The following is a 288,358-nucleotide window of genomic DNA, read 5'->3' on the forward strand; positions in this document are numbered from 1 at the left end:
AGGAAGCTATCAGTTAAAGGCAGGCACAGTTGTAGGTGCTCTAGGTGGGTCACTTGTCACCTTCTTGGTATAGAACTGCCAACACTAATAGGTGCAAGGTGAAATGTCATATACAAACCTCCCAGATACAGATTCCTTGGATGCCTCTCATAGAACATTCTCATTGCTGAATAGGAAGAATAATGTCATTCTGTGGTTGATACTTTTGTGTGACCTTTGGGCAAGTCACTAAAAACTTCTTTACCTTAGCTTTTTCATCTTTGAAACAAGAGGGTTGGACTAGATGATCCCTACCAGTTCTGATCCTCTAACCTTCTATGGTATCATACTGGAATTTTGCATGGTGTCCCCTGGGGAGTATAATTGCTATCATTTGTTGAATAGCAACTGTATAAACTTTTGACACTGGGTATAAAAAAGAAATATAAACTAGGGTCCTTTCCCTCAAAGGGCAATCTTACAGTCCTTTAAGGACTGTAGTTTTTTTTTGTTTGTTTGTTTGTTTTTTAGTTAGGAAATAAGTATGAAGATCAAAAAAATGACAGTTGTATGGAATACTATTGTGCTATAAGATATGTTGAGGAAGATGATTTCTGAAAAAGCTGGAAAGACCTACATGAACTGATGCAAAAAAAAATAAGCAGAACCAGAAGAACACTGTACACAGTAACAGTAATATTGTATGATGACCAACTATGAAAGACTTAGCTACTCTCACAATTCTGAAGGACTATGACAAAGAATGCTATCCACCTCTAGAGAAAGAACTATTGGAGTAAGAATACAGATCAAAGCATGGTATTTTTTACCTTAGTTTACTTGTATTTTTATTTGGGAGTTTAGGCTTTATATGAATGTTGTCTTATAACAATGACTAATATGGAAGTATGCCTTGCATGATAATACATGTATAACCCAGATCAAATTATTTACCATCTCTGAGAGGGAGGAGGGAAGAAATGAAGGGAGACAATTTGAAATCTTACAATTTCAGAAAACATATGTGGAAAATTGTTATTATATGTAATTGGGAAAACAAAATATCTTTAAAAAATGAAATTTCACAAGGCCACATAAACCAAATACCCCCAAAGGGGTACAGTCAATAAGAATTACAGGTATTCAGATAAGGGAGATAAAGTAGGTGGGGGGGGAGTGAAAGAAGACCAGACCCCAGAGTTTACAGAGCTCCACCAGGACTTTGAAAGTAGGGCAAGACTGAGCTAAGCAGAAAGAAAAGAGGTCAAAGAAAGTCCAGACCGTAGGAACAGTGAACAAAGAAGCAAAGATGCATAAAGCAAGTTTGGAGAAAAGAAAAGTCCACTCTGTCCAGAACAGAGGGTTCTTCAAGGAAGTTTTAGGAGAAAAGATGTGGGAATAAGCAGTAGAGATAGGCAAGCCAATACTCTTCTGATTTATTCTCATAATATCAGCTAACAAGGACCAAATTGTTGCAGAGAGGAGTAGGGGAAACTGTTCTATTTCCTGAAGAAGAGGGTTATGCTAATGGAGCTATGGCTCACCCTACTAGAAAGTACCAAAAAGGCAGCTTGTCCTCACAGTTCAACATCACCAACAACATTTATTTAATTCTTATTACTCATCAGGAATGGTAAATTCTGAGGATGCAAAGAAAAGTTAAAACCACAGGCAAAATTGCCTGCCTGCCTGCATGCCTTAAAGGAGCTCACAGTCTCATGAGACCAGCAAACCAAGGCAGTGTGGCATAGTATGGAAAGATGTTTCCTACACATGTTTTGACACTCAACACCAAAGACTGGGGCTCATTTTGTTAACCATGTATGAGTCCCTTCTGTCAAGAAATGAGCCTTCTTGAGCCTCAGTCTGTCTTCTTGCTCCTGTTCTTGAGTGCAAAGACACATTAGGTCCCCTCTGTAGAAGGCCAATATGGAGCTAGAGATATGAAGGCCCTAGGCATCTCTGCCCATCTACCATGGAAATGCAATCTGTCACAGACTGGACTCTGGGATCCTGCTTGCCAGAAGTAGTTCCTGCCAGCCTTGCTGCCACCACCTATGAGGTAATGTCTCTCTACTTTGGGTTGGTGACACAGTAACATCAGACCTCATCCGCCAGTGCTCATATTCCAATACAGGGACCAGAAGGACAGCAGGGAAACCTGAGATGGAAGGGACATTCTTAGGCTCAAAAATCACAGACCCTGCAGGGAAAAGAATCTGATCAGGAAGAGACACCATTCAGGTTATTTTGATGCCCTTCTTTTTCCCTGTACTTCAGACAGAACTCCTATCTCAGCTCTCTGGCATCAGGTGGTCCTTGTTTTTTATACTCACTTTGCTGCAAACCTTGCTTTTAATGAAGAAGGTTGCATAGTGCTCAAGCCTGGACTCTAGGGAGGAGGATGAGCTGAGGCATCAGGTCTATATATTACCATGCACATAGTGTTCAACCCAAGGTGGAGGAGGGACAGAAAGAGATCTCTCAGGTTCCTTGGGAGATGACAATGGTTCCAGTGTAAGGAGATACTTACTCTCTTTATTCCTGCAGCCTCTGCCTGAGGACCATCAGGTTGAACATCATCCAAGGGCCCAGGCAGATCCATCCATCAACTTTAACTTTCTACCAAGTGGCTTGGAAGGAATTAGCTCCCCTGGTGAGTAGTCAGTAAGTGTTTATTGAGCACATACTATATGCCTAGCCTTTTCCCTGGTTCTATGGGACACGGATGTTCCATAGATGGGATGATTCCCTGCTCTTGAAGTTTATAATCTTATTGAGGAAGAGGAGAGGTCAACCCATGAAACAATCATAGAATCATTAAGTATGCATTTGTGAGGTGCAATAGGAGTTCACACAAGGAGAGGTCAGGGTGTTCAGGGGCCATTATAGAAGATCTCATGGAGAAAGGAGAACTTGCAGGATCTGGAGAACTATCCAGGTGGGATAAGTAGCATAAACTAAAGCTTCATAAGAAATATGAAATGCACAGGCTTTAAGTAAGGAAGCTGTTCTGAATTATTTTTATCATCAATTGCAGAAAGGGTCAGACAACCTAAATCAGGTGAAAGCTTGCCTCCCCAAATGACTGGAAAGGAGCATCTGAGGGCATTTGCTACTAGACCAGTTTCAGCAGGGCTACAAATTTCCTAATGATTTTTTAAAAATTATGCTTTGCCTCTGTATTTTCTTTGCCAAAGCTAAATTGACTAAGGTCTCTGAATAGTTCATTTGAAGATAAAGTGATATTCTAACTGCCAATTCTAACTGCCAGTCTTCAAAGCTCCATTATCCTCTTCATATCAAGTGATCAAAATGATGCTAGAGATGTGCCCCCCCACAAAGCATTTGTATATAATCCTTTTCCCCTACTCATTCTTTCCTCCGTTTTCTAAAGTGGTTTCCACCTACCATTTCATCCTTTTTCTTATCCATATTAGGTAGGAAGATGGATGTTTTTCCCATTTTAGAAGTGGAATAATTGACCATAGTTTCATAGCTAGTTAAGAGTAAAACTCAGGTCTTCTGGAACTTCCTGACTTGGCTAGAATAAAAACCACTAACTTTGGTTCCAGGATGCCTGAGGTCTACTACCTGTGAAACTACAGACACTGCTTTACCTGCAAACTGTCCAGGGTCCTTAGCCATTTTGGCTTATGCAAGTTTGAAGAAGAGAAGATGTGATAGATTATAAAGCATCACAAGTGAGGACCTCAGGTTCTAATGCACATAGATTTTTTCATTCCAGTTACTTGGAATAGTAGGGGGAAAAAGATAATTGTCCAGCCAAGAGAAGTTCAGGGCAAGAGTACCCAATACATCAGTTAAGGGACAGAATCTTGCTAAACATCTAAAGAAAACTCAAGGTGAAATTTAGAACTGGAGAGAGACCCTAGAGATTGTCACTTCATTTTACAAATAAGGAAGTTGTGACCTAAAGAGTTGATATCACAGACCCAAGTTCATATGACTACTTAGTGTGACAGACCCTGATTTCACATTGGATTTAGAAATAGGAGACAAGTTCAAATTCCATCTTGGTTGAATTCTGATATGGGTCTCAGCTTCCTCTTCAGTATTATAAAGTATTTGGACTCCATGTCTTCAGAGATCCTTCCCCGATTTAGAGCCATGATTCTATGGCAAGTAAAATAGAGCCAGCTGCGCCATGGGGACAATTAGAGAGCACCTTGGACTTTCCGGGAGATGGAGTTATCTCCCTAGCAGATTGAGAACAAGCCCTAATGTGGATGACAGCTTGTGAGTGTGTGTATGTGTATGTATGTGTGTGTGTGTGTGTGTGTGTGTGTGTGTACATCTTTGAGCCAAAGTAATCAATTATAGCTATTAAATATCAACAATTTCCCATAAAGCTGACATTTCTAATCCCCTGCCTGACCTCTGTATTCACAGGGGGATGGCAGAGGCCTCTCCCCACTGAGAAGGGGCCTTTTTCAATTCCCTTTGCTTTGTTCCCTCCCACTTCAGCTCTGAATGAAAAACAAAACAAAACATCCTAATAAGAAAGAACCTTTTAAGTATGGGGAGGGCTGTGTATGTGGGGGGAGTATGTCTGCTAAGGGAACAAAACAGTCACACCCTCTTAGGAGCCTCAGTTTCATCAGCTTCTTCCTGTGGAGATAAAGAAGTCCTTTCACCCCAGCAACCAGGAGGTGGATGTTGGATATGTGCTTACTAGATGGGCCATAGTTAAGAACTGCCAGTCTGGGGTCTGCTCCAATGACATGTTTACCTCAGATTAGACAGTGAGTCTCAAAAGGCATTAGAGCCCAGTCTCGCTGGTTGCTCAGGCAACCAGCCCTTCAGAAGGTTGCAAGTTTGAAGGGACGGCCCCAGTAGCTATGAAACAGGGTCTGAGGCACCCTCTGTGGATCCTTTCCCTCACCCAGCTTAAGGTTAATGATGTCCCTCCCCTGCCATAGTCTCACAGAAGAGAGGAGACCTGGTAGGGGATGAAGGTTTACTGAAGACCCTGTCTTAGATTCATGGCTGCTATCCCATTTTGTGGGGATGCACACTCTAGGTAGACACTGCTAATGGAAGAGTTGGACCCAATGTTAAACTAGAGGAAAAGGAATATTGCCTAGATGACCTTTGGGGGGAAAAAAAGCAAACCTCCTATAACCATCTCAGACTTCTCCCATAATCCCAATATTCTATTGGTGGTATTCTCTTTGGTGGTAGGTCATGGGATACCATGGTCAAATGAATAATCAGAAACAAGGTGAGGCAGCTGGGTGGCTCAGTGGATTGAGAGCCAGGCCTAGAGATGGGAGATCCTGGATTCAAATTTGGCCTCAGACACTTCCTAGTTGTGTGACTCCATTGCCTAGCCCTTATCACTCTTCTGCCTTGGAACTAATACACAGTATTGGTTCTAAGATAGAAGGTAAGGGTTTAAAAAATATATCAAAACCAAGTGAAGCCATGAAATACTCTCTCAACTCCCACTCACAATGATAAGTCAAGCCCCTAGAATGTTACTATTATGGGTCTAACCTTAGATCCCTTAGGAGCTGAGAATTGTCTTTTTAATATTTTATAGTTCATAAGCTCCCAAAAGTATGTTTTCCACCAAGATGAGCGGTTGATATAAATTATTCAGACTCAATTAGGTTTTTAGCAAGATGTATTGAATTTTTAAAAAAGATATATTTACTAAGGTAACATAGTAATAAAAATTAGTACAAACCCTCTCCTGAAAGTTTGTGACACACTCTCCCATAAGTACATAAAGTAAAAGGGAAAGGAAGCTCATGCTTGAAAAGTACAGGTGGCGAAGCTTTGTGGAAGTTCATTTGTTAGGGTACTTAAGATGTAGAGCCTTGAATCCATGTCCAGTCTGTACTTGACTTCCAATGCAAATAAAGTTGTCAGCTCTTCTGGGAATACCCCTGTGATGCTAATGGAGAAAATAGGAAGATGTGAGTGGATTCAGTATCTCAGAGAGGTAGAGATATTCACCCCAGCTAAGTGCCAAACGATGCAAGGAGTCAGTGAGAAATACCAACTCTAGACCATGAGCTTTTTCTCTGAATTGACCTGGGCAAATTTTGCCTTCCTTCTTATGATAACAGGAAATCTGTTTCTCTCTCTCTCTCTCTCTCTCTCTCTCTCTCTCTCTCTCTCTCTCTCTCTCTCTCTCTCTCTTTCTCTCTCTCTCTCTCTCTCTCTCATTCACACACACTGTCTTTCTTTCTCACATACACACACACACTTTCTCTCACTCTCTCTCTCTCTTCCCCCCCCCCCTCCCCTTCTCTGTCTCTGTCTCTCTCTTTCTCTCTCTTATCTTTCTCTAGGAGAAGTAACTACTGCTTCTGATTCTTTCATACTGGGATCCTAGCCCTAAACCATCCAAAGGTGACCCATGACATCCCTGGGGATGTCCCTCAATTCCTCTTTCCTTCTTTTGTCCTTTACCATACAATGAAGACTAAGAATGCATTTGGAGTCAAGAGACCCAACTTAGAATTCTAGCTTTTCCACTTTCTACCTGTGCAGTCTTGGGTAAGTCACTTTAGTTTTTTGGTTTCTGTTCCCTCATCTGGTGAGGGTTGGATTAGATGACCTCCAATGTCTTTTCCAGAAGACTTACATAAATAATGAAAATGAGGCTCAAATGCTCCAAAGGGTCCCATTAAAAGAATTCTACCCAACTATATAAGCTTCCTAAACTCTATTAACTGCTAACTGGTTAACATTATTTCCTTGGGCTGGAGTGGCCAGGCATGTTTTCCCTGAGGGCCCCACAGTATCTTGCTTCCATCTAATCACCAAAAGAGAATCCCATCTTTCTTCCTGGCACATAATCCCTTAAAGATTTCCCCAACATAAATGCACACATACACACATACACACAGAGCCCAATTGATATCCCTGTCTCTCCTCACCCCATGCCAATTCTATTAACCTCTGTATGAATCTTTACTGATTTTACTATACAAGATGCATTTACAAGGTTCCTGGGAGCTGCTAACCTGACATTAGCATATTTGAAAAAAATTCAGAATTCTTTTTGTTTTCCAGAATATAACAACCTTGCCACCCTATTTCTGCTATTCAGACTAGCCTTTATCTCTGTACAAGCCTACTTGCCTTAGAACCACCAAGAGGACTACTGTTTCCCTTCTCAAAGACCAGAAGAGATAGCTGAGAAATAGAGTGCAATCAGAAGGCTTAGTTTCTTATTTGTACATATATATATATATATGACTACCAATGCATATATCATCAAGGGAACTCATCATTATACAGGATGTTCCAAAAATCCTAGAGCAGTTTTAAGCTTTAATAGCTGAAGCCTGCACTCACACTTTTGGAACATACTGTATTTAAAGACTGTGGGCCCATGATTTGGTTCTTTAAGAGGAGAACTGGACTAATTCCAGACTGTAATTCTGGGCTCATTCTTAGCTAACAGCAAAGGTCTTTTGTTGAGGAGATTTGGGGCCCCAAATACATGGGAGTGTTTTGGGAAACAATTTGCAACCAAAAAAAATCCATTGCATTCGGTTAAATTTAATCTGCATTATTAACATTTTCTCCATCACTTTCTTAAGTCTGGACAATTGACAAAACAATAAATCAAGTACTGATTTATAGCATTTTCTGATTTCCAAAATGTAAATGCTGACCCTGAAAATTTAACAATGAGCTCCCAGAGCCAGTTTGAATAGTCTCCAGAACACCTCTGCAAATAAACCTTTTCCCACAACTACCATCCAAAAGAATATTTGCTGTGCCCTTGCCTCAGGGGATACATTATACCAGAGGATGCTAATTAGAGTTCAAAATTATAGGAACAAACAGTACATAATTTTAAAAGTACAGAGGTATCCACCAAATGGTTATAAACTTTTCTCCATTTTCAATACAACACACCACACACACATAATAATACTTTGAAGCAGGGCAACAGTCTTCTTGTGAACTATAGGTGATTAGATTTATGATATTTTGGTTCATACTGGAGCCAGTAAATCAGTTTTGCAAAGTCTTCTTAAGAATTATAGAGCTGTTGGTACAATGGAAGTTATAGGAGCTACTAGAAAATCAGAGAGAATAGAAAAATCACAACCTAAAATGATTACTTTAGGTCCTTTATCTGTAGAGCATGCATTTCTTTGTATGCCAATCTGTCCCATGAATCTTCTAGGTAGGGATTTATTATGTAAATTACAGGCAACAATCCAATGTATTGATACTGGTGATATTTCACTATATCTACCAGAAGAATCTCTGAAAGCTTTTTTCCACTGCTGTTCTTAGATTCAGTCAGTACAGAGGATGACTTGGATTCTATCTATCCTATACCTGAGGATATCCCTGAAGGTTAATGTCAACAGATATATGTCTATTGAAATCAGCTCCTCCTGTAAGGGTGAGGACTAAGGAAGGACCAGTTCCTTGTGTACCTAAATATCTCTTAAGTAAAGAAGCAATAGAGGGTATCAGACCAATCATTGAATCCCTAATGCAACAAAGGATCATAATTCCTCACTTCTCATAATATAATACAGCTATACTTCCAATCAAGAAGCCAAAGCTAGATTAAAATGGCAAAATGGTATATAGATTCATACAGGATTTAAGAGTGGTAGATGATTATGTGGTAAAGACACGTCCTATTATACCAAGTTCAGCTGCTATAATTTCTTCTATTCCAAGTCAGGCAAGATATTTCACTGTGGTAGATTTTTGCTCAGCATTTTTCTCGATACCACTTCACGAGGATTCTCAAAAGATCCTTGCTTTTACATGGGAAAAACACCCATTGGACCTGGACTCATATTCCACAAGGGCATACTGATTTGCCAAGCCAATTCTCACAAATTTTAAATAGAGATCTAAAAACCATAACATTCAAGGAAAGTAAAATAATACATTTTGTAGATGATATCCTCCTTGCATCCCCAAATACTAAAATATGTCTCAGAGATAGTAAGATTCTTTTCATAGAATTATATAAGTGTAGGCATAAAATCTGCAAGGCAAAATTACAGTGGGTTTTGCCTCAAGTGCAATATCTTGGATTTGTATTATCAGAAGGTTCCAGAAGTATCACACAGAAAAGAATAGCAGACATCCAGAAACTGATTGCTCCTAAGACAAAAAAGCAACTCAGAGCTGTTCTTGGAACAACTGGTTTCTGTAGGCAATGGATACCTGGATATAGTAAATTAACAAAGTGTCTAACAGATTTAACTAGGAATTCATAACCAGAACCTCTGAAACTAAAACCTGAACATCTGCAAGCCTGAAGTACACTTAAAGAAGCCATTTTATCTGCTCTTGCTTTGGGTATCATAGACTATACAAAACCATTTCAACTATTTGTAAAAGAAACTAAGAGTATTGCTTCTGGTGTACTGACATAGACTTTAGGACAAAGTTATTGTCCATTTGGATATTATAGTTATCAGCTTGATCCAATAGCTGCTGGTACAGTTCCTTGTCTAAGGGGTGTAGCATCTCAGCTGTGTTATACCAGAAGTCAGCAGACATAGCTTTGGGATGTCCATTGACTGTATATTGTTCACATCAAATAGAAGCACCAATGAGGAAATTTTGTACTCAAGAATATTCAGATCAACAAATATCTAAGCATGAAATTATACTCGTAGGTAGAGAGAATATCCAATTGAGGAGGTATAGTATATTAAATCCAGCTACACTTCTTCCTAATTTGCCAGAGAATGGCAAACCATTACATGAGTGTATAGAAGTAGTAGATCTAGAGGATAGGCTTAGGATGGATTTGAAATACACTCCAATTAAAAATCCAGACTTGTTGTTATTCACTGATGGTTCTTCATATTTATGTAATGGAATGTAGATGTACAGGTACTGCAGTTGTCACAGAATTTGAGACACTGTGGTATGGATCATTACCTAGTAATCTTAGTGCTCAAGGGGCAAAATTGGTCACCTTGAAGAAATCATGTCTTCTAGCTGATGGTAAAAGTGCAAATATTTATAGACTCTCATTATGCATTTTCTATATGCCATGCTACAGGACAGATCTGGAAACAACGAGGTTTTATTACTGCATTGGGAAAACCAATTGCTCATGTAGAAATAATAAATGAGTTGCTGGATGCTATCCAAAAACCTAAACAGCTAGTGGTGATCCATTGTAGAAGTCATACTTATGACAGAGATTCAGTCTCTAAAGGAAATCATAGAGCTGATATAACTGCAAAATTTGATGCCAGGAGTACTCCAGTGTGTGTAATGAATTTGTTAACTATTGAATTTGATGACCTAGAAAAAGGTTATGTAGACTCTGAAATTCAGAAGTGGAAGGAGAAATTTGGAGCAAGGAAAGAACATGGAATATTGGTTGCAGACACTGGAAAACCACTGTTACCAAAAGACTTGTATACCTATTTATGTCAAGCCATCCACACAAAAGGCCATTTTGGTACTCAAGCTGTAGTTGAGTCTGTAAAGAGACAATGGGTAGCTCCAGGAACAAGTACTGTAGCAAATAAGATCTGTACAAGTTGTTGTTTGCCAAAAATTCAACCACGGTGATTTAGACAGAAAGGTTTAGGTGGTAGACCTTTAGCATAGTGTCCATTTGAGAGTCTGCAAATTGATTATTTCAGCATGCCAAAAGCTGGAAGATACAAGTTTTGTCTGGTAATTGTGGACAGATTACCTAAGTGGCCTGAAGCATTTCCATCAAATACAAATATATCTAGCTTTGTAGTAAAAGTTTTGATTAAGGAAATTATTCCTAGATTTGGAGTATCACTTACCATAGACTCTGATAAGGGATCTCATTTCACCCAGGATATCTTAAAAAGAGTCTATGAGAATCTAGGAATAATACCCAAATATCATGTTCCTTATCACCCACAAAGTTCAGGTCAAATGAAGTGTGTAAATAGGGAACTCAAGACAATGGTGGAGAAAATCTGTGCTGAAACTCATCTGAAATTACCAGATATTCTTCTCATAGCTTTGTTTTGCCTATACAAGACCAAGAGTGGATCTACATGGATCATCTTATGAAATGCTCTTTGGACATGCTTCATTATAGGCAAAGACTTGTAAGACAGTCTATACATCTCTCTTAGGAGGAGATTGTCAATTCACTTCATACTTAAGTGCTTTACAACAACATCCTAAAGAATTACATGATATGGGAGTATTAATCCAAGCTGGTCTATTGGATTATTCTCTCCATAATTTCAAATCAGGAGATATGGTATATGTCAAAAATTTTGCTAAAACACAACAACACAAGAGAGTTGGGTAGGTCCTTACACAATTGTGTTAATTTCTCCATCTTCAGTAAAAATTTTGGGTAGAGAATCATGGTATCATTGTTCACATATAAAATCAGCATATGGTATTAATAATGAAAATGTACAAATCATTGAAGAAGAAATTGAAGAAGAATAAATTGTGGAAGCTGAGATTCATCAGGCAAATTGAATCTGCAGTCAGAAAGAACAGTAAGGAGAAGACCATTCCAGTGGAAGAGGACATTTGGAAGAGGACAATGCAGATCAAGAGGAGAATTCAGGAAACTTAATGGACATTGTTAATAGACTGGAAGGACTTATAAATATTGAGATAATGACTTTGAATGGAATTTATAATGAAGAAGATCACAGGATTATTAGACTAATGAATTAAGAAAATTGAGGTAATGTATTATAACACAAAATAACATAACATATTCACACAAACATTCATAAATATCTTTATAACCATGGAGCTGGAGAAGAAGAATAATTCTTCAATCAAGATGAGATGAGAAGAAAAGTAAGATCTGAAGTAGTGGTAAATATATTACATGCAACAGTAACATAACATTAACATAACAGTAACATTGACATCACACTAGCAAAACAACATAAACACATAAATACAAATACATAAACATGATTAGGTTTCATTGATTCACTATTTGAATGAATGAAACAATGTATTGTTGTAGGGTACTCATAATGTTATAATTAGCTGTAAATTTGTTACTAACAAAACTTAGATACTTAGTTTAGTATAGGAATATGGGTAGACAGGAGAATTTTGAAGTTAAGGATTTAGTTAGATAGGTTTACAGTAAATTAGATAAGGTAAGATACTGACTTATATTACAACATATATAACAACATACATAACACAAATGACATATAACATCACACATCAAACAAAAATTTAAATACATATGTAAATATATGTAAATAGTGTATATAATAGGATTGTTAAATGAATTGTATTATTGTGTGTATATGTATATATGTAACACACATGTATCATATGTATGAATATTAAGTGTATATATGTGTATGTGTATAGCATACATGTATATATTGTATGTATGTACTATGTGTATTTATGTGTGAACTTTATGGAAATAGATCACTTTTGTTTAATTTTATCTATTGTTACATGTATTTTGCATAAGTGAGTTTAATGTTTTGGTTTAATTTCCTTGTAAAACGTATACAATGTGTTTTATTGTAATTTTCAAAAAAATTTTCTCTAAGTCTGCTGTTATGTGTTACAATAGTAGTAGAATGTTTTGTATTAGTTGATAATAGTAGTATTTATGAGTTTAGTGTTTGCATGGAAGTCGTGTTTACCTTTTGCTTTTGATATTATTTGCTTGTTGTACTTTTGTATATGTTTGATCTGTGTTTGAAATGTGTACTTGTTTATTATTTAATTCCCTTTTTTTTCCTTGTCTTGATAAAATCCCTAAAATAGGTTAGTATTAGATAGGTTCAGATAGTTGAATGTAGGTTGTTTGTTATTTTGGGTAGATATTTTAGTTTAGGTAATATGTAAGTAAGTTAGTGTACAAATGCTAAAATCGTATTTTCAACACAATTTAGGCTTTGTGCAAAGGGGGGACTGTAGCAAGGGAATGGATGATTGACAGGTCTTGAGACATAGAATCTTGCCTGAGCTGGTTGAATCAAAGTTCCAAGGAACAATTTTGCCAATTGCCACTCTGGATCTGAAAGGTAAAGGAGGAAGGTGTATAGCTAAGACATCCTGGAAATCCATCCATCAAGCAACTGGCTTTTGAGGATCTACTGGCTGTGGTGAGAGGAAATCTCCAGTCTTCTGGTTGACAGTTGTTGGAGAAAAGAACTCTATTTTGCTGAGACCATCTGAGAACACCATACCTGGGATTCCTGAAATCTGATCAACCATTGACTCTGTATGTGAGATTTGGGGTTTGCTGTGGGATTTAGCCTTGATAGTCTTTAGTTAGATAGGTAGTCAGAGTAAGCTTAATTAGATAATTAAATATAGAGAGGAAAGAGTCAGGTGCTAACCTTTCCCCCCTTATTCCATTCCCAAAACCTTTCCCTTACCTGTTAATAAATTAATATGTGTCTTCTCCTCTGTGTAACCTTTCTTTCCCCCTTTCCTAAGATCATAATAACAATAGCCAATACAAATCCATTGTAATTTTTCAGGATTCATTTTTAAAAAATTTTTTTGTTTTATTCTTGCTTTTGTTCTTCTCATTTATGTTGTAGTCATTGTGAATGGTATTTTTCTGATCCCACTTATTTATGAAGCAAATTATAATGCTCATAGATCTATTTTATGACACTTTTAAGTTTTTCTGAGACCACAGCATCTTGGGACTGGAAGAGAGGCCATGCCATCCAGTTCGGTACAATTCAGTTATACTCTATTCAATTTTAAAAGAGAGAGAGAGAGAGAGAGAGAGAGAGAGAGAGAGAGAGAGAGAGAGAGAGAGAGAGAGAGAGAGAGAGAGAGAGAGAGAGAACTGGAATCATTGTTGCCTTAAAGTAGGTTATCTTCTTTTGGCAGGGGTAGGTGGTAAATATAACATGCACACAAAAGAGTAAATATAAGATAAATCCAAAGTAATAAAAAGTGATTTTTAGGAGGGGGAGAGTAATAGCTGGAGTAATTACAAAAAGCTTTCTGTGGTAGGAACTACCAAAGCTGAGCTCTGAAAAAATGGAAGATTTCTACAAGATGAATTTATCAAGTACGATACAGACACATAGGATGATTTGCACAAAGGCATGTAGTCAGGAGACGGAATCCTATACGTGAGTAAGAGTTTGACTGGAATGGAAAATACATGAAGTGGGGCAGCAAGGTGGCTCAGTGGGATACCAAGCTTGGAGATGGGAGAATATGGGTTCAAGTCTGACTTCAGACATTTCCTGACTATCACTTAATGCCAATTTCCTAGAACTTACCACTCTACTGCCTTGGAACCCATACTTAGTAACCATTGTAAGAGAGAAGGTAAGGATTTTTTGTTTTGTTTTTTAAAAGAAAATATATGAAGAGTAGTGCAAAATACTATTGGCAAAGTAAATGGAAACCAGGTTGCCAAAAGCTTTGAATGCCAGGCTGGGGAGCTAAAATGTTATCTTAGTAGCAAGAGGAGTCCCTAAGGAATTCTGAGTAAAGAATGCCATAGTTAGATCTGTGTTTTAGGATTATTTATTCAGCATCTATGTGGATATTAGATTCGAAAAAGGGAAGATTAGAAGGAGGGAGAAAAATTAGGGGGTAGCTGAGGTAGTTCTGATGAATGTGATGAAGATAAAAGTTCTATAAGGGAATAGAAGAGGGCTATGGATGCAGGATCAACAGAATTTGGAAGTTAATTCGACATGGGATTGAGGAGGAGGATAAGAGTTATGGATGATTCCAAGATTGCTAAACTGGCTTAACAGAAGACTGGTGGGTGATATCAATATAAGTGGGATAGTTTGAAGGGTGATTGCATTTGTAAGGAAATGCAGTGAATTACATTTTGAACAAACTTAGTTTATATTCAGTAAAAATTTCATATACCTGATTGCTCTCCATTGGATATTCTCTAGCTTATCAATGTCATTCATGAAAGGCAGAGAGAATAGTAGGGTTATCATTGTTCTAGTCTCAAACACTTTATATTTCTTCCAGATTGAGATCAAGTTCATTTTTCTTGGATGCCATTTTATATTACTGATTCATACCAAGCTTTTAGTACACCAGAATCTCCAGATTTATTTTCCAAATAAATTCATATTTATCCATACCTCCTTTATTCTGTACACATAAAGCTTATTTTTGGACCCCAAAGTAAGTGTTTTGGGGGGGGTTGGAAGTAAAAGGGCTTTTATTTAAGAAGCTGTTTGTTTCTAAATCCCTTCTGATTAGAGAAATGTAAATTAAAACAACTCTGTCACACCTAACAGATTAGCCAATATGAAAACAAAGGAAAGTGATAAATGTTGGAGGGGATGTGGAAAAATTGGAACACTAACATGCTGCTGGTGGAGTTGTGGATTGATCCAACCATTCTGGAGGGCAATTTGGAACTATGCCCAAAGGGTGCTAAAAGACTGTCTGCCCTTTGATCCAGCCATACCACTGCTGGGTTTGTACCCCAAAACATAACAAGGAAAAAGACTTGTACAAAAATATTCATAGCTGTGCACTTTGTGGTGGTAAAAATATTGGAAAATGAGGGGATGCCCTCTGATTGGGGAATAGCTGAACAAATTGTGGTATCTGTTGGTGATGGAATACTATTGAGCTCAAAGGAATGATTAAATGGAGGGATTCCATGTGAACTGGAAAGACCTCCAGGAACTGATGCAGAGTGAAAGGAGCAGAACCAGAAGAACATTATACACAGAGGTGGATGTACTGTGCTACAACTAAATATAACAGACTTTTCTACCAGCAACAATGCATTGACCCAGGACAATCCAGAGGAATTTGTGAGAAAGAATACTACCCACATCCAGAGAAAGAACTGTGGTAACAGAAATGCATTAGAAAAATATATGCTCGATCACATGGTTTGGTGGGGATATGATTAGGGTTTTGATGTTAAAGGATCACTACTACAAATATGAATAACATAGGAATATATTTTCAACAGTGATACATATATAACCCAGTGGAACTGCTTGTTGGCTTTGGGAGGGGAGAGGAGAGAGTGTGTGTGGGGGTATGAAATATGTAACCATGGAAAAATATTCTAAATAAAAATTAAAAAAAGAAGCTGATTGTATGAAAGGGAAAACAAAAGACAAAAAAAAGAAGGCATTAGGCAGGAAGAGTTACTGGAGGGAGGTCATGATGTTGGAAAAACTCACAATATGTATGTAGGAGGCATAAGGAACCATTTTCGAATGTTGGGAGGAAGGACAAGAGTGGCATTTGGAGGAGCAAAGGAGCTTGTGGAAGGTTGAACTTTGAAGGTGGTCTTTTGCTCTGAGGACTCAGGAGAGACAGGAGTAAAGGAACTGAGCTCCAGACACCAAACCTGTGGTACCAGAGCCTTGCCTCAATTTCCCCTTGTCCTGAAAGACAGAAAGTTCCCTGACATCACTGGATCATCGAACAAGGAAGCAGAAATTCCATCAACTGCTCTTGAGGGGTGTTCAACTCCTGAACCTCATGGGGGGGTCATCCTGAAGACCTGTCCCAACCCATGCCTTTCCAAGAAGGACACTAGAGACGTGTTTTAGTATAGGTTTTTAGAGAGATTAGAGAGAAAGGAAGAAAGAAACGCAGAAGCCTGAGCCACTTGGCTCAGCTGTTCAAAGTGGAAACAAACTGCTTGGGTAGTCCTTTAGTGTTTCCTGATCCCTCTAACCTAACCTTCCCTTGTTTCCTGATCAAATAAACCACCCCTTTTCTGAGGAAAATGCAGTCATACGCAGTTTTACGCAGTCATAACGCAGTTTTCATAGAAGTTAAAAAAGAAAGTTAGAATGAGAGGAAGAGGGAAATTGGGTAGGCCATCTATTCAGCTCTGGTAAAGCTAAATCCAGAGCAAAATCCATTCAGTCTGTCTGACAGGTCTGTGTGTTCAGAGGAGGCTTCTTGGGTTCTAGGCACCAGCAAAGTTCTGAGGAAAAGCCTATGCCTTAACCCAAAGAAGCCTACCTACTGGCACACAGACCCTATCATAACATCTTCACAGGGATAGCCCTCATGTATGCTTTAGGAGTGAGGGAGAGGGAGAGCTATACAGACCTTCTCCCAACTCTGGTCATCTCTCTCCTTTCTTCACCATCTCTCCTTCCCTTCTCCACCCCAACCTTTCATTATAATCAAAACAGTTAAATTATTTCTTATTTCATTTAGTCCTGTGTTCTAGACTGTCAACATCTTTTTGGATACACACTATAAACCACAATAGACGCCAAGAAGTATATCATCTGCAAATTCCATTAGCATTCTATCTAAACCTTTATCCCTGGAACTTTATGTTGTTAGTGATCTCTTTCCAGAATGACACTGAACCACTAAGCACTACTCTTTAGATCCCATCATTCAATCAATTCTGAATTCATCTAATTTTACCAGCTTCTGGTCTATCCTCTCTCCATATTTCCTACAGGAATAGCCTGAGACTTTGTCAAATGTATTTCAAAGATTTAGGCAAATCTTATCTCTAGAATTTCTCTCTTCTACTGATCGACAAAGGAACTGAGACTATTCCATAATGACCTGCTTTTCCTGGGGTCATGTTGTTTCTTTGGGTTCAATTTTTTAAAAAATCCTTACCCTCTCTGAATCAATACTAAGTACTGGTTCCAAGGCAGAAGAGTGTTAAAGACTGGGCAATTGGGGTTAAGTGACTTGCCTAAGGTCACACAACTAAGGAACTGTCTGAGGTCAAATTTAAATCCAGGATTTCCCATCTTCATGCCTGGCTCTCTTTTTACTGAGGCACCTGGATGCTCCTGTGTGCTCACTTTTCAAGGTGTTCCCACTTCTTTTAATAATATCTCTTAGCATTTTTCTATAGTAATCAAACCAAGTCTATTGTTTTCTTCTCCTTTTTAGAAATTGTGAAATTTGACCTTTCCCAATCTTGTACTACCCCCTCTGGTTCCCTATAATCTTTCAAAGATCACTGACAATAAATAACTCAACTACATCTGCTGGTTCTTGAAATATTTGGGGATATAGCTTATATGGATCAAGTGACTTGAATTCATAGAGAGCAGTAAGGTGCTTGCTGTCTTCTTCCTTATCTCAGGCATCAGTTCTCTATTAGCCATTTCTCTCATGTCTTGCCAAAGTTAAATCATTCTCTTTCTCTCAGAAAAGAGGAGCAAAATAAAAATCAAGCAGTTCTTCCCTAGAGCAGGTTTCCTATCCCCTCTTTAGTGTCCTTCCTTTCACATGTATAACTAGAGTCTTTTAATTTTTTTTCTTAGATTTCTTCATCAGCCTTAGCTTCTCTGCTTTTATAGTCTTTTTTTTCAAATATTTTCCTAATTACATATAGATTTTTAAACATTAATTTAAAAAAAATTGAATTACTACATAAGTATCAGGAGGTTATTGTCCAGCCAGTGCAAAGCTAAGAAGAAATGGAAAATACCAATTCAACAGAGCAACAAACTGTATGACATGTGGGTAATTTACATATCAACTTCCCAGGAAAATTTAGAAGTAGTTATAAGTTCTAGTGGCTTATTTACGATTTTCTGACTCTTTGTACATGTGTTTCTTGTATGTATTGGCCATTTCCTTTTCGTGGAGGAAATAAATAGTTGTCTCATATCTGATGTACATTAAATTTTGAGTACCTTTTTATTCCCTCATTTTTGGGGAGACTTTAGGCATGATCCAAACCCAAGCTATTTTTTATTTTCTCTGTGACTCTTGAGTGAGAGTATAAAAAGCCAAAGGGTTTAAGAAAAGAATCCAGGTCTTTCTCTTCAGTGGTTAGCTCCCCTAGAACTAAACCAAAACCACACATACAAGTGAGAGGGAGCCTTTAGCAGAGAGGGTAAGTATGGAATACCCCAGATATCCTAAGTTGAATATCACTAGACTATTTCAGCATCCTAAACTCTCTAAGCTTAAATGCACTCCAACTCATCTTAAAATAAAGCTTCTAAACTTTGCCAAAGTCATTGTAGGTACTAGTTCCCCTTCTGTGAGTTGTACTAGACCAGTCAGTTGTCTGAGGGAGGATGATATAATGGAAAGAACACTGGATCTCAAAAGGAGGCCCAGCATCCAAACCTACTTCTTCCATCTGAATCTCAACTTGTCTATCTCTTTCATGGAGATTATAATACTTGCACATCTATCCACCAAGCACTTTTGGAAGGGAAGCAGCCCACTGTCTGGAAATTCATATTATTATTATGCTTAGGAAAACCTGGAGGTGAAGTTTGTTTATTAGTCCTTCCACCTCCCAAACCATTTGTGGGCAATTGCCATATGACACAGTAATGACTATTCACATCATTAAATATATGCTAGATTAATTTTGTTGTAAGTTTTATTTGATTTCAACACAAGACTCTCTATAACTGTATTTATAGTTTACTGATTATGTCATATAACTGGTTGCTTAAGCTGCATGGTCATCTGCTCACAAATTAAAAAAAAAAAGAAGGAATGTACAAGAGACAATTTTCTCATACCAAGAAATGAGTTATGGGATTTGGGGCATTAGGGGCAGGCTGGTGTGGGAAATATTTATGAGCCCCACATGGGCAATCACTTATTTGTAAGGTTGGCCCTGGTGAAGGATTGGAGCAGGAAGGAGCAAGTTGTATATTTTCAGGAATTGCAAAAAAAAACTCTAAGAGTTCTTGTCCAATGTAACAGATGTTAATTTAGAGTTGGGCCTGAGATGGAGCTTGGACACTGAACAAACACACCCATGTCTCCAAGATTTTTGTAGAACTAGAGAAGTGCTCCCTTTCTCTTGGGTTTTCTAGCGCTGTTTCTGTTCCCTGGATCTGGAATTTTGAATAAGGGGGTGAAATAGGCCAGGTGGGGGCAGTGTTTGGGACAGAATTTATAAAAGGAAGGAAGCCTGAAGCTATCAAAAAAAAAAGATTGATGGTGATGGAATGGAGAAATGATTAACAAGGAAACAGCACAGGTTTATGTATTTAACTACATTTTGCTTAGTAGAAGAGGTTATTATTGTTATATATGAAAAGAGACAACTACAACATAATGGAAAGAACACCATACTGGGAGTTAGAAAATCTGGGTCCTACTTCTGGGTCTTTAATTATACCTTATATTCATTTACCACTTTAAGGTACCATGTTTCACATTATATCCTGCCATTGATTTAGGCCATGGCTATATGTCTTATTATTGTGCATATAGAGCTCTCTCCAGATCCCACTGTCCACATTCCATATTTTGTGCTGTGTACAGTCATCAAATCAATTCTACTATTGCTTCTGGAAAGGGCATAATAATGAACTATTTGATAGATTGATTCAACATCCCTGAAATGCCCATCTCTATACATTCCCATGGAATATATGGGGTATTTAGGGAGGACTAAAACCTCTGGGGTGAGGACTTACTGAGGCCTTTTCAGGGCTCTTCATACACTTTTGATGTCTACTTTCAAAACAAAAGATAAACAACAACATTTAAGACAAAGATTACTTTTCTGGGCCACTATACCATGATATGTTTAATCCCCTATTGGAATTAAAGTTCCTTGGGGATAGCGACTGTCCTTATTTTAGCATTTCTGTTTCCAGGATAGAGCACCATACCTGGCCCATAGTTGTTATTTGTCTTTCATTTTCAAAGAGGACCAGTGCCATCATGAGGTGGTTTGATGTGTGCAGGCAGAGTTGAACAGTTATCAGCCTCACTCTTCCAGAATCATTGAAGTCCAGTGGTAAGACAAAAGTCAAGATGACTGAAGATGGCTCAGGAGGCAGTGAATGAATCTGGGCTTCTTTGATGTCTAACCTAATTCTGATCATTCCATAGTGCCTGCTTCAGCTACCTTCATGACAGGTAGACAAACTGTTGTCATCTGTCTCTTCCACTGGAAGAACTCGTCACAGGCTTGGGGTAGACATTGAGCAGCAGGTAGACATTGGAAGAAATCAGCTCTGAAAAGTCCCTCACATCAGAAGTACCAGTCTTTCCAAAATACCTTGTACAACCTTTAAAATTAACTGACTTCTTTATTAAAGTTTTTGTGTTTCTGTCAAAGGCACCATCATTTCCCAAGTTTTTCAGTTACATAAGGTGGTATTATCTTCAATTTCTCACTCTTCTAATCCCACGGATCTAATCCATCACCAATCTTGGCATTTCTCCCTTTACAACACCTCTCTAGTCACAAAGCTATCCCATCCATCCATGAACTCATCACCTCTTGCCTATATTATTTCCAACAATCTCCTAATTGTTCTCCCTGCCTCAAGTTCCTCCCTACTCTGGTCTATCCTCCACCCTGCTTCAAAAGTGATTTTCTTTAGATGCAGATCTGTCAATACCTTGTTCTTTCTCAATAAACTCCTTTGCCTCCCTATTTCCTTTAGTATAGGATCAAATATTATCCTTTTCTAATTTGATTTTTGGCACCAAACAAGTAAATTAGCTTAGATAGCTCTTTGCTTTCTGTCTTTACACCTCTGCACTGGCTATCCTCCATGCTTGGAAAGCACTCTTTACTCACCTTTCTTTCATTTAACCCTCTTCCTGACAACATAACTTCAATTCCACCTTCTACAGGAGCCCTTAGTGATCCTCTGAACAGATGGTGTCCTCCCTTTCAAACTCACTTTGTATTGAACTAGTCTGTATTCTTATATTTATTCTGTATATATATGCATTTGTGGTCTTGTTAGAAAATAATTCTGAGAATAGGACTTGTTCTTCATTGAACTTATATTCTCAATGCTTGTGACACCTCTGATGTGAAAGTTTTGCTGAGCCCTGACTGTTCATTCACCTTGAGTGTCTACCTGTCACCCAACTCATCTGTGGCTCCAAGAACCTGGAGCATATTAAGCAGCCATATCCTGCTAAAACAGTCTGGGCAGACAGACTTAACCAGATTCAGGATAATGGACAGGTCTTGAGCCTGCTGGTGTGTCTACCCCAAGCAGGTGAAGACTTCTCCCTGTGAAAAGGGAAGTTGACAACAATTTGTTCTACTGACCACGAAGGTGGCTGAAGCAGGCTTGTGGCTTAGAGCTTGGACAGACATTGAAAATGCCAAGGTCATCCAGTGCACCCTGGGCTATGGCCAATCATCCTGACTTTTGTTCTGTCACTGAACTTTGTTAACTGTGGAAGAGAGAATGAGGCTGACAAGTTTGTGAAACTTTGACTCACTTATATCTAATTCACAAATAAGTCAAGATATTGCCCTTTGATGTCAGTGGTCCTCTTCAAAAATGAAGGACAAAAAACAACAATAATCTTTGACAAAATCTGCTGGAGAAATTGGATAGCAACATGGAAGAAATTCGACATCTCACTCCCTCATGCAAAGATGAGCTTCAAATGGGAATGCTCAAAGTGATTTCTTTAAAATGACCCCATCAGCTAAGTCATTCAGGTTTCACTATTTCCATTTTACAGTTGACAAAATGAAACAAAACCAAGGAGAGTCACTAAACCTCAATCACTTAGCCCTCTTTTCTTTAGAACATTATATAGTTTTTAATTTTAATTTTTTATTTAAGTATTTTTCCATGGTTTCATGATTCATGTTCTTTCCCTCCTTTTTTCCTTCCTGCCTCCCAGAGCTGAAAAGCAATTCCACTGGGTTAGACATGTATTATCACTCAATACCTATTTCCATATTAATCATTTTTGTAATAATCTTTTAAAAACCTAAACCCCACATCCAATATCCATATAAACAAGTGAAAAATCAAGCATTTTCCTTCTGCATTTCTACTTGCAGAGTAGCTATCTTCTCTCAATGTAGATAGTGTTCTTTCCCATAAGTCCCTCAGGATTGTGCTGGATCATTGTGTTGCTATCAGTAGCAAAGTCATTTACATATGATTGTCCCACAATGTTTCAGTCTCTGTGTACAATTCAGAACATGATATTACATAAAAAGTGATTAAAAAGTACAAACATTGTCATGAAGAGCAATATAAAAAAAAAAACAGAACATGATAGTACACAGTAAGTTCCCAACATTTCAATGCATTTTTGTAAAATCCTTTCATGTCTTTATAAATAAAAGCCTTAAGTACACTTTGTTTTTAAAGATGAGAAAATGAAACAAAACTAAGGCTGTGAGAGAATCCAGTCATTTGCCTTTAGGCCCACCCTGAGAAAATACCAGAGCCTGCTTTGAACCCAAGGTCCTTGACTCTGAGTCCAATATTCTTTTCCCTATGTTAGCATCATAAACTTACAGGACAAGGAAAAACATAATGTACCGCACAAAGAGAAAGGAAAGATGGCTTAAGGAAGGAAAAATGTTACAACCCAAAGATGGAGTACTAGGAATGTCAGAACAAACATCAAATAACACAATGAAAACCCTTTTTTAAGCAAGAGACTTTCCACACTAAACACACACACACACACACACACACACACACACACACACACACACACACTACCTATTCTTAGAAAGCAGAGTTTGAAAGGGAAAAAAGAGAAAGGAAGAGGAATACCTTTTAGCCAGCCTGTTTTAGCTGGGGCTCACTCAGCTTTGAATGAAGCTTTTGATCATAACCTAGGTCAATTGCCAAAGATGGCACAAGATAGTTACAGTGAGTCCTACCTTTGAGGACAGTGGTGCAGTGGTGGCTGGCTATGGTCTTGAGGGCAGGGAAAGCACACAGAATGCTCAAGAAAGTCAACCAAGTAGCCTTTGACTAATCTTTTGACTAGCCTTAAGAGAGATGAAAAAAATATAAGAGAAATCCAAATCAAATAAGGCAGAGTTGAAAATAAAATTAAAAAAACAAACCACCAGAGTTATTCAAAATATGAAAGGTATTTAGATTTTAAATTCTACCTATATCAATGATATCATGGCCAGTTCCTTCATTCTTCAGGTAAAGAAAATGAAGATCAGATATACTAAGTGACTTGGTAAGTTACTTTCACACTGGGACCTGAATGTAAATCTTCTGATTTTAGATCAAGGACAATTGGTTTCCTTCTCACTGGATATATTTAAGCAATAATTGGATAACCACTTGTCAAGGATCGTGGATACTGAGGTTCTCATCCAGGTATGTGTTGGGCTAGGTGAGCTCTGAAGACACTTCCAGTTCTTAGATTTTCTCTGAAAGAAATGTATAAGCCATTTGCAAACCATTCAGCCTTTACTCTGGCCATCCTCTTTATCTTCTTCATTTCTTTCCCACCAGCTCTGGAATCTCTATGATGCTGGGTTCTTATAGACAGATCAATATTTCCTGGAGGAATGCCTCTGCTCTACCTCCAGGACATTTTCAAATCATGTTATTGAGTGCATAGTGGACTACACTCTTGCTAGCTTCCTTTTCTGTATTGTCTTCCCTTATTAGAATATGAGCTCTTGTAATTTTCATCTTCAGATTTCCCACATCTTCCTTCCTTTTCATATACATACACAGCTACCATCCTAATTCAGGACTTTATCACTCACCACCTCCTAACTATTTAAATAGATTCCTGTTTGATTTTTATATGCTAGACTTCTCTCTCCAACCATCCTTCACATAGTCTCCAACATGATTTTCCTAACAATAATCTACCAAGTCACCCCACTCCCTTACACAATAAAAGCCAATGGTTCCCTCTTACCTCTAAGATCCGATATAAATTTCTGTTTGGCAGGTTCAGCTATTTGTATCTGTGATGGCTTGAGAGGAGTAATGAATGATTTTCCTATTTAAGTAATTTCAAAGCATATGAATTTCATAGCATCATGCCTGAGATTTCAGAACCTTGGCCAGGTGAGGGCTTCTTTTTGCTCAGCCCTTTTAAATTTGGGGCTTGGTGGGGTTTGAACCTTAAATAGGTTGTTGTTGCTTATGTAGCACCTGAAGAGTCACCTGGGAAAACTCACCAAGTGCATACCTGCCTATACTAGGCTCACCTGTATACATTAATCATTATCACTTAACTGCTACGTGTCTATACCTTTTGACATCAAGATAGCTGTAAGCAACAAAAAAGAGTGGGTGTCTCAAATGGCTCATTACTTCTATCTGCTCTCTCATTTGATGTTTCAGTAATGAATCAGTGTGTCCATAACAGGGAATGATTTGCCCTGAGCTATAGTTTCTCCTTTCCTCTTTATCCTTCCCATTTCCCCTCCTTTCCTTCACATATACTAACTAACCTAATCGCTGAAAAAGAGAAATAGCTGATGTCTAGCCTTGAAGTCAAGAAGACTCTAAGTCTCACTTTTGACACATTTTAAAATGTGACTCTGGCCAAGTCACTTAACCTCTGAATACCCAGAGTAACTCTCGGTCTATAAACTGCAGAGTAGTTTCTAAACTGCTATGGTAGGAGTTAGATTGTAAACTCCTTGAGGGCAGGGACTGTCATTCGCTTCTTTTTGTGTCTCCAGTGCTTAGCACAGTACTATATTCGAGAGGTCAAGTCTTTCAGTATTGAGAAAAAGAGTGAGAAAGGGTGGAGACCTCCCTTCTCAAAGTGGGGTTCAGGAGAGATAGCAGATGTTTAGGATTGGCTCAGAGAGAGGAGAGGGGGTTTGAAGATTTTCCCCCTTCTGCCTTCCCTCCTCAACTCTGGCTGCTCTCCCAGATTTGCTCTTGTCCCCTTGTCCCCCTCTCCACTACTGGAGACCAAAGGATCTCTCCTTGATCTGTTCACTCACACTTGATTCACAGCTTGGAGAAAATATAACTATTCTAATGTCCACTCAATCAAGGTAATACAAAGGAATAATTGACAGGGAAAGAATGGGAGAGAAAAGTGGGGGAAGGGGAGTCCCTGTCTCTATCTAAAACCCTTTTCCTCCCTCCTTGACTTTGGGGGAACTCAGGCCTTGGCAGCCTGAGCCTCCTGAGAGAAAGTCAGGTTGACTCACCCTGGGTTTGGCCTCTTGGCCACAGTTCAGACCCAGGGCCACAGGAGGTCAGGTAAAATCTGACAGAAATACAAAATGCCTTTCTCAGGTTTGTCTTCAATGAGTCTCTTCAATTGGGAAGTGTTGGGGGGACGGATTTCCAGTCATAAGAAGGAAAAAGTGGGTAACCCTCAGGAGAAAGTATCTTTCCACCTTCACTCTTTGGCCTCTCTAGACTGAGAGAGCAACTATTCTTCCAGCCAGAATCATCTGCTCTTCCAAGATTCCAATCTCCTGGGCTCCCACACACACACACACACACCTTCACATTGAGGTGATCAGTTCCACATTCTTCAGCCTGGCACTCTTCTTATGTTCCAGCCTCTGTCACAAATCCTCCATTTCCTGTTGTTCATATGGTCCCACCCTGACCCACGCCAGTTACTTACCATCTATGTCTATTCTAATCTATCTGTTACTTATTGTTCCCATCTAACCTCCTCCCTCCCAAAATAATAAATCTTATCCTAATGTGTCTATTTGCTAGCTTCAGTTCCTATCTTATGCTAAGACTGAGTTTTGGGAAGAGGGTTAGGATTATGTGCCAACAAAGTTTGGACAATATAACAATTTCTAATACAAAGGTCATTCCTATTGCAGTCAATATAAAATTTTAACTCTCAAGTAAAATTGAACTATCCTATGCCTTATGTAATGCTAATTCCAATGTAATAATTCATAACAACTAGATGTATGTATATATATTAACTTGTATCAATTGAAATCTGGTTTATTCTGTCCCTATGTTATCTCTCTAGTTAAAACATTCCCTTTTCCACCCTAAACTACTCTGTCTCTGTCTATTAATGTTAACTCTTTCCTTTCTATCTGTATTAGTAGATTAACTCATTATTATGCTAAATATATACATGTCTATGGTTTCTACACATTTACATATGTTACATGTTCTATATACATATATTTACATCCACTGGCACTAAAGATCTATTTATAGATATACAATATATGGACTGTCCTTATTTATGGCACAGCCTCAAATGGCAGTGTGAAATTTGTTCATGTTCTAGATATGTCGTGGTGGATGCATATTTACTCTTCTTCAGGAGATCCACTTCTCATGTTGCCTGAAGATTTCTTCTTTATTCTTCCTGTGTTGATTCTAATGTGTATGTGGATGCAATTTCCTATATGTGAAATTAATGTGATCAGCTATTAATCTTACGTGACCCATTTTCCTGAAGTTCATTTCCCATAATTTCTTTGATTCAAAGTTTTTTCTAGTTGTCAATGTGTCTTCCTTTGGTGTTGCTTGAAGTTTGTCACTGGTCCTGTGTCTTTGCCTTTACAGGATACAAACTTGCCTGTCATCCCACCTTGAAAGACGATCTCAGGGATCTGGAACTACAGAATCATGTGTGTGTAAGATTAACGTGTGTGGGCATGTAAGAGTGAATATGTTGATGCATGTGAGTGAAACTTTATACAGGATGTTTTTGCCATCTTCATGTGTGCAAGTGAGATTTTTTTAATGTAATGAAGGTAGATATCTTTCTTAAAGTGTGATTGTAAGGCAATTATTATATTCCTATGTGGTTGATTGTAGAGATTAATGATATTTTAGTCTAGGCTTGAGATGGAGATTTGTATATATGTTTACTATCTGTGTTGGGTATTATTCTGTTTTGGTTTCACTGTCTCTGTTCAGTATCTCTATTTCTTCTTGTGCATTTTTGTTGGATTCATGGTGTAACTGTGAAAATGTGGTTTGCCAAGGCTGTGAATTGCCAAAACTGTAAAGGTTTCAGCCAAACTGTAAAGATAATTTTTAGTGTCTTGATTTAAAACAAAAAATCTAAAATTAAGTGGCCGCCATGGGAAAAATCCCAAATATGAAAATACCCAAGTCAGCTGGGTTTTATGGAGATTTTAATTAATACAAATGAAGGAAATAAGGGAAGTAGAGAGAGAAAAAGAGAAAATAGTAGAAAGGACCTAAGAGAGAGTGAGTCAGTCTTTATCACTCACCACAAGATCGTCTTCAAGCAAGCTCCAAACCTCTGAACTCCAACTCCAACTAACTTCCAATCCAAAAAAAACTCCCTCCAACTCAATAAGTCCTTTCCTTTTAAAGAAAATTTCTCTTATGTCACTTCCCCTAAATTTTCACATCTATCAATCACAGTAGACACTTTGCTCCAGGACTGCTCATTCTTAGTTCTCATCTTTTTTGGTTAGACAAAATCTGAGTACTTCACACCTCTTTTGTTAAGCTTGCCTTTTGTAAGTTGCTTGACCTTTTAGTGATTAATTTAAACTTTATAGGTACTGAGTACCTTTTTGTATTAGATCTAAAGATAGACCTAGCTTAAGGTTTTAGCTTCACTATAAGTATGAATTAGGGTCTTTTCATTGCTCAATCAGGAGTTTTCAACTTTATCTTTCCCTAAGGCACTGTCTGAGTAGGGTGGATTAATTTTAAAAGTTCTCAATACATTCCTGACCAAGTACATCCATTGTTAAAAATGGGGAAGAGCTTAATCAAATCTTCCGAAGTAGAGTCTGAGCAGTTTTAAGATTCACAGTGGGATCTCTGTTTATTCATCAAGGGCTGTTCTTGGGGCATCTGTGTTTGCATGGATTCTTGGGCTTCCATTAAGTTGTCTTCTGGTGTGTTATCATGGGTGTAGTGATGTTTAACTTGTGGTGCATGAAAATGTTAGTTAATATCTCCATGGTATGCCCTCCATCTCTTCCTCCCCCTCTAAAGATTTATTTTTTAGGTGGAGGATGAGGGATATGAGTAACCTGTTTCAGTTCTCTTTTGTAATCTGTTTTGGTACCTATGGTTTCAGATTCATGGTTTCATGCAATAGATTTCATTTGGGTAAGATGTTCTAATAGCATCTTGGATGTTTCCCATTTATATTTACTGGGGTTCATGGACTTATCTTAGGTTTTTTTTTTCAGCCAGGGATTTTCATTGGGCTTAGGGGGTTTTCCTGATTTGATTAAGGTTTCTTTGTGGATCAGATGTCAGATCTTATGACTAGTTACCAGTCTGGGTTCTTATAAGGTTTTGTGTTCTTTGCTAACCTATGGAACTCAAACAAGTCCTGGCACTAAGCATTCCCAATAGATGGTATCTGTTGTGTTATGGGATGCTCAAGGTTGGAGAAAGCAGACATGATAATAGCATTTTGTTGTCTATTTCTTCTTCAGTTTGTTGTCTATCATATTACTTCCAATTCAGCATCACTGTTCTCTAAATCATAATTTTTACAAAATTCTTCATAACTACAGACTCCTGTAATATACAGTATTTCCTCTACTGATAAAGAGTTTCCTATGTTTTCAATTGATTCTTTAGAATCTGAATCAGAAAAAAATGTTTGTTCTGAATTTAGGTGTTTACTATGCCAATTTGTGACCCATTCATCTAAATCTTTGTGAACTTTATCATAGAGCTTGATGTACTCATAGGGTTATTGTTCTCCATCACTGTTTTGGCCAACTATTATTGAACCATTTGTTACTGTATCATCTGGGTCTGAGTATGACTCTTGGTCACTGATTTCTGTACTCCCCAGGTGTTTCATTAGCTTTCGTTTAGTGACCTGTTGTAATTCTGTGTCAGGTGTTGTTAAAAATCAGGTTTTGTGTCTTGGTCTGACCCTATTTCAGTGATTTCTATATTTCCTAATTCTTTTTCTAGCTGTAGCTCAGTAATATGCTCTATTTCTGTGATCTGTGGTGACAAATTTGATTCTTGTGGGTTTACTGCTTCCTGTTGTAAAAATGGACTTGAATCCAGGACTTCAATCCCCAGGAGGCCTTCCTCCACTTCCCCAGAATGCTTTGTAATATCACTGAATTCTCACCTGTGGTGAGATCGAGAAGGGGTATTTAACCTGATTGGAAAGGCTTTTGCGGTCTTCTTTCCTGTTTCCGCTTGCAAGCAGATGCAGCTCTTTTGATAATGTAGGTGAGGTTGTGTCTAGTCCTCTCTGGGCCTAGCCACATGCTTTCTTATTCTGTATTTTCTTTATTCCTTAACCTTTAATAAAACTCTAAAAATATCATACTCCTTGCAGAGAAAAACTAATTTCTGCCTCTATCAGTATCCCCAAAATTTTAACTCTTACAGTTGGCGACCTAACAGGAAAACGAAATACTCTCAATCTTCTGATTCTTTTCTTTACTGATCTTTAGTTCGGCTTTTCATAGCTACTGCCTAGAATTTTTTTAAGCACTTTTCTCTGGCCGAGGTTTTTTACCCTCTCAAAGCTGCTGCTCGTTCCAGCCATTTTCTGGCTTGCTCCCAGCCCTGCCTGCCTGCCTGCCTGCCGCAGGCATTCACTTTGGATGGCCGCTTCTCCCTGCCTGCGTGCTTCCTTGTCTGCAGCCCCAGCTCCAGATCTGTTTGCAGATTGCAGCTCACCTGCCCACCCTAGTGTTCTCTCTCGCTCACCTGGCCCACCTGATTCAACCTAGATTGCAATCACCTGGTGACCTGCCTGCCCATCCTGCCTAGCCTTGGAGCAGATCCGCTCATTGCTCAAGACTCATTTCTACCAGCTGGTAACAAACGGGGGTATTGGTTCCACGTGGGCGAATTGGGCTCCAATTGGGCAGATCGGAGTGTAGGAGGGAGAGAGACTAGAGGGAAAGAAGAAAGGGTTTTTCAAGCAGGAACTTAAAAGCAATGGCTATTTTACAAGGATATCTTTTAATTGCATTGATCCTTTTATTGATTTTACCTGCATTCCTTTTAGCTAACTTTGGGGAGGCAGCTGGGTGTCTCAGTGGACTGAGAGCCAGGCCCAGTGATGGGAGGCCTCTCTGGTCAAAGTCTAGCCCGAGACACTTCATGGCTCTGTGGCCCTGAGCAGATCACTTGGGCCTCATTGCTTACCCCTTATCAATTTGCCTTTGGACAATAGGCATCTAAATGGATAATTAAAAACAAAAACAAAAACCCCAAATAACTTTAAAGAGACTGGAGGTTATATATTTTAAGGCATTTCAGACTCCAATGGTTTATAAAAGTCTCTGTATTTCTATTGCATTTTCCTGATTGTGTTGTTTAAGGTTTAACTTTGTGATTTTAAGTTCATATATTACTGGATTCAATATTATTCTGTTACATTCTGAATCATTTTAATGTACTGAGTTTTAAAATTCTGTTGCTTTTCCCTATAACCATATTGAGATCATTGTAATTAAGCCCATATATGAATAAAACAGCCTTTCTAATTTTTGCCTTTGTAAATTGTCACATAGAGGATAGATAGACTTCAGAACTGGTTATAATTGCTAAAACAACCTTTGGAAAATTTAATGTGCTAAATATCTCAACTGATTTTAAGAGTATTTTAAACATGATTTTTGTAAATTTTTTTACAATCTCTGGTCATTTTACCTGCCCCTAACACGAGGTTTAAGGCCAATTCTAGCTGAAGTGAAATACATTTTATAACACCCAACCTTCCCACATTTCTAAATATGTGAATGGAAGTTGGGGCAGTTAATCTCAGGGAATTTGTACCCCTAAAAAAGCCTCCAAAAAGGAACACCTCTCATTTATACTCTTCAGCTCACTACTTCCACCAGAATGATATTTCTTGATTATATTCTTAACCCAAGATGAGTTTTACTTTGTTTAAAAATATGTTTATTACCAAGGTTGAAAGATTTGCTATGATTGTAAAAACTTGTGACAAATATCCATCAATTCATAGGTTTTAAAAAAATGCAATACAGCAACTTATGTGAAATATGATAGTGTGTTTGTTTGCTATTATAATTAATTGGACTATTGAGAATTTTGGCGATATTGATAACTACATATTTGTACCACTGTTCTTTAAAAATGAAAAATTGTTACATTTTTCAATTCATTTGCTTTCACTCACAGTAGATCATGGCCAGGCATGAAGAGGAAATGGATCTCATTTTTGGTGAGAAAGCCTTGTATTCTGTAAACCTTAAAATTTCTTAGACTTATGAATGTTGGAAATTTCCCCATTGGGAAATTTCATACTTGAAAAATTTCCTACTGATAGTAAGAACTCTATTGGAATGTGAAACTCCTTGGAATGGGAGGATCCTTCTCCTCCCTACTTACGACTACTTTAGGACAGAAACCTTTTGTTAAACAATGGAAAGGGCTATGCTTAAGCATAGAACAGGAAGTTCTTTGAGTCATGATTGATTTTAGAATTGATACAATAGAGATACTTGGAATGACAGAACCAGGTCTTGGAACTTCCAATCTTCACCCTACTCAGAGTAACAGGATTTAGGAAGGGCTGTAGCAAAGATCAAGATTTAATTATTTGAGAATATGACCATCAACAGACATGTCCAAAGGAAACATATCACAATTCTATATTTTCTTAGCTGACAAAGAGTGTCGATGATTATAAGCAACAATTTTGAATTTTTAAAACTCTTTTATTATATTTTTCTTGCATGTGCAATACACTTTTTCAGTTTTTTATTTTTCTCTCCTTTTTTATATTTGAAGCACATGTCACCAGCATTAAGATTTTCTTTAACCTTTTGATTTTTCAGTAATATAATTTTAAAATACATTTGTCAATGCATGCCCAAAAAGCTAGAGACTATAAAAATGATGCCACTGATTATTTTAAAGTAATTATGGGACTTTACTTAATGATTCTGTCTGATTCCAGGACAAGATATACACACAAGAGCCATTTCACAGAGCAACAACAACCCAATCCAGGATGGATTGATGCACTTCTAGGCCAATGCAAAGATTTTGAACCTTGTGTGAAGACTTGAGGTTACTGTATTTATCATTGCTAGACATAGGCTTTCCTTGTGTCTACACTCACTCTGAAAATACTCACAGAAGAGTATCCCTGAAACCTTGGCTCCTATAATCTTGTCCCCTTTTCTACCTTTCATAGTGTGGTACCTTTCTGTATTTCTGGCTACTGACTGGATAAATGTATCATTGCTTAGATCATTTTAATTGGGCCCTGATTCAAGGACCTGTTAAAGATTTATTTTTCCTTTACTTAAAAATTTTACACATAAGACTTTGATAGTCTATATTTTCATCCAGAAATTTTTCTTTTTTATTTGGATTTTTCTGATGTCTTTTTAATTTCTCTTACCAATTGATTCATATACCTCATACCTCAGCCATGCATCCCTAAGTGATCCTGTGTTTTTTCAATTACCCTCTTAATGGGGGAATGTAAAAAATATCATTATTTAAATTGCAAAGTTTAAATTTCCTTTTGAGAAGAATTTTAGGTAAAGAAAAATGATATCTCTCTGAATCCAGAAACTGAACTGTCTGAGAAGTCACCATGAAGAAGCCTCCAGACCACAAGAAATCCAAATTGAACTTTGGGTGTAGTTGATTGAACATTTATTTGTATGTATATTTTCATGCCAAAGGGGACTGCCCCCGAACTGGACTTTTGTCAATGCGTCTAGCGATTATTGGTTTTGGGTTTTTTTTCCCCCCTCTTATCCTCAAATTATTGTAATCTTTAAATTGATTATGTTTTTATGATCCTTTGGGGAAATCCTTCTTCCCAAGAGGATCAAATGGTGGAATTTAAAAATGGACTTGATCCAGGACTTCAATCCCCAGAAGTCCTTGCTCCACTTTCCCAGAATGCTTTGTAATATCACTGAATTCTCACCTGTGGTGAGATCGAGAAGGGGTATTTAACCTGATTGGAAAGGCTTTTGCGGTCTTCTTTCCTGTTTCCGCTTGCAAACAGATGTAGCTCTTTTGATAATGTAGGTGAGGTTGTGTCTAGTCCTCTCTGGGCCTAGCCACATGCTTTCTTATTCTGTATTTTCTTTAATCCTTAACCTTTAATAAAACTCTAAAAATATCATACTCCTTGCAGAGAAAAACTAATTTCTATCTCTATCAGTATCCCCAAAATTTTAACTCATACACTGTGGATTGTTACTGGAGTGCACAGGTTCTACCATATCTTTTGAATCAGGTCCTTGTTTATCTACTCCCTCTTGTGAATCTGCTGACATAGAAACCATTCCCTCTTTGGTGGTATCTTTTGGGAATGTCTTCAATTCAGATCCACTTTCCCCTGTATCACTGAAAGGTTTATAATTTTGTTCTCCCACTTCTGTTCCAAGATATGGTTCTGGAGCCTTTGTAAATTAGCTATTATGGTGTTTACATGCACAGGTTTCCTATTATCCTCTTTACTTTCTTGCCCTGTGGTTTATAATGCACATGCATAAATAGTAGATGTTTCAGGTTTTGTAGATGTTATAGTATAATCTACCATCCCCTTTTCAGTTATTCAATTGTCATTCAATCCACTATTATTAACTAGCTCTGTATCACTTTGGACCATTGCTATCTGTGAGCTAACAGCTTGCTCAGAGTTTGTGTTTGTGTTGATTTCAGTTTGAGAACTGTTTGGATGATGTTTCACTATCAAAGACTCTTCTGTTCCCACTCCCTTAGATTGTTTTGCGGTCTTTGGTTCAGGGAATAGACAGTCATTGGGATTTTGGTAGCAATCTGTTCTAAACCCATTCCCATGACTGGTATCTTTAAGTATTATAAGATTTTGGAACTGATCTGGGTAAAAGTCTTTGGCTTTTGTATTAAAGTAAGTTCTTCCCCCATTTCTCTTTCTTTCTCCTCTTAGATGTATAAATGTATTAGCTTCAAGGTCTTTTGCAACAATGTCTCATTTTTCTATCTTGTCAGAATGGTGTGGATACTTAAATTGATGTTTTAAAGATTTGCTAGCCCTGTTTGATTGTCTACTCCCTAAACCCATTCTGTAAGCTAAGAAGTTTTCCAAAAAGGTTTTAAACTATTCCTTGCTTTTCTCCATGCAGTTTTGTGTGCCCATGTCTTGTGAACCATAAATGTCATATTTCATGTCTGCTATTATGTGTGTAATTTCTCTCTCCATCTCTATTATAGACCTTTGTTTTGTAATTAAGTTGCTTCCCTTGGCATCTTGCCCAACTATTTGTTTAACCACCACTAAAATTTTAAAGTTTTCTTTTTCCTTTCGACCATCTCCCAATTTGCACTTTATGCTTATGCCCTCATGTTTCCTCCCTGGGGTACCTCCCCCATTGGTTTCTTTTTTACTAGATAATGCTAAAGCCTGGCATCATGTGGCATAATAATTATTCTTAGCTACAACCTCTAAATAATAGGGTTTTGCTCCAGAAGCTATTGCTACTTCCATGAATTTCAGGTCTGGGGTCTCCTGTTCTTTCAGTCTGCAGTGAAAGCAACACTGCTTGCTATTAGAGTCTTGTCTCCCATAGTTTTTGTGATTATATACTTTTCCCTGATAATATGCATTTTGACCTTTCCCATCTCTCTTATTTTGACCCTGTTCATAGTGATGTTTCATTGGGCAGTTTCTTACTATGTGTCCCTGACAAGAACATAAAAAGCAAGTTCTGGTATCTCTTTGCACCCTCTTTGACTTTGGAGTGTCTGCCTATACTGTGTGGTTTCTGTTAAATGTATTAATTTATCCAGGTTCTTAACTTCCTGTATTTCTTTCTGCCTTAATATTTCAGAGGTCTCTTGGAGCTTTTTCTTTAGATTGTCCCTTTTCCCTTTCCTGATCTACTTAGTTATCATGTAGATAGGTGGCAATGTCCCTAAGTTCATTAAGTGAGATGGTGTAAAACCTAGGGCAATAGTTCCTGAAGAAATCTTTCAAGTGCTTATCACAGCCCTTGAGAAATTGTCTCCTCACGTATGCCTCTGATTCTTTTGAATCAGGGTTAAAGTCCAATATACCCTCAGTTTTTTCAATAAGGTGATTGATAAATGTGCTTGGGTGTTCATTTTTTTCTTGGGATAATCAGTCAAATTTTCCCCATGCATTGGGCCTTTCTGACAATTGCTTCATTCCCTGAAATAGATTCTCGCAGCAGTTTTTTAGATAAGTCATTTATCTTGGATTAGAAAAGTCCAGATCCTTAAAAACTTCTGGCCAGCTTGTGAGTGAGGAATCTTTTCTAGTTTGTTCAATAAAGTTTTTATGTTCCTGGGGCATAAAAAGTTCAGATAAAAGAATTTCTATATCCTCAAAATCAGATTCATAGAGTCAGAATGTTCTTTTTAGTTCCTTAATTGCGAGATAAGACTCTGATAAAAATTTAGGCATGCATTTTCATAAAGACTCTAAATAATGGGTGGTGAATGACTTATATGCACCTTTGCATGTAAAATGCCAGAGTTATTAGTGATCTTAGCTATATCACACAAAGGCATAATCTTTTGATACTTTGATGCATTTGCAAGATTTTTAGCAGATCCATTAATTGGTGCCTTGTTGCTTTGTGCCCGTATGTCACTGGCAAGGTCATTTCCCCCCTACTGCCCCTAATGGTGTCCCAGTATTAGTATTAGTAATGTAAAGATTAAAATTTAGGGAAACTGAGGCAGGTAGAAATTAGTTTCTTTCTGCAAGGAGTATTATATTTTTATAAGGTTTCTTAAAGATTAAGGATTAAAGAAAATACAGGATAAGAAAACATGTGCCTAGGCCAGAGAGGCCTAGACAAAATAATCTCACATCATGGAAGAGACACCTATGCTCCAAAAAGGAAGTCCAAAAAGAGAGCGTGCCTATTCACAACCAGGTTTAAATACCTTCTCGATCTTGGCCCACGTGAGAATTCAGTGAGATTACAGGGCATTCTGGGGATTGAAGTCCTGGATCTGTGTCTATTTTTTACATTTCTCCGTGTGATCATTTGAAAAAAATATTTTTTTTTCCAAAGGATCATGAAAACATAATCAATTTAAAGATTACAATAATTTGAGGATAAGAGAAAAAGAAAAAAAGAATAAAACCAATAATTGCTGAACACATTGACAAAAAGCCAGTTAGGGGGCAGTCCCCTTTTGCATGAAAGTATATATACAAATAAATGTTCAATCAACTACACCCAAAGTTCATTTTGATCTTGTGCAGCTTGTGGTCTGGAGGCTTCTTCATGGTGGCTTCTCCAACAGTTCAGTTTCTGGATTCAGAGAGGTAGCATCTTCTTTACCTAAAATTCTTCTCAAAAGGAATTTAAACTTCTCAATTTAAAATAATAATTTTTTTTTACATTTCCCCGTGTTGTGGGTGATTGAAAAATACAGGATCACTTAAGGATGCATGGCTGATGTATGAGGTATATGAACCAATTGGTAAGAGATATTAAAAAGATATCAGAAAAATCCAAAGAAAAAAAGAAAAAACTCTGGATGAAAATATAGACTATCAAAGTCTTATGTATAAAAATTCCAAGTAAAAAGAAAAATAAATCTATAACAGGTCCTTGAATCAGGGCCCAATCAAAATGTCTAAGCAATGATGCATTTACCCAGTCAGTAGCCAGAAATACAGAAAGGTACCACACTATGAGAGGCAGAAAAGGGGACCAGATTATAGGAGCCAAGGTTTTGGGGATACTCTTCTATGAGTATCTTCAGAGTGAGTGTGGACACAAGGAAGGCCTACATCTTAACATAAGTCAAGTGTCGCAACCCCAAGTCTCACACTAGGTTCAAAACCTTTGTATTGGCCTAGAAGTGCATCAATCCAACCTGGATTGGCTTTTCTTTGGCTCTGTAAAATGGCTCTTGTGTGTATATCTTGTCCTGGAATCAGACAGAATCATTAAGCAAAGTCCCATAATTTTTTAAATAATTAGTGGCATCATTTTTATAGTTACAAGCTTTTTAGGGCATGCAATAGTATATGTATCTTAAACTTATATTACTGAAAAGTCAAAAAGTTAAAGAAAATCTTAATGCTGGTGACATGTGCTTCAAATATAAAAAAGGAGAGAAAAAATTAAAAAAAAACCTGAAAAAAGTATATTGCACATGCAAGAAAAAATATAATAATGAAATATCTTCAAAATTCAAAAATATAGCTTATAATCATCGACACTCTGTGTCAGCTTAAGAAAATATAGAATACAAGGCTTTCCCACCAAAAATGAGATCCATTTCCTCTTCATGTGGCCATGATCCACTGTATGAGCAAATGGATGTTACAAGGTTGTTGTTTTTTTAAGAACAGTAGTACAAATATGTAGTATCAATATCCCCAAAATTCTCAATAGCCCAATTAATTACAATAGCAAACAAACACACTATCATATTTTACATAAGTTGTTATATGGCATTTTTTAAACCTATGAATTGATGGACATTTTTCACAAATTTTTACAATCATAGCAAATCTTTCAACCTTGTTAATAAACATATTTTTAAAACAAAGTAAAACTCATCTTGGGTTAAGAACATAATCAAGAAATCTATATATCATTCTGGTGGAAGCTAAGTAGTGAGCTGAAGAGTATAAATAAAAGGGTGCTCCTTTTTTGGAGGCTTTTTAGGGGTACAAATGCCCTAAGATTAAATTCCCAACTTCCATTCACATGTGGGAAGATTGGGGTTTATAATTGTATTTCACTTCAGCTATGGGCCTTACCTCGTGGTAGGAGCAGGCAAAAATGGCCAGAGATTGTTAAGAAAAATTCCAAAACTCGTATTTTAAAAACCCTTAAAATCAGTTGAGATATTTAGCACATTAAATTTTCCAGAGGTTGTTATAGCAATTGTAACCAGTTCTGAAGTCTATCTCTCCTCTATGTGACAATTTACAAAGTCAAAATAGAAAGGCTGTTTATATATATATATATATATATATATATATATATATATATATATATATGGGCTTATTCAATAATGTTTGTTCAGCACAGTTATAGGGGGAAAACAACAGAATTTTAACAGTAGTGAAAACTCAGTACATTAAATGAACAGTGTAACAGAATGATATTGAATGTAGTAATATATGAATTTAAAATCATAAAGTTATATCTTAGCAAAACAATTACAATAATGCAATACAGAGATTTGCATAAACCATTGGAGTTTGAAATGCCTTAGAATATAGCCTCTAGTCTTTAAAGTTCCTTAGGTGTGTGTCTTTTTTTAATTATCCATTTAAATGTCTATTGTCCAAAGGCAGAGTGGTAAGGGCTAAGCAATGGGGGTTAAGGGACGCATCCAGGGCCTCACAGCTGGGGAGTATCTGAGGCCAGATTTTAACCCAGGACCATAGCTGAGCCACCCATTTGCCTCCCCAAAGATAGCTGAGTCTTCTCCCTGACATGCAGGTGAAATCAATAAAATTACCAGAACAGTCAAAACTTTTAAACAGCCCATTGCTTTTAAGTTCCTGTTTGAAAAGTCTGTTTCTTCTCTCTCCCCTGCTATGATCCCCCACATGGTCAATACCCCAGTTTGTTTGTTACCAGCTGGTCGATTTGCTCCAAGGATCTGGGTTTGTTGGGCAGGCAGGTCACCAGGTGATTGCAATCTTGGTTGAATCAGGTGAGCCAGGAGAACGAGAGAAAGACTGCCAGGGTGGGCAGGGCCAGGATCAGGTGATCAATATTGAATCAAGAAAGTCCAAAGTGGATAGCCGGCAGGAGCTGATCAAGATGGTTTTCTAAAAAAGCATCTTGGAGAAACGTGGCTTAAATTTTTTTTTCCTAGGCAGTAGCTATTAAAGCTGAACTAAAGATCAGAAAAGAATCAAAAGACTGAGAGTCTTTTTCTCCCATTAGGTTGCCAAACTGTAAAGATTAAATTTTAGGGAAATTGAGGCATGTAGAAATGTGTTTCTCTCTGCAAGGAGTATTATATTTTTATGAGGTTTATTAAAGATTAAGGATTAAAGAAAATACAGGATAAGAAAACACGTGCCTAGGCCAGAGAGGCCTAGACAAAATAATCTCACATCATGGAAGAGACACCTCTGCTCCAAAATGGAAGTCCAAAAAGAGAGCGAGCCTATTCACAACCAGGTTTAAATACCTTCTCGATCTCAGCCCACGTGAGAATTCAGTGAGATTACAGGGCATTCTGGGGATTGAAGTCCTGGATTTGTGTCTATTTTTTACAGTAACTACAGCGTCCTTATTAGTCTGTCCAATCACATCCCCAGTCTCCACTTCAGTTCCCTTCTCTATGCCTTGTTTTCTCTGCATGTAATCCTGGCATATCTCAGTTATAATAGGGATATGACCAAACAATGCCTCTAATCTATTATTGATGACTAGAGCATGTACAGTTTTCTTTTGGAAGATCAGGTTGACACCAGATTTCATGTACTTTAAGATGTTAGTCACTGCCATGAACACAACATAGACTTGGGATATGATTTGCCAGAGGTAATTCACATTTAGATAATTCATTGGTATCTGTGTCCATCCCATAGTCGTATTGGTTAATGTCCCCAGAACATTATCTATCATCCCTGTCACTCTATTATAAATTATACAGTAGCCCCAATAAATCACAATTATTCCTACCACAGCTGACCTCAGTATTAGTTGGAACATGTTTCCCATTAGATCTTTTCTATGCTCTAACTGCCAGGAGCTAACAGTTAGAAAATGGTTGTTGTCCCCATAAGCTTTGCTTTTAACCAGGATCTAAGATGGCTAGATCCTATAAGCTGACAGCCATGATACAGCTTTCCTTTTATAATGTCTCACTTCCCCAGTGTTCCAACTGACCCCGAATGGCAGTTGGTGAAAAGTCTCTACTCCCCTCCACCAGGAATCAAGATGTTTTTTGATCCTGTGTGGAAACCCCTAGGCAGAGCCAGTGACAATTGCTTCTAGCCTCCAGAGTTACAGCTGACTGTTGGTGACAGTTGATGATGGTTGGTCACTAAAGCTTTTTTTTTCCTAATGATGGTTCTTTTAAATCCTGGGGTGCCAGTTGAAGTCAAGGGGTTCAGTCTTTCAGAATAGAGAGAAAGGAAAAGAGAGGAGAAAGGGGATATAGCAGATGTTTAGGATTGGCTCAGAGATCCAATTGGCTCTTCCAACGAGAATCTTCTGCTCCTCCAAGATTCCAATCTCCTGGGGCCCCTCCCCCATTGAGGTGATCAGTTCCACACACTCTTCAGCCTGACACTCTTCTTATGTGCCAGACTCTGTCACTGTACCTGGCACATAGAAGGTGCTTAATAAATGTTTATCGATTGAGTTTTCCTACAGGGAGCTCTCCTAATCTGATAAGATCATAGATTTTGATCCCCAAAGTATATCTGTGCAACTTATGATTTCACTGGGGTGGGTGCTCCCTCTGTCAAAGCTGATCACAATGACTCTATGACAAATGGTATTTAGAGTTACTGGGACTGAGCATTTTGCCATCCTGCTGTCAATATCATAAGGAGACCTGATGATTCTAAGATGGTAGACACATGAACAATTGCACAGCCCAAACTTAAAACCTTTCCATCTTGTGTAGGATGTGTCTGGCCTTGAATTCCATTGGTATAATCATTGAGAGGCTCCTCATAGAATTAGAACTTCTTGAAGTCAAGGACTATGTTCCTTTTATATATGTATCTCCAGTATCTCACATAGTGTGTGGTACAAAGAAGGCACCAATAAAAAGCCTGCTGATTGATTAATTGAAAAGACAGGCTGACTACTTTCTTGTCATGATGAGGCATGGGGTTAAGATTTTAGTATAATGAATTTTTCAGATGGGAAAACTGAGGTCCAGATATGTGAAATGAACTTCAAAGTCACACACTTTTTGTTGAATTAGAATCCTCTTTTGGAACTTTGGATTTGATATCTAATGCACTTTCAACTATACTACAACTACTTCTGAAATACCAGGCATACAATCAACCTTCAAAAATCATATAGCTGCCAGTGCATTGTATATTTTGTCTAGTCGTTAAACCCTAGATGTAAAGAGTAATTCGGGGGTAGGTAGGTGGCTCAGTAGACTAAGAGCCAGGCCTAGAAATGGGAGGTCCTGGGTTCAAATGTGGCCTCAGACACTTCCTAATTGTGTGACTCTGGTCAAATCACTTAACACTCATTACTTAAGCCCTGAGCATTCTTCTGCCTTGGAACTTATACACAGTATTGATTCTTAGAAAAAAAGAGACATCGGTATTGCAACATGTTCAGGTCCACTTTCCTTGACCTTGTTATAGAATTTCATTCTTTTGCTACTTCCTATATCTATTATCCAACCCCAATTCCTTTCAGTTTTGAATAGTTTCCAACTGATACTTTATTGATTAGAAGATGCGATGTATACTATATGTTTGAAGTTTATTTTGATTTAACATTTAAATAGTACCAAGAACTTAATAATTATAGCCTATAAAGTAACTTTTTTCTTTCTGATACCTAAACTAATTAAAAAATAGATTATTTAAAAAAGATAAAAGATGTTTACTGATTTTATCTTTTCAATTGCTTACAGAGAAATACTTTTCTTGCTTTCCCTCCCTCCTTTCCTCCTTCATGCCTTCTTCTTTTCCTCCCTTCCTTTTCCCCTGCTTTTTTCCTCTCTTCCTTTGGTTCCTTTCTTCCTCCCTACCTCCCTCCCTTCCACCTTTCTTTCCTTCCTTCCTTCCTTCCTTCCTTCCTTCCTTCCTTCCTTCCTTCCTTCCTTCCTTCCTTCCTTCCTTCCTTCCTTCCTTCCTTCCTTCCTTCCTTCCTTCCTTTCCTTATTAACAACTTTTACTCCTATATCAATTTTCCCTCTTGGGAATCATGTTCTTTATTTTCTTAATAAATCCCAGAATGTGTTTTCAGAAGTCAGAAACCTGGAAGGGTAAAAAGGTGATTGTCTAGAAATTTTGTGATCTAATATATATATTATTTGAGGCAGCAAACTTTCCTCACCAAGTCACTGAGCTCCCAAGTCACTGAGCTCTCTGGATCTTACTGTCATCATTTGCACATCATGAGAAGAACCATAAGAAAACTCTTTAGGGAAAAAATTTTGCTAGTGTAAATTATTCACAGAAATGCTGAATTATAAAGTTGGTGGTGATCCCTGGTTTACATATGGTAGTATGTTGTAGTAGAAAGAATAATGCATTTCCACCCAGAAGCCTGGCCTTAAATACTGGCTCTGACACCTCTTGTGGGATACAGGGGAAGTCACTTTACATTTCTGGGCTTTAGTTTCATAACTTAAAAAATGATAGGGTTGAATAGATGATTGCTAAAGGTCTCTTCTATCTTGAAGTCCTGTGATGATATGGGAATACTGAGGTTCTGCTGGAATCTCTCCCAGCCCCTCCCAACCAAAAATGTAGACATGGATTAGAAATATTCTGGTTGGGCCAGCCATTGAAGTATTATAGAAATACTAATTTTTAAGCAGAAAAATAAAACTACAACTAGAGAACCATAATAGAAGATCTGTCCCAGGGGCAGCAAAATTTAGAGGACACAAAATACTGAATACTGACTCTGATACTATCTGTAGGATTCTGTAGAAGTCATTTTACACTGAATTAATGGTAGGAATTTGAAATACTGTGCAATTTAAAATTTTATTCACTTTTGACAGTCCTTGCAATACTTTTAACATTTTAGAAACATTTTCTAGCTTAGTATACAGGTAGCAAGAATATTTAGGAATATATATAGGAAGCAACTATTTCTTCCTAGTGGTCACATACTAGGTGAGTTCTTCCTTACTTAACACATGTCTACTCTTCCTCTAGGTTTACCAGAAATGGCTTCAAGGTATCCCAGCATCTCCCTTCATAGGATTGGTAGTCCCTAGGCTCCTAGGTCTTGGTGCCTAGGAGAATGTCCTGGGTTCTTTTTTTCCAGGGAGTTAGTATCTTTCTCCCTAATGGAGCTTGGACTCCAGGATCTCTCTCTCTGAAGAAAAATTGGTAACTGAGATAATGAGGAAGCATAAGACTCATTTTGGAGTTCAAGGACCTACCCCTATTACTACCTGCAAAGCTAAAGATAAGCCACTTCACTTCTGTTGCCTCTGTTTTCTCATCTATAAAGTAAGAAGATTGAACTAAATGTCCTCTATGGTCCCCACAGGTGGGTAGATATCAATCACCTCAAAGAACTGAGGTCTTCCCTCTAGGCCAACTGAATTTGTCTCAGGTTTGAAGTCACATATTTTTATTTTCAAAGGACTGAATATAAAGTAAATAGAGTCCAGGAAAGGCCCTACTGAGAGAGTAATGATTCCTGAAAATGTGAGCCTGATCACCATGCTCTCTAGGTAGGCTGGTGACTTGGATTATGCTATGAATGCATTCTTGTAATTAATCGATTGATGAGCATTGATTAAGTACCTACTATATGCCAAGCAATATACTAAACCCTAATGTTGTTGTTCACTTATTTCAGTCATGGCTGACCCCTTCGTGACATGACAAAGATAGTGGAGTGGCTTGCCAGTGGCTTGCCATTTCCTTCTCCAGCTCATTTTACAGATGGAGAAACTGAGACAAACAATGTAAAGTGACTTGCCCAGGGTCACACAACCAGGAAGTGTCTGAGGTCAGATTTAAACTCAGGAAGACTCATCTTCCTGACTGTAGGGCCAGCACTGTGCCACCTCTCTCTCACTAATTACTAGTAGGTGAGTAAGAAAAGAAATAGCTTACATATGATAAATAGAGAAGATGCTTTTTTTATTTCTGTCTTTTAATATTTTATTTTCCTCCTCAATTAAACTAAAAAAACAATCTATAACATTTTTTAAAAGTTTAAGTCAAATTTTTCCCCTGTCCTGAGATAGCTAGCAATCTGACATAGATTTTATATGTGCAATAATGTAAAATATTTTTCTATATTAGTTATTTTGTGGAAGAGAACTCTAACCAAAAATAAGTGAAGAAAGTGAAATATACTATGTGTCATTCTGTACTCAGACTCCATCAGTTCTTTCTCTGGAGGTAGATGGCTTTTTTAAAAATCATAATTCCTTGGGCAATTGCCTTAGATCACTGTTGCTAAAAGTAGCTGCCATTCACAATTGTTCATCATAATAACATTGCTGTGCTTGTGTACAGTGTTCTCCTGGACCTGCTTACTTAACTTTGCATCAGTTCATATAGGTAAAGTTTCAAGGGTTTTTTGAAATCATCCAAGAAGATGCTTTTTAGAGAAATAAGTATCAAATCTTAGGAAAATTAGGGAAAAGAGAAGACTGTTTCAGGGACAGCACAGATGTTTCCCTTGGACATTTGTCCTGGGTTGTATATGAGAACGTGGAGACAATAGTTCAAGGAAAATATTTTTGTGGGTGGAGTGGACTCCAGGCAAGTTCAAGATGTAACTTTACATGCAACAATGGTCAAAGAAGTTTATGAAAACTAACATTGGCCTAAAGAAGATTTGGATATGGTTTTGTCTCAATGACTTCTGAGGTTCCTTCTAACTCTATTAGGCTTAGATCTGGAGAAAATCAGGTAGCAGTCAGATTAAAAAGGAATGTTCTTGTACACAATAATAGCAACATTTTCTAATGGTCAATTGTGAATGATTTAGCTATTCCCAGCAAGACAATGATCTAAGATAATTCTGAAGGACTTATGATGAAATATGCTTTCCACCTCCAGAAAAAGAGCTAATAGAGACTTGAAGAAGATCAAAGCATAGTTTTTTCACTATATTTTCTTTTGGTGGTTTTTTTTTGGATGTGTCTTCTTCCACAACATGACCAATATGGAAATAAGTTTTGCATGATGTCACAAGTATAACCTAGATCAAATTGCTTACCATTTCAGGGCAGCAGTAGAGGAGAAAGGGGAGAGAATTTAGAACTGAGAGAATTTAGAACTGAAAATTTTAGAAAACATGCTAAAAATGATCTTTTGATGTATTTGGGAAAAAATAAAATATTGGGTCAAAAAAGCAACGTTCTCTCTGACACAGTGATTATAGTAGTGGGTTTAGAATCGAAGAACTAAGTTGAGACTCTGCCTTGGACCCTTGCTATCTGTATGTGTGTAGCAAATCGTATAACATCTCTGATCCTGTTTATTTGTAAATTATAAAGGTTAATCTCTAAGGAACCTTCCAGCCCTAGGACCATCACTCCGCTTTGTTTTCCCTTTCCACTGAATTCCTTACTCTGTGTCTAGGGTGGGCTGACTTTGAGTGTGCATGTGGCAGGCAAATCTTCTCATGTTACTTTGTTTTGGGGGAGTTGCTGAACATCATTTGTTCATTTCAGTTAAATTACATCCTTATAATAGGCATTCTCCCATGTCCACAAACTCACTAGGCATAACTCTAAACCTGCTGAAATGTATGTTCCTGCCTTAGTCCTCTCCAAGAGATGATTGAAAAGAAGGCATGCAAGCCTGGGTTTGCCAAAGAAGGTTACATATAGTATGTCTTTTCACAAGCCACTCACTCCTGAAATCTATCCAGATCAGCTCTTATCTTGTAAATACTATGTATTCTAGATATATATGAATTTGCACAGAGCACACACCTGGAAATTAGGATAAGAACCTGTCTACAAACCTTGGATTGACTCATCCAAAAACATTCACTCTCTGCAATCTATAAAATGAAAGGATTGGATTAGAAGTGCCATCCTGATTTAATATTCTGACTGTTCACTCCACATTCACCATTGGCTTAGTTATGCCCTAGACCTCTGTGGGGCTGCTGCCTGTCTGCCCTCTGTCTTCCATAGTTTTGAGATTCATCCAGTTAGGATTTACCTACAAGCAAGGTGCACGTGACTCTTTGGAAGACAGCCTCCAGTTAGATCTGGGATTCATTACCCAGCATTCTACACTAGAGTAAGTGGTTAATCCCAGGGAGGTTGATGCTGGAGAGGGACCAAGCTGCCCTGGGGTGTATATGGAACGGATCTTGGCTCCAGTGGCTATTCCACCTCATGTGTTGTGCAAATGTTCACTGGCTCAAGAGTAATGGATTTCATACTGGAAACCCCACAGCATATGGGAACCTTCTTGTGCAGACATTCTGGGGGAAAAAAATGACCCAAGTACTTAATTGTGCAAGGATTTTTTCTTCCTTTCTTTTCTTTTTCTTCCTTCCTTTCCTTCCTTCTTTCTTTCTTTCTTTCTTTCTTTCTTTCTTTCTTTCTTTCTTTCTTTCTTTCTTTCTTTCTTTCTTTCTTTCTTTCTTTCTTTCTTTCTTTCTTTCTTTCTTTCTTTCTTTCTTTCTTTCTTTCTTTCTTTCTTTCTTTCTTTCTTTCTTTCTTTCTTTCTTCCTTCCTTCCTTCCTTCCTTCCTTCCTTCTTTCTTTCTTTCTTTCTTTCTTTCTTTCTTTCTTTCTTTCTTTCTTTCTTTCTTTCTTTCTTTCTTTCTTTCTTTCTTTCTTTCTTTCTTTCTTTCTTTCTTTCTTTCTTTCTTTCTTTCTTTCTTTTTCTTCCAGTTGAAGTCCTGTTCACTCAGCTTGTTTCTCTGGAAACTGGGTCAGGGGTCACAGAAGGAGAGTGCTGGTTCAGATATCTACACAGGTCCTGCTTTGTTAGGTTTCCCAGAAAGAAGTCCCCCCTCCAACTGTCCAGATCCTCTTCCTTCCTCTCTTCCTTCCTTCCTTCAGAATTCTCTCTCCTTCCTGCCCTTCCCCCAATCCAGCTAGTCCTTCAGCCTGCAAAATCTGCTTCTCTCTTCCTTCTGACAGGTTGAGTCCCAATCCTCTCTTACACTTTCTTCACTGGCTTACACTCTCTCCTTTAATGTCTTTTCATCCTTATCCCCTCTTCTCTTCACCCCCCTGATCTCACCAAAGAGCTTCTAATAGTCAAGAACAGGTGTGTTCCTCTTTTGGTGGCAGATACCCTTACCTGCAGTTTCTCAGGATTGTTGAAGTTCCCTTAATTCCATTCTTATGGCAGGTACTTGCCCTACTCCATTTGCAACTGCTATAGCATCAGGGAAGAATATAAGCATCTTTTAAAGGAAGGGATATTCACTCCCTTCACACATACACACACACACACACACACACATACACACATACACAGGTTTACTGGTAGCTCTTCAAAAGATTTTCTTTGTGGAATCTCAGCAAATGGTTTTTTCAAAAGTTATGAAAATAATCTTTGGCCTTCCCAAAGGAAGTCAGGAATGAGTCTAGGGGAAAATTAGGTAACAGGCTTAAGAGAGAGGTGGCATCATTTCCCTTTCCTCTCTATCTGCTTTGATTGTATTCCCTAGAAGTTGGCTCAGGCTTTGGTTGAAGGATTCTATGTGTTAAGTATGTGAGGAGGAGTCTGGACAAAGTTAACAAGGTTAAAAGAAGTGGCCTTTGTTCTTAAAGTGGAACTTCCATGAAAAGTTGTGAACTCCAACTTTTCTTCTAGTTCCCATGAACTCTAGCACACTGACACATCAATAGTATGTAGAAAATAAATGTGAATTGGATGAAATAGAAATAGCCATAAAATGATCTCTTCAAATTCCCAGTAAATGCAAAACATGAGTTCATTGAGTGAACCATGGGTGGATCTATTTTCCAGCTACGGAGGTTATTATATTTTAATTAAACAATAACAATAAAGGAAAAATACATTTTCTTGTTAGTTTTCTCATGCCCTTGTCATCAAACTATATACTTATATAACAAAATTAGCTTAAGTACACAGGACTCCATAACTTCAGGATGGTTTTAATTTTTTTTTATGTTACCTGGTCTAACCAGCTGTAAGAGGAACTTCCAGTAATTTATCCAGACACAATTCTCTAAAGTTCCTTGCCTTCTCAGTCTGCCTCACCCACTCCTCATTTCATGAGGTTCATGAGAAACACATGATTCTTCTGCCTTCACCAAACATAAATAGAGTCTGTACCCAGGAAGAATCTGGCCAAGTTGGTTAAGGTTAAAGGTAAGGCTTTATTCTGCCACTGATGATGTCTTTTTAATGGGGTGTGGACTGTCCGTTCCCTGGGTACTATTTGGTTCATTGACCCTACAATATAGATGACTGACTCATGACCTGTTTCAGAATTGTTGGGTTAGAACTCTAAAAGAGGAAAGTGGAAAACTTGCACTATGAGCTACAGAGATAGGAGAAAGGCTATACACAGAAGCATGACTTTGATTGTCTAGAGGGGAAGCTACACATTCAGGTTTCAGAAATAATGGAAACCATGGCGGCTACAGAGATGACAGCAGAGCAATGGTAAGGAAGGAGTTCCAGGGGAAACTCATGAGCTGATGGAACTTGAGCCAGCAGTGGTCAACCTACAGTGAAAGGATGGAGTAGTTCCTGGGCAAGCAAATTTCCAGAACCAGGCCTTCTGGACACAATGGGGAATTCTTAGAGTATACCCAGTGCCTCTACCCTGCAAAGGAATTATGGGACCAAGTAGGAGCTTGAGCAAGGAAACAACAAGCAAGAGTCACCTACTAGAAAAAAGATGGCAAAAATGTGGCTTTCATGTGTCTCATGGAACTTCCAAGAAGGGAGAAACAGATTAAACTGTAATTGGAAAATACTTAATAAAATAAATAATACAGTAAAAAGATTTAAAAAAAATAAGGTGGCATTCTAAATGAATATACAGCTCTAGGGATCCTCAGGTAGTGGCCTTTTAAATTTAGGTTTGACAACCACTGAACCACTGAATAAGCCTGGATTTTTGCCTTTTTCAAGTACCTAGTATTAAATTCCAAGGCTGCTATGTTCCTGCCTACTATTCCAGATGGGAAATCCCTTAGGGAACAGAGGCAATTAGAGAGTAAATCTTACTTGGGGTTAAAGAAAGTGAGAGTCTTGGTCCAACCATTTGGTTGAGGATACCAGCATTGTCCACAAATTCTACCTCATCTCTCCAAGAGGTTTGATCAAGAAACTCTTCCTCAGGATTTAGGTGGTTTCTTTGAACCCCAATTTCACCTTCTTTTTACCCCCCCCCATCACTTTACCACAGCTACTGTACTGCTTCTGGCTCCCATTGTTGCCATCTTGGCTAAAGAATTCCTCACTATTCTACTATTGACATCCCTGGGGTCAGGTGATTCTCTGGAAGGAGCAGAATCAGACAGATGCCAACTTCCTCTCCAGGGAACCAATTCCATATGCCTCTGTGTAGCTTAGCTATATTTCTTCCTCTGATAGTTATCCCTCTTTGCATGTCTAACATAGGTGCTCTGAAACTGGTCCAGAATCATCCTTAATGTGGTATTAGTAGACCAAGAGGGGAAAAAGTTGAAGACTTAGTCTCTTCTCTGAAAGTGCTTACAATTTTAATGAGAGGGCACTGAGTAGTACTAATATTGAGTTCTGGAAGAGCTCTAAGAAGAGATCAATGTGGGCTCAAATAATCAGGTAAGGATTAATAAAACCTGGGTCTTGTAGGATGGGCAGGATTTGGGGTAGAATTGGAATTGGGAATATATTTGTTTCTACTTTCTCTCTTCCCAGAGTTAGGAAGATGTTGTTATAACTACAATGTTGAGAGCCTGGGTGTAGAAATAGAAAATGAGAGATCTTTTGAAAGGAGAATGGACAAGATGTGGTGGATATAGGAGGTGATGCAGAGAGGAATAAAAAATTGACTTCAAGGTTTCTAACCTGAATGATGGGGAAAATGAGTGTCTGACAGAAAGAGATAAATCTGGAGGGAGATGGATTTGGGGTCTGTAGAATAATCATTTCACTCCTGTCAATTCTGAGTCACCTGGGAGTTCTTTCTGCCACACTGTCTATAAGAAGTTGCCTGATGTCACATCATGAACAGTTTAGGAAATGTTTTTCTTCTTAAGGAAGAGCACAAAGATACATGAATTCACTAATTTCTGGGCTACTTAGTACAATTTCCCCACTGGTTTAGTTAAGAGGCATCTTTAGCTCCTTATATATATAATGATGTATAGATGATGGAGGTGAGGGCATGAAAAAGCCCACTTTTCCCAACCTTCTCCCATCACTACAGAAATGTTCCCCAAATGGTTCACAGGATTGGGGAGGCAACTTGTCCTTGTAAAATGGGATAAATTCCTCTTAATTCAGGACCACAGTCCCTATTGAGTCCTGTGGATCTGCTGTCCAGAAATAATCATGTACCTCATATGTATATATTAAATTCTGTTTCTATTAGATTTCAGTTTTGACTAGACCTTTCCAGAAAGGTTCCATAATATCTCTCTCTCTACCAATGACAATCACTTCCTGTTGAAAGACAACTGCCAAGGGGTATAGAAAGTTAAGTGACTTGCCTAGAGTCAGTCAATACATTTCAGAGACAGGTTTTGAATTCAGATTTTCCTGACTATGTGGGCAGCTCTCTATCCATTACCCCAAACTGCTTCTTGCTGTTTTTTTTTTATATTAGATAACTATATGGTTCAGTTGACAGAGTGCTAGTCATAGACTCAGGAAGACCCAAGTTCACATCCAAACTCTGACATAAAGTATATGATCCTAGGCAAGTCATTAACTCCTACTTCAATTCTCTTTTTTTGTAAAATGATGGCACCCACATTCTTGGGTTGGTGTGGGGATTAAGTGAGATAATATTTGAAAAGCACTTTGCAAATATTAAAGTGTTATATAAATGCCTGTTATTATTATTAACATAATTAAAAGTACATCATTTTAATAGTTATTTATTAAACATATCCATGGGCTAGATACTTCAGCTTTTACTAGATTTGTATCTATTTTACTGGTTTGATATTTGCCAAAGGAGTTTCATGGTTTTGTCAGTTATCATTACATTTCTTTTTTTTTTCAAGAAAACAATTTTTTTTCTAAAGCAAAGCTATGTTCTTTCAAAGGTTTCAATTGTTCAGGCTCTTTTTGGCTAATGCCTAAATATTCTGACAGCCCTAATACATCTGTCTTTGGAGAAGATTCAGCAATAGCTGAGGGAAGTTGAAGATTTCCTCTTTTCTAGTGGGCTGAGCTAACTGTATGGAACCTGATTTCTAACTGGGTTCACTGGCTATTTATGGACTCCTGTGCTAGAGATGTACAATTCCAAAGATCAGACAAGGTCTTTTAGTTTGAAAGAAAGTCTTTATTCTAAAACAAAGATCAGTGGGCTATTAATGAATCTCTTAGAGGGCGGCGAAGTCCAAGTAAAAGCAGCACTGACTATTATTGAGTCATTTGGAATTATAGACAATAAAAGACAAACTTTCATCACAAACCACATGAAGCTGGATAGGAACTGGCACATTTTCAGCTTTAATTGGGACTCCAGATGGGTAGGATTTGTAAAGGATATAAACTCCAAAAGAATATTTATTTTCTTAAAATGGTCTCTCTTCACTAATAGCAAGATACGGAATGGGGCCATCTCACTAAGTCACTAATAATCTTCATGGCTGCAAGGATGAGACAATACTTCAAGAGCAGACACAGCAAAGTGGTGATATGACTGGCAGTTATCAGGAAGGAATGTGGGTGATTGACTCCAGATCTCCAAATCCAATTCAATCCAAGGTAAGTAGGCTTGGTCTCATGTAAAGGACATTAGTCTCCATATCAATGGATTTACAGGAAGGGATTTTTTTGGTTTGCCTTGCCTGGTCCTTGCTTCTGTATCGATTTTTAGTTAGTCCTCAGTTATACATCATAATGGAGGAGAACACACAGAAACATCTGTATGCTCAAGGCAGATTCACACACACATACATATACCCATACAAACATATACTTATCTACATGTTATCCCAGAAATCTTAGTGCATAATGGAGAATTCTAAAGTGCATTTGTATGTACAATGCACACACACACACACACGCACACACACACATATATATATATACACACACAAACACATATACATGTTGTCCTATAAATCTTAGTGCATAATGGAGAATACATAAATATGTATGTACAAAACCCAGACCTACATATATGTATATATGTAGACACACACGTATATGTGATATCCCAAAAAGTCCCCGTGAAGTTTTAAGCTTTAATAATTTCAGAAATATAAAGGCTACACATGAGCAAAAATCATTTAAAATATACTTATTTATATTTATTTTACACTTATTTTGTTAGGTGACTTTCAAAGAATATTTGAATGTGAATTTTAAGAAGACATGCTAAGGGTGAATCAGTTTCTGAGCAACATTTTCAAATTCATGGAATCAATATGAGATCTCCTCTTCACTGGCGTTCCCACTCATTTCATTTATCTCCATTAGATTTATTGTCTCATGGAGTCCGATCCAAATGGTCATAGATACATCAAACCTCATGATTTGAATGATCTTAATGCAGTCCTTTCAATCACTGAGCAACAGATGAAAGTTTTTACAAAGTTCAAAAATCAACCAGTGATGTATAGCAACACAAGAAACTGATTAGGTTGAAGTTTTATGAGGGGCAGGTAATTCCTTCAAAATTTAAATAATTTTCAAATGCTTTTTGTAAGGTTGTAGCATTTAAATTTTTGAACCTATCAAAGTTTAAAGCTGCACTAAGACTCTTGGAACATGGTATAAAGGCGACACAGAAAAAATATGCATGTTTTATTCAATTGCACACTTGCCTTGCTAATCATGTTATAAGTTGGCTAATGCCAATTTGAGGTTTATATTCCATGAACAAATCCTGACTGGTGGAGCACAGTAGAACTAGCTTGGGTTTTTAAATTTGCCACTAGTGATCCTACATGGACAAGTGAGAATCTTCACCAACTTTCTACTTTGGAGGCATTACTTGGTTTTAAGTTACCCCCCCACCCCCAACACAACAATACAAACAACATTAGCCATATCAACAACAAAATAAAGGGAGCGTTCGGATGATTTTTTAAACAGAACCTCAAGCGAGGGAAGTTGGAATCAAGAAATTCAAAAAGAGCCCAGTTTGGATGTGCTGGTAAATGCATTTTTCTGCTTCCTTCTTTTCTCTGCATCATCCCATTCAGCAGGCTGGAGTTAGGATGCTGCCAGGTTAGAGATGGAGATGGGCGAGTGGGCATCGTGAAGGACTCACTAGAACTGAGAAAAATGGTGTATTCCAAAGTGAAGCTGCCACTTCAAATGTCAGGATCTGCTGGGCATGTGCATTCTGACCGTTTCTACCTACCACTGGGGTAGAATAATACAAAACACATGAGGACTTTCTTACTCACCAGCAGAGGATTCAGGGGTTAAGGAGAGAGATTGGGCTATAGGATAATGGATGGATCACCTCCAGCACCAGTGAAATCTCTGTCATTAGTATGGGCAGCAATCTTCTCATTCTGTTCCTTATCAGTCCAAAGCAGAGGATGCCAGTTACTGCCAGTGAGGACCAGCATAGTTCCATGACCTCAGACGTCAAGAAAGCACAGGGGACAAGACATGGCTGTGCTCACAAGGTTGGCTCTTGAGCGACTCCTATACCTCTTTTCCATTAGCTCCTGTTTCCTTCTCTATCGAACAGGGTTAGCAGCGATTCTTGCCTTTGCTTGCCCTGTGAAAATACACTGTATTCTTCTGCATAGTAGCCCTCAGGAAAGGACACATGTTCTGTGGGGGCTGCTGAATTTCAGAATGCTCCAATAATGGATTATGTGAGATGTATTTTCCTAGGGCAACGCATCTCTTGCTCCTTACTGAAAAAGCAATGGATGGTTGGAAGAGGGATAACTGAGACAGAGGTTAGCCATAAGGCTGAGGACCATGGAGACACAGCTAAGGAACATGATGAAAGTGGAAATGATCTGGAGAGGAAGAAACAATGAAACCTAGCTACTGGATCTTAGATCCGCCTGGAAGGAAACTTAGGAGTTAACCTGTCCAATGCCTTCCTTTTTTTGACTGAGGCCCAATAAGGTGAAGGACTTGCCCAGGGTAGTTAGTAAGTGGCCGAACATGTATTTGAACTCTGGCTCCAGGACTCTGAGTTTATCATTCTTTCTACCATTTTGCACTCTCCTCAGCAGCTGTGATCCACTCGACTCCAGGGGTGAGAGTAGGGATAGGAGATAGTTGATGGTGGTGGATGGTAGTGATTATCTATTGTATCTTCTTTGTCTTTGCATCTCCCACAATGCTTTGCATATTTCAAGAAAGGGCTTCATTGAATTCTATCTTAAGTGCTCAAAAAACATTTTGGGTCTCTGGGACTTAGTTCCTTCCTCTGAAAAAACTAGAGGATTAGATTGATAACTGTTCTAACTCTAAATCTGAATGGTCTAGGGACCAAGGTCATTTCCTCAGTTTCTGCAATCCTTCAACATAGTTCCCTGAAGTGAACAATTAAAAAGTACAAGGCAAGACAAACTCCAAGCTGAACTGGTCTGCTCCACATATTTGTGGCATCTCTCCCAGGTACAAGACTTCCCATGCTGCCTGAACTTGCTCCCTGAAACCTGGCTGGTTTGTTTGAGAAACCCCATGGACTTTTTCCTTTGTCATTATCATTCATTTGCCTCCTGGGCAAAGAGTAGGACTGGGGACAGTTTGTCTCTCTGGGGCAAGTGGGGAAGAGGCAGGCATTTCTTATATAAGGTGGTGCCCAAGGAAGCCCTCCCCAGCCCTGGAAGCGACTTAAGATTCTTAGGAATTTACAACCACAGGCAATTTATGGTCTGTCCAGTTATTTATTGATTTTGTGCCACGTGTAAGCTGGAACTGGTCATTTGACATGCACCCAACTTGTGGCTGGCTGCCCAGAGAAGCATGGTAGAACAGGTGGCCAAGAACATAGAAGGGAAAGCATGTGTCAATGGGAAAAGCAGAAGATGGGGCCACCTCCAACTTTCCAAAGCAGCAATTTTGGCCTCTGAGTGAAAGAGCTGTAGGAAGAGAAGCTCCAGGAAGTTGGGATGAATGTCCTGGCCCATCCCATACCTGGACAGACATTTAGCAAGGAAATGGCCATAGCTACTTTTCAGTGAAATAGCTTTAGGTGGCAGAGGCCTTGGGGAGACTGAGAATGCTTAGCAGTCATAATACACTTAGACCTGGAAAGGGCCTTAATTCAATTACAATCAACAAACCTTTATTAAATGTCCATTGTGTGAAGGACACTGAAGTTATCTCATCTAGTCTCCTTAATGTCAGGCAGGATTTCATCTAAAAACAATCTCAGCCAGCTCAAAAATCCAATGGATGGTTTGAAACTTCCACCAAAAGAGATTCCATAGCCTCCCACTTTCCTATGCAATCCATCCTCTACCTAATAACTTTGATATGCATTCATGTCCTTTCATGTCCTTCTCATTCTAAGCTCCCAAGACTGAGCCAAGTTAGATGATCTTACAGATAACAGAGAAGAAATGTTTTCCACTGATTTGATTGATATAAGGATGCCAATGTGCACAAGCAAAACTAAGGGGGCAGAGAAATATTTTCTCAAATCTTTGGCTTCATAAATTACTTATAACATACTCTTTCCTCTAATGTGTAGTGACTGACTCTTCCTACCTTGGTGATCTTAGATAGGTCACTTCCATTTCCTCATCTATAAAATCAAGAGGTTGGAATGGACAGCCTCTGAGTTTGCTTCTAAATTCTACATCTATAACCCTTCCCTCTGTGACTTTTCCCTCTGCCTCATTTCTCTTTTACTTTCCTCTTTTTTAAAAGCTGCATCCTGTCATAGTGCCTTTTAGTTAATTGAAGGAAATAAATTTGAGGTCAGATCTATCTCTTTACCTGTAGATAAAAAGTGAAGAACTTTTGCAGAGTAATAAAAAGGTTCCTAATGCTGTGTCCTGATGTGTACCCTTTAGAAGCCAGCAAAGCCAGAGACCCATAGCCTTAGATGCAATTCCTTAAATGTCTCGAGATAAGGAGATCTAGATTCCTTTTACTTTCTCTTCTCAAGAGCTGGTCTAGGAAGTTGAAGCTGCAGGTTCCTCTCCACCCATTGTTCCAGTTCAGGTAGATGAAACTTGAATATCCTCCCAACTTTTGAGGAGGAAGGAATGAAAAATAAAAGCTGAAGGGTAGGTCCCACGAGAAGGATGTGAAAGGAGAGGAACCCTCAAGGCTTTCACCTGAAGTTCAGGACAGGAAGAATGCTGCTGTCTAAGGAGTTGATTTTGTGTCTTCTCTTAGAAGACTTATGCATCAGGGCTTGGCCAAGATATCAATAGCAGTCAGTTAAAAGACCTTTCCTCTCTCCTATTCAGAAGTGAGAGAAGAAACCAAGTGGGACAACAGAATACACTTTCCCTGCTACTTGATGTCATTGTCCTGTGTCCTGATTTCTTTTCAGGAGAAGGGAAAGCCTCAAAGGCAAGCAGTCTCTTCCCTAAGATGACATGGTGGTAGTTTTCTCATGCTTTGCCCAGAATCCATGGGGCAAAGGAGTTGCATAAGGCCAAGTGGTAGTCAGGTGTCGATCTTGCATGGTAGGGATTGGCAAAGAAAGGGATATATAATATATGTATAGGATATATGATTCTACCTCTTCTTCAGTTCCCAGTATTTTTTCTAAAGAAATCAGGCCCCACCAATTATTAGCAACCCAATTGAGGCTGAAGAACTGTAGAAATGGATGGGCGTGTAGGTGACACATTCATCCCTAATTGCACACTTGGGTGATCATTTTTCAATAACAGAACTGGTTGCTGGAGACAGTAGCTAGGCCACAAAGCTTTTCATCACTCTTGTTTTCATCATATAATTGCTGAGAGCATCCTGGTTCCCAGGGAGCTGAGATATCCTGAATGTTACCACTTGGAAACTCCTTCTGCTTTCTCTTGTATTATCCAGAATGTTTGTAAGGAGAGCTCCGCAGTTAAGGGGAGACTCCCATCCTCCTGGAATTACCTGGTGTATCTGGAGCAGGGGTAGTCGTGGCAGACTCCTCAGCTGAAGTGTGGAGATCCAAAAACTCCAGGATGATATCCCAGAGGCAGTAAATTAAGTGCCTGAAATGAACAAAAGGAGGGTTTTCATGGACTACAAGATAAGCAAGTCCACAGTAAGATATGGTGGAGGATAACAACAAAACTTGTGATTTTGGATTGCATGACAAAAGAACTGTGTTCAAAATGAAAGTTGACAGTCTTGTTCTACACTGCCCGGTTCAGAAGACAAATGCAGTATTGTGTTCAGTTCTGGGTGCCAAACTTTTGGAAGGAGACTGACAAATGAGAACGAGTCCAGAAGATTGAGAGGAGATTTAAAATCACACTATGTAGGCAGCGAGGTGGTTCAGTGGATTGAGAGCCAGGTCTAGTAGATGGAAAGTCCTGGGTTTAAATCTGGCCTCAGACAATTGCTAGCTGTGTGACCTTGAGAGAGTCACTTAATCTCTATTGCCTAGCCCTTGCTGCTCTTCTGCCATGGAACCAAGACATAGTACTGATTCCAAGACAGAAGGTAAGGGTGGTTGTTTTTTTAAATAATATACAAAAACTGCATGGGTGAAGGTACTATGAATATTTGGCTTGAGGGCCAAACTTAGGGTCATTACAGTTTAGTGTAGCATAATGTTGGAATAAGGATTAGGAGAACTAGGGTTCAGTACTGTTTTGGACACTCTAATACACTGTAAATTATATGTATATATAATTATATTACATTATATATAGCTATATAATGATCACCAGCAAGTAGATAACATCTTGGAGCCTCAGTTTTCTCATCTGTAAAATTAGGGTTATTTTATTTGTACTAGCCATCTTACAGGGTTCTTGGGAGTGAATAGATCTGCAAAACTTATAGAGATATATAAATTGAAACTATTATTATAAATATCTAAAAGACATGACTATAGAAGAGAGATTTGACTTTTTCTGATTTACCCTCGGGGGACAATATATGGCAGCTGGAGAGAAGAAGATTTCAATTCAACATAAAGAAAAAAAATTCAATAATTAAAGTAGTTAGAAATAGAACAGCCTACTTCATTAGGTAGAGTTTCCTATCACTTAAAGCTTTCAAACTGAGATTGGATGACCATTGTGAGAGAAGAGCCTCTTTTTCAGGTATCAAGGTTCCTTCTAGCTCCTTCTATGTTTAGCTTCTAGCTCTGTGATCTCACGTTATCTCCATCAAAGAAAGATTCCTGAGAGAATTAGAGAGAACATGGCTTGTGAGGCTGTAAAGTCTAGATGAGACTCTGAGTGCTAGAAGCATCCCTTTGCTTCTGTAATTTGTTTTGAGGTGGCACTGAATGCCTTCCATGTTTCAGAATTAGAGTCAGAGAATAACAAGGGATGCTCGAATTCACAAAGTCCAATTCTCTTGGTTTGCATGAGAAAAAAAATGAAATTACTTGAAATTCCTAACATTAGATCTATACAACGAGACAGAGAATGCTAGAAACAGAAGTAAACTTAGAGACCACTTAGTGTAACTCTTTCATTTTACAGATGAAAAACATGAGACCACAGAACAAAAGTGATTTATAGGATTATAGATTTAGACCTTGAAGGAATCTTAAAAGTGATTGATTCCAGTTCCTTCATTTTATAGATAAGGAAGAGGGGACCCTGATGGGTTAAGTTATTTGCCCGGGTCATTCTGCTAGTGAATGTCTGAAGTGGGATTTGAACCCAGGTCTTTCTGATTCCAAATACAATTCTCTTGCTACAAAGCTAGTAGTATTTCTTAACTTTTTTGGTGTCATGGACCTCTTTGGCACTATGGAATTCTTGCTCAGGAAAAAAATAAGCTTAAATAATCGAAGGAAATGCTAAATTTCAATTAGAGGCTAGTGAAAATAAAGATGCTATTCTTTTTCCATACAAGTTCACAAACTCCTTGAAATCCATCCATTCATTCCTAAGGAATCTGTTGATCCCAGGTTAAGAACCATGCCTGAAGTTTGCCCAAGCCCTCTGGCTAGTAAAAAGAGGCAAATATAGGAAAAGAGGCAGTTTTGACTGGGTGGTTAGGAGCACTGTGCCTAGTGTCAGGAAGACCTGAGGTCCACTCTGGCCTCAGGTTATCTGACCCTGGGCAAGTTCCTTAACCCTGATTGCCAGATGAAAAGATCCACTGGATCCAATGGAGAAGGAAATGTCTAATTAGTCCAGTGTTTTTGCTAAGAAATCCTCATGGATAACTATGGTCCATGGGGTCTGGAAGAGTTGGACATGACTGGATAACTGAACAACAATGCAGGACTAGCACACCGAGTTTTTTTCCCTTTCAGTCCAAGAATTTTCTCATTATTCTTCCCCAATAAGAGTTTCTCTCTACTCATGTAGAAACATGTTAATATTAACCGATTAGCATCTCTTTCCTTATCAGTATTCTCCCTGAATTCCCCTCTTCTCTGCCAAGAGACAACAGAGGATGGAACACACCTGGTACTCCAGGGCAAAGCTGGATGCCTCCAGGAAGCAAGTGTCTGTTTGCCCAGTGGTTGCTAAGATCACCCGCCTGAAGCTGGTCTGGGTGCAAATAGCTCACAGTAAGGACATGGACAACATCATTCTGCCTTGAGGTCTAAGATCTTGGGATTTTGCCCAGTTTGCATCTTTTAGACTGCCTGATTTTGATCTTATGGGGCTCAAATCAGGGACAACTATCACCCAAACCTTCTGACCTGAATCCTTTGACTTCCCAGGTCTTTGGCCAATTGCTACCATAGCTAAGTAGACATCCAGAATACACTTAAAAAAACACCAAAAAACCCCACAACCTTATCTTCCATATTAGAAGCAATGTTGTGCATTGTTTCCAAGGCAAAGGAGAGGTAAAGACTAGACAACAAGTGACTTGCCCAAGGTTACATAGCTAAGAAGTATCTGAGGCCAGATTTGAACCCAGAACCTCCTCACTCTAGGTCTGGCTCTCAATCCACTGAGCCCCCCAGGTGCCTCCAGGATACACTTTTCATCTCTACCTGTTGATGAGCGGTTGTTGCAGAGATTCCAGGACCAAACCCCAGCTTAGGCGGCACTTGCTTGCTCCAAGGATTTCCACAACCAAGTCTAATAAGGAAACAACAGAGAGATACTCATGAACTTTTCCAAGGCTGCTCAGCACTTCATGGTAGCTACAGGAAACTTCTGTACTGCAAGCAGCCAGTCCTTTTCGCATAGCTTTGGTGAAAAAGACCTAACAAGCCAACCCAGATTCTCTGCTGTACTAGTGAAAGGAACTGAAGATGAGTAGATCAGAGGATTTCATTCTGTAAAGGGCCTTAGAATTCCCCCGATCGGGCCTCCTCATTTGACATGCTGGGAGATTAGAGAATTTAAGTTACTTATTCATTGTCATGCAAGTAGCAAAGAGAGATTTCTAAGTCACAGATGTGGAGTTAGACGGGACCTAAAAGATGACCCAGGCCAATTCTTCCCTTCCCACTCTGTCTCAATTCACCAGAGACCCGGAGAAGCATACGAAGTCGCCCATGCTCACAGGGATTTGAACACAGGCTCTTTTCATTACTCCCTATTGCCTTCTGTGAGTCTGGGGCAGAACAGCTTCTAGGCATTTCTTCACTAAGCCACGAGGAAGGGGTGTGGGTCAGGGGAAATGGTCAGTTGTGATATCTCGTGAAGGTCGGCTCACCTGGCAGCACTCCCATCAGACTCTGCAGAGCTTGCTCCTCGGTCGCCTCCTTCTGTTTCTGTGTTCTCAGAGGCTTCGGCAGCACTGGCAAAGTGCCCCCTGGCCAGATGGACTCCTGCAGGAGCCGGAGATACTGGACCCAGCGCTGGGGGCAGGTCAGATTGGCTACCTGCACCTCGAGCCACCTGCCAGGTGCAGGAGGAGGAAGGGAGGGAGAGAAGAGAGGACAAATGCTCATGGTGGATTCACGTGGAGATGGATGACCCCAGATGGGCCCAAAGGGTTTCCCTGTAAACATATTCATTTGAACCTGGAGACCCAATTTCACGTGACTCTGCCAATTATGAAATTTGTTGTTTTGTTTGTCTCATTTTTCTTGGTTTTGTCAGTGTATAAGTTATTCACTGCTGCTTTTTTCCAAAGAGTTCAGCTCATAATGAGCTCTCCCTTAGGACCAACTTGACAGTGGTTAGTGTCTGCATCACACTTTTCAGTACATGGTCTGGTGTTGTTTTATGTCTATTTGTTTCATAAATGTAAGTCTAATCTTCCAGCTGGATGGTAAGCTCAAGGACCATGTTTTGATAGATAGTCCTCAGCTTAGGCACGTGGTTTGCAACCTGGGTCACTTGGCTTGTTTAGGGGATATGGAAAATATTTATAACTATTGATAATTATCGTATCTTAATATTCCACTTATTATAACTTATCTTTATCAAATCAGGGTTCTCAGCTTTCCACAGAATCGAATCCAAAACAATAACATCAATAATAGTAGTTAACATGTATTTCATGCCCACTCTGTGCCAGGTCCAGGGTTAAGCACTATACAATTATTACCTCATTTGATCTACACAACAGCCATGGAAAGTATATACTATTATTATCCCCATTTTACAGATGAGGAAACTGAGGCAAACAGATTTAAGTGACTTGCCCAGGGTCTCACAGTTAATAAGTATCTGAGGCTGGATTTGAACTATAGTCTTTCTGACTTCTGATTCTATCTACTATACCACCTAGAAATAAATTGGAGGCTTTACATGATATATGGGTATATCTTTCAAAAACTGTGCCAAAAATAAATCTGTTTGTAGACAAGAAATGGGATCAAAGTTTCTCCAATTTATTTGACTGTATTCTGATAAACACTGAATAGTTTTATGATACTAAAACATTATGTACCAAATAAAGCTGTCATCATGAAAATTGAGTGTATGCTATTTCTTATGGGCATAAGCATGGCAGACTCTAGAGTTAATTTCCTTTCATATTGTGTAAGGGACACAGGAAGATTTACCGAAAGCCAGGGGTTATAGGGACTGAAGAAGGTTGGCAAATCCTGGCTTTGATTCCAGCACTCACCATACAAATGGTTATGCAGAGACTGAGTAGAAATGGATTCTTAAGCTTGAACTCAGCAGAAAAAACAATTTGCCCTCTAAACCCTTATGCTTGCTACAGAGACATTTATGAGGTGGAAAGGGGCAGTCAAGCAAACATCCCTGGTTTCTTGACTCCCTTCTGTAGTCTACTAAGTGACCCTAAGTTTCCTCAAAAGCCTTCTTAAGAATGCTTGTTAAAATCTCCTCTGAGAAGTCCTTCTGAATTCTAAAGAAGGCTTCTCTAGAGAAGAAAGCACATCTCAATGAGATGAAAAATCTCTGGTTTGTGGCCCTTTCTGAGCCAAGGGATCTGACTCCTGCTAACATGAGGGCTAGGGAGGAAGACTATGCGGTCAGAGTGGCTATCTAGCTATTTCAAGGACGGGGCATTGTGGGAGTGGCACTGAGGTTACTCTTAACAGAGATGTCACTGGGGACATTATGAAGTTCATCCGGATTGGCATTATGTCTTATATTTCATTGACTATGCTCCCTCCACTCAGCTATAACATTATATACCTATTGATGGCAAATAAATAATCACAGATTTAATTGACAGGGTGAAGACTATTGCTTATATTGATGAGCTGAGTGATAGCTAAGAACCTAAGACACTATACCTAAGCAAGGAGAGGGAGAATAAGTGGCAGTTTGGGAACATTCTTCACTCCCTGAAATCATATTTCTCTCCTAGTTTAGAAACAGTCAGTCCTTTAAAATGGGACACAGAATCTTTGGATCCAGGACCTTGAGAGCTCCTGCCTTTGGGCAAGGATCTATTTAAAACAGTAGAGGAAGCTATTCTTACCTGAACAATCTCCAGAAAACAAGATTCATAGCCTCTCTTGGTACTGTTTTATGAATTCACAGTCCTTAGAATCAGGAAGTTCTTTGTAATATTTACCCAAATCTCTCCATCTTGCATCCTTCTCCCTACACCTTATCAGTCATCAAGTACTGTTGTTTCTTTCTGATTGCTGCCTCTTCAAATCCTTTCCTTCCCCTCCCTCCCCCACCTGGTAACACAACCAAATGACTGAATCTTAAGAATTAGCAAGGACTTTGGAGATCCTCAAGTCCATATTTTACCTAAAATATGAATCATTCCTACAACTTACTGAAGTCAAATTCATCCTTCCAGTTCTTGGCATTCTATAGTAGACTCTTGGTGGTTTGAATCTTCCAAAAATCTCCAGTGACTTTTGGGTGGCTCTAATTATTAGGAACCCTCTAATGGCATACTCCTATAATTCCAGTTATTGGTAAGGCTGAGGGTGGTGTATCATTTGACTTTAGGAGTTCTTTTTTAAAACTTTTAATTTAATTTTTAAAATATTACATGATTCATTTTCTTTCCCTCCCCTCTGTTCTTCCCCTTCCCAGAGTCAACAAGCAATTCCACTAGGTTGTAAAAATATTATTATTTGATTTCCACATTACTCATTTTTACCACATATAGAGTAATCTTTTAAATCTGAAATCCCAAATCATATACCCATATAAACAAGTGTTAAGTTTTTCTTTTTTTTTTCTTTTTTCTTTTTTCTTTTGTGTTTCTGCTCCCATAGTTCTTTCTCTCACTGTGAATAGCATTCTTTCTCATAAGTCCCTTAGGAATGTCCTGGATTATTGTATTACTACTAGAAATAAGGTCCACTACAATGGATAATTCCATAATGTTCCACTTTCTTTATATAATGTTCTCTTGCTTTTGCTCATTTCACTGCATCAGTTCTTGGAGGTCTTTCCAGTTCATATAGATCCTCCAGATCATCACTCCTTAAAGCACAGTAGTATTCCATTACCATCAGATGCCACAATTTCTTCAGCCATTCCACAATTGAACGACATCCCCTCATTTTCCAATTTTTTGCCACCACAAAGAGCACAGCTATAAATATTTTTGTATAAATATTTTCATTATTATCTCTCTGGGGTACAAACCCCACAATGGCATTGCTGGTCAAAGGGTATGCATTCTTTTAAAGCCCTTTGAACATAATTTCAAATTGCCTTCCAGAATGATTGGATTAATACACAACTTCACCAACAATGCATTAGTGTTCTAATTTTGTCACAACCCCTCCAGCATTTATTATTTTCCTTTACTGTCATATTGGCCAATCTGCTAGGTGTGAGGTGGTACCTCAGAGTCTTTTTGACTTGCATTTCTCTAATTATAAGAGATTTTAGAACACTTTTTCATGTGCTTATTGATAGTTTTGATTTCTTTATCTGAAAACTGCCTATTCATGCCCCTTGACCATTTGTCAGTTGGGGAATGGTTTGATTTTTTTGTACAATTAACTTAGCTCCTTACAAATTTGAGAAATAAGAATTCTGTCAGAGATTTTTTGTTATAAAATTTTCTCTCCAGTTTGTTGCTTTCCTTCTAATTTTGGTTGCATTGGTTTTGTTTGTACAGAAACTTTTTAATTTAATATAATCAAAATTATTATTTTTTTATATTTTGTAATGTTCTCTGTCTCTTGCTTGGTCTTAAATTCCTTCCTATCCCATAGATCTGACAGTGTACATGTTCACCTAATTTACTTATAATTCCCTTCTTTATATTTAAGGTATTCACCTATTCTGAATTTATCTTGGTATAGGGTGTGAGTTGTTGATCTAAATCTAATCTCTCTCATACTGTTTTCTAATTCTGCCAGCAGTTTTTGTCAAATAGAGTGTTCTTGTTCCAAAAGCTGGGAGAGTTTAGGAGTTCTAAGCTGAAGTAGGGCTAAAACAGATTAGGTATTTGCCCTACATGTGGCATCAGTATTGGAAGTCCTCGGAAGTGGAGGGCTATCAGGATATGTGAGGAAGGGTAAAGCCATTCTAGGCAGAAAGATGGAGCAGGGTAAAGCTTGTGTTGATTTGATATTGGGATCAGGTCTATGGATGGTCACTACCCTTCCAGCCCAGACAAAATAGGGAGATCCAGTCTTTAGGAAAAAAAAATTCCACTGTATAATGAGATGAAACCCACACTATTTCACCTACTAGACCTACTTCTCTACCAAGAAAAAAATCTAATCTTTAGAGAAGTGCTTAATAAATGTTTTTTTTTAATTCTCTCTAAGGGGTTTTATAAATAATATTTTCTCTGTGAAGATATAACAATGTTTATTTTCTAGTGAGCTACCTTTCATTACACTGTGTAGTGAAGACCATTATGATTTTCTTGGTTTCCTGGTAACTGGTACTCCGTCCATGCTACACAGTTGTAGAATTTTAGGGCTGGAAGAAACCTCACTAGACATCTAAAACAATTCATAATTGAAAGATATCTTTATTAAAACATAGCCAACTAGTAGCTATCCAGCCTCAGCTTGAAGACCTTCAAGAAAGGTGAAACCATCACCTACTGAGACAGGACATTCTACCATTCCACTTTTGGATAGCTCTAATTGTCAGGGTGTTTTTTATTTCCTGATATCCAACCTAAATTTGTGGCTTTGCAATGTCCACCCAGTATTCCTTTGAAAACCAGGTCTCCTGGGAATGAACAGAACTATAAAACTGTTTCTACCTAACAGTCCTTCAAGTACTTGAAGACAGCTATCATCTCCTTATTGAGTTTTGTCCAGTCTAAGCACCCACAAATCGTTCAATCTATCTTCATATGACATAGAGTCAAGGCCACTGACTCTCCTGGTTTCCTTCCATGTTACTACCCTCCCACCACACAGCCACCCCTGCTCAATAAGCTCAAGTACCTCCTGTTTCCTTTAGGAACAAATGCAAACTTCTCCTTTGGACATTCTAAGCTATTCTGATTCTGGCCTCTTCCTATCTTTGGATAGGCTCCTTGTATTTTACTCCCCTTCACAAACTCTCTAATCCAATTTGTATTGATCTATACTCAGTTCCTGCCTCAGTAGTTGTTTTTGTTTGTTTGTTTGTTTTTGGTGTCTCATCCATTTGAATCCAAGTTCCATGGAGCCAGGTACTGCTTTTGCCTTTCTTTACTCATAGTAAGTACTTAATAAATGCCTGCTGATTAACTAAGAAAACAATCTGACCTCAAAGAACTTACATTCTAACGACATGTAAATAACCACATATTAAAAAGTAGGTGGAAGGCAATCTGAAAGAAGGTCCCAGTAGCTAGAATTTGTGAAAGGGATTGTAGCAAACAGTGGGAGTTAACTTGAGCCTAGAAGGGAGTCAGGGAAATGAAGAGGTGAATTGAGAAGTCAAAATTGATCCTGAAGGAGATGAGCAGGGTGTGCGTGTGTCTATGACAGGAACAGATCCATCCTTTAGAAAAGCCACTGAATGGATACTGGATTCAAGTGGGGGGAGGCTTGAAACATGTACACCATTTCTGTGGCCTTTTTTATGTTGTCAATAAAGAGATGTTTGCCTCTTAGAATGTTTTACCTCTAAGTGCCATCCTTTGGAAAATACAATGAACTGCTTTCTAGAAAATTGTTGGTGGTTAGTCATTTGGGGTTTTCTTGGCAAAGATAATTGAGTGTTTTGCCATTTTCTTCTCCAGCTCATTTGAGAGATGAAGAGATGGAGGCAAAAAGGGTGAAGTGACTTGCCCAGGGTCATGTAGCTAGTAAATGTCTGAGGACAGATTTGAACTCAGGTCTTCCTGAATCCAAGTCCAGGGTCTATTCACTGAATCACCTAACTGTTCTAGAAAATAGAAACATTTTAGAAAATATACATACATTCCAACATATCTATTTTTAATAAATGTGGCTTTGCCACTTTCCTCCAAGTTGGGACTTTTGTGTACTGGAAAAGAAGTATACTATAGATTCTGAGTTAGCTTGCATATATTGAATTCCAAGGCAATAAGCCATAAACATCTTCACTGGAGAGCCTTTTATACTCAACTTGAAAGAGTAACCCAAGGTCATTCATTCTCTTGGTCTTGGCTAGATAATTTTGAGAAAGAAGTCTCAGGAAAGCTCACGAATATAAATTTATTACTATCCTGCATGCTAATCTAATTGTAATTACATATCAATTTTCTTTTGTTTTCACTCCTAAAAGCAACCTAAACATCTTCCCTTAATGGAAAGTGCTGAACTTGGAATCAGGAAGAACTGGATTTAAATCTTGCCATGGACACTTACTATCTGTGTGATCTTGAGCAAGATATTTAACCTCTCAACCTCAGTTTCCTCCTTTGTAAAATAAGGGTGTTGATTTCAATGGTCTCTAAAGTTTCTTCCATTTCAAAATTTATGATCTTGACTCTACCTAGGTTCAAATTGTCCCATAGCAATTAGGAATCATAAATGAGATCATCTATCTCTTTTTCCATTGTTAGTCAAACTCAAGTACATTGGGAAACATCCCAATCCTATCTTCTCATATAGCTCATAGAATTACTATGCTTAAGATTCCAAAGGTAGCTTAATGGAGAGACTTGGGCCTAGAGTCAGGAAGACCTGAATTCAAATCTTGCTTCAGATACTTACTAGGTAGGTGACCCTGGGCAAGTCATTTTACACAGTTTGTCTTGGTTTCTTCTTCTGTCATGTAAGCTAGAGAAGAAAATGGCAAACCATTCTAGTATCTTTGCCAAGAAAATCCCAGGGGGCACAAAGACTTGGACATGGCCGAAATAATTAAACAACAAAAACAAATACTTCTATGAGGGCAGCTAGATAGTACAATGAATGGATAGAACTCCAAGCCTGGAGTCAGGAAGAGCTGAATTTAAATCCAGCCTCATATTCTTACTAGCTATATGATGCTGAGCAAGTAGCTTAATCCTGCTTGCCTCAGTTTCCTCATCTGTAAAAAGAGCTGGATAAGGAAATAGCAAACCACTCCAGTGTCTCTGTCAAGAAAATCTCAAATGGGGTCACATAGAGTTGAACATGACTGAAAAAGGATTAAATAACAACAAAGATCTCAAAGCCAACAGTTGCAATGGAAGACTGATGTGTAGCTTCTAAGAAGAAATCATAGAATTTGAGAGTTAGAAGGGAATGAATGCTTTATCTTTCTACTCCTATTTAGCTTCCTATTGGTCTAATCTTTCCAGTCTAAACTGAGGAAAAACCTGGCTCAGGTATAGATCACAGGAGAGGCAGTCTGCTCCTCCTACCATGCCTACGAAAGGGGGAGAGTGTATATTTGTGTAAGGCTAGAAGAGCCTCATGGGTGGTGACTTATGGGACCATACCCTTTGGTAGTTGATGCCATCAGCCTTGTACCCTAGTGACTTGTCACCTGTCCAATAGCAGAGAGGAGTTGCCAAGGCAAACTTTATTTAACCTCCACCATGCCAGACAGTCTACATTCCTCTCAAGCAAAGCATTCCAGTCCTGAGGGCTCCGATCTCTCAAGCCCATAGCCCAAGAATAGTACTCAGAATAGGAAGCCTGAAAGGTAATGGCAGGGCAAGAATGGCAAACATCAATGGAGATCAAGAGCGGCTTCAGAGGCACAAAGCCATCCGTTCTCCAAAATAGCTACCACGATCCCATCTGCTATTCTTAGGGCTGCACAATCTTTTTATAGAGCTTTTCATTCAGCGAGTCTAAGATATCTTACCAAAGGGATCTGGTAGCACATATTACTATCCCTTTTTACTAAGAAGATGGGTTAAATGACCTGTAAATCACTCCAGAGATCTGAAGGGCTCAGATGCAAGAAGAATCTAGGGCCAGAGAACCTCTCAACTTTCCCCCTCTAAAGTAAGGGTTCTTAACTAGGAACATATATTTTTAAAATTTGATCATTCTATCTCAATAGAATTAGCTTCCTTTGTAATTCTATGTGTTTTATTTTATGCATTGCAAAATTACTCTGAGAAAGAGTCCATAGACTTCTTCAGACAGCTAATGGTACCTTGTTACAAAAAACAAAACAAAACATAAGAATCCTGGGTTTAAATCAATTCTTTATTGTGAGAACAATTGGGTTGTTGGGAACTGATTTTAATAGTTATTGGAGGAAGATGAGATTTATCAGATCAAAGTCCTCAATAGGAATAGAATAAACTTAGAACAGAAGATGTGGATTCTCTCATTCATATACATTCCTGGGGCAGGCCAGTTTTTCTCTGTGTCCTATTTCCACATGATGGGTCTAATTAAATGAATGACTTGCACTCTTCAAAGGTAGCTTCCCCTAGAAAGCCTTACCTGATTACGCCAAAAGTAAGTATATATTCTAACTCAAACCTAGAATGAACCAGAATGAATGGTTTTCTCTTCAGCATGATACTCTGTTCATGTTCTAGACATGTTTCTTTTCTGTGTATTTATAAGTATATCAATTGAATATCAAGGCAGCTAGGCAGCATTGTATGTAGAGTGCCGGATCTGGAGTCAGGAAGATTAATCTTCCTAAGTTCAAATCTTGTCTCAGACACTTAACTAGTTGCAGAGCCTTAGGCAAATCACTTTACTCTGTTTGCCTCATCTATAAAATGAGCTGAAGAAGGAAAGGGCAAACTACTCCAGTATCTTTGCCAAGAAAACTCCAAATGTGGTCATGAAGAGTTGGTCTTGGTTGAAAAATGGCTGAATAACAAAAAAAAAATGAGTATTAACTCACCTTATCAGTACTATAAAAAGGCAGGACATGGTAGAAGAAAGAGTTCACTTAGTGAGAGAATGTACCAAGTTCAAGTTCTAATTTTGTTACTTGTGTACTCACATGTGATTTTGGGTAACTGGCATACTCTCTTTAGGCTTTGGCTTTTCATCAATAAAGGTGAAATATTATTAGGTTACCTTATATCAATTAATCAGTTGTCATATATCTATTAAGCACCTACTGTGTGCCAAGTATATCAAGTACTTGAGATATAAAAACAAAATTAAAAGTCCTTGCTCTCAAGGAGCTTATGTATGGTTATATGAAACTCTCTGACTTTTCAGGCAATGCTTTCTCTAAAATTAATTATTATAATAGCTGACATTTGTTTAGCATTTTGGTTTTTATATTTAACCCTCATAACAACCTTGTGTGGAAGATGATACAGGTATGACATCTTCATTTCCCTCCCTCAATGACTGACAAAAGTCACCATGCTTAATAAAGTTTGTTTTGATTAATGGTTTCACTTTATATAAAAGGAAACTGAGGCTCAGAGAAGGATAATTTCAGTTAGAGTCAGACATTTGCACAACTAATACATGTAAGTCACTATGTTTGCTACTAGGAATTAAAAAACAGTTGGATTTGTTATTTCATTGGCATAGGGAACTCTTACCAATGCAAACTGACACCTACTATTTAACTGTATTAGAAAGTTGACTAAAATTATGAAGCAGTTAAGTGACTTGTCCATAGTTACAGAGCCAGTCTTTCACAAGTAGGACTTGAATTTGGTTTTCTCATCTCTGAAACCAGCTTTCTATCCACTAGACCCATGTTGGTGAACCTATGGCATGTATGCCAGAGGGGACTGCTCCCTGCCCCCTCTCCACATGCAACTGAGGACATTTCTCATATGACCCACTCCTTTGCCCAGTAACCGAATGGGAACGCTTCCTCCCTTCCCTGTCTGGGGTAAGGTGGTCATCTCACATGCGGTTGTAAGAGTTGCAGTTTGGGCACTTGGTCTCTAAAAGGTTCGCCATTACTTCACCCCACCCAACAGCAACAACAACAACCTCCACCACCACAATAGCAACATAAAACAGCTCAAGGCATTTTTATTCCATAAATCAAATGCTTGTAAGTGTTAAAAGTGGAATTTAAAACTCAAGTCTTTCCTGACTCCAAAACCATTGCTTTTATTTACTACATCATGCTACTTTGAACATAAAATTATAATATTATATAGAAGAAAAATATACTTAAAAATAATAATAATAATAGAAAGCATTCATATAGTACTTTAAAGTTTGCAAAGCACATTATAGTATTTCATTTGATCCTTACAATAAACTTGAAAAGTGCATGCTATTACTACTTTCATCTTACTGATGAAGAAACTGAGGCTGAGAGTTTAAGTGATTTCCCTAGGGTCACACAGCTAGTAAGCATGAGAGGATAGATTTGAACTCAAGTCTTTCTGACTCCACATCTGGCATTCTATACTTTTTGCACTATATCAGATAGATAAAACAAAAATGTTAAGAAGCCAGCCATGGAAGGGCTAGAGAAGGTTGCACTTCCCCAGTCCAACACCAGCTGCTAACAAAGACAAAACCTCAGTCATCCACTACAGAGTTTTCAGCACAGAATGGGTCAATCAAGAGTCAGTTCCAGGAACGTCAGCAGACACGTGCAAATTAGAAGAAAATAAAACACATTTAAAGACCGAAAAGACAGAGTCCAGAGAGGGGAATCTGTTCTCCAGGTGCGACAAAATTTCCCCCACTCCCAAATTGCATGCCCTGTTTCAAAGATGAAAAGCACCTGACAAAGAAAATGAAAATCTCTTTCCTAAGAATTTTCCCCCAGCCTCCTCTTTCCTATTGACCCCACTCCCACTGCCCTTTTCTTCCAGAATACACACTTTAAAAGGATTTCACTGGGACATTTGGGATCAGTCAGTTTTCACTTCTTAGCCCCAGGAAACCTGTGGGGGAACATGACGAGCTGCAAAGCTTTCCTGTTTACAGAGATCTGGGCTAGGTTATGTAGTTCTAAATGATAAATGTTGAGCTGCTCTGGGAAGTAATACAGTCTGCAAGAGAAAAACAGCTTTTTAGAATTTGTGAGAGGTAATTCAGTTTCTAAAACAGGTTGCCCTCTCTCTGTCTGTCTGTCTCTAATCTCTGGTTCTGTCTCCTGTGTCTCTGCTTTTCTATCTCTTTGCCTTTCTCATAACCCAATCCCAGCACAAAAAGCCATTCTCAGAATTGTCAGGGGGTGTCTTGAGCAACTCTCTTCACCCCCAATTGCATAGAAATATCCTCATCTGAAAATAGGGATACTGGTTTTGTTTCTGTTTTTTATACTCTGTCTGTCTTAGAATCCAGTACTGCTTGCAAGGTGGAAATGCAGTAAGGCCCAGGCAAATAGGGATTAAGTGAGTTGCCCATGATCACTTAGCTAGAAGTGTCTGAGATCAGATTTGAATCTGGGACCGCCCCACCCCCAACCCCCCCACCATCCCAACTCCAGGCCTGGTGCTCTATTCACTGTTCAACCTAGCTGGCCCAATATTTGTTCTATTTACCTCGGAGGTGGTTGTAAGAAAAGTACCTACCAAACCTTAAAGTACTTTAGTAATGGGAGCTACCATTATTTTGTCCCAAAGGATGTGTCTAATTTGCATGATGTAGCATTTATGTACATAATATGTGCAGACAGTTTTCATGATAATGAGAATGATTTTCTCTTTCCATTCATTCAACAAACGTTTATTAAGTGCCTGCTATGTACAAAGCATTGGGGTAGGCACCAGGGACACAAAGACAAAGATGAAAACTCTCCCTGCCCTGAAGGAGCTTCTTCTTGTTGTTCAGTAATTTGTCATGTCAGTCATGTCTAACTATTTGGTGACCTCATTTGGTGTTTTCTTGGCAAAGGTATTGGACTGGTTCCTTTTCCAGCTCATTTTACAGACAAGAAAACTAAAGTGAACAGGGTTAAGTGATTTGGCCAGGGTCCCACAGCTAGTAAATGTTTTGTTTTGCCTGTTTTGATGGAAGCTGACCTTCAGCTAACCTTGAAATACCATCTTAAACTGTGGTGCTAAAAGGGTTTGAACTTGCGAAGATGAATCTTACTGACTTCAGGCCTGGCACTGTGCCCCCTAGATGCCCGTAGGTAAAGAAGCTTATTGGAACCTTATTTTCTCTATACCCAAGATGCATCCAAAAAGCCTCATAATTCTTCTTTTCCTACCTGTGCAACTCCTTTAGCTATAGCTATACCTGACCCTGAAATGAAAATAAAGTAGGAAAGATGGAAAGGGGAATAGAGGAAAATAATAAAAAAGAACGAACTACCTTCTTGATGTTCATTGTTTCATTATATATGTATGTATTATCCTCTTTCCTATCCCCACTATAATGCAAGTTCCTAAGGGCAGGAACTATTTCATTTTGGTCTTTTTAGTACCAGGGCTAGAATAGTGCTTGACACATTGTAGGCACTCAAAAAAAAATGCTTGTTGATTGATTCCTAGGATCATAGTTTTGTAACTGGAAGAGACCTCAGGTATCATCTACTAACCTCCTCATTTAAAAATTGTAGAAACAGAGCTTCAAGGTGGATAACTAACTTACCCAAGAAGGTTAAGTGACTTGCCCAAGACCTCATAGTAAGTATCACACATGGAAGTTGACCCTAGCTTCTCTGATTATAGTTTATACTCTTCCCATTATTCCAACTTAATCTAAAATGAGATGATGTATATAAAGAAAGTTTATAAACCCTAATGTGCTATAGACATTTCTATTACTATTATTGCTTTTACTGTCATCTAAGCCAGGAGGGAATATAAAAAGGCATGTGTTTTATTGGGTTGAAAACAATATAATTTACTTGTCCCAAAGACCTTTCTCTCTCCAACTCCTAAAAATGCATGCTTGGTAGGATACCACCCAAGATGGACAAGGAAATGGAAAACTTCAAGGAAGCTGAACCTGCATCTTGAGGTAATGCTGATTTTATAATTTATTTACTAAAGGCAGCCATTATTATTTAGGTCACTCAAAAAAGATGCAAGGTAAATGTGCTAAAAAAAGTTGGAAAAGAATTCCAAATGGAATTGGTTTTATTTTCTGATGGCTGACAAGTTACTATTCTAATCCTGGCATTTGATACAAGGATCACCAACCCTCTCCTCACCCAAAGAAAACGGGGGAAAAAAAAGCCCTGCTTTGGAGTACCATCTCCAAATGATTTAGTACACATGACAGTCTTACTAGGGGGGCCACAAATAGCCAATAAAATGAGGAAAAGCAACAATGGATTAACACTCAGATACTTGAGAGCTCTGTGGCTGCCCAGCATGGAACGAGGCAGGGATTGAGAAGTGATTGGGGCTTGCCATTACACTGGGGGTACATACCTAGCCCATGCTGTAAAGGGCCCCTATTTGAAATAGCTGAAGATAGAGGAATGAAGTGGTGGCTAAAAAGGAGCTAATTTAATACCAGGGCTTAAGATGGCACTTCAAGGTCAGCTGAAGGTCAGCTTCCATCAAAATAGCTGAAACAAGAAAACTTAAGAGTAAGGAGAGAAGGCTTTAGGAACCATGCCTAATCCAATTAGAAAAATTCCCCCTCATCTCCCCTTTTTCCCAGATAGCTGCTGTGGCTGTGAGAGGGAGGACTAAGAACCTACCAGGCTTGACATTTGGGGGATGGGAACATGACCCTCTTCTCTGCCTTTCTTCAAGTTCTCTAACCTGTGGCTTCAGACAATTAGGATCCTGACAAAGCATTCTGGGTTCCCTCTCCCCTTTTCTTTGGTTTTGTGCATCTCCCTCCCTCTTCTTGCATCATTATTATTGATAATAAAGGTCATTGTTGGGGAACTAAGGAAGAGACAATTGAGAAATCACAAAGTAGCAACTTTCAGGGAAGCAATAAAAGCAATGTACAAAAATTGCTTATCAAGTTCTCAAGTCACTCATTCATTCAATTAACAAGCATTTGTGAAGGAGGAATTGAAGGTAGGGTAGGAAGGATTTTTTTATGCAAATGCACTTGGAATTTTCCTCTTTCAATGTGGGAGGTTCTGATCAACCAATGTTTTAAGGATGGACAGTTCCAAAAATGGAAACAGAATAAGAAAGATAAACTTGTTACATTTCCCAATGACCCTGAATACTATTTACTGGATAAGAGATGGGAAATGGGCTTAGCTGGCATAATTTGATGTTAGTGGAAAGACTAAGGATTAAATAGACCTGATTTTAAGTGCTGGATGTTCTACTTGCTAGCACTGTGGTCTTGGACAAATTGATTCGCATCTCTGAATCTGTTTCCCTTTTTTGTAAAATTAATACAATGGATTAGGTGGTCTCTGAAGTTCCTTCCATGGCTGACATTCTATAATTCTTTGGATTTAGATAGTAGTGATGGACAAGATCTGGTTTCCCAACATTATAGTCATCTGCTTCCTCAGTATAGGGGGCTACTATAAAGCCACCAAGTCATGAACTTGAACCAGCATAAATACCTATGAAATACCCCCCGACTCCTATCCCACTTTTCATTCTTCCTCACAGTCTCCCCAGAAGGAGGCTAAAGACTAAATAATTGTTTTCTATACTTTCTAATCTTCCCCACAAGAATATGAATTCTTACCAAGAGATCTCCTCACATCATTCTCCAACATATCCAGTTAATGAACCCAAGTATCACCATCTCCAGCTCCACCAAACCTGCAGCATCTGTACTCCCTGGTATCCAACCATAAATTCTCCAAGGGAAATAGTGCCATATGGTAACTCCTCCCCTTGGCAGCTTCCCTTGTAGCTGAAAATGCAAGCATCTATATGACTTTGTATTAGGATCTGCCAGCCCCACAGTACCTTCAATCTCAAAACTCCTGTCATTCTGAGTATGACCACAGTAGGGTACAGGAAGTGACTTCTGATTCATTGGAAATTAGGGCTTCTGGAAGCCAATAAGCAAATATAGTCCCTGAATATGTAAATTAAATCACTTCGAGATTTACTAAATAAAACCTGGTAGTCATCTAAGCATGAAGAATTGGGAGTTCTATCCAGGCCCGGGGGGTGGGGTGGGGGTGGGGGCGGGTTTTGAAGCTCCATCTTTTAACTTCCTGGAAACATTCCTCTTTCCAGCACCCCGTAAAACCTTTACAATGGCATAAACCATGAACACTGTGTTCACTAGCACATTATTATGAAGTGTTTGTTCATCTAATCAGTAACCCCCACCTTCAGGACAGGAGGGAAAGGGGGACTGGGGAATTGCTGGTATGGACACAGGGCCTTTCCCGGTGAACAAACTGTTTTTGCCAGCTCTACACCTGATAAAAGTAACACATCTCTGGTTCCCGGGCCCTTTCCCAGGGCTCTGCCTTCCTGCCTGCTGGCTCTGTACCATCTTTCTCTCCCCTCCATGTTTATACATACTTCCTCCCTGTGAGTTTCCAGCTCCTAACTTCTGAGGGCTGTGATCAGCCAGGCCAAAGTCACACAGCTAAAGTTCAGCCCTGCTGCCCTCTCACTGTGCTGAGGACTAAGGCAGGAGTCACTGTCTTCTGTCCTGGGGAAGAGAAAGCTTTCAGGACTAAAGGGGAGAATCTCCATTCTTTCTACCTAGCAAAAGCTGGTGAGAGCTATGGGAGTTTGGAAGTAGAGGCTGTGAACTATTTTTTTTTCTTCCTTTAAATTTGTTCTTATTATTCACTCTATAAATATTTGTCGAATGAATGCTGAATGCAGTTTGAAATGTGCTCACATTTTCTGATGTACAGTACGTGCTTGAGGGGAAAACAAAACTCATACACACGCACACAAACACAGACTCTAAGATACAGTGATTTGAGTTATATACTGTTATTTTTAGCCATGATGTGTTTCTGGGGGAGGTGTTGGATGCAGAGATGAAATTAGGTAGCAGGGATTTCATAGAGTCTGAATTGGGTGGGGGGGTAATCTGGGTATAGCCCCTAGCTTTCTACAGGTCAATCTGGTTTTACTTTGTAATTCCAGATCTATCATCTTCATGTACTTAGCTCAACACTCCAAAAAAATCTGTGATTTTATCAGCATGGACACTCCTTCTCCAGATGCAGATGGCAATATCTTCTGCTGTAGTAGAGGGTCTTCATTAGGTTTTTTGTTATTGTTTTTTCTTCTTCAGAGTACTGGAAGCCAACTTCCTGGTGACACATCTTTCTGTACTTAATTAGATTGCATTTTGCAAGACAGAAAGAGTAGGGCATTAAGCCCACACTTTTAGCTTTCCTGGACCTGCCAGAGCTTGAATTCAGCTAGTAAAACCTTTGAAAACTCTCATATCTAAGCTTCAATGAGTTGATGAGTTATCAGAGTAGAACTTTGGGGGAGAACCCTAATGTTTAACTTTTAAAAACAACTGGATTACAGAAAAAGCACGTGATTAAGACAATGTGGCATAGTGGGTAGGATTTTGGATTTGGACTCAGATGCACGTCATTTCTTATTGCCTGATTGAATGTAAGCTCCTTGAGGGCAGGAACTTTTTCAATTTGGTTTTTATATGCCCATTGCTTATTATAGTGCCTGACAAATAGGAGGCACATAATAAATGCTTTCTTTAAAAAAAAATTCCTTACTTCTGTCTTAGAATCAATATTGAGTATCAGATCTAGGGCAGAAAAATGTTATGGGCTAGGCAATTAGGTTTGCCCAGAGACAAACAATTAGGAAGTGCCTGTGGCCAGATTTTAAACCTAGGATTTCTCATCTCCAAGCCTTTTACCCTATTCATCTTGTTGCTCCTAATAAATGCTTGTTGGTTGATTGAGTCCTGTCCTACACTACTCCTGGGCAACAGAAAAAGATCTTTAAGGATCAGACTGGAAGCTGTGGTAGGATAAGCAAGTTGGCCCCATTTTGTCCTGAAAAGTGTGAGAATGGATTAATCTCTTTTTCACTGTGAAAGAAGTTGGTGGTAATCAAACAGTAAAGTGTACCATTTGGCAGATTTGGCAAAGATTTAGTCAAACTGTCATAGGCCAGGTAAAAAAAAAGGGAATCATAGTGGCAGCTGGCACAAGCATTTACCCCTTTTAAAACTTTAATCTTAAGGAAAGACATTTGTGCTTTTAATAGTCACCAACTTCCCCTCCTTGAATAAGGCATCTTATATGATTATTGAGAGAAATTAAACATCTGGACTGGTGGCCAATCTCTCTTTATCAAGGATGGTCTTCAAGACTGGTATTAGCCAGAATTCAAGAAACCCTCCTAGAGTTAACTCTTCATCTGCCTCTCATAAAATACCTTGGACACAGAATAAGCGGGAAACCAAAAGCTCTCCAAATCCCTTTTATCTCCTATGACATCAAATGTACTATAAAACTACAAAGGCAGAAAAGGGAGGAGTGAGAGAGGGGAGGAGGAATGAGGATTTGAAACTTTTTTAGTACTACTTACTATTTATATTTAGCTCTGAAGACTTAATTAGTTGCCAATTTAACTACCATGGAGAGAGCAATATTTAAAAGGATAAGTTAAACTCAAGGTGGAGTAATAGACCAAGGAAAGACAATACGGCAGTGATATATTACCTCATCCAGGTAATGATGAGCTCTTTACAAAATGAATCACGAGCTTTTTTTCACTCTAAGCAAATTCTCTATCCATCATCTCAAATTTCAAATTATTGCATGAAGAAAATGAATGTTTTATATAACCTGAAGGATTGAGTGGAGGATACATTTTTAAGATGGATAGTATCATTGGCTAATGAATAAGAGTGACGTTAGCCCTTCTTTATTATGGAATTAAAGGACTTCAGAAATTGGAGAGGACCTCAGAGGTCAACTCTTCCAACCCTCAAATGAGCAGGATCTCAAACTCTAGCATCCCTGACAAGGGATCTTCTAGACTTCACAGACCTCTAGATATTGCAAATTACTATGCTGAAAGAGGAAGTCAAAATTCTAGGAGCATGGAGTACAGTCTGCAGTTTCTAGTCCTGGGTATTGAGGAATCATTTTGGGGATCCCCAAGGCAGTAAAGTAACATAAAAAGGAGATGTTAGTTTATGGGATGGAGAGGATAGGTTAAGGCTTAGCAGCTTCATGTCCAATTCCATTTATTCATTTATTAAGTAACTCCTACATTCAAGATACTATGTTGTTAATACATATCATGACCAGCAGGGCCACCAAATTGATTACCATATTAATCCCTCTTTCACCCAAAATTTTCAACTCTGCCTAATGTTAGCAAAAGTAACCATCATTTTATTTATAATGAACATAAAATTTACTTCTTGTAAATATATTGCTAATGCTGCAAAAGATCTCAAATAATAAATAAAGGTATGCCCAAAATACAAGGATGAGAAATCATCATTTTGATTTAGCTTTCTAATAATAAGAATTAAAAATAGCATTTATATGACACTTTCAAGTTTATAAAACACTTAATGAATAATGTTACATTTTATTCTCACAATAGCCCTGAGGAATAAGTGCTATTATTTTCCCTATGTTACAGTGAGGAAACTAAGCAGACAGGGGTAACATCATTGAACTCATAAGCTCAAGAGGTGGCATCATAACTTATTCCCACACTTGTTAAAACACAACAGGATTAAATAGTTTGGTGGCAATAGCCTAAAAAGCTCACGAAGGGAAGTTTTTCATCAGTGAACAAAACTCTATGCTTCATTTTATCCTTCTAGTTGTTGTTGCTGTTTTATAAAGTTCCCTCATTAGACCAATCCTTTTCCACATTTTAATATGTTTTTCTTTAAAAAATTAATATATCTGTTACATTAAATATCTAGTTAACTCCCTCCTTCCCCCTATTAGTAAAGGCATCATTTGACAAAAAGACATATATAGAAACTTGGTCTCAGATACTTCCTAGTGGTGTAAACCTGGGTAAGTCACAACCACAATTTCTTAGCACTTACCACCCTTCTACTTTGGAACCACTATACAGTATTAATCCTAAAATGGAAGATAAGGATTTAAAAAAACGATATCTATAGATACAAGACTATGTCTTGATTATTTCTATTTATCAGTTCTTTCTCTGGAAGTGGACATATACAAGTCATTCTTTAAACAAAATTTATATTGCTTTATATAATGTTCTCTTGGATCTATTACTGGTAGGTAAATTACTTGGGTCAAGAAATACTTCTGATAAGGTTTCATTTTGTGACAGCAATGGTTATGCCTGTGTATCTCTATTGATCTTAAACTGATTTAGAACACACAATCTTGACCAAATGGAAATGGACCGAGGTGATTTTTATACCTTTTGTTAGTTCTCTTCTGAATAGTAGATTTCATGCTCTACATGTTTCATCACTGTCTTTTGCTCTTTCTAATTTTGTGGTTTTTAAAGAATGGATATTACTTCAAGGAAAGGAACAAAAGTTTAGGCTACAAGCAGCATACTTCAATGACTATTCGAGATATCTTAATCACTTTCAGTGTGAGAAAGTCAAGCATTTCAAGGATCATTCAAGTTCACAATGATGAAGAATCATTTGCACTGAAATGAGAAGCAAAAATTTTTGGTTGAAAACAGGAATAAAAGCACCCTCAAGAAATGATGTGTTATCTCTGCATAATACCCTAATTCATCTCTAGAAAACAAGCCATGGTCTTCAGATAGATCTGGCAGTTACGCAGTTTATTGTTGACTCTTCAGGAGTGAATCATGGGCTTATTGAAGTTAAAAGTACAAAAAGATAACTAATAAAACAAAAACAAAAGTTGCTAATCACTGCAATGAAGAACAAACAAAAATTTAAGAGGAATTTTTTTATGCATGAAACTCACTTTTTCATTCAAGGCTATACCAAACACATTGTTAGAAAATGTCCAGGTTATCTTGTAAGATCTGGTATTCTTTGTCAGGACTATAAAACATCTGTCCACTCAAACAAATTTTTTCAGAATTTTTTTACTTCTATTAGATCTAAAATCATTCACTCCATTGAGTGAATGATGAGTTCCAACAAATATACTGATACTGATGTAAGAGATTAGGTTGCTCTCCCCTCACCAACACTTCAATCAGTCAAGAAATTATTAGTTTTTCAAAACGTGTAAACAGAATTGTTTTTATATAACCCCGTGATCTTTGGGAAAAAAAATCAGGTGTGAATTTTAATTGGTCAAAGGTTTTCTAAATAAACTACTTTTGATAGCAGGACACATTTCAGCACTTGCTTAGAAAAGTAGTAGAAGAGTTCCAGTTTGGATAATTCTTATTTAAGACAAGTAGGGGACAGAGATCATCTCTGTCTGTCTGTCTGTGTGTCTCTTTATTTATCTCCTCTTTCTATCTCCCTCTATGCCACTTTCTCTCTCTTCCACTTCCTTTTTTCTTCCCACACTAGTAACATCATGTATGGAGAGGGAGGGATAGATGTCAGTACTTGGAGTTTATGGAAGTATCTATGAAATATTAAAGGACTCAGAGGTCAGCCTCTGGTGTATTGGGTAGATTATTTATGTGGGATTGACAGAAAGATGTATATACGAACTTCACCAGATGAGAAAGCAAAGATGAATTTTTTAGTGGGATTGCAGATATTTTAAAGTTTTAAAGTACTTGGAATGTGATGTTTCAAGTTTATTTTCCTAATTATATTTTGCTTAGGCTAACATATATTAAATTAAACTATGTAAATATATACCAGTGAAAGCATGAAGTGATGGCAAAGAGTACTAGGCTTTGAGTAAGAAAGATCTGGTTCAAATCCCATCTCTGATAATCACTAGTTGCTTCATCTCTGTGTCTCAAGAATTCCCTAGGACACATCTACTAAGTCATAGATGTGTTTCAATCTTCTGGCAAAAAGTTCCCCCACAGGGATTTCCCATTCTGACTAAAGCATAGGTCTTCTTGGAATTAGCCTAAGGGTATTCTAGCAGCCAGGGAAGGTAAGATAGAGTGTTCTGATTGGTGACTAATTCAGAATTTAAAAACAGTGGATAATCCACAAAACATAAAATCCACACATGTCTATGGACTTGGATCATACTTTGGAAGAGAATAGATGTGGCTGGGCTACGCTTCATATCTGGGGCACATTATAAATCCTAGGGAAGAAGGTAGCTGCCAGCAGCTAATGTTTTTGCCAGCTCCCAAGAAAGACCATGGCACAGAAAAGACCAAAAGTCAAACAAAAGCAGAGGAATCACAAATGAGTCATACTTTTATTTCAGGAGGTGCTTCTGACAGATGGAGTACTGTCATATCAGCTCCAGCCCTTTCCCCCAAACTTGGGGCATTAGAGGAGGGAGGATTGTTGAGTAACAGAAATTACCAAAAGCAATGCCAAGAGTTGGAACCACCTTTGTGCCAAACCTGCAAGTGTGTTTGTTGGAAGAGTCCAGGGCTCTGAGTTTTAGGACATGGTAGATAATCCAGAATCTTGAATCCAGAGTCAGGAAGACTTAAGGTTGAAGAGGGCCACAGTCATTTCCTACCTATGTGACCCTAGGCAAGTCATTTAACCTCTATTTGCCTCAGTTTCCTCATCTATAAAATGGAGAAAATAATAGCCCACATCTCCAAAGTTATTGTGAAGACAAAATTAGTTAAAATTCATAAAGGGATTTGTGAACCTTAAAGCACTAGGTAAATGCTAGCTATCATCATTAGGGAAGTATGGGAGTGAACATAAAGAACATTTTGTTCCTCAGGCTCTTTATAGAAGGACAGATTGGGGTGCCACCTTCAGGATTATACTTTGAGAACCTTACTATATAATGAAATACTCAATACCTAGGCCTTATATAAAGTATCAAAAAAGACTTTATCATTCCTTCCAAAAATGCAAGAACCTGGCCTTAACACAACATCCCAATTCAGGAAAAAAGGCTAGAAAATAAGCAAATAGAAAAACATTTTTTAGATCATCAATTAAAAACAGACACACACATACAGAGGCAAACTCTACATTATGGAACCAAGGATACCCAAGGCACGCACTTGGAAGAGAATAACTTTACAACATATATAAGCAAAGATGAAAAGAAAATCATGGATTTGCCAAAAATTCTACTGGAATTCCTGGAAGATGTGATGCAAGAGTTAAAAAGTAATTACATAAATGCAATTAGAGCTCTAGAGTAAAGATCTAGCAAAACAAACAGTTTAGCAAAAGTAGTGCAAAACCTTGTTCAAATAGCTTCTTGAAGTTTTTTTGTACTAGAAAGAAATTAATGGCTCTATAAGGCAACAAGAAATATTAGGGGGAAAATCAAAAGACTGACAAAAATCAGAAAATATAAGATGGCTTCTATTAAAAACATTTGACCTATATAATAAGTCAAGGAATAATAAAATAAAAATCAGTCTACCTGAAAACTTCAACCATAAAAATCCAGATAGCATATTTATAGAATTCATGGATTAAAACTGGTTAACCCTATTAGAAATAGAGGGCAAACTGAAAATAGAAAGATTCCATCAGTTGATTCCTGAAACCTCAAAATAAAAACTCAAGAACATCATAGCTAAAATATAAAGGCAAATCAAAGACAAAATAGTGCAGATGGCCAGAAATAAAATACCAGGTACAAAGAAACCAGATAGGATGACACAAGACATGGCAACCACAATTAGAAAGAGCAGGAAAGTTTGGAATATGATATTCCAGGAGGCAAAAGGAAAAGGTTTATAACCAAGAATAATCTATCTGGCAAAGATGAGTGTAATCTTATAGGGATGAGGGGATAGAACTTTAATGAAATAGGAGACTTCCATATATTTCTAATGAAGAGATCAGAGCTAAGTATATACTTTGGATTGCAAACATAAGAGTAAAGAGATACATAGAAAGATAAATACATTTGAGCAGTTGGAAGGGACTATATAATGATGAGGTATTTGTTTTCTAACAGAGGGAGAAGAAATAACTGTAATGTTAGAACCATAATGTCTTCAAAAGTCACAAAGGGAGTAAAGTAAATAAGACCGAGAACCTAGGAGTATTATTGTTATATTTTACTGATCTTAAGAGAAAAAAAGAAAAGGGAAGAAAAAATACCCTAGAGAAGAAAAAGAGAAGAGGGAGTAGAGTTTATTTTTTTCATGTAAATGGGGCTTGAGATAATATACAAATATGGAGAAATAGGGTTAGTAGGTTACAATCATGATGTCAAATAAAGCACCAATAAAATAGTTGATTGAAAGGAGAAACCACATTGTTTTTAAAGGCACATAGACAATGAATTAATATCAATTCTTAATATATATGCATAGAATGGCATAGCATTTAAGTACTTAGAGGAAAAGTTAATTGAATTTCATATAGAAATAGATAGTAAGATTCTAATAATAGGGGACTCTTTGGGTATACCTTTCAGACTTTGACAAATTTAACCAAAGGATAAACAAGAAAGATGTCAAGGACCTAAGGAAAATTTTAGAAGAATTAGATATGATAGAGCTCTATTACTGAATAGGAACCGAAAGCATTGTATATCTTTCTCAGCTGTGCATGGCACCTTTATGAAAGATTTGCTATGTACTAGAGCATATGAATCTTCCAAATAAATGCATAAAAGCAGAAATATCAAATAAATCCTTTACTCATCACAAATCAATACGAATTTTACTCAAATATGGAGCTTTGGAAAAAAAGATAAAAATTAATTGGCTTAAATAACTTAATCCTAAAGAATTTCAGGATCAAAGAACAAGTTATACAAAGAACAGAAATTTCATCAAAGACAATGACAAAAAAAGAGGCAATGTATACCAAAACTTTTGGGAACCAGTCTAAAGAGTTCTGAGGGGAAATATTCAGATGACTGAATGAATACACAAATCAATCAATCAGTCAATCAATGCTTATATAGTTAAAAGAGATAGGTTTTGGAATTTTAAAAGCATGAAATTTGAAGTCAGAGGACCTGGATCAAAATCTAAGCTCTACTTGTGTGATCCTGGTCAAGTCACTATGACTCACTTTTCTTATCTGTGAAGTGGAGTGTTGGACAAGATGTTCCTTATTCCTTTCTAGATATAAATTGATGACTCTATCAATTGAAAAAAAAAATCCTTTTCAGAAAATAGGTATTCCTGACCTAAGAAAGAAAGAAGTCTTTTGCACCTTCCATCTATTACTTGAGTGAGCTCAGGTAAGTCTCTTAATTTTGGGGGTGGTTAAGTTTCATTATAAGCCAAATGATATTATTAATGACCTCAATGATCTTTTCCAGTTAAAAATTCTATGATCTCAGAGTCCTGTGCATATGCTTGGACAAAGAATCAGATAATCATTCCCTTCTCTCTATCTTTGAAACCACCTTTACATTTCTATTTCCAAGTGACAGTTTTGACAAGGCACTACTAGGAATAGCTTCAAGAGTCCCCAAATCATCCTAGAATTGACTGAAAACTGATTAGTATATTTATTTGGGTGGATGAATAGGGGTGGAAGTTGGGGGTGGGATGGGAATGAGCTGGAAAGAGGCAGTCAAATGAATCCTAAGGATTTAACTACATGGAGATAAAGAATAAATAGAGAATAATCTAAAGAATAACCTTTTTAGGTCTTCAACTCTACCTTGTTAATCCCAATCTTCAAAGCGAAGCCAAATTAAACACTAATGTAGGTTTTAGGTACGATGAATGAGATTTGCATTCCATGCCTCAATTTCTCTCTTCTTTTCCTCTAGCATACACAGGAGAATTAATATGGAGAAAGATGTGATTTAAGGATTAATATGTAGCTATGGTAGAATATCCTTTGAGTAGGACAGCACCTTTGGGCATATATTTCAAAAGCAAACTCTCTGTATTGAGCCACCTGCCTTCCATCCCTTCGGAGGCCCCAGGGCTGTCTAAAGTCCCAACTTCACCACTTTCCTTTCCCCCAGGCTAGCTCTCAGCTCCGTGTGAACAGCCAGTTCTGCTCATTCTCATTCGCCAGGTAGCCATTCGGCCCTCTCCTTTCCCAGCACCTTGGGGGTGAAGGAGGCGGAGTGGGGAGAAAGCTAATTAAAGAGGCCACCCAGTCAGGAGAAAATTGAGTCCAGTTGAGGGGAAAGGGCAGGGAGAGGGGGAGCAGTCCTCAGAGTAGGAACACTGGGAGGAGGTCGAAGAGACAAGGGAGGGGCTATGGCAGCAATTTAATGGTCACCTTGGCAACCAGGGGCCTCTTTGTTCCTAGTGACTTTACCTCACTGGGAGACCTCCATGCTCTGCCCAGGGCACAAAGTTACCATCTCAGGGTGGAAGGAAGGGAAGAAGCAGGCTGGGGGCAGGGATGTGGGGTTTGGGGGATAGATTAAAGAGAAGGAATTATTTGTACATACATGGGCCCTGTCCCATGGTCTCATCTCATTGCGACAAATGAGCATAGCCTAGGGAAGATTTTCTATAGATGCTCTACAAAAAAAAAAAAAAAGTTCAATTGAAATAAACAGGAGGTCAAGGAAGGTTCCAAATACTTGTCCTGACAAGGGCTGATAAAAGTCTGAAGACATTGTCACAAGATGATATCCCAGTAGATCTAGACCCAGAAGGTGCCTTAGAGGCCATTTACTCCATTCCCCTCCCAAATTTTATTGTGAGGAGGAGTAGAGATATTCAAAGGGTCTTTCGGTTCAACCCCAAGCCTCTAAGCAGAATTCCATGTAAACAATCCCAGCCTATTTTGATGTCACAGGCTGTTCTAAATAAAGGCACACTTCCTCTACCATTTCCCCACCAAACAGACATGTGATACAATAGAAAAAAGGAAGGAATGGGGATCAGGACCCCTGGCTTACTGGCATTACTTACTTCATAGAACTATGGGCAAGGAGGCCTGCAAACCTTACAATATTAAATGAAAATGAGTAGTTATTAATTATCAATAAGCCCATTTTGCCACCATCTCCCAAAGGACTTTAGGTAATAAACATCACTTCTTTAGGACCATAATTTACTCATTTATAAAATGAGGAAATTGGACTTGGCAATATCTAAATAGCCCTTGAAGTTTACTATTCTCTGAAATATCAGCCTCATTTTGGTAGGCATTAAAATAGTTGAACCCAGATGAAACTATTTTCCCCAATATTACCATTGTAAGAACCAGAGAATTCACAGATTGCGGGATCCCAGATCACAGCAATAAATAGCAAATGGCATCTCTGACTCTTATCACTAGGAGGACAAGCCAGCACCGTAGGATCATGAGGGATGAGAAGGAGCTGCAGACCAAAGTGGTCTTCAGAAAAGGACCAATGAAGTCACAGGCAGCACTGAGGAAACTAGCATTTCATCTCTCCAGCTGGGATGACATCCTCTCATCTAGTTTCTGGTTGATAACCAAATTGTCCCAGCTCTGATTTCTTCGGCTAAAACCTTTTGGAGTGAATCAGCCACAGAGCTAGGAGGGAGGTCACAGGGGCAACCTACTGCTGGCTGTACACTCTGCTCACTGGGGGGAATGCCGGCTGAAGCATGACCAGGAGGGTGTTGTGAAGGCTGACCCTGCTTAGCCTCTAAGTTGTTGAGACTACAAGAAGGGGAGAATTACAGGCTTCCTGAGTCATCGGACATCACATCACTCAATAGTACAGTCTGAAGTTTCCAGCCAATGCCGTTTAAATTCTCGGTTACCTAACAATCATTTGGGATAGGACTTCTCTTTGTAAATTACCAAATAAATGAGTTTCCATTGGGACAGCCACTAGCTTCTACCTCTTTTCAGCAGCAATTGTCTAGAATGATGGAAACTAGGTAAATAACTACAGCTTATCCTGTACTGCCACCTGGTGGCTAAAAAAGGCAGAAATGGATTCTCCCAGGGTAGCTTCAGATCAAGATGGACTGGCCAACATGGAGTGGATGAAATACAGATCATCAGAAAAACCATCAGAAGGATGGGAGGGAGGTGGATAAATGGGATCATGCATCCAGGGCTGGAAGGGACATCAGAGCCCAGCTAGCCCAAAGGCTTCACTTTATAGATAAGGAAACAGTCCCAGGAAGGCTAAATGATTTTCTAAGGTCACACTGGCAATAAATATCAGAGGTCCAATTTGAACAAGATCCTCTGTTTCCAGAACCAGTCAATGCACTTCCCATAGTACCACACTGCCTCCTACACAGGGCTGACTATGATGTATTCAAAAGCTTTACGCCAAACCTTTGTCTCTTAACTTCATGGTAGGTATTTTCTTTCAAATATTTTGTTGTTGTCCAGTCATTTTCATTTCATTCATTCAGTCATTTAGTGACAAAAGGCTAAGTGACTTGCCCTGGGGTCACAGCTAGGGTCTGAAACCAGGAAGATGAGTTTCTTGGACTTTAGGTCCAGCACTCTGTGCACTGTCCTACACAGCTTTCTTCTCCCGAAAACAGAATTTATTAGGTAGCACTAAGTGTTTGACATTGTCCCTGATTACTCATTGTTCCATGTGATATCTGTGAGATTTAGAAAAAGGATATGAGGGTTATAGTGAGACTATCAACTTTTCCTCTTACTAGACATGTGACCCATTATCTCTCAAAGATTATTTCCTCATTTATAAAGTGGGGATCATAATACTTGTACTACTTAATTCACAGGTTCGTTGTAAATAAAAACTCTGGTAATGGTTAGTGTAACAACAAATAATAGCTAGCTTTTATATAGTGCTTCAATATTTGCAAGGCAACTTACAAATTTTATCTCATTTTATCTTTATAATCTGAGAACAACTAACTGAGAAAAATAGCTAGTTAGTATCTGAGGCAGGATACAAACTCAGTTATCCCTAATCCCAAATCCATTCTATCCAATATGCCACCTAGCTACCTCCCAATTGCCAATGATGTTGTAAATACCATCTCCCCAACTAAGTCTGTGAGCACCCTGAAATCAGACCTTATAAAGTACTCCACTACCACATCACCATTTACTATAACCCTAGGTCAGTGATGGAAAATCTGTGGCATGGGTGCCCAAGATGGCATGTAAAGCACTTTCTGTGGGCATGTGCACCAACCCCAACCCGCCCCTCCCCCCCCCCCAGTTTATTACTAGAAAGGCAGAAGGACTCTGGTGGGGCTGCTCCCCTCTCCCTCTCCACCACACCTGATGACATTTTTTTTCACATTCCCCTGCCCCTATGCCCAGCAGCCCAATGGGAGTGCATAGAGGGGGAGGTGGGTGGTTCATGGGTGGCAGAGCCAGAGGGGAGCAGAGCACTCAGGCCACTCCCCTCCCCATCTCTATATGCACCTGAGGACATTTCTCATATCACCCAACTCTCCGACCAGAAGCCCAAAGGGAGCTCTTTCTCCCTCCCCTGTGTGGGGTAAGGTGTGTGTGTGTGGGGGGGGGCATGGCATATCACATGGTCCTTAAAGGGCTAGCCATCACTGTCCTAGGTTAATAGTGTTCAACAATACATATTTATTAATTAGCTATCTGATTTAACTCTGCAGAGTTTATGCCACCAAATACTCCTGGAAAAATCTTCTGAAAATTTATTGCACGGAAATAATTGAAGTCATCTTTCAGAACACCTGATAAGTTCTAGGAAGTCAAAGAAAGAGAATGTGGGATGTTTTTGAGGTGTGCTCAGAAAGCACAATTCTACTTTTTCATGTCTGTGGATTCTGAAAGTTGGCCAAATTCGAATATTTTCAGAGTTGCTCAGGCCAGTCAAGAACAATTAAATTGCAATCCTACACCAGATACTATTAGCTGCGTGATACTGGGAAAAACACTTAACCCCTCTGAACCTTTGTTTCATCATCTCTAAAATGGGGATAATAATAGCAACTCCCTCAGAGTTGTTATGAGGATCAAGTAAGACAGTATTTGTAAAACATACAAATGACCACTCCTGTACGTAAGCAGAATAGGCAACCTCTTACACGGTGTCATATGAAGGATGCTGAAAGGTCTACCAAAATATTTCCCCCCCAATAATTTGCCATAATGCCAAAATTACTCCTCATTAAGGATACTCGTCCTGGAAAATGCCTGTTAATATCTGATATCTGTGAAGGAAGGTGAGAAAGGTCAGAAGCATGGGCTGCTGATGGAAGGGGCAGGCTTATTTAGTTGAGAGGACTCTGGCTGCATTTGGGAAGGGATTTAGTACTGAAGAAGGAGGTGGGAGAAGAGGACTGAAGAAAAAACTTGTATTTCACATGTCTCATTTGAATCTCACACAACTCTGGGAGGTATGTATTGTAAAACTTATTCTCTCCAATTGTAGGTACATACACTGAGGCCTGGAGAGCCAAGTGATTTGATTGAGATCATGCACCCAAGCCAGTAATAGAGAAAGGATTTGAACACATATCTTTAGACTTGAAATCCACTGAATTCTTTCCATTATGCTCATACTTCCTTAAGCAATTCAGTCCTTTTCCAAGTCTTTCTATCCTGAGCACTAACCAGGACCATTTAAGGAGTTTACCAGCAGTCACTATTCAGATGGAAGGACGATTAATGGAGAGAGCACTGGTCTTAAAGTCAAGGATTCTCATTCCATTATTGATACTATGCAGGTAGATAGACCACCGGATAAACCACTGGGAATAGAGTTTGGAAAACCTGAGTTTGGGGGTAGCTAGGTAGCAGAGTGGACACAGAGTGTTAGACCTAGAGTCAGGAGGTCCTGGGTTCAAATCAGATATTTCCTAGCTACGTGATCTTGGCCAAGGCACTCAACTCCTAATTTGCCTATCCTTTGTCATTCTTCTTTGTTAGAACTGATACTAAAATAGAAGATTAGAGTAAAAAATAAAAAAGATCTGGGTACAAATTCAGCTTCAGATGATTACTAGGTGTATAACCTTTGATATTTCACTTACCTTTAGTCTACTTCAGTTTCCCCATCTGTAAAATGGGTACAATAAATAGCTTCTACACATCAGAATTATTGTATTCATAAGTCAAGATAATATTTTTTAAAGCATGGGCAAATATTTTTAACTTTAATAATGTTAAAGATGGGATATTTTTAACTGCCATCTTTTAATATTAGTTCATGATCCTGGACAGGTCACTTCTCTTTGAACCTCAGTTTCCTTAACTGTAAATGGGCATAATAATACTTGCACTGCCTATCCTATAAGGTTATTGTGAATAAAAGAGTTACATGTGCTGGTAATTATAATAAACAGTATCATGGTATAGTGCTCAAAGTTGAAAGACTTGAGTTCAAGTCCTGTTTTTTTATTCATACTAGTTGTATGATCCTGGGGAGGTCAATAATCTCTCAGAGTCCCAGGAAATTCTTTAAGGCTGTTGTTACAAATGGGTCATCCATCTGTGGTTATGGAGAGAATTCCTATTTGGGTAGTTTCCAAAAAAAATAATAGTTTTAGATTTCCTTGCAGTTTAAAAAAGTACATCTATCAGAGTTTTGATCCAGCAAGAAATATTTCTCATAAATTAGCTTTGTGGTTGTCTTAAAGCTCTTAAGAATCTCCAATTCAGGGCCTTTTGGAAACAATAGAAAGGCCTATATGAGTGTGCATGAACACATTCTCTCTCTCTCTCTCTCTCTCTCTCTGTCTCTCTCTCTCTCACACACACACACACACACTCACACAAACACACAAATTCTATGTATACACTCTCCATCCCCACCTATTTCAGACCTTCTGCTGGAATCCTGATCGGGTATCCAAGTGTAGACAGCCAGAATGTGACAGGACAGATAGACAGAATCTCTTTATCCCTGAGTCAATGCAGAATGTGTGACACCCAGGAAGGGGGAGGGCGAGGTCAAGCAGGGCTGCTGCTCAGATACTAGGAGAAACTGTTAGGACCCAACCTGTGTATGACTATAGAAGGCAAGATCCTGCCTGTGCTAAGACCAGCTGGGGCAGGCATGGTGTCAAGTAAAATTCTTTTCCCCCAGAAAAGGAAAGCACAACCTGAGTGAAGCCTCAAGGATGGCAAGATGCACCACTCTAGTCCCTCTTAAAGGCAGCCAAAGCCAGTGTAACCTAATAGAAAGTCAAATATTACCTTGAGAAAGGTCTAGGCCTGAGATCCCTTTGGAAAACACCCACAGGGTTACAGGGTCCTACAGACTGAAACAAGCACTGATTGGGGGCAAGAGAAAGGCAAGTCCCTGGTGCTAGACCTCTGCTTCAAGGGAGAGGATTCTTTGAAGGAAAGGGGGACATTACTGTGTCCATGCTTTTAGGGGGAAGAGGTGAGGGATACTGGAGTTTTAATCTTGATACTCTATGTGAAGGGTTCAGAACCCAGGATCCACAGAACCCCCAAGGAGTTTGTGGATAGATTTCAGGAAGCCTAGACACATGGATGGGGAAACATTAAATCTATTTTTACTCATCTTCAACTGAAATTTAACATTTCTTTAAGTTATAAATATAGGTAACAAATATTATTCTGAGAAAATGTCCAGGAATTGGCAAAGGGGTTGAGAAAAAAGGTTAAGAACCCCTTATTCTATGTGTAATTCCTAAGTCTAAGAGCAGTTAAAAGTTTGGAATACAGAACTGCTGGGAAAGGTTATAAATTAATATAAAATGATGAATTTAAAGTTGGAAGGGACCTTATTGGCTATTCAGTCCAATACCTTTATTTTATAGGTATGGAAAGAGAGGCTTGGAGAAGTTAAGGATTCACCCACATCCCACAAGTAGTAGTAACACCTGGCATTGGTATCGTGCTTTAAACCTAGCAAAGCACTTGGCACGTATCATCTCATTTGATTCTCACAACAACCCTGGGAAGTGGGTGTTATTACTACCCCCAATTTTCAGTTAAGGACATTGGCTAAATGCCTTGCCCAGAGTCATATGACTAGTAAGTACCTGAGTTCAGATTTGAATTCAGGGCTTCCTGACTTTCAGGTCTAGTGCTCTATCCACTGTACCACCCACCTGCTGCAACTAGTTAAGTTATAGGGCTGGGGATTGAAGTTCAAGAACCAATAGTTTTCCTACTGAACCAAACTGCCTCTGTAGGCCCCAGGCCAGAAGAGCTTTAAAAACATAACTGGCCATCAGCAATTTTGGTTCAGGTACAATTCTGTCAGTGGATAGAGCCCTGGAAGTTCTCGATAGTCCTTGGACTCAATAAGCAGATAACAATCCTGATGTCTGAACGATCATGGTATACGAGGTTCTTGGAAATATCCTGCAGCCCATGGACACACAAAACCTTTCCATGTCACAGAACTTAAAGTTGGAAGAATTCTTCAAAGCCTCACCTTCCCATTTAAAAGGGAAGAATCCTGAGATCCAGAACCAGGAAATGATGCAATTAATTCACAAGAAGTTTCAGAGTCAAGATTCCAATCCATAGCCCTAGGAATCATTCTAATATAATACATTGTCTCATTTTGTCACACAGGCCCATGGCTTAGGCGAATTGGGTGAGGGGTGGGGAGCTGAGAAATAATAGTGTCTGATGCAAACTAAGAATTTGGGATCAAAAATAAAAAAAGACTATCCTGGGTATCCTTAGGCTTTTTCAGAGGAATTTGGTAGGTCTGTGTAAGAGGATGAGACTGAGTTGTAAGCAGACAATAAGAGAGATAGGAAACAGAAGGAGTCTCAGATAGAAAGAGGGAGATTAGGAAATTCAGGGAAGGCCAGTATAAATGTCATATGCTAATGACACACAGGAAAGGAAAGGAATATACATTTATATAGCAACTACTATGTGATAGGCACTGTGCTAAGTGCTTTACAAATATTATCTCATTTGATCCTTCCAATAACAATTCTGGGAGGGAGCTGCTATTATATTATCCCCACTTTACAGTTGATGAAACTGGAAGCAAAAAGAGGTTGAGTAATTTGCCCAGGGTCACACAGTTAGTGTCTGAGGTAGAATTTGAACTCAACTCTTTCTGATCCTGTATCCCCTAGCTGCTTTCTGGTGGCTTAGAAGTTATGATCCGCACGATGTCTCATGCAGTCTGCACTCCTGGGTAGCCTGTGCTGTCCTTGGGCAGAATCAAAGCCAAAAAAAGGGTTTTACTTGACCATCTAGCCCTTTCCCCCTCTATTCCTTTTACAGATTGTTACAGAAAAGAACAATGTGAATAGCGCTACCTCTAGAACCATCTTTGATTCTATAAAGGGTGAAGAAAATAGTAGAAAAAGCATTATCACTATAAGTCAGGCGTTCTTAACACTTTTTTGTTGTTTTTTTGTATCGTGGACCCCTTGGGCAGCCTGGGAAAACCTATAAACTGGTTCTCAGAACGTTTGTTGTTAACATTCATTTATTCATAATAGACGAAAATGCCTTCATTTGGAGATTGGTGGAAGTAAAGATGTAATTTTTTTCTTATCCAAGTTCAAAGATCCCCTGAACTCTATCCATCAATCCCTGAACCCAGGTTAAGAATCTCTGTTATAATGTATGCAAGAACTGTTTTCAAGGATGATAGAAACAGAATATTGCCCACTCACCTCAGAATGTTTGTCCATATATCCCACCCTCCTCTCCTTCCCTTTCACTCACACCTCCTCCCCAGATTTCATGGGAGATGGCTCAAAGGGAGAGGTCATTTCTAGGAAGACTATTCCGAGGCCTCTCTGGTCTGGTTTAAGCCCCTGGGCTTGCTATTTAATCCCTTTCTCCTGGCTTTGAGGTCTAGCTGGCTCCTTTCAGCCTACCTCATTCTTCTCTATCTGCTGTCTTCCTGAGCATGTCCTTGTTTTTCTTTTACTACTCCCTTCTGTCCATAAGCCCTAGAGCCTCCTTGCTTCTATCGTCTCCTCTCCCAACCCCCCTCCCCACTCCCTTTTTCTAAGAAACCCTGATGCAGACTTGTGGAATGTGTCCGCTGCCCTTTTGACACAGGGACCGATGCCACCCTTGGGGCCATGGGGAGGGCAGAGCCAAGAGACACGGCTCACATGTATTCTCTTGGTCTGGCCCATATTTGTATCATTGCGTAGCCCTGGAAGTCTACAAAAGGATTCAGTCCAACTACTTCTCATTCCTTCATTCTCTGCATCAGGACCCATAATAGTCTCCCACTGGCTTTCTGCTTCCTGACCCTACCCTTCTACTATCAACAAAGAGCCACAATTACAAAAAAACAAAAACCACGTTTTCTCTTCTCCTCCAACCCACACACCTATCCTGTCACCGAGCATCTTGTCTAGGCCCCCAAGTTGGGTTTGGTTTCAGGGCGGGATGGAGGAGATTTTCTTAACAACTTTGGCCCAGTCTGTTCTCAGACACCAATAAAGTCTGCCCAAACTGGCCTAACTCCCTGGCTTAGATCTGCCGCCCCTTCTCTCCTTTCATTCCCCTCATCTCTGGCTCCAAGGAAGGAATGCTGCTTGTTACATAATTGGATGTTCCCAGCACAGAAGCTGACATAGGAGGTCATGCGCGCACGTGTGCAAAGCCGCCCTTTTACTTAACAATACCTTTTTCGGGCATCGAGCTTTCCTTCTTCAGCTCCAGCCCCCACTCCCTGTACACCATCAACAATTGCGGGAGATTTATGGAGCTTGGCTCAGCTCAGAGCCATTCCAACCTCCGTCTGGAAGGAGGGGTCACGGGGTTGAGTTTACTCTGTCTTTTATTTTCCCCTTGTAGAACAGGGAAAGAAGTTACTCTTTGGCAGCAGACTCCGGTGCCCAAGGCAGCTAGCTGTGTGTATGGGTCTGTCAAGCAGAACTGGTCAGAGAAAGCGAAAGGAGCTGGGCACAGTAGAAATAAATGTATTATTGTTGTTATTATTTTTGAAGAGGGAAGGGGGTCAATAAGGCTTGATGCTTGAAAAGCAGCGAAGTTCCAGGAAGGGCTTTATCCTAAAGAAGAGAAATGGGCATCAGAGTCCACAGGGGCAGAGACCCCAATTATAAAGTTCCAGAGAGAGAGGAGGGTGTGGAGACAGCATGCTTTAGTACTGGTTCATTCCATATAACGCCAGCTGACCCAGATCCTTAACATTTAGAACCCCAAAGAATCTAGTGTGAATTTGATTACCGTGCAAAAGAAAATAGCAAAGGACCCCCCCCCCCCCTGGAGCCCACAGTCCCAGGGTGGAGAGGACCATAGTGTCTCTGGTGTGCTATGCAGCTGTCTTAGGGAACATAGAGTCTCAGTGAGTTCAACATTGAACAGATCTGGGAGGACCTGATGCGACAGCTTTGGGGAGGAGCTGGGGGCCCTGGAGAGCAGGGGTGGGGTAACGGGGTTGTAGTGGTATCTAAGGCTTCAGAGAGTGTTCAGATTTCTAGTATGTTCTCTTACCTCTTAAAGTTTACTTAGAAGAAAGTCAACTATGTTGCATTAATCTTTTTTTTAATATGAAAAGGACAAACCTTTTAGGAATTTACAATATGGGCTGACCTTGCAGGGAAAGATGGGAGGGGAAATGAGTTGTGTGTGTGTGTGTGTGTGTGTGTGTGTGTGTGTGTGCGCATGCGCGCATGCACGCACCCGTAGAAATACTTCTCAATATACACCATCTAGGTGAGAAATGCCTTAAGCATTGGAATATGGGATAAAGGAAGGTCCAAATTTGAATAGATAAGTGTGTCATAAGAGGAGAATGGGATAGCTCTAAAAATCCAACAAAATCTGATGCTTTCAAGCCATGAGTTCCTTTCTTCTGCTCTCTTCCAACAAATCTAGCCCTTCTAAGATGATGTAGCCCTACTTGGAAGCTTCACAGACTGTGGCTCTCTTGTCTTCATCTCCATCTCTGTGCCAGGTCTCTCATCTCCAAGATCCATCTGAAACATTACCCAGACCTTGACTGTTTTTCTTCTAATTCCCCTCTCAAAGTGCTCTACTCTTTATCTGGAATTGGCTCAAACCCTTCAGAGTTTATGGCTTACTAAGACCCCAGAAGAAACCGCAGAGTTACACATTTGCAAGGAATCTCAGGTTGCCCGGTCCAATTCTTAACTTGACTGAGAATCTCCACAGCACCTCTGACTAAGGGAGCTAATTTGAAGGCTTCAAGTTGGGGGGTGGGAGGGTGGGGAGAGAGATGGCAGGCAGGGGAATCTCACTACCGCCTGAGGCAACCTATTCCATTTTTGGATAGTTCTAATTGGTAGGAGGTTTTTCCTTTCATCAAACCTAAATTGGTCTCTCTGAAACTTCTACATATTCAGTCTTATCCCTCTTCCATGTGACAACCCTTAAAATACATGAGGACAGCTATCATGATCCACACCTCTCCCCTAGTTTTCACTTCCCCAGGATAAACATGCCTATTTCTTTTGAATAGTTCTCATATGAGAAGCAGTGTGGAACTGAGAAGAGAATGCTGCACTTAAAGTCAGGGATGCCTGTAGCCAGATCTAAGCTCTAACACTGACTAACAGTGTGACCAGCCTCAATTTTTCCCTCAGTAAACTATCTGCTACTTACAGGATGACAGAATGGGGTTGGTATGAGGTTCAAATGAGATAATATTGGTAAATCATTCTAAAGTGCTAATACATGTTAGTTATTATTGCATGTGGCATGACCTTGAATCCCTTTACCTACCATCCTGGATCCCTTCCTCTGGCTGCTTAGCTTGAACTGAGCAATGTCTTTCCAAAAATATAGCTAACAGCATTGAATACAAATGGAGTCCAGTGATTCAGAGAGAATATAACCTTTCAATGTACCCTAAGATCTTGGTTCTTTTTACAATGATGGGGTGAATGGAGTTTCAGGTAAATAATGGAAATCATCTTTTCCATACTTTTCATACGGGTCTACTGAAGTCCCCACCTCTCATTCTTCTACATATTTCTAAGGATGATAGATTCAAAGGTGAAAGGAATTGTAGAGGTCATCTAAGCCAACCTCTTTATTTTTCTAATGTGGAAACTGGGATCTATAGAGGTCATATGAATTGTCCAAGGTCAGCTACACCAAGAAGCCTGGGACTTGAACCAACATCTTCTGATTCTAAACCCAATGTTCTTTCCACTGTACCACTCCTCTTCCTCCTGCTATGTTTTGAAATATGCTCTCCCTGTTATGGCCCAGAAAGCAGAGGAAGAAACTGTTTCCCAATCAGTTATCATTGGCTACTTAAAATGACCTCTTGAAGCTTTTGCATCTTCCACCTGTTTCTAACATTTTAGAAGAACTGGTGGGTAGAAATCCAAAAGAGGGAAAAGGAGCAGAAAAATAAGTCAAAGGTTTGGTGGAACTCCCAACTGATTGGATGGAGTATATCATATCTCTACTCTTGAACAGAGAACATAAGTGAACCACAGAAAAACTTTAAAGAAGGGAGAATTACCCAGCAGGTGCTTTAAATTCATATCTCACTCAATAGTCATTCTGCAAAGACTTTGCCATTTGTTCTTTCTGCTTTTGAACTTAAGGTATTGGAGAAGATAAAAATGACACAACAGAGACATTTTCTCATTGTCTGCTGCTGACTAATGTATAGATACATACTAATGGGTTCTAACCTGGTATCTTATCATGCAGAATATGGATGTACTCCTAGAATTCCAAAGACCATATTAAGAGTACAGGATCTACAGTCTTACCAAACTGAAAGGCCCTGAATGGATGGAATATGATCCTATTAAAAGATAGGCAGCTTAGATAGGATTCTGCTCAAGAGGCTGGCCATTGGAGTTGGCCATTATTTTTGGTCAAGACTATCTACTAAGACATGCAGGAAGTTGCAATTTATGTCAATTGTGGGAATACCCACACTGATGAAATTATCTTTTTTTTTTAAGTCCTAAAGAAGTATAAAGAGGCATGTGGCTAACATTTGACCCAGGGAATAGAAAGGACTGGCAGATGTGATTGCTGAGTCAATATCAACAATCTCTGAAAGAACATGGAAAATAAAAGAAGCATCAAAGCACCACGGAAGGGCAAATGTCCCAGTTTTCAAAGAGAGGAAGAGCATGGAGTCTGCAAACTATGCTCTGGTGATCTGGGCTTTGATTCCTGGAAAATTTTAGAATGTATTATCAAAGGAATGGTTAGTAAGCATGTTGAAAAGGAAGCAATGATCACACAAGTCTAGTATGATTTCATTATGAATAGGTCATGTTAGACTGACCTCATTGACTTATTTTTTGTTGTTGGGGTTTCTGGATTGATAGATGAGGGAGATGCTATAGCTATACAGATATAGAGAGATAGAGAGATAGATAGATAGATAGATAGATAGATAGATAGATAGATAGATAGATAGATAGATAGATAGATGCTATATAGATATTTAGATTTTAGCAAAGCAATCGACAGTCTTTCATCTCTTGGATGAGAGATGTGAGCCAAGCAATAGTACAATAATTAGATGGTCTAAAGACTTGATTGAATTGAATGACTGGGTAAAAAGAGTAATCATTAATAGCTCAATGTCAACTGGGAGGGGAGGTTTCTGTAGAGGACTCTAGGGATTTGTCCTTGGCCCCATTTTTCTTAACATTTATACCAATTATTTGGTTAATAATATAGATGGATTTGCTTGAGATGACACTATATTAAAATCAGCTGATAGAAATGGGAATGTTTGGCATCCAAAGAAGGGAAAATATAGAGGGAACGGGATAATTATTTTCAAAGAGTAGAAGAGCTGGCATGTAGAAGAGAGATTGCATTTATTTTTCTTGGTCCTGAAGAGAAGAACTATGAATTGAAGCCACAGAGAAGTCTAGTGATATGGCATAGTGGATAGTGGATGGGTCAAGATAAACTTGATTTTCTATCCTTCCTTAGACATTTACTCCTCAGACACTCAGCAGTGTAGCCTTGAACAAGTTAGCTAATCTATGTCTGCCTCAGTTTCTTTATCTAAAGAAGATAATAATGTCAACTCCTGGAGGTAAGAGGATCAAAAAACATATTATATGTAGAAAATTTTATCATGATCAAAACTGGGAACAGGAGTCTTCTGACTGCCAGACCAGAGCTTTTCATCAACCACCTGACACCATCTGACTTCAATGTTAAACACATGTTCTTAAAAGAAGTCAGGATTTTGGCCCCTCCTTATTCTGGGATCAGAACACATTGTTGCTTCTGCTCAGCCTTTGCCAAATCATCTCTTAAGAAGACAGAGATCAGAACAAGAGAAGATGAGGCCAAACCACAGAATCCCAGAATGAGAAACCACATGTGTGTCTCAGGTTGAGTGAATGTCTTTTCCCAGACTATACTCCACAACCTCCTTTAGTTCAACATGGCAAGGGTCAATTCACTGATTCTTTAAAAGATAGCCTTCTAGAAACATGCTTATTCTATATAATCTTTTCTAATTTTATTAGTAGCTCTTGGCATAGTTCTAGGAGACTGGAGGAATGCTGGGCAAAGGAGGCTGTGGTCACAAAGTCCCAAGTTGCAAACCCAAGTGCCCTTTCATTACCAGTCTCAGCAAGTCCTTCCTCATTGCTAAGTACACACACACACACACACACACACACACACACACACACACCCCCTGAGGAGAGTTCTTCAAAGTACACAACCCTGAGCCTTTGCCTTGGTGAAAGCTTTTGCTTAGTGAAAAGTTTTCTAATGATACAGGCAAGAAGGGGGTACAGGTTATGACTATAGGGTGGGAAGAATGATATGCTGTCATAGAGGAGAAATGCCTATGAATCAGTAGGAGAAATAAACAAGGAGGGTTGGTGATAAGCATATCTCAGCAGAGTCAAATAGTACTCCAAAAGGCTAAGAGGTATAAGAAGACACTGGCAAACATTTGTGATTCTCAAAGTGCTGAAGAGCTGACCAAAATTCCACATCAAAAGATTTTCATTTCAGCCACTGGGAAATGTATCTCCCCTAGTGGGAACATGCTTCCTTTTTTCATAGGGGAAATTAACAAAAAAAATTTCTATGGAAAAAATTACAATTTTGGACAATTGGAGGATAGCTTTCTGAAAGTGAGTCATTAGTGCTACAGTAGTTAGAAATGAATCCAATATATTTATTCTATTATCTATATATGATATTTGGATGTATTTAATTAATTATGTTTATTTCAGATTATTAGCCTTTAAGAAAGGAACTTTATCTTCATTCCTCCTCCACTGGAGAATTGGGTGGTCAACCTCTTATTATAATTATTGTCATTACTATTATTTATACTAATTATTATGATAAAGTTGGTCAATATTCTCATTGATATATCATTTTATATACAGTCTTTTATTTGAGCCTCATAAAAACCTTAGACTTTAGAACCTGTACTATTATTTGCATTTTCTAGGAGGAAACTAGCTCAGAGAAGTTTAGCAACTTGCCTAAGATTACCCAGCTAATAAGTACCTTAGCCAGGAATGGAACCCCAGCATTCTGACATCAAATCCAGCTGTTTTCCCATGACATTATGAATTTTTTCATGACAATGATGATCCTTAGGTAGGCTATTCCATGATGTCCTGGCCAGATGGTTTCTAGACCATACTTATCCTTCTACAGGCCAGCATTCAGTTAAGGGTCTCCAGAAATAGCGTCTATCTCTAAGAGAGGCTAACTCTGGGGTTAGTAGAGTCCTCTAGAGGTCCCAATGGGGCCTCTAAAAGTCAAGAAGAAGTCAATGGTCTCACCTCTGTATCAGAGTTCCAAAGAGAAGATGAAGGGCCTTCTGCATATTCTCAGTACATAGCCATCTCCATTGTTCCATCATTAGCAAGAGAAGGAGGTCCAGGGCTGTGTCAGCTAATCCCGTCTCTGCGTCTGGAGATCGAAAGGACCAGGAGTAGCTTACAGAAAGGGTCTGTTACTTAGGGAGCTCCTTAAGTAAAGTAGAACTATGAATCTTTTCCACCATCAAATCAACCCCTCCATATTTATAGAATCCCTTTAACTTTAAATAAGCTAGCAAATACTTAGTGTCTGGTATGTATAAGCTGTGTAAACGTAGGCTTTATATATTCTGTGCCACTTAGTAAAGAGAGGTGGTAAATGGATAGAGCACTGGACAAGGGTCAGGAAGATCAGAGCTCAGATTTGACTTCAGATACTTTACTAGCTATGTGACACAAGACAAGTCACTTAACTTTTGCCTGCCTTAGTTTCCTTCTCTACCAAAACAAAGACAATAATAAACCTGCTTTTCAGGGCTACACAAGGATAAAATGAGGTACTTTGCAATCTTTAAAATACTCTCTCCCCACATACACACATATGTGCATATATACACTTATGTGCATATATATACTATATATTACATACACACTATTATTATTATGATGTATGTTTAAGGTATATATTCTATATATCCTCAGATGTCCCTGGGGAAAGGAATCATGTTTCCAATGCTCAAAGAATCTCAGATTTTAATAAGAAACATGAGTTATAAAGCATGAATTCCCTGTTGTAGTATTCCCAAGATGTCATCTTACCACTATTTGAAGAATACCAGCGACAGGAAACTCACCACTTACTTTTGGACTCTATTAAGAGTATTTATTCCTTTGCACTCAGGACTATTGCAGATGGGTTATGCATTTGATCATGCTGATGCAGGTCAATATCCTCATTTGGAGCCCAGATGGGTATAATGATTCTCCGGTCACAAAGGTGAGTACTAACAGAGCTTGGATTAGGATTTTCCTATACCATTCCCATCTAGCATTTCTTCTGTTATGTAGCAATTTAGACTTACCAGGTCTAGACTTTTTATTTGGGGCTAGATTCTAAAGAAGGGTGGGGTCCAATCAGATACTAATCAAGGTAGGACACTGAGTTCCAAGGTAGGCAGTGACTTTCTGAGCCCCATTCATACTTTTACAGCATAATTCAATCTAGCCAGTCTTTTAAAGCTGATGTCTGCAGCTGCCACCTTGTGGTCTAAACTGCTTACTGCTTAGTGGTTCCTAAAGGAGGAGGAGGAGGTACTTTGTAAAGAAAAATGGGCATCTCACTCCCCCCACAACTAGACTTTTGGTGCTATCAGGGCACAGATGGGGTGTCAGGAAATAAGAATTTATATAGCACCTACTATTTTCCAGGCATTGTGATAAATACTTTACAATTATCTCATTTGATGAACCTGAAGACAGGCTGACACACAAAATACTAAGGTAATACCCTCGTTGACATACTAGTATTTGTGTGGAAAATTTGTTACTATATTCCATATCAGGTTGAGAGTCTCTTCACTTTCCTTGACATTTCATTACAAGAATATTTCTTCTACTTGCTTTCACTGTTACCCATTGAGGTAGGAAGATGCAGAAGTTACAAAACCATTTTCCATATGGGAAAACTGAAGCCTCAAAACTTAGAGTCCTGATAAGTCAAGGGGAGAAATACTACCAGGCCCCAGATCTCTCTCTCTCCTCTTTTTTTAATTAGGAGGGGTTAAATTATATAGTTGTTGTTGTTTCCAACTGAGATTCTACCCTCTTTGACTAGAAAGAGAAGAGTGAGGAGTTCAGAAATGCCTCCTCAGAGGATCTCAGGACTCAAGATTTTTTTTCCGTCACAGTGGTAAGCTCTCCTGGTGATATGCATACACGATGAGAGCCTATGTGTATGTGTAAGTAAATATATGCATAACTATCCATCCATATATAGTTATAAAGAAACATAGACTAGATATATAAATATATAGATGTATACCAAAGAAATCTATACCTACCTATCTTAAAGAAATACAGAAAAGACAACTATCCTCAAAAGAGCTATAGGATTAGAATGAGTAGTGATATCTAATGAATGTCCAATGAAATTGGAGTTTTTAATTTTTTTTTTGTTTGTTTAAGTCTGGGCTTATGATTTCATCTGAGAAAAAATAGTGGAAAGTTGTAGGATTGATGGGGTGGGGGTTGGGGTAGGGGGACTGAGAGATTAATTGCATTGTCTATGGCCACACATTGCTGCTCATCCTTTGTTTTTGAAAGGGACCCATTGGACATAGGATGATGTCATGACTTGCAAGTGAAATGGATTTAAGTGAGACAGTAATACAAAGTCTTTAGCCTCACTCTTTTCCAGAGACCCTAGTACCTTAGAAACTAGCATACATAAGCCTGGATAATTTTGTAAAAGGGAAACTGAATTCTAATGAACCCATTCTAAGCTTCAGAAGCTTGAGGAATTTTGCAAGCATTCAAGAGGTCCAAAAGTAAGCACCCTTGTTGGTTACCTCATTAAAAACTAAAGGGAGGGAATGGCATAGATAACCTCTAAGATTCCTTTCACTTCTAAGTCTGTGATGCTAGACAGGTGAGCTTCTCCTCTCTGAGCTTCAGACACTCTGGAGAAGCCTTGAGACCACAAAGTCCAACTCTTGTGACCCAAAGATGAGAATTGATTTTGGCTTCTACTTCTCTGAAGCAGGGGTGTGAACACTTACCTTGGTCACTAGGGCTTTCATCAGGAGGTGAAGAAGCATTATCTGAGGTTTTCCCACTGTAATCATCTGTGCATTGTTTGGGATTCTGCTCAGAATACTTTTCCAAGGTGTCTTCTGCCTGCATTTCCAGGAACTTGCTCTGCTTTTCAATGAATGACTCCATCCCAGAGATGGATAGGATGTCTGACTCCTGGAGAAATCAGTTGGCATGGGTGGTTAGTAAGGAGATTCATAGCAATGGGAGAAGGGCCAGAGATCAAATGCAGTTGTATCAATCCTCCTTTAGTGTCTGCTTACACCAGGAGCCATAGTGTATCACAGTACCTTTAATCTAACTTTATCCTGGAGAGGAAAGCTTCTCTTCACTAGTTAAGTTGCAACTGAAGTGATATCTCGATTTAATTAATACTCACTATACATTTGGGCTATAGGTATTTTATCTTATGGCAGCTGGTTCCTTCCTAAGACTCATTTTGCTTTATTTATGTCTTCCTTTCTACCATAAAGCCAAGCAATCAACTTGGAGTAACACAACAAAAAGAAATGCCCTAAATATTCTGAACCACAATTTTTATCACTACAATAAATTCTGATGTTAGATATGCTCAGCTTCAGAGACACAGCCCCAACCTGGCCTTTAAGAATTTCCTAATCACTTATAATACTCTGATCAAACCTGGGCTGGGTGCAGCTAAGTGGCTCAGTGGATTGAGAACCAGGTCTAGAGATGAGCCAGGCTCTTGGTTCAAATCTGGACTCAGATATTTTCTGCCATCTGACCCAGGGCAAGTCACTTAATCTCCATTGTGTAGCCCTTACTGCTTTTTTTGCCTTGGAACCAATACACAGCATTGATTCTAAGATGGAAGGTAAGGGTTTAAAAAACAAACAAACAAACAATGGCTACTGATTCTCGAAGCTCTTTAGGAATTCTGTTCTTACCACATTACTTTCCCGAAGGCAATAAAGGATCTTCTCCTGTGATTCAGTCACATTCAATACAGGAGCGATTTTGCTAGATGGAAACCTTAGCCTAGATCTGTAAGAAGAAGGACCACAGAATAGGGCATGATTTGGATCTTGGTCCCCAACAATCATATGATTTGTTCATAGATTTCAACACAGCAAAAGTTCAGCATTTTTTCTATTGGTTCCAGGCACTAGGTACCAGGACTCTGAAAAGATTCTATATTCTGGTAGCTAAATTTGGTATTTGAAATTAGCTGTCATTTTCCCTATGCCTTTGAGTTTGACATTGGACAGATGATGCTGGGTAAAGGTATGGAAACAACTACGCTTATCTGCTGGTACCATTCTGCAAACTTATTATCCTCCTGGGTTCAGAGGCTCTGCCCCAAGACACCAGAGAAATAGTTGGTGTTCTGATAGGGTGCAACATAGAGTACTCTGGTCCAGGTGGCATTAGGGACCAATAAAACTCAAGTGTGAGGAATGACAAGTAAAGACACTGATCCCTTTAGCTAACAAAGGTGTTTGATGAATGAATGAATGACTGAATGCATTAAGGTTATTAAAGGGATCATGCTTATAGAGAGAGAGCCATTGAATGGTTCCTACAGTAAGCAAGGGTCCTGGGAAGGGGAAGTTCCTATGTTTCTGCCAATGTTGAATTCAAATACTTTTAGGGAAATGACTGATGACCCTAGGGCTGGAGGGCAAGATGAACTGCTCTTAGTGTGAAACCCAAGGATTAAATTAGGTTCTGCATACTTCAATTTTGGTCTTCTAGTGATGTCTTAATTACTAATAAATGACCCCCTTAAGAGTTACAGAAATGATAGCAACCAAAGTTAAATTTTTAGCCAGTGCTTTATATTTGAGAACCAGGAAATGATCTTACTTTCCTAGGAAAATGGAACAAGGAAAAACTCCAGATCCTAGAGTTTTGATTCCTGTGAAGAATCCCCAAATACTACAAGTTTCTTGCCACCTGTGGCAATAGCAGGCATTAAGCAGTGCTGCTCACCCACTACCCTCTGAAGCCCTAATGGCTTAGTCATTGATAACACTTATGACTTTTGGGACTAACTTTACAAAGTTAGTGTGTAACTGCTTCTTTCTTCCTGACCTTCAGGATCGGGGATGCTCTTTGAGTCATAATCAAGTGGGAGCCCAATTGCAAGGTCAGTGCCCTACAACAGAGCCCCGAGGATCCAAGAGATGTCTTACTTATTGGCCTTCTTGCCCTCTGTCTGAGGCTTGCCATCTGTCTCTGCTTCACTCAGCTCTTCAGTAGGGCTCTGGGGTTCAGAGCGAGGAAACGCCGTCTTCAAGGTATCTACTATGGCACTCACTACCATCTGTAGAGGAAGGAGTTGAGGTTAGAAATACCATTCACACCCATTATTCAGATCCCTCATTTCCTGGGAAACTCAGCTGTCACAGTATCTTTTCTGAAGCCTTTCCTGCACCATCCAGGGGTTAGTGCCTCTTTTCTTAAAAATAATACCTTGTGGGGGCAGCTGGGTAGCTCAGTGGATTGAGAACCAGGCCTAGAGACTGGAGGTCCTAGGTTCAAATCTGGCCTCAGACACTTCCCAGCTGTGTGACCCTGGGCAAGTCACTTGACCCCCATTGCCTAGCCCTTACCACTCTTCTGCCTTGGAGCCAATACACAGTATTGACTCCAAGACGGAAGGTAAGGGTTTTTAAAAAAAATAATAATAATAATACCTTGTATCTGTTTTGTAGATAGAGAGCTGGGCCTCGAATCAGTTCGAATGTGACAAATATCAGCTGTGTGACACTGGGCAAGTCATTTAACCTCTGTCTGCCTCAGTTTTCTCAATTGTAAAATGGGGATAATAATAACACCTACTTCCAAGGGTTGTTGTGATGATCAATTGAGATAGTATTTGTAAAAGTACTTTTCTAACACAGTGCCTAGCATTTAGTAGTTACTTAATAACTGTTTTCTTTTCACCCTATAATTATTATAACCTTTTTAATTTATATTTTTAATTTTATAATTTATAATCTGTGTGATGGACCCTTTTGGTGGTTTAGTGAACCCTAAGGATCTCTTCTCAGAATAATTTTTTTTTAAATCATCTTTGGAGGAAATGCTACATTTCAGTTAAATCAGGGGTTCTTGTCCTAGGTACATGAACTATTTTTTTAAAGTAATTGCAATTCAATATAATTTTATTTCCTTAGTGATACTATGTATCTTATACATTTAAAAGCATTATTTGGAAAAGGCATCCATAGATTTCATCAGATTGTCAAGGCAGTCTGTATAGAAATGATTAAATGTCTGAATTAGAGGTTAGTGAAAATTAATGTGTGATTTCCTTCCCCTCCAAGTTCACAGACCTCAGACCACGTTGGGATCAGTGAACCCCAGGTCAAGAACCTCTGCCCGAGAAGCTCCTTGAGGACAGAGATTGCTTCTTCTTTGTCTTTGTGTCCCTTGGCCTAACAAAGTTCTTGGCTCGTAACAGGTAGTTAATTCATAGTTGATGATTGACTAGTTGATACATAGCGAGACCCAGTTGAAGGTTGTAACCAGAAAGTCAATAATTAAGAGCTTATAACCAATAATTAATTATATTGTTGATATAATTATACCAACAATTAAATAGTTATATTAATCATTATAAGTAATAACCAATAACTAATAGCTTAATCAATAGTTGGAGTGTTATTTTTAAAGTTTTTTTTAAATGTAACAAGTGTGATTTCTATTAAAATTTTAGTCCCAGGAAAAGGTCTATGTATGCAACCAGATTAAGAATGTAGTCCCAGGATAATACCTGAGCTATAATTGAAAAGCGTGGGTATTGTTATAATAATTTTAAGTATGTGTGTCATCATATTAATCATACGTGAATTACTATTATTCCTAAGTGTGTGAATCTATTTTATAATATACTTTATAATCAAACTAATTCATACAAGAGGCTACAGGGACCAGAAGGTCACCCCAAATTCATGGAAAACAGGAGCTCTTCGAGGGCTAGAGCCTTGGAGGCCAAGGGTCCTTAGAGGGCTCATGGGGGGCGAGATATACTGTCAGAATGACCTGTAAGAAGCCCAAGTCAAAACTGTTCTGAACTGTCCATGACCCTCTAAATCACTATTATGTGAAGAGTGACCCCTATAAGGCTTCACCCCTACTCTAAGTTTCTTTTTTTGCCTTTAAAAACCTATCAGTGTCAATGGCCAGGTCTCAGGTTTTGAAGTAGGAGGAAACCTCCAGACGTCTGGCCCTGTGATTTTGCTGTCACAGTAAAGCCCAGAAGGGGCTCCCACAATCTTATTTTTACAAATAGCCATCCCATGGCACATAAAGCTGAGCACGAATAGGAACAGAGGAACAATGGTAGTGTTGTACTTCTGAAAAGTCAAAATGCGAGCCAGTGGCACAGTAAATACTCTCCTTGCTTCTCTCTGTAACTACCAAGTCATTCCTTAATAAACCATGCTTTGAAAGAACTACTCAAGTCATACAGGGGGCATGAACGCTGAGGAGGGTGGCTCCCATATACATACATACATACATAGAGATAGATAGAGAGATACACATATGTGTATATAACATATATTAACACATTAGTTATTATTCTTATAATTACATAGAGATATGATTTTATATGAGTTATTATACATTTTAAAAAATTTGTTGTTTCAGTCATATCTGACTCTTCATGACCCCATTTTGGGGTTTTTGGCAAAGATACTGGAATGGTTTGCCATTTGCTTTTTCAGTTCATTTTATAGATGGAGCCAGGGTTAAGTGACTTGCCCTGACTCACACAGATATTCTGAGATGGATTCGCATTTATGAAAATAAGTCTTCTTGATTTCAGGCCCAGCACTCTACCCATTGTGTTACCTAACTGCCCCATTTCCTTATTATTAAATATGTATATATAAATTATATGTATATATGCACACATACATGCATGTGTGTACACATACACATATATATCAGTTATTACTCTTATCAAAGAAGAAGAAATTTTTCTTGGGGGGGTTCACCTTTCCAGGTTTCATTCCCTATCACCTTCCTATCATTATTATATACATTATATATAATATATGCATAATTATATCAGTGTAGATATATATTACTTTAATGTTTACAAAGTCCCTAACTTACAGTGCCTTTTTTTACCTTTGTTAACAGCCGTGTGATGTAAACATTGCATGTGCTATTACCCTCATTTTATAGATGAGGAAACTGAGGTTCAGAGAGATGGATGGATTTGGCTATCTATAAACAAACAGCTGTCTGAGGCAGGATTTGAATGCAGGTGCTCCCTACTGGAAGTCCAACTTCCTGCCCATTAGATATTTTCCTCTACTTTTTTCATAATTCTTTTTAATGGAGAAAACAAGTTTTGTTTTGGAAACATCTTGCTGAGTTTAGAAGTAGCAAGGCCATTTTAGAAACTCTTCAGGGAAACATGTCTGCGAAGAGGAAATGATTCAAGAATGTAGAGAAGAGTCTACAAGAGAAAGCTGAGATGACCTATCTCCAAATTTTTCTAATATTCATAAAGTGAAACACAATCACAATTTGCAGTTAGGTCTTACTGGTCAGAAAGCTACATGCTTATCATCTCTATGAAGTAGTTTTCATTTCCCTAGAGCAAAAAAATGATTAAAATTCCTGCAGTTACAAAGAAGGCCCCTGGAAGGAGACATCATGGCTTTGTACAAGGCAAAACGCTTTGGATATAGGATCATGGGATCATAATGCAGAACTATAAATGACCTCAGAAGCCTTCTAAGTCAATCCCCTCACTTCTACAGATGAGAAAAACTGAGGCAAAGTAAGATGAAGTGACTTGGCCTAAGGTTGCACAGGCAAGTATTAAAGGCAGGATTTGATCTCAGGTCCTCTGACTTGAAAATCAAGAGATGTTTACCTGTACCACCATGAATGTATCATCTCATTCCAACTCACATTCTCTATGTAAAGGGACAAGAATCATGGCCCCCATTTTTCATAAGAGAGAAAATAGATGGACTGCTTGGTTCAATGAACAGTGTGCTGGGCTTAAAATCAGGGCTCTGTCATTTACTACCTGTGTGATCTTGGACAATTCATTGAATCTCTGTGCCCTTCAGGTTTCTTATCTCTAGAATGAGGGAGTTGGACTACATGAGTGATGTTGAGCTCAAATAGAAATAGGGGTCACTACATTAATGCATTGCTGGTGGAGTTGTGAATTGATCCAACCATTCTGGAAGGCATTTTGGAACTATGCTCAAAGGGCACTAAAAGACTGTCTGCCCTTTGATCCAGCCATAGCACTGCTGGGTTTGTACCACAAAGAATTAATGAGGAAAAAGACTTGTACAAAAATATTCATAGCTGCACTCTTTGTGATGGCAAAAAATTGGAGAATGAGGGGATGCCCTTCAATTGGGGAATGGCTGAACAAATTGTGGTATCTGTTGGTGATGGAATACTATTGTGCTCAAAGGAATAATGAAATGGAGGAATTCCATGGAGACTGGAACAAGCTCCAGGAACTGATGCAGAGTGAAAGGAGCAGAACCAGGAGAACATTATACACAGAGACTGATACACTGTGGTACAACTGAATGCAATGGACTTCTCTACTAGCAGCAACGCAATGATCCAGGACAATTATGAGGGATTTATGAGGAAAAACACTATCCACATCCAGAGAAAGAACTGTGGGAGCAGAAACACAGAAGAAAAGTAACTGCTTGATCACATGTAGACTCTAAATGATCACTCTATTGCAAATATTAATAATATGGAAATAGGTCTAGATCAATGGCACATGTAAAATCCAGTGGAATTGCTCATCGACTCTGGGAGGGAGGAGGGAAGAGGGGAGGGAAAGAACATGAATCATGTAACCATGGAAAAATATTCTAAATTGATTAAGTAAATATACTTAATTTTAAAAAATAAATAAATAAAGGATTAAATATCTCTATAGTCATACAAAAAAAAAAAGAAATAGGGGTCACTAAAACACACACAGGAATCCCTGTGGGTCACATATTGGCTTAGAAAACCACATATTAATATTATGTTTATGTTTAGTTGTTTCAGTCATGTCTAACTCTTTGTGACTCCATTTGGGATTTTCTTGGCAAAGGTACTGGAGTGGTTGGCCACTTTCTTCTCTAGCTCATTTTATTGATGAGGAAACTGGGGCAAACAGGGTTGAGTGACTTGTCCAGGGTTACACAGTAAGTTTCTGAGGTCAGATTTGAACTCATGAAGAGGAATCTTCCTAACTCCAGGCCCAACACTCTATGTACTATGCTACCTAGTTTTCCACATATTAATACTACCCATTTTCATTGCATTTTATTCATTTTGTTAGATATTTTTAAATTATATTCTAATTTAGTTTGGACAACATTCAGGAATCTTATAAGCCATGTGTTTAACAATCTTTGGATTAGCAAACCCTGAGATCCCTTCTAACTCAGAATTTATAATCCTATGAAGAATCTATAATCCTATAAAGAATTAACGCACATTTCAGATGAGTGATATAAGCAAGGTCACAGGTTCACAGGTCTAGACCTAGAGGAAGAGTGGCCATTATGATCAATCCTCTCATTTTACAGTTGAAGAGACTGAGGCAAGGAACTATTAAGATACTTGCTCACTAATAACTATGAGGTAGGATTTGAGCCTAGGTCTTCCTCATGCCATAGCCAGTACCTTATCTACTCTACCACAGTAATGAGAACCTGGTACTCTCCCCTGTTCTCTTGACCACTGGCTCTACAATATAGAGATATTAATATACTAAGACTGAGGCTGGAAACACTGGCCCCATTGGTACCTTGTCTATCCTCGAGACCATGAAAGGTTTCTTGACAAAGGCTATTCGAGCATCTGTATTGAGAGCCAGGAACTCCTGTACTTCTTCACTGTTGGCAATTTCAGGAATGGCACACAATTGCTGCAAAAGCAAGAGAAGATAGGGGTTAGACTTTTGCTCTCATTATTATCCATTTCCTGTCTCAGCAGAACAGCTATGACTTGCTTGCTTCTGAGGTCAATGGAGAAAAGTTACCAACCTTCAGGAATGACTCCAAAAGACTCTTACGGGCTTCTACTCTGTCACTGTCCATGTTTCCAAATGGAAGATCAGGAAAGAGCTTCTTGGGACCCTTCACATCTATTCAAACAATAATAATGTGTTGTACATTCATTAAAACAAATATTTATTAAGAGCTCCCTTTGGTGATAAATGGTACATATACTTCCAGTCACAGAAAAACCAGAAATCTTCTCCCTTGGGACTTTTATGCATATAGTAGAGAGGAATTAAGGATATTTGGACATGGTACAGAACAGAGCATAGCAACAACCTCCAGTATTTATGGGTAAAGACAATCATCCATAACTGAAATTTAGAGACAAATCTAAAACTCATTTAAGTGCTATATTAGCCTTGATCCTCAGAGATTGGAGACTGCTCTCACTGGAAAAGGGAGCTCTTAGAGGAGGAAACTTCCTCAATTAATGTGGATCAATAATTATTCTATGTTGGAGGCCATCATACCCTCACTGGCTGACAAGGTCACAGTCTGGGGAAATGGGGTCTGCAAGGCAACCCCCAGAGAATGAGGCCCCCACTGATCCCCCTCTGTGACTTCTCTTTCTCCAACTTTCCTAACTAATGGACTTGCTATGAATATTATTCTCCCCCCAATACAGGACAAATAATATGAGAGCAAATACTTTTAGGATATATATATATATACCACCTTAATTTCCCCCAGACTATTATCCTAAAAGATTACATTCATAGAATTAAAACCTAGAGATTACTACCCATTGGCCCCCTTCTTTCCTCCTCCACAGAAGTTACATTCACTGCATTACAAGCCAGGCAAGCCAAGAACATCAATCACCTTCAAGACACACTCCACTGAATTCTGTTTATGGACAGATACCAGGCAACATTGCCAGGTGCTTTAAAGTAACACAAGAAAAATAGAACTTGTAAATTGAGGAAAATTTCAAATCTGGTCTGTCATTAAGTTGCCCTCTAACCATGTACCTAGCTACCAAATGTTTTGTTACCCATCTCCTAAGTAATTGTGATTGATTGTGTAAGCTGACCAAAAGTAACAATGATTCTCCTAAGTCAGGGAGAACTAGCCTCTAGATCACCCTGTCTATGTCATTCATCTATAGCAACAATGTTTCATTGACTATCTCCTTAGGCTACGTGTTTTGTTAAGTTCCATGGAAACATATATGTAGAAAATTGATTGTATGCCAAAAAAGTATGTACTTGAAACCCTATATAATAAACGAACCTCTGTGCTATGGCAGAACACTGTGTGACACCTATGCACATGGGCCTGAGTACACAGTGCTTCTCATTTCCATTACTCGACCAGATTGTCACATCTAGCTGGAGCAAGCCCTCACCCTCAGGGAGACTGTTGGTCAGCTCCCAAAGATTCTATAATTTACAGTCCTAGAACAGGAAATTTTTTATCTTTTTTTGTGACACAGATCCCCATTGTCAATATTTGAACCTTACGGACCCCTTCTCAGAATAATAATATTTTCGAATGCACAAAACAAAAATTTTGTTGCTGTTGAATCATTTTTCAATTGTGTCAAATCTCCATGATCCCATTTGGGGTTCTCCAAGGCAAAGATACTGGAGTGGTTTGCTATTTCCTTCTCTTGCTCATTTTACAAAAGAGAAAACTTGGGCAAAACAAGGTTAAATAACTTGTCTTGGGTCATAGTAAGTGCCTGAGGCTGAATTTGAAATCAGGAAGATGAGGCTTTCTGAATCTAAACCAGGCACTTTATCTACTATACCACCTAGCTACTTGATAATACCTGATATAGGATTAAAAGGAAATCACTTATACTAACATAATTAAAAATAGATTAATTTTTTTAAAAAATCACAGGTCCTCAGTCAAGTACCCTTGCTTCTGAGATCAATGGAGGAAAGTTACCGACCTTCAGGAACAACTCTAAAAGACTTTTATAGGCTTCCTAGACCAATCAAAGGTTAAATATGTTGACCAGGGTCACACTAGACAGTACACAGTAGAGGCTCCTGGACTTGAACATTGGTCTTCCTAACTTCAAGGCTGGCTTTATCCACTCTGCTATCATGTCTCTCAGGCAGCATAATTCTTTCTTCCCACTTCTTTAAAAAACAAACTAAAATCATGAGCTGTCCATATGGGTTTTAGGGTCCGAGTCACAGAAGTAGCCAGTTTGTTTCCAATATAATAGCTGAAAAGGGGCGGGGGTGGGGGGGAGGGTGAAGAAGAAGAGGCTAATAATTAATCCAGAAAGGACCTTGGAGAATATCCTGTCCACGTCTCTCCTTATACAGATGAGTAAACACACTCCAGGTAGAAGTGACTTGCTCAAGGTAAGGGTCAGAGAGCAAAGATTCTGGTTTCTTACCATAAATCTAGCATTCTTTCCAAAGCACCACAGTGTTAATGAAGTCTTTTAATGTTTACTGAGTGCTTTACAGCTATTATCTCACTTAAGCCTTAGTCCAGTCGCTTACAACCAGATATAGGCAAGAAGTTGAAGAGGCTTAAGTGATTTGCTTCTGGCCAGAGACAGTCAATCAAATTCAGCCTGAGGCACTAGCTTGTATGACCTTTGATAAGTCACTTAACCCTGTTTACCTCAATTTCCTCATCTGTAAAATGAATTGGGTAAAGAAATGGTAAACCACTCTAGTATCTTTGCCAAGACAACCTCAAATGGGGTTATGAAGATTCGAATATGATTGAAACTATAAAACAACAAAAGAGATAGCTATTGAAAGAAACCAATTGTATCTGGATAATGTACTGGCCTGGTCCTCTCTCCCTATCCTACTCCCACCCTCTATGTAACTTTGGGAGTTTGGGTGTGAATTTGAAAGTTCTTTAAGTTTCAAAACTTACTAGGACCTCTGGATGAGGAAATCAGGGAATAAGGAATTCAGTCATAACTAAAAGTGATTCCATTGGGAAGAACTGAATTCAACACTTTCTGGCTGTGTGATGCTGGGCAAGTCACTGAGCCTCAATTTCTGAACCCTTAGGCATTGCTATTTAGAATAGATTCTAAGAAAGAAGGTAAGAGTTTTTTCTTTTTTTAAGTGATTTCTTCCTTTCTGAGAAAAAGCTCAAATCTCTTAAAGCCCACTCAGGGACTCTGGTAGACTGACTGTGAACATGCTTGATCATACAACCTACAGATCCTTTAGCAATCAATGAAGCAGTGCTTTCTCTCCCCAAAGCATTGTGGTATGTCTAGAGAGATTGCAGGAAATAGGATGGGAAAAGAGGGAAGGGACTTGGGCTCCTGACTTTTGATGAATTTTCGTAGGTCCGGCTTCTCTTCCAGTCTGGTCTGCAGGTTCAGGAACTCCCGGTAGCGACGGTTCACAGTATGGTAGGCAACCTGCTGAAGACCACTGCTGTTCTCACTGTCAAGGGCTGTCTCATACTGTTGAATAAACGAATGACTTAAATGAATGAAGCAAACATTCCAAAACATCTGCACCACGGGGTTTTGGCCTTATTCATTACTTAGTTCTTGACACATACTATTGGAATTGTGGGTGGAGTGACAAAGCTTTACTCTGTCCATAGCTTTTAATTAAATTAAATTTAACAAGCATTTACTAAGGACTTACTGTGAACAGGCACTGGGTAAAGGGGTAAGATTTGGATCTATTATTTTCATAATATAGAGAACTCTCAGAAAAAGGACATTTCCTCTACCAATATATGTCAGCATCTTTTCTGCAATTTTGGACCTAAAGAATATTGCCTATAGTAGTGAGCTCTTGATTCACCAGATCACTCTGCCTCTGGAGCACTAGAGATAGAGACAAAAATAGAAGTACTGGCCTCCAAAGAGTTGACATTCTACTAGGAGATATAACATCTATGCAGATAAGCAAATAAAAATAATTTGGGTGAAGGGAAGAGCACTAATAACTGAGAAAATCAGAGAAGGCCTTGTATCGGAGATGTTCCCCAGCAAAACAATTGGACCAGCCCTTGGTGCCCAAATCCTTACCACTGACTTCTAGGAGAGAGTAATGAGAACAAGATTCTAATCTATGTCTTCTCTTGCTTTTGCAGCTTTGCTTTGAAGAGTGCTAGAGAATTCAGTAGTTGAGGTGGAACATTCCACACATGGGGATTTCCTTATAGAAAGACACTGAAGTGGGGGATGAAATACTGTGTGTGGGGAGAACAAGTGACCTGTAACATAAAGTGTAAGAGTATTGTGAAATGTCTACAAAGATAAGGTTACAGCCAGATTATTAAAGGCTTTAAATATCAGGGAAATTGGGTTTTTATACTAAAAGCAATAGGGAACCACTGAAACTTTGTGAGCAGGGGAATGACATAGGTAGATCTGTATTTTGGGAATATTATTTTGGAAGCTTTGTGAAGGCTAGATTGGAAAGGAGAGAAACTAATATAAGAAGGGCATCAGTTAGGAGGCAAATTCAATAGTTTAGACAAGAAGTGAAAATAGAGTGGTGGCTTTGAGTGGAGAGAGAAGGTGGCAGACTGAGTGATGCAGAATTAAAATCAGTTGAAACTTGGCAAGAGATTAAGCATGAGATTGAGGAAGAGCCAGAGTGGAAAATGACTAAGATTTTGAACCTTAGAACTGATTATGGGTGGATATGTCTAGCATGGAGGTGGTGATGCCTTTCTCTAGTCTTCCTACCTTTCCAGTTTTCTTAGAGCTTACTCCTTATCCCATACTCTGAGATTCAGGGACATTGGCTTCAAACAAGACACTCCATCTCCCAACTCCAGTCATTTTCACTGACTATCCTCCTTTATGCCTGAAACTTTCTCTCTCCCTTCCTCATGGATTCCAGCAAGACTTATCTGAAATCCCACTCATGATAAAAAAACAAAACAAAACAAAACAAAAAACAACAATGAAAAAACCACTCTCCATAGCCAAAGAAAGAACTATTGGAATATGACTACATACCAAAGCATGCCAATCTTCATTTTATTTCCTTCATAGGTTTTTTATTCTATATATGATATTTCTTTAGTCATGGCATAGAGAATATGGAAATGTATATTGTATGAAAGCATTGGTATAACCCAGTGATGGCAAACGTTTTAGAGACTGAGTGCCCAAACTGCAGTGCAACCCTCATACTGCATGTAAGTTCCCCCCACCTTACCCTAGATAAGGGAGGGAAGAAGAAAGAGCTACTGGGCTGCTGGACAGAGGTATGCTTCATGTGAGAAATGTCCTCAGGTGTGTGTGGAGAGGGGGAAGGGAGCAACCCGCTCTGGCATGCTCTAGAATGCATTCCATAGGTTCACCAACACAGGTATAACCTGTAATAGACTATTTACCAACTGGGAAGGGTGGAAAGGAGGAAGAGAAAGAATCTGAATTGCAAAATGTCAGAAACCAATCGTCAAAAAGCGTTTCTTTGTACAATTAAAAAATTTCACCTTCTATAAGGAGCCCTTCCATCTTTCCCCAATACTTTCCTTTGGAAATTACCTTCCATTTAAACTGGAAGCTTCTTGAGGTCAGGGAATGTGTTTTTTTTTACCTTTTTCCGTATTCCCAGTGCTTAGCAAAAGATCTACTTCAAAGTAAGGGTTTGATAAATGCTTGTTGACTGACTGATTGATACAGGATTACTCAGGATAAAGGTAAGAGATGGACTTGTAGGTCTGGGAGTCAAACACATAGACATGATCATTTAAGCCAAGTGACCTGATGATATTATATAATTATTGTATTGGGTTTGTTACTGTACTTGAAGCAGGTACCCACATTCATTAAGATCATTCATATTTAGACATAGTCTAAATGTATTGAATATACCCCTTTTCAAATTCATAATATACAAATTGCTTGCCAGCTCTGGGAGGGAGAGAAACAATTTGGATCATGTACCTTCAGAAAACATATGTGGAAATTTATTACATATTATATTACATGGAAATATAAATATATATTCATAATTAAGTTCATAATGTATAGTGTGACCAAAATGAGATTTCTTCTATACAAAATTACAATAATTTTTCTCTCCTCAAAGTATGAAGCAGTATTTACAGCAGAGTGTAATGCTGGTTTGTAATTATGGTCAATCCTTGATTATTTTTACTAACAGAACAGGGGAAGATATAATTTTAAAGAACAGGTAAATGTTTTAAAATTTCACTTTGTAATATATTATGTTGGGCAGCTAAATGGCACAGCAGATAGAGAGCTGGGCCTGGAGTCAGTAAGACCTGAGTTTGATACAATCTCAGATACTAGTTTAGACACTTACTAACTGTATGGGCAAGCCACTTAACCCTGCCAGCCTCACTTTTCTCATCTGTAAAATGAGCCAGAGAAGCAAATGACAAAGCACTCCAGTATCTTTGCCAAGAAAATCCCAAATAGGATCATAGTTTGGATACAAGTAAAATGGATGAAAATATATTAATTTTGGAGGGATAGGGTGAAGCTGATTTACCTTCCTAATTCTTAGATTTTAGGTTAATATGAGTACCTGCTAGAGATCTTTCATCAGAAACATGTTTGAAATTTGCTGTAAGAGAGGAAACCCAGACTCAATCTGCCAGAAGAACAAAATCAAGTGGGTGAAGGGCAAGAAGGACAGAGAATTCCAGAGAAGCAACGGAAAGAGCTGAGAGAATCCAAAGAGTTAATTCACTTCTCACCTATGGACTAAAACTCATCTTCAAACCCTTCAATAGGCATATATGTAGGTCTACTGAATTGAAAAATCAATAATTATGTTAACCAGATTGCCTTTAGGCTTCACTACCCTAGAATATTAACTTCTCCCTCCTATAACTCAAAGCTCATGGTAAGTGAGTCATACCCAAAATCCATGACCCCATTACCTTCACTGTGTAGAGAGTATAGGGGTGGAAACTGGTTCCGCTGTGCTCCCGTGCTGTGATGGTTCCAGTGATCCGTAGGTTTTGAATGACAACTGGGCCATCAGGGCTGCTGAGGGGCTCAAAGCTGAAGGTGGCTGAGTTTAGAGGACCTGTGGGGGAGGAAGAAAGCAAAACCTGGGGCAGGCTGGGGTCCAGGGGACTAACACCATTGGTCAGATCCTTCTCTAGGCATGAAGGCCGAGGGAGACAGGTCCTCTCTTGCCCTTCCAGGAAAGTTGTCAGAGAGGTGAGATCGTCTTGTTCTTCATCTTTCTCTACTGAGTTGATCTGGATTTCTGGGCAGGGCTTGAGCATGGAGGCCAACAAGCTTGTGTCTGCCTCTGGACCTTCCTCAGTTTCTGTACCTTCAGGCCCCTCTCCTTCCTCTGACTCCAGAGCCTCTGAACCACCCTCCAGGGCAGTTAAAGCATCCTGAAGCCTGTCAGTGAGAAAGTCACTAGGAGTCATGAGCATGATAGAATCTGTATCTTTGCCCAGATCGGAAAGGGGTGAGTCCAATTCTGAGTCCTCACACAAGAACAGGGGGCCCCTGCTATCTGGCTGCAGAAAGTGGGATGCATTATTTCCTGACTTTTTGCATTCTGAGTCCACATTCAAGTCCCCTTCCAGAGCTTCTTGGCCTTCTTCCACCTCTGGGGAATGGCCCCCTATCCCCTCTGACCCACTGTAATTTGGTAGTGTCATGGCTCCTGCAGGAGAAGGAATTCTCACCTCTGGCGAATTTTCCACTGGAATAGTCAGTGTCAAAGACCTGGGCACTGGGGGCTGGGCTGGTTGCTTTGCTGGGCAGACTGGCTCAGCCTCTTCAGTTGTTCCTGCTTTGGCCTTAGAAAAGATACCAACCAATACAAGGTGGATCCAATCTGGATCCGACATCTTGCTAATCAGGGGCAGAAGCACATTGCATGTGATGAGCTCAACTACCACATAGCGCCCTGTTCTGGTCTCCAGATGGGGCTTGGGTGCCAGTCCCTGGAGCATCAGATCCACAATGCCCCGGGCATAGCTCACCTCTGTGCTGGGACTCTGTACGGCAGGGTGGGAGGAAGTGGCTTGACAGTATGCTTCCCAAAGTTGAGAAGGCTCAGCTTGTGCACCTAACCTCCCTGTGTCCTCCTTTGCTTTCATGTAACTCTGTAGGTGGCAGCCACAGAGTGTCAGAACCCTTTGGGTAAGAGCCTGCCTGTCCACCGTTCCCATTCTTCTCCGGAGCTCTTGGGCCATGCCCATCATTGCTGCCCGCACCTCCTCTTCAAAGTCTGGCTCACTGCTTACAGTGCAGTACCAGGAAGATACAAAGTCCCGAATAATCTTCTGAATGGTGTGGTTGATCTCTTGGTCCAGTTGGCTTTCAGCCTCAGGGCTGGGAGGGCAACTTGGCAGGCTGATGAAACGTTCTAAATGCAGTCGGCCAGTCACCCCCATCATAGCCTGTGAGCCCACCCAGCCACCCAGTGCCACCAGCAATACTGACAGGAGACACAGTAGCCACACATTGACCAGCAAGTGGACCATCAGCAGCCATCCCAGCATGGCTCCCATGGCCATCAGCTTCCGGTTCCCCAAAAGGTGATTCCTATTTGATCCAGCCAGGGTTTCTTGGGAAGGGTGCATGTTCTCTGTTTTCAGGGTGAAAAGGACACAGCTGTCCCTTCTCCCTCAGTCTGGTCCCCAGAAGTTACCAGGTTCCTCCCTGGGGCTCATGAATTCTAGAGGTGTTACCCTAAGTTAGGGCTTCAGATGGGGAAGTGAATTCAGTGTCTTAATTGGTGGAGTCTGAACCTGGATAAAGGGCAGAGGAATTAAGCTCTCACAGCCTTGAATAAGGGTCCAGATCAATGCAAAAGGCCAGGGGCAGGCCTTTCATTTTTCATCCTTTGTCAAAATCATTACCAAAAAAATCTCTCAAAGAGGCCCCCTAGAGCAGTTAGACCCCACCGGCAAAAGCCTCCGTCCAGTTCATTTCCATGGGGACCTGTCAATCAGCGGATCTGGAAAGCGGGGCAGGGCAAGGACCCAACCAATTCCTCCCAGCTCCAAATCCCTGCTGGCTCACCCCAGATCAGGATGGACTCAGGCACTGGCCAGGGGAGGGGCGGAAGATGTCCAGGGGAGGGGGCGTTCGCTCAGTAACCTGGGCCCCTTGCCTTGGGGTCTCTCTCCCGGCTCCCAAGGCAGCTGATTCTCAGAGACTACGGCTTCCTGGACAACCTCAGCTGTGGCGGAGAGGTGCAGGCTGGGAGAGGAAGGTACGCCAGCAGACAGCAGAGAGCAGAGCGGAGAAGAGCAGAGCGGCCACTCTCTTTCCAGTGCCATCTAGCGTTGAAGCCGCCCACTGCCTCCCTCCGCAGCAACACCGACCTAGCAGCTTCCTAAGCCCTTCCAGGGACACGCCCAATGCCTGCCCAGAAGCAGGAGCTCCGTAAGGGAACTGTAGCGCCACGGAAATTGCTCAGGTCCTGGGCAAAAATTTCACAAGCCCATCTGAGCTCATTTGCATCCCTCCAAAAGGTAGGGGGCTGCAACGCCTTAGTCACTGGGGCAGAAGAGCGCAATACACAGAATTTTCAAGCGAAAAGCTACCTGAAAGCCTGTCTTCCCAAACTGGCTTATTTTGACAGTTTCAAATAATGAGGGCTGGAAAGAGGAAGTTATTTATCAAAGCCCTTTACATTCATTAATGCTTCACTAGAGCTTCCCTGAAAGAGCAAGAGAATTGTATTATTCTTCTTTAAAACCCCAGAACCTTGGCATTAAAATCTAGAGCCTTGCTAAATGTTTATGATTGCTGAATCTGTTCAACCAATTAATCATCAACCAACATTCATACATTACCTAATATATGCAATAATAATAGTCAATATCGAATGGTGCTTTAGATTTATATAGTCTTTCTTCTAAACTGTCTTCCAAGGTAGGTAGTAAAAATATTATTAGTACCCCATTCCAACCCCTCCTCCCCCCCTCCCCCATGATACAGGGCTGTGATTTTAGTAATATAGAGAATTCTCTCTGATGAAAGTGTCTACTGATGCAAAATGACAGTCACTCTTTAATTAGTCTGAGGAAGTAGCCATTTTATGGATGTGAATATAGACTCAGAGCCATTCTCCAATTGATAAATGGTAAAGAGGATATGAACAGACAGTTTAAAAAATTATTGCTAGCCATGTGAAAAAATGCCCTAATAACTACTAATTAGAGAAATGTGAAAGAAAACAACTCTGACTTTCCACCTAGTAATCATCATATTGGCAAAATTGATAAAAAGGGAAAAATGACAGATGTTGTACAGTTTGTGAGAAAACAGTCACATTATTCAATGTTGGAAGAGATTGAATTGGTCTAGTCATTCAGGAAAGCAATTTAAAACTATGTTCCAAAAGCTATTAATATGTGCATATCCTTTGATCCAACTACTCCATTACTAGATTTCAACCAGAAAGCGATCAAGAAACAGTAAAAGAGCCGATATGTACAAAAATATGTGTAGCAGATTTGTTTATATAGGCAAAGATTTGGAAACCCATCAGTGAGGGATAGTTGAATAAGTTATGGTATGTGAAAATGATGGAAAATAATATTGTACTAGAAGAAATGATGAAGGGGTTGGTTTCAAAGAAACCTATTTAGACCTCTAAGAATTGATATAGAATGAAGCAAACAGAACCAGGAAAGCATTTTATACAATAATAACAAAATTGTAAAATTAATCAAGTTGGAAAGACTTAAAAATGCTGAATAACACAATGATCAATAACAATTCAAGATGACTCATGATGAAATAGTTTACTCATATCCTGAGAGTTGATAGACTCAGAGTTCATAATGAGGCCTATCTATCAATCTGTCTATCTATTGCTATCTAGGTAGAGCTATCAAGATATTCTATGTAGATGTAGGTAGCCAAACAGAAAGATATCTATAGATCTATTTATATAAATCTATCTATCTATTTATCTATCTATCTATGGAGATATAGGTATATGCATATATTTATATTCAATCTATTTGTTTATATCTATATTTATATGGCATGGATGCTGTAGAAAGTTGTTCTGCTTAACTGTATATGTATGTAAGGGCAACTTTGTTATTTTTGCTTTCCTAGTGGGAGGTGGAAGGGAGAGAAGGCAGATTTTCATTTGAAGAGATAAAAATTAAAAAAAAAAAGAAAATATAGAGGAGTTAGGTACTGAGGATTTTTTTTAATGGTCTGAATTTGTCTGGTTGTAATGTAGTTGTATAGGAAAACTCTGGATAAGTCCATTCTCTTCACCCAGGCAAATGAGCAGCTTGTCTTTAACTTACAGACTTCAAAAGTTTTTGAGGCATTGGGAGTTTAAATGATTTGCCAAGCTAATATGGAGCAAAGATTAGATTTGAATAATAATTGAGTGTTCTGTTTTGGATATCTTATTGGCTTTCATATGCCTCTGGGTATGCATCTCCTTTAGGAGAAGAAAAGAGAAACATAAGTAATTATAACACAAGAAAGAATTCATTAAGGGCACCGTGGAGATACAAATCATATTCTTAAAGATCCAAGTGGGGAGTGATAATTCTGACAGAGAAATTAGGAGAAAGATTCAATGGAAGAGATGGTATCTGAAGAAGCAGAGGATTTCATTGATGTTCCAAATTATTGTCTACTTTAGATGGATTGCCAACTTGCACTGATGTGTGAATTATCTTCTTTATGACTCTGCTAATTTTTAATCCCATTTTCAAACTCCCAAACTACCTTTACTTCCATTTACCTAGTTTATCAGGAAATTAAAAATAATTTGAAGACTAGCCCAAGCACAATATAATTAGGAAACTAAATCTTCCATTTAAAATAATATAATGTATCATAAACCAATTACATAAGGTTGTTTGAAACTATCCATTCACTTGTGAAATCAACATTTTTGATCACTTTCTATATGCTAGGCACTGTGGGTAAATGAGCTATATAATCTCCATGTAGAGAAAAAGCATATATTTGAGAAATGGTAATGAGCAGTTCAAGCAAGTATACTGTAAATAGCTAATGAATATTATTACATAAGTGTTTTATGATTTGGGGGCCAGGGAGAGATAAGGGAATCAAAGTCCTATTTATTCTTTCTCAGCTGTTCAACCTTTCCTTACCATTCTCACTACCATCTACCACCCTAATTTAGGCACTCCCTGTCTCTTTGCCTAGACTAATGCAAGGAGCTGCTTACTGTTCTCCAGTTTCTTCTCATAAGGATAATTTTAGTATTTTGACTTAAATCTAAATGATTGGTCGCCAGGGAAAATTCCCAAATAATAAAATACCCAAGTCAGCTGGGAATTATGGAGATTTTAATGAATATAGAGAGCAGGAATTAAGGGAGAGAGAGAGAGAGAGAGAGAGAGAGAGAGAGAGAGAGAGAGAGAGAGAGAGAGAGAGAGAGAGAGAGAGAGAATTAATTTAAACTGCTCTGGCTCAATCTTATCACTCACAATGAGACCTTCTCCAGTCCTCCACTGAACTCGATCTCCTGAACTGAGTTCAGAATAATCTCTTGAACTGACTTTTAGCCTTCTTTTAAAGATAATTTTCTCTAATGTCACCTCCCCTAAATTTTTACGTCTACCAATCACAGTAGACACTTTTTTCCAGGACTGCCCATTCTTAGTTCTCACCACTCTTTAGTTATCACCATCTCTGGTTAGATTATATCTTCTGAGTTCTTCACACTTCTTTGTTAAGCTTACCTTTTGTGAGTTACTTGACCTTTTGTGATTAATTTAACCTTTACAGGTACTTAACACCTTTTTGTATTAGATCTAAAAATAGTCTTAGTTTAAGGTTCTAGCTTCACTATAAGGTATGAGTTAAGTACCTTCATTGTCCAATCAGGAGTTTACAACTTTATCTTCCCTTAAAGTATGTCTAAGTATTGGTAGAGCAATGTAAAGTTCCCAAGACATTCCTGATTCTTGTTAGACCAAGTATCTCCATTGTTAGAATAAGGAAATAGCTAAATCAAATCTTCTAGAGTACAGTCTGAATAGTTTTTAAGATTCACATTCTCCTTGTCAACCCATCTTATTTTTCACAGTCAGGTAAAGCTCTTTAATGCACAACTCTAATCACAACATTCTACCAATTGAAAACTTTCACTAACTCTCCACTGATTATTAATAAAGTTTAAACTTCTCCTGTCATCCAAGGCCAATAAATGTTCATTGTATTTAATTAAACTGAATTTATGGCCTTCCACAATCTAACTCCAACCTACTTTCTTAATGCTATCCCACATACCTCCACTTCAAGGATACTGTGTTCCAGCCACATTGTCTACTTATTGATCTTTGAAGATACTCATACTTCCTTCCTCCATGAGAGAAGGCAAATTTGGATTTGATTTATAGAAAGATTTTTAAACAAGTAAAGACATTCACAATGGAATGTGGAGCTTTAGACTGTAAGGAGCTCTCTCTCTCTCTCTCTCTCTCTCTCTCTCTCTCTCTCTCTCTCTCTCTCTCTCTTTCTCATTAGAGATCTTCTACAAAAACTGAGAGAGCACTTGCCATGTATTTTGTAGAGGGGAGTCTTTTTCAATGAGTTGAACAAGTTGATCTTTGAAATCTTTCCCAAGTAAGTTCTATTATTGTCATATAACTATTATGTTGATTGAAATGACCTTTATCTATGCATACCCATCATTGAATGACAAGTTTAATTGGTTTTCTTTTTTAAAAAGTTTTTTTCTTCTTGTGTTCACAACAAATATTTCAGTGTAAAAAAAAGAACAAAAACATGTTTTATATATTATAAATTAACTTTAATGAAGCAGAAACAAAATTGCTCAATCTGTGTTCACTTCTTTAGCATTTTGTTTACTCCTGTAAATTAAAAAAAAAGTTTCATTGATGTTCTCTTTTTTTCTTATTTGTATTCGATAACTTATCACTCTCTCTTTCTTGCCAAATAAGTCTTCCCTGGTATCAAAAATACATATCTACTGTATGCAAGGCAAAGAGTTAGGTACCTCCTCTTTAGAACTTTTCTTGATTCCTCTATCCCCAAAATTCAATTGAAAATGATTTCCTATTTATTTGATCTTCTTGTAAGTATTTTGTATTGCTTTTAGCTATATAACTGTATCAATCACTTTTAAGTATCTCAAAAAAAGGAGTCATATCTTAATCTGTCTTACTAGGTGGTGGAATATTCAATATATACTGGCTTCTTTGCCTCTCTTCTTTTGCCCCTTGGCTCTGGAGATACACATAAACATACACCCGTCTATGTATCTGTGTTTGTATTTATGTCTGTCTGTCTCCACTATTCCCACTGCCATTTATCTATTTACCTATAGGGTAGGGAGGTAATTGAATGGATAATTCCCAATAATAGTGGATTTCCAAATCTTTCCATTTCTCTCCAGGATGTTTCCTTTGATGGCTTTGATTCTTTGATGGCTTATTTTAGAAAGTTGTTTTTCTGCTTGGTAATGTCAATATTATGGAGTATGTGGGGCCTGGGGCTATAGAGGTGGCACCTTGCCCTGTGTTTGGGATATTTCTCTGAAATGTTTTCATTTGGCTAGGGTTATCATAAAGAGCTGAAGCCAATAGACTACTTAACATTTTCAAAGATTGTATTCTGAAAGCCAGGTAATGGGAAAGAAGTTGAGGTATTTGGAATCTGGTCTAAAGTAATTATGAATGGAGCCTGTGACAAGAGAAAGTGGTGTGGATATAAGTGAAAGACAGGTAGAGGCTCTGGATCCAGATTGTACCTTACATGCCTATAATTTTTGGGTCATATGCCTTCTCCCCTCATATCATTGATCGGATTCATGAGGATACTCATGTCCTGGGCTCCTAACCATGGTATTTTGATGTATATACATGGTACGAATAACAGAATTAGTATAAATGTTGAAGATTGTGACCAGATCCAACCTAGATCTTCCTTTCTGAAGCATTCCTGGAGGAAGGCCCCACTTGACATCAGACATTACATTTATATAATATTATCAAATATATATATAATAACATCTATAATGACATATAAGTATAATATAATAAATAGAGCAATACCAGGATGGAGTGGGTTATTTTTCCATTCTCTGCCTTTTTAATAGTAAGGACTGGACAAAGCACTACCTCCAGGAACCAAAGCCAGGACAGATTCTGTTGATACTCCCATGGCATTCTGTGCCTATGGCTCTACAAGAACCCTTAGTTGTATTTCCACATCTTTTTCAATGATGCTGGAAAGATCCATCAGCCTTTCTCAAATGGTGTCAGCTGATTTGCAATGTCTAGCCCCACACTTTTGCTGCTGATCAGTAATCTTTATTTAAAAAGATTTATTTTAAAAAGCTGTAGTATTTTAGCAGGTATCTTTTAGGTAGGAGAGAAGCAGGGATGTGTTGATATATGTTTAACAACTAACTTTCTGGGGGAAACAATATATTAATGCATATATAATTAAAACAAAAAAAAACAAAAAACCTTACCTTCCATTTTAGAATCAGTGCTATGTGTTGACTCTAAGGCGGAAAAGTGGGAAGGGCTAGGTAATGGGATTTAAATAATTTGCCCAGGGATAAGCTAGGAAGTGTCTAAGGCCAGGATGACATATTATTAGGTTTAATATGCATTATTAACATTTTCTCCATCACTTTTTTACATCTTGAAATCAACAAAACAATAAATAGGACCCTGATCTGTAGTATTTGCTGATTTCCAAGTTATGAATACTTGCACTGAAAATTTGATAATCCATTCTTTCCATCCTAGAAGGAATTGGTTCTAGAATACCCTTAGAAAGTCACGGAATCACAGAATTTAAGCCTTGAAAGAGATTCATCTGTGCCTTTCATCTGTGTAGGAGTCCCTTCTGATAGCTCCAAAAATGATTGTCCAACTTTAATTTGAAGCCTTTCAAGTGAAAGGGAGCTCACTACCTCTGAGTCATTCTGTAATACTTTGGGAAAACTCTAATTGTTGGAAAGATTTTCCTTATGTTGTGAATTTTAGATTTTCTCCACCTTGATTAAATCTTTAAAATCCTAACAACCAGGAATGTGTACACCCCTACTTAAGGATTAAGTGTTGAGGAGGATGGCCTATTACAGACACATGCTAGCAAGTGACAAATAAGAAACAACTGACAGATGCCCTGGGCTGTCCTAAATCAAGCTTAAGCTACCATTGATATATGTAAGACACAGGAAGTGATATTAAAAAAGAGTCTATATATTTTGTGTCTCTTCCTCTCTCCAACCTCTCTCAAAGATAAGTGGCTCTTGCTCTGGCTGGTGTAGCTCATGGCAGCATGCTAGGCATCCTGGTGGTTTGGCAGGTTGCGCTTGCTGGTGAGGTACCTGGGAGAAGCTCCATAGCGTGGGTTAGGTGAGGCGTCTTCCCTGAGTGACCTGGGTGAGTATTTAGGCTGATTCCTTTTTCCTTTACCTCCTAAAATGCTATCCTCCTAGGAGACCCCTCATCTCAGAGGAGGCCTCCTGACTGGAAGCCAACCTAGATTAAATCTTCTAAAGAGGCCTCATGGCTGAGTTCTCTGAACTTCCCTTGGCTTAGGCTAGGCCAGAGAAATCTTGTACTCTTTCTCTCTCTCTTCTTCTTAATTACTTCCCTCTATATTAATTAAACCACCATAAAATTCCCCAATTGACTTGAGTATTTTTATTGGGATTTGAATTAATCCCTGGCGACCATTAGTATAATATATTCAGTCAAAACCCCCTAAATTTACCCCTTACAATGTGTACTCTAAACTTTCCTTTCTGCAGTTTCTACTCATTACAAATCTACTTCCTCCTTCACTTGTCAGACCTTAAAATACTAAAAATGTAATTCTCTTGTTTCCCCAAATTCGCCTCAACTCCAGGGTAGACATCATTAGTTCTTTCAACCAGGCCTGAAACGTTATGATTTTGAGGCCCTGTCATTCTAGTTATTTTCCTCTAGGTGTGCTCCAACTTATCAACATCTTTCCTAACATGTGGGGCCCAGAAATAAACATGACCAGGGCAAGAATTGAGCAGGACACCATTCTAGTTCTGGATATCAGGTCTTTCAATGCAGCCCAAGATTACATTAATTATTTTTGGCTGACATACTCATAGTATTGACACAGAATGAGTGTGCAGTCTGCTAAAAACCTCCTAGAATCTGTTTCATAAGAACTGTAGTCTTCTTCATTTTATGCTTAATAACTGGCTTTTTTTAGCTAAGGTAAAAGATTTTATATTTATCCCTATTAAATTTCATCTTATTAAATTTGGCTCATCATTCCAGCATGGCAAATCTTTTTGGATCATGACTGTCATTCAGTGTGTTAGTTACCCTTCCTAGCAATGTATCATATGTACTTTTGATAACCATTTCATCTGTCTATATCTATTTAATTTATAAAAAAATGTTAAATAGCACAAATCCCTGTTCCACTGGAGAGTATCTAGAAGTTGATATTGACCTGTTAGTCATTCATCAGATCTGATCAATCATCAGATCATTCAACCAGTTGTGAATCTACCTAATTAGCCCATATCTACTTCCAATTTCTCTATATTGTCCACAAAGATAGAACCAGAGTCTTTGCTAAAATCAAGTATATTCTGTCTATAACATTGCCCTGATCTATTAGTCTAATCACTAACATTGTATAAAAGAGAAATGAGGATAGTCATGCACGATCTGTTACTGAAGAAGCTATGCTGGGTTTTTTTTTTTGTCATCACTCTTTCTCTTTTTAGATATTTATCAACTATTTCTTGAATAATATGTTCTCAAATTTAGCCAGGAATTGAAGTCAAGTTCACTTGATTTTAGTTACAGATTCTATTCCCCCCCCCTTTTTTTGAAAATTTGCTATATTCTCTAGTCCTGTAGTCCTTTCTCTAATTCTTTAGTCTTTTGAAAATTAATGACAATGTTTCATAGCTTCCAGGTTTTTTCTCTTTTCTTTAGTACCCAAACATATCCTGCTAAAGGGCAGCTAGGTAGGTCATAGTAGAAAGAATAGTGAACCTGGAGTCAGGAAGGCTGAACTTCGTGAGTTCAAATCTGGACTCAGATACTTATTAGTTTTGTGATGCTGGGCAAGTATTTAATCTTGTTGGCCCCAGTTTCCTCATCTGTGAAATGAGTTGGAGGAGGATATGGCAAACCACTCCATTATATTTTCCATGAAAACCCCAAATAAGGTGTCAGACATAAACTGAAAAATGACTCAACAGCAAAAAAATATCCTGATATAGTGTCTTGAATACATCTCGGGAAGCTAGGTACTCTCTTTCTGTTTCTTTATTTATCTAGCTTCAGCCCCCCATTAACTACTGTCTTAATGCAGACTCAGAGAGATTTGGAATCCCAATAGTCTAGTACAAGGAAACATCAAGTTCACAAAACAGTAAAACAAGCCATCTTTATTGAAGGAAGATGCTTACAAAAAGAAGGGCAGTCAGGGAGAATGATTGAAATAGACCTATTGGGGCCCTGTATAGAATGGAGTACTCTTTGGAGCCCTCATTTATGATGGAGCCTTCATCTATAAAGAGAACAAGGCACAATCTCTCTAAACAAGGAAAGACTGATGGGTTTTTATACAAGTCTTATTTGGGTCTAATGGGGTCAGGTATTGGGAGAGGGGAATAAGAGCTTGAGCCTGGGGACTAGTGGTGCTGCAGAGTAGTCAAGGAAGAGGGGATTGCTGGAGAACTGTCAGCTAGCTGATTTTTAAACTTCCCATCAGTGAGAAATGGGGCTTTTGGTCATTAATGATGATCTTACTCTGACAAGATAACTCAACTTTCCTATCAGAGATTTTTCAACTTCCCTGGCATGTCTTTGTTTTTGCAAAGAAGGGTCAGGGAGCTCCTCTACTCCTTTCTTATAATTATTTTTGTTCTGCTTTTCCCAATCCAATAATCATTCTCAGCAGAGAAAAAAGGAGGAATGTAATGTTTAAATAGTTCTGCCTTCTCTCTATCATTAAGGAAGATCTTTCTACTCAAAGTGGTAATTCTATTTCTTTTTTGACCTTTCTCTTTGTCATTCTTTCTCCAGTTCATTTTACAAATGAGGAAATGAGGTCTACAGCGTTAAATGACTTGCCCAGGCCACATAGCTAGGTAAGCATCTGAAACCAGATTTGAATTTAGGAAGACTTGTCTTCCTGATTCGGGAGCTTAAAAAGTCTTTTCTGTTTTCCTATTTTGCTCATTCTGACATGTGCTGAGTCCTTTTCTGACAGTTCATGCATTTCGAAGAATATGAAAACATTCCAAATTGCTTTTGAAACCAGATATCATACAGATGTGAAATATGGCAGGAAAAAAGGGCATTGTTTATATACACAAGTTAATTCGGTCTGCTGAAACTTAATTTGGATGAGGGAAAACAAATCAGTGGTAGTACATGTCTTCAAAAAGGGACTAAATGGGGAACTTTAGGACTAGTTAGCAAGACACCTCTCTCCAAACAATCTGGTAATTCTGATAGATATCTTTGTATTTGGAAAATATAGTTTTCAAAAGCTCATGCATCTAGGGGCTGGCTAAGAACTGTAGGCTTCTCCAGTATTGATCCTAGATATGCCATGATGTTTCTCATATACAGAAGTTCTGGGGGGCAGCTGGGTGGCTCAGTAGATTGAGAGCCACACCTAGAGACGAGAGGTCCTAGGTTCAAATCTGGTCTCAGACACTTCTCAGCTGTGTGAGCCTGGGCAAGTCACTTAACCTCCTTGCCTAGCCCTTACCAGTCTTCTGCTTTGGAACCAATACACAGTATTGATGTACCTACCACAGGAGATGGTCCTTCTCCTTGTCAAGGTACAAGTGATCCCATTTCATCTCTAGATTGTATCCTCTATCATCCCCACTCTCTTACTAATATCCATTCTTTCTCTGTCTACTGACTGGAAGGCCTGAGTACAAATTCAGTCTTAGGCAATTACTAGTTTCATGTTCCTGGGCAAGTCAATTACCTTTGCCTGACTCAATTTTTTCACAAAAAATAGATAATGAAAATGCTTTTTTTCCTAGGGATGTTGTGAAGATAAAATGAGTCAATATTTGTAAAGTGTCTTATAAATCTTAAAGCACCATATAAATACTACTTATCATTATTATTATTTATTACTGTTATTATAATCTCTACTTACTCTACTTACAAACTTACTCATGTCTCCTCATCTTCAAAAAATGCTTACTTGACCCACCCATTCCTGCTAATTATTTTCCTATATTTCTTTTGTCCTTTTCTGCTAACTTCCTTAAGAATGTCTACAATAGGTGCTTTCATTTCCTCTCCTTTATCTTACTTCTTAACACTTTGCAGTCTGACTTATCTAATCATTCAACTTAAACATCTCTCTCCAAAATTACTAATTATTTCTTAGTTGTCAGTTACAATGGTCTTTTCTCAATTCTCATCCTTCTTAATCTCATTGTAGCTTTTGACACTGTCTCTAATTCTTTTCTAATACTCTCTTCTCTCCAGATTTTCATGTCACTTTTCTGGTTTTCCTCCTATCTACACACTCCTTTGATATCTATCTATCTATCTATCTATCTATCTATCTATCTATCTATCTATCTACCTATGTATATATATATATATATATATATATTTATCTAGGGAGAGCCTGCCAACCTCAGGGGCATCCCATAATGTTCTCTCTTTGGATTTCTTCTCTTCTGTGTCTATACAATATCACTTTGGTAATCTCATCAGCTCCCATGGATTCGATGATTATTTCTATGCAGAAGATTCTCAGATCTATCTACCTAGCTCCAACTGCTTATTGAAAATTTCCAACTAGATGTCCTGTAGACATCTTAAATTCATGTACAAAATTGAACACATCATCTTTCCCCCTATATCTTCTCTTCTTCCTAACCTCCTTATTATTGTTCAAGGCACCATTATCCTCTTAGTTACTCAAATTCACAATCTAAGTATCACCCTTGACTCTTCATTCTCTTTCCATCCCTCACTATCCTACTGAATATCAAAAATCCATTGTCAAGTTCTGCTAATTCTTTCTTTGAAACACCTCTCATACATGCCCCTTTCTTTCCTCTGAAACTGTCACCATCCTAGTACATACCCTTATTGCTTCACACCTGGACCATTGCAATAGCCTGCTGGTAGATCTCCCTGCCTCAGTTCTCTTCCAACTATAGTCCATCTTCCACTCCATTATCAAATTAATTTGTCACACTCACAACCACTCCATACAATAATTCTAATGATTCCATATCATCTCCAATATTAAATATGAAATCATCCATTTAGCATTCAAAACCTTTCACAACCAGCCTCCTCACTCCTGTCTAGTCTTCTTGTCCTTTACTCCCCATGCTCCTCAAGATGTACTATCAGATCCAGTGACATTAACTTTCTTGCTGTTCCTTGCACAAGATGTTTTATCTCCCCATGGCAGTCATTTTCATTGGCTTTCCCCCATTATTAGAACTTTTTCCCGCCTCATCTTTGCCTCCTGACATCCCCAACTTCCTTCAGGTCCCAACTAAAATACTACCTCTTGCAAGATTTCTTCCTGATTCCCCTTAATGTTAGTGCATTCTTTTAAAGATTGTATCCTATTTATCACATTTATATGATACGATAATATATAATATGTCTGATAATATACAATATGTTTAATACATATCATACTATATATATATATGCACATATCTAATACATAGTTATTTATATGTTTTCTCTCACTAGACTGTGAGCTCTTTAAAAGGAGAGGTTATTTTTGCTTTTCTTTTTTTTGACTTCACTTTACTTTCATATGAAAAATGAATAAAATAACCTCAATGAATTATTTCAATTCATTTAGAAATTAAAGGGACTATATAGAAGGATTAGATTAGCAATTCAATGCTGAGGCAATAAGTCTTTAGTTGGCATATTTAAAGAAATCTATATGTCTAGAAATGTGGAGGGGAGGCAGAAACAATGAAAAGGGCACTATTCAAACTAGGGTAGCTGCTAATACTGCCAAAATGATAACACAATTCAGAAAGAGCTGGAAAATCCTTCATGAACTGATACAGAGTGAAATAAGCAGAACCAGGAAAACTTTGTACACAGTAACAGTAATATTGTGGAATGATCAACTGTGATAGATTTAGCTATTGTGGACAATTCTGAGGGATTTCTGACAAAGAATGCTTTCCACCTCCAGAGGAAGAACTATTAGAGTCAGAATGCAGATGGAATCTCGAGAATATAAAAAAGAATATAGGTTTAATAGGGATGGCCAAGTCCCCTTTAATTAGCTAGAAAAAATAGAAGTTTTTAACTTAGAAGTATTCAAATATTGATGATTTCAGAAAAGAAAGAAAACATGATAAGGATATAATTCTAGAGTAGTAATACAGACTGTTGGAAGAATAACTATATTCATTTAAAAAAAAAAGAATTTTGAACTAGCAAAGACTTTTCCATGCTGGCTTCTACTCTGAGTGAGGAAATCCAAAGAAGAGAAAATGATATGGGAGCCAGCAGGTTATCCTCCTCAGAAAAATACTGAATGCATCAAGAAAGCTGTGGCTATATCTAGAGTTACCATTATCATATGAAGCCTTTCATGAGAAATGCTGGAAGAATGAAATAAAGATATTTAGGGATTGCTTGGCAGTGAGGTCCTGGCATGAATCTGGAGAATCTCTTTCTTGGTAGACTCACAGAGGCTAGCTATTCAGTGTATTACTAAAAAGGGGCCATTGTAGGTGCTGGTCTTTCTTCTTCCCACCAAGGGAGAGACAAAAAGGCAATTTCCACCTAATGCTTCAAGTGAAGAATGAAAGAGAGCAAATACTGTTAGTATTGTAGGCAACAGGAAGATGGCAGGGGGAAAAAGGAATTTCAAGAAATGGATGCAGAAGAAGACACATGGAATGCTCTGTACCGAGTCTTTTTTTTTTTTTTAACATTATTTTATTTGGTCATTTCCAAACATTATTCATTGGAGACAAAGATCATTTTCTTCCCCCCCCCCTCCCAACCTCTCCCATAGCCAACCGGTGATTCCACTGGGTATCACATGTGTTCTTGATTCGAACCCATTTCCATGTTGTTGGTATTTGCATTAGAGTGTTCATTTAGACTCTCTCCTCAGACATGTCCCCTCAACCCCTGTAGTCAAGCAGTTGCTTTTCCTCAATGTTTTTACTCCCACAGTTTGTCCTCTGCTTGTGGATAGTGTTTTTCCTCCTAGATCCCTGCAGATTGTTCAGGGACATTGCATTGACACTAATGGAGAATTCCATTATGTTCGATTGTACCACAGGTCTCTGTGTACAATGTTCTCCTGGTTCTGCTCCTTTTGCTCTTCATCACTTCCTGGAGGTTGTTCCAGTCTCCATGGAATTCCTCCACTTAGCACAATAGTATTCCATCACCAACATATATCACAATTTGTTCAGCCATTCTCCAATTGAAGGGCATCCCCTCATTTTCCAATTTTTGGCCACCACAAAGAGTGCAGCTATGAATATGCTTGTACAAATCTTTTCCTTTATTATCTCTTTGGGGTACAAACCCAGCAGTGCTATGACTGGCTCAAAGGGAAGAAAGCCTTTTATCGCCCTTTGGGCATAGTTCCAAATTGCCTTCCAGAATGGTTGGATCAATTCACAACACCACCAGCAATGAATTAATGTCCCTACTTTGCCACATCCCCTCCAGCATTGTCCCAAGTCTTAATGATTCTCCCCGGGGTTTTCTTTAGAAGGCTGTGGTGGTTAAAGTTAGCTGAAGTGAGAGGCAACTGGTTACACTGGCATTTCAATGAGGGTTTTTAGGGTAACTAGATTATGGGAAGGAAATTGGAAATATGGGAGCAAATTGGCCTTCAAAAGAGGTCAGTGGGAGTAGAATAAGTTTAGAAAGAAGGTTTGTAGGAGTATGATGTCCATAGCACCTATAGTGTTGGGGTCAGAGATTTCTTACCTCCTCTTATGATAGCTGAGCACCGTAGGAATACACACACACACACACACACACACACACACACACACACATATATCTATATCTGAGGGTATGGATAGCTCTGTTCTACAGTCCATATGTTGAGAAATTTATTTGTTGTTATTTAATAATTTAGTTGTGTCCAACTCTTTGTGACCCCATGTACCAAAGCTCTCCATGGGGTTTTCTTGACAAGAATACAGGAGTGGTTTATTATTTCCTTCTTTAGTGGATCCAATGGATACTTTTGTCAGCATTAAGAAATTATGTGACTTGCCCAAAGTCACACAGCTAGAAAGTGTCTCATTCTAGATTTGAACTCAGATCTTCCTGACTCACAGTTATGTATGCCTCTGGTATACAAAGGCATGTGTATTAGAATTAATATTTGTATTAGTTGACATTGATACAGTAGTGTTTTAAGGTTTATAAAACACTTTACCAGTAAAAATGCATTTCTCAGATACACCATTCCAGATGCCATTGATTCAGACAGTGAAAGTCATTTTACATCTAGCAACAAATCTATAAGTCTCTGGCAGTAAAAGGAAATTTCCATAATGCCTATAGACCAGAATGCTCAGGACAGGTGGAAAAAATTAATGAGGAGGTAAAAACCACAGTAGCTAAACTCTGTGTCCAAACTCATCTTAAATGGACAGAGGTTCTTCAACTTGCACTGTTCTATCTGAGAACAAAATCCAGAGGAGACTTACACGTTTCCCCATATGAGATACTTTATGGACAACCATTATGGATGGGAAGGATCGCTAAACCATCTTATGTTTCCATGCTGGGAGGGGAATGCCAGTTACACACTTATCTGACACAGAACAGGATAGGTTGGAAGAATTGAGAAGACCAGGACTATTAGTGCAAAGGGTCCCACTAGATTTCTCACTATATAACATCAAGCCAGGAGACAAAGTGTATGTGAAAAAATTTCACAAAGACAAACCCACAGAGCCCAGGTGGATCGGCCCATATGATGTAGTCCTCACTACTCCTACATCGATCAAAGTAATAGGGAAAGATTCATGGTTACATGCATCCCATGTCAACCATCACTCTGCTCATGATGACACACCAGATGGTTACATGCATCCCATGTCAAACATCACTCTGTTCATGATGACACACCAGAAGAAAACTTAATGGAAGCTCCAAAATCCATGCAGATACAAATGCCCCAAGAAAAGCCTTTGATAAACAAGCAGGAAGCTCATGAGACTAACCAAGATGAACAGGAAGGGACAGAGACAAGGAACAGAGACAACCCAAATGAAAGTGAAAATGAAGCAGAACAAGGCACCACACAAATGGGAAACCTACATTAAATTATCCATTTCATTAACCTCCAAAATAGATCACATAGGAAAATAAGATTTAGCTCACGCACACACATAAAGATGATACAAACAATCCCTATAAAATCTCACTTGCATACGCCTGATACAAACTCACTGTCACATGCACACATGATCCTGTATATTCAGGATAGCTGAGATGGTCTTTCAAGGTGAGACAAGTCAAGTATGTATCCAGGAAAGGAGAAGACATCTGGACTGGTGATAACTTCAAGCAAGACCAAAGACTGACAGATACATGTGGACCACTGGAAAGAACTTTAAAAACCAAGGACATGATAGAAAATGAACTTCTATAGATTGGCTCATATAAGAGTAATCGTCACACATGTTAACAACACATTTAGGAAATTGCTTCCACATGCACACAAAACTGGGTACAAGAAGGCAGAAGATGATTAAGGATCAGGCAAATGTGAGGAAGAGGAGGCCTGGAAGATTTTTGTGAGTATCAGTATGCATCACTACCTATTTTAGGACACAAATCAAATTTCACAGTGATGTTAGGGGTTGATTCGTAAATTATAAGAACAGCCCAAGAAACTGTATATTTGTAAATAATTATTTGGTGGAACTCATACAGATAGGAAGGAAATGACTTTCCTACCTGGATGACTTCAAGACAGATCATTTGTATATGTGTGTGTGTGTGTATATATATATATATATGTATATATGTATATATATATGTATAATATATAACATGTAAAACTTGTAAAAACATATATGTGTACATATGTAAAGTACTAACTGTCTAATCAATTAACTTAGGGTAGACGGGTAATTAATACACTAACCCCTTAACCGAAAGGGACAGATTAGATTCGGGACAAAGAAAGGAGTTTGTAACTCTAAAAGGTAGCATAGGGGCAGAATGGATTACATTTAAGAACAACAACAACAACAACAAAATAGTGAGATTAACACATAGCTAGACAAAATTGTTAGTTATATAACACTACTTGTAAAACATAGGATGGTTTACTTTTACTTAATAGTTGAATGTTACATGCTTAGAATACAGATAAGCATCATAGTTACAAACTTGTAACCACGAATTTTTACATGTTACATTGTACAAATTTTTTTTGACACGTCTAACCCTAAACCTGCCTTCCTGCAATCCATTCTTTAGCCTAAAATAGAACATTAGTGTAGTCAATATACAGATTAGGACAGGATTTGCTATTTTGGGAGGGGGGAAGGTTAAATGAGAATAATAGCTACATTAGTTAGATTATGATAGTAAAAGAGATAAGTAAAAGAGATAAGCAAATTGCATGGTATCATGGTGACGCCATGCTTATGAAAAGAAATGGAGGATTATGACAAAGGTCTGAACTCAGTGACAGGCTGAGGTGCTGCTGAATCTTCTCTCCTCTACCGGGGAGGGGCCCTAGGAGGTCTGGAATCTTAAGAAGCCAAAAGATTCTGACTGAAGTCAGTTAGGTCTCTCAGCCTTGAGACAGCCAAAGGAGAAGGTCTTGTTAAGGCTGGATCTTGAGGAAAAATTAAAATCTTTCTCTTGGTGCCTGAACACCATCCCCTATTGATTTCCCAACTGGACGTGAACCAGCCTGAGAAGAAACAAAGCAGCTAATAAGATCACTTCACAGCTCCCAGTGTCCTGGGTCTGAACTGTGTTCAGTTGTGACCAAGACCAGGGTCATTCAAACCTGAATCTCTCAGAAGGCCCAAAGCTGTCAAGGCCTGGGTTTCTCAACTTGAGGGGGGAAGAAGGTATAGCCAGTTAGGGACACCTTTCCCTCTTTCCTCACAGACCCTTCCTTAAAGCCATTTCCCTGAGTCATTCCTGATTGATCACCCAGAATAAAGTTTGTTGTTTTTCTCCCAATTGAATTCAGCATGAGTGGGGAAACAGTTCTAGCTGTGGGAGAGAAAGAATACTCTCTCTCTGAGGGGAGAAGCTCTTGTATATAATAGTAATAGAAGGGAACTCAAGGGGCAGTTTGGGTGGGTAGCCATAACTGAGAGGAGGCTGAAGAGAGGAAGTACAGGCTCATTTCTCCTTTCTCTCCCTTGGACAATTAAACATCAGCTGTTCTTCCTGAACCCCAGTTTGAGAAAGTGAGGTCTCAACTCTTTCTCCCTTTATAACCAGACTAACCCTCTATTACACATTGTTATATCTGCGTCTCTTATAAATAGCCCTGCCTTTTGAGAGAAGTGGTGGAGATATTAAGAGGTGAGAGCCTTAGTTCTCAGTTTTGGGGAATTAATGAAGCAAGAATCCTCTTTTGGGGATTTTCCAAGTGAGAGACTTCTTTGATCATAATGTAATGAGCATAGTTGGCTTCCACCTTTGAAAAAAATAATTTAATTTAATTCCCCCAATCACATGTTGAAACAGTTTCCAACATTTTAAAAAGAATTTTGTCTCAAATTCTTTCCCTCCTTCCCTTTCGCCCTGCCCACCTTGCTGAGATGATAAGCAATATGGTATTCATTTTGCATATGTAATCATGTATGACATTTCTCCATATTAATCATTTTGTATAAGGTAACTTGAACAAAAATATTAAGAAAGAAAGTGGGAAAAATTTACTTTGTTTTGGATTCTGACTTCATCAGTTTCTTTATCTGGAAGCAGATAATATATATTTTTTCATCATTAGCCCTTTGGGATTGTTTTGTATTATGGTATTGCTGAGAATAGTCACCCATAGTTGTTTATCATATAGTATTGCTGTCACTGTGTACAATGTTTTCTAGTTCTGCTTACTTCACATTGCTTCAATTTGTGTAAATCTTTCCAGGTTTTTCTGAGTTCCTTCCTCCTACTTGCCATTTCTTACAACCAATAGTATTCCAGTACAATCATATATAACTTAGTCATTCCACAAATGATGGTATCATCTTGCTTTCCAAGTCTTTGCCCCTAAAAAAATAGCTGCTTTAAATAATTTGGGGCACATAAGTCCTTCCCCCTTTTTTGTTTATTATCTCTTGGATAAAAACCTAGTAACGGTATTGCTGGATGAAAGGGTATGTACTATTTTATAGCCCTTTGGACATTGGTCCAAATTGCTCTCCAGAATTGGTTGATTTAGTTCACAACTCTCCAAACAGTGCATTAGTATCTCAGTTTTCCCACAAACCCTGTATGTTTTGTCATTTCCTTTTTCTGTCAAAGTAGCCAGTCTGATAAATGTGAGGCTGTACCTCAGAGTTGTTTTAATGTGCATTTCTCTAATTAATAGTGATCTAGAGCATTTTTGCTTCATTATAGAGAGCTTTAATTACTTTGTCGGAAAACTGACTATTCATATCCTTTGACCATTAACTGGAGAGAATGACTTGTATTCTTACATATTTGAAGCATTTCCATATGTATTTGAGAAATGAGGCCCTTTTCAGAGAGACTTGTGAAAATTTTTTTACCATTATGATTACTGTGTTATTACTCTCCATCCTATTTCCCTCCCAGTTTAACCTTTTCTCTCTCTTTTTTATCTGTTCATCCTCAAAAGTGTTTAACTTCAACCACTGAATCCCTGCCCCGCCCCCAGGTTGCCCTCTTTTCTATAAGCCCCTCTCCTTTTCTTATCCCCTTCCCCTCCTACTTTCCCTTAGGGTAAGAAAGATTTTAATACCCAATTGATTGTGTATATTCTTCCTCTTTGTGCCAGTTTCTATGAGAGTAAAATTCAAGTGCTCTTCTCCCTTCCTCCTCATCTGCCCCTTCACTGTATAGGCTCTTTCTTGTCTTTTAAGGTGGCATATATTTCTCTCTTCCCCTTTCAACCAATGCCTTCCTTCTTCTCATCCTTTAGTTTTATTTATTTTTTAGATATCTGTCCATCATATCCAACTCATATCTTTTTCCTCTAAGTACATTATTTCTAATGCCTTAATAATAATAAAGTTCTTGGAAATTACAAGAACCATTCTCCCATATGGATATATAAGGTATATAAATAGTTTAACTTTAGTGAATGTCCTTTAATTTCTCTTTCCTACTTACCTTTTTTGTGCTTCTTTTGTTTCTTATATTTGAGAGTCAAATTTTCCATCTAGATTTGGTCTTTTCATTTGGAATGTTGGAAAATCTTCTATATCATTAAATAATCAGTTTTTCCTCTGAAGGATTATGCTCAGTTTTTCTGGGTAACTAATTCTTGATTAAGGTCCTAGATCCTTTGCCCTCTGTAATATACATTCTAAGCCTTCTGATCATAGAAGCTACCAAATCTTGTGTTATCTCACTCCAGAATATTTGAATTATTTCTTTTTTGGATGTATGCAATATTTTCTCCTTGATCTTAGATTCTGGAATTTTTCTATGATATTTCTGGGAGTTAACCTTCAATTTCTATTTTACCTAGACGTCTTTGCTTTTAGATTCAGCTTCCCTGAAGAACTGTTGCTGTGATAGGGTGTGCCTTGGTGTGCTGCTTTGTGCTCCAGTTCCAGCTGGGTGCAATAGATCTTTTGTGCTGGTCTTACAAGTTGTTGGGTTGAAAAATTATTTCAGTCCATATTTTTGTGGATTATGCTGCTTCAGAATTCATTCTGAGGCATTATACCATAGTCGTTCGGAGAGTAATTTGATAGAAATCAGGTGAGTCTGTATACTTTCTCCACTGCTGTGGCTCTGTTGGATCCCATCTTGAAGAGGTAAGATAAAGAAGCCAGCCCCATTTCAGGGGTGCTTAAGGAAAAGACTCAAGGAAGACATGGGAGGAGTTGGCAGCCTCCGTGTTCCTATCCCTAATTTGTTACTCTAGAGACTACTGAGTTTCCCCTGGTGTAGGATCCAGGACCCCCTCTTGCTTAAGCTGAGTTATTTCTGTCCCCATGTGAGATCTCATTGATTCTATATTATCTGGTACATATTCTCATATATATATATTCATATATATGTATACATACTTTCTCTGATTTCTGTTTTGCTACTGTTACAGTTGAAAGAGTGGTTGCCTTAAACTGTGACTGTGAAAATATGGTTTCAAGATAGTGTCTTGAGTTAAATAAAAAATAAGGTGGTCACCATGGGAAAAATTCCCAAATATGAAATACCCAAGTCAGCTGGGGTTTATGGAGATTTTAATTAATATAAATTAAGGAATTAATGAAAGGGAGAGAGAGAGAGTAAGAGGAAATAATGAGAAAAGGGCTAGGCCAGCCTAGGCTTAAGCCTTAAGAGAGAGACTAAGTCAGTCTTTTATCAACTCACCAAAAGATCCTTCCAAGCAAAACTCTAGTGTTCAGAGAGACCCTCCAGTATAGCTCAGGAAGCAGAACTAAATTCAGCCACTGAGAGAGAGACCAGCCTCCAATTCAGCTCCATAGCTGAATTCTCTTCAGAGGCCTTTCTGACCTCCTTTTAAAGAGAATTTTCTCCTATGTCACCTCCCCTAAGTTTTTACATCTACCAATCACAGTAGACATTTTCACAGGACTGACCATTCTTAATTCACATCTTCTTTAGTTCTCAACTTCTCTGGGTAGACTAAAACTTCACACCTCTTTTGTTAAGCTTGTCCCTTGCAAGTTTGCAAGTTGCCTGAACTTTTAGTGATTAATTTGACCTTCATAGGTACTCAGCACACTTTTGTATTAGATCTAAAAATAGACCCAGCTTAAGGGCTTAGCCTCACTATAAGTATGGGTTAAGTACTTTTTTCATTGTTCAGTAAGGAGTTTTACAACTTTATCTTCACCTTAAGGTATACCTAAATATGGGTGGAGTAATTTTAAAGTTCTCACATTCCTGATCAAGTACCTTCATTGTTTAAAATGGGGAATGTTCTAACCAAATGTTCTAAGGTAGAGTCTGAGAATTTTTAAGATTCACAAGTCTGAGAAATTTTAATATTCACAATCCCCCCTGATGATCATTGGGAGACTAGTCTCCCCATTGATTATTTAATATAATCATCTTGTAGTCCTAAACACACTTTTAACTATAGATATATACAATATTCAATTTTCTAAGGGGAAATTAGAGTAGTGAGGGAGGAATAGAAAAGAAAGAAAGCAAAACCAATGTTTTGCTAGGCATATTGACAGAAAGCCAAATTAGGGGCAGTCCCTTTTGGCGTAAATGTGTACATTTACAATAAATGTTCAACCAAACTTCAGTTCAATCAACCATATCAAAAGTTCATTTTTGATCTTCTTGATGTAGTGTGGGTTTTCCAGCATCTTTCTTCAACAGTTCATTCTCTGGATTTAGGAGTTAGCAAGCTTCTTACTTGAAGATCTTTTCTCAAACAAAATCAAAATCTTGGATTTTCAAACCAAAAATAAAAAATCTTGGATTTTAAATTAAAATACAATTCCCCCTGAAGTAGGTGTTTAAAAAATCCAGTTCAGCTCAGGATGCAATGTTGAGTTATGGGGGTATATGAGTCAATTTATCAAAAGAAGAGAAAAAACACAACCAAAAACATAAGGAAAAAAATTTAAAAATAGGCCCTTGTATAGGTCCACTTTGAAGTAATTTCTATCCCACAAGTCTGTAGGACAGAATGCAGTAATATTTCACTTACCCATTTGCAGCCAAGACTACAGGAAGTTGCCAAAATATAAGAAGGAAAGGAATTAGAATTCTATTTTGATAGGGAAGTGTCATTCACTCATATGATTTTTGTCATTCTCAGGGATTTAGGGAGCCAGTATGATAGTCAAACTTTGGTACTTTTCTAAGAGTGTAGATACAAGGAAATCCTAATACTTAACATATGCCAAGTGCCACAACCTTGAGTCTCACATTAATTTAAATTCCTTTCATATTGGCATAGAAGTTCATCAATCCCACATGGATTGGTTTCATTTTGACCTGTGTGCTCTTTTTTTCACTTTTCAGGTTAAGTCTGTGCTCCTTGTTTTTATCCCATTTCCTAGAATCAGACACAAACATTAATCTCAATCCCATAACATTTTATCAATAAATGGCAGGTTCCCATAGTTTAAAGCTTTTGGGTATGCATTGATATTATAGCAAGAATATATATATATATATATGTATGTATGTATGTATTAAACTTCTATTACTGCAGAAAAATAACATTAATTATATGTACCTTTACTACAAGAAAAGAGAAAAAAGGAAAAAATCAAATATTCTAATTAATAATTAATTTTAACATTAACAACCACTGTTGATTTAAATTTGTCACTTTCCTATAATGAAAAGGAAGTGGAAAAATGGAAACAAAAATTCAAAGCAAAACAGATTAATGGAGTATGGGTGTCATCTGAAGGAAAACCCCTGCTCCCTAGAAGTTTCTATCACCAAATTTGCCAATCTATACATAAAAATGGTCACTTTGGTACCCAGGGCATCATGGACTCTGTCAAGAGAGTATGGATAGCCCCTGGTATAACTACTATAGCCTCTAAAGTGTGTTCAGCCTGCTCTATGTGTCAAGCATATAACCAACATGCATTTCGTGGAAAAGCCTTTGGTGGGCATCCTCTGGCTTACACACCTTTTGAACATCTACAGATAGATTTCATAACAATGCCAAAGGCTGGACATTATAAATTTTGTCTAGTCATAGTAGATCAACTAACCAGATGGCCAGAAGCATTTCCTGCGACCCGAGCCACAGCAGATTTTGTTGGTAAGATACTTTTAAAAGAAATTATTCCTTGCTTTGGACTGCCAAATAGATTCAGATAGAGGAAGTCATTTTACTGATTCTATCCTAAATCAGATATATTCTTGCTTGGGAATAACTGCCAAATTCCATGTTCCATATCATCGCCAGAGTTCAGGCCAAGTGGAAAGAACGAACAAAGAACTTAAAACTATGATTGGAAAATTATGCATTGAGAAGCATTTAAAATGGCCTGAAATTCTCCCTCTGGCCCTATTTTATCTTAGAAGCAGGCCTAGAGGAGACCTACACATCTCACCATTTGAGATGCTTTTTGAACATCCGCCTATACAGGCTAAACCTTTTCCTCCTGCATATACATCACATTTAGGGGGAGATACTATTATTGCTACCTATATATAGGAATTACAGAATAAACTATGTGAATTTCATGAATCCAGAGCTACAGTATAAGCCGGACCACTAGATTTTTCTCTTCATGAACTGAACCCAGGAGATAAAGTGTATATTAAGAATTTCAAGTATACTGGAGCAACTCAACATTCGTGGGAAGGACCATTACAAATATTGTTAACTACTCCAACATCTATAAAGGTTGGAGAAAAGAATTCTTGGATTCATTGCTCAAAAGTGAAGAAAGCATCTTCTGTGGAGACTAATTGACTGTACCCTATCATATGCACTGGAGATAATAATCCATAGACAAATGGATGCTGTTTTTTGAGAACACATTGAATTACTCATTTTTTCCCTTATTTTTCATTATTGCCTTTTCTTTTATTTTGATTAGAATAATTGATTTTTTTCTCATTTCTTGTACTAAAGGTACATATAATTAATATTATTTTTCTGCACTAATAGAAGTTTAATACATACATACATACATACATACATATATATTCTTGCTATAATATCAATGCATACCCAAAAGCTTTAAACTATGGGAACCTGCCATTTATTGATAAACTATTATGGGACTGTGATTAATGTTTTTATCTGATTCCAGGAAATGGGATAAAAACAAGGAGCACAGACTTAACCTGAATAGTGCCAAAAAGAACACACAGGAAATACTAATGTGAGACTCGAGGTTGCGACGCTTGACATATGTTAAGTTTTAGGACTTCCTTCTATCTACACTCTTTGTGAAGTCCTCATACAAGTACAAAATTTGACTATTATGCCGGCTCTCTATATTCCTAAGAATGTCAGAAATCAGAGAAGGGAATGACACTTCCCTTTCGAAATAGAATTCTAATTCTTTGCCTTCTTATATTATGGCAACTTCCTGTAGTCTTGGCTGCAAATGGGTAAGTGAAATATTATGCATTCTGTCCTACAGACTTGTGGGATAGAAACTACTTTAAATTGGACCTTTACAAGGACCTGTTAGAAATTTATTAAACCCAAATAAGGGTCTATTTTTGAATTTTTTTCCTTATGTTTTTGGTTGTGTTTTTTTCTTCTTTTGATAATTGACTCATATACCCCCATAACTCAACATTGCATCCTGAGCTGAACTGGATGTTTTTTTTAACACCTACTTCAGGGGGGATTGTATTTTAATTTAAAATCCAAGTTTTTTATTTTTTGTTTGAGATTGTATTTTATATAAAAATCCAAGATTTTAATTTTTTGTTCGAGGAAAGATCTTCAAGGAAGAAGTTTGCTAACTCCTTAATCCAAAGAATGAACTGTTGAAGAAAGATGCTGGAAAACCCACACTACATCAAGAAGATCAAAAATGAACTTTTGATATGGTTGATTGAACTGAAGTTTGGTTGAACATTTATTGTAAATGTACACATTTACACCAAAAGGGACTGCCCCTAATTTGGCTTTCTGTCAATATGCCTAGCAAAACATTGGTTTTGCTTTCTTTCTTTTCTATTCCTCCCTCACTACTCTAATTTCCTCTTTAGAAAATTGAATATTGTATATATCTATAGTTAGAAGTGTGTTTAGGACTACAAGATGATTATGTTAAATGATCAATGGGGAGACTAGTCTCCCAATGATCATCAGGGGGGATTGTGAATATTAAAATTTCTCAGACTTGTGAATCTTAAAAATTCTCAGACTCTACCTTAGAACATTTTTGGTTAAGGCTGCTAGCCCCTTTTTTTTTCAATGAAGGGACTTTAATCAGGAATTTAGGTGGGAACTCTAACATTACTCCACCCATACTTAAGCATACTTTAGGGGAAGATAAAGTTGCAAACTCCTTACTGAACAATGGAAAGTACTTAACCCATACATAAAGTAAAGCTAAAACCCTTAAGCTGGGTCTATTTTTAGATCTAATACAAAAAGGTGCTAAGTACCTTTGAAGGTCAAATTAATCACTAAAAGTTCAAACAAGCTTAGCAAGAGGTGTGAGGTTTTAGTCTACCCAGAGAAGGTGATAACAAGGTGTACTTTGGAAAATGTCTACTGTGATTGGTAGATGTAAAAACTTAGGGGAGGTGACATAGGAGAAAATTCTCTTTAAAAGGAGGTCAGAAAGGCCTCTGAAGAGAATTCAGCTATGGAGCTGAATTGGAGGCGGGTCTCTCTCTCAGTGGCTGAATTTAGTTCTGCTTCCTGAGCTATACTGGAGGATCTCTCTGAACACTAGAGTTTTGCTTGGAAGGATCTTTTGGTGAGTTGATAAAAGACTGACTTAGTCTCTCTCTTAAGGCTTAAGCCTAGGCTGGCCTAGCCCTTTTCTCATTATTTCCTCTTACTCTCTCTCTCTCTCCCTTTCATTAATTCCTTAATTTGTATTAATTAAAATCTCCATAAACCCCAGCTGACTTGGGTATATTTAATATTTGGGAATTTTCCCATGGCAACCACCTTATTTTTTATTTAACTCAAGATACTGTCTTGAAACCATATTTTTGTGGTCACAGTTTAAGGCAAATACTCATTGTCTGTAACACTATTCACTGTATGTTTTCATTGTGGAACTAGTAGTATTAAGTCGAAAAGGGATAAAGCCTTGGATATAGAATTTGGAGTTCTCTTTCTCTCCCAAAATGATGAAGCAATGAAAAGTTGGATGGAACCCAATCATATTCTCTAGACTAATCATATTTAAAGGAGCAGAAAAGTATAATTCTAGCCTGGTATCCCTTCTCTCTAAGAGGAGCAGGCATTCTGCTTCTCTTCCTGGAAGAAATGAAAGTCTTCCTCAGAGGAAGATCAGGAGAAAAGATGCCTATCTATTCTGGCTCTTTTTGAGCCATACAAAGACAGGCCTTGCCACACATGGGACCCTTACTCTACATGTGGGTTCCATCTTGTATCTATTTGACCTTCCTTTGAGTATTTACAATGAAAATCTTGATGCAAGTAGGCCTCATTACACACATGGAGGCCTCCCTAGGAATTTGATTTTATCACTTATTTTTTGCAAGATGTAATAGTTTTGTGGGGCTAGATTTTTTTTTAGAAGTTGACTTTTTTTTGTCCCATTCTGGGCTAATTTGGTATTTTCCCCCTCAGGATCAACCTAATATATTCTAAATGAACTTACTTGCATATTTAATTATATCTCATAAGTCAAATTACTCCAGATTTTTATTGAATGGCCAATAAATAATATCTTCCTTCCTTCCTTCCTTCCTTCCTTCCTTCCTTCCTTCCTTCCTTCCTTCCTTCCTTCCTTCCTTCCTTCCTTCCTTCCTCCCTCCCTCCCTCCCTTCCTCCCTCCCTTCCTCCCTCCCTTCCCTCCTTCCCTCCCTCCCTCCCTCCCTCCTTCCTTCTTTCCTTCCTTCCTTCCTTCCTTCCTTCCTTCCTTCCTTCCTTCCTTCCTTCCTTCCTTCCTTCCTTCCTTCCTTCCTTCCTTCCTTCCTTCCTTCCTTCCTTATTTTCTGCCTGCCTGCTTTCCTTCCTTCCTTCCTTCCTTCCTTTTAAGAGCTTTAACTAAACAGGTTTACCTAAACCTCATAATATCAGTACTCGCAGCATTATTCCTTATGACTAAGGCCATTCATTGTTGCTTCCTTAGGACAGCATCAGGCCACCTAGAAAATGCTGAAGATGTTCTCTGTCTTCCATACTCTGGTTCCAAAGACAGAGAACTTCTCTAATTCACAGAGGCCACTCACAGCCTGCCATTTCCTTCCCAGCTAGAGGAATAAGAATACTGGTATGCCTGAATTTCAAGACCTCCCAGGATTTGTGCATAGAAAAAGTCTACTCTGTACCATTCTGTGGCATGCCCAGGATGGTAAGAAATTGACCTTGTACATGGGCACTGTGCCACCTTACCAGATGGGATAGTGCAAGAAGGTAGCCAAGAGCTCCTGCATGAGCATTAAGTGGGTTTGGTGAGGGCAGGATTCCCAGCTGGACATGCCAATGCACCTGTCCTTTTGGCTAGTGTTGGCTTCTGGCTAAGGGACTAGAGTTGGCATCAACCCCTGTAAAGGGAGAATTTCAAACAGATGGAATGGATAAGATGTCTAGAGACAATTCCAGAAGGGAGCAAAGTCCTTGAGGTTAAAGTAGGTACTGGGGCAGCAAGTATGGGAGGAAAATTATTTTGAAACATTCCTCTTCATCTTGGTGGAATAGGTTAAATGATCATTATTCCAATTCAGGCAATTGTTCACTGTTTATGCTGCTGGAGGAAAAAAGATGTCAGTAATACAAAACACTGAATAATGTCCAAATATATTTTGCCAGCATGATATAGGGGAAAGTCCACAGGACTAGCAGTTAGAAGACTATGAATTAAATAATAATTATTAAAAGCAATTAAAATGTCAAATAGTAATAATTAGTATTTCATATAGCACCTTATGGCTTGCTAAGTGTTTTATGCCTATTATCTCAGCTGATTTTTCTAACCACTCTATCTGGAAAATGCCTTAGAGCTGTTAAAGTGACTTGTACAGGGCAGAAAGTAAATGTTTGGGGAAGGATTTGATTTCAGGTCTTCCAGTAGAAGTATAGAACTCTACTTAATATATGACTAACTCTGAGATCTTTCCATTCTCATTTCCTTTGTAACTGACACACTCCCTTCTTCTCTTGTCTCTATGGCCAGTGAATTAGAAGTCAGTTTGGAAATAATTGAGAAGCCCACTCTGATCATCGTTAATTTGTAAACTGGGTATAACCCTTTTGCAGTCAGTCAGTGCAAGACTGTAGTAAACTTTGAGCTTACAAATGCAGGTAGACAGTCATTGCCTTCAAGAAGCTTATCTTTTAGTAGAGATAATGGCAGAAGGCATCAGAAGGATAGGAGCTATGGAAGAGAGGAGAAAAGAGAACCCTTGGTGAATGGTCTCCATTTTTTTCAGTAAAAATATGAGTCATAGTTCTCAGTTGAGGGGAGAGGAAGGAATGGCCATAGGAAGTCTGAGGAAAGATGAAAAGGTTTGGAAGAGCTCTTCTGGAGAATGAGATCATGAGTAGATAAAGGCAGTACAGGATTGCCTAGCAGTGAGAGCTTGGCTGAAATGACATAGTGGACCCAGTCAGAATGGTCACAAAATTTGTCTCTGCCTTTGTTTAACAGCATCTATGTAGAAGTGAAGACAGTGGTTGGTGAGAATGTCCCCAGGCTATCTTGGTGATATAAAGGCATCAGAGACTTAAAAGGATAGATAGCTAAGCATCACAGTGGATAGAGCTCCAGGCTTGGAGTTGGGAGGAATTGGATTAAAATGTGGCCTCAGACATTTCATAGCTATGTGATTCTGGGCAAGTCACATAACACCGATTGCCTAGCCCTGTCCACTTATTTGTTTTAGAATTAATACCAAAATAGAAGATAAAGGTTTACATTTTTTTAAAAAGAGAGGGAAGAAGACAATTTAGAGAGAAAAGGACAATTTTACAAGATAGGTCACCAAGGAGTGAAGATGAGGTAAAGAGCTGAGACTAATTAATACAGCAGGGATGGTTTAGGAAAGAACTGAAGGGTAGAGGAATTGGAGGTGAGAGTGTGGATTTAAGAGTTCTCATACATAATGGAAATACATTTGTGAGTGATGGCAAGATCATCTCTGTGAGTGACTGAGGTCAGGAGAAGGAGTAGGTCTTGGGAAAGAAGCCATGCTGCATCTAAGGCATACAGGGTATGAGTGGTTAGGGTGTTTGAAAGAATTTCAAAATGTATGTTAAAGTCTCTTATTATGAGGGCAAGAATTGACTTCTATAAGTTGTCCATTTTACCATCTAACCTAATCTGAACAATAAGCATCCTTCCTTCAGGCTTAAAACAGGGAGATCTATATATACCAGAGTTGATTGACATTATCATAGAGGATATCCAGGGCAGAATCCCAAGTGAAAAAGGAATTCTTTATGATGGTGAGGTGAGAGAATCCTGTTGGTAGGTAATATTTTACTGATTGCATCAAACCCCAGAACCTTAAAGAGTCTCATGAATGAAATGAAATGTCTGTGAATGAAATGAAAAAATTGAGATCTGTGATCAAACAAAAGAATTTGTTCTAATTATATATATAAGAGGGGAGATTTGAACTCTTCTTCGTAAATCCAAGGCCAATTTCTTAACCATACTACCACTCAAGAGTCACATGCATACATATGCAAATAAAATAATATATTTATACAATATATGTATATCACTATATCAGAGCATTCTGACTAGCCATAACTCTTGTGTGGAACTCTCTTTATTTTTGTCCCCTAGGTTCCTTCCCAAGTGTCAGCTAAAGACCCATCTTCGGTACCAAACCTTTTCTTATTTCCACTGATTCTAGTTCCTTGTTCCTGTTGATAATCTTTAATTTACCACATACACACATATGTATATCCGTAAAGCTTAACAACAAGTGTCAGGTATATTGTAAATGTTTAATCAATATAAGTTGACTGACAGCTGTAGTAAGGGATTTTAACAGGGTAAGCTGACAGCAAGAGATCCTGCAAACCAACATTCCACACAGAACTCTCAGGAGCACAGAGGCAGTTTCTGAGAGCAGTTGGTGAACTCCTCTGGAATAGAGAGAGGCTGCTGCTTTTTCCCTAGTTGTCAGGAGAGCCCAGAGGGTTTCTGTTTGGTTTTCTGGAGTTGACCCAGAGAGCCAGTGATTCCCTCTTCTTTGGCTTTCTTGATATTCTGCCTGTTCCTGCCTGCTGTTGATGCTGGTGCTGCTGACGTCAAGTGGATTTCAATAAAGCTGTTCCTGGGACTACTGCTTGAATTCTGTGTTGTGAGATTCTTTGGCCCTGGTCCTTGTTCCTACCAAAACCTATAATCTTAATTACTAATTTAAGAATTAGGTTAGAATAATTATAGAAGGTATAAGGGTTTTAATCTCTGTTTGGGTTAAGAGTTAATTATTCCCTAATTCCCCTTTTCCCTTTACCCTTTAGCTAAATAAACCTGTTATTTTATATAGAGAGTTAGTTTTGAACCCGTCTTTTAACCCACCTATTACACAACATACAGATAAGTGTGTATATATACTTATGTGTTGGTATGTTGTAGTGGGTAGATAGCTGGTTCTGGAATTAGGAACATTTATTAAGTATCATATTCTCTGTACCCAACATTGGTGATTCAAACAATGGCAAAAGTAGTCTCTATCTTCAAGGATTTATAATCTAATAATCTCCAACTCTCACATTGTTTCACTTGCTAGAGTTCCTAGATATCTCTCTCCTTGTCTCTGCTCTATTTTCTAAACATCACTTTTCAGTCCTTCTTTATTTTCTTCCAACCCAAAAACAAATAAAGGAAGTTGGAAAAAAACAATGAAATAAGGACATGAGTGGAGTCTTTTCTTCTCCCTTTCTTCACACTAACCTCTGTTACCACTAAGTAGAAATATGGGAGTGTATGGATCCATGTGTATACTGAGTGCCAACCATCTATTGACTGCTCCTAATATTATATCTTTAAGGATTTTATATAACATTATCCTAAAGTTTGTATATCAATCCATCTCTCCTCTCACTCCCCACCTAGTGGCAATTCCCCTTCTTTCTTTCCCTTTGTAGTAAGCAAAATCAGTAAAGCCATTATCTTATTAAGCAGCTTAATTAAATTAAACAAAAGAGTTGGAAAAGCAGACACATTACTATTAGACTATGCATTTCATTTGATCCTTGAACCCAGAACCTCCTAAGAGTAAAACTCTTTTAGGCTGGAGTCTGTTCCTTTTTCTGTCATTTATTAGCCACAGGGTGGGATGACAGAGAAGAACTAATCCAGAAGTCTTATATCAATCCTTTCATCTCTCAGTAAAACAGGATCTGGATACAGAGAAATAGTTAACTCAGAATCCATTGTTTATAAGAAGATTGGATTCCTATGGAAGTTTTCAGGTAATTGTAGTTTCATGGGCAAAAAAGGAACACAGTTCTTTATAGCTCCTAACCTTCTGTAAACTCTTCTACCTCCATACTTGTTACCTCCTTAGTTGACTACTTTGCTCATCTTTTTGCATTCCATTACGCATACCTGGATCTTGCTGATACTCAAGGGGTGCTTACTATGCTTCTGAGAGGGAAAACCAGCCAGATTCATTGGGGTATAGAATTCTACCTTACCCTATAGAGAAGTAGAAAGGGAATAAGGAATGGGGGGATGTGGGGAGGAGGAATATTAAAAGGGAGGGAAAAGTTGGGGGAGGTGATCAAAGGGTACTGAAATTCCTACAACAAGTAAATGGCCAGAGAGGATGACTAGGTTCCCTTCAGTAATACCTCCATACCATTCCTTCCCACAGTTTCCCTTTTAAAAGTCCTTATGTTCTCTTGATATCTTCTTTTGCCTCCTTTTGTTTCCTAACTATCTCTGACTAAAAACCAGGGAAGTAAAATTAAAATAAAGTCCTGGAGGGCTGATAGGACCATATATCTATGGAAAAAAATAGGTCTTCAAGTGGGAAGACTTCTTGAGAAATCATTTAGTCAAGCCCAGTGATTTGTGAGAATTTACTATTCTGAACCTGAATTCTTTTGGGGTTGCTATTCAACCTCATCTTCTGATTGAATTAAGAACAAGGCCTGAGGCTTATCTGTATAAGAGAAATGCATGGGCACTCAGGAAGGATGCTAGAAGCCTTATTAGGAAGATGCTTGTCTCTTGTCCCATGTGACTCCTAGCATATGGAAAACCAGCCCCAGCCCCAGAATGAAGTCAAGTCCACCAAATCAGAGGGACTAAGAAAGTGATGCCACAGAAGAAATAAGTTTTGGGACCTTGGAAGGAAGTCTTTCTTTTGTTGTAAAAGCACCAGCAAGTAAATGCTAACTAGAGGAGCCTTGGTGTACAGGAAGTGGTGCTGCTGGCTATGGAAGGAGGCTTTCCAGGGGAACAGCCAGCCATGTGCCCGATACCTTTTCTTTCTCTGACCTCCTTTTTATTATTTAATAGATAATTACAAATTAAGATAATGTCTCCAGAGAATTTTAATCTTTACCATTCCCAAGTAGAATTTTACCTCCATCATCCCAGAAACAAGTCCTCAAAAATTCCTAGAGAAGACAATTCTAAAGTAACTTCCCTCTGGACATTTTTGTGCAAAGTAAAAAGATCTGTTGGGGAAATGTTCCCTTTTGTTATTTTCCTGTCCTTTGACCATCTTTACATTCAGAATCTCTGTCATGAGGAATGGGAACAGAAGGATGTTGCTTTTTTCTGCAAAGAAGAGAAAAGCTAAACACAGAAGTTGAACATTCAGTCTCTGAAACAGCAGCAGTGACTAAGACTTAAAATCTTTTATTACTATCAGGAGTTTCTCCCTGTTACCCCAAGAAGAACCACTTACTAATTACAGGCTACTGCACAGATTTGTCATCTTCAGTCTTGATCTTAATGTTTCAGAGATTGAAATGAAAACTTTTAGCAATCATTTCTACCGTTGGTTTATTTATTTATTTAGTTTTGATGTCTCAGCCAGTGAAGGAGACGAATTCTAGGCCATTTGGGTATCATTGAATTTTCAGGTTTCAAGAAGAAAGATGATGAATTGTCAGTGTTTATGAGGAAATGATAGTAATTATGATGATCATAATGAATAGTGAAATGGAGAAGATGGTTCCACTGGGATGACTCTTCCAGAAACTTGGAGGACAGAGGAGAGTACTCAAATGGACTTGGGCTTTGCGACAGCCCCAAAGATGGATGAAGCTTCTTAGCCAACATCCCCTCCAGATTCATTATTTTTTAGAAATATGCCTTGTGGAGCAGAGTTTCCAAGTTTTACACTGAGTGAACAGCCATTTCTTATGTTAAGTTATTTCAGCTGTAGAAGGGAGAATTGTTGAAATAAATGGCAGGAGAGTTAGGATTGCATTCAATCTTGACATCGAAACTGACAAATAGCTTCATTCCCTACTGAAATGGAAAGTTTATCACTCTGAGACACAGGCAGGTTCAGGGGGAGGGAGGTGGTTGCATATTATTTCACTGTAACTCTTCTAGATGATGTGGTAAAGTAAAATAAAATGCTTTTTCAAAATTCTACTGGGAGCCATCCCTTGCTCTATTCTCCACATTTGACTAGAAATAAGGCCAATTAAAACAGATTAATTTATAACCAGTACAAAACCCCAAACTGACAGCTGGTTATTAATGCATGCATATAGAGTCCTCTGGTGGACTGAGTGGGAGCACAAGGCGTGCAAAGAGCCTGGTACCCTGTTGGGCTAAGCTGGAGGGTCTGTTGAGATGAACAATCTGCACATTAGGTCCCTGGCACCTCCAAATGAGGAATGATTGATGCTCGCGACTGGCTTATTGAATCCAAATGACAGCTTCTCCTGAGCTCTGGGATTGTCCATATGAAAATTACAGATTTCTCCTTGACATTTCTTCAGTGTTGGATGCCCCTCATCCTCTCATACTCCCTTGCCAGCAGGAAAGACAGAGACGTGAGAAGTGATGTACTCGAAGATCAATGAAGCCATAAACTCTGAGAGACATATGGAAACTGAGATTTCAGTAGAGGTTACTGGACTGGACTCATCAAGTTGCTTCTATAGAAAAATGAGCCTGGGTCTTCTGATATATCCCCCTGTGGAAATGAGCAACATCTGTTCAGCAACCCAACATGATGCCTTCATCTTCTTGAAGATCATTATTAAATCACCCAAATTCCTCATCTCCCCTCCCCACAAAGATCTGGACACCAAATATACCCTACAGCTGTGAACTTGTACACTTCCGTATTGGCAGACGCCTACCTGACCTAATCTGAACAAGTATCCCAACACCTTCTCACTGATCTTGTAAGCATGATGCTGTTGACTGGGCTTGTTAAATTCGGTCAATTCAATCCCGCAATTGTTTATTAAGTGCCTTTTAGGCAAAGACTGATCTGCCAGGCATAGAGGAAGGAATAAAAATATGTAATACAAAGTCTCTTCTTACAATACATTGATTATCTAGCAGGAGAAAATGATACATAAATAGCTATAATGCAAAAATTTAACACGATAAGAGCATAGATGAAATTGCCAATATGGTAGTTAAGTCTGAGGTTTTAAAGAATAGAGATACAGGTACACTCCCTTTGATCTAGCAACAATAGTTTATACTACCTATAAAATCCCAATGGAAATGTTCATAGAGCATATGGAAGCTGAAGGCTCAGCAGGGTACAACGGAGGCAGCAGATCAGGTTGCTAACCCTGGAGGACTTGCATCTAATAATTTTACCAGCCACATTTACACAGCACATTGATTTTTGCAAGGATATTTCTTTGAGACAACCAGATGAGGTCCATAGTACAAGAACTATTTCCCATATTTTATAAATGGGGGATTTGAAGCTTAGAGAGGTAAATAAAATGAGTTACTTAAGATAGGACAAACAGAAAATTTTTGAGTTGACTCAAATTCAAGTCTTCTGATGTTGTCAAGAAGTTTAATTTTGTTACAAATACAGGTATCCCTTTCACATGGGGTGTGTGGAGGCATGGTACTCTGCTTTGAGAAAAAAATTTTGGCCCTCATTTAGCACTAGAGAAGTCTAAATGTTTTTTCTTTGTCTTTAACGGAGTGTTTACAGTAAAATTTGGGTTAGGTATTTGGTCATAGGCTATATAGTTTCTAAATTTTTCCTGTGTTGTCTGCTGGCCTTTTTGTGTCATCTGTGGCTTCTGCAAAACTGGCTATTAAGGCAATCTATCAATTAGTCATTAAGCATTTCTTATGTGTCTACTTTACAAAGTACTTTAACAGATGCTAGGGCTACAAAGAAAAAAAAATAAAAACTCGAAATATTTTCTGACCTCAAGTCACTTACATTCTATTTGGGGGGTCAACACATATACAAATATGCAAGCGTATCCAAGAAATGTGGTAAATAAGTAAATAAATGCAAAGAATTTGTGTGTGTGTGTGTGTGTGTGTGTGTGTGTGTGTGTGTGTGTGTGTTTATGATGACTAGACCCCTAGAGTATTGATTAATGGGCAAAGGCTAATTAAAAGAGAGGTCTGTTGTGGAATGCCTTTAGGTTTTCTACTCAGCCCTTCTTTGTTCAACATTTTTATCAGTAAGTTGGCATGACTTGCAAAACTGGCAAATGGATCATACAAAAAGTCCAGGGCCTCAGAGACCCCCTACAGTATCAGAGCTCAAGGGATTGTGCATATGTACAATTTGTACAGCAGAGAGTAGCTCCTGATCTCAGCTTCAACCCAGTCTCTTAGATAGGTACTGGGTCCCCATGGACAGACTGACTTGGGAGTTTAAAATATCTTTCTTGCCTCTTGTCTTGCCCTCTACCCTCAACTATATTTTTATTTCTCCTATAGACACAGAGAGGCTACTCAGGCTGTCAAGTTCATCCCTAGGTAAAATTATAAAATAGACAAGTTAGTCTCTAAGGCCCTTCCCATCTCTCCTACTCTCCCATCTCCCTGTCCAAGTTTTCTCTGCTCTCTCCAGAGGCCCATCTTGAATCCATTCCCATAGATATTTGTCAGCTAATCCTTGCTAAAGTGGTAGCTGAAAAGGCTTAAAGTGGGATCTCTCAGGGGCATTTATATTTAATAGAAAACACCAGAAGGTCAAAAGAGCCTTAAGGACCCAAAGGAATGAATCTCTAATGGTACATTTATTTCTAGTACTCTTATAGGCAGTTGGGAAATTATTTTTAAATATTGAAGTCAACCTAATACTATGCAAATCACATGTTAGTCATCCACCAAGTTGCAAGGCTGCCTGATGATTGGGTTAGCAACTGTCTTTTGCAGAAACATTGATATTTTTGTAAAAGAATAATAGTTATTGAATAGTGGTACAGTAGGTGTATGCAGAGATGAACTTGGAATTAGGAAAAATCTGGACTGAAATCCTGCCTAGTATGTTTGCTCCCCATGTGACTGTGAAGAGGTCATTTAACTTCTTCAAACCTCAATTTCCTCATATAAAAAATAAGGATAATCATAGCAATGGGCAACTTGGTAGCACACTGAATAGAGTGCTGGGCCTGGAGTCAGGAAGACTGATCTTCCTGAGTTCAACTTACTAGCTGTGTGACCTTGGGCAAGTCACTTAATCTTATGTATCTCAGATTCTTCATTAAAATAAGCTGGAGAAAGAAATGGCAAAACACTCCAGTATCTTTACCAAGAAAACTACCAACAGAGTCTTGAAGAATCAGACAAGACTGAAAAGACTAAATAACAATAATAGCAAATCATACACCTAGTTTCTACCTCACAAGGTTGTTTCAAGGATCAAATTTAAATTTGATATATGGAAAGACTTCTTATCAATTAGATCTAGCTGAAAGTGGGATGAGCTATCATGGGGCGGCATGTTTATCCTCTTTGAAGGACTTCAAATAGATGTTGGATGACCACTTATAGTGAGATATGTCACAGCAGAGATTCTATATCAGATGTGCATTAGCCTAGATGGTCCATGAGGTAGGTCTCTTCCAACTCTAAAATGCCAAGATTCTGTGAAATATGATAACATATGCAAAATGCTTTGGGAAACTTGAAGTATTATAATGTTAATATAAAATGTTCAAGTTAGGAGGCACACAAATCCAACCTGTGCCTGTATCTACAGCATCCCTGATAAGGAAGTATTCATTTGGTCATTGCTTGAAAAATCTCCTGACTTTAGATTTATTGCCTCTGGCAGCAGCCTATGTCTCTATTGAGTAGTGCTAATTATTCATTTTTACAAATCAATCCACAAGTATTAAATGCTACAGTATGGCAGATGCTGTGTTTCTAGCGTGAAAGAGTCCCTACCCTCATGGAGTTTACATTATAATAGTAGAGATAAGCATAGACTATATAAAAATAAATAGAATATAATGTGGTAAAAAATGTGGCAGCTGGGAGAGTCAGGGAAGACTTCATGTAGAAGGTGGTTTTTGAACTGAGTTTTGAAGAAAAATCAGGATTATATGAAGCAGAGATGAAGGGGTGGAGAGAGACAGAGATAGAGACAGAGAGAGAGCAAGAGACAGAGACAGAGACAGAGTGAAAGACAGAGACAGAGTGAGACAGAGACAGAGAAACAAAAAGACAGAGAGATGAGAGACAGAAACAGAGAGACAGAGTGAGAGTGAGAAAGAGACAAAGAAACAAAAAGACAGAGAGATGGAGAGACAGAAACACAGACAGAGACAGAGACAGAGAGACATACTAACATTCAAGAAGAATGGAAGTGTAGAGAGGGGACAGATTCAGAAGAACTTAAAATTTTAAACAGAACTTATATTTGATCCTAATGGAAATAATTGTATTTATTTTTTAAAAATAATTTTATAGTATATATTATATATAAATTATTTATTTATTAAGTATTACTATATATAGTATATATAGCACATATTATTTTATTATTATTGTTGTATATAATATATTATTATTAAGTAGTATGGACGATGACATGGCCACATGTGCTTTATTTAGTAAAACCACTTTAGAAGTTGAGTAGAGGATGAACTAAAGTGGAGAGAGCCTTGACTAAAGGAGACCAAATAGGAGGTTATTGTAAATAGGAGATAATGAGGACCTGATCTAAGCTGATGTCTGTGTGAGTAAAGAAAAGGAAAGAGATAGGAGATGTAGAGCTAAAAGTGACAAGATATGGCTACTCTTTGGTAAGGGGGATGCTAGAAAGTAAGAAGTCAAAGGTGACAGTGAGGGTGAGAATCTGAATTACTAGAAGGATGGAGACAGAAACTGGAAAGTTCAGAAAAGGGGTAAGTTTTGGAGAAAAGATAAGGTAATTAGATCCATTACACTAACTCATCCTTTATGATTGATTCTGCCCTATCCAAAATGATTAAAGGGCAGAGGAAGGGCTCTGACACACACTTTTACATAGCCACAAAGATAGTCTCTATGGGATGGAGCCTGGGTATTTTAGTGGGGAGGTAGGAGAGGATAATTTTTATAATGGCACCTACACAGCTACTACTGAGGGCACCCCAGGAACAGGTCATCATAGTCCTGAGGGCAGGAACAACTGGTGTGAAAGGGAGATGACTGGGAACTGACACAATGGAGAAGTAAGGCAGAGAGGAAGACTGTGACCTCTCTTCTTACCTTCTGATTAGTTGATATGTTACTACAATTCAAGCTTTAGAAGAAAGCAAACATTTTTTTTTTAGTTTTTAAAACATTATTTTATTTGGTCATTTCCATACATTGTTCATTGGAAACAGATCATTTTCTTTTCCTCCCCCCCAAGCCCCCGCCACCCCTTCCCTAGCCGATGCAGGATTCTTCTGGGTATCACATGTGTCCTTGCTCTGAACCCATTTCCTTGTTGTTGGTATTTGCATTAGGGCGCTCATTTAGCATCTCTCCTCATTCATGTCCCCTCAATCTCTGTATTCAGGCAGTTGCTTTTCCTCAGTGTTTTTACTCCCTCAGTTTGTCCTCTGCTTGAGGATAGCTTTTTTTTTTTTTTTAATTCTCGTAGATTGCAGCAGGTTGTTCAGGGACATTGTAAAGCCATTATTGGAGAAGTTCATTATGTTCTCTTGTACCACAATGTGTCAGTCTCTGTGTACAATGTTCTCCTGGTTCTGCTCCTCTCACTCTGCATCAATTCCTGGAGGTCGCTCCAGTCTCCATGGAATTCCTCCATTTTATTATTCCTTTTAGCATAATAGTATTCCATCACCAACATATACCACAATTTGTTCAGCCATTCTCCAATTGAAGGGCATCCCTCATTTTCCAATTTTTGGCCACCACAAAGAGTGCAGCTATGAATATTCTTGTACAGGTCTTTTTCCTTATTTTCTCTTTGGGGTATAAACCCAGCAGTGCTATGGCTGGATCAAAGGGCAGACAGTCTTTTATCACCCTTTGGGCATAGTTCCATATTGCCCTTCAGAATGGTTGGATCAATTCACAACTCCACCAGCAATGCATTAATGTCCCTACTTTGACACATCCCCTCCAGCATTCATTTCTTTCCTTTGCTGTCATGTTAGCCAATCTGCTAGGTGTGAGGTGATACCTCAAAGTTGTTTTGATTTGCATCTCTCTGATTATAAGAGATCTAAAACACTTTTTCATGTGCTTATTATTAGTCTTGATTTCTTTAACTGAAAATTGCCTATTCATGTCCCTTGCTTATTTTTCAATTGGAGAATGGCTTGATTTTTTGTACAACTGGTTTAGCTCTTTATAGATTTGAGTAATTAGACCTTTGTCAGAGGTTTTTGTTATGAAGATTGTTTCCCAATTTGTTGCTTTCCTTCTGATTTTAGTTACATTGGTTGTTTGTACAAAAACTTTTTAATTTATTGTAGTCAAAATTATTTATTTTGCCTTTTGTGACTCTTTCTAAGTCTTGCTTGGTTTTAAAATATTTCCCTTCCCAAAGGTCTGACATGTATACTATTCTGTATTCACCTAATTTACTTATAGTTTCCTTCTTTATATTCAGGTCATTCACCCATTCTGAGTTTATCTTGGTGTAGGGTGTGAGATGTTGATCCAACCCCAATCTTTCCAATACTGTCTTCTAATTTTCCCAACAGATTTTATCAAATAGTGGGATTTTGTCTCCAAATTTGGGATCTTTGGGTTTATCATAGACTGTCTTGCTGAGGTCACTTACCCCAAGTCTATTCCACTGATCCTCCTTTCTGTCTCTTAGCCAGTACCAAATTGTTTTGATGACCGCTTCTTTGTAATATAGTTTGAGATCTGGGACTGCAAGGCCACCTTCCTTTGTATTTTTTTTTCATTATTTCCCTGGATATCCTTGATCCTTTATTCTTCCAAATGAACTTTGTTATGGTTTTCTCTAATTCAGTAAAATAGTTTTTTGGTAGTTCAATGGGTATGGCACTAAATAGATAGATAAGTTTGGGTAGGATGGTCATTTTTATTATGTTAGCTTGTCCCACCCGTGAGCAATCCATGTTTTTCCAATTGTTTATATCTAGTTTTAATTGTGTGGAGAGTGTTTTGTAGTTGTGTTCATATAGTTCCTGTGTTTGTCTCGGCAGATAGATTCCTAAGTATTTTATATTGTCTCGGGTGACGTGAAATGGAATTTCTCTTTCTAATTCTTGCTGCTGAACTGGGTTGGAGATATATAGAAATGCTGATGACTTATGTGGGTTTATTTTGTATCCTGAAACTGCTAAAGTTGTTGATTATTTCGATTAGCTTTTTGTTTGATTCCCTAGGATTCTTTAAGTAAATCATCATATCATCTGCAAAGAGTAACAGCTTGGTCTCCTCATTGCCAATTTTAATACCTTCAATTTCTTTTTCTTCTCTAATTGCTACTGCTAGTGTTTCTAGTACAATATCAAATAATAAAGGTGATAATGGGCATCCTTGTTTGACTCCTGATCTTATTGGGAAGGCTTTGAGTTTTTCCCCATTGCAGATGATGTTTGCTGATGGTTTTAGGTATATATTGTTTAATATTTTTAGGAAAGGCCCTTCTATTCCTATACTTTCTAGTGTTTTCAATAGGAATGGGTGTTGTATTTTGTCAAAGGCTTTTTCTGCATCTATTGAGATAATCATGTGATTTTTTTTGTTTGCTTCTTTATATGGTCAATTATGTGGATGGTTTTCCTAATATTGAACCATCCTTGCATTCCTGTTATGAATCCTACCTGATTGTAGTGGATAACCCTTGTGATCACTTGCTGGAGTCTTTTTGCTAGTATCCCATTTAAGATTTTTGCATCTATATTCATTAGGGAGATTGGCCTATAGTTTTCTTTCTCTGTTTTTAACCTGCCTGGCTTTGGGATCAGTACCATGTTTGTGTCGTAAAAAGAATTTGGTAGAACCCCTTCTTGCCTTATTCTGTCAAATAGTTTGTATAGTATTGGGGTTAGCTATTCTTTGAATGTTTGATAGAATTCACTGGTGAATCCATCTGGACCTGGGGATTTTTTCTTAGGGAGTTCTTTGATGGCTTGTTCAATTTCTTTTTCTGATATGGGATTGTTTAGGGAATTTATTTCTTCTTCTTTTAGTCTAGGCAATTTATATTTTTGTAAGTATTCATCCATATCACTTAGATTGCCATATTTTTTGCCATATAATTGGGCATAGTAGTTTTTAATGATTGCCTTGATTTCCTTTTCATTAGAGGTGAGGTCTCCTTTTTCATCTTGGATACTGTCAATTTGGTTTATTTCTTTCCTTTTTTTAATTAGACTGACTAGTAATTTGTCAATTTTATTTGTTTTTTCAAAGTACCAGCTTCTAGTCTTATTTATTAAATCAATAGTTCTTTGTCTTTCAATTTTATTAATTTCTCCTTTGATATTTAGGATCTCTAATTTCATCTTCATCTGAGGGTTTTTAATTTGTTCACTTTCTAGTTTTTTTTTTAATTTGCATGCCCAATTCATTGACCTCTGTTCTTCTTAATTTGTTTATATATGAACTCAAGGATATAAATTTCCCCCTGAGTACTGCTTTAGCTGCCTCCCATAGGTTTTGAAAGGATGTCTCACCATTGTCATTTTCTTCAATGAAGTTATTAATTGTTTCTACGATTTGTTCTTTAACTAGCTGGTTTTGGAGAATCATATTGTTTAATTTCCAATTAATTTTTGACTTATCTATCCATGTACCCTTACTAATCATTATTTTTATTGCATTGTGGTCTGAGAAGGTTGCATTTATTATTTCTGCCCTTTTGCACTTGTTTGCAATGATTTTGTGCCCTAGTACATGGTCAATTTTTGTGAATGTACTATGTACTGCTGAAAAGAAGGTGTATTCCTTTTTGTCTCTATTTATTTTTCTCCATATGTCTACTAACTCTAATTTTTCTAAGATTTCATTTGCTTCTCTCACCTCTTTCTTATTTATTTTTTGATTTGATTTATCTAGTTCAGATAGGGGAAGGTTCAGATCTCCCACCAGTATATTTTTTCTATCTATTTCATCCTTGAGCTCCTCTAGTTTCTCCTTTAAAAATTTGGATGCTCTGCCATTTGGTGCATACATATTGAGTACTGATATTTCCTCGTTGTCTATACTGCCTTTTATCAGGATGTAATTACCTTCCCTATCTCTTTTAACTAGATTTATTTTTACTTTGGCTTTCTCTGATATCATGATTGCTACTCCTGCCTTCTTTTTATCATTTGATGCCCAATAGATTTGGCTCCATCCTCTTACTTTCACCCTATGCGTATCTACCTTCCTCATGTGTGTTTCTTGCAGACAGCATATGGTAGGGTTTTGGATTATAATCCACTCTGCTATTCGCTTGCATTTTATGGGTAAGTTCATTCCATTTACATTGAGTTATGATTACTAGCTGTGTTTTTCCCAGCATTTTGATTTCTACTCCTGGTCCTGTCTTTTCTTCTTTCACTATTTTCTTCTATACCAATGTTTGTTTATAGTCAGTCCCCGCTTCCCCCCTTTTTTACTTCCCTTTCTACCCCCTCACTTCTTATTCCCTCCCTTATTTTCCCCTGTAGTCTTTTTAAAATTCCCCCCTCCCTCTCCCTCCCTTGTACTGTTTCCCTCCCCACAGTCTGTTTTTTACCCTTCTGCTCCCCTATAGGGGGCAAATCTATTCTCTTCCCCAATGGATTGGATTGTTCTTCCCTCTTTGGGTCAGTTTCAAAGTATGTAAGAGTCGAGTATTTCTTATCTCCAACCTCTTTACCCTTCTAGTGTATCAATGTTCTCCCCCTCCCTCCATGAGCTTCTTTGAGACATATAAATTTACCCCCATTTGTTTCTTTTCCAATTTCTTTTAGTCAGAACCTCTTTTCTTTTTTAGCTCTAGTCATGTATATATATGTATATATATATACATACACATGTATATGTATTTATGCATGCATATATCTATATACCTATTTATGTCTTATCCTTTCATCCTATACAGTTTGTCACTGTTCCCTCTGAGTGTAATTCTTCTAGCTGCTCAGGTGATAGCAACAGTTTTTAAGAGTTACCAATGACCTCTTTTCTTATAGGGATACATATCATTTTAGCTTATTGAGTCTCTTAAAAATTTTTTTTGTTGTTTTTGTTTGTTTGGTTGGTTTTCCCCCTCTTTTTTAATTACCTTTTGATGATTCTCTTGAGTTCTGTGGTTGGACATCAAATTTTCTGTTCAGGTCTGGTCTTTTATTTATGAATGCTTGGATCTCTTCTGTTGTGTTAAATGACCATACTTTCCCCTGTAAGAATATAGTCAATTTTGATGGGTATTTTATTCTTGGTTGTAGACCTAGTTCCCTTGCTTTCCGGAACATCCTATTCCATGCCTTTTGGTCCTTCAGTGTGGATGCAGCCAGATCCTGTGTTAATCTCACTGTGTTTCCATGGTATCTGAATGGCTTCTTCTTGGCAGCTTGTAATATCTTTTCTTTCATCTGATTGTTTTTGAATTTGGCTATAACATTTCTTGGTGTTGTCAGTTGGGGATTAAATACAGGGGGTGATCTGTGGATTCTTTCAATCTCCACTTTCCCCTCTTTTTCTAGGATTTCTGGACTGTTTTCCTGGATAATTTCCTCTAGTATTATGTCCAGGCTTTTTCTTTTGTCGTGGTCTTCTGGTAGTCCAATTATTGTCTCTTCTTGAACAATTTTCTAAATCGTCTGTTTTGTGAATGAGATGCTTCACATTTTCCTCAATTTTTTCATTCTTTTTGTTTTGTTTTATAGCAGTGTCCTGCTGCCTTGTGTGGTCACTTGATTCTAGTTGTTTTATTCTGGTTCTTAAAGATTGGATTTCATCTCTGGCTTTTTGGTCCTCTTTTTCCTTCTGGTCTGATTTTCTTTGAAGATCATCTTTCATCCTCTTAACCTCGTCTTTCATCTCCTTTGCCTCATCTTTCATCTCCTTTGCCTCATTTTCCAGCTGGTTGATTTTGGCTTTCAAGACACTTTTTTCTCGTTTTAGTTCAAGTGCCTCTGTTTCCATATGACTTATCTTCATTTTTAAGTTCTTTCCCCAATTGTCTTCAGCCTCTCTTAGTTGTGTTTTGAGTTCTTCCACAGTCTGTATCCAATTTGCTGGGATTTCTGGTTTATCGTTTGCTGATCTCTCCCTCTCTGTTCCATTTGCTGAGTAGTAGCTGTCTATTGTAGTTTCTTTCTTCTTTTTCTGTTGTTTGCTCAAATTCACCCCTTCTTTACTCCCCATATTTGTCTGTGCTCTTGTTCCTCTCATTTTTTTGCTTTTTGGGGACTTCTATCAGTCTCCCTTCTTGGAGCTTTAACAGAAGATCTATTGGTGTAGTCTCTGGGGGAGAGTTGTTTGGGGTTTGAGCTTCCCTGTCCTTTGGAGGCTTTTGATTGGCTTAAAGTCAAACAGTCAATGAGGATGGGTGGGGAGTCTGGACTTCCCTGCATTCTGGAGACTTTTGATGGGATTGGGTTCAGCTTAGTTGGGCTGGGTTTACTCTGAGTTTTAAACTTCCTGGACGGTTGGATCAAATATGGAGGATCTCCAAAGCTCTGGACAGGCTGTCAGGTCTATGCTCCTTCTAGGCTGCCATCTTAACTCCGCCTCTTGGTTCCTGTTTTTTCAGAAGACCCTGCTCTCTAAGGGGGGAGGGGTCGTGGCCTCCCTGGGCTCTGAGGGCTCCTGATGGGATTAGGTTCATCTGGTTTGGACCAAATGAGCCCTGAAGCAAAAAACCTCCTCCTCCTTAATCTGTGTTAAATGCTCAGTGACTGGCCCAGGTTGCTTTCAAGGTAAGCCCTTCCCTGGCCCTGTTTCTGTTCTTTCAGAAGCTCTGAGGGCTCCTGATGAGATTAGGTTCAGCTGGTGTGAGTGGAATGATCCCCGAACCAAAAACAAAACAAAACAAAACAAAACAAAAAAACAACCACCTCCTCCACATTCTTTGTTGAATGCCCGGAGACTGGCCCAGGTTATTTTCAAGGTTAGCTCTTTGGAGCAACCCCTTTGCCGGCTCTGAGGTTTCTGTCCTTTCAGTAGCTCTGAGGGCTCCTGATGGGATTGGGTTCAGCTGGTGCCCTAAAGCTGGGACCTCCCTTGAGACTCAGATGGAAGGACCCAGCCAGGCTACCCCCTTCTCTCTATGTTCCCCTGCCGTCTGTGTTGGGCATCCCGGAGACTGGCTCAGGTTGCTTTCAAGGTGAGTCCTTCAAAATAGCCAGCCCTGAGGCCCTTTTGCTAGCCCTGAGGTTCCTGCTGCTGCCGTGAGCTCAGCACTCTGGGTTGGGGGGAGATGGGTCCTGGAACCTTCCTTCTGCCTACCCCTTAGATCCGAGTGATCTAGGGTTCTGGCTTTTGGGGGGCCGTACCTTTTGATCCAGGTCCGGGAGGAGGGTTCCCCGGGTCTGTCCTGTTGTTCAGCTTGAATTTCAGTGTCCTAGTAGCACTTGGTTTGCGATAGGTAAGGAAGGGTTTCCAAGGTCTGAACTTTCGCTGCTTCTAAGCCACCATCTTGACCGGAAGTCTCAAAAGCAAACATTTTAAGGACCTGCTATAAGCCAGACACTATGTTTAGCAATTCACAGATATTATCTCATTTGATCTCCCAAACACTCTGCTACTATTTTTTATTTTAAGAACTCATACCTTCTATCTTGGTATCAGTTCTAAGACAGAACATCAGCAAGACCTAGGCAATTGGAGTTGAGTGACTTGTTGAGGATCATACAACTTGGAAGTGTCTGAGTTCAGATTTGACCCTGGGTCCTCCTAACTCCAGGCTGGACACTCTATCCATTGTGCTACCTACCTGCCCCATAACTGTGCTATTATTATTTCACTTGAGGAAACAGAGACATACACAGGTTAAGTGACTTGCCCAAGGTTAGACAGCCAGTAAATGTCTGAGGCTAGATATGAATTCAGATTTTTCCCAACTCCAGGTCCAGTACTCTATCTACAGCTCCACCTACCTGCCTCCATTGTACAAGCTCCCAACTCTTCTGTAGGAGCCTTTTCTCATCCTTCCTAACTCCTAGCCCTACCCAACTAACTTCTTTAAATTTAACTACATAGTAATATTTTTATTGATTTACTTCATATTTATATTATATATCATTCTTAACTTGGAGTCCATTGACCTCTAAGGACTCCACACATGGATTTTAAGGAGTCTATAAACCTGAATGGATAAAAAATTATGTCTTTATTTTCAATAATCTTTATCTAAAATATAGCATTTCTTGGAACATGACTTTAAAAGAAAATTATGGTAGAAAGGGCACCATAGGCTTCACCAGACTGCCAAAGAGAATCATGACCCAAGCAAGCCTAAGCACTCCTGCTGTATATATTTGTATATGTACTTTTCTTCTCAATTAGAAGAAAAGGTTTTTTATTTTCTTGTTTCCTCCATTAGAATGAAAATTCTTGGCACTAGGGATTATTGGATTATTTCATTCTTTGTGTTTATTGACCCTGATAGCTGGCATGGTGCCAAATATGTAGTAGATACTTAATAAATATTTGTTGGCTGAATGATTAATGGAGTTAGTACTATTATATCTTCAGCTTAATTGTTAAGACAACACTTTTAAGGTTCTGATAGCTAATTGGGTCAGAATTTTTGATTTAATAAGGTTCTGGAGTTCTATACTTTTCTCTTTTCCCCTATGAAGAAATAGCTTTACATATCTGTTTATAAGGACTTGAATTTGAAACAGGAAAAAAGAGCACAGGTCCTTTAAAAGTGGCTATGTTGTTGGGATGGGTAGGTGGCTCATCTGACAGGAAATCAGGGTTGGAGTGATGAAGATATGGGTTTAAAACTGACCTCAAAAACTTCCTAGCTGTGTGACCCTGGGCAAATCAATTCCTTTCCCCTCACTGCTCTTTTACCTTGGAACCAAGACTTAGTATCAGTTCTAAGACAGAAGGTAAGAATTAAAAAAAAAAGTGAGTAAATTGCGAAAGTTTCCAGTGTCCAAATTTCTAGCAAAACTTAGTTGGAAGCTGGAATGTGCTCTCTTTTGAAGAGACATAATCGTTCCCTTCTAACTGGAAAAACAAAAGAGAAACAGTTTCATGTAGTATCACAATATTATAATTTTCTCTGGGTTTCTGCTAAACTACTATGGATGGCAAAGATTATTTTTTCTTAAACCACAAGCTAAGTGAGAAAAATCTCAGGTCATTAAAGATCCCTATCTTCAATAGTGCAGTGAATAGTGCCAGGCCTGAAGTCAGGAAGACTCCTCTTCCCAAGTTCAAATCTGGCTCAGATACTTACTAGTTTTATGACCCTGGGCAAGTCATTTAACCTTGTCTACCTCTGTTTCCTCGTCTGTAGAATGAGCTGGATAAGGAAATGGCAAAAAAAAATTAAGCACCTTTGCCAAGAAATCCCCCAAATGGAGTCACAAAGAGTGAGACACAACTAAAAAGCAACTGAACCGCTACCACAATCTTTAGAAGAAGATTGCAAAGGTTTTGATAATTGGCAAAACAATTGAAGAATTCATATTAGCCACAAAATGACTTTAGATTTTAAATATATTTAAAGGGGGGAATTGAAGGAAGCATTCTACTGAAGTATTATGTGTGTACGTGTATGTGTGTATGCATGTGTGTATAATGGAAACTAGATTAAGCAAAGATTGATAAGCTAAGGGTTGGTGAATAAGGTGCTTAATTAGACCCGGTTGCCATAGTTCAAACACTTAGTGTAACCGAGAAGCCTATTTAGATTTATTAGAACAGTACTAAGTTAATTTTAGCCTTAGCTCTTTTTAAAGGCTTATTTACATAGTCTGATTTTTCAGGAAAAAGAACACAACTGAAATCATGCTCAGTTTTCTTTCTCTGTATGCCAGATATTGTTAATATCTTGGCAGATTACCCTAATCCCAGTTAAAGTATATAGGAAAAGATAATAACCTCCAAAATGATGGTTTTATAAAGTCAAACCTACAAAACTCAAACTGAGGTGACTTGGGAAGTTAATAGAGGTTCAGGTCTGAATAAGGGCAATGAGATAGCAGCCAAATAAAGTCTGAATTCTACAATGTCAGAAGCTGATCAGTTAATTTACAGGCATTTATTGACTGCTGAGGGCCAAAAATTAGAACACTTGACCCAAAACAGATACAATTAGCTTTATTTTTAAAAACTGATCACTTACTTATATCATGCTGAAGTCAATGCTAGATATCGCAAGAGATATGAAAACTAAATAAGATCTAATTTCTACCCTCATAGAGTTTACAGTTAAGTAAGGGGATAAAGTATATACACAAATAAGGAAAATGTACAGAATAAGACATAATTAATGACCAAGAGAAGTCTAAACAAAGTGCTTTGCTGGTAAAAGAGGGAAACTTTCAACTAGGTAGATAAAGAAAATCTCCCTGCAGGAGGAGGAGTTTGGATTGGGTTTTAGGAGATACTGAGGCTGTCAATAGATTGAGGTTGGGGAAGAAAGTGAGAAGGAAGGCAGGGAAAGCATTCCAGGCATAAGGAATGAAATGAGTGAAGGCAAAGAGACAGAATTGTGAGGGATGTGTTCAGAGATTAGAAAACAATCCAGTTTGGTTGTAGTCTAGAGTCCATGGAACAGAGTGGGAAGAATTGGCAGAGATTGCCAAAAAGGTTTGCACATTATTATGTAGGCAATAGGATCAGAGTCCTAGATTTGGAGGTAGAATAGACCTTAGAGATGATACAGTTTAAACCCTTTGTTTCATAGTTGAGGAAATGGATTCCCCCGCCCCCCCCTCCCCCGAGACAAAGTGACTCTTCCAAAGTAATTCAGCAAGGGAGTAGCAGAACCGGAATTTAAATCTTTGTCCTCTAACTCTAAATCCCTAATCTGACCGACCTGCCAATGGCTCCTAAGGAATCCTGGGCCTTGGATGGCCTTGTCATCAAACATCTAACTGCATTTTTAGGACAATCAGGCCTTCCAAATGACCTACTCCTGAACCTTCCAATATGTATTCTCTCTCTTATTTAGAATGTGAGCTTATTGAGAGGACAGTTTTTCTGAATTTTCTATTTGTATCCTGAGTACTTAGCATAGTTCTTGGAACGTGGTGAGTATTTAATAATCTAAGAACATATTTTTATTTATTCATTCATTCATTCCTCCAGGGGTTGTTTAGTATCACTGTATTCCCAGCCCCTAACATAATGTTCTATACATTGTAGATGCTTAATAAATGAGTATTTCACTAAGCTAAAGATGATAGATTGTGTTTCAGACATGCTTATAAATTCCATTGGGCTATTCATATAGAGATGTCTTGGAAATATGGGTCTAGAGATTTGAGGGAAAGGTTGAGACTAGAAATACAGGGTGTCTCAAAAGTCTTAGTGAAGTTTTAAGCTAATGAAGCTTTAAAACTAAGCAAACAAAGCTTAAAACTACACTAAGAATTTTGTAACATCCTGTATAGATTTGAAAGTCATCTGCATACAGTTTGTAGCTGGAATGAATGAGCTCTCCTAGGGCTACACTGTATGGAAGAGGGCCAAGCGCAGATACTTGGATGAGCACTCTGTACTAACATTTAAAATAATGATATAGCTAGCAAATGGCACATGATGATGGTATGGGAGAACTCCATGAGAAGAGTGTCAGTAAGAGAAGAGAAAAGAGAATATCCAAAAGGAAGAATTTCAATGGTACCCAAAGTCACAAGATTCAAGGCAAATGAAAATTGATAATAGCTTATTGGTATTGTATGTAAGTCATTAGGGACCCTTGTGAGAACAGCTTCACTATTACTCTGGGGGGGGGGGGAACCAAACCACAAGTAATTGAGTAGTCATTGTGGAAGTTGAGGCATCTGCTGTAGACAACTTTTTCCAGATGTATCATTGTGATGGGACAGTAACTTAGTGGAACAGAAGAGTTCATGGAATAATTTCTTTGAATTAAATGTATAATATATATATCTGCCTATAATGTAGGCAGATGGAAAGGAACCAGTGAAGTGAAAGGACTGAAGATAAATAAGAAAAAGGTGAGGAATGACTCAGGCTCCCTCCAGCCAAACACTAAAAATCCATTTAATTGATATTTATTTCTCTCAGTCTTAAAGGACTTTGTATTATTATTATTTTTTAGAAATCTCTTAAGAAAACAGGAATCAATTACACAAAGACAGAATGGGGGGAGAGATAGCTCAATCACAATTCAAGTAGAAACGAGTGGGAGGTTTTAATGGACATTAAAGTCAATGTCAGTCAACACTATGATACTGGAAATGAGGATGCTAAAGAAATCTTTGACTTTTTCTTAAGAGAGACATAGTATGTAGAATGGAGATGATAGAATTATTTCATGCTACTCTGGCCATGTTGCAACTGGATAACTGTGTTCATTTCTGGGAGCTATATTTCAGAAAGGACACTGGCAAACTAGAGTTTGTTCTGGTGATTCCACAATAATCAAGGATGACTAGGATGTCAAAAAGTTTATAGATAATTCCATGGGAGAATTACTTGGTGAAACTACAAATAGTTAGCTAAGAGAATGGGAGAGTTGGAGGTTCTGATATGATAACTCTCTTCAAATATTTGAAAGAGAAGACTTAGATTTTTGCTTCTTGGCCCCATAGGGCATATCTAGGAATAATATCTAGGAGTAATAACTGAAGATCACAAAAAGATTTAGATTTGGCATTAGGAAAATCTTTCCCAAAATTAGAGCTCTCCAGAAATAGAATAGGCTAATTAGGCAGGTGGTAGTTTCCTATCTTTGGAGGTCTGTAAGTGGAGTTTTACTAAGGGCAATGTTGCTGAATTCTTCAATCCAAAGGTATTAAAACATGTTCATAAAGTAATTGCTCCTACCTTAGTCTATTTGGTCAATAAATCAGGAAGCTAGAAGATAAAAGTTTGAGCTTAGAAGATAAAAAATTTAATTAGTACCAGCTGATGGGCAGTTGCCAAAAGGATAACATCCCTGAACAAAAGAAGATAAACACGTATCTGGGATTTTACACAATATAAGGAGATGTTACATGGCAAAGAAGAAAATTCCATGAGCCTATCAGGGGAGGCTGCGCATCCAATTTCCTAATTTGGGAGGCTGTGTAATGAGTAGGGACAGAGTCAGGCAATTCTGGGGAGAATATGTTAACCTTGGAGCCTTAATGTTGCCCCAGACCTGGTCTGGTCTGTTCTACTAAGATAGAGTTTCCTCTGTAGTTAGTCTTATTAGAATGTCTTGTTTAGGCAGTAAATCTCCAAGCTGGGGGAGTGGGGGGTGGGGGGAGGCTCCCCTTCTAGATAGAACCAATCAAGCTCATCTTGACCTTGTCAGCCCAAGTCTCTATTTACATAGCCCTGTAATTCTGTTTTTTTTTTTTCCTGACCTTAAAGGTTACTTTTTATTTTCTGGGGAGAAATTTTCCTCCAAATCACAGTATATGGTTTATTTTTCTTCTGTATCTTCCATACTTGTTGGTTCTGGTTTGATGAAAGAACAAAATGAGTCCTAGCCATTTGGCAGTTAAGAAAAGAAGTTTTCTTATTCATAGCTTTGAGAAGATATTCAACAAGGATACTCCAAAGCACTTAGCTAGTCCAGAAGGGACCCCCTTTCTCTCTATGGGGAAATGCAATCTGTTCAGCAGGGTAGGATGTGGTAACTTGTGGTTTAGGAATATCTGCCAAGTTTAAAGGGGCCAGACTTCACATGAGTGTGTCTTTTTATTCTCTTAGATAACTAGGAAGGTATGTGAATACAAGAGGCTCCTCGAGCAAGGTGCAGATTGAGCCTTTGATCCTATGAAAAGGAATTTTCTCCTCCCCATTTTTCACTACCTGTATTTGGCATGAGTTTCTGGGCATGAGCCCCGAAGGAAGGACTGTGCCAGGGAAACGAATGGATAAATGTAGTTAATAGCACAGAAGAGCCAGAAAAATGGAGCAATGGAGTCAAGAATATCTGAGACCAGGAGGGCAGGATGACCATCCCTGGGCAGCACAGACAAAATGGAAAGCTGTGGTTGGTTCCAGAGATGTCACATGTTAGTGGGTGGAGATTAGGTTGAATAAATTGAGGCAGGAGGGGCTCTCATGCCCTCTGGACTTCTATGTTTTCTGGTGGGTGACTGCTCTCCTCAGTGTTGGCATGGTAGGGGGCCCAAAATGGCTGCCACTGATTAGAAAGCCAAGTACCTAAGTACCTCTCTTCTATTTTTCCATGTCCTTCCTACTACTACTTTTGATTTAGTAAAATTATTAATCTACAAACAGTCTCTTAATTTTTTTTATTCTTATAGTCCTAGGGCACTTAAAAGTCCATGGGGCAACTTTCAAGAAAAAAAAAATGAGCCTCAGCCATCTTGTAGAGGGAGGATGGAATTCTGGTACTCTTCAAAACCATTTCCTGAGGATATTGTAGAGGGGATTCATGTTGCAAGGTAAAGTCAGCTCAGATTCTGAACACTTCACAGAGGAGTGTGAGGAGTGCTTAAAGGGGAAATGAGATCATCACAAAAGAATCTGACCTTGTTTACAGTTTTTGCCTCCCATGGCCTTGCAATACTGTAAAACTTTGGGAAGACACATACTGGAGGGAAATCTACTTTGACTACTGTTAGTTTGGGCCCATTCTTCATGGAATGATGAGAGGAGGGGGCAGAGAGACTGCATCCCCCATCTCCCATCCCTCCTGACCTGCAAGTGCCTGTTTATCTAAGATATGCCTCCCTCCAGAGGCAAAAATGACACCCTGCTAAGGAAGGCACAAGTTATTAAGGTTACAATGCCCTGCCTTCCAGTAGGAACACTTCCCAGACAAAAGAATGCTGAAGTCCCCAGAGAAACATCTCTGTTATTTGCTTTATTACATCTTTTTGCTGGTGTTCATGTTCAAACAAAAGAAAGGAGAAAGTTTTATTGCTACTTCTGTATTGCTGACTATCTGTGCTACTGTTTGCATGCTGTGCTCTGGTTATATATTAAGTGTCTGGGGTCCCTTCTAGGCATTAGGTCTCAAAGGTTCCACTTTTGAAAGGATGGAACAGAAGAGAAAAAAATATTGTGCTTTCCTTCAGTGCCCTAATCCCTCACCTTTTTGGAACTAAGAGTTAACAGAAGGTCAATTTGATCCCTGATTTCCTATGGCCAGCAAAGAGGGTAAATAGCTCACATTTACATAGATAAGCACTTTACACATGATCCTTATAACCATTGATAAGGCAGGTAGTGTTCATACCCATTTTACAGAAAGGCAGCTAGGTAGAGAAGAGAAGGTTTGCCCAAGCTCAGATAATATGACAGCTGGGATTTTACTAGGTATTTGGGCTTCAAATCTAGCATTCTTCTCATTTCATTATATATATAATTCATATTTTAATATATAATTCATTTATATTCTAATTTTATTATATTATAATGCAGGTATTATATTAATTATGGTATATGTTATGTTATAATTATATTGTAAAAGAGAATACTAGATTTGAAGCCCAAATACCTGTGTGTGTGTGTGTGTGTGTGTGTGTGTGTGTGTGAAGCTTCAAAGCCACATGAACTTTAATGTTCAAAGACTTTGTTTTTAAATATCCCTTCTGTAGAGGCAAGTTGTTCTGGCTCCTCCCCTTCCCCCTCAATTCCCTGAACGTTTTTTTTTTTTAATTGCAAATAGCACAGCCCCTTTCTAGGATCCATCACCAGCTGGGAAGAAAAGATTGGGTATAACTTTGAGGAAAGATTTCCCCAGGAAAGCATGGATAGGATTCCTTGCTCACAGATGCATTTTCCCATCTAGTTCTCCAGGTCATCATCCACCAAGGTCCAACAATAATCACTTAGCTAAGGTACTACTTGCTTGTGGCACAAATTCCTCCATCTAATTCCATTTTGTTTTTCTCCAGGGAATCCAAAAAGATTTGCAACTCTTCAGACAAAAATCACTTGAATACATGAATCTTGTTATTGATCTACATTGGCATGGCTTGATAGTAATTCTCATCCTGGACCATTGCCTTGTAATTCTCCCCATGGTTCTCAACCATGTAGCATACATAGTCAATGAGGTCCCACAGAAGGATATTCCCTTTCTTGTCAGGCTCGGCTATGTTGGTGTCCTCTAAATCTGTCCCCATTCAAAAGTGGATGGTGCAATTCTGCTCTAGAGTGTTATTACTTTCATATAAAGTTTGGTTATAATTTAAAATGCAAAGAACTACCCCCCAAAACAAACACAGAAACAGAAAACCCTCTAAGAAGACTTATGTGTTTAAGCTATACTTTTTCTGGATCTCAATATAAATATTGGAAAGGGAGAGAATGTAAGAACTTTGGTCTAGGGGCAGATGGGGAGATATGATATCACTACCAGGATAAAGGGAATGGGGAGAAGTTGGAGACTAGCCAAGAACTTGTGGGATAATTTGCTCAGAAGGATCTACCTAGTATTTACTGACTGCCCTTGGGGATCAAGAAAGGATAAGGATGGATGGTGTAAGAGTTGCATCAAGACTCTTTTAGAGAGTAATCAGAACTTTATCCCATGTGCTGGGGTGATTGATGTGAGTTGGAGGCAATAGTTTTCTACCTCTGGAAAGTCTGTCTACTGACCTGCCATCAGGGAGTTTATCCAATCATCTGAGAGGGCAATATTGATGAAGTTAGGTGGCACAGTAGATAGAAGGCCAGGCTCATCTTAGAAGGAAGACTAGAAGATAGTAGGAAGACTCATCTTCCTAAATTCAAATCTGGCCTTAGATACTTACTGACTATGGGACCTTAAGCATGTGGGGCCATGTGGAGTTGGATATGAATGAACAAGTGAATGGTAACTACTAAGTGGGATTCCCTCCCTCTACACCATGCAACCATGTACCTGTTCTGCAGATAAAGAGAGACTCTCAAGCTCCCTCAGCTGCCATGCTGGCACTAGTATAGAAAATAATTAGGGGAAAATATTTTTAAATTTCCAAAAATCTTTATGTTTTAAATCTTCACAGGCAGAGTGCAGCCAACTAGAACCAAGAAGACAATAAAATTGTGTTGTGATATTTATTTATAGTATTATAATTAACTCAAATGAACATAAATGTCTACTGATGTTTTACTAATGGAGCTTCTGCTGAGATGCCTCCCTGCACACAGTTGGGGGAGTTCATGGATCTGCCCTGGTGGCACATGTAATTAAATAAAAATGCCACTGAATCCCAAAGGCCATTTCGGAGCCTAGACCTCCCTTACCATGGTTTTCTGTAGTTCATATTTGATTTGTCTTTGTTTTTCCTACCTCTCAGCCCTGTGAACTGACCTAAAGTTAATTGTCAAAGTCTGATACAGACTGTATCTATGGGACTGCGAAGGAGATTGAAAATCCTTGGATATTGTGTACCTGTATTTGACTCATGAAAGGCAGTCTGGAGGAGAAAGGAAAGAGGGATGTACTAGTGTGTATTTGGAATCTGAGCCCCAGAACTATAATTCACAGCACCCCACTCTCCTCACATTACGTGCTGATGTAAGCAGGATATAAATTTTGTGTAGCTCCACCTCTCATTCTCTCTTCCTGTGATTGGGTTTGGTGGAGGTGGTGTGAGGTGAGAGCCAGGAGAGTTTTTGCTTATGTGGTCTTAATTTTGTTAGATAATTAGGGTTTTTTACTTCTATTTCCCTTTTATTTCTTCTACTTCAAGTAATTATTAATAAGCTTTATAAAATATAATTCTTGGAATGTTGGATATTAATTTAAATCTTACACTAGGAGTTAGAAAGGCCTGGGTTCAAATCCTTCCTCAGATACTACGAAGCTAGGAGGCTACAAGTTTACAGGCAAATTACTTTAATCTTTCTATCCCTGTCTCTGCCTCTCTTATGAAGTTATAGAAAACTTGCATTTGACATTGATGCATTAGCAAGTATCTGACTCTTGGCCAACAAGCATGATATCAAGTCTTTGCTATGTGCTGGACTCTGTTAAAAACTAGGGACAGAAAAAATGCAGAAACTTTTCCCTTGCAAAAGTGGAATGGCCAAGGTTGGTTCTCCACAGCATTTTGGAGCTTGTCTTTTGAATTTCATCTTCCCTGTTTACTATACCCCCCACCCAATTTTTACCACCATATCATGCCAGGGAGTACAGGATTATGGGGATTTCCCTTGACAACCCAGGACACACTGCCCTCCACTGTGGTTAATTCTCTAATCAGTGCAGGAAGTCCTTCCCCTCTATCTCTGACAGAATTTACCTGCTTTTTGTATCCAAGTAATAAATAAATCCATCTGAATAAATAAAAGGTTGAAAGATTGCTCTTCCTAGGTAATATAGTTGCATTTTAATGAAACTTTGGTGATGCTAATTTTTTTTAGTTGTTTTCAATCATGTTTGACTTCATGGCCCCATTTTGGTTTGTTTTTGTGGCAAAGACACTGGAGTGGTTTGCCATTTCCTTCTCTAGCTCATTTTATAAATAAGGAAATGGAGGCAAACAAGGTTAAATGACTTGCCCAGGGTCAAACATTTAGTACATATCTGAAGCCAGATTTGAACTCAGGTTTTTAGGTGAACAGTTGAAATACTGAAAATCCACTAAAAATCCTAGGGTTTGTTTTGTTTTGTTTTGTTTTTTTCCTCTGTCCCCATGAAGAGTTTTCTAATTATAAACTTACAATCTTGCACATGTTTGCAGTTAAAAAAAACAAAACAAAACTTTAATATGTACTCTGAGGCTATTCTCCCAATTCTTACTTACACTGCCACCCTGGGCTCCCCAAACTCAGCTATTGTTTTCCCCCCCAGGATTCTAGAGCTTGCCAAGGGCTTAGTGGATGCATTTCTAATGCTGTAACTTAAAGCCATCTATCAATGTGCTCCCCACCATGATTATCACTTGATAACACTTACCCAAACTGCAGAAAGTCTTGGAAACGAGGATTTACTACAATGATTGTATTTACTATAGTTAGTATAAAACAACCCTTCCAAACTGACATTATCTTACTAGTACATTAGATCTCAGGGGAAGGTGGGCTCTAGCTTAGAACATATATGCCAAAGTGGGAGTAACTCAAACCTCCTAGAAATCTTTTGGCTAGAGATCTCCAGATGGCTCCTCTTGAGGATCTATAGTTTTCAACTGGCTTCTGGTAAAGCCTTGCTAATTTCCAATTTGTCCTCAGCTCCTTGGGCAGACACTGCCACCAGCTACTGCTATCCCAGGGATATACTGCTAGTCCAAATGATCTAACCCACCAAAATTCACTTCAAAATTGTTTTACATATTTAATCTAATTTGAACTCCACAACAATCGGTTGTGGCAGTTAGGCTTTATTATCATCCCAATTTTACAGATGAGGAAACTGAGGTTAAGTGACTTGCATAGAAGTCATAGAGCTAGTCAGACTAGATTTGGGTTAAAGCTGGGGCTGGAGGAAGGGAGATTGAGTTTGAGCTGAATAATTCTCTATCTCCTACCTTCTCCAAGCTTAATTCCATAGCAATTCCTTCTGAAGAACCTGGATAATGGATTTCATCATTTAGCTTGGAGATGCTCAGAAATGAATTAGTTATTTCATAGGGTACCCACAGGGTATAACCAAAATTCCTCAACAATCAGTCTAAACACTTAGCTTTAAATTGTCCCTTCAGTGGTTTTCAAAGACATTTAAATTATTCAGCTGCTTTTTTTTTTCTTTCACACTAAGTCTACAGACTATAATTGATTGTTTCAATAGAAAATTGTTCTAATCTGGTTAAGGTATCAGGCATAGCATCTTATCACTTACTTTAGGTGGAGTAAAGGTAATTCATTGATTGCCTTAATCAACCCCCCTACACATACAGAACATTGGTGTGAGATTGTATCTTTATCCCCATTTAAATTCAGTCCTGTTAGATTCAATCCATTGTTCTGCTGCTGAGATCTTTTTTGGATCCTAATTGTGTCCTACATACAATGAATTAAGGCTTCCCTTTTATCTTCTCGTCATCCACAAATTTGTTGGACCTGCCACCCGTGCCTTTAATAAAGTCATATATATAAAGGTTGAACAGAAAAAAAGAATGATAGTTTGAAGGATCCAACTTCTTTACCTTTTTGAAAATTAAGGTAATATTTGCCCTTATTAAATCTAAGGATGCCTCTTAAATCCTTCATGATTCCTCAAAAATCACTATCAGTAAGAGATTCAGCAATCATATTTGCAAGTCTTTAAGTTACCTTGGAATATAGTTTGACTGGACTAGGAAATCGGCTTACTTAAGGCAGTGAGATGAATCAATTCTATCTGACATGAGAGAAGAATTTGAAGGTAGATGAAGCAATTTTCACTTTTGAAAATCCAGATATGAACACGCACACACATTTAATCAAGGACATAAAGGACTTTGTGAGGCATTTTATGTATTTCATGTATCTTTTCTATTACTACAGGAAAGGAGAGAGAGGTAAAAACTCAGTTAGGAGTTCAGTCTCATCAGAAATTTGGAGAAGAAAGTAAAATACATGTAAACTTCAGGCGTCTTTCTTATCCCACCTTCTGTGGAAATGGATAGGTTAAGTCCCCAGATCAAGAAGGACTACTTCTTTCCTCAGGGGTCTAGAGATTGGCCTAAGAGTTTTTGTTTTTGTTTTTTTAAGTGGGAGGGGTGCGGGTAGAGTCTTTCTAATATTCACAGGACCCTATCAGTATGCCTCCTTTCATGATTATTAGTTGTTATAAATTAGTTAGCCAGAATTAATTAGCTTTAAAAACAAAACAAAACAATTTACTTTCAAATAGAAGGATAAGGTTTAGGAAAATGGTGGTTAAGTGACTTGCCCAGGGTCACATATGTAAGAAATATATGAGGCCAGATCCTCCCAACTCGAGGCCTGGTGCTCCATCTAAATTAGCTTTTAGAAATGGACCATTACTGGGTTGGTACAAAACCTTGCCCCAAAAGTCTGACATATTCTCCCATCAGTGCCTATCTAATGTAGGGGAAAGTATTAAGGCTTAGAGACTAAATGTGGCCCAAGATGAACGCAAAACTCTTAGTTATCTGGAGTCCTTTCTTTCCTTTGTTGGATACTTAGGAAGTTTCCTAAAGGCATGGTATAGCTTTTTGGTGGCATCCCTGGAAAAACCATGAATCTATCTTTCCTCATAATCTTCAAGTTATCAAGGTCAATTTGCCTTGTTAATGAAAGCTTTGTTACCAATCACTCTGTGTTACAAATTAACCTTTTATAAAGGAATATCTCTTATTGAGTTAGGAAAAATAATAAAATACATTTGGAAGAACAAAAGATCAAGAATATCAAAAGGAATAATAAAAAAAATGTAAAGGAAAGAAGTCTAGCAGTTCCAGATTTTAAATTGTATTATGTCAGAACTAACTGGTACTGGCTAAGGTAGAAAGGTAGATCAGTGGAATAGGTTAGACTTACAATGAACAGTAATAAAAAATTATATTAACCTTGTATTTGACAAAAGCATAAATCCAGGTTTTGGGGATAGGAAATTACTATTTGTGGAAAATTGTTAGGTCAACTGGAAAGTAGTTTTGCAAAAACTAGGAGTAGACCAATATTTATACCATTCACTAAAATAAGATCAAAATGGATAGATGATCTATATAAGGAGATATAAGTGGGAACATATTATCTATATCAGATGTATGGATAGGAGAGGAATTAATGAGTTAACAAGAGATAGAGAACATTGTGAAATGTAAAATAGATAATTTTGAATACCTTATATGGAAAAGTTTTGTATAAGTAAAACAAATGTTGGCAAGATAATGAAATCATAAAATTGGGGGGAAATTTTGTAGACAGCCTCTGGATAGAGGTCTCATATCTAAATTATATAGAGAACTTTGTCAAATTTATAAGAATAAGAGCCATTCTCCAATTGATAAGTGGGCAAAAGGTCTGAACAGGTAATTTTTGGATGAAAAAAATCAAAATGAAATGGTGAATGAAAAAATGCTCTAAATAACTACTGATTAGAAAAATGCAAACCAAAACAATATAATCTCACACCCATCAGATTGGCTAAAATAACAAAAGATCAAAATGACAAATATTGGAAGGGATGTGGAAAATTGGGAACACTAATACACTGCTAGGGGAGCTGTGAACTGATTTAACCATTTTTGAGAGCAATTTGGAATAATACTCTGGGATTTCTAAAACTGTGTTCACTCATAGATCTGGCAATATCATTCATTTCTGGGTTTGTTTTCAAATGAGATCAGGAAAAAAGGAAAACACTCTCTTTGTTCCAAAATATTTATAGCGGCTCTTTGTGTTGGCAAAGAACTGGAATTTGAGGGGATGTCCATCAATTGGAGAATGGCTAAACAAATTGTGGTATATGATTGCAATGGACTACTACTGTGCCATAAGAAATGAGAAGCAGGCCAATTTTTTTAAAATGTGGAAAGAACTAAACAGGATAATGAAAAGTAAAATGAGTAGAACCAAAAGAACATCAGTCACAGCTACAGATTTAATACTTGAAGAATAACTTATGAATGTTACCTCCAGAGAATGAACTGAAAAATGGACACATGAAAGAAATATATACATATCTGGGATAATGCCTTCTTTGATACAGGAAGGACAGAGAGGAGCTGAGACACTTGTAAATAGATTCTATTAAAAAAAAAAGGAATATCTCTATACCCAATAGCAAATCAGTTAGCAAAAAGGAATGTGCCAATAATATGCAGAGCCATGTTACCTAGTGCTTGGAGGAGATCAAGCCACAGAGAAATTACAATTTAATGGAGGCAATCTAAAATATTATTCATAATAAATAGTAAAAAAAACTTTAAATTTAAATTATGTTCTTCTAATGTTTTACCCAATGATTCACCATATCCTGAATCTACTTTACTCTGAAAAGTGTTGAGTGTCTCCCTTTTTGAGTCCATGAAACTACAGAGGCAACTTTGGTGTTAGATATGACTACATGGATGTGAGAGAATGATTTCTCTTTCATCAAAATTGTGTCAAATACGGTAACTTACATGTTATATGCCTCATGATGCAATACTAATTGATTCACATCTATGCTACTGGTATGACTCTTGTCCATTGTAGTCCAGTTAATTGTCCATAAGAGAACCACACCAATGTGCTAGAAACCTTTGTGTGAGTACCTGTGGCGCTCCATTGCATTGATCCTACTATTTGAATGACTCACCCCTCCCTTTTATAATGCAACTTCATGATAATATCTCTTATGTCACTTTTTTGAATGCAATTATTTAATTGGTAATATGCTATAGCCCACTTAAACACATCATAAGATCTCTCTGTTGTCCTTTGGGTGACATAATTATAATTCTTCCAAAGTGATGCTATTCCATTATTTGTAACCAGGTGGCATCATCAAAAGAATATTTGTATTGAAAAAGATAAGCTTTTGTTTCAAATAGCTGTTTGGATGATTAAAACTCATGGCAGTTTCTAGATCACAATCCAGGCTTCTCATCTGCTTATTAAACTTGGACCCAAGTCTAGGTCCTTCTGTTGTATCTAAGACATAAGCTCTGTAATAAATGAAAGTAAAATGATTAAATGTAATATTAATAAAATATTGATTGTGGTTGCTGTTATGAAGTTAACTCTCAAATCACGAGTCTCTTAATAATGTAATTTTAATTTAAAAAATCAGAGATTCGGGGGAAAAGAGAAATGTAGGAAGGGGACAGAAAATCTCACCTATCTAGAAAAATACCTTACCCCAAAATCTGAAATGTGCCAAGCTGCTTAACCCGCAAAGGCCTTTGAGTGGGGGGAGAGAGACAGAGAGAGAGAGAGAGAGAGAGAGACCGACAAACAGACAGACAGACAGACAGACTGAGACAGAAAGAGAGCAAGAGAGAGACAGAAAGAGAGAGAGAGAGAGGTAGGGAGGGAGAGAGGGAGAGGAAGAGGGAGAGGGAGAGGGAGAGGGAGACTGCTACATATACACAAAAAATGGGGTGTGGGATAAGACAACGTTAGGGAGTGGTTTCTATCATCACAGCCCCAACGGACTGTCTATGCTGTCCATCTAACTGCAGACCATAGTCTGTACAATAGGACACTTTTATATCCTTCTATGTGGATATTTAAGTTAACTATTTTGCTTGGTTATGAAATTCATTTTGGAGAATCTGAAATGGTTTCCGGACACAATGCCTTTTGTAAACAGTTGTGGGAGGGGGATGCCAGGTATGGTGCTCATAGTAGCTAACCCATGTAAACCTTAAAATTTCTTAGACTTATAAATGTTGGAAATTTCACCATTGGGAAATTTCATACTTGAAAAATTTCCTATTGATAGTGGGAACTCTATTGGAATGTGAACCCCATTGGCATGGGAGGTTCCTCCTCCTCCCTTCTTAAGATTACTTTAGGAGAGAAACCTTTTGCTGAACAATGGAAAGGGCTTTGACCTATGCTTAAGCATAGAACAGGAAGTTCTTTGAGTCATGATTGATTTTAGAATTGATATAATAGAGATACTTGGAATGACAGAACCAGGTCTGGGAAAATACAATTTCCACCCCACTCAGTCCTAACAGGATTTAGGAAGGGCTGTAGCAAAGGACCAAGATTTAATTATTTGAGAATATGACCTTCAACAGACATGTGCAAAGCCACAGACCTCTGGGCGGTCCTGGGTTAAGCTAGAGCCACCATTGGCACAGGGAAGACATGGACAGTGATTGGTAGATGTGAGAACTGAGGGGAGGGAACTTGGATGGTTTCCTTAAAGATAGAGGGGTCTGTGGACTGAGGGGTGGTTGGTTGGAGAGGTTTTTGCTCTGAGAGGTGGTGCTTTGAGAAGTTTGCTCTGAAGGAAGCTGGAGGTGGAGGCCCCTGAGACTGTTTCTCCATTTTGGTCACGTGAGTGATAGGGACTGATCTCTTTTCTTTGCCTCAGCTATCTAAGGGCTTGGGCCTTTTGGCCCAGCCTAAACAGAAGGGGTATTTAAGTCCTATTCCCTTCTCTCCCCTTTCTTTCTCTCTCTCTCTCTCTCCTTCTCTCTATCTCTAATACCTTTCTCCCTCCTGTTTGTAATTAAACTCCATAAAAGGTTGACTGCTGACTTGAGTTTTCATTTAGGAATTACATAGCTGAATTCCTTGGCGACCTTAAATTAATATATATTAGTCTTTTAAAGTGATTTCCTTGTCACACCCAGGTTGAGATTTTAGGAAAAGTGATCAGTTCAGAGCAGGTGAAGAGGTGAAAATGCATAAAAGAAAGGGTCAGAGAATTTCAAGGGTTAGATGGAATCTCTAAAGTCAATTACTAGAAACTATACTGTTTCACAAGTTTTGGCTAGGTTCTCTATTGCATTCTGGAGAGTTGTTCCAGGGAGGAGGGTGTTCTCTCAAGGACTCCTTCACTTTCTCTGTTCTCATTCACTTTCCAACCCCTTGTAATGTGACTTCTGATCTCAATCACTTAACTATAACTGCTCTCTCCAAAGTTACCATTGACCTCTTTTTAAAAAATCAAGTTTATTCTATTTTTAGTTCTAAATTCTTTCCCTTCCACTTTCCTCTCCTCAACCCATTGAAAAGGCAAGAAAAACAAAATGCCTTAGAAATGTGTAGAATCAAACAAGAAAAATATGCATATTAGTTAGGTCAAAAAAAGGAAGAAAAGGAAAGAAAGGAAAAGAAAAGAAAAGAAAAAAAAGGTGCTTCAGTGTACATTCTGGGTCCAACAACTTTGACTGGCCTCCTTCCTGGCTATTCTTTCCTCTCCAGGATTATTCTTTCTTTTTTTTTCTTCTTCTACTAACAGAACCTTTCCTTATTAGTCTTCTGTGTTGTGTCGTGATCTATTTTATGTCCCCTAACTATTGAATATTGGACTTACAGTCAGCAAGACCTGAATTCAGATCTGGCTTCAAGCACACAATTGTGATTTTGGGTAAATCACTTAACCTCTCACTGATTCAGTTTCCTTGAATATAAAATGCATATATAAGTATATAATATAATATATAATATATAAATATAAAATGAATAGAAAATAATACACCTAATGGCTATAATGAGGAATAAATTTGATAATATTTGTAAAGCTCTTAACCGACTGTCTAATACATATTTTGTAGATGTTTAAAGAATGCTTATTCCTTCCCTCCCTACCTTCCTAACTGTGGATATATTTAACTTCTTTTTCCCATACCACTTTTCTTTTCTCTCTATGTCCTCTCATTTGGTAATCTTATTTTCTCAAATGGATTTCATGATCATTTCTATGTTGATGACTCCTAGAACTGTATATTTCCAATTGACTAATTAGTTATTGCTTAACATTCAGCAAGTATCCCTTAGAAAAGAATTACCAACCACTCCTATATGCCTCTTCTCCTTCCACTGACATCTCCTTCATGTCCACCTCATTTCATAGGAAATAGGTGTCAACTTCTTCTTTAGAATGTCCTGAGATTGCTGAATTTGGGGTCAGTCAGAGGGTCTAAATTTATGATCTGGTTTGCGCAAGGTCACCTAGATAGCCTGGCAGAGCTATACATATGTTATCTTTTTTATGGCTAAATTTGAATCCTAGCACTGTCATTTTCTACCTGGGTGGTCTTGAATATGATAATTTTTCTAGGCCTTAGCTTCCTCATCAATTAAATGAAGAGATTATCCTGCATAATTTCTAAGGTTCAATCTAAATACATGATTTTATGATCTTGTGATGATGCGTGAATACCCTTTGCAACATACTCGACAGATATTGCTTGAATTATCTCCAATGATGGGGAACTTATTACCTATGGAGGCAGCTTTTTTTACTTAAAGATAATTCTAAGCAGAAGCCAAATCAGCTATGATTGTTTATCTAAACCCTCTCTCTTTTTGCCTAATAGGTATAGGACATTTGCATATGAAAACTATTTTTTTTCCCTCTGGACCTGAGTTTCTTTTAAGTACAAATTGAGAGACATGATTTAAAGGTGTTTTCTAGCTCTAAATCCTATAAAGCTACTGGTTTCTTTCTTTGATTCCTACATCTTTCCCCCTGAAGATAGGAAAAGGATTTTATAACTGGTCATTAAGAATTCTTGGAGATTAAATAAAGGGTGAGACTCAAGTATGACTGGCAATGATGAAGTGTTAGTTCTATAAATCAAGAAATTTGGGGCAAAGGAGAGGAATTTAATACAAAAACACCTGAATTTTAAATACAGTTGTTCTTAGATGGAAGAGATAGTTGGGCCTGATTTGGAGTCAACAAGACCTTAGAACTCTTTATCTCTGTGATCCTGATCAAGTTTCATAACTACTTTCAGACTCCATGACCTCATTTGTAAAATAGGAATGATAGTCCTCATAGTACTTGCTTTAAGGGGTTCTTGTTAATTTCAAATCTTTCTATTAATCAACATTTACAAAATGTCCATTATATGTCTGGCCATGGGTTAGCACTACAACTACAAGAAGGGAGCTGCTTTTATTCACAAAGAGTTTCCAGATGTATAAAGAGCTGCTTTGTAAACCTAAAAGCACAAAATAAATATGTGAATAAATTATTATAAAAAACAAAGAATGTTGAATGTCACTGAAAATAGGGTATTCTGAAATCTTATTTGTATAGCTTTTAAAGGTTTCCAAAGCACCAAAAAATATTATATTAATTCACTTGATCTACTCCTACTCCTACTATTTTTAATAGCACTGATAGGCTTATAAAGAAGCTCATACATGTTACTTTACTTGATCCTCAAAATAACTCTGTACTAATATATCCCCATATCACAAATAAGGAAACTGAGGGTAAGAAGGCTTGTGTCTGAAGTAGGCTTTGAACTCACCTTTTTGACTCTAAGTACCATCTTGTAGCCTCAACTAAAGTTACTACTATGAAGCTTACAAATAATCTGTCTCAAACTGTAGAAGTAGTTTTCTATTAAATTTTTCCATTTTTTATTTTTTAAGACTTTTTAAAAAATTTTGAGTTCAAAATTTTCTTCTTCCCTCCCACACCCTCCCCCATCCATAGAGAAAACTAGTAAAATGATATCAATTTTATAGGTGAAATCATGCAAAACATATTTCTTTATTAGTTATATCACACTCAAAAAAACCCCAAGAAAAGCAAAGTGACAAAAATCATACTTCGATTTCACTCAGAACTAATCAGATCTCTCTCTGTGAAGATGCTATTAACTCTACCCTCTCCCATTTTTATTTATTTTATGGATTTGAAAATTGTATTTAATTAGTTAATTTAGAATATTTTCCATGATTCATGTTCTTCTCCCCTCCCCCCATAGCCAATGAGCAATTGCACTGGGTTTTACATGTGTCATTGATCAAGACCTATTTCCATATTATTGATATTTGCACTAGGGTGATCATTTAAGAGTCTACATCCCCAATTATATCCCCATCGACTCATGTGATCAAGCAGTTGTTTTTCTTCTGTGTTTCTACTTCCACAGTTCTTTCTCTGGATGTGGATGGTGTTCTTTCACACGAGTCCCTTAGAATTGCCCTGGATTATTTATTGCATTGTTGCTAGTGGAGAAGTCCATTACATTTGATTATGCCACAGTGTATCAGTCTCTGTGTATACGGTTCTCCTGGTTCTGCTCCTTTCACCCTGCATCAATTCCTGGAGGTTGTTCTAGTTCACATGGAATTCCTCCAGTTCATTATTCCTTTCAGCACAATAGTATTCCATCACCAACACATACCACAATTTGTTCAGCCATACCCCAATCGAAGGGCATTGCTTCATTTTCTAAGTTTTTGCCACCACAAAGAGCACAGCTACAAATATTTTTATACAAATCTTTTTCCTTATTATCTCTTTGGGGTAGAAACCCAGCAGTTGTATTACCTGCCCATTTTTAGATTTAATCATCAGAAGTGTATATATCCCACTTATTCTTAAGTATGGGGAGGTCAGTGATCCATGTGTGCTATAGTGAGTGATCAATCAGAATTGACTGACTGCCCCCTGGGAAGTCCTAAGCAAAGTTATAGCTGGTCCACATAAAGTGAAAGGAAGGCACAGGAAGTGATGAAAGGAAGGGTCTTTAAAAGTGGCAAGAGCTTCGTGTGACCAGCTCTTTCTTTTTGGAACTTGACCTTGAAGGAGCTTTGACTTGGGACCTTGAATTATTCTTTGATTTTTCCTTAGAATTACCATGTGGGTGAGTGAAAAAGGCTGACACCCTTACCTGGATCTTCTGGAGGTACTAGTCTCCAGAGAGGCCCTTTCTCTTGGAGGAGGCCTTGTGGCTAGAACTCTCATTTAAATTACATCTGGGCTCCCTTTGTTGGGGCCTCTGAAGCCCTGCCTGGTTTGGACTGGTCTGAAGTAATTATCTACTCTCTCTCATTTCCTTATTTTCACTCTTTCCCTCTATTTTATAAATAAATTGCTATAAAGTCATTCTGACTTGAGTAATAATTTTGGCATCCACATTTTTTTACATTTAGTACAACCTTTAATTTTTAACCCTTACATCATGAAAGGTGAATTATATCTATATATCTATATCTATATCTGTATCTGTAAATATATGTATGTATAAAATTAACCTTCAGAATTGTCTTGGATCATTGTACTGACAAGAGTAGCCAAGTCTTTCAGAGTTGATCATCATTGCAACATTGCTGTTACTGTGCACAATGATCTTATACTTCTCACTTCACTTTGCATCAGTTTATGTAGATGCTGTCATGTTTTTTTCTGAAACCATCCCCTCATTATTTTAATAGCACAATAATGCTCCATTACAATCATATGCCACAACTTTTTCAGACATTCCTCAATTCATGAGAATCCCCCCAATTTTCAATTCTTTGCTGCTATAAAGAGCTGCTATAAATAGTTTATGTACATGGAAGTCCTTTCCCCTTTTTTCCATCTCTAGTTGTGGTAATCCTGGGTTAAAGGGTATGTACAATTGTATAACCTTATGGGCATAGTTCTAAATTTTTCTCCAGAATGGTTGGATAAGTTCACAATTCCATCATCAGTTTACAATTCTATCTATTTTCTCTCATCTCCTCTAGCACTTTTCATTTCTATTATGTGTGATGGGGTACGTCAGAGTTATTTTAGTTTGCATTTCTCTAATCAGTAGTAATTTAGAACATTTTTATATGATTATAGATAACTTTGATTTCTTCTTCTGAAAACTTCTTGTTTATATCCTTTGAAATTGGGAAGTGGGTCCTACTTTTGTAAATTTCATGCAGTTTCCTATATATTTGAGTAATAGATCTTGGCCAGAGCAATTTAACCTTAAATTTTTTTGGATATTACTTTATTTTCTATGGCACCTTTTAGCAAAATGGAGTTTCCCTGCTTATCTCCTTTAGTTAGGTCTATTTTTTTACTTTTGCTTTGTATGGAATCATAATTGCCAACCCTATCTTTTTAACTTTGGCTGAAGCATAATAGATTCTCCTCCAGTCTTTTAATTCTGTGTGTATCTTTCTGTTTACCATCTGTCTCTTATACAAATGTATTGTTGGATTCTGGTTTATAATCCATTCTACCTGCTTCCATTTAGGGATGAGGTCATCCTATTCATATTCAGTTATGATTACTAGCTTTGTATTTCCCTTCATCCTTTTTTCTTTTATTCATTCTTTTCTCTCTCTTTTTATCTTGTCCCTCCTCAAAAGTCTATTTTGCTTCTGACCACTACCTTCTTTAATCCACCCTCTTTTTTTCTCATCTTCTCCCCACATATATGTTGTCCCCTCCCCATCTATTTTCCTTTGGGAAAAATAAATTTTTACAATCAAATATTGCCATACCATGCCTTCTCCCATTTCCTCCTCTACTCCTTGGGTACCTCTTCTATGCGAGAAAATTCTCCTCATTCTACCTCTTTCTTCTTCCCAAGCATTCCTTTTCTCTCTTTCATTTTTTTAGAGAGTATCCCAACATAATTTATTCACACCTGTGTCCTTTATTTAGATTCTTTCTAACTGACATAATAATAATAAAATTTTTAGGGTTTACGAGTATTGCCATATAGGAATGTAAACAGGTTAACTTTATTGGGGTCTTTAAGATTACTCTTTCATGTTTAACTTTTTATGTTTCTTATGAGTCTTCTGTTTGAATGTCAGATTTTCTACTTAACCCTGGTCTTTTCATCAGGAATACTTAAATGTCTCCTATTTCATTAAATATTGATTCTTCCCTCTAAAGGATTATACTCAATTTTTCTGGATGGGTTATTCTTGATTATAATCCTTTGCCTTCTGCACCTCCAGTCTTTTAACATGGAAGTTGCTAAATCCTATGTTATTATGATTGTGGTTATATGATATTTGAATTGTTTCTTTCTGGCAGTTTGAAGTATTTTCTCCTAGATTTGGAAGTTCCTGAATTTGGCTCTAATAATTCTGTGAACTTTTATGATTTTTTTAAGGAAGTGATCAGTTGATTCTTTCAATTTTTATTTTATGCTCCAGATCTAAGAGTTCAAGGTAGTTATATAATTTCTTGAAACATGATATCTAGGATCTTTTTTTGATCATGAATTCCAGGTAGTTCAATAATTCCTTAATTATTTTAAATTCTTAAATAATCTCTTCTCAATCTCTTTTACAAATCAGTTGTTTTTCTGATGGGATATTTTATATTTCACTTTTTCTCATTCTATCGACTTTTTAAAACAATTGTTCCTTGATGATTCATGGAGTCACTAGTTTTCATGTGCCAAATTCTCATTTTTAAGAAATTATCTTTTTCAACAAGCTTTTGGATCTCCTTTTCCATTTGGCCAATTCTGCTTTTTAAGAAGTTCTTTCCTTCAGTGAATTTTATACCTACTTTTCTATTAAAACAATTCTTCTTTTTAAGGTGCTATTTTATTCACTATTTTGGTGTCTCTTTTACCAAGCTGTAAATTCATTCTCTTTTCATATATTTTTTCATCATTACTCATTTCTTTTTCTCTTCTACCACTCTTATCTTTTTCTTTTCCAGGAATTCTTATTGGTCTTGGGTCCAATTGGTAATTTTCTTTGAGGTTCCACTTGTAACTATTTTCATGTCTTCTGAATTTATGTCTTGGTATTCTCTACTACTAGAATTGCTTTTTGTGATAATGTTTTTTGTTTGTTTGCTCATTTTCCTAATGTATCTCTTAACTTTGAATGTTATGTTGAAGTTGGGCTCTGTCTACTGAAAGTGGGGAAGCATTATCTTAAACTTTAGGCTTTTTGGGTGCTTTAAAAAATAGAATTCTAGTTATTTATAAGTTTTTAGTGCTTTGAAAATGGTGTGATTTGGGGAGAGGTATAGTCATTGGTGTTCTGGTCTTTATCCTGCTTTCCTTCAGTTACAAGTATTAGCATACTTCATGGACCTTGAGCTGTGACCAGGTCCCCTGCTTTCTTGTAGCCAGAAGAACTAGTACTCATTTCCAACTTGGAATTGTGACAAGGGCCTCCTTCTTCCTTGTGTCCAGCCACAAGGACTTTTCTTCATTCCGGAACTGTGACATAGAATTGCCATCCAGAACTACTTATAGGCAATAGAATTTCTCATTACTACCAGCTGCACACAGTGCCAGAAAAAGTCTCCTGTAATCTAACCTGACCCTTTACTTTCTCTAGGCTGTGAGCTGCTAAAGCTGCTACTGTTTTTACTGTCACTGTTGCAGCCACTTCCAATACCCTCAACTGGTACCCCTAGGGCCAACTCCCACCTCAATGTTACATACCTCTCCTTTCAACCTCCTAGGTCATCAGAGGCTAGAATAATGTCTCACTCTGAATTTTTGTTGGCTTTGCCAATTTGAGAATGGTTTGAAGAGAACTGTTGGGAGACTTTAACCAATAGGTTATATCTATCTTGGCTCCATATTCATGAATATTTTTTAAAGATCCATACATTTAAAGGTCTCATGGGTACAAATCAAAACTTTAAGGAGCAAGTTGACTCAATACCCTGTGGTTTTGTATCCTGAAATAGTCACTGATTTAACTTATTGAATTGTTTTAAAGGAATGTGAATTTAGAGTCCCAACCTATTCCCCAATATTAAGGGAGAGCAGAAAGTATTTCCTATAGAAACTTCTATATGGAGTAATGGACCCTAGCCAAGCTCTCTGAAAATGCTGCCTCAACTTCAGGTTTCCCAATAATTTTCTAGTATTTTTTAGCCACTTTTAACTAATGATGTCATTGCCTCTGCCAAAGTGGAACTCATCAGAATCAGCTGTGAAGGGGTGAAATACTATAATAAGCAGATTGTCTGATTGCATAGTTGAGATATTTTTGACTTCTAGCATTCATGGCTATGAAAGGAAAATGCTCAGTTAATGCTAGATTGATAGGAACCACTCAGCCCAATTATCTCTACCCTTTAAGAAAGAAGAGGGCGTCTAGAGACAGATGTTAAGGTGGCCAAATGTTTCTGAATCTATGATTTCATCTGTGAAGGAAATTCTCATTGTGAAAATCACCTCCACAACTCTGGGTAACTTGACCATATTTATATTCTTAAAGAATTGCTAGGGGTATTGAGCAATTAAATATCTTTTTTAAAGTTTTGGAATTTTTTATTTAATTAATTAATTTAGAATATTTTTCCATGGTTACAAGATTCATATTCTTTCCCTTACCTCTCCCAACCCCCTCCTGTAGCTGAGGTGCAATTTCTCTGGGTTTTACATGTGTCATTGATCAAGACCTATTTCCATATTATTATTTGCACTAGGGTGATCATTTAAGAGTCTACTTCTCCAATCATATCCCCATCGACCCATGTGATCAAGCAGTTGTTTTTCTTTTGTGTTTCTACTCCCATAATTCTTTCTCTGGATGTGGATGGTGTTCTTTCTCATAAGTCCCTTAGAATTGTCCTGGATTATTGCATTGCTGCTAGCGGAGAAGTCCATTACATTTGATTATACCACAGTGGTTAGTCTCTGTGTATAATGTTCTCCTGGTTCTGCTCCTTTCACACTGCATCAATTCCTAGAGGTCTTTCCAGTTCATGTGGAATTCCTCCAATCCATTATTCCTTTTAGCACAATAGGATTCCATCACCAATAGATACCACAATTTGTTCAGCCATTTCTCAATCAGAGGGCATCCCCTCATTTTCTAATTTGTTACCACCATAAAGAAGCAATTAAATGTCTTACCCAGTGTCACATAACTATATTGGGGACAGGATTGGAAGTCAGGTCTTGCTTACTTTAATGCCAGTTCCCTAATCACTACCCTCTTCTATCAGGGCATAAGAGTACTAGTTCATCTCTCACTGGCCCCTAAGAAGCTCAATTCCTTTTTTTCCTTCAGGGTAGCAGCTAATGCATTCTAGATTATGATATTGTTTGTATTATTTTGAGTGATCCAGGGGAAAAAAATCCATAGTTGTTCTCCAAATCAATTCTACAAGTATTCATTGGATTGCTGGTATATGATCATGTGATACTCTGTTCTTCTAGGTTTTCAAATGAAAGGGGGTTGGGGGTGAGTTGACACTCACACTGTTCTAAGGGTGGGGGAGAGAATCATCTATCACAGTGCCTTGTGAAATTCCTGGTACTTGTCTGATTCATAAGTGGCAAATGTATAAAAGGAAATAACTAAACAATAAATATTGCCAGGAATGAGAAAATATGATTAAGAACCAAAAATAAGTAGCAAAAGCAATTAGTATTATAAGAAAGAGAAGGGAGAGATCAAGGTGGATCTGAGTAATTATGGCTTCTCATGGAAGAGTAGAGATGTGAAAGAGAGGTAATATTTAGGGAAGGGAGATAAGTGGAGGAAGAGTGGTCCTATAGAAAGACCACTGGCTTTAGAGTCAGAGGATCTGGGTACAAATAGGTCCTTACTACCTATTTAATGGGGAAGTTAGATGGTACATTGAATAGATTGTTGGGTTTAGAGTCAGAAAGACTCATTTTCATAAGTTCATATTTGGACTCAGAAACTTACTAGATGTGTAACTCTGGCCAAGTCATTTAATTCTGTTAGCCTTAGTTCCTCATCTGAAAAATGAATTGAAGAAGGAAACAGCAAATCACTTTAACATCTTTGTGCAAAGAAAACCTTAAATAGGATCATGAAGAGTTAGACATGACTGAATAACAAAACCTGTTTAATGATGGGCATATCAATACCTGTCTGGGTTTCAGTTTTTCTTCTCTATAAATTGAGGACTCTGTATAGTTATAAGGTCAGAATAGAAAATCCTTGAGATCTTTTCTAGCTTTAGACCTATGATGTTAAGGGAAAAGGAATTTAAAGCAGATTAGTAAATGTTTGTACCTGAAATTAAACATGGTATGTTTGGGAGAGAATGAAATGATTGGCTCAATTAGAATAGAATATTAAGGTTGGAGAGTAGGAAGATTATGGAGCATCTTCAGACACAAGATAAGGAAGAGTCCATGTCCCAGTTAATAATTATTATTGTTTTTCAGTCATTTTCAGTCAAGTACAACTCATTAGAACTCCATTTGGGGTTTTCTTGTCAAAGATACTGGGATACCATTTTCTTTTCCAGCTCATTTTACAGCTGAAGAATTGAGGCAAATAGGATTAAGAGCCTTGCCTAGGGTCACACAGCTTGGAAATGTCTAAGGCCAGATTTGAACTCATGAATATGAGTCTTCCTGATTCCAAGCCTAGTGCTCTATCCAGTGTGTCACCTAGCTAACAACTATTAGCTCCTACTTAAAATTAAACCCCTGTCCTTAGTTTATCATTCTGCTCTATCCTTTTTCATTTATCTCCCTGCCTCAATGGATTTACATGCTGAGATAACTAAATATTTACACAACTGATTGGAAATTCATTGTTTCCTCCTTATCAGGGTAAATACTTCCCCTTAGGAACCAATAGCATATGGAGGTCCCAGCTCTTAATCCAGCTGCATTTCCAAATTTCTTCAGAAATAAAATCTAGAGCAACTCTCATTTGCCCACACTATGTTCCTTAAAAAGGGCATCAATGAGTGCTTCTTTCTCATTTTTGTTTTTCATGTATGGTCAATGGAAACATGCTTTATGGGGCTGCCTATAGACAATACATTTACAGAGCTTGCATTTTGCATCCAAATGAATCCACCCACTACAAAACTACAAATATAAGTCTAAAAAAAAGTGCAGTAATGTGCGTAATTAGCTCAACAAAAAGGCCTTTGCTATTATTTGAGTTCCTACATAATGTTAAATAGTAAAGCCTTAATTTATGCTCTGTCCTTCCAGGAATGATTGAGCTGTTTGGTAGTTTTATTTATGACATAGGCTTAGATCCATTTTTACAATGGTGATAGTGTAGTGATAATGGGAATTTATAGTCATCTCTGACAAGAGGCCATAAAACAAATGCCTGGATGTTTTTCTATTGCTACAGGCTTAATTTGTAACATAAAGTACTTAATAATTGTTATTAATGAACCCACTGTGGTTGGTATATAGACACAGCTGGAAATCACATCTGTTATCAGACAGCCTGGGTTGAGTAGAGCACAAACACAGTGGGAAACTGATAGCTACAAAAGGAAATGACATCACAGAGCCACAGGAAGTACTCTGAACAGCCTGATGCTCTCTTTAGAGAAGCACAGTATTTAGGATATTTGGAGACATATTCAAAGGAGAATTGTTGTGGGGAATTTGTTTTTTTTCTTTTTCTTTTAGTTTCCTATCCCTCCCCCACAAATGGAAGGAAGATTTAGGTCCAACCTTCCATAAAATAGTCAAACTCAACATCTTTTCATTTCTTATAACTCAAAGTCTTGGGGGGAAATGGTAATAAAAGAGTAATAAAAGCAGCAAATCCAATTTCATAACTACAAGGCATAATACTTTTCCTAGGCAGATATACAAATTCTTGCCTCCCTACTGCTAAAACTCTTAGAATCATGAGATTGCTGGAGAATAGCTCCAGAAGGTGTATTAGAATATAATCCTCTTGAAATACCCTGTGAAGTTACAAGGCACCAAATGACTTATTTCTATTTTTTTTTCAAGGAGGAGGGCAAAAAACCCCCTAAGGCACAGAAAAATGAACCATGGAATTTTGTTCTTAGACGCCTGGTGGGAATGGGGTGAGGATGGGGAGGTGAACAGAGAAGGAGGGAAAGATTCAAGGATTTATTTAAAAAATAAAAGGAGAGAAATTAAAAAAAAAACACACACACACTAAAGCCCTATAAATAGAATCCTGAACTAGAAACCTCTTCTTTGTTTTCTGCATTTCCAGGTCCCTCCCTTCTGTGGGTTAACAGAATGCTTTCCAGATGTTTAATTCACTTCTGATGCAGGTGAAAAGTAACAGATGGAAATCTGGTCCCTTTTGTACTCTCCCTACAGAGTAAAACTTCCCATTGAGGCCCTAGTTGTGGTAAATAAACATCAGAAGTTTAAGATCCATCCCGGTTCCCATCCTTGATTTCCTATTCGTTATAAATTGCTCTTCTAGTTCTCAGTGCCAGTTCCATTCTTCAGCCTTAGAAGGGACAAACTGCTCTGTAGATCTAGGACAAACAAAGCTCAGAGGTTTTGATTTTGGGAAAATGAAAATGGAATGCCACCAAAAACAGACCCAGGCTGGACTTCAGTTCCTTTACCTCTTGTGAGGGAGCCCTAAGTTAACATCCATTGGAATATGTTATCAGTGAATTTCTACTGTGATTGAGATAGGAAAAAAAATGATTTCTAGTCTTTACTTGGATGGCATTTAAATACTCTTAACATTTAAGAGCACAGTTACCGTGTGAGGGCAGAGTTCATTTGTGGAAAAGCAGATAAATAAATAGAACAAACAGAAATTCTTAATCAATTTTTCTGCATTGCCAGCAGGTAGCTCACTTTCAAATGTTGCCCCCCTCCCAACTCCTGGCAATTCTAAACATTTACATCATTTCGTTTCTGAGTTAGTTTACATCTCACTAAGTATTCCACATTTGAAGCCTCCTGCCCATCCATTAAACTTCAACAGGCATTGCTATATTAAAGCCTACTATATCCAAAATACTGAACTCAGTTCTGGAGGTGACAAAAAATCGACCTAAGACTTGCCCTCAGATTCAGGGAGCTCATAAGTTAGGTTCTGGGGAAGGGAGAAGCATGCCATACATGTATAAGCATAAATATAATAAAATATGTATGATAAGCATATATGAGGGATGTGATAATGATTCTAACTTAATGCTTTAAGTTTTTCAAAATACTTAATTAACAAAAAAACTTAAAAAACAATTGCTGTAGGAAATCTGAGGGCACTAATTTTCTTAGGGATCCAGGAAGACTGCATGGAGAAAATGACATTTGAGTTGGACCTTAACTAATGAGAAATATTTCAGGAGGTGGAAATAGAAAAAGGGAAGGGCTTTCCAGACATAGAAATAGCATTAGCAAAGTCATGGAGGTAGGAAATTAGAGAATCTTTTCTATAGAATAGAATAGTACTGGGGAAAGGGAGAGATGGAAGAATGTGTAGTAGTTGGCTTTTATTGAAACACAGTGCATGTGGAATGTAAGGGGAGAGATATTCGATCATAGCAGGACTTGAATAACAAGTTTAGGTCAAATATAATATTCTTCTAATCTGAAATCTGAGCTTCTAAATTATATATATTCTTTAAAAACCTTTTATTTAGGTCACACAGAGTCAGTTCCTCTAACCCCCAAGAAAATCTTTCTTGTGGGAGTGATGTTCAGGTAACCTTAGGGTAATGCTGATAAATCTTTATTTTTCCCAGAAAGATTGATTCTTAATTCTAGTGTGTTTTAGCTTGGGGTCAACATGGAGCTGCTCTTGATGTTTAAGACCAGGTAGCCCAACACTATGTCTGGTTGGTGATCTAAGATATCTCTGTGTAGTATTAAAGAGTACCCTTCATTCTTCTGCAAATCATATAATTTACCAGCTTGTTGCTTTGTCTGAATCATCTGATTTGAGAGAAATGACCAACTGGTCAGTAAGAAAGGAAAATAAACATTTATTTAGCCCCTACTATGTGCCAGTTACTGTGATGAGTGCTTTATAAATATTATTTTATTTGATCCTCACATCTTCTTTGGGAAGTAGGTACTATTATTATCTCCATTTTACAGCTGAGGAGACTGAGGCAGACAATGGTTAAGTGGCTCTGCCAGGATCACACAGCCAATAAGTGTTTTGAGACTAGATTTGAACTCAGATCTTCCTGAATCTGGGCTCAGCAGTCTATCACACTGTAACCACCTAGCCACCTAGTAAGCATTGTCCTTTCATAATTGGCCACCAGAAAGGGGCCAAAGGCTAATTTCAGACCATATGCATATATGGGGGAGAGGAAAAGAGGCAATGATGGCATGGAGTATGCATCTCTATGCCATCTGCTGGGAATGGCGAAGCTGTTAGAAAGGGTGATATATAGCATGTGCTTAGCTTCATTTGGCATTGGTGATAATGCTTTGATAACAGGGATTTATGGTGAACCTCCACAGAAGGTCATAAAACAAGCTGGCAGGGTGTCTTCCTGTGGCTGCAGGCTTTGGGTGTCACCAGGAGGCCATTGCTAGTAATTATGAGTGAAACCTGGGAGTGAAGACATGGGAGAATCCTTGAAAGTCTGTTGGTCCAATGAGGGCCTTATTCCATCTTCCCTTCCTACTCTAATTTTATGCCATTCACTTTTATATTCTCTACTCTTCACTTTTCCTCCTTCCTTCCTTCTGTCATTGGTTCCTTCTTTCTTTTTTCTTTTGTTTGTCCCTCTCTCCCTTCCTTCCTTCCTTCCTTCCTTCCTTCCTTCCTTCCTTCCTTCCTTCCTTCCTTCCTTCCTTCCTTCCTTCCTTCCTTCCTTCCTTCCTTCCTTCCTTTCCCCCTCCTCCTTCCCCCCTTCCCTCCCTCTCTCCCTTCCTACCTTCCTTCCCTCCCTCCTTTCTTTCTTCTTATCTAAATTTGTGGAGATCATTTGTTTCAAGACCCAGAAACAGTCCCCTTTCCTATAAGAAGTCTTGCCTGATTCTTGTAGTGAAAAGTGATTCTGCACCCCTCAATTTTATTTGATTCAATGAGATGAGAAAACTTGTTCAGTGATGGTGGTAAAATAAAATGACATAATTTTTTTCCCTCAAGAATCTTACATTTAAGTAGAGGATATAATCTATGCCCAAATACATATAATGAAACATGGAAAAATGAGGAGGGAGAGAAGTCTGAAAGAAATATGAGTCAAAGTTGGAAAGGCAAAGAGGAATTAGACTGTGGAGGATTTCAGATGCCTGTCTAAAGTGTTTGTATTTTATGCTGTAGACAATGGAAGTGGTGGAGTCAGACCTGTCTGAGTTTTAAGGGAATTTTACTGGCAAATTTCCTTACATTTTCTTATCTAGCAATTGTTCCCTTTCAATCAATCCACAAACTATTATTATATATCATGTACTTACTACATTGTTGGTCAAGGGGTTCAGTGGATAGAGTGTTAGACTGGCAGCCTTGAGTTCATATACTGCTTCAGATAATTGCTGGTTGTGAAACTCTGGACAAAATCTTTAACCTCTCTCAGCCTCAGTTTCCTCATTTCTATAATTAGAAAAACAATGGCATCAACTTTATAGGATTATTATGTGAATGAAATGAGAAAATACTTGTAAAGTGCTTTGCAAAACTTAAAGTGCTACCTAAATATTAGTGATTATTATTATTGTTATTTTAATGATATAACATTATAATAATATTGATATTATTGCAGGCATCATGCTAGGCTCTGAGGATACAAAGAGAAAATGGAAATAATCCCCAAGGAGCTTATATTCTGTCAGGGTAGACAAAATATATATTAATACATATTATTATATTTATAAGTACTATATAATATAAAAATATGGAGGTAACTAAGTGACTCAGTCAATTGACAACTTGGTCTGAAGATGGGGGTCCTGGGTTCAAATCTAGCCTCAGCTATTTTCTAGTTGTGTGACCCTGGGCAAGTCACTTAACCCCTATTGCCTAGCCCTTACCACTCTTCTTCCTTGGAACTAAACATAGTATTGATTCTAAAAGGGAGGTAAATTTTTTTAAGTACCTACAAATTATATTATTAGATAAATAGAGGCTCCATTGAAGGGAGGAGGTCAAGCACCTGGGGATCAGGAAAAACTTCATGCCATGTTGCCTCTATAATAGAGTTGTAAAGGAAAGGCACAAGTGAGAGGCACAAGTGAGGGGGGAGGACATTCTAGGTCTTGGCTACAGCAAGAGCAAAACTGCCCTCATTCTATTTTACCTTCTATACAGGGATACATTAGAACTTGAACCAGCTGAGAGAGCTGATTGTTAAATTTCCAGTGTGAGTATTTATAACTTGGAAAGTAGCCAAAGCTATAAATCAGAGCTTGATGCATTTTTATTATCTAGAATAAAACCATGGAGAAAATGTTCAATTAAACGTAAATGTGACAATGTGCCTTTCCCCCCCTGGAGAGTTAGTCAGTTGCTAAACAGTAACTATCCTATCCCTACTTATAGCACATTTATGTTTTATCCTCATTCCTCTGCATGCTCCTTGAGGGCAAGGACCATGTTCTCTTCCTCCTCGTGTCCCCGTTGTCCCTTCTACACAGGAGGTACTCAATAACTATTATTGAATTCAATTGTGTATATATTTATATATATATACACATACATAGAGAAATAGATAATTTTCAAGATACTTTTTTCCTTTTTCTAATTTGCATCCCACCAGATCTTTAGGAAGGAGACAAGGAAGACGTTCCTCCCTTCCCCTTCATCTACTGATGAAGAAATTCCTTAGGAGGCTTCTTCATGGCCACATAGCTGACTGCTGGCAGAGCTGGCTTGAAACAGGAGGCTCTTGGCTTCCACGTCATGCTGAGGTGGTACAGCCTCTCCAGACCCCTTAGAAAATGGTTCAAATGAATATGAAGGGCAACCTTGAAAAGAATAACAAAGGGGCAGCCAGCAGCCTAAGAGGCCAGTGTAAAAGCACTTTTCTAACTCAGTGAGCATGTGCCTGTGTGTATGTGTGTGCGAGATTACAGCCTGCTTCCATGTAGACGAGCCTCAGGCTTGTATGGAACCAGCTGGAGTGGGGAGCCCCTTCTTTCTTCCCGATTGATGTCCTGGTTCCAACACTAAACTGTGGTCTGCCAAAGCACATCCCCACCAGAGGAGATAATGGGAATCTGATGGAAGAAGGCCAGGATAATAATGCTTGACATTTTTAGAATGCTTTAAAATTTGCAAAGCATTTTATATACTTAATTTCATCTGAAACTCACCGCATTTCCTGGTAGGTATGAAAGGTATTAAGATCTCCATTTTAGAAATTAGGGTAGTGAGACTCAGTGGTATCGATGCACTTGGCTCTATTTACTTAGCTGGGCAGAGACAAGATTTGAACCAAGGTCTTCCCACTTTCTAATCTCATCATCATGCTCTCTTTCATGCTACAAATACAGCTTTTAATAAGTAGGGGGTGATCTTTTTATATGACCCATTTAGTGGCTCAGAGATGACAGGAAGGATATTTTCTCCAGAATTTTGCCAGGAGTACTGACAATGAGGGGAGAAGTATTAGCTGATAACAGGTGAGGAGTTCTGCACTGAAGCCAGCGTTGTCCTCATCTTATTAGACCTCATATTTTCTTGCTACGACATGGTTGAGGGACTAACTTAACTTTGGGTTCAGTAAACTCGTACATCAAATGAGATATTTAGCACAGAGCCTGGCACATAGTAGATGCCAAATAAATGTTAGATATTATTGTTATTATTATTAATGACATTTATACATATCTCTTTGGTCTTCCATATGAGGCTATGGACTCCCTGAGGAATCTCTTTAGCACACTCTTTTAACATGCATCTCAAGGGTCTAATAACCTGGTATGATTAATTGATCTGAGATTTTTGGGTTTTGAAATGAATTTCAAGCGATTTAATCAATTTAATCAATCAACGCATGAGATCAAAGTCAAAATGCACTTCTTTTATAAGTTTTTGCAGTCACTTTCAAGAGAAATATGATAGGATTATCTCTACTTTTGCAGCTATGGATTTATCAGTTATGTGAAGAAATTGATGTCATAGCCTCTAGGTATATAATTAAACTTTGGTTTACCTAAAATGACTGCTTCCATTGACCCAAAAAGTCAGTGCAATGACATGCTGATAATGAATTTACCTGTAAACTTCTGTAATCCCCTCCCCCCTTGATTTTTCTACTCTACTTATAGTCTTAGTGCAAGTTTTAGCTATTAAAGCATTAATGTTTTTCTAATTTATCTAATAATTCAAATAAACATGAACCACTGCCCTATAGATAAATGATCAAAGGATAGTAACAGGTCATTCTCAAAGGAAGACTTTGCCTTCTTATTGCCATATGAAAAATTCTGCAAATTAATAATAATAACCAAGAATCATAGGAGAAGAGATTTAAGTCTGGAAGCAACCATTGTAATAATTTTCCAAATGGTGATTCTGAAGCATAGAGGTGATTTAAAAAAATTATTTACCCATAATCACAGAGGTATCAAGTGGCATCTCTTGGACCTTTACTCAGATACCATCATGGTGCAATGGAAAGTGTGGTGGACTTGGAGTCAGAGAACCTAGGTTTAAATCTCAGCTCTGCTTAAATGGGTAACTTTGGACAAATCACTTAACCTATCTGAAACTCAGTTTCCTCATCTGTAAAATTAGGAAGTGAAACTAGAAGACCTATAAAGTTGCTTGAAGCCCTAAATAGATGGCTCTACTTGAAATTTAGCAATCTTTCAATAACACCATACTGCCTGGTCAAGTCTTCCAATTAATTTGTTCTGTCTACTTAAAGGAGAAGATTGGAAACTATAGCATATGAAGACAGGGAGAGAGTGGAATGGTTGAAGGAATTGGGGATATTTACTTAGAAAAGACAATGTAGTATCCTCAGACATTTGTAGGACTTTCCTTTAATAAGGAGGAATTAGACTTGTTTTGCTTGGTTTGGAGTAATGAAGATGCAAGTTCAAATCCTGCCTCAAACATTTACTATCTGTGTGACCTTGGGAAAATCACTTAATCTTTCTCAACCTCAGCTTTCTCATTGTATGATATGAATAATAATCACAATTACCTCATAGGATTAAGGTGAAAATCAAATGGGATTACGTCTATAGAGTGCTTAGCAAATCTTCAGACACTTTACAAATTCTGGATATTAGTATTAGTATTATTATCTCCAGAGTTCAAACTGGGATCAATGGTTTAAAATTTCAGGAAAAAAAACAACAAAAGATCTAGAAGAACAAATGTCAAAAATCTCAAGGGAAATGCAGAAAAATGGGAAGGAAGAAGACCCAGTAGTACCAGTTTTCAAATTCTATTGCCCAGTAGCAATTACATAAACAAGTGCTGAAAGTTATTTGATATTGATTAAAAAATAGAAAATACTGTGTGACTGGATTAGTCACGTCATCCCCACTGCCTAGCCCTTACTGCTCTTCTGCTTTAGAACCAATACATAATATTGATCATAAGGCAGAAGGTGAGGGTTTTTAAAAAAGTAGATAAGGAGAATAGATTAGATATTGAATATATTGAATATATTTAATATATAGAAGCAAATTAGTATAATAGCATAATTTTCAGTCAACTCAAAGACTCCAACTACTACAGCAGGGACTCACTAATTGATAAAATACAGCAGGGAAAACTAAAAAGTATTGTGATAGAAATTAGGTAGAGACCAACCACTCACACCTTATACCACAATAAGTTCCAAATAGACTCATGACCTGTATATAAAACAACATTTCATAAGCAAAATAAGAGGAACAAGAAATTTGCTAATTTCTGCAAGAATTTGTGACATAAATATGTGTAGAAGAGAAAGTGGACAATTTTGTGTGAATCTAATTATAAAGTTTTTCTATAAATAAAACCAATGAAGTTAAAATAAGAAAGGAAGCAGTTCACTGGGAAGAAAGCTTTTCATCAAGTTTCTCTGATAAAGACCCTCTATCCATCATTTATTCAAGGTGTCTCAAAAATCAGTGCAATTTTTTGCTATTAAAACATCAACTTTTTCTAATTTATTGAATAACTCAAATACATAAGGATAAGAATTGTTACCCTAAAAATAAATGATCAAAGAAAAGAAACAAGACAGTTCTCAAAGGAAAACATTGTAGATATCAAAAGCCATATGAAAAATGCTCCAAATAACTAATTATAAGAAAAATGAAAATGAAAACAACTCATATTTCACCTCACACTCATCAGTGGATTTTGAAATGCTTAGCACCAATGTGATGACCAGTCAGTACTCCAGAGGATTAATGAGGAAGCATGCTAGCCCCAGCCTGACAGAGAAATAGACATCAGTTTGGGAAGTTTATACATATATTTTTGAAAATGGTCATTGTACACATTTGTTCTACTTGTCTATGTTCATTTAATTAAAATTTTTACAGGGAGGGTTTTTTTTTAATTTGGGGTGGTTAGGATAGAAAGGACTATGAGAAATGATGACAAAAGGAAGAAAATAGAAAAAAGAAAATTCTTTTTAAAAAAATTTAAGTCATTAAAAAAACACAAGAGAACAGCAAGGAGTTTCAAAATGAGACCTAAACGATCAAGGCAGTTTTGAAACTAATATATTGATTCTATTATTGAAGATGTCCCAAAAGTCTTAATGCAATTTAAAGCCTTTAATACCTTAAAATAGCTTTTCTTTTAAAGCACTTAAAACTACATTAAGACTTTTGGGACATCATATATATATATATATTTTTTTTTTTTAAATTCAAAGTTGATGTAATAGAAACAAATAGGTTCATGCACAATCCTATTTTTCGGTTCTATGTATTGGAAATGCTCCTATTTGTTGACAACTGTCAAATTCTGAATAACCAAAATGTTTTTATTATTTTTTATTTTAATTTTTTAAACCCTTACCTTTCATCTTGGAATCAATACTGTGTATTGGTTCCAAGGCAGAAGAGTGGTAAGGACTAGGCAATGGGGGTTAAGTGACTTGCCCAAGGTCACACAGCTGGGATGTGTCTGAGGTAAAATTTGAACCCAGGACTTCCCATCTCTGGGTCTGGCTTTCAATTCATTGAGTTACCCAGCTGTCCCCCAAAAATGTTTTTAAAAGCAGGAAGCTCTGGTCAAGACAATGGTGCAAAGAGTTTAGAGATATATTTTCTTCTCACTATTATGACTCTTCTATAAATCATTTTTGTATGATTGAGACATCTTCATAATGTGGTTTCCATAGAAGTTTGGATGGAATAATTGATTGAGGAGCTGGATTTTTAGGGGTGGGGTAAAGCTACTTCAGTGGTTGGAAGTAACTGGATCAGTTCCACACATTCATCAGGACAAGAATATAAGGGGAACTAGGAACCCTGAACAAGAAGTTTCAAGAACCATCTTTTTTTTCCTTCTTTGTTTTTTTCCTCCCTTACCTCAGATATTGTATTCAAGAAAAGTACAGTATTGCATGACTTTTAAAATATTATATATTTTTTAAAAGTTACTTTTACCTCTATTTTAATATTGAGCCCTCTTCTTCACTGAGTAGGAGATCCAGATAGTTGTCTGAACCAAGGTTGGAACAAGTAGGTAAAAAACATTGAAAAGGAAATGTTTCATTTTTCAAGGAAAAACAAATTGGGCAAACTGTGACAGCTGTCATGATTAAATGACTACATATAGAAGATGCTATAGAGGGATCTTCTGTTCAGTTGTGGTTTTGATGAAATGACCTCTGAGATATTTTCCAGATTTTTTAATCTATAGCAATATTAAACTGTCCCACAAACAAATGATGCAGATGCCGAGATCATAAACTTTACAAATCAAGGCTTAGTGTATGTTTTTGTTGATTGCCTAGGCTTAAAAAAGTATTTATAATGTGTATGAAAATTAAAAATAAATTGCACAATTCTTCCCCCCCCCCAACTCAAACCAGACAGCCTGATTGACATTTACCAGCACACTCCCATATGGCTCTATAAGCATTGTTTGATGTTTGGAGCCAGTGGAAGACTCAGGGAATGAAGCCATCAACAGAATGGAGTTATTCTGAGTATAAGGTAATAATAATTAATACTTATTAATAATAATAAAAATAACATCAACATTTGTATAGTAGTTTAAAGCTTGCAAAGTGCTTCATATCTATGATTTTATGTGAGGTTTATAGCTTCCTTGCCCTCTAGAGACATTATATGCCAGGGGGCACACAATGAGAATTCTTATTCAGAGACTTCTGTGAAATCATAAAGTCTAAGCTAAATCACTCAAAGGCTTTTTCTTCCTAAAGTCAAGACATTTGGAATTTTCCAGAGAACTGTTTCTAAACACTGTGTTCAAAAATAGGGCTGCTTCATCATTTCTGAAAAAAAAAAAGGCAGCTGAGGTACAGATTTTTAGCTTCCCTGAGGTTCCAGGATGGGCAGAGAAGCACAAACTTTGACAAAGGCTTAGGTTTTGTGAGTAGGGATGACAATTTCAGAGAATCTTCCTGGGGTTCTTTCTGAAGTGTCTACCTGAGATATTCAGCAGAGGGCACTCTCAGTCTGCATCATACATTAGAGCCATTTTAGTATCCTATCTCTTAGACTAGGACTCAACTCTAACTGTAGTTACTCTTCCATATTACCTACTCCTTCTATTTATTACCTCTCTTCTTGGGGGAATCCAGCTTGGGACCACTTACCTTTCTACAGGTGCTCTACTCTGCTGTTTCGTTAATAGCTGAGAACCTATCTGGCAGCATTAATCTTACTTTTTTGCTGAATGGAAATTTTCTGGAGATGGCATGAAGAACTTGTGGATGGGGGTGAAGCTAAAATTAACTAGAGTGATTTCAAATCAAACATATCCATCTCTTCTTCCAGACACATGTTTCCCATTCCCCTTGAACACTTGGCTTTGAAATCAGTCCTGCATTTAGCAGATTGAAGAGAAATGTGGGAGAATAAAAAACCTGCTCAGATATGTCTAGTGTTGGAGAAGTGTGTTTCCCAGACAAGGATCACAAGAATTTTGTATTTATTTAAAGGAATCTGAGAGATCTTAAAGTCCAAGTGTTTTGTTATATAGATGAGGCAAATGATGCCAAGGGAGATTGGGTGATGTGCCAAGAGTCACATGGGTAGGATGTGTCAGAGTCAGTATTTCATTCCTGGTCCTTTGATTACAAATTCACTGCAATTTTCACTGTGCCAAATTGTATTGGTTGAACCCTGGGGCTATCTAAGATATCTTTCATGCTAACACCTTTAAGATTCTCAAAAGTGAGAGTTTCAAATCTCTGTCTCTGTCTCTGTCTCTGTCTTTCTGTCTCTGTCTCTCTCTGTGTCTGTGTCTGTCTCTCTCTCTCTGTGTATGTCTGTGTCTGTGTCTCCCTGTGTCTGGTCTGTCTTTGTCTCTGTCTTTCTCTCTCTGTCTCTCTATCTGTTTCTCTTTTTTTGTCTGTCTTTCTGTCTCTGTCTCTATCTGTCTGTCTCTCTGCCTCTCTCTCATACTCATGAATAAGTGCTTTTTAAGATTAGCAAAGTGGATGAGGTTGGAGTAGTGTTCCTCAGTCTTAAGCATTTGTGTTTGTCTTTGGTGATGGGAATCATACCTACAAAAGCATTGTTATAGGAAACCTACCAATTAGAAAATTCCCTCTACCAATGCAGATTGGCAAATACTATGCAATTCATAATCTCAAACAACTGACTGGGGCACTGAGGGATTCACTGATTGGTCCATAGAGTCACTTAGTATATATCAGAAGTGGAATGATTCCAGAGTTTCCTGACTCCACTGGCTCTCTATTCACTATGCTACCACTGTCACTTGACTATCCTTTAGGACAGACAATATGAGATCAAGGACTGGAGAACTGGCTAGGACAAGGATGAGGAAAGGTGGTTGCAGAAACAAAGGAGGGCTAGACAAAGTGCCACAGAAAAAGTTAGCTATCACAGTTATTTTGGAATTGAATTAGTTCATGAATTACTTATTTTAGTCATTTTTTTCTGTCCTTAATAATACTTTGAATGGGAAGTATGCCTTTTGTATATAGATCAGACATGTCATAGAATCAGATTCAAGTTCGAAAGGGGTCTTACAGATCATCCAGTTGAACTTTTAACTAAACCTTTATCCCTTCTGCACTGTCCCTGACATATAGTCATTCAGGGTGTGCTTGAAGACCTCCAGTGAAGACAAATCCAATACCCTTAAAGGCAGCCTATTCAATTTTTGGATAGTTCTAATTGTCTCAAAGGAGGAAGATAGATTCCTCAGTGGATAGAGAGCTAGACCTAGAGTCAGGAGGACCTGAGTTCATACTTGACCTCTGACAATTACTAGCTGTGTGACCCTGGGCAAATAACTTAATCCTGTTTGTCTAAATCTGCTGGAGAAGGAAATGGCATGCCACTCTGGATCTTTGCCAAGAAAATCCCATGGGCAGTATTGAAGTGCTATGGCCGATAGGGTTACAAAGAGACAGACATGACTAAAATGATTGAACAATAACAACAATTGTCACAAAGGTTTTTGCTTTCTCTTATTGAAAAACTTCCACCTATTACTCTAAATTCTGCTTTCCGTGGCTAAGTGTAAGAAGTCTTATCCTTCTTTTCTATGACAGCCCTTCTCTTCTTTAGGCTAAAGTTCCCCACTTCCTTCAATCCATCTTCATAAGGTATGGTTTCCACTCTGTACATCATCCCAGTTCATTCACTCCTATTACATTTCATCTTATTAGATGTGGCCTATCATTCTAGGCTGTTGCAGATTCTGACTCTGTCATCCATCATGCTAGCTATGCCTCCCAGTTTTCTGTCACTAGAAAATTTGGTAAGCATGCTATCCAAGTCAATGTCCCCCCTACTGCACCAAGAACTGAACATAATATCGCATATGCAGTTCATTCAAGGTAAAACACAGTGGGATTAAGGTCTTCTTCATTGAGGATATGAGGGCTCCATCAATGTCGCTTAAAATAGTTTAGTAGGTTTTTTTTTTGTTGCTGTTGCCATGTAAAATTTATATTGAATGGATAGTCTCCTAAACTCCCATATATGTTTTGTAAGGATGATTGTCTAGACATGCTTCTCCTATCCTGTATTTATATAATTGATTTTTTAACCCAAGTATAGGGTTAAGATATTGAATTTAATTTTAAATATTTCACTCACTATTTCAGCCTGTCAAGATCTTTTTAGAATCAGATTCTGTCATCCAAAATCTTCACCATCTATCTTAGCTCTGTGTCATTTATAATTTTTCCAAACATATAATTTATACCTTTATCTAAGAGTTTTGGTTAAAAAATGTTGGAAAACACAGGGCATGAACAAATCTGAAGGCTACTAACCAATGATCTTCCTCCAGATTAATTAGGATAAAATCTTATTATGATTTTGGGTCCAGTCATTCAGTCAGTTCCTAATCCAGCTAGATATATTATCATCTATTTTATATCTCTTTGACTTATCCAAAAAGATATCATGAGAAGTTCTGTCAAATTGCTTGCTGAAATTAAGTATACTATTTCTATGACATTTCTGTGTCCTATCAGTCTAGTAATCTTATCAACATCAATTGATAATCTAGTATTTCAAACAAGTATCAAACAGAAGGCAATATACAGGTGCATGGTGGGTATGAGCAGGATATATAACATATAATCAATGAGAAACTTCAAAGAAGAGAGTAAAAGGAAATGTATTATAAGAAAAGAAGATGGGCAAAGGATGTGTCATGGACAACAAAAAATAGCTGAATGGTTGAAGAACTCCAATGATATCTTTCTGATGTCAGCAGAATGTCAAAGAATTGTAGCACATTAGGTGGACTCCTCATGATGAATTTATGGGAGCACATGAACTGGATGGATAGACCGATCTGGAAGGATAACTTGTGAGCTACATTATTGAAATGAACTTTCAAATTGATAAGATCACAAATATATTGAATATTTGTCTTGAATGTCTGACCTAACTTGTTCTTGCCAAAGCCATGTTAGTAACTTAAGAGTACATTAAATAATTTGCCCAGAAATTAAATCCAAGCTCATTTGACTATCACTTGAATTTATCCTTCTCTTTTTTGAAAAATAATTATGAAAAATGTGGCCCCATTTCTAATTGTATAGCTTCTCTCCCATTCATCATAAAATTTCAGCGATGACTCAGTGTTCACATCTGACTGACCTTTCAGCATCCTAGGATGTAGTTTGTCTGGGATTGGTCACTTCATATCTTTTAACTATGAATTTGTTCTGAATTCAAAGGACATCCTTGATAAAGGAAACAGAAGCAAAATAAGTTCCAAAGTGCTTCTTCCTTCTTTCTGTCATCCTTTATTTTCATGCCAGGGTCATCAATATCTTATCAGGACATTGCCAGTTGGCCTGACATTTATCTTGCCACTGGACTTTGATGACTCTGGGAGAGTGAGGCTGATGACTTCATGCAAACCTGCCTTACACATCCAATTCATGCACAAATCAAGACATCGACCATGATATCACTGGTCCTTTCCAAAAATGAAGGACAAGGGGGCATCTGGGTACCTCAGTGAATTGAGAGTCAGGCTTAGAGATGGGAGGTCCTGGGTTCAAATTTGACCTCAGACACTTCCCAGCTATGTGACCCTGGGCAAGTCCCTTAACCCCCATTGCCTAGCCCTTACCACCCTTCTGCCTTGGAACCAATACACAGTATTGACTCCAAGATGGAAGGTAAGGTTTTTTTTTTTTTAAATGAAGGACAAACAACTATCATTCCATCTCCATCCTTGATTTTCTCCTCTTTTAACACAGCTAAGAGAAAATCCTTTTTGCTAGGTTTCCCATTTCTTTCCTGCCTTAAGACATCTAATTCTGGCTCTGACATGGACTTGTATGACTTTGGGCAATTCGCTTCATTTTGCTGGGCTTCAGTTCTATCTGTAAAATGAAAAAAAAAAGACTAACTGACCTCTAGGTCCTTTCTAAGTCTAAAATCCTATGAGTTGGAAGTTCTGGGGTTGAGAATTTTTGACATTATTTTTATGGAAATCTTTAATTCTTTTTTGTTCATTTTCTATTACCTTGCCTTGCTTCCATCTTTAGTATTTATCTTTTAGAAATCCAAATTGATCAACGAGTTCCATGTGAATGCTAATCTGTCACTTAAGACATTTCATCCTTTCTTTCTCATTAGCTCGTTGGTTTTTAAGACATTAGAATTTGATTCTTCGGATACCCATTTCTTTTCTGTCTGCCCTGCCATGAGAATTTTAGAGCTTATGTTCTTTATTCTTTCTGTGGATTCTTTGCAAACTGCTCTCCCAATCTTTGGTAATATATGAATAAACCCAGTTTTCTTGTCCTCCATTTTAAATTTCAGTATGGACTAGTTACTTCCTTCCCAAAGTTACCTTAAATGTTTTTTTACCTAAAAACCTAGTTTTTCTTTTTTGTTTAAATTCAGGTCCAAGATAGGTGTTCTTCATGCAGCTTTTCCCACCTTAAAAAGAATAAATTTTGCCTCATCATTGAGGCAAATTAAGAATCTATTTGTTGCTTTGCTTCAGAAAAAGAAAGATCCTGAGACAGATGACATTATGGTATCACAGTTTTCACTAGAATGGTGCATTGGATAAAGTGCTGGATTTAGAGACCAGAAGACAAGTTCAAATTGTACATCTGATATTTTTAAACTGTGTGACCCTAGAGAAATCCTTTAGCCTTAGTTTTCTCTTCCTTAAAATGGAGAAAATAATAGCATCCAACTCACAGGATTGTTGTGAGAATCAAATGAGATAACAAAGGAAAAGTGTTTTGCACATCTTAATGTGTTATAAAAATACTAGCCCTTATTATGATGATTCAAATTTTGTGATCTTTTCCCTAAACTTATCTGTTTCTTGTTTCTGTCCAGGTGGTCTGTAGTATATTTCTATGACAACATTAAATCTGTTTCTTAGTTCATTGATCCTTACCAAAATGCTCTCCACCAAACTTCTTTTTGGGGGTTTGTGGACTTCCTCAGAAAAGTAAACATATGGGGGCAGCTGTGTAGCTCAGTGGTCTGAGAGCCAGGCCTAGGGACGGGAGGTCCTGGGTTCAAATGTGACCTCAGATACTTCCTAGCTTTGTGACCCTGGGCAAGTCACTTGACTCCCATTGCCTAGCCCTTACCACTCTTCCACCTTGGAATCAATACACGGTATTTATTACAAAATGGAAGGTAAGGGTTTTAAAAAAAGTAAATATATTCTTAATATAAGCTGCTATTCTCCTGCCTTGCTATCTATTCTAAAGGAGACCAAGCTCCTTTTGACTATAATACCCTTCTGTATTAATTCTTCATTCATGAGTCCTATCTACCAAGTTACAGTAATAGCTATAAAGTTATATTTTCCTTTTTGTCTCTACTTCATCTTGTTTGTTACCTATACTTTGGGCAGTGGTGTACAGAGCTCGGAAGCCATATGTTTTATTGTTGGCTCTCTTCTTGTGTATTGTCTACCATAAATTATTGGCATTCTCCAGTGATATTCTTCTTATATGATATTTTCTCCTTTCTGTGAAACTGGACTTGGCAGATTTATGTGGGCACATTGTTGTTGTTTTTCCCTTCTTTCCCTCTATTTTCAATCTGAAGCTCTCTTAATCAGATCCATAAGACTCCAGCAAATGTATGTTTACCAGGTCTTATTAGGAGCATTCCTTCTCTGGTTGGGAGACAATCAATCTTTTATTTTAAACCACAATTCAGAAGTCCATGTTTTAGGGTCTCAAAACCAATCCCACACAGGTGGTTGGCTTAGAGCATGGGGAATGCCATTAGAGTATTACAAAAAGCTTGTTCTCTGTGTATAATCAGAGTAAACAAAGTATGGGCATATTGAGTTAAATTAAGCATCGCGTACATGTTCTACTGTGACCATGTTTGTGACTGTTGTTACATTGTCATTGTGATCTTAGTTGTGCTTCAGTCATTTCAAATTCTTCATGATACCATTCAAGGTTTTCTTAGCAAAGATATAGGAATAGTTTGCCATTTCCTTCTGCAACTCATTTTACAGATGAGAAACGAAGGCAAAGAGGGTTAAGTGACTTGCCCAGGGTCATACAGCTAGGAAGTATCTGAGGACAGATGGGAAGATGAGGCTTCCTGACTCCAGGCTATCCATTGTGCCACGTAGCTGCCCTACAACATATCTTATCAATCCCAAATAGACATGATCTTTAAAATAATGATTTTAGAATCATTTGACTTATGGAACAAGGAAAATGGAAAGTGATTGTGGTGATTATGGTGTGGGCATTTGGGAACTATATCCATTTTTAGACAGTAAGGCTAGGATATGTCTTGAAATTCTATATTGCCAAACCACGGAGTCCCATATTGTCACTTAGGCTTGAAAGAATTTTATTTTTACCTTATTCAACCTTTCAGTCATCCCCCTCTATCACCCTCCCCAGCATTCAAATAAAGCTTTAGAGAGAACAAAATAGATTTTGGAGAGAGGAAAAAAAAATGAAAGACAAGCTTGCTTTGGTTTGACAGTTCATTCAATAAGATACAGCTTTGCACCGGAGTCTCTAATCTTTAAAATCACTCAGTAGCTTAGAAATGTATTTCCTAGAGAAAAATATTTCAAATGAGAATTAAAAGAATATGTGTTAGATACATGTAGATAATCTGGTGTGAAATGTTTCCAGCACACCCTTTCCCTGGATCTGCGTGTGAACTCAGAGTTAGGTTATTCACCCTCATGCAACATTAGTTGGCAGGGTTTTTCTCCCTTAATCTTTCAGGCTTTTCTGAGCCTGCAAACAAGACAAGAGTTAGCTGAGTTTTGCTACAGTAACCACCAGCTTCCTGCTACCTCCTCCTCTCCACCTTTTGAAGGTACAGCTTGTCACAGAACAAGGAAGAAAACTCAAATTTCTCTGTAATGGAGAGAATGAAAAATGTGTAGGTATTTGTGGGGACAGGGTAGGTGTGACTTGAACCATAGCCCTTTTCCAGGTAACAAATATGGAATAAGCCTAGCCCTCCTGCAGCCACAAAGGGGAAACCAGCCTGGTTCTGTCCCTGGTTCTAAGCAGAATATATGTGAAGGGGAATTTTCAGCTGGTTCCTTCCCATACATTGAGCCAGTCAATGCTATAACCCATAGTTACTTTCCTAAAGCAATTAGAGATAGGTAAGGGCAGGAAACCACCTCTCAAGGCAGAAATACAGTAATAGTAGATAATAAGAATGTCAATAATTCTTAGCGACAAATATATATTTGCATTTATCACTCTTGTCATTATAAAACCCTTCCTATTTTTTTTTTACATTATTTTATTTGGTCATTTCCAAACATTATTCACTGGAAACAAAGATAATTTTCTTTTCCTCCCCTTCCCCCTCCCACCACCCTTCCCTCTCCCATAGCTGATGCACGATTCCACTGGTTATCACATGTGTTCCTGTTTCTAACCCATTTCCATGTTGTTGGTATTTGCATTAGAGTGTTCATTTAGAGTCTCTCCTCAGTCCTAACACCTCCATCCCTGTAGTCAGGCAGTTGCTTTTCCTCTTTGTTTTTACTCCCACAGTTTATCCTCTGCTTGTGGATAGTATTTTTTAGATCCCTGCAGATTGTTCAGGGACCAATGGAGAAGTCCACTACCTTCGATTCAGCCATCCCCAATTGATGGGCATCCCCTCATTTTCCAATTTTTTTAAAGCATTTTTTTAAATTTTAAAATATTTTATTTGATCATTTCCAAGCATTATTCATTAAAGACAAAGATCATTTGTTCTTTTCCTCCCCCCCCCACCCCCAGTAGCCGACCCGTGATTCCACTCGGTATCACATATGTCTTGATTCGAACCCATTGCCATGTTGTTAATATTTGCATTAGAGTTTCGTTTAGAGTCTCTCCTCTGTCATGTCCCCTCAACGGCCGTAGTCAGGCAGTTGCTTTTCCTCGGTGTTTCTACTCCCACAGTTTATCCTCTGCTTATGAATAGTGTTTTTTCTCCTAGATCCCTGCAGATTGTTCAGGGACATTACACCGCCACTAATGGAGAAGTCCATTAAATTCGATTATACCACAGTGTATTAGTCTCTGTGTACAATGTTCTCCTGGTTCTGCTCCTCTCGCTCTGCATCACTTACTGGAGTTTGTTCCAGTCTCCATGGAATTCCTCCACTTTATTATCCCTTTTAGCACAATAGTATTCCATCACCAACATATACCACAATTTGTTCAGCCATTCCCCAATTGATGCGCATCCCCTCGTTTTCCAATTTTTGGCCACCACAAAGAGAGCAGCTATGAATATTTTTGTACAAGTCTTTTTGTCCATTATCTCTTTGGGGTACAGACCCAGCAGTGCTATGGCTGGATCAAAGGGTAGATATTCTTTTGTCGCCCTTTGGGCATAGTTCCAAATTGCCCTCCAGAATGGTTGGATCAGTTCACAACTCCACCAGCAATGAATTAATGTTCCTACTTTGCCACATCCCCTCCAGCATTCATTACTTTCCTTTGCTATCACGTTAGCCAATCTGCTAGGTGTGAGGTGATACCTCAAAGTTGTTTTGATTTGCATCTCTCTGATTATAAGAGATTTAGAACACTTCTTCATGTGCTTATTAATAGTTTTGATTTCTTTGGCTGAGAACTGCCTGTTCATGTCCTTTGCCCATTTATCAATTGGAGAATGGCTTGATTTTTTGTACAATTGATTTAGCTCTTTATAAATTTGAGTAATTAAACCTTTGTCAGAGGTTTCTATGAAGATTTTTTCCCAATTTGTTGTTTTCCTTCTGATTTTAGTTACATTGGTTTTGTTTGTACTAAAGCTTTTTAATTTAATGTAGTCAAAATTATTTATTTTACATTTTGTGATTCTTTCTATGTCTTGCTTGGTTTTAAAGTCTTTGCCTTCCCAAAGGTCTGACATGTATACTATTCTGTGTTTACCCAATTTACTTAAGGTTCTTCTTTATGTTTAAGTCATTCACCCATTTTGAATTTATCTTGGTGTAGGGTATGAGGTGTTGATCCAAACCTAATCTCTCCCACACTGTCTTCCAGTTTTCCCAGCAGTTTTTATCGAATAGTGGATTTTTTTCCCCAAAGCTGGGATCTTTGGGTTTATCTTATACTGTCTTGCTGAGGTCGCTTTCCCCCAGTCTATTCCACTGATCTTCCTTTCTGTCTCTTAGCCAGTACCAAATTGTTTTGATGACTGCTGCTTTGTAATATAGTTTAAGGTCTGGGACTGCAAGGCCCCCGTCATATGTGGTTTTTTTCATTATTTCCCTGGATATCCTTGATCTTTTGTTATTCCAGATGAATTTTGTTATGGTTTTTTTCTAAATCAGTAAAGAAATATTTTGGGAGTTCAATGGGTATGGCACTAAATAGATAAATAAGTTTGGGGAGGATGGTCATTTTTATTATATTGGCTCTTCCTATCCATGAACAGTTAATGTTTTTCCAATTACTCAAGTCTAGTTTTAGTTGTGTGGAGAGTGTTTTGTAGTTGTGTTCATATAGTTCCTGTATTTATCTCGAGAGATAGATTCCTAGGTATTTTATTTTGTCTAAGGTGATTTTGAATGGGATTTCTCCTTCTAGTTTTTGCTGCTGAGCTGTGTTGGAGATATATAGAAAAGCTGATGACTTATGTGGGTTTTTTGTATCCTGAAACTTTGCTAAAGTTGTTGATTATTTCAATTAGCATTTTGGTTGAATCTCTAGGATTCTTTAAGTAGACCATCATGTCATCTGCAAAGAGTGATAACTTGGTCTCCTCCTTCCCTATTTTGATGCCTTCAATTTCTTTTTCTTCTCTAATTGCTACTGCTAGTGTTTCTAGTACAATGTTGATTAGTAGAGGTGATAATGGGCATCCTTGTTTCACTCCTGATCTTAATGGGAATGCATCTAGTTTATCCCCATTGAAGATGATATTAGCTGATGGTTTTAGATATATGTTTATTATTTTTAGGAATGACCCTTCTATTCCTATGCTTTCCAGTGTTTTTAATAGGAATGGGTGTTGTATTTTATCAAAGACCTTTTCTGTGTCTATTGAGATAATCATGTGGTTCTTGTTGGTTTGCTTGTTGATGTGGTCAATTATGTGGATGGTTTTCCTAATATTGAACCAGCCCTGCATCCCTGGGATAAATCCTACTTGATCATGATGGATGACCCTTCTGATCACTTGATGGAGTCTTTTTGCTAGTATCCTATTTAAGATTTTTGCATCTATATTCATTAGGGAGATTGGTCTATAGTTTTCTTTCTCTGTTTTTGACCTGCCTGGTTTTGGAATCAGTACCATGTTTGTGTCATAAAAGGAGTTTGGTAGAACTCCCTCTTTGCTTATTATGTCAAATAGTTTGTATAGTATTGGGATTAACTGTTCTCTGAATGTTTGATAGAATTCACTGGTGAATCCATCAGGCCCTGGGTATTTTTTCTTAGGAAGTTCTTTGATGGCTTGTTGGATTTCATTTTCTGATATGGGATTATTTAAGAAATCTATTTCTTCTTCTGTTAGTCTAGGCAGTTTGTATTTTTGTATATGTCCATCCATATCACCTTAATTGGTGTATTTATTGCCATATAATTAGGCAAAGTAATTTTTAATGATTGCCTTAATTTCCTCTTCATCAGAGGTGATGTCCCCCTTTTCATCTTTGATGCTGTTAATTTGCTTTTCTTCCTTACTTTTTTAAATTAGATTGACCAGTACTTTGTATATTTTGTTTGTTTTTTCAAAGTACCAGCTTCTAGTCTTATTTATTAAATCAATAGTTCTATCACTTTTGATTTAATTAATTTCTCCCTTAATTTTTAGGATTTCAAGTTTGGTTTTCTGCTGGGGGTTTTTAATTTGATCACTTTCGAGTTTTTTTATTTGCATTTCTAATTGATTGATCTCTGCTCTCCCTAGTTTGTTAATATACGCACTCAGGGATATGAATTTACCTCTGATTACCGCTTTGGCTGCATCCCAAAAGGTTTGAAAGGATGTCTCGCTGTTGTCATTTTCCTCGGTGAAATTATTAATTGTTTCTATGATTTCTTCTCTAACTAAACGATTTTGGAGTATCATATTGTTTAATTTCCAGTTAGTTTTTGATTTGGTTTTCCATGTACCATTACTAATCATTATTTTTATTGCCTTGTGATCTGAGAAGGCTGCATTCATTATTTCTGCTTTTCTGCATTTGTGTGCTATGTTTCTGTGACCTAATGTATGGTCAATCTTTGTGAATGTGCCATGTGGTGCTGAGAAGAAGGTGTATTCCTTTTTATCCCTATTTATTTTTCTCCATATGTCTATTAATTCTAATTTTTCTAAGATTTCATTCACTTTTTTTACCTCTTTCTTATTTATTTTTTGATTTGATTTATCTAAATTTGATAATGGTTGGTTTAAGTCTCCCACTAGTATGGTTTTATTGTCTATTCTAATCCATTCTGCTATTCGTCTACGTTTTATGGGTGAGTTCATCCCATTCACGTTCAAAGTTATGACTGTTATTTGTGGACTCCCTGGCATTTTGATAACCTTCCCAAATTCTAACCTTCGTTTTCCTTGGCTCTACCTTTTTGTCCAGTGATTTATTTTAAATCCGTCCCCCTTATCCCCTCCCTTGATATGTTTTTCTTTTTAGTCCCTCCCCCTCCCCCATCTCTTTCCCTCCTCTTTTGTTTTCCCTCTCCCCCTTCCCCCATGGTTTACCCTTTTCCCTACCCTTATTGGGTAAGATAGAATTCAAGATCCCAATGGATCTGGATGTTCTTCCCTCTCAGAGCTGATTTCCCTGAGAGTAAGGTTTAAGTAAAAACTCTCTTCCTCTCCTTCTTATAAGAGTTTTCTTTCCCTCCCCTTCCCGTGTGAATCTTTGTGTGAGAAAGATTATTCTATTTGGTCTTTCTTTTCCCCCTATTTACACATTACATTTCCCCCACATGTTAGTATACATAGATTGATATAAATGTAGTCCTTATAGGAGAGAGTTTGAGTAAAAGAAGAAGATAACATTTTTCTCCTTTTCCCTTTCCTTCATATTTACCTTTTCAGGTATTCCATGCTCTTTGATTTTTGATATCGAACTTTCCACAGAGCTCTGGTCTTTTCATTGCAAAAACTTGGAAATCTTCTATTTTGTTGAATGCCCATACATTTGCTTGGAAGTATATAGTCAGTTTTGCTGAATAGCTGATTTTTGTTTGAAGACCCAGCTCTCTTGCCTTTCTGAAAGTCATGTTCTATGCCTTACAATCATTCAGAGTGGAACTTGCAAGGTCTTGTGTGACCCTGATTGGCATTCCTTTATATCTAAATTGTCTTTTTCTGGCTTCTTGTAGGATTTTTTCTTTTGTTTGAGAGCTTTGGAATTTGGCAATTACATTCCTGGGAGTTGTCTTTTGGGGGTTTAGTGTAGAGGGTGTTCTGTGAGCTCTGTCAGTGGCTGTATTGCCCCCTTGTTCTAGAATCTCTCGGCAATTTTCTTTAATTATATCTTGTATTACGATGTCGAGTTTGCTGTTTATTTCTGGTTTTTCTGGAAGTCCAATTATTCTTAAATTATCTCTTCTCCCTCTATTTTCCAAATCTGTCACCTTGTCAGTGAGATATTTTATGTTCTCTTCCAATTTCTTGGCCCTTTGGTTTTGCTTTATTAGTTCTTGTTTTAAGGCCTGGTTTTCCTTTTCACTTTGGTCAAACTGGTTTTGTAGATGCGTGAATTTCTTTTGCATTATTTCCCACTTTTCCTCCCAGAAGGCTTCCATCTTTCTGATCATTTATGATTCAAATTCTTCATGGGTTTGTGGACAGTTTCTGTTTCCTTTGGAAGGTTTCGGGGCATTTGCTTGTGTTTCCTCTTCTGTCTCCTCTGTGTTTTGTATTTTTGCTCCATAAAATGTTTCCAAAGTTGCCCCCTTCTTCTTGTTTCTTTTGGAGTTTGGGGGCTTTTGTGCTTCAGTGTAGTTTGCCATCTCTATCTGAGTGGGGAGGATTAGCTTTTCTTATCTCTGTCTGATGTTCAGATGTTTTAGCCCCAGGCAGATTGTCCTTTCTATGAAGTTGTTGTTCTGTCTTCCTGGGGAAGCCAGGAATTGCTAGTATGTCCCTGGGTTGTATTGAGTGTGCCCTGAGGCAGGGACCTGAAACTGGGATGGAGGGATCCAGCCAGGGGGTTATAAGCTCCCCTGTCTCTCTGTTTCCCTGCTGTCTGGGTGCCCCCTCGACTGGGTCAGGTTGTTTTCAGGAAGCAGCCTTCTGAATAGCCGGACCTGGGGTCCTTTTGCCAGCCCTGAGGGTTACTGTTGTTTCTGAAGACTCTGCTCTCTGAGGGGGAGGGGTGTATGGGGGAGCTTAGGGCAAGGGCTCCTGATAAGAAGATTAGCTTTCCCTGGGTTGAACTGAGATTCTGATGGAAGGATCCAGCCAGGGGGTTATAAGCTCCCCCGTCTCTCTGTTTCCCTGCTGTCTGGGTGCCCCCTCGACTGGGTCAGGTTGTTTTCAGGATGTGGCCTTCAGAATAGCCGGCTCCTGAGGCCCTTTTGCCAGCCCTGAGGGTTGCTGTTCGTCCAGATGACCCTGCTCTCTGAGGGAGAGGGGCTGCGGCTTCCCGGAGCTCCAGGGACTCCTCCCAGGGGGTTACGAGCTCCCCCTTCCCTCTCTGTTTCCCTGCTGTCTGGGTGCCCCCTCGACTGGGTTAGGTTGTTTTCAGGATGTGGCCTTCAGAATAGCAGGCCATGGAGCTCTGAGGTTGCCTCTGCTGCCTAGGACTCAGCGCTATGGGTTGGGAGGGATGGGTCGTAGTACCTTACTTCTGCCTGTCCCTTAGGTCCAAGTGGTCTTGGGTTCAGGCTTTTGGGGTGGGGCGTACCATTTGATCCAGGTCCAGGTCCAGGATGAGGACTGCCAGGGTCTATGCTGTTGATCGTTTTGAATTTCGGTGACCTAGGAGCATTCGGTTTGAGATTGGTAAGGAAGGGTTTCAGGAGATCTGAACTTTAGCTTTCTCTAAGCCGCCATCTTGACTGGAAGCCCTCTCGTTTTCCAACATTTGGCCACCACAAAGAGTGCAGCTATGAATATTCTTGTACAAGTCTTTTTCCTTATTATCTCTTTGGGGTACAAACCCAGCAGTGCTATAGCTGGATCAAAGGGCAGACAGTCTTTTATCACCCTTTGGGCATAGTTCCAAGTTGCCCTCCAGAATGATTGGATCAATTCACATCTCCACCAGCAATGAATTAGTGTCCCCACTTTGCCACATCCCCTTCAGCATTTATTACTTTCCATAGCTGTCATGTTAGCCAATCTGCTAGGTGTGAGGTGATACCTCAGAGTTGTTTTGATTTGCATCTCTCTGATTATGAGAGATGTAGAGCACTTTTTCATGTGCTTATGAATAGTTTTGATTTCTTTGGCTGAGAACTGCCTGTTCATGTCCTTTGCCCATTTATCAATTGGAGAATGGCTTGATTTTTTGTACAATTGATTTAGTTCTTTGGATATTTGAGTAATTAAACCTTTGTCAGAGGTTTTTATGAAGATTGTTTCCCAATTTGTTGCTTCCCTTCTGATTTTAGTTACATTGGTTTTGTTTGTACAAAACCTTTTTAATTTGATGTATTCCAGATTATTTATTTTGCATTTTGTAACTCTTTCTAAGTCTTGCTTGGTTTTGAAATCTTTCCCTTCCGAAAGGTCTACCATGTGTATGATTCTGTGTTCACCTAATTTTCTTATAGTTTCCTTGTTTATGTTCAAGTCATTCACCCATTTTGAATTTATCTTGGTGTAGGGTGTGAGGTGTTGATCTAAACCTAATCTTTCCCACACTGTCCTCCAATTTTCCCAGCAGTTTTTATGAAATAGTGGATTTTTGTCCCAAAAGCTGGGATCTTTGGGTTTGTCATATACTGTCTTGCTGAGGTCACTTTCCCCCAGTCTATTCCACTGATCTTCCTTTCTGTCTCTTAGCCAGTACCAGATTGTTTTGGTGACCACTGCTTTATAATATAGTCTGAAATCTGGGACTGCAAGGCCCCCTTCCTTTGTATTTTTTTCATTATTTCCCTGGATATTCTTGATATTTTATTCTTCCAAATGAACTTCATTATGGTTTTTTTCTAAATCAGTAAAAATTTTTTTTGGAAGTTCCATGGGTATGACACTAAATAGATAGATGAGTTTGGGTAGGATGGTCATTTTAATTATATTGGCTCCTCCTACCCATGAGCAGTTAATGTTCTTCCAATTCTTCAAGTCTAGTTTTAGTTGTGTGGAAAGTGTTTTGTAGTTGTGTTCATATAGTTCCTGTGTTTGTCTCGGGAGATAGATTCCTAAGTATTTTATTTTGTCTAAGGTAATTTTGAATGGGATTTCTCTTTCTAGTTCTTGTTGCTGAGCTGTGCTAGAATTATATAGAAATGTAGAAGACTTATGTGGGTTTATTTTGTATCCTGCAACTTTGCTAAAGTTGTTGATTATTTCGATTAGCTTTTTGGTTGAATCTCTAGAATTCCTTAAGTAGACCATCATGTCATCTACAAAGAGCGATAATTTGGTCTCCTCCTTGCCTATTTTAATGCCTTCAATTTCTTTTTCTTCTCTAATTGCCACTGCTAGTGTTTCTAATACAATGTCAAATAATAAAGGTGATAATGGGCATCCTTGTTTCACTCCTGATCTTAATGGGAATGCATCTAGTTTATCCCCATTGAAGATGATATTAGCTGATGGTTTTAGATATATAATGTTTATTATTTTTAGGAAAGGACCTTCTATTCCTATGCTTTCCAGTGTTTTTAATAGGAATGGGTGTTGTATTTTATCAAAGGCTTTTTCTGCATCTATTGAAATAATCATGTGATTTTTGTTGGTTTGCTTGTTGATGTGGTCAATTATGTGGATGGTTTTCTTAATATTGAACCAGCCCTGCATCCCTGGTATGAATCCTACTTGATCATGGTGAATGATTCTTCTGATTACTTGCTGGAGTCTTTTTGCTAGTATCCTATTTAAGATTTTTGCATCTATATTCATTAGTGAGATTGGTCTATAATTTTCTTTCTCTGTTTTTGGCCTGCCTGGCTTTGGAATTAGTACCATGTTTGTGTCATAAAAGGAATTTGGTAGAACTCCCTCTTTGCTTATTATGTCAAATAGTTTGTATAGTATTGGAGTTAGCTGTTCTTTGAATGTTAGATAGAATTCACTGGTGAATCCATCAGACCCTGGGGATTTTTTCTTAGGAAGTTCTTTGATGGCCTGTTGGATTTCTTTTTCTGATATGGGATTATTTAAGAAATCTATTTCTTCTTCTGTTAGTCTAGGCAATTTATATTTTTGTAAATATTCATCCATATCACCTAGGTTGGTTTATTTATTGCCATATAGTTGGGCAAAGTAGTTTTTAATGATTGCCTTAATTTCCTCTTCATTGGAGGTGAGGTCCCCCTTTTCATCCTTGATGCTGTTAATTTGCCTTTCTTCTTTCCTTTTTTTAATTAGATTGACCAATAGTTTTTCTATTTTGTCTGTTTTTTCAAAGTACCAGCTTCTAGTCTTGTTTATTAGCTCAATAGTTCTGTCACCTTAGATTTTATTAATTTCTCCCTTAATTTTTAGGATCTCTACTTTGGTTTTCTTCTCTTTTTTTTTAATTTGTTCTTTCTCAAGTTTTTTGATTTGCATTTCCAATTCCTTTATCTCTGTCCTCCCTAATTTGTTAGTATATGCATTCAGGGATATGAATTTTCCTTTTAGTACTGCCTTGGCTTCATCTCATAAGGTTTGAAAGGATGTCTCGCTGTTGTCATTTTCCTCAATGAAATTATTAATTGTTTCTATGATTTCTTCTCTAACAAACAGATTTTGGAGTATGATATTATTTAATTTCCAATTAATTTTTGATTTGGCTCTCCATGTACCCTTACCGATCAATATTTTTATTGCCTTGTGATCTGAAAGGGCTGCATTTATTATTTCTGCTTTTCTGCATTTGAGTGCCATGTTTCTGTGACCTAGTGTATGATCTATTTTTGTGAATGTGCCATGTGGTGCTGAAAAGAAGGTGTATTCCTTTTTATCCCTATTTATTTTTCTCCATATGTCTATTAATTCTAATTTTTCTAAGATTTCATTCACCTCTTTTACCTCTTTCTTGTTTATTTTTTGGTTTGATTTATCTAAATTTGATAGTGGTTGGTTCAAGTCTCCCACTAATATGGTTTTACTGTCTATTTCCTCCTTTAATTCTCCTAGTTTCTCCATAAAAAATTTGGATGCTATACCAGTTGGTGCATACATGTTGATTAGTGATATTTCCTCATTGTCTATACTCCCTTTTAACAGAATATATTTACCTTTCCTATCCCTTTTGATCAGGTCTATTTTTGCTTTGGCTTTGTCAGATATCATGATTGCAACTCCTGCCTTCTTTCTATCAGTTGAGGCCCAAAAGGTCTTACTACAACCTTTAATTCTAACCTTGTGAGTATCAACCCGCCTCATATGTGTTTCTTGAAGACAACAAATGGTAGGGTTTTGGGTTCTAAACCAATCTGTTATTTGTCTGCATTTTATGGGTGAGTTCATCCCATTCACGTTCAAAGTTATGATTGTCACTTGTGGATTCGCTGGCATTTTGATATCTTCCCCTAGTTCTGACCTTTCTTCCCTAGCTATCTCTTTTTGAACTAGTGATTTACTTTAGGTCAGTCCCCCTAGTCCTCTCCCTTGATATGCTTCCCTTTCTAGCCCCTCCCTTTTTGTGCTCTCTTCCCCTCCCCTTTTATACTCCCTCTACCCTTCCCCTCCTTAATTTTCCTTTCTTTCTTGCCTTGTTGGATAATATAGAATTCAGGATCCCACTGGAGCTAGATGGTCTTCCTTCTCAGATTTGATTTCACTGAGAGTAAGGTTTAAATAATTCCACTTCACACTCTCTTCTTCTCCTTCTCATATGAGAGTTCTTCCCCTCCCCTTCCCATGTGTATCTTTATATGGGAAAGATTATTCTATTAAGTCCCCCCCTATTTCTTGAAGTAAATCTTAGTATTATCGATGGTTCCCCCCTTCCTTTTCCTTTCTTTGCCCCCACTTTCCCCAAATCTTCTTAATGCCCCAATCCCGTGTTTCTTCTAACTACTCTTATGATGCATACAATTTTTGAGAGTTACACAAAACATTTTCCCCACATATTAATATATATATATATTTTGATGTAAATGTAGTCTTTATAGAAGAGAGTTTGACTTAAAGGAAAAGATAAGATTTATCTCCTTTTTCCTTTCTTTCATATTTACCTTTTCATGTTTCTCTTGCTTTCTGTGCTTGGATATCAAATTTTCCACTAAGTTCTGGTCTTTTCTTAGCAAATGTTTGGAAATCTTCTATTTTGTTGAATGCCCATACTTTCTCTTGGAAGTATATAGTCAGTTTTGCTGGGTAGTTGATTCTTGGTTGGACACCCAGCTCTCTTGCCTTTCTAAATATCGTGTTCCATGCTTTGTGGTCTCTTAGTGTGTTAGCCGCTAAGTTATGTGTGATCCTTATGCAAGCCCCCCTATATATGAAGCTCCTCTTCTTGGCTTCTTGTAGGATTTTCTCCTTTTCTTGGAAGCTCTTGAATTTGGCAATTACATTCCTGGGGGTTATCTTTTGGGGATTTAATATAGAGGGTGTTCTATGAACCCTTTCTATTTCTATTTTGCCCCCTTGCTCCAGAACGTGGGGGAAATTTTCTTCAATAATCTCCTGTAGAATAACATCAAGCTTATTGTTTATCTCTGGTTTTTCTGGGAGACTGATAATTCGGAGGTTGTCTCTTCTCCCTCTGTTTTCCAAGTCTGTGACCTTTTCAGTGAGATATTTTATGTTTTCTTCTAATTCATTAATTTTTTTGGCTTTGCTTTATTGATTCTTGCTGTTTTATGACCTCACTTTCTTCGAGTTGCTTAATTCTGGTCGTTAGGGCCTGGGGTTGCTTTTCAGTTTTGTCTGCCCTTCTTTTGGATGATTCCTGCTCTTTCTCTAATTGTGCAGTCTTATCTATCAGACTGATGATCTCTTTCTCCAATTTTTCTTTCCAGAAGGTTTCCATATTTTGGGTAAGTTCCAGTTTGAGATCTTCCAGAGCTTGTTGATAGTTTCCATTTTGGGAGGCATGTTCTGATTTTTTTTGGATTTCATCATCATTCTCTTCTTTTCCTTGGGTACTCCCACCATAAAAGTTTTCAATAGTCACCTTTTTCCCTTTCTTCCTGGAGGCTTGATTTTGGGCCATGTGAGCCATCCCTTTGGTGGTTTTATTCCACTTTCCTTTTTGGTCTGGGGTCTGGGTGATGTGGGCGGGTTTTCTGTGAATTTAGGTTGCCTCAGACTAGTTCTTCCCAGCCTCAGAGTTTTCTTAGAGCGCTGGGCCCCTGATCACAGGCAAACTGCCCAGGTGTTTCAGCTCCACCCAGATAATCAGCGCATGGTCCGCCCCTGGTGTTTAGGTCCACCCAGATACTCAGCGCAGCAGCCCTGAGTACAGCTCCGTGGGCCCCCTGTGCCCAGCGCCTGGGTGAAACCTGGGTGAAACCGCCCTGAGATGTTGTTTCCTGGCAGTTTCCCCCGATCCCAAGGACCCTGGAGTGGCCCCCCAGACAGAGACGTTCCCCACTCACTCACTGTCCCAGTGAGCTCTCCGGTAGCTCACTCTGGTTTGGTGTGGGAGGTTTGGGGGGGGGGAAGGGCGGCTTGGTTCACATTTCTGTGCAAGCTTTTCCTCCTTCTTATTATAGTATGGAAATGTTCAAACTCCATGTACCTTCGCCTCTGTGGGGTACTGGGGCCTCCAAAGGTTCCTCCAAAGGTGATTTTTATGCTCCTTTGATGTATTCTATTTCGTTCGGTGCCAGGGAGAGGAAGCATGTGGCATCTAGCTTGCAGTCATGTTTACCTGCAACTCCCTATTTTAACCTAATAAATTTAAATAAAAGTTCTAGTTACTCATTTTACTTATTAAATTCAATGAACATAAAACAACTACTCTATACATACTTGGGTGTATGAGATGTTCAGGGAGGACTAGCACCGCTGGCATGAAGGCCCATCAAGCCATTTTCATGCCTTACCACTCTTAAAATTTTTTTTAAACCCTTATGTTTAGTCTTGGAGCCAATACATAGTACTGGCTCCAAGACAAGAGTGGTAAGGGCTAGGCAATGGGGGTAAAGTGACTTGCCCAGAGTCACAGAGATTTGAACCTAGGACCTCTTGTCTCTAGACCTGACTCTCAATCCACTGTGCCACCCAGCCATACATCTTTGCTGTCCATCTCTCACCCAAATCTGTCCTCTGGCTCCAAGAAGCTGTGGCATGTACAGCAAATGACTAAACCAGGTTGAAGGTAACCAAGAAGACTCAAACTGATTGTTGAGTTAAAAGGATATCTACCCCAAGCACTTAAAGACTTTCCCTGGTATAATGAGTAAGTAAGAACAATTTATTCCAATGGCATGAAGGCAACTGAAGCAAGCATTGTGGTGTGTGTAGATCTTAGTCAGACATCAAAGATGCCAAGGTCCTCCACTGCACCCCAGGCCATCCCCAGTCATCCTGACTTTTGTCACTTAAATTTGATGACCCTGGAAGAGAGTGAGTCTGCTGATTTTGTGCAACTCTGCCTCACTTAAATCTAATTCATGCACAAGTTGAGACATTGATCTGTTCTGAAAATGAAGCATGAACAACAACCTATTGAATTCAATGAACATAAAACAATCATTCCATATATAGTGTTAAGTGCTATTGTTTACCTGTTGGTTCTTTCCAGGGTAAAAGAAGAATTAGGTGGACCAGGGATCCTTGGAAATTCAGACCTGAGAGAAGAATAGGCAAGTTCCAATGTTCAGTGATAAAGATAACAATTTTATGTTTAGATCTCACTTTAGGAATACCTTTTTTTCTCTTCTCTCCTCCCCTCTCCTCCCCTCTCCTCCCCTCCTCCCCTCTACTCTCCTCTTCTCTCCTCTTCTCTCCTGTCCTGTCATCTCCTGTCCTATCCTGTCCTCTCCTCTTCTGTCCTCTCTTGTCCTCTCCTCTCCTGTCCTCTCCTCTCCTCTTCTGTCCTCTCCTGTCCTCTCCTGTCCTCTCCTGTCCTCTCCTCTCCTGTCCTGTCCTCTCCTCTCCTGTCCTCTCCTGTCCTCTCCTGTCCTCTCCTCTCCTCTCCTCTCCTGTCCTGTCCTCTCCTCTCCTGTCCTGTCCTGTCCTGTCCTCTCCTGTCCTCTCCTCTCCTCTCCTCTCCTCTCCTCTCCTGTCCTCTCCTCTCCTGTCCTGTCCTGTCCTGTCCTCTCCTCTCCTCTCTTCTCCTGTCCTGTCCTGTCCTGTCCTGTCCTGTCCTCTCCTCTCCTCTCCTTTCCTCTCCTCTCCTCTCCTCTCCTCTCCTTTCCTCTCTTCTTCTCTGTCTCTCTCTCTCTCTCTCTCTCTCACACAATCTTATTAGATGTTCACAACCTTGAATAGTAGCTATTGCTGTTATCATAATTTTACAGAAAGGAAAGCAATTATTTAGTTTATTGTTCAGTGACTCCCTGAAGGTCGTGTGGCTAGTAAATGGTAAGAGAGCTAGGAGTTAAACCTGTTTCATGCTATTTTTATTACACCACCTTAGAAGGCTATGGACTAGAGATATTGCTCACATACATAAGTGAAGTGGGGGTAAAAGGAGAGAAATTACCCTGGGACAGAGAAGGAAGTGCTGGAAATTGCTAAGAGGATTTCATATCAGAGTTCCCATGTGAGGGGAGAATCCATGCCAGGTATGGGCATACATGTCTATTAAAAACAAAGTGAAATCAAATAAAAAATCTTAATTAAGTGTTAGATATTCTGGGATGCCTTCTTTGTCTAATCCAGCCTTTGCTAAATCATTCCCTCTTCTTACCACAGTAGGCTGAGCAGTGGATATATGCTGATGCATTGGATTGAGTTCCTATAGCACTTATTTTGATTGCTTCTCATTTGGCTCTTAGAATTAATATCTGCTATTGTTATATAGCCTTGTCTATAGGTAAGGGAGTCGAATGTAGTAGAAAGCACAATACCACGGGGATCAGGGAAACTGGGTTCTAGTCCTGACCTCAACATTTACTAGTCAAGTGACCTAGGATAAGTCATTTTATCTCTTTGAGCCTCTATTTCCTCACGAATGAAGTGATAATGCCCTGATACTTTATTTGCACAAACTCCTTCTTAGTGAGGAAATATAGCACTCTGTAAACCATAAAACTATATGCAGCTGACTTTGAGGGGAAGACAGGGAAGGAGAGGCATGGAAAATGTGCTAGCTGTATCTTTTGAGGGAACCGTCACTTGGACAAGAACACAGATTTATTGGAGAATTGGAGTAAATGTTAATTGTTACCATTATAAATAAGATAAATTTCTCATTTTAATGGGTAGTAGTGTATGCCCTCATTATTGTGTCGTTATAGATTCATAGTTGCCCCTCTGTACTGTTGGAAATATGTTTACTCTTTTAAACCACGCTTAAATTCACCTTAGTTAAATGACTTGTTCTTGAATGACTTGTCTCTCCAAGCAGTCTTTTTTTTTAAACCCTTACTTTGTCTTAGAATCAATATTAAGATCAATCCCAAGATAGAAGCATGTGAAATCTAGGCAATTAGAGTTAAGTGACTTACCCAGGGTCACACAGCTAGGCAGTGTGATTTGAACCAAGACCTCCTGACTCCAGGCCTGACACTTTATCCATTGTGCTACCCAGCAGCCTCTCTAGTCAGTCTTTAAGTTGCTCTTATAGAATGTAAGCTCTCTGAATCCAGACACTGGCTAATTTTGGTCTCTGGATTCCTGTTGCCTAGCTTGATGTTTGGCATGTAATTGGTGTGTAATAAATGCTCATTTTGTGATTGATTTATTGCTTAAGAAGAAAACATTTCTTATATATCTTTGCTTCCTGGTATGGCTCATCACAGTGCCCTCCTGCACCCAGTTGGTATTCAATAAATGTTTGTCATTGAGGATACAATCAGTTATCTATTAATTTTGCTAAACCCTGTCAATGAATCCTTAGGATCCATGGAAATCAGAATGTTAGAGTTGGAAAGGGGCTTTAGAGATTATCTAAAGGTTCTTAACCTAGAGTTGGTAAACTTGTTTTTTAAAAAAATATTTTGATAGCTGTATTAAATATCAATTTATTTCCTTTGCAATGCTATGAATTTTAGTTTGTGCATTTAAAATATTTTGAGAAGGAGTCTCTAGGCTTCATCAGAATGTCACAGCTCTCCAAAAGGTTCAAAACTCCTGGTCTAGTCCAAACTCTTACTTTATGCAGAGAAAACTGAGGTGAAGCATTTAGATGTGCCCAAGGTCACACAGCATGTCCATCATCTGTGCACATTTATATGGGAATATGGGGTACTTAATCCTGCTGCTATCCACAGTTTCATCCATGTGGGTACCACTTCCTCCAATGTAGATCGCAACCACTTCCATGCTTCACTAGAAGGCTTCAAGGATTGTGTGCTTTTGCCAAAAATTTCATCCCCCCGTTGGCTAACTCTCTGGTGATGAGTCTCTCTCAATTGAGCTAGGCTGGTCCTTTGGCGATAGATATATAGTCTGTCATCCTATTCAGAGGCTTTCCAGCTTGGTGAGACCTGCCTGAGCCTGTGTTTTGCTGGCATTGTTTTCAGGAGCCTGGAGTCGCCTTTATCTATGAACAGGCATCAGACAAAAACTTGAGTGGATGGGATCACAGGCATTTGAGACTCATTGCATCTGCTGACTGACTATAAAGGGGGATGTAAAAAAAAAAAGGAGCAAAAGACAGCACGACTAGTTCATTTTTCAAAACTAGCCTTCATATAGTTCTTTAAATTCTGCCAAGTACTGAACACAGAGCCAAAACTCGGCCACCTTGAGTGACTTGCTAGTGATCACAGAGCAAGCATGTGTCTGAGGTGGGGTTTGCACCTCCTTCACCCTTTCTGCTCGACTAAGGTGAGCCTGGGCAGGAGCGTATCATCTTCTGTATGTTGGATAATAAATAACAGTCAAAAACATGCCGCTGTTCATTTGATCCTTGCACCAGCTCTATGAAGTGGGGAGTGTGAATATTTTCCTCATTTTACAAAGGGAAAATGAGAAGACAGAAGAAATATATGCCAGGAGAGTGTGTGCCTGGCCCAGTGTTACCTGGGTAGCAAGTGTGGAAGGTAGAACTCAAAGCTAGGATCTCTGGTTCAGGAACCGCACACTCTTTTTGTTATACTTTATGCCCTGCTGTCACAATAGGCATGTTTTCCTAACAACAGCTTTGTGAGGTAGGAAACTGAAATACTTTTAGCTCTAATAGGGGGAAAACAGACAAAAAACAATAGACAGCTTGAGGGTCGCACACATTTTTGTTTAATCATTTCCATCATGTCTGATTCTTCTTGACCCCATTTGTGGTTTTGTTTTGTGTGGTGTTTATTGTTTGTTTGTTTTGTTTTGTTTAGCAAAGATATTGAAGTGGTTTTCCATTTCCTTCTCCAGCTTCATTTATAGATGAAAAACCAAGGCAAATAGACTTATGTGACTTGTCCAAGATCACACAACCAGTAAGTATCTGAAGCCAGAATTGAATTCATGAAGATGAAACTTCTTGATTCCAGACTCAGCACTCTATCTACTATGCCATCTAGCTGCCCTGGGTCACATAGAACAAATAACAAAGCCAAAACTAGACTTTACAAGTCCAGTTCTTTTTCCATTCTCTTCTGCTGACTCTTGAAATAGTCCTCTGAATAGAAAGAAGAGGTTTGTGTGAGTGTGGTAGAAAGAATACTCGTTTGGGACTCAGAATCCCTGGGTTCTGGTCCTGACTCCCAATACATGACATTAGGGCACCTGGGTGGCACTGAGGATAGAGTAGACATCTTACTAAGTTCAAGTCTAGCTTCAGACACTTACTAGTTATATGACCCTAGGCAAGTCATTTACCCTTGTTGGCCTCAATTTCCTCCTATGTAAAATGAGCTGGAGAAAGAAAGGGGAAACCATGCCAGGCTCTTTGTCAAGAAAACCCTAAATGGAGTTATAAAAAATCAGATATGACTGAAATGACTAAAAAACAACAATGACAAGACCTTGGACAAGTAATTCTATTTCTTGTGTCTTTGCTACTTCCTCTATAAAATGAAGGAATTGGATTAGAATGCTTCAGTTTCTTTTAGCTCCAATATTCCGTGATCCTGTGTTAGTTACTTCATCTCAATGAGACTTGTTTTCTTCCTCTGTAAAATGGGGATCATAATGCCTGTCTCACCCTATCATCTCACAAGATCTTTTTGAGAAAAGTACTTTATAAACTGCATAGCATTAGAGAAATATAATTGTAATTTGTCTAGTCCAGCGACTTCTTTGGAGGCATGGATCTTCCAGTGTGGAATTTCTCTTAGTAGAGCAGTGGCATTTTGTAACTTGAAATTTTAGAGTTCCCTGGGATATAGAGAAGTTAAATGATTTTTAAAAAACTTCCATGGTTTAATAGATAAGGCAGTAGATTCTTAAGCCACATATTATGAATCCAAACTTCATTTATCATGAATGAAGAAGATGTTAAATTGTTCCACTGACCTATACTATTTGAGTGACCAGAGATGAGTCACTTAATATCTCTGAGCCCAGTTTTCTCATATATATATGATGAGATTTGATTTGGTGACCCTTAAGGTCACTTGCAGTTTTTTTTAACCCTTACCTTCCATCTTGGAATCAATACTGTGTATTGGTTCCAAGGCAGAAGAGTGGTAAGGGCTAGGCAATGGGGGTTAAGTGACTTGCCCAGGGTCACACAGCTAGGAAGTGGCTGAGGTCAAATTTGAACCCAGGACCTCCCATCTCTAGACCTTATTCTCAATCCACTGAGTTACCCATTTGCCCCCCTCACTTGCAGTTTTTAATGTATAACTTGACCATGACCATATATCTAATATATATCAAAAGCACTTGAATCTAAATCTTCCTGGCAGTAAGGCTGGTGTTCTGTTTGTTCCTCTAAGGTCTCATTTGCAGCTCTTAATCCATAACTTGATCATGATCATATATATTTAATATGTATCAAATGCAGATCTTGAATCCAAGCCTCCCTCCCTGCTCTCTATTTCCCTGAGATATGCTGCCTCCAAACATTTATTATTATTCCCAATCTTGGTTTTCACATCAGAGTCTAGGCGCTCGAAGGGGCTCAAGAGAGTCTGAAGGAAGAGGCTAGCTCAAGGAATAAAATTAAGTTGAAAACCTCCTTTGACATTTAAGAAAAGTCAACAGCCATCTAAGTGATGAGAGAGACCAGAAATATAACTGGCTGAATGTCAATTTTAAAACTAGAAAGATAGCTGCTAGTTTATCTCCCAGAGCAGGTGTTTCTGAGCAGTAAATAACTCATGGATGGTCTATTAAACTTTAATGCTTGTGATAACAACAAAGAGTATGTTGCCGCCCTCCTAAAAATACATATATATAAAAACAAACAGCAATTTTCAGCGTTTACGCTTTGCACCGGCTTCTCTTCACAGTTGTTTCACTGCATTATCTTTTGCTATTATCTTGGCCACAAGTCCTTGCTGGAGGAAACAGATTTACAGTCATGAGCAGAACAATCTAATATAATTAACTATCTGGCTACTATATAGCTAGTGTTCCTGTGTATGAAAGGTTCTCCCCCTTGAATGAACACCCTCCCACCTGGGTTCTGATTCTGTTGCTTGTTGGACCAGGGTTGAGGTAGGAATACAGTCTGGGGGCAGCGGGAGGGTTTTATCTCTCCCCCCTCCCTAACCTCTCTTCATTTAGTAAAACTCATCATCTTTGTGAGGTTTTTATTGAAATAGTAATTATGGTCGTTCAAAGAGACTTTTAAAAATATCCGGAAGAAAAATGAAGCAATGTAATTGAAAAGAGAGGTTAGAGATGAAGAGATCTGCAATTTGAATCACCCAGATGAGAGTTATTACCTAATAATGAGACCATGCGCTCCTCTTACACTGGCTTTTGTATCGGAGCCTTTAAAAACCAGGAGCTAATGAAGCCTCCTGCTTCCCCAGTGGCTGAGGTTGCTGTTGTCTCCATTTGATGAATGGGAAAAATAAGGCATCAAGACCAGGTGAATTGGACTCTTCTCAGATGCAGACAGTTTGTCAGGGCCTCGGTTTGGAATGAAACTCCAGAGCTCTGGCTCCTGGCTCCCCTGGCTTTCCTGTTTACTTGCCAGGGAATACAGAGATGCCTTCTCTTCCTATTAAGAGTTCTCCCTGGATACCAGGATATTGAACTCTCATGATGGTTAAGAGTGGGGAAAAAAGCCCCCTATGTGCACTGCTAATGGTTCTTCCCGGGAGATTCAGAATTCCTGGTGGATGATGAGAATGGCATCTTATGGGAATGAAGGTCAATCAATAAATTAATAAATATTTATTTTACTCTAATGTTAAGTATTAGGGATATAAAAAGAGGCAAAAGACAGTGCCTGCTCATAGTATAATGAATTGTTTTAGTTTAATTGTTTTTCGGTCATGTCTGACTCTTCGTGATCCCATTTCGGTTTTCTTGTCAAAGATCCTGGGGTGGTTTGCCATTTGCTTCTCCCACTCATTTCACAGATGAGGAAACCAAGGAAAACAGGGTTTAGTGACTTCCTCAGGATCACACAGCTGGTAAGTGTCTGAGGCCAGTTTTGAACTTGGGAAAAATGAGTCTTTCTGACTTCAGGTTCAACACTCTTATCTACTGTGCTTGGCCCTAATGGATTAGTAAGAAGGAAAAAGAAGAATAAAAGTGAAAGGAGAGCATTCAATAAGATTCAACTTAACTAGCATTTATTAAATGTTTACTCTGGGTTTGGCAGTACTGGTACAAAGATAAAAAAGGAAAACAGACCCCATCCTCAAAGAGCTTTCATTGTATTTGGAAGAAGGGATACAATATATACAGAAAAGTAAAAATTTAAAAAAAGCACATGAATTTGTTTTATTTTTTCAAACCCTTACCTTCCACGTTAAAATCAGTACTGTGTATTGGTTCCAAGGCAGAAGAGCATTATGGGCTAGGCAATGGGGGTCAAGTGACTTGCCCAGGGTCACACAGCTAAGTGTCTGAGACCAGATTTGAACCATGGGGCCACAGGCCAGGTCTGGCTCCCAATCCACTGAGCCACATATATGCCTCACTATATAGAAATTTAACATAAACTCCACAGTTCTGTGGGGTTTGAAGTAGGTTAGAGGATTTACTAATTATTGAGGGGATGAGGAAAGACCTGAAGTAGGAAGTGGCACTTGCCCTGAGCCTTGAATGCAGTTAGGGATACTGAGAGGCCAAAGTGCAGTCAGGAAACATTCCTGGAATGAGGGACATAGCAAGGAGGTATGAGCTGGTAAGCTTTAACACAGGACAATTTCAAGCAGGCTGATTTGACTAGGAAAATTTTAGAATATTACATTAAGCCCTTTGGCAATTTTAGAGACTCTATTTACCTTTGCATCATAAGAAAACTATCATTTTTGATAAACATATGAAAGCCACAGAGAGTAGCAGGTGATCAAAATCACCTGGAGCTGAGTTCCTCCAAGTCCTCTAATATTCCTGAGGAGACCAGAATCCGATTTCTGGCTCTTCTCTCAAGTTTTCTGCTTAGCTCTTCTGTTGATTAGTTGAGTGCCCTTGAGCAAGTCCTAGACCCACAGGTAGCCAACTTTAGACTCAATTATAAAGTCACTGAGGTCTATTTTCAGTGTCTCTTACTGTCCCTTTCTGCCCTTTCTCGGCTAGACTGGACTCCTGGGTGTCTAGTGATCTCAATACTCCATCCCTCTTGACATAAGGAAAGCGACTGATAAATTACCAATGCTTTAGGGTAAACTCCTTTCATGTGTTATCCATCCATGTCTCATCTGGAGTGGAGGTGACCCTTGATTCTGAGAGGCTGTATCAGCAGAGGACAAGTTCTGACAGGTCCCAAGAGGATGAAAAAAGGCAGGACTGGTGGAATGGTGACCAGATCCTCATATACCAGGCTACTCCTCCTTTAAAGCCCCTCTTTAAAGCTCCTCCTAATAGAAAGGGGAGCCCCTTCTCTCAGGAATCCCTTAGCAATGGCCAAGCTAATTAAAGGAGCTATCCAGCATTGGCAAGAAGATGTCATCTTGTCTGGGATGGGTGGTATGTTTGGCTAATCTGGAGACATACTAAAGAAGGTGGGATTCTGGGGTGGGGATAGAGGAAGGGAAGGGGAAGAGAATCTAGAAAGGAAGACATGAGTGGAAAGAAAGAAGGGAATGACGGGGTGACTTTACTCTCTGCAGTGGGCTTAGAGCAGCCAAGAAGGTGGTGCCTTGTTTTTTGGGTGTGTGTAGTAGAAATCAATTGCTGAAAGAACATCTTACTTCTAGTATTCCTCATGCACATGTAAATGCCCACAACCTCATTTTGGGAGCCCCCTCTCATCTGATGGTGATTAGGTGCTCTGTTGCTTTCTGTGGTCAGGCCAGGGTTATGGACTACAAGGTAATAATTTTTAGCATTTTCATATGCTATGACTTTGCCCATGCACTTTGGAAAGGACAGCAGTTTCCTTCACATTTGGAATAAGAATGGAGATTTATGGGGCAGCAAGGTGGCTTGGTGGACAGGAGGTTCAGGTTTCAAAATTGGCCCCAAACTCTTCCAAATTGTGTGACCCTGGGTAAGTCACTTATCTACATTGCTTAACCCTTACCCCTCTTCTTCCTTGGAACCAATATGCAACATTGATTCTAAGACAGAAGGTAAGAGTTTTTTTTTAAATAGAACTTTGTTTTATAGGTAGCATTAGAGGGAAGTAATAAAATGAAGTAGGGGTGTGTGTGTATGTGGAGGGAAGGCCAACCTTACTAAGCACATTTTCCATAGGTATAATATGAAACTCTTGGTACTGTACTGGCCCAAATTCTGCCATTGCAGATTTAGTGGTTTGAATTAGAGCAGTGAGTAGGAATGGGAGGATGAGGGGATGGTTTTCTTGATTCTACATTTAAAGTGTACATCTTCCTGGATATATTAACCAAGCTTTTAGAAAGTGTCTTTGGTATATAGAACTCCGTGTTAGGCACTTGTGAAGATTAAAAAAAAGTTGTCTTTGGTTTCCAGGAGCTCAGAGGCTGGATAAAAGCCAAATACAATTACATTATACCTTAATAAAATGATCATCACATTAGAGATGTGTGGAACAAGGTGCTATATTCGAACTTAATGAGGAAAGGAAAGGAGGTTCCTGAAGGCAGATCAGAGATGTCTTCACAGGGCAGTTGGTATTTGACTTTAAAGTCCGAGATGGGGTTGGAGTAGGGCAAGAGATGACCAAAATCATTCCAATACTTCAGTGTCTCTGCTCAGATCTTTCTGATTGCTCTTTCCTCTTTTTCTTACTGGATCTATTTTCCCATAGTTCTTTGGTTTTCTGTATCCTGCTCTATCTCTATCCTTATCCTTATTGGTGTCCCTATTTCTAACTCTATCCCTATCCTTATCTAGATTCATTTCTCTATGCCTATCCCTATCAGAAATCCTTTAACTTTTCATCTATTATATTCAACCAGTCAAAGGAAGGTCATAGAGACTCTTTCTCTACTGAAAGTTATCTCTGGATACCGGGTTGCTAAACCTTCAAAGAAATCTCCCAATCTGTTCATCCTGTTCAATCCCTCAGGCTTTCCCTTTCCCTTTATCTAATCCTTCTTATTAGGTAGAAGAGAAAACAGAGAAGATGGCCATTCCTGGAGTGGCTAAAGTAACCCTATATCTCAAGTACCAGACTCTTGGGATGGTACGTTTTTCTTTCTTTCTCATTGCTTCTTGTCTCAATATCTCTTGCTTCCTTGCTTCTCTGATGTCTACTCCTCACTAGCCCCAAGCTGTTCCTAGCATAAACTTCCCTCTCAGACAAAAAGACTTTCTCTAAATTGAACCTTGACTTTTCCTTCTGTTCCTCAATCCACCACTTAATTCTTAGTTTTTTTGATTCCTGATAGAATTAGTAGATCCCAGATTCCTGCCCTGATTTCCACTTCCTGATTTCAACTACTTCATTCTTTACTCCTTTCTCTGTGATCCAAGTAGAGCTTTCTTTTTTTTAACTCCTCAGTAGATTTCAGGTTTACCATACATAGAATGCCCTCCCCTCCCCATTCTTCCTCCAAGATACTTTTGTATCTTATGTGACCTTGGACAAGTTATTTTTTCTCTGTGCCCTATTTTTCTGCTCTTAAAAATAAAGTGTGTGGATATTCTATAGGGTTCTTTCCAGCTCCACAGTTTAGGAATTAAAACATCTGGGTATCAAGGCTAGAAACTGAATCAGTTAGATGATACAATGGGCAGAACTGGGCCTGGAGGGAAGAAGACTAGAGTTCAAATTTGATCTCAGATGTTTAAATTGTATGACTCATGGCAAAGTACTTAACCTCTGTCTCCCTCAGTTTCCCCACTTGTAAAATGGAGATACTACCACTTATCACCCACAGTTGTTATAAGAATGAGATAATATTTATAACATGCTTTGCAAATTTCAAAATGCCATATAAATACAGCTATCATAACTACTACTACTACTCCTGTTGCTGTTACTACTGCTTCTGCTACTACTGCTATTAACCTTGTCCTTCAGAGTTTGGAGGAAGGGAAGATGTGGGGATGAATATGGGTATGGAGTCAGAGTTGAAGTTTGTACTTGGAGTTAGAAGGGACTCACTTTTGGCAATGGGGGTATATGATAAAGTAGGGTAATAACATCCCAGCCCAAAGCTTCCTCTTTTATCATATGCAGGGTGACGTTGAGTCTCCTCTTTTCTATCATCACCAGAATAAATAAAAAAAATAAACACTTCTCCTGTTCTTCCAGTCTCAACAATAAGTTATAGCAAATAATTGACATTTATATTTATTATTTAATTTTTAACATTGATACAATTGTAAGTAATTGTTTTCTGAAGTTTTGAGATTCATATTTTCTCCCTCCCTTCTATCCCTGTAGTCTCTCCAAGGTGGCAGGTAATATGATATAGGTTGTATATGTGTTATCATACAGTACATCCTTCCATGTTAATCATGTTGTAAAAGAAGACACATATCACTTACACTAGAAAAAATTCAGGGAGAAAATGAAGTGAAGAATGATATGTTTTAATTTGCATTAAAAAACCATCAGTTCCTTCTATTGTGGTGAATAGTCTTTTTCATCATGAGTCCCTTGGAGTTGGACATTTATATTTAGCTTGAAAGTTGATCAAATGCTTAAAAAAACAGGCCTCTACCCTTTTCCTGGTCTTTTCAGCAATTCTGCTTTGCCATCCCTTTTCCCATCTCCAACTGCAGACCAGCAAATTCAGAGAATTCCCAAGAATTCAATGTGAGGGAATCTGTGTGTATCAATTCAAATTGAGTCATCTGATTATTTAGTTCCATATTGTTTAATAAATGTTGTTTATATAATGGAAGAGCTCTGGTTCTGGAATTAGGGTATATATACATTTGAAGACCAGATAAGCTTGGACTGTCTTTTATTCTTTATAGTCATTTAATCTTTCTAATCATCAGTTTGCTCCCCTATGTAATGGGGATAATATTATTTGCACTATTACCTTCCCCACTGTGCTGTTCTCTTGTTAGGAGAGAGATTCAGGGACATAAATGTGAGTTATTAGCTTCCCACAGACAAAGGAGCTCAGGTTTAACAAAGCACCCAGTCACTCTGGCTGTCACAGTATAAGCAATGAATCAAGCTGAAGTCTATAGTCCATTCTAATTCTGCCTTCCAGGCCCAGGTTGAGCTATACTGTTCTTAGTCTCCCTTCTATCCTCTAGAGGAGTTGGGATCTTTTTCTTATTCAGGCTACAGGTCCAAAGTATTCACATGTGATTGAACCTCTCAGATAATTTGGGCAACTCAGTTGTAGCCCAAGATATCCCATCTTGTGACTACTTCCTCTCTTTGGCCTATGCCTCAGGGTCTATTCTATAATTTTAAAGATCTGTCTGTTGTGTTCTTAGTCTGGATTTCTTTCTTTTATTTTGATGTGTTCTGCTCTTTGTGACCATCTTTTGATTTTCACATCTTGGATTCATTCCTTCATGCCCCTCCTTTGCTCTTTTCTCTGTGTCCATGTCTCTCCATGTCTTTGTCTCTCTCTTCCTATGTACTTTATTTTTCTGACTTCTGTTCATATTTCCAAGAAGCTTGGATCCTTTATTTACCATCTGATTACCTTCTTCCACTCTCTCTGATTTTTGCTTACTTCAAAAGGTTCTTTTAGGGTCTTTCTGATTTCTCCTTGAACATTCAAGTTATATTTAGTTGAAGGATGACTTCTTCATTACTTTAAAAGATCTATGATTTCATTCTTGTAAGTACTTCATTGTACAATCCTGACATGCCTTAATACTTAATATTGACCATTTCCATTGTCAATAAAATTCATCATTTTCCACATAGGGTCTAGTTTTGGGGTGAGGAATAAGATGAGCCTCTCCAAATTGAGTTAGACTGTTTTCTTGAGGAAAAAAAGTGAGGTAGAAAGGATGTAAGCCTTTCCAGCCAGAACTTATGCATCATTGTCATACCTTTCAATGAGTAAGTCACCCTTCACCACAGGATGAACATTGGAAAAGGACTATAATTTCCCTTTACAAATGGCAAAGTATAGAACTACATTTTCAAAAGTAGCTCTTGTTAGTTTCTTTTATCCTTTAAAAATACTTAAGACTTCACACTTAAATATTCAGATAGCATTGGACCCCTTGCCTAGGGCAGCCTTCCTAAAATCAAAGCAGGATAATATTAAAGGGGTTAAGCAGGAAGGATAATCTTGCCTTTAGAGTTTGAATCCTCCTCTATCTTTCTGATATTTTTTTCTGAATTTATTTAACTTTTTAGAGTTTATCTAAGGATATAACATAATATAATAGATAGCATACTATCCATCATGTCATAAATGCTTAGGTTACAACCAATTTTAGACATTTTTTTAGTCCTATGACCTGGAAAAATTATTTACATTCTCTCATATTTATCCATTAAGTTAGGATAATAATAGCACCTCATAGTTATTATGAATCTTAAATGATATCATGTAACTAAAGCACTTTGCCAGTATTGAGATACAAAACAATTGTGTTATAATGATGGTGGTGGTGGTGGTGATGATGACGACGACGATGATGTATTTATGATGGAATCCCAAGAGAAAGTGGATTTATGCTAGAGTTAGCTATAATTTAATCTTGAACTTATATCAACATATTGCTATCTAGCCAGGAATTATATTCTCCACAAAGGATATAGGAGTGGGTCTGGGGGTGTGTGTGTGTGTGTGACAGAAAAGACCAACTATCGTCAGCTCTCCCTCCATTTCCAAATACCCTAGATCAGGGCTTACTCTGCATAATTCCAGTTCATGCTTGAATTTTTCCAGCTACTGGTTCCATTTTGTACCTAAGCTTTGGCCACTGACCTTTTCTAAGGCTGAGAGAGAGTTCACCTTTGGGATATCTGTCAATGTTGGAATCTGATTGGCAAGAATATTGTTGAGTCAATGGTACTGGTTAGAGTGAGGTTCTAAAGGTTTGCATGTTGTAGGATTGGCTGCAAGCCCTTGATAACAAACAGAATAATACTGTTTATATTCACATGGAGAAAGACTTTACTATCAAAACTTGAGCTCTTCACAGCATAATTACCATTTGCTGAGTGCTGGAACTCTGGTGAACAATGAAGATATAATCAGAGCACCTATTTGTCCTTCTGGATTCCAGCTGTTAAAGCAATTTCTTTTTCAGGGAACTGACAATTTCACAGTTCTTGTAGAAATCCACCGCTTTCCCCCTGAAATCCGGTGAAATGGAGCTCACCAGCAGCAGCTCTGTGAAAGCCGAGGCTTCCTGAATCATCTCCATGAAATTAGGCAGATCATATTTCTAGCACTGCTATTCTGATTGCATGTTTGTTTAAAATGACAGTTGATGTTGTGTATCACTTTCATTAGGGAGGCTCAACGATCTTGACATTATTAACTAACTATGGCACTAGCTGCATAATAAACATGAATCCGCAGAGACATTCCAAAGAAAACAGAAGAAGAAATAAAGTTCTTCCAATGGAGGAAACCAGCAGAAAAAATAGATTTCAAAGAGATTAGGACATTAGCCTGTGGTTTTGTTTCCTGTTTAGGCAGGTCCCATGAATAAGTCAAGGCCTCTCCAAAGGGCATCAGAGTTCAGAGATTTCAAGTGATCAAATACACTTTGAGGGGGGCAACTGTTGATTTGAAGCAAAAAAGACTAGAGAGAATTGAATTATAGTATTTAGAGCTTCCAGATATCTTAGAGACACTTTAGTTCAATGTCTTCATTTTATAGGTGACTAAAGTGAGTGCCAAAGCGGTTAAATGACTTTGTTAATGTCACATAGTTAGTAAATGACAGAGCCAGAATTTGAATTTAGATCATTTGACCCCAAATACAGTCATCATTTTACTGTACCATCCTGACCTCTCTCTTTCTATCCTTCATGTTGTTATTAGACTAGCTGTATTGATGCAATGAGAAATGTTGAGTTGAAACAGAAAAATGAAGTTAAGCTTCCAGTCAATCCTTCAGCTAGCATATTAAATGACTATTTTAGACCATACAATGTACTAATGGGAGGACACAAAAAAGCAAAACAGTAGCAACAAACAAAAACCAAAATCGATTCCTGCTCTCAAGGACTTCACAGTCTACTTGGGGGAAAACACATAAACAGATATGGTCAAACAAGGTATACACAGGATGAATTTAAGGTAGTTTGTGAAGGCAGGCACTAAGATTAGGAAACTGAGGCACTAAGATTGGGAAAGACTTTTGAAGGTAAGACTCTAGCTGATACCTGAAGGAAGCCCGGCATTGGTAGAAGAAAGGAAGGAGGGAGTTTCGGGCATAGAGGATAACTGGTGAAAGCACTTAGAGTTGAGAGGTGAAGTATTACATGCAAGAAACAGCAAGGAGGTCAGTGTCATCAAAGAGAAGGAAGATATGGGACAACAGCTACTATTGTCCTATACAAATATGCCTACATGATCATGTAGGGAGCAGTCCATAGACAGAAATGATTAAAGACTACTAAGAGAATAGATTTGATAGAGTAGACTATTCATTAGAGAAGGCAAAATAGAATGGAATTACTTGTACTTGTATAGGAGTTTGCCTTGGTAAGGAGAAGGGCCACATCTTTTTTGTTTGTTTGTTTTTATTTTTACCCCAATTACATGAAAAAGTTTCCAACATTTTTCAAGCAATTCTGAGTCTAGAATTCTTTCCTTCCCTCCTATCCTCCCAAAGTCTCTACCCCCTTGAGATGGTAAGAAATCTCATAGGTTTTACATCTTCAATCATGTAAAAACATTTTTCCATATTAATCTTTTTTTTTTCTGGAAGGAAAATCAAATAGAAAAAAAGAGAGTTGAAAATAACAAAAAAAAGTTTTTTTTTTGTCTGGATTCAGATTCAGCTCTTTTTCTTTAGAAGTAGATGGAATTTTTTTATCCTGAGTCTTTTGGGATAGTTTTGGATCATTTTATTGCTGAGAATAGCTGATACAATTATTCATTGTAAAGTATTTCTGTTACTGTACAATGTTCTCTGGTTCTGCTTATTTCACTCTGCTTCAATTTCTGTAAATCTTTCCAGGTTTTTCTGAATTCCTCCTGCTTGTCATTTCTTACAGCACAATAGCATTCCATTACAATCATATACCATAACTTACTCAGCCATTCCCCAAGTGATGGGTATCTCTTCACTTTCCAAATTTTTGAAGAAGAGCCTTATCTTCATGTGAAATGGTCATGTTTTCTTTTCTGAAGTTAACTTGTACCTACTCTGTTTGTCTCTCATACAATGTATTTATTTATACACATATTGTTCTTCATCTAGAGGATGAGAAAACATTAGAATCTAGGCCTTGGGAGACAGGGTGTGATTTTTTTTTTTTGTAGTCTCAAAACTTAGCACTGTGTCTAGCACATAAGTACTTCATTAAAGCTCAGTGTTTGGCTTACTGACATCCAGATGTAACAGTTAAATTAGTTTCTCTACTAAAAGTATTATATTTTTAGAGGTTTAGTAAAGATAATTAGAAATCAAAGATACAAATCAATAATCTACATTTCTAGGGCTGATAAGCCCATTCAATTTCACTTACTACATCCTGAGAGACATGTGCCTAGAAGCGGAAGCAGAGAGACCCGAAGTAGGCGGAGAGCCCCTTTAAAGAATAATTTGTGATCTTGCACTCAGGTGAGATTATAGAGAATTCTGGGAAGTGCCAAGGACTTCTGGGGATTGAAGTCTGGGGTTCAAATCTCCATTTTTACACAGAGGGTCCTTAAGACATCTTGTCTTCTGTTTTGTTTCATTTGTTCAGTCAAGTATTTAGCCCAAAGTTCTCCCTCAGAGTAATTTTATGTGTATGTAGTTTAATTTTATCTGTCTCTCAAGAGTACTTGTGACTAGCAACACCCTGAGAAACTCTCTCTACTGAATACTTGTATCTGTAAAAAAAAATTAATATCACTCTGAGAGGTATGATCAAAATACAACATAAGACTTGTTTTTCAGCAAATGACAGTGGGAAGACTTAATAATTAACAAAGGGCAAAATTCAAGAAGATTGACATTAATAACACTCATGGCCTCTGATCTTTGTACAGATAATGAGACTACTGGGCAAAAAACAACATGAAATAGTGATCTTATTGCAAGGAAGTAACTACTGCCTTGTAAGTGTGTAAAATTAGGTAGAGTGTGATACCTGATTGGTACACAGCATTGGAAGGGCATACCTTATTTAAAAAATACCAGATCAGAAAAAAGGAATGGTGGATCAGCATCGTATATCAAGATATGTTCTCATTTGGAAATCTATGAACTGAAAGATGGAAGTGTAGCTTAGAACATTTGAGTGAGATCAATGGAGGGAGGAAAAGAAGAGGTATTGTGATGGGAGTATTTTACAGACTATTTAGCCAGAAGGAAGAACTGGATGAATTCCAGAAGCAGATCATAAAACTGGTATGAAGGCAGCATAGAATTGTGATGGGAAACATCAATTATCTGGACATCTGTTAGAGCTCTATGCTAAAAGCAAAACAACTGATAAATTCTTACTTTGGGCCTGACATGGATCCATAATCTTATCAATGTGGACATTTCCTCCTTTAGTGAAGACTACATCTAGGACATACTTTCTCAATTATATGACCCATATCCATGTCCTCCACTAAATTCTCGATGGGAGATTTGCCTAATGTGTCAGGAGCTTCCTTTTGCTACCTTGACATTATAGAGCTATTATTGGCATTCATTAAATGCCTGTTATCTATACTTTGCTCTTGCTACAAGTAAATACTTACCTCAACAATAATTTAATTTTTCATAAGATGGAGGAAGCAAATAGGGAAACTATTGGTCCTGATTCTGACCAATAATAATGATCCTAAGTAAAAATGATTGGAACAATTGGCAGAAGTGACCATGTCATCATTGAAAAAAATTATTTGTTTATAAGGAACTTCAATACGGTCCCTCCTCAAATAGGATTTCCATGGATATATTGGAATAAAAACAGTATTCCATTTGCAACATGAATTTTTGTTTCACATGGAAAGCCTTTTAAAAAAGGATTTAATAAATTCTACACATTGCTTCCAAAATTGTCCAGCTTGACTGTACTTACTTCTGAAATTCTTCCTGTTCTCCTCTGTTCATTTCAAAAAGTATAAGAATTGCCCTTTTTTTGAGTCTGTATTGCTAACTTCCCTTTTCTCAGTGCCCAGCCATGCCCAATCTCTCACATTATTCAAGGGAAAGACAAGAGAGAGAGAGAGGGTGGAAAAATTATAACAAATCAAGCAAAATTAATCTCTGTCTTTGTCTCTTTCTCTGTTTCAATTTGCCTCTCTGTCAGGTAGTGAGTATCATGTTTCACAGTGAATCCTTTGGAATCATGGATGGTCATTTTGTTAATCAGGGATTTTAATCCTTTCAAAGTTTCATCTCTTTTCAATGTAGTCATTGGTCTTTTATATATTATTCTTCTGGGTCTTCTTGGTTCACTCTGTCAGTTCATATGAACCAAGATTCTGTGAAATAATCTCATTTGTCATCTTTAATGGTGCTATAATATTTCACTATGTTAATAGGAATATTAATCCATGGTGTTGGCCTGGCTATCAAGACCAGTTTGCCCAAACAGCTGCCAGACTTGCCTGTGGACATCAGAGAGAGGCTCATGAAGATCCGTTTGCCTCTCAGCAAAGACCGGTATGCCACAATCATCAGCGCATATGCCCCTACACTGACCAGCACAGAGGAGACCATCGAGCAGTTCTACTCTGACTTGAGTGCCGTCCTGCACTCAGTGCCCACAAATGACAAGCTGATACTACTGGGAGACTTCAATGCCCACCTTGGCCAGGACCATAAATGTGGAAAGGAGTGCTCGGCAAACATGGCGTGGGCAAAATGAACAACAACGGCCTACTGCTACTCAGCAAATGCTCAGAGTTCGATCTCACCATCATGAACACTGTGTTTAGAATGGCGAACAAATTTAAAACAACGTGGATGCACCCACGATCAAAACAGTGGCATATCATTGACTACATCATTGTAAGCCGGCGAGACATCCAGGATGTAAAGATCACCAGAGCCATGAGAGGAGCTGAATGCTGGACAGACCACCGATTGGTTAGAGTGACTGTACAAATGCGCATTGTGCCTTGCTATCCAAAACGCGCCCAGACAGTTTGCGCATCTTATAATGTGAGTCGTCTTAGAGATCCATCTTATTTGCAAACATTCCAGTCCTGCCTGGACAACAAGCTGTCTGTCAAGGGACCACTCACTGGAAGCTCAACCGAGAAATGAAACCAGTTCAGACACGCAGTGAAGGAAACATCAAAGGCAGTCCTAGGCCCCAAACAACACAACCACCAGGACTGGTTTGACGAGAACAACACTGCTATTGAGCAAAAAGAACAAAGCCTTTATGGAGTGGCAAAATAACCCAAACTCTGCTCCTAAAAAGAACAGATTCAAGTCTCTCCAAGCCACAACGCAGTGTGAGATCAGGAAAATGCAAGACCGATGGTGGGAAAAAAAGGCAGAAGAAATCCAGCACTTTGCTGATACAAAAAACTACAAACAATTTTTCAGTGCCCTCAAGACTCTCTATGGGCCATTAAAACCCACCACCACTCCCTTGCTATCCTCTGATGGTGACACTCTCATAAAAGATAAAAAAGGCATCAGCAACAGGTGGAAAGAACACTTCAGTCAGCTTCTCAACTGACCTTCTTCAGTTGACCAAAGCACCCTTGACCAGATCCCCCCAAACCGCACCATTGAACAACTTGACATCCCTCCTTCAATAGAGGAAGTCCAAAAAGCCATTAAACAAATGAGTGCAGGCAAGGCACCCAGTAAAGACGAGATCCCAACCGAGGTGTACAAGGCCTTAAAGGGAAAGGCTCTTTAGACATTCCACATAGTGCTGACTAGCATATGGGAAGAGGAAGACATGTCCCCAGAACTCAGAGATGCCTCCATCATAGCCCTATACAAGAACAAAGGAGCATGAGCAGCCTGTGACAACTACAGAGGAATCTCACTACTCTCCACTGCTGGAAAGATCCTTGCCTGTGTTATACTCAACAGACTCCTGTCATCTGTTTCAGAGCAGAACTTGCCTGAATCACAATGTGGCTTCCAACCAGATCGCAACACTATCGACATGGTCTTCATGGTGAGGCAAATGCAGGAAAAATGCCTTGAGCAGAACCTGAGTCTCTATATTGTCTTCATAGACCTGACGAAGGCATTCAACACAGTGAACAGGTATGCATTGTGGGTGATCCTTAGCAAGCTCAGTTGCCCAGCAAAATTCGTCGAACTGATCCAGCTCTTTCATGTCGACATGACTGGGGAAGTCCTATCTGGTGGAGAGACTTTTGATCGCTTCAACATCTCCAATGGCGTGACACAAGGCTGCGACCTTGCTCAGTGCTATTCAACCTATACTTCACCCAGGTATTACGACATGCTGTGATGGATCTAAATCTGGGCATCTACTTCAAATACCAACTGGATGGCTCACTATTTGACCTTCGCCGCCTGACCGCATAAAGAAAGACAACAGAGAGACGCATCCTGGAAGCTCTCTTTGCAGATGACTGTGCTCTCATGGCCCACCAAGAAAATCATCTCCAAACCATTGTGGACAGGTTCTCTACTGCAACAAAACTGTTTGGCCTGACTATCAGCCTCAGCAAAACACAGGTGCTGTTCCAACCTGCACCAGGGAGGCCAACTAACCAGCCATGCATTACAATCGACAGCATGCAGCTTTCTAACGTCAACACTTTCAAGTACCTGGGCAGCACCATCGCCAATGACGGGTCCCTAGACCACGAGATTAATGCCAGGATCCAAAAGGCCAGCCAGGCACTCGGGCGGCTGCGCTGCAAAGTCCTCCAACACAGCGGTATAAGCACTGTGACGAAGCTCAAAGTGTACAGCGCAGTGGTCCTCAGCTCGCTCCTGTACGGTTGTGAGACATGGACACTGTACCGGAAGCACATGAAACAGCTGGAGCAATTCCACCAATGCTCCCTCCGGTCAATCATGAGGATCCGATGGCAGGACTGAATCACCAACCAGGAAGTCCTCGACAGAGCCAACTCCACCAGCATCGAAGTAATGGTCCTCAAAACCCAGCTCTGATGGTCTGCACACATCATCCGCATGGACCCACAGCGAGTACCAAGACAGGTATTCTATGGTGAACTGTCAGCTGGACTCAGGAAACAAGGCCGACCAAAGAAAAGATTCAAGGATCAGCTAAAGTCCAACTTGAAGTGGGCTGGCATTACACAAAAGCAACTAGAACTCGCTGCCTCTGTCAGAAGCAGCTGGCGAACCCACATTAACCATGCCGCCACCACCTTTGAAGATGAACGACGTCGACGTCTTGCCGCTGCGCGTGAATGCCGACAGCAGGCCACAACTGCACCTCCCGTAACAACTGGCGTCCCATGCCCCATGTGCCACAAACTCTGCGCCTCAGCCTTTGTACTCCAAAGCCACATGAGGGTACATCAATAGATGATAATGCACAAAGACAATTGTCATTCTCGGTCACTGAGAGACTACTACTACTATTATATAACATTGTATGTAATGATTACATTATAAATTACATATTACATAAATATATAAATTATATATTATAAATATATGAGCACCTTAATTTATTCAGATATTTCCCTAATTGTCTAAAGGATGATCTAAACTCTCCCTTGGACTCTTATTCTTTATTTTGCTTTTTTCTCCCTTTTCATTAACTCTAGGATGAGGAAATTCGTTTTGCTTTTGACTATTGTATCCTTAGTTTCATCCTCCTTGCTTACATATGTCCCCTATCTCTTCTTGTTTCCTTTTGAGTTTGGTGTATTATTGTATCATACTATTTGTATGTGTTAAACCTTCATTTGTCTGCCTAAGAGGGAAGTTCATCTGATGCTTGTTCCCCCTATAAGAGCTTAAGAGCTTAAATACATTTACTTTTCCAGAACAAAGGATTTGGGGATTTTTGCTATGACATCCCTAAGGTTTTTCTAATTAGGATTCCTTTTAGAAGGTGTTCCATATATTCTTTCTATCTTTACTTTGTCTTTTGGTTTCATTAGATCGGAACAATTTTCATTTATGATTTCTTGTTCCATAATGTCCAAGGGTTGTTTTTTTTAAATCATGGTTTTTAGGGACTATAGTTATTCTTAAATGATCTCCCCTTGATTGCTTTCCAGTTCAATTGTTGATATTGATTTTTCCTTTTTGTCATTTTTTTTCAACCTGTTAATCTTGTTCTTCTACTTCTGGCTATCTCACTAAGTCATTGATTTCTGTTTGGTCTTGCCTAGTTTTCAGAAATTTCATTTCTTGGGTAAAGTTTACAACTTACCCTGATCCATACTTTTTATTCTCCTTCCAATTCTTCCTTAGAGTGACTATTTCCTCTTTTATTCTCTTCATTTCCTCCCTAGGTATTTATTTAGTCCTTTTGTAATATTATTTTTTCATTTGATTCTCCACTTACAGTTGTTCTAGAGTTAGAGTTCTAGAGTTGTTCTAGAGTATTTTTTTGACACAGAATGATGTTTTCTTTGAGTTACTCAATTTTCTAGCTTTAATTCCTGAGAAAGAGTCTTGTGCAATGGCAGGTTCTGCCCTTGATAAAAATTTTTTTTCTTGCTTTAGGTCCCCTGGTTACTTGTGCTGACATCAGCCTCCCAGAATTCAGCCCACCTGGAGACATGGTATTCAAAATGATGATTTTTGCCATTCTCTGGGGCTTTCTAATCACCATGAGGCCTTTGTCATTGTCTGTATTGGTGGGGTCCTTGATTTTTTATGCTATTTTGAGGTAGAAAAAGTTATTTGTAAATTTCTCTTTGGATTTCTTGATCATTATTTGGTATCAGTATAAACTTTAGTTGTTTTTTTTTTCTGAAGTAGGTATGAGCAGGTATGTGAGAGATAGTTAACCTGCTTCCTGTCCTGATGGCCTTCTTGGCAGGAAGATTCCATAACCATGTCATCTTAGAGATCGTGCTGGGCCAGAAGAGAATGAAATTACGTTGTGCATCCTTGCTTTTCAGAAAGTTCAGACACTGAGTCATGATGGAAAGAGTTAAGGAGCCAAAGAATTGGGATTCAAATCCCACCTTTGTCATTACCTGTGTGACATGATCAAATCACTTAGCCAACTTGAGTTTCATTTTCCACATTTGTAAAATAAAGATAGTGAACTGGATGACCTTTGAGATCCCACCCAGCTTTAGATATATAATCTTATAAAAGTATTTCATGGACTGAAATTATATAAAGGAAATTAGGTAAAAAAGCTTTAAGGTATAGAACAAGAGTGGAGGATTGGAGTCAAACAACAATTCTAATCCTAGTTCTGCTTCTTATCACCTGTGTGATCTTGGAAAAGTCACTTAATTTTTCTGGGTCCTCTTTTTAAAATCAGCATGATTGACCAGGTAGTCTCTAAGCCCATTCTGACAAGTAGAATTTTCTCAAGAGTGAAATTCTGATGATATAAACACAAAATATACTGGTGAAGAAAAAGAGGAGCTCATTCAAGAGAGCAATGGGAATGAAAATGTACCTCACTGGGCAATTCAGATTTTTCAGAATGCAAAAGTTGGAACAAGGACCTAGCAGAATGAATACAAAAGAGTGGCATATGCCTGTAAAAATATGAGGAATGCTAAAATTCTGAATTAGTTGAGACTTAAAGCAGATCATGGAATCTCAGCATTGGAAGACACCTTAGTCCATCTCAGGTCTGAATAAGAACTGCTCCTAGATGTCAAAAAGGGAGCCAGTTCCATTTTTGTATTGCTAAATGAAAGGTCTATCCATAAAGAGAGAGAGAAGGAAGAACTACTCAATCTTTATTTTGCTTCTGTTTTCTCTACCAAGAAATCTCATCCTTAAACTGGAAAGAATAGAAGAAAAACAATTTTAATAAGGAATTGAAACTTGGGAGAAGAGTTGTGAGAATACGTAGCTGCCCTCACTGAAGTCAAACCACCAGTATATCCTATTATACAATGTATCTGCATGTATGTGTGCATGTGATTGCTGAGATTCTATCTTTTAAAAATAGTGATGAATGAGGGAGATATAGTTCTGGAGATGAGCAAATGTGGCCCTGAATTTTGAAAAGGGAAACAATGTGGATTTATCAAATATAGATTTGTGAGCTTGGTTTTGATTTCTAGCAAAATTTTAGAATAGGTTATTAAAGGGATGGTCTGTAGATACTTTTAAAAGGTAGTAATGGTTATTTCAAACAACTATGAATTTATGAAGAAAAAGTCATAACCTCATTTCCTTTTTGGACAGGATTATAAGGGAGGCAAATGCTCTAGGTGGGGCATGTTTGGATTTCATTAAAATATTGGGCAAAGTTTCTTTTTATCCTTATGATTTCAATTCAATCCAACACAGTTAAACACCTATTTTGTGCCAGGTCCTTACTCTGCTAGGATTGAGGATATAAAGACAAAAATGAACCAGTTCATTTTTCCCAATTACTATAGTGGATATATATCAATGGCTTTAAAATATTGTTACGTGTCATAACAAAACTAAATTCATAAATGGTGAATTATCAGACATAAATAATAGTGATTATTTTAGAAATGCCAATATGGAAGACCAGTACCAATGGAATGCCACTGATTTTTGTTATTATTTTCAAAAATTTTATCAGTTACCCATTTAACAGGAATTTGGAGCAAACCAAGAGTCTGTTAGCTTTCTTGGCTAATGCAGCTTCCTCATGAGGAGAGGCTGAAAGCTCTTCTTTGAGGAGAGACATGATGGCATGAAATGGATGTATGACTACTTCTAGTGTATTTCTCAGGAAGCTAAGTGGAACTTTTCTCAATTAACTCTGTAGTAGAACTGGGGTCATCTTCAAAAAAACTGTCCAACTCAAACTAGATCTTTGCCAACTTCCCCCCTTAGCTATCGTCTTGGAGGATCTTGTTAAGATCTTCATTCGTAGCTTCTGGCTCATTCCAAGTGAAGGGACTAGAGCCTAGTGTCACAAGGTCTGGAGAATGAGCAAGGAGACTCCTAGAGTTTGCAGTCCTGACTGAGTTTGGCAGCCAGCTCTGTACTGACTCCCCGAGGAGCAAGGACTCTTTTAGGTGGGACCCAGCCCAAGGTAGCTGAGTTGAGGACCCATTTGACATTCATATTGCATCTGGAAATGAACTTGGTAGGACTCATGCTATGGATTAACTTAGCCAAGAGTGTGTCCCAGAGGTGTTGGGGTGACATGTTTGTACTTTTGTTTACTATATCTTCAAAGTAAATATCCTTTTATAAAAACTAATTAATTATTAAGTGGTTAAATGAAACTGGGGTGAGAGTCACTAGCATTTAACAGTGTCAGAGCCTGCCAGTGAGGGCACAAGATATAGGACTAAAAAAATTAATACATAAACCCCTCAGGGAACTTTAGAACCCTGAGGGGGAAATGTCACCTGCATGGTCCTGAGAAGCTAGTCAGAGCATACTTGCTGTACTCCAATGAGGATCTAGAGGGCATGCTTATCACATCTGCAGATGACAGAAAGTTGCGATAAATAAAAATATTTCAGATGACAGATTATACTTGGGGATCTTATACCACAACAGCTGATCTATTCTCACCACACAAAGAGAATTAGTAATAATAATTGTAAATGTGCCACACTAGGTGTTAAGAAAAAAAAGCATCTATATTTGTTCAGGATAAAAGAGTCATGGCTAGCCACAATTCCTGTGAAAAGACAGGGGTTTTAGGAGACTTCAAGTTCAATATGAGTCCACAGTGAGGCATTGGATCCAAATGCTAGCAGTTTTAGGAAGTTAATAATGCAAACAGAACAAGGCAGTTAATAGTCCCACTGTACTTGGCCTAGTTAGACCACAGCTGGTCTAACTATGTTCCAATGAACGTACTGCACATTTGCAAAATCATTGACAAGTTGGAGCATGTCCAGAAGAGTGAGCAGGGTGGTTAGGTGACTCACAGCTGGGTCAGGTGGTTGAGGGGATTTGAAAAATGTAGACTGAAAAAGAGTTAGTTGGAGGATGAGAATGTGTGGTGAGGATGATGGCTATCTTTAAGTATTTAAAGGGCCATCATGTGGAACAGGCCTTTCATTTGTTTTCCTCAGCTACAGGGGTACTAATGAGGAAAAATGAGTCAAGAATGTAGAAAAATATTTTTAAGATGATTCTAAGGACAACCTTTCAGAGGATCAGATATCCAAGGTGAAGTGGGCATACTTAGGTGGGAGTGACTCCTTTACCTTTGGAGGTCTTTGTGTACTATTTGGGTGTCTACTTGTCCAGGTATTAAAGAATAGACTTTTCTTCTGGGAGAAGTTGGAATTGATGCCTTCAAAAGTCATTTAACTCATTGTTTCCAGGTGCCATGAGGTTTCTGGGAAGCAAAACCTGTGCCTTGAAGGTCCTAAATCTTTTATAACTCCAGAAATTCCCATTTTTTCCTTGACCCTTTCTATTGTTTAGTGAACTCCTCAACTGGCCCATTATTTCAGGGTGCCCAGCCCTGCTTCAGTTGAATCCCCACACCTTATCATCTGATTGTCAAGATGCTTTCTGAGTTACCTACTATCTCCCATACTCCACATCCCTACTTCTCTTTTTCTTTTCTTTTATTTAATTAGTCAATTTAGAACATTATTCCTTGGTTAAAAGAATCATATTCTTTCTCTACCCTCCCCCACCCCTTCCCATAGCTGACCCTCAATTCCACTGGGTTTTACATGAGTCCTTGATCAGAACCTATTTCCATGTTGTTGATGTTTGTACTAGGATGATCATTTGGAGTCTACATCTTCAATCATATCCCCCTCAACCCATGTGATCAAGCAGTTGTTTTTCTTCTGTGTTTTTACTCCTAGTTTTTCCTCTGAATGTGGATAGTGTTCTTTCTCATAAATCCCTCTGAGTTATTAAGTATCCCTGTCTTGCCACTAATGAAGAAGTCCATTACATTCAATTGTGCCACTGTGTATCAGTCTCTCTGTACAATGTTCTCCTGGTTCTGCTCCTCTCACTCTGGATCAATTCCTGGAGGTCATTCCAGTTAACATAGAATTCCTCCAGTTCATTATTCCTTTGAGAAAAATAGTATTCCATCACTAACATATACCACAATTTGTTCAGCCATTCCCCAATTGGAGAGCATCCCCTCATTTTCTAATTTTTTTGCCACCACAAAGAGCACAGTTGTAAATATTTGTGTCTTTTTCCTTATTGTTTCTTTGGGGTATAAACCCAGCAGTGCTATGGCTGGCTCAAAGGGCAGGCAGTCTTTTAGTGCCCTTTGGACATAGTTCCAGATTGCCCTCCAAAATGGTTGGATCAATTCACAACTCCACTAGCAATGCATTAATGTCCCAATTTTGCCACATGTCCTCCAGCATTCATTACTTTCCTTTGCTGTCATGTTAGCCAATCTGCTAGGTGAGGGGTGATACCTCAGAGTTGTTTTGATTTGCAACCCTCTGATTACAAGAGATTTAGAACACTTTTCATGTGCTTATTCATAGTTTTGATTTCTTTATCTGAAAATTGCCTATTCATGTCTCTTGACCATTTATCAATTGGAGAATTACTTGATTTTTTGTACAATTGTTTTAGCTCTTTATAAATTTGAGTAATTAGACCTTTGTCAGAGGTTTTTGTTATGAAGATTTTTCCCAATTTGTAGTTACCCTTCTAATTTTGGTTGCATTGGTTTTATTTGTACAAAACCTTTTTAATTTAATGTAACCAAAATTATTTATTTTATATTTTATGATTTTTTTTCTAACTCTTGCTTGGTCTTAAAATTTTCCTTTCCCAAAGATCTGACATATATACTATTCTGTATTCACCTAATTTACTTATAGTTTCCTTCTTTATATTCAGGTCATTCACCCATTCTGAGTTTATCTTGGTGTAGGATGTGAGATGTTGATCCAACCCCAATCTTTCCAATACTGTCTTCTAATTTTCCCAACAGATTTTATCAAATAGTGGGATTTTGTCCCCAAATTTGGGATCTTTGGGTTTATCATAGACTGTCTTGCTGAGGTCACTTGCCCCAAGTCTATTCCACTGATCCTCCTTTCTGTCTCTTAGCCAGTTCCATATTGTTTTGATGACTGCTGCTTTGTAATATAGTTTGAGATCTGGGACTGCAAGGCCCCCTTCCTTTGTATTCTTTTTTATTATTTCCCTGGATATCCTTGATCCTTTATTCTTCCAAATGAACTTTGTTATGGATTTTTCTAAATCAGTAAAGAAATTTTTTTGGAAGTTCCATGGGTATGGCACTAAATAAATAAATAAGTTTGGGTAGGATGTTCATTTTTACTATATTGGCTCGTCCTACCCATGAGCAGTTAATGGTTTTCCAATTGCTCAAGTCTAGTTTTAGTTGTGTGGAGAGTGTTTTGTAGTTGTGTTCATATAGTTCCTGTGTTTGTCTCAGGAGATAGATTCCTAGGTATTTTATTTTGTCTAGAGTGATTTTAAATGGAATTTCTCTTTCTAATTCTTGCTGCTGAAATGTGTTGGAGATATGTAGAAATTCTAATGACTTATGTGGGTTTATTTTGTATCCTGCAACTTTGCTAAAGATGTTGATTATTTCTACTACCTTTTTAGTTGATTCTCTAGGATTCTTTAAGTAGATAATCATATCATCCACAAAGAGTGATAGCTTGGTCTCCTCATTGCCTATTTTAATATCTTCAATTTCTTTTTCTTCTCTAATCGCTACTGCTAGTGTTTCTAGTACAATGTTAAATAATAGAGGTGATAATGGGCATCCTTGCTTCACTCCTGATCTTATTGAGAATGCATTTAGTTTATCTCCATTGCAGATGATGTTTGCTGATGGTTTTAGATATATACTGTTTGTTATTTTTAGGAAAGGTCCTTCTATTCCTATAGTTTCTAGTGTTTTCAATGGGAGTGTGTGTAATATTTTGTCAAAGGCTTTTTCTGCATCTATTGAGATAATCATGTGATTTTTATTGGTTTGCTTCTTAATATAGTCAATTATTTGGATGGTTTTCCTAATATTGAACTATCCTTGCATTCCTGGTATAAATCCCACCTGATCATAATGATTAACCCTTGTGATGACTCACTGGAGTTTTTTTGATAGTATTCTATTTAAAATTTTTGCATCTATGTTCATTAAGGAGATTGGTCTATAATTTTCTTTCTCTGTTTTTGACCTGCCTGGCTTTGGGGTCAGTACCATATATGTGTTGTAAAAGGAACTTGGTAGAACTCCTTCTTTGCTTATTATGTCAAATAGTTTGTATAGTATTGGAATTAGTTGTTCTTTGAATATTTTATAGAATTCACTTGTGAATCCATCAGGCCCTAGGGATTTTTTCTTAGGGAGTTCTTTAATGGCTTGTTCAATTTCTTTTTATTTCATGTAATTATTTAAGAATTCTATTTCTTATTCTGTTAATCTAGGCAATTTATATTTTTGTAAATATTCATCTATATCACCTAGATTGCCACATTTGTTGCCAAATAATTGGACAAAATAGTTTTTAATGATTCCCTTAATTTCCCTGTCATTAAAGGTGCAGTCTCCCTTTTCATCTATGATACTGTTAATTTGGTTTTCTTCTTTCATTTTTTTAATTAGATTGACCAGTTTCTTGTCTATTTTGTTTTTTTCCAAAATACCAGCTTCTAATCTTATTTATTAATTCAATAGTTCTTTCACATTTGATTTTATTAAATTTTCACTTAATTTTAAGATCTCTAATTTAGTTTTCATCTAGGTGTTTTTAATTTGTTCACTTTTGAGTTTTTTGATTTGCATGTCCAATTTATTGACTTCTGCCCTTCTTAATTTTTTAATATATGAACTCAAGGATATAAATATTTCCCCCTGAGTGCTGCTTTGGCTGCATCCCATAGATTTTGAAAGGATGTCTCATCATTGTCATTTTATTCAATGAAACCATTAATTTTTTTTAATGATTTGTTCTTTCCTATTAATTTTTGAATTGACTTATTACATCATGATCTGAAAAGGTTGCATTTGTTATTTCTGCTTTTCTGCATTTGTTTGCCATGTTTTTATGCCCTTGTACATGTTCAATCTTTGTGAATGTACCATGTGGTGCTGAAAAGAAGTTGTATTCCTTTTTGTCCCTATTTATTTTTCTCCATACATCTATTAACTCTAATTTTTCTAAGATTTCATTCACATCTCTTACCTCTTTCTTATTTATTTTTTGATTTATCTAGATTTGATAATGGTCAGTTTATATCTCCCACTAGTATTGTTTTACTATCCATTTCCTCCTTCAACTCCACTCGTTTCTCCATTAGAAATTTGCATGCTATGCCATTTGGTGCATACATGTTGATTACTGATATTTCCTCATTGTCTATACTGCCTTTTATCAGGATGCATTTACCTTCCATATTCCTCTTAATCAGATCTATTTTTACTTTGGCTTTGTCAGATATCAGGATTGTGATTCCTGCCTTCTTTCTCTTAGTTGAGGCCCAATTGATTTTGCTCCAACCTTTAATTCTAACCTTGTGACTGTCTACCTGCCTCATATGTGTTTCCTATAGACAACATATGTTAGGATTTTGGTGTCTATTCCACTGTGCTATATGTTTTAATTTTATAGGTTAGTTCGTCTCATTAATGTTCAAAGTTATGATTGCCACTTGTGTATTCCCCAGCATTTTGATATCCTCTCCCAGTTCTGTACTTTCTTCTTTTGCTATATCCTTTTAAACCAGTGGTTTGATTTTAGTCAGTCCCCCTAATCCCCACCCTTAATATGCTTCCCTTTGTGCCCTTCCCTTTTTGTTCCCTTCTTCTTATTTTTTTAGGGTCTGTTAAGTTCCCTCCCTTCTCCTTTCTCTCCCTTTTTGTCCTCCTGCCTCCCCTCCCTTTAGTTTTCCCTTCTCACTATTCCCATAGGGTAAAATAGAATTCAATACCCCAATGAATCTAGATGCTCTTCCCTCTCAGAATTGATTTCACTGAGAGTAATTTTTAAGTATTATCCATTATCACTATCTTCCTCTCCTTCTTATAATAGTATTCTTCCTGTCACCTTCCCATGTGCCTCTTTGTGTGGTATAGATTATCCTATTTATCTTATTTTTTCAAGTTTCTCTTGATGCCATCCTTGATTCTCCCCTCCCTTTTCCTTTTTTTTTTGCATATCATCTTATACCACTTATTATCCCAATCTCTTCCTGTCAATGGTTCTTCTAATTATTATAATAGTGAATATAATTTTTGAGAGTTACAAATAACATTTCCCCATATATTAACATTTTTAAGTTTTTATTAATTTTTTATTAATTCTTTATTTTTATTAATTTTTATTAATTCTTTTATTAATTCTTGCTGTTTTGCAAGATCACTGGTTTCCAATTGCCCAATTCTGGTCTTTAAAGTCTGGTTTTCTGTTTCAATCTTTTGATTTTCCTTTTTGCATTGGTTTATCCTGCTTTTCGTGGCTTCCAGCTATTTCTCCAATTGGGAGTTCTTGTCATTTTAACTGTTTTTTCTTTTTTGAACTATTTCCCACTTTTCTTACCAGAAGACTTCCATCTTTTTGATAAGCTCCAATTTAAATTCTTCAAGAGCTTTTAGCCAATTTCCATTTGGGGGGGGGAGGTTTTGGTGCCTTTATTTTTATTTCATCTTCTGCTATTTCCTCTGTAGTCTGGATTTTTCCTCCACAAAAATTATCCAGGGCCAACCCCTTCTTCTTGTTTTTCTTGGTGTTGGGAAATTGTTCCTGGGTACTGTTTGCCCTCACTGTGGTGGTTTTTCCTACCCTTTCCAGTCAGAAATATGAGTGAGAAGGGCAGGCTCTCTGTGTATGGAGCTAAGGAGCAAGGGTTTTGTCTGAGGTCACCTCTATAGGTCTCTGCAGCTTCTACTGTTTTCTGCCCTTCTCTTGTGCTCTCTCTCCACAGGTTTCCAGGGTCTGAGCTCTTTAGTCTGCTGGGGTTTCAAGTCTATCTGCTCTCAGGGGTAGGTCTTGGGTGGTCTTAGTCAGCTGCCAAGGCCCTAGAGGTGCCCCTCACTTGCTTTAGAGGTGCCCCTCACTCACTCACTGATTCTAATGCACACTGGCTCTGACTCTGGCTCTGACTCTGGCTCCATAGATGGGGTGGGGGAGGGTAGATCAGCTCGAAATTTGGTGGAAGCTTTTTCACCTCCTTATAGTATGGAAATTCCCAAATCCCATGTACTTTCAATGCTGCACCCTACTGTAGAATCCCTTTGTTCATATGAAAAAAATTTTTTTTTGCCTTTTGAGGTAATATATACTGTTAGGTGTTGAGGAGAGGAAGAGTCCTGAGTCTAGACTGCTGCCATGTTTACCCAGAAGTCCTCGCTCCTCTTCTTGAACCATAATTAAATTAATATTATTAATGCCTCTGGTAAAGGAGCAGTCTATACCCCTTGGCTCCACATCTACTAACTTTCCAACCCAAATTATCCTTTCTGGAAATCACTTCTTTCTACTTGTTTCCTCCTGGTGTCAAGAGTATAGATTTCTTGAGATCTTTTGTGCATTAACACCCTAGAACTAGGACAGTGTTGGGTACTTAAAGAGTTCTTTTTTAGTTATTTTTACCTCCATAGTATCTTTCATATACTGCCCCTTTGTTTCACAACTTCACCACAGTCTGTCTCACCAGAATTTTTTATACATTATTTCTCTACCCACACTCTGCTTCTGGCCAAACTGGTTTTCTTGCTGTTTCTCACTCAGGACTCTCCATCTCTCTCAGAGAGCATTTCTAAATTCATTGACTTCCTCAGGATTAAAATGAATTCAGTCCTCACATCTGCCTCATTGAATCCCAGATTCCCTTTAAGATTCAGCTTCAGAAGATTCTGCATGAATCCTTTCCTGGTTCCCTTTTGCCTTGACTCCTCTATCTCTTTTGTACTGAGTTTTATTAGTTCATGTTATAATCCTCACTTTCTATGTAATTCTCATGTTATAGTATATATAATATATCACATATAATGTATTTAATTCTAATGTTATATGTAATGCATATTACACATAATATACATGTAATTCCTCTTGTTATAATTCTCATGTTATAATATATGTAATATGTATATTACATATAATATATATAATTGTCATGTTATAATTCTCATCTATAATTAGAGTGCAAGCATGTTTAAATGAGGAACTTTTTACAAATTTTGTCCTACTATCTCAAACCCTTAGCATAAGGGCCTGGCAACATCATCATTTTTTCCCAAGCATTTAATTGATCAGTTTCATCATACTTACTTATAAATACAGTAGGTAGTTAAATGTGTATCCACAAGAACAAGCCTAATGACATCTTTTTTATACCTAGTTTATGGAGGCAGATTCTGAGAAGTAATATGGTGGATGGTGAATCAAAAGACAGAAAGGAGATAATACAAGGGGAAATGGTGAGCACCCAAAAAGAGAAGGGTAAGAAAAGGCAAACAAGGAATTCACCAATCCATTTGGAATGGAGGAAATCAATAGTTTCTGGGAAGGGAGTTGGTTTTAGACATTTTAGTCCCAGGCAGGATTTTAGATCCATAAGGCTACAAATAAATTTAGCTACTCCCTTCAGTGGGGTTCATAGGACATTGTCCAGTGCTAGAACTCATGAAAGGATCTCTTACCATGCTTTATAATCATCATAATATTTTCTGAGACAGGGCTTGTTCTGCCTAATGCACTCTCAAATTGCTCTTCTAATGGGCAAACAACATGCAGGTCTAAGGCTGCTACTAAATGTCTGGAGATTATGACTTAATGATGGCTATGATCACTAGAACCCAGCACATGAGTGCTGGAGTCCATGAGATCATTAAACGGTGAATTTACTGGAGCTGCAAAAGAGTCTTCCACCCAGACTTGTCACCAGGGCTTCTGAAGCCATATATTCTCTTCAAGTGGGCAAGAACTGGGCATATTTGTTACTCACTGTGGGGTCAACTATATGGAAAAATTCTCTTTTAGGAGCAGACCTTGAGATTGGGCAGGAGGAAATATGTCTTTGCAGAACTAGGTGCCATATTCAAAATTCTTTTATAATCCCAGAATGTTTATAACAGTGGATATTTGATTTCATGGCTTTTATGGAGGGAACAATAATGGAGTAAAACATTTCATTCTTAAAGTACTACCAGTCCCTAACTTATTGCTGTCTTGTGTTCCAAAATTCGGAAAGCTGGTTGTTTGGAATTTGAAATCTATTTTCTCATAGGAATAATATTAGAAATAGTGGTGAGATTTTCGAGATTCAATTTTATCTAGCAAACATTTATTAATTGCTATGCTAGATGCTGTGTTAGGCCCAGGGCATACAATGACAAAAATATTATCCCCTCCCCCCCCCCCCCCCCGCCCTCACCACAAAAAGCTTACATTTTGGAGAGAAGATGATATGGACAGAGATAAGTAAATGGGTGAGTAAAAAAACACTGAGAGGCACCCAAGTTGAAATTTAAAAGGAATATGGGATCTGAAGAAATGAAGGCAAACAAGGAAAAGCATTCTAGACATGGAGCCCCCCAAAGGCTTTAATTCATGATATAGATGAACTATAGTATTAGTAAAATTATAGAAATTATTTACCATTTATAACATTCTATTTGTTGGAAAATTCACTCTAATTTCCAACTCTGGATGACAAAATGTCTCCCCCCAGCAGTCTCAAAAACAGAAGTTAAGATACCTCTTCTCCCACATAAAAGGAACCATAAAAGTAGTTGGGAGATCCTGAGGGTTCGGTATTCTTCCATTAATTAGGCAAACATTTATTAAATATCTATAATGTATCAAATTCTAAAAATGTGCCAAGTGCTTGGGATAGAAAGAAAAACTAACAAAACCAAAAAGTCCCTGCCCTCAAGAAGCTCCTATTCTGTAGAATATGCAGTTAGGGAGTAATTTGTATAGAGAAAGGTAAATACAAAGTGATTTTAAAACAGGAATCAATTGCTTGGAGATAGCATAATTTTAAACACAAACAAGTTTATATGTAAATGTGTGGGTATATATAGGTATCTGTATATGGGTACACATGTGCACACACACATATGAGGAAGCCAAGCAGCACAGACTTATCTTACTAAGTTCAAATCTCAAACACTTAGTAGCTGTGTGACCCTGGGCAAGTCAATCCCATTTGCCTCATTTTCCTCATATGTAAAATGAACTAGAGAAGGAAAAGGCAAACCACTCCAGTATCTTTGTCAAGAAAACTAAACTGGTCCATGGAGAATTAGACATGACTGAAATGATCAAACAACAACTATACATACATATTACATATACATATGTATATATAATCTCATTTGTGGTATAGGTTTATGATATCCCCATTTGAAATATAAGAAGTTCAGAGGATTTAAGTGAATTTTCTCAGGGAACATGTCTAGTAAGAGATTTGAACTCAGATGTTGCCTTATTTCAAATCTAGGATTCTTTACACTACAAAATATTGCCAAGTCAAACAGATGATTCAGTGAAGTGGAGTAAAGAGAAAAGGATGACTCTGAGGTCAGTATTTTTCCTGTTTCTGCATTCTGGGGCCAAAGAGATCAAGGACAATCACTTTTTCAAATGACCATGGAATGATTGAAAGGAAGGAGAAATTTTTCTTTCTATTATTAGGATTAGAAAGGGAAAAGGTAGGAATTTGTTCTCCATGTGTTCTCTTTTTATTTGGTCTCCTATGTCCAAGAATCTTGTGAAATCATAAAGTATAAATATAGTTTCCTTGTTTAAGCACTAGATAAAAAGGGAAATTGGACCTAGTGTGAGCAGTCTTGTTCATAGTAGAGGTCCTGGGAACCAGAGGAAAGAGGGAAGTAAGAAAGGAAAGACAACTGTGCTAAGCACTTTACAAATATAATCTCCTTTAATGCTCACAACAGTCATTTGAGGTCAGTGTTTTAGTTACCTTCATATTACAGCTGAAAAACTGAGGCAGAAAGAGATTTAATGACTTGTTCAGAACCATAGAGCTAGGATCTGTCTGAAGGTCAAGTTTGAACTCAGTTCTTCCAGACTCCAGGCTTACCTCTCTGCCCTTTGCTAAATTCAGCAGTCTCTGGGAGTTACAAGAGACCTGCTATTTGTTTCAGCAGCTGAAATCTTTTTTTTTTTAATTTAATTTAATTTTTATCACACAAAATACACTTCTATATTGGTCGTTGCTGTAAGAGCACACTTATACAAAACCAAAATGCCCCAAGTAAAACAATAAGTACACTGATGTGAAAGACAGTATGCTTTGATCTACAACCATCCGAGTCCAACAGTTCTTTCTATGGAAGCATTCCCCATCATAAGTCTTTCAGGATTGTCCCAGGTCCTTGCATTGCTGAGAATTAGCCAAGTTTTTGTTTGATCATCGTACTATATTGCTGGTGTGGTGTACAGTGTTCTTCTGATTCTGTTTATTTAGCTCTCCATCAGTTTATGCAGATCTTCCCAGCTTTTTCTGAAATCATCCTGCTTATCATTTCTTAGAACACAATAGTATTCCATCACCAGCATATACTACAATTTGTTTAGCCATTCTCTAACTGATGAACATTTCCAATTCTTTGCCACCACAAAAAGAGCCAACAGCTGAAATCTTAGTAAAAAGGCTTTTAGGAGAATCCCAATGGCAGGAGGAGTATCCCAGGTGACTCAGAAAGATTTTTTCAGGGGTTCTGGTAGCATTAGTGGAAAGATGAATCTGTAAAGAGGGAGTGGTTGGAAATTCAATGACTTCTTTTAATTATCATGGCAGATTTCATTCTGCCTCCTTCTTCTTTTCCACTATGATTTTTCTTACTTTTAGATCACTTAGTGCAAGAGTAGAGTAAGGGTTTCTTTTAAAATTTATATTAATTGGAAATGTGTTTTGAGTGATAATATATATATATAATCCAGTGGAATTGCTTGTCAGCTCCAGAGGGGGAGGGAAGAGGGGAAGGAGAGAACATGAATCATGTAACCATGGAAAAAAATATAAAAATAAAATTATATTCAATTTTTTAAATGAAAATTTATATTATTGGGGGCAGCTAGATAGCTCTGTGGATTGAGAGCCAAGCCTGGAGACCAGAGGCCTTGTGTTCAAATCTGGTCTCAGCTACTTTCTAGCTGTCTGACCCTGGGTAAGTCATTTAACCCCTATTGCCTACCCTTGCCACTCTCCTACCTTAAAATATACAGTATTGAATTTAAGAGGGAAGGTAAGAGTTAAAAAATATATATATATATATAATATATATATAAAATCCTGCTTTGACATCACTATCATTTAAATTGAGATGTATTTCTTCCCCTTTCCTATCAAAATAGCTCTCTTCCTTTTCTTATTCTATAGCAAAGAATACAAAAGAGAGAAAAAAGAAAAGGAATTAGCAAATTTGATCAATATATCAGCCAAGTCTCACAGTATATACAAAGTTCTGCACCCATAGACTTCCACTTCCATAAAGAATAGAGGAAAAAGTTTTCCTTCTAAAGATTCAAGCTTAGTCATTATAATTACATACTGTTCTGTTCTATTGCTGTTATTTTCATTACTTTATTATAGTCAGTCTGTATATTGGTTTCATGACATGTTTTACTTCATTTTGCATCAATTCAATAAATCTTTCTATACTTCTCTCATGTCACATTCATTTTTTCAACAGCATATACATGTACCACAATTTGTTTAGACCTTCCCCAACATATAGAGAACTGCTATAAGTATTTTAGTGTGTATGAGAGGTTTAAAAAAATCTTTGACTTCCTTGGAGATTTCTAATGATGTCAACTCTGGCTCAAAAAGTATAAATATTTTTAAAATTACTTTTTAAGAATAATTCCAAATGGCTTTCTATAATGTTCTATAATAAAATTTGTAGCTCTACCAATGCTGTACTAGTATACCTTCCTACCCCCTACCCCCACAGTTCCTCAGACATTAGATATTTTCATCCTTTGGCATCTTTGTCAGTCTTCTGGGTATGAGGTGAAACCTTAGGACCATTTTAATTTAATTTCTCTTATTAATGATTTAGAACAACTTTCACTTTAAAAAAATAGTTTACAATTCTTTTGAGAACTATTTGCTCATATATTTTTACCACTTGTTGATTGTGGGTAATAGCTCCTACTCATATAATTGTATTAGTTTAGTTCCTTAAATATGTCAGATATCAAATTCTTATAAAAGGTATTTGTTACAGATTTTTGCCCTCAGCACTCAATAACTTCCATTCTTAGTTAAATTGCATTTATTTTATTCATGCAAAAGATTTTCAATTTCATTTAATAAGCTTTACTTTATATCTTTTATGATTACTTTCAATCTTCATCTTTTTTTTTTAATTTAAGAACTAAGGTGTGTTATTCTGGAAAAAGGGAAGTTGTCGCTGGGCTGGATGGAGATCAGAATCTTCAGGTGATTATTTTTCACCAACTCTTTGGCAAAATCCTCTTCATTTTATTCCAATTTTTTCAGATTAAAAGTACTAAGAAATCTAAATCCTCACTCTTCTTTCCAGCTGACTCTCAGGAGTAGTCACTCCTGCAGACATTAATAAGGTCCAGAAAGTATTTTTTTTTGCACCCAAGAGCAACATAAGTAATGGCAAAGAACCTAGGTGTTGTCCTCCTCTTGGGCAACTCTGTGTCAGTCCCTCACTCACCTTCCTTCTGAGAATAAATAGCAAGAGGGTTCTGGAAATGAAGTCAGAAGTTTTATGTTTGAATCTCAGACCTGGCACTTATTTGTGTGACCTTGTTGGCCTCAGTTTCTCCATCTGTAAAATGAAGATGCTGAACCTCCAACATTTCTTCTGATGTGAATTTTTGATCCTATTATAAATAGTTCCTATGAGAGAAGACTGAGGTTATGGAAGTACTTTTGGAAATCTCCCTAGGAAGGGCTACAAAGGAGACTTTTTAGCCTCAGAGGAAGGGCAAAGAGATTTCTCCTTCAGGAAGGGATCTAAATTTGCAGTGCCCACTCAGCTCAAGAAACAAACAAACAAGGAAATATACAGGACAAGTTGTTAAGTTCAGAGGAAGTTGGGTCTGAGATGCTAGCTATTCTATCCCTCAAACCTTTCCTTGCTGCTGGAGGGAGATTCAGTCAGTTAGAGTTGGCTGGGTGTTCTGTCTAGCGGGAAGAAGGGGAAAAAAACCCAACCAGATTCTTCACGCTCTTGTTTGGCAGGGGCCTTGGTTCTCATCCTGAGCTGAAGCCGCTGCCTCCTGAAGAAAAATGGTTGTGAAATGTCAGCTTGGAAAGTCATTGCGGAGCCTCCGCTGGTAACTCTTCTTCCTGTGGGTTTATCCTCCTGGCAATGCAATCCTATCAGTTCTGCCAGTGACTCACTGGGCTGTCAATGGGGGGTTATCATATCAATAGACCCACAAATAATTGCCTTTCCCATCTCCTCCATTTCCCAGAGAAGCTAATCCTTGGGAAAAAAATGGCAAATGAACCACATCAGAAGGCTAAACAGAGGGAAAATCTCCCCTAGGAAGGTCAAGCCAGCACTTGGCTCTCCATGAGATGATATGATGCTGGGGTGTGTGACTTGGAGAGGTTCTTTAGCTGAAAACTCGATTGAGGAAGTGGGGTGTGGGGGAGAGGCTAGAACAGAATCGGCTTTTTACCCTGTGTGCCTCATAAAATGAATGATCAAAAGTAAATTACAGACTTGCAAATGGGTGGTTAACGACTGAGACAATGTGAGTGAGGAGAGAAGCTCATCAAAACACACTGGGCAAGAGCTAGAGAGGAAAGGATGGAATACAAATGACATCTCTATAAAGCCAGCGCCTCAAAGCAAACTGTGCTCCAGTTGGAGGGGAAAGGTTACTCCCCACACCTGTCAGGGGCTAGGGGAAGTACCGCAGAGGAGAAGGAAGGATGCTGAGTGTGCTCTCTCTCTCCCTCCCCCTTCCTCCCTCCCTTTCTTCTTCCCTCCCTCCTTCCCTCTCTCTCTCCCTCTCTCTCTCCCTCTCTCCTTCTCTCTCTCTCTCTCTCTCTCTCTCTCTCTCTCTCTCTCTCTCTCTCTCTCTCTCTCTCTCTCCTCTCTCTCTCTCTCTCTCTCTCTCTCTCTCTCTCTCTCTCTCTCTCTCTCTCTCTCTCCCCCCTCCACTCCCTCTCTCCCTTTCCCCCCTCTCCCTTTCAGTGTGTATGTGTGAGAGAGAGCATGGGACAGAAACAGAAGGAGGGAGAGATTCTGGTAGGGAAGGAAAAGGGAGAAGAGAATAGAGGGAAGTAAAAAGAAAGAGGAGAGAGTTGCATATGTGAGGAAAATAGCAATGGAGCACCCCAATGCAGTACCTCAGCATTGACAATAATGAGCCTGGGTTTCCCCACTGAATGGAATGGGCCATAGACACGCAACTGGGGCAATCATAGATGACGTCTTGCCAGCCCTTACCATGACTGAACAGTCAGAGATAATGGCTTCTACCATTACAGTGTGCCATAGTGGACAAGTACTGTTAGGAGTCAGAGGTCTGGGTTCAAATCCCAGCTCTACTAGTTATCATCTGTGTGACTTTGGGCAAGTCCTGTCTCTCTCCGGAGCCTCATTTTCTCCTGTGGAATGAGATGGTTGGACTACATTACCACTTTCACCTCCAGATCTTTGACCTTATATACATTCATTCCCTGCTCAGAAGTGGGCTGCAGCTGTATGAGGCACTTCATTCTCATGTGATAGCTGTATGACCTTGTATTAACCTATTTTCTTTAGTTTCCCCAACTATAAAATAGGGATAACAATAACACCTACCTTGAAGGGTTATTATGAGGACCAAATGAAATAATATTTTTAATGACAAAGAATGATGTATTATCAATATATAATTATATGAAATATAACATAATAATATATAAATATTTTTAAAACAAGTAGCAATAATAGAAAAGTGCCTGGTACATAGTAGGCCTTATTTAAATGCTTCTTCCCTCCCTTTCCTCTTTCATGTGTCCACCAAGCTAGAGAGGGAACAATGGGGTCAGAAGTCTAGCAGATCGAATAAGGTTAAAGGTTATCCTCATTGGGCTCACATTCCACTTATGCTGCTGATTTTGCTACTCTGGATGTGCAAAAAGAGGCAGAAAACTTGTCTGGGGTGGCCGAATCAGGAATAATCTCCTCCTTGCTGGGAGTGATTAGCACAGAAATAAGACAAATGCATTGCCAGGAGAGTGAGTCTGTGCTTACACACTTGCCTTCCTATGAGAAACTGAAGTGTTCTTGCATGTAAGGGTCACTAGGTTTGTCAGTGGGATTAAGCATAGCAGGGGACATTTGAAGATGCTGCTTTGATAATGTCAGGTGCAAGCACATACTCACCCCCAGTGATGGGCACAAGGTGTTCAGCTGATGTCTGAAGACACAGTCACTGTAGATATTAGTTACATCTATCTAGACAGGTGTTTACCTAGTGAGAGATACAGAGGGACAAGCCCCCTTGGGGGAGGGCATAGGCATGACTGGCAGAGCAGTACTGGCACTAGTCACATACGGACAGTTTCTTTGCTCTGCACAGGTGGAGAGCCACCTGTTCCTTGCAGGTGGGAGTCAAGCCACACAGTGGGTTACTCTCCAATCTGCCCTTTCAGCTTAGATGATAGAGCTGCGGCCTCCAAAACCTGGGTCTTCTCATTCCATTATGGGCAGTGGAAATGTGCCAAGGGATGGGGTGGTACAAATAATGAGGCTGCTGAAAATGAAATGAGATGAGAAATAACGTCTGCCTAGAAATTGTATTAAGAAGCCAGAAAATTAGAAAGCTTTCCACCATATTTGGAATGATGAGAAATCAGAAGAGGTGAGTAGGAGTACCTCTTTCCTTCCTTGGTACTTGTTCTTTAAAAAATTAAAATTTTATTGATAGGTTTTATTTTTACATTGCCTTCATTTCCAAATATATTCCTCTTCCAGCTCCTTCCCAGTGGCAGAGAATAAAGACAAGACAGAAAAAAAAATAGCTCAGCAAACCAAAATTAACCAAAATTAATAAATGGTCTGAAAGTATTTATAATGTTCCCACACCTGCAAAGAAAGGAGGAAAGTGAATTTTCTCATCTTGTTTTCAAGGCCATGCTGTGCCATTGTAATTCACTATCCCCTCCCTCTACTTTCTTTTTCTCCTGTCCTCTTCCTTCTTTCAACTATCTGTGGAAAATAATAGGAGGCAGAGAGTAGAGAGTAATAAGACACAGCCAACCTCAATTACTGCTACCCTTTTATTCCCCAAACTAAAAATCTACACAGGCAGTATTGTAAATCATGGAGATTTTAAATATTTATGAGAGGAGGGTGTCATAGTTGATTATCCTTTTGGATTCAAGCTTTGTGAATAAATAAAATAAAACTTGAGTTTGGGGCCTTGTGATTCTGAGTGCTTGTAAGGGGAACTAGTGCTTATCTTTGAGCAAGTATCAGATAATGACATTCTTATGTTCCATTTGATTGGAGCCAACCAACCAGAGAAGTGGTAAGTTTCTTACATGTCCCTGGACCCTTTCTATCAGGTAGGAACCTCTGATACAAGGATTATATCAGTATATGTTCTTTAATGATTCAAGCCTGATATAGGGACATTAAAAGGGAACTAACTAGCTGGGAATGTTTGATGAAAAATAAAGATTCTTTAATTTTGTGGGGGGTCCCCTCAATGTTTACATCTCCCCTTTCTCTTTTAGAGTCTACATGCTACCTAGGAAGCTTCTTCTGTTAAGTCCCCTCCCCACAATATCATATCTCTGTAGTTATTGTTTAGTCTTTTTCAGTCATGTCTTACTTTTTCTTTTTAAACTTGATGTGAAAAAATGATTGACACTTTGACAAAGAGCCATTTAGGGGACATCCTCCTTTTGGCATGTAAGTCTTACAAAGAAAGAAAATAACGTTCATGAGGAAGAAAGGAAAAGGATGGGTAACCCAACCTGCATTTTTCAGGCCATTATATCCAAGGACTCAGGGTCTCTTGATGCAGCTGCCTGATTTCCAGGAACAATTTGTGTCATGATCCCTTTTTTGTATTTTCTTGGCAAAGAAATGGTTTTCCATTTCCTTCTTTGAGACATTTTACAAATGAATAAGTTGAGGCAAATAGGGCTAAATGACTTGCTCAAGGTTAAACAGCTAGTTTAAGTTTCTGAGGCTAAATTTGAACTCAGTTCTTTCTGACTCTATATTTTGCACTATTGTGCCACCTAACAGTCAAATCTCTACTCTTTAATAATTTCCTACTCTCAATCTTACTTGACATTCTCAAAACCACATCTAAAATATATCTCCTCAACACCCATCTCCCAGGGACTTCTAAGGTGACTGAAGTTAATGCTAACAAATTGATTCACAATCTGGTGTTAATGACTAAATGTATTAGTCCTTTGTACAATTTCTGCTGGGGATCTCTTTCCTTAACCCAAAGAACATGATGAGTTTTGAGAATTTTAAGAACTTGAAATTAACCTGTTGGTCAGCTATTAGGTGGCAGAAGTCATCTCTCAAGACTTCTCAAATGTTATCACTGTAATTTCAAGTTAGGTCATCCCAGTGATATTAATCTGGGTATTTTTCTTTAGCAGCTATGATAACTCTCATGACATTTCAAGAGGTTTAATTCTCTCATAAAATTCATAGGGAATAACATTCCAAAGATATTATATATATATATATATAATGTATGCATCCATCCATTCATCTATCTATCTATCTATCTATCTATCTATCTATCTATCTATCTATCTATCTATCTATCTATTATCTATCTGTCTATCTGTCTGTCTATCTATCCATCTATCCTTCCATCCATCCATCCATCCATCTATCTATCTATCTATCTATCTATCTATCTATCTATCTATCTATCTATCTTTTATCTATCTGTCTATCTGTCTGTCTGTTTATCTATCCATCTATCCTTCCATCCATCCATCCATCCATCCATCTATCTATCTATCTATCTATCTATCTATCTATCTATCTATCTATCTGCCTATCTATCTTCTGTATGTATCAATTGTATATAGATCACTGTGTTTGGGATATAAAGATAATAATTCTCTGCCCTCAAAGAATTTGTATTTTCCAGGACGCTAGGTGACATTTAATCAGATAAGCAAAAACAAGTTAATTTTAAAACAGCACTAGTGAGTGAGAAGGGAATCTCTCCATCTTCCAGAAACTGAGCTTGCCTCCTAAGGCAGTTTACTTCAGGGAAGACACTTCCATCTCTCAAGGAAATGGAAAAGTCACCACTGGCCCCCTGTTGCTAGGCCTACTTGTTTTCTCTTGATTTAGGAGAAATCTCTCTTTGTTTCCTTCACAATTATGGCGCTTCCACCCAAGGAGTCTTCAGGGGAGGCCCTTAGGATTCTAGGTAAGGAGCCCAAAGTCTCTCTATGCATGTGTATGCCAAATGTTGACAAAGAAAAAGAATGAGAAGGGGAAATGTAAAGGAAATGGAGCTGACAGCCTGTAGAGTAGTATTTCAACTCCAACACAAAACATTCACTAGTAATTATAGAATAACCTTCATTTAAATGCAAATAAGTCTGTAATTAAGATAAGGGCCCCACCATTTGCCAGCAATTTTTGTTGGTTCTTCTAATTTTTTTTTATTTTTTTGGGTGGCAATTATGGTTTCTCAGACATTCCACTGCTTTATTGATGAGCAGTCATTATATTTATGGATTGTGTTGTGAGTGCAATATTTGGGGAACTGCAGAACAGAAATTAGTGTCACTTACTTTTCTCTGCCCCCAGCTAAAAAAAAAAGTCTACCATCTGTAATGTTGACATAAGCAAAACCTTCTCCTTAGTGGCATGGCCCTGGACAGTATCAGATAATTTGTTGCCCCAAATCACCTGGAGCCTGGAATTAATAGGCTGAATTTAGAATTATGGAAGGAAAACTAGCAGTTTTCACTATAATTTCCATCAGGTTTGATGGGACCTTAGGAAGCACCTAGAATTATCTTCAAATATTCTCCCCCAGTGTAAATTGGTCCTTCAGGAATCTGTTGTGATCTTTTCAGCCAGCTTTTCAGTTATAAAAAAGAGAAGAATGTATGCAGAGACCTACCAAAGCTAGCTCCAACTGGTTCTCAAGAGCTGATTGTTAAATTTTCAGTATGAGCATCCACACCTTTAAAATAGTATATATTACAAATCAAGGCTTGATTTTATTATTTTGTTGATTGTCAAGACTTTATAAGAGGATGAAAAAATGTTTATAATATAGATTAAACTTAAAAGTATATTCTAGGTATTCTCCCCACTTCCCACCCCAAGTTAATTGTCAAACATTTACTAACATATCATTGCTTATTCATATGCCCAGCTTATGCTGCTCTAGCTCTAGTCCAGACTCTGTCACTGGCTTCTTGTGTGACCTTGGGGAGGTCTTGGGGGGGGGGGAATAAAACTGCATGGGCTAAATGATCTTTGCTTCTGAGCTTCTGACGAATTCCTTTCTTGATATGGGTTGACCACGGATCCCTCTCATTTATATTTTATTTTGGAAGAAAACTGAATCAGTTTCAGGGGGAGAGGAGGACATTCATTAAATTCCAGGCCTACTGGCACTGACTTCATTAGCCATAAACACCCTCACAAATAGTCTTTGGCCTCTAGGATCAGTTAAGAAAAAGAAGGTGACCCACTATTGTAATTGTGTATTTTTGAATTTTGAAAAGGAGTCTAGTTACAAGATCTTAGAACAGAAGAAGCCTTAGAGATCAGCTGGTCCAATGCTCTAATTTTACAATGAAAGAAACTGAGGCCTAAAAGACAAGTGACATAGCTAATTAGACAGCTCTGGAATTATAACCTAAATCTTTTGACCCCCCCCCCCAAGTCCAGGAGCTATTGTTGTTCTCATTGCTTCTGATGCATTATTACAGAGGGCCCAAAGGGGAGGGCTTTCTCAAGTAACAATAGTAGCTCTTTTAGGAACATCATTTCAGTGCAGGTAATGACAAGCCCATCACTATGGTGGGGGCTTCCAGTCCCCCCCCCATCTTGCCAACTCAGCAGGAGATAGACAGCCTCCTCTCTGCTGGAAAACATTGGAAAACATAGTGCTTTGGTGCAGCTGAAAGGTCCAGCAAGTTCAATTTATTCTTTTAATTAGTAAGGGGGGTTGATTTAACAGTTCGTTAGCCACCATTTAATTAAGCAAAACTTTTCTTTTCCCCTCACCCCCAAATGCAGAACTAAAACCCTAACTTCATATAACTTTGCTCTTTTCCAGGGCTTGCTGGGAGAACCACACCATGCTCTGTATCTTTTAGTTAGCAGAGAGGCAACTGACATCTATCTTTCTTCATTATTCTTTTTTTTTATAGGATAGAATATATTTTCAAAATCTTCATATTGGTCAATGCTGGTGCTGAGAAAGAATCGAGGGAGACAATTACCCCACTGGGTGGGCAAAGATAGAACAGCAAAGGGGTGATAGATTATAAGACACAGAGGTTAAATTGGAAAAAAAATATAATAAATGTGCCACAGCCCCTGGACGCCCTGCCTTTCCCTAATATTACTTTAATCCCTGATACTTTCCTTCGAGCAACTAAGAGACTCTCACATAAAATGATGTGTTTTTGAATAACAGCCCTTGCCTGAAAGGTTAGTCGGTAGCCTTTCCTTAAACTGTCTCCATCTCTATTAAATGTTATCTGTTTGTCTGGCTATAGATGTTTCCTAGGGAACCTAAGATGCCCTTGATAGTATTTACCTCACAGGTACATAAGACTGAAATGTGTTTGATGGATTAACTGGGGAACTTACAAAACTTTAATGCCTTTTTAAAAAAGCAGCTATCTCAATCTCCTTGGGGCTGATTGTTAGCTTTAACAGTCCCTTCAAGGTACAGGGAAACTAATGGAGGCAAGATGAGATTGTTGCCTTCACAGATTCCACTTCCCTTACTATCGCTATCATCCCTAAACAAGGATTCTTCAGCAGTAACATGGTACCTTCAGGCTATGGAGTCTTTGTTTACTGGGGAATGGGGTAGGGGGATGGCATTCTTGTACTCTTCTGCTTTGGCAAAGGCCATTGCAACCTCTATAGTTTTCCAGCTAGATCAATAGAGTTGTATTAGCCTTCAATTTTACAAGGTGGATTCTGGGGCAAGAGCCACAAAGTAGAGTAGAGGAGATTCCAGTAGGTCACATTTATACAGGCAAATGAGGTGACATGATTGAAGAAAGAGGTGGGTTGTCCATCTCTATCACTCTCTCCTGCTCTCATCTATATCACTGTGCTCAGAAAATGAAAGTATCTCATACTTTCTTTAAAAAAAAAAACAAAAAAAAAACACCTTACCTTCTGTCTTAGTAGCAGTTCTAAGACAGGACAGCTAGTTAATTGGAGTTAAGTGACTTGCCCAGAATCACAGAGCTAGGAAGTGTCTGAGGCCATGTTTAAACTCAGCTCTTCATGACTTCAGTCCTGGTGCTCTATCCACTGTACTACCTAGCTTCCCCTGTCTCATACTTTCTTGTCATTTTCTGTGATGTTTTCTTTGGAATGAATTGGAGAGACGTAGATCAGGTGATCCATGATGATACATTTAGGTGAGTTGTGAACTAGATGAATGACTGGATTCAAAAGAGGACTAGTTAATGGGTTGAAGTTAACTTGGAAGGATGTCACTATCTAATGTACTGCTCCATATATATATATATATACATACATATATAAATGTGATATAGAATCATATAATGTAGAACCACCACAAGGTTCAAAACATGTATCAATGACTTGGATGAAGGACAAAAGGTATGATTTTTAATTTCCAATTGAAATGAAACTTAATGCTTATAAGAGAAATAAAATTTCAAGATATCTTAATAGGCTAAGAAAAAATAGACCAAATCTAATAAGATGATATTTAATAGAAATAAATTACAATGATATACACAGGTTCAAAAAATCAACTGCACAGTTTCAAAATGAGAGAGATATAGCCAGATATCAATTTTTGTGAGTCAATAAAAGATGAAGATTTTAAGAAATTGTGGCATCAAAGATGAGTCATTATTGTGACATGTCAATATCATGCACTGTAAAGAATACTGGACTTAGAATAAGGCAGCACCTTAGTTCAAATCTCTTAGGAGACATCTTACCTGAGAAAATTCACTCAAAATCTCTGAGTGTCCTTATATTCAAAGTGGAGATATTATAAATGTAGTACCCATATCACAAGTGAGATTATATTTACAAATATATGTATGAGATTAAAATTTTGCTAGGAATTTTGGGACATGCTCTATATGTGATTATAGAGTATGATATCTATGTCTAGATATCACAAACCCAGTATTTAAAGATGTAAATGTATGTCTGTATATGCATATGTACACATGTCATATGTATGCAAATACCACCAAATCTTTTTTGTGTGTATATGTATATATTATGTACATGAAGATATACACATTCACATTCTTCCTTCCTTCCTTCCTTCCTTCCTTCCTTCCTTCCTTCCTTCCTTCCTTCCTTCCTTCCTTCCTTCCTTCCTTCCTCCCTTCCTCCCTTTCTCCTTTCCTTCCTTCCTTCCTTCCTTCCTTCCTTCCTTCCTTCCTTCCTTCCTTCCTTCCTTCCTTCCTTCCTTCCTTCCTTCCTTCCTTCCTTCCTTCCTCCCTTTCTCCCTTCCTTCCTTCCTTCCTTCCTCCCTTCCTTCCTTCCTCCCTTTCTCCCTTCCTTCCTTCCTTCCTTCCTTCCTTCCTTCCTTCCTTCCTTCCTTCCTTCCTTCCTTCCTTCCTTCCTTCCTCCATTCCTTCCTTCCTTCCTTCCTTCCTTCCTTCCTTCCTTCCTTCCTTCCTTCCTTCCTTCCTTCCTTCCTTCCTTCCTTCCTTCCTTCCTTCCTTCCTTCCTTCCTTCCTTCCTTCCTTCCTTCCTTTCCTTCTTTTATTCTTTCCTTCTTTCCTTCTTTCCTTCTTTCCTTCCTTCTTTCTTTCTTTCCTTCTTTCCTTCTTTCCACAGATAACTCTTAGTTCTACTATAATTGGCCCAAAGAAGGATGCTAATCCCTCTTTTACATGATAGTCTTAATATATTTAAAGACCATTATTGGGTCCTGCCTATTCCTTTTCTCCTCCAAGCCTCATTTTCTTTAGATTAAAAAATTCTTTATTCATTCACCTGATCCTTGTATGGCAATGGTCTCTAATTATTTCACCATGCAGGTAACCCTAATTAGGATATGCTCCAATTTGTCAATTACTTTCCTAAAATTTAGCATTCAGCACTGAACATTTACTTCAAATGTGGTTTGATCAGAACCCACTGCAGTGTGAGTATTAATTACTTACCTCATTCTGAATCCTGTCCTTCACTTGATACAGCTTATGATGACTTTTATATTTTTGCTTTCTGTGCCACACTCATCGTTCATACTGAGCTCACAGTCCACTAAAACTCTTTCACAGATACTGTTACTTGATTATTTGTCCTAGTTTTGTTCAGCTTTTGGGGGGACTTAGAGTTCTTCACAGAAGAAACAGACCACACAGTAATGCTTAAAGAAAAATAATTTTGCTAGTTGTACATTTTAACTTATATATTAAAAAAAACCCTGAAAACCAAGACGGATTCAGAGAAAATTGCCATTGGTTGCAAATATACCTAAGTCAGAAGAAAGGAAAAGATACATCTATGATGTTGCCAGTAGATGGGGCATCTTTTGGGACTTGAAGAAAAATATCTCTAAGCTCTAGAAGGAGAAGAATGGGAATCTTCTGAGAAATATCCTCCAATTTTGGTGAATTAATTCCTATCCTTGTCCTCTGGATTCGGGTGAAGGGTAAGAATGTGTAGGTAAAAGTGGATTCTCCAGCAGGTATCTGTGATCAGTTTCCCACTTCTGATATCACAGACAGGAAGTTTTCGATGTGGTTATATGGAGACATTGGAGTTTCTAGCTAGAAACTTCAAGACACTAGATTCCAGAAAAGAAAAGGAATTCATCTAGAGCTGAGGAACCTATCACAAGAAATGATTAGGCTCAAAAACAAGGGTTTTCTGAAATAAAATATCACTTTTCTCCCAACCTATACTTTGTGATTGATTTTTTCTTGAACCCAAGTAAAGGATTTTGCATTTATTCACATTTACTTTCATCCAATTAGGTTTAGCCCATGGTTAGAATCTCTTGTAGTTTCTTGTCACTCCTATGTGATTTGGGCTGGCTAATTATGCTGGAAGATCTGGGTTACCAGATCTGAATCATACAAACTGGTTATAATTTAACCTCTCTTGGGATCCTAGGGAGAATTCTTTTATGGGAAGGTGTTTATACTATTCCTTCTTGCCATTGTAGCTACAGAGTTCCCCTAGTATACTTCTAACATCAATCATTTACAATGATGTCACCATTACTAGTTAATGTTATCATTACCCATTATCACAGAACATTTACTTAATGATTAGACAAAAGTAAAAAATAATCCATATATAATAGTTATTCCATATAAGACAAATGTGAAAAAGTCAATAGACATCACTACCCACCTGTAAATTTGGGTCACACTCTACCACCAGTGAATATAATATATGTAGAAAGGAGTAGACACATATAAGAACCCAGATTAGGGGTTCAGGTTGAGGTTCAGATTGAGGACTCGGATACTAAAGACCATTTGTAGATAGATTTGGACTGTAGGCCTGTATGTCCATGAAGCCTTGAGGAATAGGTTATATCATATGAAGCTGCTTCTCTACTAATTGCTTCTCTTCTAGTCATCACCACTTTCCTGCTAGACAAATCTAGTCTTTTAATTCCCAATAATCTTTAAAAGAACACTGAGAAATTATTACATGATAGAAATGATAACTGTAGTTCTCTATAACTTCTCTTGGCAAAGCAGACAAACCCAGATGGCTATTCACTTGGTATGATGTGGCCTTGTCTGACCTACTCTCAACTTTTCTTACAGCAAAGAAGATCTCATGGCAAAATCCCTGATATTGGTTCTCTGGACATTGCAAGAAAGCCAAACTTTCACTTTACTCAGCAGGATGCTCATTGGCCAATCAGCTTCGAGGATAGAACTCCTCTTGGCCCTATTAACTCTGACCAGGTACCCTGATCTACTGCAGTCACAAACCCTAGTGCTCCTTTCTGACTTGGAAGTGGACCATGGCCCCTGCTCCCTACTGAGCTACCACAAGAGCTCTTCTCTACCTTGGAATTGTCCCAGCTCTTCTGTGGCTGCTAGTGCATCTTTTTACCCTGGAACTGTGACTACATATGGGCAATGGAACATTGTCCTATATCCAGTACTAGCAAAAATCCTCTTGTAATCTCTCGATTTTTTTTTGTCTAACCCTTTCCTTCGATCTTGGTTCTAATAACAAAGAGCTATAGAGGTTAAGTGAGTTTCCCAGGTCACACAACTAGGAAGTGCCCGAGGTCAGATTTGAACCCCAGACTCTCCTGTCTCCAGATCTGGCTCTCTGTCCACTGTGCCACCTAGCTGCTCCCTGTAATCACTTTCTGATCAGTTGACCATCTGTAGAATGAGAGCTCATGAAACTGCTGCTGCTGCTGCTGCTGCTGCCTCCAAGGACTAGTGTTGGTATTTGACCTTCCACCTTGGGGTAATGGACATCTGCTCAACTCCTAAGCTGTCTTTGAATGGAAAATGTGACCTTTGGTTGGTTCTTCCTCTCCAGAATTTGAATTGAAGTATTATTTTAAAGTTGTTTGGGGAGAAATGTTGGAATAGTTCAGCTGAGTTGCTGCCTGTACTCTACCATTTTGGTCTCCTATAGTCTAGTCATTTCATTCATCATAAATTTATTAAAAATGTGTACTAGGAAATGTATTAGGCAAGGATGATGTAAAGACAAAACAAGACAAAACAAAAAACAACTATTTTCTGTTCTTGAGGAGCTTCCATTCTACTGGGAAAGGGGATGTATATGTATAAAGTAACTTGAGTATAGGTAAAGTACTAATGGCTGGAGAATTCATGGAGGACATGACACTACTCAGCCTGCATACATACACACATGTATTATATATCTTATACATGTATATAATACACACACATATACATATGTATACAAAATTTGTTAATCATTATGTGCCAGACACTGCTAAGTGCTAGGGATATCAACTTAAGTAAGCAACAGTCCCTGCTTTTGAGGAATATATTCTAATGAAGGGCAGTTTATAAAGGGCAGTAGGAGCTGGAAAAGGGGTGGGGAGATAAAGGGTACCATGTTGGATAATGCATCAGGCAAGGAGGAGGAGGATTCTGGAGAGAGTCCATGGGTGAGTGAGGTGAATTCCTAAAATGAAAACAAAGATTCAGAGAAGCAGACACAAAAAGGAAGCATATCTTGGTAGCTGGGGAAGGGGAAGAACTGTGAGGACCTTGTCTTGTGTGAATGCAGAGATGTAGGAGATTGCCTATTGAGACTGAAGGGACTGATTTTGTTTGGCTCAATTGTAAAAATTTAAGTGAACCCAATTTTCTCTTTCCTTGCCTATTCTTCATGCATGATCAGAAGAAAATTTCAATTTATGGGGCATCCTCTAATATTGAAGCCAAATTAATCCCAGTCTTAAAATGTTTCTCTTTGGTAGAGAATACAAAAAAATCAAATAACAGTTGAACAATTCTATCTTTTCTCCATTGTCTGCTATCATTGACACATCCATCCAAAACAGCAGGCCTTCTTCTTTCTTTCATCTTATTCCGGTTCCTAAAATAGTTTTAAAAAGAAAAAAAAAATGAGCCCTTTTTGTTGTTTTTAGCATTCATCACCAGCCTTGGATCTTTGTGAGCCTTAGCACTCCTGACATTCTTCTTAGTGGATTGTGTCACTCCTATATTCATCCCTAGTTACCTGCCCCTGCTTCCATTTTCTGTACAAGTCTTTGTAAAGTCTAATTTGGTCAGTGCATCTCCCATCAGTCTCTTTAGGCAGCTCCCCCCCCCCTTTTTTGCTAACAACAACCATTTGTGTTTTGTTTTCAGTGTTTCATTCCTGAAAACTTCCCATCCCTGGAGAATTTTATACCATGGGACCCTTCCTATCCTTTCTCTGCTCTCCTGAAAATATTTTTATCTCTAGATTTAAGTTGTATGTCAAATTATGCCCACTTTCTTCATTTTTATCTATCACTTACTCTAAGAGGAGAATCACCACTTTCTCCCAGGTTTCCCATCATTTTTACTTTAGCAACAGGATTTTCTTTGTTGGTAAGAAATAGGTTTAGAATCATAGTTTCCCTTGATGCTTTATATCTTCTGAGGAACTAAAATATCATTATGACAAGTCAAAAATATATCAAGCTCTCTTTTTTTCAGTGCTGATAGAGCTATGGATAGCATATGTTTAGATGGCTGATGTCTCCCTTCACTGTAATAGCAAGCATCCATTTGAGGTTTGCGATCTGCTTACTGAATTTATTATTAATTTCCTCCTTCTGGATGGGTTGTCTATAGCATAGTCTTATCATAATCTCATGTCTGTTTTCTCCTCCACTGATCATCTATAAAATAAGAGATTTTATTTAATGTCCCCAAAAGTTCCATTCAGCTCTGAGTCTATGATTCTATGATACTTATCCAAATGCTTCTCCCTTCCATTTCATGGATTCACCATTTATTTTCTTCTTTCATTAGGCCTCTTTCTTGGTCTCAGCTTGCTTCAGAGTTTTTGAGCAAATAAAGGCCATGAGCTCCATCTTCTGTCTCCAAATCTCAATACCCCTTGAAATCACCTATCATTCCTTCTCCTTTTTCTCTAGTGTGTGGTGAAGAAATGGTTCTTCTCCTCATCGTAGCCAGACCCTCTTTCTGTACACTTGGTCTCATTCACTTCTATCTCATCATCAGTTGTCTTCCTGTCCTCAACTATTCTTCATTCTTCCCTATATCCTAATTCCTTCATTGCTTCCTATATATATGGCCAGGTCTCCCACATCCTTAACTTCCTCACTCCACAGTAATAGCTAACTCATCAATGCATCTTTCCTTTTTGATCTGCCATTTTGTAACTCAATTCTCTTTCATAGATCAACTTCTAGAAAAAGCTCTCTACTCTTTTTGTCTCCACTTCTCTCCTCCCTCATTTCTCAACCCTCAGCAACCTGACTGACTTCTGACTTCGTCACTCAACTGAAACCATTGTTTCAAATATTTTCTTTGATGTCTTAATTTGACAAATCTGATAGCTTTTTATTAATCCTCCTTCTTTACCTCTTTATAGCATTTGACAGTCCCTACCTTTGTATCCTCCTGGATCCTATTACTATTTCACAATATTACTCCATTTTGATTTTCATTCCACTTAACTGACTCTTATTTCTTAGACTCTTGCTAGATTATTATACAAATCCTATTTATTAAAACAATAACAACAAACTCTTACCTTCTGTCTTAGAGTCAATCAACATTAAGAATTTGTTACAAGGCAGAAGGGCAGTAAGGTCTAGGCAACTGGGGCTAAGTGACTTGTCCAGGATCACAAAGCTAGTAAGTGTTGGAGGACAGATTTGAACCCAGGACCTCCTATTTCTAGGCTTGGTTTATACCCACTGAGTAAGGTTTCAACCTTGTTATTATTGGCCATGGGTTTATATAGGAACTCTATATATAAACGACCCCCAGATTTATCGATCCAGCCATAGTTATTCTGATGATCCTTAGTCTCACATCAACTATCTATTAGATATTTTGAAATGGTAGCCCTGTAAGGCATTGCAAACTTGATATATCCCAAATAGAATAATTAAAAAAAAAAACTTGCCCCTCTTTTGAACAAAGATTAAAGGACAGCCTTTTCATGGAGGTAAGTAGCCAAACTTCCTTATTTTAAATAAATATGTATTGTACATATTAATACATCTTACATAATATACAAAATACATAAATACATACACATATATCCCTATATACTTTGGCAGCTAGGATAGAGCAGCAGCCTAGAATCCAGAAGACCTGAATTCAAATCTGACCTCAGACATTCAGTAGCTGTATGACCAGAGGCAAACCACTTCACTATAATAAGCACTATATAAATGTTAGCTCTTACTATTATTTTTTTCATATGTGTATGTTTGGAAGTATACACATGCGTATATAAATATATGTATATGTGAGTATATTGGCATACATGTGTCTATACAAATATGAACACAACTAGTCTCATTTCCATGGATTTCCTTTCTTGGATAAAGTTTGCCATTTTGCTTTCTAAGCTATATGTACACAATATATGCATGTACAGACCCACATTATACATGTACATATGTGTATATGTACACATGTGTATGTGTCTCTGTGCTTTTGTCAGGCATACTGTATTCCTGGCTAAGAGCCCATCATTCTTATACTCCAAACCATGTGCAAGAAATTCAAATCAAGTTCTCAGGGACCATATTCTTAACCAGCTGTTCACTTCTCAAATATACCTTTCTCCTCCGAAGCCATGATTTTCAATTGGCATCAGTGATAAAAATCACCACCTGTGTTTCTAAAGTCTGTAAATTCCTGTGTAGGATTTTATAACCCCCACAACCATTGACTGACTGCATGATCACCGCAACCTTTTTCTCTAATTACTCGGAATCTTGGACAGAAGAACAATTTTTCTTCTCCCTTACTCTACTAAATAAGTTACTCAAGGTCTCATAGCAACTTTGTTCTCAAATCAGAATGCTTGAGAAAGTACTGTTCTACCCACTTTTATTCCAGTTTGATGCTTTTCCACTTTATCCCACTGTCTCCCTCTCAAACTGAACACATCCGCACAATGACCTGACCCCCAACCCCCTCACTTCAGTTTTTTCCTACTCCAAATAGAAATTCCTAAGCAAAAAAAAAAATCAAAACAAATAAAACAAACCTCATGGTGCAACATTTTTTAAAACTCTTACCTTCCGTCTTGGAATCAATATTGGTTCCAAGGCAGAAGAGTGGTAAGGATTGGCAATGGGGGTTAAGTGACTTGCCCAGGGTCACATAGCTGGGAAGTGTCTGAGGCCAGATTTGAACCTAGGACCTCCTGTCTCTAGACCTGGCTTTCAATCCACAGAGCCACCCAGCTGCCCCCTCATGGTGTGACATTGAAAGGAAACATAGAAGGTATTCTCTGTGTGTGTGTATGTTCATTTGTGTGTGTACATATATCCAGGGTATACATATAGATGGAGTGTACAGTGTGTTCAGGGAAGACTCGTACATCTGGTTTGATGACTGGCAGAGCCCTTTTCAGGGCTGATTTTCCTCCTTTGGTGTCCACCTGCCACCAAGCTCTCACCTGCGCCTCCAAGAAGCTGTTACAGCATGTGCAGTAGCTACATCCCAGTAAACAATCTTGACAGAAGGGCTAAACCAAATGGAGGGCAACCAACAGGTTTCAAACCCATCGTTGACTTAGAGGGGTGTCTGCCCCAGGCATGGGAAGCAGATGAGAACAATTTGTTCCAATGGCCATGAAGGTGGCAGGAGCTGGCACTGTGGAGGGCTTAGAGCTTCGATAGACACTGAAAAAAGTTAGTCATCCACTGCAATCTGAGGCATTGTCGGCTATTTTGACTTTTGTCTTGCCACTGGACTAGGATGATTCTGGAAGAGAAAGTAAGGCTGGCGACTTTACACAATTCTGCCTCATTTAGTCCAATTTATGCATGAGTCAAAAGATTCCACCTGGTGATGCCATTTTTGTCTTCTCCAAATACAAAGGACAACCAAACAACCAGTCAATAATATAATATACCAATATAATGTAATAAAGAACATCATTTATATTATCTCGAGGGGTTTTTCTTTGGCCAGCTGCCTAGTCTCCATTAGGTTACTAGTCTCATTTATATTTTGGGAAAGAGTGGGTAGGACAGGACTGTACTGAATTATTCGGATGCTATTCTAACTCTGTGACAGCTGCAAGGCAAGAAGGACACCTCAGTTTCAGTTCCCAGCACTTCTGAGCACTGCCTGTGTGTGATGTTCTGTTTTAGGCCCTGGGGATACAAAGAACATCACACACATGCCCTACTCTCAAGGAGTTTACAATTCAATGGAAGACCAAGTAAAGAAAGGGCTGTGATAAAAAGCAGAGTCAACAAAGCGGAAATAAATCCAGGGAAAGTGCTCTGAAAAATTTAAGAAGGGAGAGAATTAGGTATGTGGTTCATGTGTGTTGTCCGGTATTTTTGAGCCTCCTAAGAAAGGCAGTGGGAAAATTGCTTCTAATGGTGCTTCTCTGACCAACCTACTTTTCTTGAATGATGATGATTATTTTTTCAAAGCCTGTCTCCCTGTCTCTCCCAGGTCAGAAGTGCATTGGCCCTTTCCAGGCCTGATGTTCCTGGTAATCAGCTCAGAAGCTTTGACCTGCTCTATTCCCTGACATGGGCTGTTTGCCCCTCCTTAGGTGGGTAGATGGCCTCTCACTCCTGGGGCCCCACCATATTGGTGCTGGACAATAGATTGGCTTTAGTCCTACTGTAGCTCACAACTCTGGAGTTCAAGGGATCTGCCAGTCCCAGTCTGTCAGGAACAGGGATGATAGGCATGTACTGCCATGACTGGCTCATTTTGAATCCTTGAGGGAAAATAATAATTCAAATGACTAGAACTCTTCACAGCACTTTCCTGCCCCAACCTCCCCTCCCCAACCTTGTGAGAGAGGTTGTACAAGTGTTATCATTCTCTTTTATTAGTGAGAAAATGGAGGCTTAGAAATTGTGATTTGCTCATGGCTACAAAATTAGTAATGCTTAAATTAAATTACAATTCCATACCCAAGTGTCCTGGCTTCATGTCTAGTATTCTTCTTACTACATGGTGACTTTAATTAATTAATTAATCATCAACATTTGCATTAATTTCAGAATGAGAAGGGAGCTCGGCAGCCACATAATCCAACACATCCTTGAAATGAATTCTTCTCTATTACAGCATACCAGCAAGAGGTCATGTAGCCCATGCTTGAAGATCATCCAAAGAGAGGGACCTCACTGCCTCCTGAAAAAACCTTTTTAATTTTTCCATCCATCATATACTCGAATTTCATAAATATGCTTGAATTTCATAAAACAATTCACATTTATATATAGCTTAATAGTTTCTAAGGCTTTTCCTCAGAGCAACATTGCTGAGGTAGGGAAGGCAAATATTTTTACCCATTGACAGATGGGAAATTGAAACTCAGAGGTGAAGTATTGATTAATGGATTTATGTCAACCAGAAGGGAGGTTTCTAGTAGCTTGTTGCAAGGGTCTGCACTCGACCCTGTCAAGACATTCATCAGAAAGTTGAATAAAGGCACACATCCTATTTGTAGATAACATAACAGAAAGGGCAGCTAATGGTTGGATAAAGGAATCAAGACTTTAAAAAAAGATCTTTATAGGTCATTATATTGGTCCTAAATTTTAAAATAAGATGAAACAATATGAATAAATGTAAAGTCCTATGTTTAGGATCAAAAACTCAACTATATAAAATGTCAAAATAGGAGAGAGCTGACTTAGAAATAGTATATGAGAAAAAAAACACACTTAATAAAAAGGCCATTACCTTTGGCTATGTACATTAAAGAATAGTATCTAAAACAAGGGAGACAATAGTTTAATTATTGTCTCAACCAGTTGGACCACATATAGAATATTACTTTTAATCTGAGTCATTTTCTTCCAGGAAGGGGGTAGGACAGTAATAATAATTTAGCACATATTTAGAAGAAACTAAGCAGAAAGGTGAAAACTCTGTAAACCAGGTCATATGAAGAATTTTTGAAGGACATGGCTTAGTTAGCCTTGAAAAAAAAGGCTTGGGAGAGAACATGAAATTTGCCTTCAAATATTGAAAGTGCTGCCTTGTAGAAAAGGAAATTGATTTATCATACATGATTTAAGAAGGCAAAACAATGACCACTGGGTAAAAAGTAAAAACAAAAGACAGCTTTGTGGTCAATATGAGAAAGGAAAATGACTTGTTTAAATAGTCTGTTTGGGGCTGTTTTAATCATATACAATATCTTCTTGTTTTTATTACTTCTTCAAGATCAATGTTGAATTTGATCTTTGTTCTATCAAGTCGATGGCCTGACTATACATTGGCAACTG

General features: G+C 38.2%; 1 protein-coding gene and 2 long non-coding RNA genes across 6 annotated transcripts; 2 read left to right on the forward strand and 1 right to left on the reverse strand.

The window, feature by feature from the left end:
* Nucleotides 1-5,611: 5,611 nt before the first annotated feature.
* Nucleotides 5,612-121,609, reverse strand: SNX19 (sorting nexin 19). 4 transcript variants are annotated; one of them, XM_007495138.3, is made up of 12 exons: nucleotides 119,147-121,609; nucleotides 115,586-115,724; nucleotides 112,304-112,404; nucleotides 112,066-112,185; nucleotides 106,445-106,575; nucleotides 105,197-105,293; nucleotides 104,255-104,444; nucleotides 101,499-101,628; nucleotides 61,062-61,246; nucleotides 60,391-60,478; nucleotides 57,360-57,460; nucleotides 5,612-5,902 (listed from the first exon to the last, which is right to left on the reverse strand). In XM_007495138.3, the coding sequence occupies exons 1-12, from the start codon at nucleotides 120,818-120,820 to the stop codon at nucleotides 5,874-5,876; spliced, it is 2,985 nt and encodes a 994-aa protein (XP_007495200.2). In that variant the 5' UTR covers nucleotides 120,821-121,609; the 3' UTR covers nucleotides 5,612-5,873. The 4 variants fall into 4 exon arrangements, with proteins under 4 accessions (XP_007495200.2, XP_016277317.2, XP_056650622.1 ...); XM_016421831.2 differs by lacking the exon at nucleotides 5,612-5,902 and having other exon boundaries at nucleotides 51,625-57,460; XM_056794644.1 differs by lacking the exons at nucleotides 5,612-5,902; nucleotides 57,360-57,460; nucleotides 60,391-60,478; nucleotides 61,062-61,246 and adding an exon at nucleotides 69,306-69,948.
* LOC103099941 (uncharacterized) lies at nucleotides 86,216-87,690 on the forward strand. Its single transcript, XR_008911364.1, has 2 exons — nucleotides 86,216-86,906; nucleotides 87,166-87,690. It is a non-coding gene; the product is annotated as an uncharacterized LOC103099941 (long non-coding RNA).
* On the forward strand, nucleotides 105,287-107,796 carry LOC103099340 (uncharacterized). Its single transcript, XR_001622181.2, has 3 exons — nucleotides 105,287-105,533; nucleotides 106,350-106,549; nucleotides 107,582-107,796. It is a non-coding gene; the product is annotated as an uncharacterized LOC103099340 (long non-coding RNA).
* Nucleotides 121,610-288,358: the final 166,749 nt, after the last annotated feature.

Source organism: Monodelphis domestica, chromosome 4, assembly GCF_027887165.1.
Source record: "Monodelphis domestica isolate mMonDom1 chromosome 4, mMonDom1.pri, whole genome shotgun sequence".
Lineage (NCBI taxonomy): Eukaryota > Metazoa > Chordata > Mammalia > Didelphimorphia > Didelphidae > Monodelphis > Monodelphis domestica.

Excerpts from the sequence above, each read along its gene's own strand:
- SNX19 (XM_016421831.2), bottom strand. The coding sequence starts at position 120,820 with ATGCACCCTTCCCAAGAAACCCTGGCTGGATCAAATAGGAATCACCTT. Across the intron at positions 104,445-105,196 it reads GCCTTCGGGAAAGTAATGTG|GAGTCAGACATCCTATCCAT; the intron begins GTAAGAACAGAA and ends TGATTTCTCCAG. Across the intron at positions 61,247-101,498 it reads TTTGGAACTCTGATACAGAG|GTGGCTCGAGGTGCAGGTAG; the intron begins GTGAGACCATTG and ends TGCACCTGGCAG.